The 288,358-nt window shown below is 36.1% G+C and overlaps 2 protein-coding genes and 2 pseudogenes across 7 annotated transcripts; 2 read left to right on the forward strand and 2 right to left on the reverse strand.

The window, feature by feature from the left end:
* The first annotated feature begins 68,347 nt into the window (after positions 1 to 68,347).
* Positions 68,348 to 93,365, forward strand: CCNH (cyclin H). Of its 5 annotated transcripts, none has more exons than XM_032847020.1 (9): positions 68,348 to 68,647; positions 71,056 to 71,178; positions 73,395 to 73,468; positions 74,497 to 74,707; positions 79,429 to 79,592; positions 82,982 to 83,052; positions 85,496 to 85,607; positions 88,498 to 88,573; positions 92,612 to 93,365. In XM_032847020.1, the coding sequence occupies exons 1-9, from the start codon at positions 68,531 to 68,533 to the stop codon at positions 92,639 to 92,641; spliced, it is 978 nt and encodes a 325-aa protein (XP_032702911.1). In that variant the 5' UTR covers positions 68,348 to 68,530; the 3' UTR covers positions 92,642 to 93,365. The 5 variants fall into 5 exon arrangements, with proteins under 5 accessions (XP_032702911.1, XP_032702939.1, XP_032702903.1 ...); XM_032847012.1 differs by lacking the exon at positions 92,612 to 93,365 and adding an exon at positions 89,149 to 89,312 and having other exon boundaries at positions 68,349 to 68,647; XM_032847030.1 differs by lacking the exon at positions 92,612 to 93,365 and adding an exon at positions 89,149 to 89,312 and having other exon boundaries at positions 68,350 to 68,647; positions 88,498 to 88,558.
* RASA1 (RAS p21 protein activator 1) lies at positions 91,280 to 204,218 on the reverse strand. Of its 2 annotated transcripts, none has more exons than XM_032847000.1 (25): positions 203,069 to 204,218; positions 148,286 to 148,438; positions 147,156 to 147,291; positions 146,433 to 146,503; positions 142,186 to 142,303; positions 139,047 to 139,078; positions 133,318 to 133,370; positions 132,426 to 132,576; positions 127,989 to 128,067; positions 121,683 to 121,803; positions 120,340 to 120,496; positions 112,754 to 112,841; positions 110,456 to 110,533; positions 108,362 to 108,519; positions 107,803 to 107,879; positions 106,334 to 106,506; positions 105,854 to 105,956; positions 104,551 to 104,693; positions 103,045 to 103,160; positions 101,739 to 101,825; positions 99,541 to 99,608; positions 97,894 to 97,982; positions 95,995 to 96,072; positions 93,613 to 93,747; positions 91,280 to 92,357 (listed from the first exon to the last, which is right to left on the reverse strand). In XM_032847000.1, exons 1-25 carry the CDS (start codon positions 203,590 to 203,592, stop codon positions 92,274 to 92,276), a joined length of 3,072 nt encoding a protein of 1,023 aa, XP_032702891.1. In that variant the 5' UTR covers positions 203,593 to 204,218; the 3' UTR covers positions 91,280 to 92,273. The 2 variants fall into 2 exon arrangements, with proteins under 2 accessions (XP_032702891.1, XP_032702882.1); XM_032846991.1 differs by having other exon boundaries at positions 105,854 to 106,013; positions 203,069 to 204,216.
* Positions 171,130 to 171,780, forward strand: LOC116860795 (annotated as a pseudogene).
* A 77,528-nt stretch (positions 204,219 to 281,746) lies between the features above and the next one.
* On the reverse strand, positions 281,747 to 282,944 carry LOC116858865 (annotated as a pseudogene).
* Between the last annotated feature and the right edge of the window lie 5,414 nt (positions 282,945 to 288,358).

Here is a 288,358-nt window from a genome sequence, read left to right on the forward strand (position 1 = left end):
CTCCTACCCCCCTAACCCCCCTTGTTGCATCTCCTCTCCCTCATATCAAGGAGATCATATGATAGTTGTCTTTCTCCGATTGACTTATTTTGCTAAGCATGATACCCTCTAGTTCCATCCACGTCATCACAAATGACAAGATTTCATTTCTTTTGATGGCTGCATAGTATTCCATTGTGTATATATACCACCTCATCTTTATCCATTCATCTGTGGATGGACATCTAGGTTCTTTCCATAGTTTGGCTATTGTAGACGTTGCTGCTATAAACATTCAGGTGCATGTGACCTTCAGATCACTACGTTTGTATCTTTGGGGTAAATACCCAGTAGTGCAATTGCTGGGTCATAGGGTAGTTCTATTTTCAACATTTTGAGGAACCTCCATGCTGTTTTCCAGAGTGGTTGCACCAGCTTTCATTCCCACCAACAGTGTAGGAGGGTTCCCCTTTCTCCACATCCTCGCCAGCATCTGTCATTTCCTGACTTGTTAATTTTAGCCATTCTGACTGGTGTGAGGTGATATCTCACTGTGGTTTTGATTTGTATTTCCCTGATGCCAAGTGATGTGGAGCACTTTTTCATGTGTCCGTTGGCCATCTGGATGTCTTCTTTGCAGAAATGTCTGTTCATGTCTTCTGCCCATTTCTTGATTGGATTATTTGTTCTTTGGGTGTTGAGTTTGCTAAGTTCTTTATAGATTTTGGACACTAGCCCTTTATCTGATATGTCGTTTGCAAATATCTTCTCTCATTCTGTCAGTTGTCTTTTAGTTTTGTTAACTGTTTCCTTTGCTGTGCAAAAGCTTTTGATCTTGATGAAATCCCAATAGTTCATTTTTGCCCTTGCTTCCCTTGCCTTTGCCGATGTTCCTAGGAAGATGTTGCTGCGGCTGAGGTCGAAGAGGTTGCTGCCTGTGTTCTCCTCAAGGATTTAGATGGATTCCTTTCTCACATTGAGGTCCTTCATCCATTTTGAGTCTATTTTCATGTGTGGTGTAAGGAAATGATCCAATTTCTGCATGTGGCTGTCCAATTTTCCCAACACCATTTATTGAAGAGGCTGTCTTTTTTCCATTGGACATTCTTTCCTGCTTTGTCGAAGATTAGTTGACCATAGAGTTGAGGGTCTATTTCTGGGCTCTCTATTCTGTTCCATTGGTCTATATGTCTGTTTTTGTGCCAGTACCATGCTGTCTTGATGATGACAGCTTTGTAATAGAGCTTGAAGTCCAGAATTGTGATGCCACCAACCTTGGCTTTCTTTTTCAATATTCCTCTGGCTATTTGAGGTCTTTTCTGGTTCCATATAAATTTTAGGATTATTTGTTCCATTTCTTTGAAAAAATTGGATGGTACTTTGATAGGAATTGCATTAAATGTGTAGATTGCTTTCGGTAGCATAGACATTTTCACAACATTTATTCTTCCAATCCAGAAGCCTGGAACATTTTTCCATTTCTTTGTGTCTTCCTCAATTTCTTTCATGAGTACTTTATAGTTTTCTGTGTATAGATTCTTAGTCTCTTTGGTTAGGTTTATTCCTAGGTATACTATAGTTTTGGGTGCAATTGTAAATGGGATGGACTCCTTAATTTCTCTTTCTTCTGTCTTGTTATTGGTGTAGAGAAATGCAACTGATTTCTGTGCATTGATTTTATATCCTGACACTTGACTGAATTCCTGTACAAGTTCTAGCAGTTTTGGAGTGGAGTCTTTTGGGTTTTCCACATATAGTATCATATCATCTGCAAAGAGTGATAGTTTGACATCTTTGCCGATTTGGATGCCTTTAATTTCCTTTTGTTGTCTGATTGCTGAGGCTAGGACTTCTAGTACTATGTTGAATAGCAGTGGTGATAACGGACCTGACCTTAGCGGAAAAGCTTTCAGTTTTTCTCCATTGAGAATGATATTTGCGATGGGTTTTTCATAGATGGCCTTGGTAGTATTGAGGTATGTGCCCTCTATCCCTACACTTTGAAGAGTTTGGATCAGGAAGGGATGCTGTACTTTGTCAAATGCTTTTTCAGCATCTATGGAGAGTATCATATGGTTCTTGTTCTTTCTTGTATTAATGTGTTGTATCACATTGATTGATTTGTGGATGTTGAAGCAACCTTGCAGCCCTGGAGTAAATCCCACGTGGTCGTGGTGAATAATCCTTTTAATGTACTGTTGAATCCTATTGACTAGTATTTTGGTGAGAATTTTTGCATCGTTGTTCATCAAGGATATTGGTCTGTAGTTCTCTTTTTTGATGGGATCCTTGTCTGGTTTTGGGATCAAGGTGATGCTGGCCTCATAAAATGAGTTTGGAAGTTTTCCTTCCATTTCTACTTTTTGGAACAGTTTCAGGAGAATAGGAATTAGTTCTTCTTTAAATGTTTGGTAGAATTCCTCCGGGGAAGCAGTCTGGCCCTGGGCTTTTGTTTGTTTGGAGATTTTTGATGACTGTTTCAATCTCCTTACTGGTTATGGGTCTGTTCAGGCTTTCTATTTCTTCCTGGTTCAGTTGTGGTAGTTTATATGTCTCTTGGAATGCATCCATTTCTTCCAGATTGTCAAATTTGTTGGCGTAGAGTTGCTCATAGTACGTTCTTTTAATTGTCTGTATTTCTTTGGTGTTCGTTGTGATCTCTCCTCTTTCATTCATGATTTTATTTATTTGGGTCCTTTCTCTTTTCTTTTTGAGAAGTCTGGCCAGGGGTTTATCAATCTTATTAATTCTTTCAAAGAACCAGCTCCTAGTTTCGTTGATTTGTTCTATTGTTTATTTGGTTTCTATTTCATTGATTTCTGCTCTGATCTTTATGATTTCTCTTCTCCTGCTGGGTTTAGGGTTTCTTTCTTGTTCTTTCTCCAGCTCCTTTAGGTCTAGGGTTAGGTTGTGTACCTGAGACCTTTCTTGTTTCTTGAGAAAGGCTTGTACCGCTATATATTTTCCTCTCGGGACTGCCTTTGTTGTGTCCCACAGATTTTGAACCGTTGTGTTTTCATTATCATTTGTTTCCATGAATTTTTTCAATTCTTCTTTAATTTCCTGGTTGACCCATTCATTCTTTAGAAGGATGCTGTTTAGTCTCCATGTATTTGGGTTTTTTCCAAATTTCCTCTTGTGACTGAGTTCTAGCTTCAGAGCATTGTGGTCTGAAAATATGCAGGGAATGATTCCAATCTTTTGATAACGGTTGAGACCTGATTTAGGACCGAGGATGTGATCTATTCTGGAGAATGTTCCATGGGCACTAGAGAAGAATGTGTATTCTGTTGCTTTGGGATGAAATGTTCTGAATATATCTGTGATGTCCATCTGGTCCAGTGTGTCATTTAAGGCCTTTGTTTCCTTGTTGATCTCTTGCTTGGATGATCTGTCCATTTCAGTGAGGGGAGTGTTAAAGTCCCCTATTATTATTGTATTATTGTCGATGTGTTTCTTTGATTTGGTTATTAATTGGTTTCTATAGTTGGCGGCTCCCACGTTAGGGGCATAGATATTTAAAATTGTTAGATCTTCTTGTTGGACAGATCCTTTGAGTATGACATAGTGTCCTTCCTCATCTCTTATTATAGTCTTTGGCTTAAAATCTAATTGATCTGATATAAGGATTGCCACTCCTGCTTTCTTCTGATGTCCATTAGCATGGTAAATTCTTTTCCACCCCCTCACTTTAAATCTGGAGGTGTCTTCGGGTTTAAGATGAGTTTCTTATAGGCAACATATAGATGGGTTTTGTTTTTTCATCCATTCTGATACCCTCTGTCTTTTGATTGGGGCATTTAGCCCATTAACATTCAGGGTAACTATTGAGAGATATGAATTTAGTGCCATTGTCTTGCCTGTAAGGTGACTGTTATTGTATATTGTCTCTGTTCCTTTCTGATCTACTACTTTTAGGGTCTCTCTTTGCTTAGAGGACCCCTTTCAATATTTCCTGTAGAGCTGGTTTGGTGTTTGCAAAAATCTTTCAGTTTTTGTTTGTCCTGGAAGCTTTTAATCTCTCCTTCTATTTTCAATGATAGCCTAGCTGGATATAGTATTCTTGGTTGCATGTTTTTCTCGTTTAGTGCTCTGAATAGATCATGCCAGCTCTTTCTGGCCTGCCAGGTCTCTGTGGATAAGTCTGCTGCCAATCTAATATTTTTACCATTGTATGTTACAGTCTTCTTTTCCCGGGCTGCTTTCAGGATTTTCTCTTTGTCACTAAGACTTGTAAATTTTACTCTTAGGTGACGGGGTGTGGACCTATTCTTATTGATTTTGAGGGGGGTTCTCTGAACCTCCTGGATTTTGATGCTTGTTCCCTTTGCCATATTGGGGAAATTCTCTCCAATAATTCTCTCCAATATACCTTCTGCTCCCCTCTCTGTTTCCTCTTCTTCTGGAATCCCAATGATTCTAATGTTGTTTCGTCTTATGGTGTCACTTATCTCTCGAATTCTCCCCTCGTGGTCCAGTAGCTGTTTGTCCCTCTTTTGCTCAGCTTCTTTACTCTCTGTCATTTGGTCTTCTATATCGCTAATTCTCTCTTCTGCCTCATTTATTCTAGCAGTGAGAGCCTCCATTTTTGATTGCACCTCATTAATAGCTTTTTTGATTTCAACTTGGTTAGATTTTAGTTCTTTTATTTCTCCAGAAAGGGCTTTTATCTCTCTGGAGAGGGTTTCTCTAATATCTTCCATGCCTTTTTCGAGCCCGGCTAGAACCTTGAGAATCGTCATTCTGCACTCTAGATCTGACCTATTACCAATGTCTGTATTGATTAGGTCCCTAGCCTTCGGTACTGCCTCTTGTTCTTTTTTTTTTTTGTGGTGAATTTTTCCGCCTTGTCATTTTGTCCAGATAAGAGTATATGAAGGAGCAAGTAAAATACTAAAAGGGTGGCAACAACCCCAGGAAAATATGCTTTAACCAAATCAGAAGAGATCCCAAATCGTGAGGGGGGAGAAAGGGGATAAAAAGCTTCAGAAAGAAAAATTAAAAAAAAAGAAATAAGAAACAATTAAAAAAAGAAAACCAATAAAGAAAAAATATAAAAAGAAAAAATATATATATATTAGATAAACTAGTTAAAAAACGTTAAAAAAGAAAAGGGTAAGAGTTAAATAAATTTAGCAGAAGAAGGGGAAAAAAATTGAAAAAGTAAAAAAATTAAATTAACTGCAAGGCTAAAGAATCATGGGGAGAAAGCCACGAGTTCCGTGCTTTGCTTTCTCCTCCTCTGGAATTCCGCTGCTCTCCTTGGTATTGAAACTGTACTCCTTTGTAGGTGAACTTGGTCCTGGCTGGATTTCTTGTTGATCTTCTGGGGGAGGGGCCTGTTGTAGTGATTCTCAAGTGTCTTTGCCCCAGGCGGAGTTGCACCGTCCTTACCAGGGGCCGGGCTGAATTATCCCTTTGCGTTTGCTTTTGGGAGCTTTTGTTCCCTGAGTGCTTTCCATAGAGTTCCAGAGGACGGGAATGAAGATGGCGGCCTCCCATTCTCTGGCCCTGAGGAGCCGAGAGCCCGGGGCCCCACTCCTCAGTGCGCCCTCAGAAAACAGCGCCCAGTTATTCCCGTCACCCTGGCCTCCGGCCGCGCTCCGAGCTGACCGAGCCTGCGACCGATTCAAGGTAACTCCGAGCTTAGAGCTCACTCCTCGGCTCTGTCTCTGTAGCCGGCTTCCCCGTTCTAATACCTGTAAGCTCTGCGACACTCAGACACCCCCGATCCTTCTGTGACCCTGCGGGAACTGAGGCCACGTGGGCTTCACCCCGGTTAAGCCTCTGGAGCAATGTCCCTCAGCAGAACAGACTTTTAACAGTCCTGATTGTGTGCTCCGTTGCTCAGCCACTTGCCGGGAGCCAGCCCCTCCTCCCGTGGTCTATCTTCCCGTCGCTTTGGATTCACTTCTCCGCCAGTCCTACCTTTCAGAAAGTGGTTGATTTTCTGTTTCTAGAATTGCTGTTCTTCTTCTCTTCGATCTCCCGTTGGATTTGTAGGCGTTTGCAATCTTTAGATAAACTATCTAGATGATCTCCCGCTACCTGAAGTAGTCTCAGCCTACTACTTCTCCGCCATCTTGACTCCACCTCCTGTTCTTAGTGATTTTGAAAAGAATGTGTTTTGTGTTTTAGGGGGTAGAATATTCTATATTTATCTGTTATGCCCTCTGGTCTAATGTATCCTTCAAAGATACTGTAAATATACACATTCTTCAAAAAAACTCTTTTTTGCTTGCTCCTCCCATACTTTGTATATGCTATCATATTTTACATATTTTTATTCATAATTTACTTATGTCTAGTTATAGCATTTCTTTTCTAATTTAAAAAATCCTTTTAACTTTTCTTATAAGACTGGTTTAGTGGTGGTAAACTCCTTTAATTTTTGTTTGCCTGAGAAACTCTTTATTTTGCCTCAAATTTAAATGATAACCTTACTGGGTAGAGTATTCTTGGTCATAGACTTTTCCTTTCAGCTCTTTGAATATATTGTGGCACTCTCTCCTGGTCTGCAAAGTTTCTGCTGCAATATTAACTGATAGCTTTATAGGGTTTCCCTTGTAGGTAAATTTTGTTATTTTCTTGCTGATTTTAATTTTTCTCTTTATTTTTAGCCTTTGACATTTTAATTATTATGTGTCATGCTGCAAATTTCTTCAAATTCATCTTGTTTGGCACTCACTGTGCTTCTTGAACTTGTATGTCTATTTCCTTCCCGAGGCTCAGCTATTATTTCTTCAGGTAAATTTTCTGCCCCTTCCTCTCTCTTTTTTCTTCTGGGATTCCTATAATGTGATTGTTTGTTCCCATGATCCCTTAACCTTTACTAATTTTTAAAATTTCTTTTCTCTTTTCATTGTTCACTTTTAGTGCTTTCCATTATCCTGTCTGCCAGATCGCTTATACATTCTTCTGTCTCTATTAATTTACTGTTGATTTCTTCTAGTGTTTTTTTTAATTCCAGTTATATATAAACTCTCTTTTTTATACCTTCTCTCTCTTTATTGAAGTTCTTAGTGCTTTCTTCAACTCTTTCTCTGTAGCCCAGTGAGCAACTTTACAGTCACTACTTTAAATTCTTTATCAGGTAAATTGCTTATCTTTGTTTCATTTAATTCCTTTTCTAAAGTTTTGTCCTGTATTTTCTTTTAGAGCATATTCCTTTGTCTCCACAGTTTGCTTGACTTTCTGTTTGCTTCTATGGGTTAAATGAAACAGCTACTTCACATAAATTTGAAAAAAACGGTCTTGTGTATGGTCATCCCCTATGTGGATTGTGTGCTTAGAGATTTTCACTGACTGACTCAAGCTGGTTGACATGGCCTTGGGGGTCTGACAGCTGTCCACATAGTGGGGGCTCTTTAAGAACAACTAAAGCTAAAGTGGTCACAGATTAGTGTTGTCCCTGGCCTCTCCATAGAACAGGAGCAAGCCAGAGTGTCCTGAGATTATACATATAGAGGGCACTTTGGCAGGATAGCTGAAGCTAAAGTGGGTGTTATCCAGGGTGTCCTGGGGCTCTCTGTTGCACAAATAATCTTTATCTGATTTAATATGATTCCTTTATCTTATTCAAAAAATCTCCTTTGATACTTCTGTGCAGTCTTAGTTAATAGGAAACTATAAATCACAACTTGATAACGGACCAGGAGTCTTCTATAAGGAAGAAAGAATCAAATGAACCTAAAAATACTTGTGTTTATTCAAAAGGTTGCTATAAACAGTGTTTCTCTTTCTCTTTCCTGAAAAGGAAGATAGAAAATATTTATAAGTCCATAAATTTGAAAATAAATCATTACCTGACTTAAATAAGATGAAATTTGTCTATGCTATGTGGACAATAAAAATTATAGATCCTTTAGTCTGACCAAGATCAGCTACATAATTTGTGTGGCCAAGTGTAAAATGAAAATGGATAGTCCTACATTCAAAAAGGGAAAAAAGTGCCATGAAAGTTATAAAAATATAAAACAGTTTCATTTTTCCCCATAGGCTCTTTCTCAACCTGTCATAGAGTTTTTAATTTACTATTTAAGGACCTGCTCTCTGGGGCATGGCAATACTTAGAGCCAAATGCAGACCCTCACAGGCAACCAAGAACTAGGCTGTGATCTGGTCCACAGGGATGCCCATCAGCTTCCCAGATCCCTACCCAGCCAGTCCCATCAAAATGTATTGAGACTTTCTTTACCCATTAAATGGTCTTGGCACAATTGTTGAAAATCATTTGGTCACAGGTGTATGAGTTTATTTCTGGACTCTCAATTCTATCCCATAGACATATATTTATTATTTCACTACAACACAAAACAATGTTTTTACTGTAGCTTTATTGCAAGTTTTGAAATCAGGAAGTGAGTCTTCCAACTTTGGTCTCCTTTTCAAACTTGTTTTGACTTTTTAGGGACACCTTGTGATTCCATATGAATTTGAGAATTCCCTTTTCCATTTCCTCAAGAAGGATCATTGGAATTTTGATAGGAAGTGCATTGAAAATGTAGATTGCTTTGTATAGTAATGACAGTATAACAGTATTAAGTCTTCCAGTTCATGAACACAGATATCTTTCCATGTATTTAGTTCTGCTTAAATTTCTTTCAGCAGTGTTTTGTAGTTTTCAGTGTATAAATCTTTTACATTTTTCCAAGGTATTTTATTCCATTGGACTGGATACTACTGTAAGTGTTTACTTAGCAGAAATATTGCTAAGTTTATTATCTCTAGAAGCCTTTTTTGCATGTGGATTTTTGGTATTTTTCTATATATAGGATTAGATCAGCTGGAAGTAGTGATAGTGTTAATTATTTCTTTCCACTTTGGCTGCCTTTGTTTCTTGTTTTTGCCTCATGGATCTGGTTAGAAATTCTAGGACAAGGTTTAATAGCAATGGTAAAAGTAGGCATCCGTGTCTTGTTCCTGTTCTTGGAGAAAAAGCTTTCCTTCTTTGACTACTAAGTATGGTGTGAGTTGTGGGTTTTCCATAAATGCTTTTTATTGTGTTGAGGAAGTCCTGATTTTTTGGTTTTGGTTTAGTTTACTCTTCTTTTTCTACTTCCTTAAGGTGTAAAGTGCGATTATTGATCTTTGTTTATATCTTAAATTTAAGCTTTCATTTGTTTCTCCCAACAGTTTTCTTTCTTCTTTCTTAAGTTCTTTCAGTGGTTTTTGAAACCTCCAAAGAAGTTAATACTTCTCTTACTCAAAGGAGTTCAGACAGCCACTGGGATACCTTAGGAAGTGGCAGTACCAAAAGTGGTGTTGTGGGCTAGCTGCAGAGCTGCCAACAAGTCACCAGGGCCCTATCTGACAGTGGAAGAAAGTCTCTCTGCTCCTAGACTCCTCAAATGCAAAGATAAATCTTCCAGCCATTCTGTTTACAAAGCAGAGAGAACTCAGCCAACCTAGCTGATACAGATTTCTGTGTAGCTTCTTGGAGCACCTGGGTGGCTCAGTTGTTTAAACATCTGCCTTTGGCTCAGGAATCAAGCCCCACATGACGCTCCCTGCTCAGTGGGCCATCTGCTTCTCCCTCTGCCTACCATTCCCCCTTGACTAAGTAAGTCAGTATACATCCTGGAGATAGTCACATGGATCTCCATATGTGAAAATTAGTCGAAATATTTTATCTGATCATTGCTTCAGGGTTCTTTTCAAATGATCTACAAGCTGCCGTCCATTCCAGTGGACGGAAGTAACACTCTTCATCCGAACCTGAAAGAGCTTGAAACTTCTAGGGCCCCATCTCTCCCACCTCTACCCACCTAGTGGCTCCTGAGTCAGAAAAGGAGGTTACCTGAACCAGAGTTAAGAATATAGGTCAGTAGTCATGTGTTTTAGCTACCATTTTCCCATTACCTAAAAAAATGTATATATTTTGGTAATATTTTTCTTATCTCTGAAGGATGGTTTTGTTAGGTCATGCAGCCATTCTTTTTTATTGGAACGCATCTTGGAATTTTACATGGGAAATATAATCAACATACAGAAATTTCATATGTAGATAACTTTTCAAGTATTCATCTCACCTTATATAAATAATGTAATGATCACACTTCATTAAATAAATGGGTATTAGTATCCTTTGCTCCAGAAAAAAACAGTGATTTAAGTTTTTTTGCTGTAGCCAAATTATTTCTTTCAACCCATTAAAAAGCAAACTACATTTTGGAAGACCACTTCCAAAAACAGAATTAGGAAGTACAGAATATCCCCAGCGTATTTTCTCCATGCAGAATGCTAGGCTTCACCTCTTTATTTTCTGAAAATAAAATAAAAAAAAAAAACACAAAAAATAATTCAAGTGAAACTTCAGAATAAACATTAGTCAGAAAAATTTACCCAAAGTTATCAGAACTAGTTACTGTAACTTAAATATATGTTGTCTTGTGATCTTAATAACCTTTGTAATAAGTCAAATGATTCTCAAATGGCATTTATTTTTCATTAAGTAACAATAAATGGTTTGTTAAAGCCCATTCCCCAAGCTATTTTTAAAGCAGTTAGAAAAGATACTGAACACACTTCCAAAAAAATCTATTGCAAAGGACATTTTTCACTAAAAATATTTCTCTTTAGCTTCCTAATCTTTAATTATAAACAAGTTAATGTCCCAACTCTCCCTCCTGTAACCTACATTTTATTGATCAACCACATCAAAATATAAAAGACATTCCTCATAACTCAGTATACTTCATGAGACCAATGCTTTTGGAATTATCTCAAATCATGCTTGCAAAGATGTATTAAACCCATAATAGTTTTACCCTTTTGCTTACAAGAACTCAGAATCCACACATTTGGGGCACCTGAGGGCTCAGTCAGTTAAGTGTCTGCCTTCCACTCAGGTCATGATGTCAGGGTCCTGGGATCAAGCCCAGCATTGGGCTCCCTGCTCAGAGGGAATACTATTTCTCTCTCTCCCTCTACCCCTTCACTTGTGCTTTCTCTCTCTCTCTCTCAAATAAATGAATAAAATCTTTTTTTTTTTAAATCACACATTTGTCATCTTCACCTAATAAAATATTTCACCAGCTAAAGATAGATGGTAAGTAAAAATTTAGGAAGTTGCTATAGATAGCAGTATTTTTTTTTAATTTGTACTTTGTGGAATTCTCTTAGAGTTTTCAAATACTTGTTTTTATTTTTCTAGGTGTTCATCTTTTTTTCAAGATTTTATTTATTTAAAAGAGAGAGAGAGAGAGAGTGCAAATGAGAGAGTGAGAGAGAGCCTGGGCAGGGGCAGGGGCTGAGGGAGAAACAGACTCCCCACCAAGCAGGGAGCCCATTATGAGGCTCCATTCCAGGACTCAGGGACCCTGGGAGTATGGCCTGAGCTGAAAGCAGATGCTTAACTGAAATACCCAGGTGCCCCTAGGATGTTCACCTTTTGACAAAGATCTTGGAAAAACAAAACTATTCTGTAATTACACTAGTAACCCATGATAAGAAATAAGTGGGAAATTTTGCTTGTAGAATTTTATAATGTTTAAATTATGATTCTAAATTTTAAAATAAAAAGATACTCTAAGTTATAACCAACTGTGTCATCACCTGCATGTACTTAACAGTCTTTGAAAAATTGGTTTTAATTCCTAGTGAATTGCTTGCTGATACTTATAATGATATTACTCTATGAATCTACTTGTTCTTTTTCTTCATTAATGACACAATTAGGTAATATATTCCAGTTGCACTTGGAAATGCAACTTTGGCTGAAAATTTCAGTTTACTGTGGGTACCACATTTCATGGTGAACATAGGGTAGCCTACCGCAGAGTTCAGATTTTATCCATAGTTTCCCTAAGACATAAATCAGCTAATCAGTTCACAGCGATTTGTATTACAACAACTTTATTTTTAATAACATAAACTTAGTATTTATTTTCACTGGGAATTTCAGAAAACAAAAAATTATAAATAGTTTATAACAATCATAAGCCTACCACTAACTTTGTATTGTCTATATCTCTTCATAAATATACACATAGAGCCCACCACAATTGAGATCATATTACATGTCTTTTTTTGATGGCTATTTTCTATACCACATATAACTTACAGAATTTTTTAAGATACTGGTGCTTCGTATAACTTCAAATTGAACTTCCACATAGGTATAGTAGTAATTATACTAGCATTCCATGCCCAGAATAATAAATTCATTTCATGCCCAGAATAATAAATTCATTTCTTACAGATATCCACATTGCTCCTTGAATTTTGTTAAGGTATTTTTAAGTATATATTTCTTTTAAGTATTGGTAAGAAATTAGTATGCTAATGACTTAAACTCATAATAGGTACAGCCTTCAAAGTGAGAGACTTTTTAGTTGCTTTTTTAAATTAATAGGCTCCAATTTTAAGAAAGTTAAGAGACCATGAGCCAGCTGGGTTGAGCTAAATATAGAACATTGTTTTGTTTTATTTTTCAAAGGAACACAAAGGTATTTCTAAATGATTCAAAGTATTTAAGATCTCAGTAACATAAAAGTGAAAATGTACCATTCATAAGTAGATATTAATATTTTATTTTGTATCTAATTTATTCAAATATTTCTTTTTATAAGAGGTATTTAGAAATTACCCACAAGTCCATTAAGAGGTTTGCCTGGAAGCTTTTCTTCATCTTCAGTTCCTAACACAAAAAATTTGTTTTTCTGCTATTTCTGCTTTTATTGATAAAATTGATAAGAAAATCTCCTTTCTGCTTCACTTTATTGCTCTTCAATAACTTGGGAAAGTTAATGTATATTTTAGTCATCTCTAAAAAAGAGTTCAACAAATACTGAATAACAAGCCAAAAAAAAACTTAAGCCTTAGCTCTTGGTGGTTACTGAAAAGACTTTAAAGCTGGGTCTATACAGATTGAATTGGGGCAAGCCATCTTGCCTGCCCAGGCCACAGGCAAAGATGTTGCAATGGATATAACCCACATCTCTCTTTTCGCTCTGGCCTGAATTTCTTTCCATTCTTAGATTCTAAAATAATGCCCTTAGGCCTTTGCTCTTCAATCTACAGATAATGTCTTATATGACAGTTACTACTGATCCTTAAACACGCTGCATTCTCATTAGCAGCCTATATTGTTGATGAGTCAACATATCTACTATCAGTCTATCCTTGGTGTTCAGCTTATGTATTGGTGCCAGATGTTAGGAAAAACATATATGACCTGAACAGTATCTTTAAGTATGGGTTGGCTGGAACTATCAGAGGTCACAAACTACAAGCCTTCAGAGGATGATACTATTAAGGACAAAATCACCTCCAAACTGGAAGTGAAGTTCTCATTGCAGGCTTCTTCCTCCATCCTTGCTGATGAGAAAAAAGCTAAATTGGTTGGCAAGGTAAAAAGTGTTTCAGTGGGGAAAGAGCTAGCATATGTACAATTTTATAGAACTGAGAGCTTAACTTTATATATTTCATCATCTTTACCACGATCCCTTTGTACATTGTGAGATACTAAGTTTTTTCAGTTCTGTAAGTCATACTACTTAGTATTTATTAGATTATCCCTGTAACTTCATAGAAACCACAGCCTCGTGGGTAGAGGTGTCCCAATAATAGTAACACAAATTTATTCTTCTCTTAAATTGCTGTGTTTTTGTGCTGATAATAAATGAGCTTATAATGTTTCCTGCAGACTAGCATGAGGTTTGTCACCTCTACAACATAGTCAGACAGTGGGACCTGGGAGAAAGTAGAGGGGATGATAAGAGGCAAATATGGAGGAAAAGAACTAGAAGAGTGATCAGAAGAACCCCATGAATATAAAATACCTCCATACATCCTCTTCTTTGCACCATATAAAATCCAAATCAATCATTTACTCTAAAATGTTTATACTGACTAGTTGAGGTTGACTTCATTATAGTTTTGACAATGGATTACAAACCCTGAAAATAGTGTTCCCATTTCACTCTTGGAAATGCTCTTAATATAACAGTTTTGTTTTCTTACCCACTCAAGCCTCCATCAACTGCTCCTTGTATATGTAGTTTCTTTATGAATATAATCACATACTATTATCTTCCTTATCTCTTTTTACTTTGCATGAATCCAGATTAAGCTATTTAAAGATCACAGATATGTGCTAATTAGAGTGCCCCCCAAAGGTAACAGTAAATCAGGCTGCTGCTAATCCAGCCCTCCTAGCATATTTGAAATGCCCTAGGATACACAAGGGTATTGAAAAATATCAACCCTAGAGAACAAGATTTATCACCCCTGTCAAATAACACTCACACTGATGAATTCTGACATTCACCTCAATATAAGTTAGAATCCACTTATTATTTAATTAGCCAATCTATGTAACTTTTGCCATTAAGTTTGACAACATAGGCAGCCTTTCTCTCTCCTTGTATTATGGTGTAACCTAACATGAATTAAAGAGGAATTTAAAATTGAGAGTTTCAGTCTTCAAAGTCACATATTATTTGACCTGTAGCTTGGCATTCTTTGGGCGATATGAGTTTCTGTGAAAAAGTAAACCTTGTTGTAACATTATAAGGTCTGGTGACACTTTTTTTAAGTGCAAATTATTGACATTAAATTGAGAAACATTTCTAGAAAGGAGTAGCTTATGATTATATAATGGTTTATATAGTTTATCTGAAATATGTTGCTATGACTTTGTCTTGAGTATTTCTTGATGAACTGGCCATATCTTCTACCTCTGTGGGAATAGTAGAGTTTAGCTATAGAATTCAAAACGCTTTTACTTCCACATCTTGCATAGCTGATGAAGCCAGGTCTCTAAGTCCAAAGGGAAAGTGAATTCCATTCAATACACTACCCCTTGGCTGTAAACCTTCAAAGACACCCAACAAAATCCTAGTGTCTAAAAGTGCTTGCCTGTAATAGTACACAGCAGTTTTCTTAAACTAGCATTTTGCCTTACATTACATTATCCTAATAGCAATATCCTGTTCTTTTGTGGAATTTTTCCTGTCCCACTCTATCCATGTGTTTCTAGTGGGGACTGTCATTAGTATACCACTTCCCTAGCTAAAAGTGAGATGAATTCCTGATTCATACTGAGCTCAATGAACTGCTCCATCTTTGAGGCTATAGAAATTGTTGACACACCAAATGGGTGATTCAAGCTGAACCAAAGGACTTGTTAGTAATATCTAATTGGAGATTGTCAGGATTGCTTTATTTTTGAGTTATACCAAAGGAAGTTTTGTAGTCTGAAGTTGTCTAGAACCATGTTTTCAATCATGAAGAAAATTCATCTGAAATAAGAAAAATAAGGTCCGATGAGCAGAAAGAATCATAGACAAGAAATAGAAAAATAAACCTGATTGGGTTGAGTCCCCAAATTCTATCATCTTAAAGTCCAGTTCCATACTTGTATTTGCTGTAGATTGGTTACATGAGACAATAAATTTTTTTTACTTTAGTTGAGTTTCATCACTTGAAATTGTAAGGGTTCTAAATAACTAAGAGTTCTGAACCCTGGAATACATGGAAGTCTTAATAAAAATCTTCAGGAAACCTAGCAGACATTTATAAGCCTTAAAAATTTTCAGAGGAAACACAGACTTTCATCTAAGTACATAGGATACACAATGTATACAGGATACATAGTGTTATACTAACTATTCCTAATAATCTGTCTCAAAGAGGAAGTGACATATATGAAGATATTCAGATTATGAGCTTTACTCACATAATCTAAATCCTGGCTCTTCCACATACCAGCCATATGAGTGACTTCAGGCAATTTATAGAAAATCTAGAGTCTTAGTTTTCTCATATGTAAAATAGAAATAATAATGCATACCTCATAGGATTCATTCAGTGTCTGGTACATTACAAAGTACTAAGAAATGATATCTATTATTGTTGTTATACCTTGGAATCAATGACTTTTACTCAACTACCTTATTTTAGGCATGTACAGCAGATAAAACTAAGATGTTCTAACCAAGTATTTTATACAGCATAATGAGGATAAAGAAACTTATTAATTTAAAACATTTACTAGGGATTTACTTTCTATAAAATTAAATAAGGTTTAGAGCCTCCCCTCATTGTGATTACAGTCGTATATGATAGTGTAAACACACACATCTTGTGAAATTCTATAGAGTAGAAAAGTTATTGGTGTATGGGGAAGAAATACACAATAAAGCATTATTTTGTCTGGAAATTCACCTTGTCAGAGCATTTAAGTTCTTTTTGGACTGAGTTTATAACAGAAACTGGTTACCAGAAACTATAAAAGCTAGAAGACAAAACAATTATGTCTTTAAAGTACAGAGGGACAGAAAAAGGTCAAATCTATAATTATCTCTTGAGTGAAAACAAACAGATAAGAAATAAGAAATTTGTCATTAAAAGACTGGGATGGCATGAAACATTAAAATTCTTCAGGCAGAGGGAATCTGACACCAGATGGAAAACATGGACCTAAACATAAAAATGGCACCATAAATAGTAAACATGTGGGTAAATAAAAAAGACTATTTTCTTATTTTGTTTCCTTAAAGGATGAGTAACTGTTCAAAGTATATCATGGGGTTTTTCACATGCTTAGTAGTAAAACATGTTACAAAAATAGCCCCAAGGGCAGGAGGGGAAAAAATAAGTATACTGTTTTAGGGTTTATATGTTACAAGTAAGTGACATGATATGATTTGAAGAAGGATGGTGATAAATGTAAGTTGGATATAATACTCTAGAGTGAATGCTGAAAGTCATATAGGTAATAAGGCAATAAGAGAGACAAAATATTAACACGCATTTAATTGAAAAAGACAGAAAAGGGGGAAAATAAACCAAGAGCAAATGGAGCAAATAGACAAGAGGTAGATTTAAATAAGCATACTAATAATAACATGACTTATTTATTTTAAATCTGCAAGTTCGTACCTCTTAATCCCCTTTATTTAACCCATCCCCCAACCTATTTCCCCTCTGGAAGCTACCAATTCTTTTTATTTAAGAATCTGTTTTTTTTTTATTTCTTTTACTTTTTAGACTTCACATATAAGTGAAATCATGTGGTATTTGTCTTTATCCATCTGACTTATTTCAGTTAACATTATACTCTCTGTTTATAAGAGAGTTGTCACAGTTGTCAAGTTGTCAAGATCTTATTTTTTATGGCTGAGTAATATTCCATTGTCTGTATGTACCTCATCATCTTTATCCATTTATCTACTAATGGACAAAACTTGTTTCCAGTTGTTGGCTCTTGTAAATAACACTGCAATCAGCATAGGGATGCATCTATTTTGAATTAGCATTTTTGTTTTGTTTGAGTCAATACTAAGAATTACTGGATTATGTAGTATTTCTATTTTTAATTTTTTGAGGAATCCTGTTTTCATAGTGGCTACACCAATTTACATTCCTGCCAACAGTGCGCAAGAATTTCCTTTAACCATATTCTCACCAATGTTTGTTATTCTGGATCTCTTTAATACTAGCTATTTTGACTGGTGTGAAGTGACATCTCCCTGTGGTTTTGAGGTTTTGATTTGCATTTCCGTGATAAGTGATGATGAGCACCCTTTCATGCTTTTGTTGCCCATGTGTTTGTAGGTATTTTTTGGAAGAATGTCTTTTCAAGTCCTCTGTCCATTTTTTTAATTGGATTAATTGGTTTTCTGTTGTTGACATGAATACATTCTTTATGTATACATATATACATTGTGTGTGTGTGTGTGTGTGTGTGTGTGTGTGTGTATCCTTATTGGGTATATGAATTCAAATATCATCCTCATGTGGTAGGTTTCCTTTTCATTTTGTTCATGGTTTCCTTTTCTTTCAAAAGCTTTTTATTTTGGTGTAGTCCCATTAGTTTATTTTGGCTGTTCTTTTCATTGTCTGAGGAGACATATTCACAAATATGTTGTTAAGGTTGATGTTCAAGTGATTACTGCCTTTGTTTTCTTTTTAGGAGTTTTATAGTTTTAGGCCTCACATTCAGGTCTTTAGTCCATTCTAAATTAGTTTTTGTGTATGTAGTTAGAAAGTAGTCCATTTTCCTTCTTTTACCTAGCTGTCCATTTTCCCCAACACCATTTATCGAAGAGACTGTCTTTTCTCCATTGTATATTCTTCTTTGTCATAGATGAGTTGACCATATAGATATGGGTTTACTTCTGGAGTCTATCCTGCTCCACTAATCTTTGTGTCTATTTTTTGTCCCGTCCTATACTACTTTGTAGTATTTCTTAAAATCTAGGACTGTGATACCTCCAGCTTTGTTTTTCTTCCTCAATATTGCTTTTGTTATTGGGGTCTATTTCGGATCCAGACAACATTTGGGATTATTTGTTCTAGTTCTGTGAAAAATGCTATTGGTATTTTGATAGGGATTATATTGAATCTGTAGGTTGCTTAGGGTAGTATGGACATTTTAACAGTATTAAACCAACCCATGAACATGGAACATCTCTGAATTTATTTGTGTTGTCTTCAGTTTCTATCATCAGTGTTTTCTAGTTTTCAGAGTTTTTCACTCCCTAGGCTAAATTTATTATGAGGCATTTTATTTTTGGCACAATTGTAAATGGGATTGTTTTCTTGATTTCTCTTTCTGCTACTTTGTTATTAGTGTATAGACATACTGGGTGCCCAGGTGTCTCAGTTGGTTAAGCATCCAACTCTTGCTCTCAGGTCAGGTCTTGATCTCAGGATCATGAGTTCTAACATTACATTGGGCTCCACCCTGGACAGGCAGCCTACTTAAAAAAAAGAAAAAGAAAACAACAACAACAACAAAAAACACCACAACAGATTTCTGTATATTAATTTGTATCCTGCACATCTACTGAATTCATTCATCAGTTCTGAAAGTTTTTTGATGATGTCTTTAGGGTTTTCTTAGTATAGTATCATGTCATCTGATAGTTTTACTTCTTCCTTATCAATTTGGATGTCTTTTTTTTTTTCCTGTCTATTGCTGCAGCTAGGAATTGCAGTATTTTATTGAATAAAAGTGGTGAGAGTGTATATCCTTTTCTTGCTCCTGATCTTAGAGGAAGAGCTTTCAGTTTTTCACCATTGAGTATGATGTTGGCTGTGGGTTTTTATATTGAGGTATGTTCCCTTTAAAACCACTATGTTGAGAATTTTTATCATAAACGGGTGTCGTATTTTGTCAAATGCTTTTTCTGCATCTATTGAGATGTTCATACAGTTTTTATCCTTTCTCTTACTGACATGATATACAACATTGATTGAGTTAAGAATATCGAAGCACCCTAGCATTCCTGGAATAAATCCCACTTGGTCATGCTGAATGGCATTTTTTTTTAAATTTTTTTTTATTTTCAGTGTAACAGTATTCATTGTTTTTGCACCACACACAGTGCTCCATGCAACACGTGCCCTCCCTAATACCCTCCACCTAGTTCTCCCAACCTCTCACCCCTCACCCCTTCAAAACCCTCAGGTTGTTTTTCAGAGTCCATAGTCTCTCATGGTTCATCTCCCCTTCCAATTTCCCTCAACTCCCTTCTCCTCTCCATATCCCCATGTCCTCTGTGTTATTTGTTATGCTCCACAAATAAGTGAAACCATATGATAATTGACTCTTTCTGCTTGACTTATTTCACTCAGCATAATCTCTTCCAGTCCCATCCATGTTGCTACAAAAGTTGGGTATTCATCCTTTCTGATGGAGGCATAATACTCCATAGTGTATATGGACCACATATTCCTTATCCATTCGTCCGTTGAAGGGCATCTTGGTTCTTTCCACAGTTTGGCCACTGTAGCCATTGCTACTATAAACATTGGAGTATAGATGACCCTTCTTTTCACTACATCTGTATCTTTGGGGTAGATACCCAGTAGTGCAATTGCAGGGTCATAGGGAAGCTCTATTTTTAATTTCTTGAGGAATCTCCACACTGTTCTCCAAAGTGGCTGCACCAACTTGCATTCCCACCAACAGTGTAAGAGGGTTCCCCTTTCTCCACATCCTCTCCAACACATGTTGTTTCCTGTCTTGCTAATTTTGGCCATCCTAACTGGTGTAAGGTGGTATCTCAATGTGGTTTTAATTTGAATATATTGTTGAATTTGGTTTGCTAATATTTTGTTGAGGTTTTTGCTTCAATCCTTCTCAGGGATTTTCACCTTTAGTTTTCCTTTCTTATAATATTTGCCTGGTTTTGACATCAAGGTAATGCCAGGCTTGTAGAATTAATTTGAAAGTTTTCCTCCCTCTTCTATATTTTTTAGAATAGTTTGAGAAAATAGGTATTAACTGTTCTTTAATGTTTATTAGAATTTTTTGTTGGCATATAATTTTTCAAAATATTCTAATTCTTTGTATTTTTGTGGTGTTGGCTGTTATTTCTTCATTTTTTATTTTGAGTTCTCTCTCTCTCTCTCTCTTTTTTTCTTGGTAGGTCTGGCTAAAGGTTTATTTATTCTGTTTATTTTTTCAAAGAACCAGCTCCTGGTTTCATTGATCTTATCTATTTTTATTTTTAGTTTTAGTTTTAGTTTCTCTTTCATTTATTTCCACTCTAATTCTTATTTCTGTCCTTCTGTTCTTCTCGGTCTTTATTCTTTTTTTCTATCCCCTTTATGTTTAGGTTTTACTTGAAGTTTTTCTTGTTGAGGTAGGCCTGTATCACTCTAAAATTCCTTTTTAGAACTGCTTTTGCTTTATCCCATGGATTTTGGACCATTGTCTTCATTTTCATTTGTATCCATGCATTACTGGTTTCCTTTTTGATTTCTTCACCGGCTCATTGATTGTTTGATAGCACATTGTTTAGCCTCCATGCATTTGTATTTTTCGGATTTTTTCTTGTAATTGATTTCTAGTTTCATACAATGGTGGTAGGAAAAGATGTTTGATATGATTCCAGTGTTACTAAATTTATTGAGATTGGCTTTGTGACTAATATGTGATCTATCCTGAAGAACGTTCCATGTGCACTTGAAAAGACTGTGTATTCTACTGTTTTTTGTTTGGAATGTTCTGTATGCATCTGTTAGATCCATCTAGTCTATGTGTCATTCAAAGCTAGTGTTTTCTGGTTGGTTTTCTGTCTGGATGATCTATCCATTGATCTAAGTGGGGTATTAAATTCCCCTCCTACTATTGTATTACTGTCAGTTTCTCCCTTTATGTCTGTTAATATTTGCTTTATGTATTTAGGTGCTCCTGTGTTGTGTGCATACATATAATTGTATTTTCTTGTTGTATTGATCCCTTTATCATTATGTATTGTCCTTCTTTGTCTTTTGCTATAGTTTTTTGTTTTTTTTTTTAAGTCTAGTTTGTCTGATACAAGTATTGCTACCTGGACTTTTTTTTTCACTTCCATTTGCATGGTAAATATTTAATCCCTTCACTTGCAGTCTGTGTATGTCTTTAGGTCAGCAGTGAGTCTCTTTTAGGCAGCTTGTAGATGGGTCTTCTTTTTTTTTATCCATTCAATCACCCTTTATCTTTTTGATTGCAGCATTTAGTACACTTACATTTGAAGTAATTATTGATAGTTGTGTACTTAACTGCCATTTTCTCAATTTTCTTCTGGTTGTTTTTGTAGTTCTTTTCTAGTCCTTTCTCTTCCCTTGGGGTTTGATGGGCTCTCTTTAGTATTATGCTTAGATTCCTTTCTCTTTATTTTTATGTATCTATTACAGGTTTTTTGATTTGTGGTTACCACTGGGTTCATATATAACATTTTATGTGTATAGTTGTCTGTATTAAATTGAAGGTCACAAGTCCAAACACATTTGGACTCTCCTCTCACATTTTATATGATCTCATATTTTACATCTTTTTATTTTTTTATATCCCTTGCCTAATCTTTGTAGATATAATTAATTTTACCGCTTTTGTGTTTTAACCTCTGTACTGGCTTTAAAAGTGATTAATCTACTACCTTTATTTGCTTGTTTTTACCTGCGAAAATTTTTTCTTCCCTAATTTTCTTATTGCTAGTTATGCCCTTTTCTTTCCATTTAAAGAATACCCTTTAATATTTCTCATAAGGCTGGTTTAGTGGTGATAAACTCCTTTACCTTTAGTCTGTCTAAGAAATTCTTTATCTGTCCATCTATTCTGAGTGACAGCCTTCCTGGTTAAAGTATTCTTGGTTGAAGGCTTTTACTTTTAGCACTTTGAATATATCATGACACTCTTGTGGTGTAACGTTTCTGCTGAAAATTCAGCTGATAGCCTTATGGGGTTTGCCTTATATGCAACTATTTTCTGGTTTCTTTTAAATTTCTCTTTGTCATTGCTTTTTGTAATTTTTATTATTATGTGTCTTGGTGAAGACCTCCTCGGGTTCATCTTCTTAGGGGTTATATCTGCTTCCTGGACCCAGATGTTTGTTTCCTTCCCCAAATTAAGGAAGTTTTCAGGTATTACTTCTTCAAGTAACTTTACTGCCCTCTTCTTCTCCTTTTCTTCTGAGATCCCTACAATGTAAATGTTATTATGCTTGATAATGTTGCAAAGTTCCCTTAACCTGTTCTCATTTTTTATTCTTTTTTCTTTTTGCTGCTCAGTTTGGTTGCTTTCAATTACTTTGTCTTAACGAATTGCTGATTCACTCTTCTGCCTACTCTAGTCTGCTATTGATTTCCTCTAGTTTATTTTTTCTTTCAGTTATCAAATTCTTCAACACTGTTTTTTAATATTTTCTGTCTACTCTTTCCTTAAGTCCAGATAGGGTCCATCAAGTACCGGCTTTGCCTGCAGTGGGTGTACTGGTCAGGGTTTGCTTTCCACACTGTTGAGAGACCTGCCTACAGAAGCTGTGTGCTTGTTGGTGGGTGAGGCTGGAAGTCAGCTTAGCTGTCTGCAATTAGCTTCTCTGCCACAACTGCAGACACATCAAAGGGCAAGTCTTGTTGCCTGCACAGCTATCTGTAATGTTCAGCTATAGGAACTCCAGGAATGCTGGTATGGGCCTATCTTTCCCCCCTCCCCAGAGCAGGAGGCACTTTGAAGGGATGCCTGCCTAGGCTGTGGGGTTGGATGGGGCAGGTCTACAGGGGAAATGCCAGAGTGGGGCATACAGTGTTTAGTGCTGGCTATTTTAAGTGTCTGTCTAGCTTGGGAAAGAGGAAAAGAAATGGCACCCACTAGTACTTTTGTCTCCAGGGAATCCTGCTGCTGATGCCTGTCCCTCCAAAGCATGTTCTGAGATAAAGATTAGTGAATATACCTCCTTCACATATACCCCAGGCTCTTTTCAACCTGCTGCTTCTGTGACATTTCTCAGGCCGAGTATTTAGTGTGCTGGTTCTTTACCGGCATGGATTTAGTTTCCTATAGCTCTCTGGCTCTCCCAGCGTTAAACTCACTTATCTTTAAAGCTTCCAAAGTTAGGCCTTGCTAGTTTTCAAAGCCAGACATAAAGGGGACTGGTATTCCCAGTTGGGTCCCCAGTGTCAGGAGTGCCTGGTATGGCATCTGATACTCTTGCATCTCTGTGCTTGTGGTATCCCTGTTATTTATGCCTCGTCATGCCAGGGGTTTGGTTTCCAAGCATGTCTTCCCTTTCAATGCAGCCTCTTTCTATGATTAAATGTGGGCAGTCTGTTCTGCTAGTCTTCAGGTCATTTTCAGTGTTAGTCACATAGATACGGCTGTTTTCTATTAATGATCACATTAATAGTTTCATATTGATGCTGTTTTGAAATGAAAATATTTTTATATGTTGAGCTAAATAAAATATATTAACAATGATTTCACGGGTTTCATTTTTTACTTTTCTTCATATATTTTGGCTTGAACTGTTCTATGGCCTGAATATTTGTGCCTCCCTGCTGGCCTCAACCCCAGATAGATATATTGAAACCTAAACCCCCAAGGTGATGGCATTAGGAAGTGGGGCCTTTGGGAGATGATTAAGGCAGAGCCCTCGTGAATGGGATTAGTGCCCTTATAAAAGCAGCATGCGAAAGCTCTCTTGCACCTTCTGCCATGTGAAGTTAGAGCTGGAATATTGCTGCTTATCAACTGAATGTAAGCCCTCACTAAACATAGAATATGACTATGTAGGCACCCGGATCTCAGGCTTCCAGGCTCCAGAACTATGAGATACATATTTCTGTGCTTTATAAGCCATTCAGTTTGTAGTCTTTTGTTATCACAGCCCGAACGGGCTAAGACACATTGTATTCCATGGGTCAGCATTGATCTATAGGCTTAATGCAATTTCAGTCAGAACCCCCACAAGTGTTTGTTAAAAGTTGACAAACTGTTTATAAAATTTATATCAAAATGCAAAAATTGATCCTCATCATATGTCCTCAATTACCTTTCAACAAAGTGTTAAAGTAATCCAGTGAAAAAAGGATAATATTTTCAACAAATGGTGTTGAAATAGCTAAGTAGAAAAATGAATCTTGATCCTTGTCCCATGTGATACACAACAATTAATTTGAAATGGACCATAGACCTAAATATAAACTCCATAAAACTTCTGGAAGGAAACAGAAGAAAATCTTGGGAACCTTAAGGCTGGTGAAAATTTCTTAGGATGAAAAAAATATAAACCATAAAAGACCAAAAAATGCATATTGGATATTATCAAAATTTAAAATTTCTACTCAACAACAGCACTAAGAAAATAAAATACCACACATGGAGAGAAAATATTTAAGGACTAGATCCAGAGTATGCAAAGAAATCTCAAAATTCAGTAATAAGAACAGAAACAATCTAGTTAAAATTAAGCAAAGATTTTAACAGAATTTTCACAAAAGAGAATAGATTGTAAATAAGGAATTGAAAAGATGCTCTCAGTCATTAGTGAAATGCAAATTAAAACCACAATGAAATATAGCCACAAACCCATTAGAATAGGTAAAATATTTTAAAACTGATAACACAAAGTGTAATCAAGAATATAGAGTAAGGATTCTCATACAGTGTTAGTAGAGATGTAGAGTGGTACAATCCCTGTGGGAAACAGTTGGGCAGTTTCTTATAAAGTTAAACATCTACTTACATACTGACCCAGCAATTTTACTGTTGGGTATTTACCCAGAAGCAGTGAAAACAGTTCCTCAGAGTTGTTTATGAAATTTTAAAGATTTATTCATAATAGCCCTAAGTCAGAACAGACTGCTGTCCATCAGTGGGTAAATAACTTATATCCACACAATAGAATACTACTTAGCAATAAAAAGGACTAAACTTCTGATATGTTTAACAACCTGAATAAATATAAAAATAACAGTCTAAGTGAAGACTTTACATACTGAAAAAGTATGTACCTTTTGATTCATTCATATGAGACTCTAAAAAGGGCAAATTTAATCTATAGTGATAGGAAGAACACTGGTTGCCTGGGGTCAGAGAGCGGGTAAGGGTCTAGTTAAGGATAAATACAAGGGAATCTTTCGGGATTCTGAAATGTTCTGTATCTTGATTATGGTGGTTATGTGGATGTATACATTTGCGAAAACTCCTTGAATTGTTTACTTTAAATGAATACATTTATTGTATATAAATTGCACTTCAGTAAATTTGGGGACTTCTTTATCAATGAGAATGAGAGAAATTCTTCAAGTGGGATTATAAGACTATATAATTTTTTATTTAATGCTCTTATTATGATTTTTATTTAAAGATAAATTCCTACCGGTAACTTTCCCTTTTGCTCCACCTTGTTCTTCTCCATAAAAATATCTGTCCTTACTCTGTGGTTTAGTCTATTATCTAATACAGCATCAATGTTAAGATCGAATCAAGTTTTGAGGATGTATAAAATTAAGAAATTGTTTGAACACAACTTCAAAAATTTAAGTTAATGACTCACTAGCTATTTGCACCATAATTTTCTTTCAAAGAAAAGGAGAATCTTCCTTCAGAGTTCCAAGCTCCTGATGCCAAGTTGTTTTTTTCAGATATTCTGAGAAATAATTTCCTGGAAGCCAGGTTCTGTAATCCATATATCAGACAGAATATTGTTGTAAATGAATGAAAATTCTACCTGTAATATAAATTATTATAGCTTTTGTCTTCTTTTCTTCTGCAAGGGAAAATAAAATTAAAGAACCTCAAGTCATAAATACATGGATCATAGCTTGTGAGTTTTTTTTAACTTATCAATTGTAAAAGAAGTCTAGTGAAGCTAAACCTGTATGTGTTTTGCTTATTCGTTTATGCTATCCTCAAACTATTAACTGTTAGTCAAACAAGACTATTCATGCTAACTAGAAGTGAAAAAGTTCAACTTGTTTATCAAGAGAGGAATATTTTATTGCTTATGTTTTCCACAGTGGAGCAAACTGATAAGCTTTAAAAGAGGAAATCCTCTTGGAACACTGAAAAAATAAAATAAAATAAAATAAAATAAAATAGCTGCTTTACTTTAAAATAGTGGCATAATTTTCCAAGTACCAGAAAGAGTGACACCTTGTTTTCCATTAAAGATGTAGTGCTTCAATCTAAAAAAAAAAAAAAAAAAAAAAAGAGGACCTCCACTCGTGCTAGGAATATGATAGAAGAAATTATCTTTAGGGTTAACCTCCTTTCTTGGGATAGGCATAAAGAATAAAATTTTCAAAATAGATTTTTTTTTTTGTATCAGGCTAGCAGTTTACATTTCTACACAATGAGCAAGTAAAGAATAGTCCAAAAAAGTCTTCAAACTGTGTTGATGAATTTTTTTTTGATGAGTTTTTTTTAAAGTGTGTTCCTGTATTTTGTTGTTGTTGTTGTAGATCTACTACTCTTACAAGTCTGACCTGAACTATACTTACAGCTTTGCCCCCAAATGTCTTTTGGAAAATCACTCAGTTTCTCTCTGTATGAAAACGTGTATGTCTGATGAGATAAAGGAATCAAATTATACAGTAGATAAAGTTTTTCTTAAAAACCCATAGGTTTTTAAGGTCAGTTGGTTTCTGATTCCATATTCATGCTTGTGAATGTCCTGTATATTAGAAATGATTCCAGTACAGGATACATCTCACTGTCTTCACCCTAACTCGACACACCTTTACTTTTCTTTTCTTCTACCATCTTTCTTTCAGTACAGCATTAAAGGATTTGTAAATTTCTATTTAAATTTTTATTATTTAATTTTAATTTAATTTAAATTTAAATTTAATTTAAATTTCTATTAACACTGTAAGTTTCTATTTACAATAGAAATCGCTCTTCCTTTTCCTTTATAGCCTCTGCTGTCTGTTCAGCTCGCAAAATGGCTGACTGGCTACTGATTGTTTATATATTTACATACTAATGGCAGCTTATCTACTTACTCTTCTTTATAAAGTTTTAGTTTCATTTGGAATATTTAGCAATAGGTATAACAGCAAAGTGGTGACTTTGAAAGAACATTGAAACATTGTTGAAAGAACATTGAAAGAACAGTAGATTATTTATGTAGAAGGAAAATGGAATTTGGTCTCTACCTCATACCATATCCAAAAGTCCATTACCTAAGAAACAAAACTATAAATGTGTAGGATAAACCATAAACATTTTAAAGGAAATACATTTTTAACATCAAGATCGGAAAATAAGATATAAAAAGCAATATACATGAAATAGAAGTTTAGGAGAAAAATATAAACTCAGAATAGGGAAGAAATTTTTGAACAATACAAAAAATAATTACAAAAGAAAATGCTAAGTTCATCTACATTAAAATTAAGAATTTCTGTTCAAAATACACATACAGAAAGTAAAAAATATATGCCAAATGCAAGAAAGTTGCAACAAATATAGACAGAAAATGGCATGTATCTAGGTATAAAAAAAAAATGATAAGCAAAAAGGCCCAAGAAAAAGGTTCAGTAGAAAAATGGTGCAAAAAAGAAAAAGAAAATAAGCATTTCATAGAAGAGAAAATATGAATAGTTCATAAACATAAGGGATTCATAATAATTATTAGTTGTCAGAAAAATGTAAATTAGAAACATAGTTTGCTATCATATGACATCTACAATGGCATAAATTTACAAACCTGACAAAACCCTGTACTGGCCACAATACACATCACTGAAGAATCTGAGATGATAGTTGGAAATGTAAATTGGCACTATCACTTTGAAAAACAATTAAGTACTATCCTGAAAAAGTGAATAATCACATTACCTACAATTTGGCAATTGCACTCCTGGGTATAGAGCATCTTTCTTACATATGTGAGAGGTATGTACAACAACAGCAGTATAATTAATAACTGAAAGCCTGGAAAGCTAGATTCTACCAACAGGAGAATGAATACATATGTATGTGTGTAATCACCTAATGGAATCTTATACAATTGTGAAATGAATGAACCACTACTTCAGTGTGGAAGAATCTTAGACACTGAGAGGGAAAAGCAAGTCACATAAAACTATATAAAAGTGGTGCTATTTTTATAAAGTTGAAAAACACAATGCATTGCTTAAGATATGTTCATATGTGACTATAAAAAAGCAAGTAATTGATAAAATTCAGCACTGTATCTACTTCTTGGACGGAAGGGATTAGGGATAAGAGTGGGGGAGACCACAAGTGGTTTCAAAGTTATTTATAGCATTCTAATTCCCAAGCTGAATTGTGATTTCATTGGCATTTATTTTGTTACTTATTTATCTGTATCAAAGAGTTCATAATTAAAAATTGAAAGATAAAATTGTATATGGGCCGAATTGTGTCCTTCTCTCCAAATTCATATGTTGAAGTCCTAACTCCTTCAGAATATGTGTGTATATTTGGAGATACAGTCTTAAAAGAGGAAAGTAAGTTAAAATAAAATCACTGGGGTGGAACCTAACCCAACCTGACTTGTGTTCTTACAGGAAGAGATTAGGACTCAGATGTGTACAGAGGGAAGAACCTGTGAAGACACAGGGAGAAGATAATCATTTAAAAGCCAAGGACAGAAGCCTCGGAAGACGCCAACCATGCCCACCCCTTGGTTTCCGAGTTCTGGCACCCAAAACTGTAAGAAAACCCATTTCTCTTGTTGAAGCCATCCAGTCTAGTTTTCATTATGACAGTCCCTGAAAATTAATGCTATGTAACTTCATAAAAGAGGATAAATTGCATTTATTACTTAATTTTATTTTTTAATTATTTGGGAGCTTAATTTCTTTCTGTTAACTGGGAACTTAGCCATCATTGTGATGAGTTTTTTTAGGAAATATATTCCAGTTTTAAAACCAATGACATATAAGTTAACATTTTTATTATAATCCATTTACATACACAGGGCATAGATTTTCTCAGCTTTATATCGAGGGACCCTGATATAAATTCTTTAGTCAGCGGGTTACTCAATCTTGACATTTTTTCTTTAAGTGTCTAATTCTTTTTAAGAATGGTGATACTTGGTTCCTTCACAAAGCAGATGCTGACTTGAGTACAGGTGGTTTATTTGGGAGTGAGAGAGTAGAGAGCCAGGGAAAAAGAGGAAGGAAACAAGGCAGGTGTTAGGGAACTGGTTAGTGTTGTGGCCAGTAGGGCTCCAACCAGCTGGGGACTCTGAGAAATCATCATCTTAGAACTATCGCTCAATATGTAGGAGGCTAGGGCATCTCCATCAACTCCAGTCCTCTACTAGCTGAGGTTTGCTCCTAGAGAAGTTAACAGTCCTGCAGTTTGACACCGCCCTGCCCCTGGCTGAATGATCCTAATTTGCAAAAATCTTAGAGTATAAAAGCAGAGATGCCTGGTAGGCACCTGTGGTGGAGTTGTTGTCCTATATGGAACCATTCACTTTGCTTGTTGTTCAAGTCAGAGGCAGGCAGAGGAGATGTGACTTGGGGCACAAAAGGCATCTGCTACCCATATGTATTTCGCCATTCTAAAAACAGTGTCCATGCTGTCCGCAGTGGCAAGAAGTTGTCTTATTGAAGAATTTGGCTTATTACAGGGAAAATTACATTACTGAGGGAATAAAAAAGGAGCCTGAATATTAGAGCCATGATGTCAGCAAAGAAGATAAATTAAAAAGAAATCAATACCTACCTGCTAGCTATCTAGCCTTGATGCAGTAAAGGTACAACAATTTTGTGTTATCAATAGATAAAATCAAGCCATAGGATAATTAGAATAAAAGCAACTGAATACTTATCAAATTTGAGCAAACAGATAGGAGGTTAGGCTAAATTTTTATGTAGTGTAAGAAATCACTAAGAAAAGTGTCTATAGATCTACTATACACACACCATGTAATAAAATATCAGAAAAAAATATATAAAACCAAAATTTACTGGCTGAGAAATTTCCTATATTTTTTACTGATAGCATCCAATTATAATTTATATTATTTTAACTAATCTCTCTTTCCCATTTGATACCAATAATTTTTCTTTATGCTGGGTAAACCTTAATGCCACTAACATCAATCAATATGGACAAAGACAGTGAATTAATTAATGAATCTGAGTCCCTGACATAGTGGCAAACTTGAGAAACAGGCACATGCTTGTGATGTACACATAGAATTTCTTTTACTGGGAGCTATGATCAAAAGTGACTTCTTAGTTAAAAAGTCTGAACGATGCTGAGAAAGTGCATGGAATCACTACCATTAATATGGTAAAATTCCTTTCCATGCAGAACGTAATCCTTGAGCAATGCATAAACATATATTATCACTTCTGAATCCAATTTTTCTTGTGTTCCCTCAAGAGCCTTCCCTTTGCTGGTATTCTGTTTCCCTCAGTGCCCTCTGCTTCTTTGTGAGACTAAGTCCTTCCCATCCATTAGGAGCCAGCTCAAGTCCGCTTCCTGGAGAAAGCTGCTTTAACTCCTTTTCTGACAATACCAGCCCCTACCCTTGAATCCTGTCTGTCTTCTTTGAAGCTCAGGAATCCCAAGCCTCCGTTTAGGGATTTTTATGATGTTTTCTCATCCACAATTATAAATCCTTAAATGTAGAATTCACATCTGATTCGTCTTTGAGTTCCTATTACGTCTAAGATAAGAAATATGCGTACAGTAGTTCTAGAGATATTTATTGGTTCAGTAAGTTGAAAGATTGTACACTGGTAACGTACCATAAGTTAGTTGTTGCTGCTTGCTTCTATATCCTAAAACCACTTTGATCCTTACAGGTAGAAGTCTAGTCCTCCCATTAATCTGATCCATTTTGTAATAGATAATTTTTCACTTTACTTTGCAAATCAGTGGTTGTTAATTAATGACAATTTGGTCTTGTTCATGTTGTCTAGTGACAGTATACTCTCAGAAATATAGTTGGGCCATTGACAATACTAATAAATGATAAGGGGCAGGATCTCCAAATGAAACACTTGCCTGTAATTTCTTTGAAAATAGAAAGCTTCTAAATTAGTTTGTGAGCTCACATAATCATTCCTTCTTTATTCTAAATAGCTTTGTGATATCTTCACCCATGGAAATTATTCAAAACATAGGTGTGTCCTTGCTAGCTAGTTTTTCTGAAAATGGTTTCTATCACAGGAAATTGGGAGAAAAAGAAATTTGTTTGACTCGGCCAGTTGGCAGAGACAAACCTACTCCTACCCTTCCTTTCTCTTTTTCTTCTCTGGAATATCATTCTGAGAAGGCAAGTATCTCTCTGCAATCAAGGAGGCAGGAGTGCAACCTCCTTTAGAAGACTTATGATTTCCTCTGTTCAGTCATTCTGGATCCACACAGTATACATTCACATTCTAAAAATAGTGGTTATAAAGAAATTCAGCAAAGACCTGGTTTCTGTAAGATAGCCCCAATTCTATTATGCTAATATAACAACCCAAGATATTAAAGCTACAAGGAACTTTTTTCCAAGAATAATTCATGGACAAACAGAATTAACTAAATTTGCCACTGGCTTCTTAATCTCTCTAAATACATTACCATCAACTTAATTACAGTCTCTGGGAAGAATGTTGAGAAAGTTCTTAGGAGCATTGAAACACTTTTTAGGAGCACATAATATTAAATTCAGAAAACATTGCCAATTTGTTAACCTTTCCAAACACCTCAACAGATGGATTTTTTAAATCTTTTTTTTTTTAAGATTTTATTTATTTGACAGAGAGATCACAAGTAGGTAGAGAGGCAGGCAGAGAGAGAGAGAAGCACGCTTCCCGCTGAGCCAAGAGCCCAATGCGGGGCTTGATCCCAGGACCCTGAGATCATGACCTGAGCTGAAGGCAGCAGCTTAACCCACTGAGCCCTTAGGGGACTCAACAGATGGATTTGTTTAATCTTACTAAGAAAAATAGTATTTCTACAGTGTCGGCACCCTTTTAAGGAGCTAAGACTCAAGTGCCTCTGGTGCTATTTTATGTTCTAGACTTGTGCTGTCCAATATGGTAACCATGAACCACATGTGGCTGTTGAGCACTAGAAATACAGCTAGTCTAAACTGAGAGAGTAAATGGAAAGTAGAAGTCAGGTGTTGAAGACTGAGTATGAAAAATGTAAAAATCTCATTAATAATCTTAGAGTGGTCATATGTAAAAATAATATTTTACGTATTTGTTTAAATAAAATAGTAATTCACTTTGTTTTCCTTTTTATAAAAACAGTTTTTAAGAAAATTTTAACCCAGGGCACCTGGGTGGCTCAGTGGGTTAAGCCTCTGCCTTTGGCTCGAGTCATGATCTCAGGGTCCTGGGATCAAGTCCCGCATCGGGCTCTCTGCTCAGTAGGGAGCCTGCTTCCTCCTCTCTCTCTCTGTCTGCCTCTCTGCCTATTTGTGATTTCTCTCTGTCAAATAAATAAAAATAAAAAATCTTTAAAAAAAAAAAAAGGAAAAAAAAGAAAATTTTAACCCACATACATGGCTTGTTTTTTTAATTCCCATTACGTCTGTATTGGTCAGCATTGTTCTATACTCTTCACCAGTATTGCTCAAAGTAGCAATATTTTTTCAGGAATGCATGACTATCTTCATTACTGTAGATTATACCAATTACTAATAAGTCTGCAAATTTAAGAAATTATCATTAATAACTTGTGTTTCAAAGATGGATCAGTGTTTGAGAAGTAATAGTTGGGCAAGTAATCTTCCATCAATAGTTGTTTTCAGATATAATGCCGGTTTTTTGAGTAAGGCTGACACAATACTTGGATAATAAATGTGTGGTTGTGTGGTGTGAGATACATATTAAAGTGCTGGTCAGCAAATAGGAGAGAGCGATGTTCAGCATGCCAGTTCCCATTTAATGACTAATCATCACATCAAAATGTTAATACTCTAATGTCAAGATACTAATAAAATAAGTGCAGAATTAAGAATAGTTTAAAGATCTTAAAATAATGCACTACCAAGGTTGCCTGGGTGGCTCAGTGGGTTAAGCCTCTGCCTTCAGCTAAGGTCATGATCTCAGGGTCCTGGGATCGCTGGCATCGGGCTCTCTGCTCAGCAGGGAGTCTGCTTCCCTCTCTCTCTCTCTCTCTGCCTGCCTCTCTGCCTACTTGTGATCTCTCTCTGTCAAATAAACAAATAAAAATCTTTAAAAAAAATAATAATGCACTACTAAGAACTAAAAAGAAGTTATTAAATTAGAATGAATTTCTTATCATATCACTTAATCTACAAGGTTTTTTTTTTATGGCCACTGGGATAAAAACAATAATTTGCAAATTAAAGGTATAATGGGAGTTTTCTTACAATTTTTAAAATGTGGCTTTTGCAAATTTTTTCCCTGCTTCATTTTTGAGAGAGCAAACTACTTTGTGGCTCCATGTCATGAAAGGTGCAAAATCCATGGTATACTAATAGGAAAGAGACAATTTCGGAGGTGTCTATTCACATATAAAAGTATATTGCACACTCATTAAATTTCCAAAGTTTTTTTAGAACAGCGTCAGTTAGTTATAATTCCATCTACTAGAAATGATTCAGAATCAGATATGTACTTAGCATTCAGATCCTCAGTATTATTTAAACCAGAGGAAAAGAGACATGAATAGTGGATAAGTAGTGTGGCTTTCCTTGCATGGTTTTTGTTGCTAGGGAAACCACTTCCTTCTAATCCTTGTGTTCAGCCTGTCCATCCTACTCTCTGGCATCATCGCCTCTCAAGAAGGGCAACATCACAGCATGGAATAAGAACAGGAAACAAAAAGGACAAAAACCAGAACATTATCCTGCTATACACAAACATTTCTCAGAAAATCTGCATGGTAGTGGCTTCTGGGAAACGAATAGCAGAACCAGCCCCCTAAAACTGCTATATGCTCATGTGCTAGTGGCTACAAGGTACCACATTCACACATACAAGTATGCAAAAACACCAATTTTCAAGTCACACTTGTGATTGCAGAAGAGAATGTAATATGTCAGGCCTGGACAGGACAGGGCTTGGCACCTCAGAGTCTCAGGGCTTGCTGGGTCAGTATGGAGGCCTCTGATGCTTCTGAGAGGCAGAGTCACTGGCAGCCAGCATGATCAGTGAAGTGACTTAGTAGGAATAGATCCTCACAAAACAGTACAGAGACCAAGACCCCGTAGGTCCTGGAGCGAGGCTGAGGTATGAAACAAAGAGTGAGCCAAGTAAAATCACGAGTAAATAAAAAGAAAGCTGACATGTGCTGGTAAAAGAACCATAGGCCACAAAGGAACTGTTGTTACCAACCCAATATTGGCTTTCTCCTGGACATCTTAGCAACCCACTCAAAGACCCAAACTGACTCTAAAACAAACAAAATAAACCCTCCAATCTCCAAAAAGTGATAATACACAGCAACTGATTTTAATGAATACAGTCAAAAGCACAGTTCTATCATCTGTGCCTCTATAAGACATCAAATAATCAGTTCTTCTACTGTTTTGTTTGCTTAACTTTGGTTTTTCTAATATTCACTGCATGTGTTCTATAGACATTGTTAAATTGAGTGCACACGTATGACAAAGGGTGAGCAGTGTCCATCAAAATCTGAAGTCAGTTGGTGATATAAAAAGCTGCAGCCATAGTACATAATTATGTAACTAATTCAGATAGGAAAAACTGCCAAAAATTTTTAAACTAATCTGAGATAACTATATTTATTTATATATTAACTATAAGCTATATTTATAGTTACTAATCATGAACCAGATGTACTCGTGGGCACAGCTTAGTATAAGACTGTGTTAAAAGACTATTTATTCAGCCTCTTTCCTTTATTCTTTTATAAATCTGGCACTTCACCTTATACTGCATTCACTACTATATAAATATATATATATATTTTACATATATATATATGTGTGTGTGTATATATATATATATATATGTGTGTGTGTGTGTATATATATATATATATATATATATATATATATTCTTGTGTCCTTTTAAATGATAGCTGGTTCCCTAACATTGCTACTTACAGAGTATCTTTGAAGACAACCTCGGATAACCATGCTAATTTAAAGCTTATTTTTCTAGGCTCCCAAGAGTGACATTCTGTGCAATTCCACAATACAGTTACCAAAACACCACTAAAAATGTAATAGCAACCTATTGAATATTTGAAAACAGAAGCAAATTGTCTCAAAATCTCTATCCAATCAGAGTTCATCTATCAGTTTCTTGACAGCTTCTATAGCCAGTCTTACAGACAGATGCCTTCAAATTTTCCTCCTGTAGACATATCCAAATTGTCTTCTGGAACTCCCTTTTTACATGTTGATATCACCAGCTTTGAAAATCTTACCCATATCGAGATCTGTAAGAGAGAAATTCAAATCCATTTTTAAAGAGCTACGAAGACGAAAACGATAATTTGCTATTGATCACATTGTGATTCCCATTTTTCCCTAAAGACTATCATCCCATAAAGACCCACTATAGGATTCCTTTCTTGACAATTTGGGAAATTAGTTGCAGATGTTATGAATTCTTAATCTCCTTGTAGTATAGGAGCTGCTTATTCATGCCAGTGGAGAGGAAAGAGGTAGGTAACATTCAAAACTGCCAAAGTGTGACCCGTTTCTTCTCTCCAGAATGTAGTTGTAACACCACAGCACAAAGGACAAAGTCAAATACAAGTTACATTCTCCCAAAGTTGTCTGCTTTTATTTTGCTCCGTAATCTGATGCAAGAGTATAGCTCTTTGTGATGTTGTCTCCCTTCTACCTATAATGTTTCTAATTTAAATATAATATTAACACTTCATTGTTAGGCATGAACCACAAATACAATTTAGTAATAGTTCTCATTAGTCATCGTGAACCATCCAGTCTGTGTTTGACCAACTGGGCCATTTACAAGCTGAAAATGGCTGACTTGGATTACAGTCTGTTTGATTAGTTCACATCTTAGTCACTGATGTATAGAAACAAAAGAGCTGTTTGAGGAGACTGCATATATAGTGAAGTAATTCCTGATATTTTCATAATCTCCAATGGAACAAGAATTTTTATGAAATTTGTACCCTCTCCTTCACCGTCTCATGCTGCACCCCAACCCACCAGTGAAAGTGCATTTGGGCATGTCCCATTTAGCTTCTGAGATGGAAAGGGGTCCAAACCACTCAGGCAAGTCTTGAGGAAGACAGGAAAAGTCAGAGACAAACTCCCTTTCATACAGGAGGCTGCATATAGGGGGAGGTGTTGAAGTGTCTGCCGGGCTCCACATGCGAAAGCATGGCAGGATGGAGCATGGATTTAGGGAGAACTAGAGGCTAGAGGAAAAAGAGAATATGTGAGAGGACTGGAACCCCTGCTGGGGTATTCTTGAAACGCTACACCAGTGCAAGACTAGACCCTTTGGGTTTCAGTTTTGTAAGCATTGCACATAATAGTAAATACCTATAATATTCAGGTCATAAATTTGTTGTATGATGAAATTCTCAAACCTAATGTTTCCTCTGGAGGAAAAAAAGGCTGCAGAAAATCACAAAACAAAGTCCATATGAACAAATCCATAACTTGGAAGAATACAGTAGGATCATGTTTACGTGCGACAATCAAATGTGTCTTATCTCCTGATAGTTGGCCCCTTGCTTAATGTATATAAAATTGTCCTTGCACACCCAAGCCAGAGCCAGGGCAGCAGCCAAGTCTCCCTAACAGGGCAGCTTCCTCCAGCCTCTCCTTGCCTTTTACACTTTTCTTTCTCACCAGCTAGCCCAGAGCCACATTTTAATAAGTGACCTTCAACAAGCTGAATAATTTCTTCAGTACCTGGGTACATTCAAAAGGATTTAGCTGTAATAAGTAGTCCTAGCAAATATACGGTCTTATGAACACTTTGAAGTCTAAAAACTTCCCTTAAATAGCCTCAATTGAAGGTTCAGGCTAGATGATTTACAGAGTCCCTTGCAAAGCAAAAATCCTATGATTTGGGATCAGCAGAACCAGCTGGATATTACAGCTTACTGAAGTTAATATGGCTCTCCCATCTTTAAGAATATTTTTGAATCCAAAACAGGCTGCTTGAATTGTCCAGCTATTAACTATTAATTAATGTCCAGTCTTTGCTGGGCTAACAACAAAACCAAACAAGGCAGAGGTCTGTACTCTCAGTCCCCTACCCTAAATAATGATCTGATAAAAAACAATTTCCATTAAACAAAATTGGAAAATATTATACTAAAAAGCCAAAGATATCTTTCACAACTCTGGATTAATTGTCACATAGCAGACTCAGGGTTTGTGTTTATCCTCCATTGAATTAAATTGCACTTCGTTATAACTCATACCTTCCTCACACCTGATTTCTGTAACTTTGTCAAAAGTTTGAAAATAGTATAGCAACCTGCTCTTAATATTTCATTTCTCAGTTGGAGATATAAAATATCCAATATTTTTGGCTGGTCAGTGAATCAGATTTCTAATCACTTGCACTGAATAGCATTTTTTGAAATTTTCAATTCCCTTTTATGCTAATCACTGCTTATCAGAATAGTAATTGCATATTTAATCATGTATGGCATCTAGAGCATGATTTTTGAAGAAATAAAAATTTAAGGCACAGTTGCAATAAATATACAAGTAGGGAATCATCATTAATAGAGAACATCGAAATTAACAGAAAATTAATCTACTAAAATCAGTTTGCTTAATAACCAGTTTCTGAATGGCAAAATTGACTATTCAATTGATCAAATTTACTAACAATTTATTTTAAGAAATATCTTTTAGAATATACCTAGTGAAAATGAGTTTTTTAAGTGTACGGATTCTAATCTTGTTTCCCCTAACATTTATGGAGACTTAAAATATATCAGGCATTATTTTAAGTACTTTCATAAATTAATTTACTTTTCATAATAATCCTATGAGGTATATTGTATTATTATTTCATGTTTATAGAGAAGAAAACAGAGGCATCATCGTGCTGGGTGATCTGCTTAAGGTCACACAGCCGATAAGCTGCAGAGTTTGGCTCACTATGCCATACTGCCTCATGAAATGACATTCGCAGAAAATATGAGTTTAAGAAAGTATTGAGTATTTCAAAAAGTAAGGAGGTCAGGGGTGAGGAGTTAAGATGGGGGGATAGGAGGAGGACCCTATGCTTGCTTCAGCCCTCAAACAGAAAGAAAGATAAATATCAAATCATTCTGAACACCCAAGAAATTGATCTGAAGACTGTCAGAACAAACTGCACAACTGAAGGGAGAGAAGAGGGCACATCGTGGAAGGTAGGAAGTGCAGAGAGGTGATTTGGGGAGAAAAGGATCACAGGTGCTATGGAGGGGAGAGAGCTCTGATCATGGAGAGAGGGGAGAGAGAGATAGAGAGAAAGGGAGAAAGAGGGCACCACACAGAGGATGGCACAAGGAAAACACTTCCCCAAAGCCATTGACTGGGAAAATGAGAGGGATTAATTATTGTTTTTACAACCAGCAGAGCTCAAAGACTAGAGTTTTGGAAATCCTGGCTATGGCTGGTGCTAAGCCTGGCAGGTGCTGAAGGGCTCCTATGGGGAAGGAGAGCAGAGGCCCAGGAGTAGAAGGCACAATCTAAGGATCCCCAGGACGCACTGGGAGAGAAGGTTCCCCCTTCCTGTAGTGCATTTGGGAGACAAGGCATTGCCTCTCTGGGGACAAAAGAGCTGGTGGGCACTATGGCACTCCCCAACCCTTTAAGCATAGGGGAAGAAACAGCTATTGAGGGTGGCTAACCTGGTCTCGGGCTTTTTGCTGTGCTTTACTCTAAACTTCACACTCCTGTGTGTTGGTACAACTCCCTTCTGGGACAAACCAGCACCCGCTCCAGCACAGCAAGACCCTCTCCCAGAGGACCAGCATAGTCCACACTGCTCCAGGTCACTAGAGTTTGGAGTTTTGAAACTCAGCCGGCATGCCTGAGACAAAACACAGATACACTGCACTCGTGGGCAGGCAGATGGCCTGGACTAGACAAGGTGAAGGCAGACATCTGAGGGATGACTAGGACATTCAAAGGGAAATTGTTCACTCTTCTTTGAGGGCTTCCTGGACAGTGGCTGGCATGAACTCCCCTCTTCAGGGACTAGGTAGAGGGCTGGCACCTTTTTTCTCCCCCTATCATCAGCACAGACAGACTTCAGTGAGCAGCACAGTGCCAGCAGTGGAGGCCGGAGCCACCCCCTTTGCTAGAGGCAAACCCCACCCCCGTGCACTTCCTTACTAGGGAAATGTGCCTGAGAACCAGAGCAGTGGGCTCCTCCCCAAGAAGACCAGCACAAACTCCCTGCATGCACTGAGCTTACTGACCATAGAGTATGGCAAAACTTCAGCTTAGTGGAAATAGAATCAGATCTGTTCTAACAAGCAGACCACAGCACTCCTACCTAAAACTTCCCACACTCTTGACAAGGTACAAACATTCCCCACTACAGGTGAGGAGAAATCTGCAGAGGACTGACCTGAGGGATAGAGAAGCCAAAACAAAGCAGCAGAATGTACACAGCACATACCAGAAACACTTCCTGAAGCACTAGGAACTGGGCAGTATATGAACTCCTCTTAACAAAGCCATTACTCTTGGGAACAAGAAACATAACAGGATTTCCCGACACACAGAAGAAGACAGAGACCAAGACAAAATGCCAAGATGGGGGAATTCATCCTAAAGAGAGAAGAGGAAAAGGTCATGCCCAGAGATCTAATCAAAACAGATATAAGTAATATGCCTGATCCAGAATTTAAAGCAACATTCATAAAGATATCAGCTGGGCTTGAGAAAAGCATAGAATCCACGAGCAAGTCACTTACCACAGTCACCAACCACTTACCACTTTCCTAACTTACAAAAAGACAAATAAGGTCTTAAAAAGACAATTAAAAGCATATTTATCCACAGAAACTAGACAGGCCAGAAGAGAGTGGCATGATACATTCAACATGCTGAATGGGAAAATCTGTAGCCAAGAATACTCTGTCCAGCAAGGCTGTCATTCAAAATAAAAAGGACCAGAGAACATCACCAGAAACACCAGCTTTAGAGGTAACACAGTGGCACTAAATTCATGTCTATCAGTAATCACTCTGAATGTAAATGCGCTATACTCCAATCAAAAGATGTAGGGTATCAGAATCGATTAAAAAAAAAAGATCCATCTATATGCTGCTTACAAGCGACTTATTTTAGACCTAAAGACATGTGCAGCTTGAAAATGAGTGAATAAAGAAATATTTGCCATGCAATGGGTGTCCAAAGAAAGCTAGAGGAACCATAATTCTATTAGACAATGTGGGTTTTAAACCAAAGGAGGTAACAAAAGATGAAGCAAGGCAGTGTCATAATAAAGAGATTATCCAACAAAAAGTCATAAAAATTGTAAATATTTATGCCCCCACCTTGAAAGTACCAAATATATAAAACAATTAATAGCAAACCTAAAGGAACTCTTCAATAATAATATAATAATAGCAGGAGACATTAGCACCCCATTAACATTAATGGGCAGATCGTCTAAGCAGAAATCAACAAGGCAACAATGGCTTTGAATGACACACTGGACCAGATGGTTTTGACAGGTATTTGCAGAATATTTTATCTTAAAGCATCAAAATACACATTTTGTATATTGTGTATATTGTATACTTTGTGATATAAGATTTCACTCATATGTGGAATTTGAGAAACAAAACTGATGAACATAGGGGAAATTTTAAAAAAGGGAGGCAAACCGCAAAAGAGACTCTTAACTATAGAGAACATACTAAAGGTTGCTGGAGGGGAGGTGGGCAGTAGGATGGGCTGAATGGGTGATGGGCATTAAGGAGGGCAATTGTGATGAGCCCTGGGTGTTATGTGTAAGTGATGACTCACTAAACTGTACTCCTGAAACTATTATTACATTATATGTTAACTAGAATTTTAAAAAATATTTTATTTATTTATTTGACAGAGGTCATAAGTAGGCAGAGAGGCAGGCAGAGAGAGAAAGGAGGAAGCAGGCTCCCCACTGAGCAGAGAGCCCGATTCGGGGCTTGATCCCAGGATCCTGGGATCATGACCAGAGCTGAAGTCAGAGGCTTTAACCCACTGAGCCACCCAGGCACCCCACAAGTTAACTAGAATTTCAATAAAAAGTTGAAACACTTAAAATACAAGGAGATTAAACTTGCTTTCACAAGTTTGAATGTTTTTAAAAATACTGCCAAGAGTTATATTCATGGACTAAAATTTAAAGAATATATTCATATTTACAAAATATATTTAAGCAGAAAATTCCCAAAAACAAACCATCATGTGGGCTTTATTTTCTATTCATTAGAAGGATGAACTACATAAGGAGAGAATTAAGCTCCACCTGCTGAGGGGAGAATCAAAGAATTTGTTGACATAATTTAAAAACATCATGCAAAAAAACAAAACAAAAAACACTCCACAGAAAATCTTCAATATAGATTTTATTTGAGGATTTCATGAGGTAAAGCTAAAAATACCATAGGTTAAATGTCCTACAAAGATTATTATATTCAGGATTTTCTTTTTAAATATTTTAAGACATAAATACTCAGTTTAATGTCTGTTTTAAATTGTTTTCAGTGTTGAAATTTCTACAGTCATGGTCAAAGGTATGGAATATTTAGGGCAAGAAGCTCTTGTTTGTGTACTCTAAGAAACAAAATCTATTTCTTGAGTAGATTCTTGGTTTGCTTCACTGATAGCTCCTTAGTCCAATTCTATGGGACTTAGGGTGTCTTATACTTCTGATCAGGGTCCTCAGATTTTGTGAGATGATTTCAATCCTAATCCATTTTGGGTTGTCGATAGGACATTCAGTCTATTTTTTTTCTTCTAAATTCTCTTCACTCTCTTACCAAATTAACCATTAGTTCCCAACATAAAATCATATTAATCATCCTAGATGGAAATTTAAGTATCAGAGTTATGTAACTCCTCCCTGTACTTATTGTAAAAAGATAGATTTATTTTTGGCCTATGGACATGGTGAATCAATATAAATGATTATCTTTTCCTCTTTCAGTAGCACCTAGATAGTTCAGAGCCATGTCTGCATGTACTTCTACTCAGTGTATGTGGCTTTATGACACGGTTTTTTAAACAATGTAACCCTGCTACATCATTCTTGGTCCCATTTTATTCATTACACTTTGAATTTTGTTATACAAAACATATTTGTATAAACAGACTTAAATACTCTTGAACAATTTGGAAAATACATAAATATATACCTGTACCAATCAAACCTCTTATTGGTAATCGTGACACATCAGAACATGATTTTTACCTAAGTTTTCTGCTTTTTACCTATATCATTCTTTAATAAATCCTTTTCAGTCTTCTCTGTTAATTTGCTTGCTAGGGTATCTCATCCACATGTATGTCTTTGGCTAGCACCTATGCTAGATGTGACAACCAGAGAGGTGTGCCGCTCAGATCTCTCCCTTTGAAAAAGAATTTGTCACTCAGCGGTGGAGAGGGCTGTTATGTGATAGCTGCCAGCTATAGTTCTTTCCAAACTCACCACAGTATTTGAGCCAAGGCTATGCTTTTCCTGGGAAGGACCCAGCCAGTCACTGAGCACAGTGGGTGTCCTAGGTCTGCCCAATTCTGTAACGTGAGGGACTCTTACAACAGGCTACCTTTGATCAGGGGCTCACCCTTGAGTTGGCCAGGGCTTTGTCGTACCTGCATCCCAGTCTAAGAATCTCACTGCCCAGTTCTGCCTCTTTCCTACCAGGTGTTAGAGTCAAACCATTCCCATGACCGATCTTTTTGTTGTTGTTGTTGCTGGTGTTGTTTCTTTACCTTTCATAGGCATTATCAACCCTCTACATTTCTGATCAGTTAACCTCTTGTACTTCTAACTCAAATCAGAATCTCTCAGAGAACCCAAAGTGACATATTAGGTAACTCACACATTTCTATCTCCTTGAAGTTTCACACCTATAATTATATATTTAAAGACATCTCCTGGATGTCTCAAAGGAACTTACGTGGAACTAGACCAAACTGAACTCATAATCTTCTCCTAAAGTTTTTTTCCATTCTGCTTTACTGTATAGTCTCAGCATCCCTTTGGCTGTGCATTTCAGGAAACTGGGAGCCATCCTTGGCATTCATTCTTGCCTATACTGCGTATCTAAGTCATCAGCAGTCATGCTGGTCTTATGTCCTAAATATGCTCCTTTTTCTATTTCTCTCTAGCTCCAACACCAACAGTCCTGGTCTAGCATACCATCATCTCTTGATTTATTTTATACTAGCCTCCAAAGACATGCATCCACTATAATCACCAGCCAATCTACCATTCTCCATACTACAGTCAGGATTATTTTTCCAGACACAAATCTGATCATGTCACCATCCAGCTTAAAATCCTCCCGCTGTTTCCTACTGCTCTTATGATAAAACAAAAGTCTTCAGAACAGCAAGTTCCTGTGTTCAAGGTTCAGCCTCACTTCCCTTACCCTTACCCTGCCAATATTCCAACTCCTTGATGGCAGGGACTGTGCCCATTTCATTTACCATCTTATCTCAGAGTCTGCTTGAACACCTGGCAGACACCAGGTGTTCAATGTATAGTTGTTTAATACATAATTAAATGATTGGGTAAATAAAGGAACCAGTTGATTGAGTCTATTTTCAATCCACTGGAAACATTTTGTGTATGTGATTTTTTTGTTTTTGGTGGTATTTAATCTCAGGGATGCCTATCTCAATCTTATCCATCATTTAACTTTCAGCCTAAATATCAACTCCATTAAGAAGGTTTCCTTGACTTACTAGTTGAAAATAGTTAGGTACTGTCTTATAAAATCCTATATTCTTATGTACTATACCTAATCATTTGATTAAATATCTTTAATATAAGTAATATATCCAATTAAACTCCTCATTCATCAAAGACTCGTGTTGAATTTATGCATTTAAGTGTTCTGCATGTCACCTAACATATACATATGTGTATAAGTGTATGTGCTTTACTTGATTGAATGATTTGGTTGACTGATATAGCAAATCTGGGTGATTTTGCCTGCCACTAGAGCAACTGTGGTGATATTAGAAAGAGTGGATGAGGCTAATAAAAATGTGATGGCCCAGTAAAAATGTTGGTTAGGCAATATATCTCTTGAACCTAACTTTAAGTATCAAGAATAGGAGAGTCATTTGGCCTATAAATTTTTGTTGGTTTTCTAAACTCGAATGTCATAAAATCTACTTCATAGCTACAAAATGTGCAGTGGTTGTGTGTTCGTGAGAATTGCCCAAGCTTGATAATAGAGAGATTTTCCAAAAGAATTGTGGGTACTGTCAAAGACCGAAGGGTTGATCTTAGATGCTATAGAGGCAGGGTGTTTAAAAATCTTTAATTGATTTGAATATATATTGATGAACATTAGTAAAAATAAACTCCCACATCAAAACCATGAATATCATAGCTAATATTGCTTTGGATGGGATTAAGAAACAAGCATTTAAATGTTAAAAGTAATTTTATTTTTTATTAAGATTGATGAGAAAACTTCATATTTTTTTATTGGTTTCGGGAGTAGAATTTAGTGACTCATCACTTACATATGACACACAATGCTCATCACAAGTGCCTTCCTAATACCCATCACTCATTTAATCCATTTCTCCACTCACCTCCCCTCCAGCAACCCTCAGTTTGTTCTCCCTAGCTAAGAGTCTTATGGTTTGCCTCCCTCTCTGCATTTATCTTACTTTATTTTTCCTTCCCTGTTCATCTGTTTTGTTTCTTAAATCCAACATGTGAGTGAAATCAGATGGTATTTGTCTTTCTTTGACTGACTTATTTCCCTTACCATAATGCTGTCTAGTTCCCTCCACATCATTGCAAATGGCAAGGTTTCATTCTTTTTGATAGCTGAGTGATATTCCATTTTATAAATGTTCCACCTCTTCTTTATCTATTCATCTGCCAATGGACATCTAGAGTTTTTCCATAGTTTGGCTGTTGTGCACATTGCTGCTATAAACATTGGGGCGCATATGCCCCTTTGAATCACTATTTTGTATCCTTTGGATAAATACCTAGTAATGCAATTGCTAGATCACAGGGTAGCTCTATTTTTAACTTTTTGAGGAACCTCCATACTGCTTTCCAGAATGGCTTCACCAGTTTGCATTCCCACCACCAGGGAAAAGTGTTCCTCTTTCTCTGCATCCTCACCAGTATCTGTTTTTTCCCGAGTTGTAAATTTTAGCTGTTATGACCAGTACGAGGTGGTATCTCTTTGTGGTTTTGATTTATATTTCCCTGATGTCAAGGATTTTGACCATTTTTTTCATGTGTCTGTCAGCCGTTTATATGTCTTCTTTGGAGAAATGTCTGTCCATATCTTCTGCCCATTTCTTGATGGGATTATTTGTTATTTGAGTATTGATTCTGATAAAATATTTACAGATTTTGAATACTAACCCTTTTTAAGATATATCTTTTGCAAATAATCTTCTTCTACTCCTTAGGTTGACTTTTAGTTTTGTCGATTGTTTCTTTCACTATGCAGAAGCTTTTTAACTTGATGAAGTCCCAATAGTTCATTTTGCCTTTGTTTCCCTTACCTCAGGAGATGTGTCTAGTAAGAAGTTGCTACAGATGAGGTCAAAGTAATTTTAAATAAAAATATTAAAATAATATGTGCTATGAGATACACCCAAATCCATGACTGAACCTTGAGAAACATTACTTTAGAGAACTGAAATGTTAGTCTAACTCACTAATGAAACCTAGGTTCTTACCACTGGTGAATCAGTAATTCAGTTTAATAGCTTTCATTCATCAGATATTTATGGAGCATTGCATATATATATTGTTAAAACACTGAGCTCAAAACTAGAGGAGTAGAACTATTAAGAACATGTCTTCCCTCAAGGAGCTCAAAACCCCAAGGGGATGGCACCATTGGAAAAAAGAATAAACCCAGTGTGAATGCCTTAACAGCAGGACATTTATTAAACGGTCCATTGTAGAGGAGGAAAAAGGTAAGAATGATCAGCTCAGCTGGGTGAAGAGGGTATCACATGAAAAAAAGGGGTTAATATAGGTGTTTCATTTGGGAATCCAGGTTGAAGTTCACTAGGCAAACAAGTGAGGTGTCATTATTTCTGGTGAAGGCAACCCATCATTTCAAGTCAGGGTGGCATCTACAACAGGAAGTAATCCCAAATGGCTGGAGCATGGGGTACAAGATAGTAGGGGCTGGAAACTAAAGCAAAAGAGACAAGTAGGCCTATTACCCTGTGTCAAAGAGTTATTCCTATACCGTCAAGGTGATGGAGGACCAATATATCATATAGGCACATGATCAGGTTTCTTTTTTTAAAAATAATAATAATGTCAGGGGAATTTTTTATTCTTCTAATTTTAATGCAAGAAATTTGAAAAGTACTCTCTCTAGTATAGATTCTCCAAGAACAAATTTTTTCCAAACACCCAAAATTGAGATTTGAAGAAGAGACAAAAACTGATATGAGATGAGAAAAAACTCAAGCCGTTAGGGGGAAAAAACATCCTCCTTCATGACTTCCATCTCCAGTCCTGAGGATCTTGCCTGTTTCTTAAGAAAAGAAGCTCCAGCCCTACCCAGTCATTTACTGTTTTCCTTTCACTTTAGCATTTCCTGAAGTATCATAGCATTAGCAGTCACAAAGTAACAAGGGTACATTTTTATTAAAAAAAATTGTCCACCAAGTGATCAGAACTAGTATCACCAGTTATTAGGCAAATAACAATAACATTGTGTGCCCTCAGATAAGCTTCCAGCCAAAAATGTTTAGCCTAATCTAATCATGAAGAAGTATCATACAAGTCAAAGTTGAAGGACAAAGCAAGTTTTGTGAAGGTCAGTGACAGACTGGAAAGCCGTTCTAGATTAAGGGAGAAAGAAGAAGCAAGGCAGGGGCGCCTGGGTGGCTCAGTGGGTTAAGCCTCTGCCTTCGGTTCAGGTCATGATCTCAGGGTCCTGGGATTGAGCCCCACATAGAGCTCTCTGCTCAGCAGGGAACCTGCTTCTCCCCCTCTCTTTCTGCCTAATTGTGATCTCTGTCTGTCAAATAAATAAATAAAATCTTTAAGAAAAAAAAAAAAAGCAAGGCAAATTGATATAATGTGAAATCTTTGACTAAATCTTGATTTAAAAAGAAAAAAAATAGCTATTTAAAGGACCTAATCGGGATAAGTGGAGAATTTTGAATATGGACCATATGTTAGATAATGATATATAATTATTAAATATCCTGAGTGTGATCTTTATATTGTGCTCATATAGAAAAATGTCCTTATTCTTCAAGTTACATGAAGAAATGTTTGGAAGTAAAATTTCATAATTTCAGAGTAAGTTACTCAAACGTTTTAAGAATAAAAAAATGTTAAACTTGTATAAATAGCTAAAACAAATGTTGCCCAGATATATGGATGTTGATTTACTATTCTAGTGGATATTCTGTAGGCTTGGCAGTTTTTCCAAATAAAATGTTAGAGAAGAATTGATGCCTGATCCCACCCCCAAATTTTCTGATTTAATTGGTCAGAAGCCTAACCAGGACTTTTTGAAGCTCCCAGATAATGCTTAAGTGGAAAACCACTGTAGTTGTTTAGAATTATTATTTCACAATTACAGAGGCGGGGGCTGGTAAATATCACAAGTCCTTGAGCCTAGCAGTTTTTGAGCTTTGACTATATACACTGCACCTCTGTAAGTACTTAAGATGTATTAATTGGCTGCATTGATATGTAGCACAGGGAACAGGCCTGGATAGATATTTTATTTTAGTCTGTAATTTATTTTTACAAGATATAACTGTGAGTGATTTACTTTTCACCAGAAACTCAAACCATTTCATCCCATAAATAAAAGTAAACCATTTAAAAGTGCATCTGCTTGGAATATGTAAACTACCAGGCCAGAGAGTTAAAATTTGAGCGTTTATGTGGAAAACACTCAAAATAATATGTGGTTATAATATATATCAGTGAAAGGGCACGATTTTTTCCATACAAAAATGTATTAATGCAAGAAAATAAATGATAAAATATGTGCACAGTTAACCCAAACACTGAGATAGTGACAGAAATATAAATTTTGAAAATCAATAACTTAGTAAAAAATCAAACTTTTTATCTGACTTTCACCCAGAATAAGAGAGTTAAAATGAAGATTTCAAGTCAGCTATTATTTTATGTTACATTTTAATAAAAGGTTTAATTGGTGAGCTGATATCAAAGGAACTTTATATATCTCTGGCCAAATTTACAATTAAGGTTTTGTTTGGCCCTGATTTCATGTTACTTGCAAGGGAAAAAACAGACATCATCTGGAGCTATAATTATATCTTTTTTTAAATTTTTTTTGGCCCTAACTAGGCGATGTGTATTTGCCTAGTCATTTCTTGGTCTTCCCATGTTTTTATATGGCAAAAATTAAATAAACAGTATTATTTCTACAAAAAATATAAAACACTCTTCAATATAACAGATTTGCAAACTCTGAATCATTGTCTCAAAGAATATATTACTTCTTTATTGTTACTACAATAATTACATTTATCATTAAATACACTATTATCCTTTAATAAAATGTAAATAATTGGTTCTACCCCTTTACTACATGTGTTAAGAGTTCTAGTTACACAACTTAAATTCAGCAACAAGTTTAGAGCTTACCTTACACAGTTGACCCTTGAATGACATGGGTGTGAGTGACACAGGTCCAATTATACTTGAAATTTTTTTCTGTGAGTGCAGTACTGTAAATGCATTTTTTTCTTCCTGATGATTTTTCCCAATAACTGTGTTTATTTCTAGCTTTTTTTATGATAAGGATATGTATAGAATACATATAACATACCAAATATGTGATAATTGACTGTTTATGTAATTAGTAAGGCTTTCAGTCCACAGTAGACTACCAGTAGTTAAGTTTCTGGGGAGTGAAAAGTTCTACAGAGATTTTCTTTTCTTTTTTTTTTTTAAGGTTTTTTTTTTTTTTTTTTGACAAAGATCACAAGTAGGCAGAGCAGCAGGCAGAGAGAGAGGGAGAAGCAGGCTCCCTGCTGAGCAGAAAGCCCTATGTGGGGCTCGATCCCAGGACCCTGGGATCATGACCTGAGCCAAAGGCAGAGGCTTTAACTCACTGAGCCACCCAGGCGCCCCTCTACAGGGATTTTCAACCACACAGAAGGTCACCATCCCTAACACCCATGTTGTTCAAGGGTCAATTGTACTGATGAGCGTGGAATGAATTTTTTTATCTTTTAATATTCCTAAAAAACAAATTTTATTTAACTATTATTTCAGATATTATCCCCAAATGTACATTAGCCAAAGCAATTCAGCTCTATCATTCTTAACTAAAAAAATGAAATTCTTATCCTGTTCTTTGCTTCTTCACTGCCATCTGCTCCCCACAACCAGAGAGAAGAATGATGCATTATTTAAGAACAATAATGTCCATGTCTTTGTTTGGTCATATATAGCTAAGGAAGCTGCCATATGAATTTGATATATAAATTAGTTATTTACTTATACCTAGCAGCTTTAGGAGACAAAATTTGGAAATGGAGGAAATGAAAAGAATGAATACTAGGCCAAGTTTTAGATAATGATGGCCTAGAAAATCATAGGGAAGGAAATTTCTTCCTTATGGGTTTAGTCTTTCCTGTTCCTGAACATTAATTTTGCTGTGTGTGTGTGTGTGTGTGTATGTGTGTGTGTGTGTGTGTGATTCACAGCTACTCAATGAACATTAAGAGTAAACTCCCACCTACAACTCACACTATTTGGGAGACTTTTAGAGGCTAAGCTTGGAAAGGCTACACTCACTCTAGACCTTTCTATGAGATTTGGAATGTGCGTGATAGATATGAACTGTCCTTCTTGAACCTATGTGGGATTACTCTATGTCACACTTGGAAGAATATACTTCTGTGGGGGTAAGGAATAGATTCTGGAGTGAAATTAACTTTTGTGGTTAAGGTATAGAGTTTTTAACACTAGTTGATGAGATTGCCAAGGAGAAACTCTTAGAAATTTGGGGATTAAATGAGGTTTGGAACTGAAATGTGAAAATCTTTGAGTGCTTTCCTGTTGGACAATGAAAAAGCCAAATCTAACACACTCATCTACAATTCTTTCCACATTACTTCTAGTTTTCTCCAGTCCTTTAGTAAATTCATGTATAACCTCTTTGTAGTGGTTGTGAGGTAGAAGTAAGGAACAGAGCCAATAAGGTGTATTGGGGCTGCACCACGTTTATTAAGCATATCTTCTATGGAGGATTTTGGCAAGTAGCACTATTTTCCTGAAGGGACCTGATGCGCATGAACAGGATTAAAAAAAAAAAAAAGTAAAGTCTTGCATCTGTTTTTCCTAATGTATGCCATTGTCGGCCATCCTGCCATATCTCTTCTTTCTATATACATTCGATATTGGGGGGAAAATAGCTTTTAAAATGGATCCTTTTTCGTCAAAAATGAAAGGGAAAAAAGAATTGGAAAGCAATAGTGTAGAATGTTGAGCTTCTGTTCCCAGAATTTCACTAAACTTACCCCACAACCTCTACAGATGAACATAGGATAAAATCACTGTTCAGACCTTTGACATTTTGATAATAAAAGTATAATGTCAAAGAAGGCAAGGTTTCGAGTCATTTCGAGAGGAATATGAAATGGTTTTCACTTGTGAAGTTCATTTAGGAAAAAATATATGTCAATATGAGTATAAATGGACATTAAGCACATAGATTGACCAAAACCCACAATCAATAAATGAACCAACTCAGTTTTGTCAACTCCAGAATTCTCACTGTACCTCACTTGGCTGTACCCGCCCCCAACTGTATAAAGTTGGCCTGCACACCTGAGAGATCATAACGAACCTATAAGTTCCTGGGATCTTGTGGAGTGGCAAAAATTCTGCTGGATCCCTGAGGGCAGGTTGTGACAGCATCACTTCTTTGAAAATGTAGAGCAGAGTTCTGCTCATCGGTTACTAACCGTATCAGGATACTAATATCTTCTGTTCTTTATTCCAAATCAAGAAACGGACATGGGGGCTTCAAATCTGACATGCACCAAGATCCTCCTGCCTGCAGCCCTGAGAAGCTGTGATATTTAGGTAGTTAAAAGGTGACTGGCAGGAGGATCCATTGTGTTTGCTACATTGACACACATAGCAGAATGTTAGGGAACAGTGAAATTCTGAATGCGGGATACAGATTTCTTGTCATATATCACGTTTAATAGATGTATTTAATATTCACCATTGAATATTAAAATATATTCCCTTAAAGCAAGAGAGGCATCAAGAAAGAAAAATGACATGTTATCTCTTTTGACATAGTGAACATTGGAAGAAGACTCAGAATAAATACTAACTTAATCATGACAGGCATGCCTGGGGAAAGCACATGATAGTTACCACAAGCACTACAGCATCAGATGAAGAGTCCAGAAAGCCTACTTCTATTCATGGCTGTGATACCAAATATATAAACTTGGACAATAACCGTAAGTCACTCTCCTTGGTTTCTTTATCTGTCCAAGGCAGGTAATCATATGCAGATAGTGTGAGGAATAAATAAGATAATGGGCATGATCACTGCAAAATTTTATAAATACACAAGTTAGTCTAATGGTTTAGTGAGATAATGTATCTAGTATAGGCAAACTGTACCCATTAACCACAGAATTATTTTAATTAGCACCTACAGATCAGCCAAGCCATCCATATAAAGTTAGATAATCTAAATATTAATATGAATATTTGAATAGAAGTGAGAGAAACATTGAAAGAGTATTAAGAGTAGCTTCAGGCCCTAAATCATTTTTCATCCCCTTGATACAGAATATCTGTTATTTTCACAGGAAAAACATACCAAACTCTTTGAAAATTACTATTTAAGAGAAATATTTCAATGAACATTAAATTCTAAGTAGCGCAATGTTTTTAAAGAAGAACTGTTACAAAGAAGAAACAAATATAAATTGGTTTTCAAGTCTGAAAGTTTAGAAACTTAGAAAGTTAGAATTGACATATTAGATGCATTAAAATAGTGGGCTGTAGGATATGCATAGATTTACATATTTCCACTTCCAGAAGGGCCCCACACTTTGGACTGCCTTCCCTCAGGCTCTTTTGGTCTCTGGTACTGGCCAAGGTTGGCCGTGCCATCCAGTGTACTCTGAGTCCAAGTCTTGAACCACAGGGCTTCAGTCTCCTCTTTCCCACTTTGGGGAGTAGTCCAATCCTCTTCCCAGGGAATAAAATCAACCGAATGCTCTGAGGAGCTATGGGATTCATGCTGATGGAGTTGTCCTGCGCTCCGGAGTTGGTCTCTGTTCTGGGAGGGCAGGCTGTTGGGTAGATAACTCCTGATGGACAGGACAGCATTTCTTTTTGCAGGATCTTATGAGTTTGGGGGTTGCCGTGAAGGCACCTGCAAGCAGCAGATGTCAGTTGACTCTATTATTACATGTATGTTCAGGACTGGGCTACTGAGAATTCATTGCTGAACCTGGGCTTGAGCTATGTGTGTGGGCTTGTGAGCGAGCTCTTAGTTCTGTTCTGACCTTAGTGCCACCTCTGGTCTAGCATCAAAGGGTGTGCTTTACTCTATGCACCCATGGCTACTAGCTCCTAGCACAGTCACCTGTGACCTCTGCAAACTCTATGCCACGTGTCTACCAGCTCTCTGGGTCTGGCTATATGTATTTATCCAAGGGCTTTGATTGATACCAGCTCTTGCCTTTGATCATTGTGGTAATGTTAACGTTCTTCTGAAATGATTTCCTTGCACACATTGTACTATTTTTGGGGTTTCTGCTCCCTTCAAATCTCTCACCTATCCTAGTCTCTACTGATGGCAGTGTTTGGAAGAAAGACAGGTAGTTACCAGTAAATGAGATCACATGCTAGAAATCCAGTGATTGTGGCCTAAATGGTTCAAGGGAGGACATGGTTGGAAGACATGTTGCATGTTTATGGTATAAAATTCTAGATGGTATAAAATTTCATATGAACGGCAAATGAATTGGTCACATTTTCCTGCATAGTCTGTAAGGCTTATATATGTGGTCATCATCAAAGAAGCTCAGTGAGAATATCTGAGAAAATCCTTGGAAGACAGCAATCATGGGAGTAACTACGTATGATGCATTTATGAGTGAATAATCATGTGAACAGGATTAACTAAATGGTATTAGGGAATTGCAGAAGCAGGATCCATATTTTTCAATGTTCACAGGCTCCAAAGAACTTTAACCTTGTAACAACAATGTCAATGCCCTTTTTTCAAAACGAGACATATGCAGTTAACCAGGAATGATGTATTTGACAAAACAGGACATGAAGAGATGGTTCCTGCACTGGAAGAGATTGTGCATGGATACCACTGGGAAAGGCTGTCTGCCATGTACCATGAGCCGTCCTGAGTTGTTGCTTTGTGTGCCAAATTACAAGGTTACTCTAGCTCCTGATACTGATCAGTTTCTAGAACTGGCCACAAAAATACTTAGTAGGTCAAGGTGACTATAGCAGGAGGGGAGAGGGGTAGACGAGAGTGGTTTACAGTTTGCTACAATGTTCAAGTCTAAAAGTTTAGAAACTTAGAAAGTTAGAATTGACATATTAGATGCATTAAAATAGTGGGCTGTAGGATATGCATAGATTTGAACAAGTTGTAAAACTTGTTCAAAGTTCTGCCCTCTTGGCCTATGGGTCATTTCTTGTTACACAACCTAACTGCATCATCTGGGCCCATGGCATCACCATCAGCAAATACGTTGATGATCCTGCTGTTTTCTATCCTGTGAACAAGTAAGTCCTTTTTCTCTGTCCCAGTAATCTACTGTCTTGAGCTAGCATGGAAACAAACTTACTTATTAGACTGCAAGTAATAAACGCTCACAGCCTTCACCTTTCTGGGCAGATGCTACACAGAATTTTCAGGTGCATTGATTGGACAGTAAACAAATACATAAAAATTTCTGACCATTCTAAATTTTCATCATTATAGCACTGTAACTCACATGGGCCTGTGAATTTGGTAATACATTTTAAAATCAAATTAGTCACATACACAGGAACCAGACAAAAAAATAATTGCCCTGGACTCTGTACAGTAAATTGCTCTAGGTAGGGATGGTACTAGGTAGGTTTTCATGATCTGAATGGCTGCCTAGGCTGTTAAGCAGCAAGTGTACCCAAGTTGGCTTTTTGTCTCTGAAAGTTCTAAAATAGTACACAGAAACCCTCTGCTTTTTGAAAGTTCACATTATGACACTTCACATTTACAAAAGACCTACACTGGTACCTGTCTTTGCAAACCAAAAGAAATCTAAAGAGAAGTTTCATTTTCTTTTTTAAGAGATGGCGAGAAAAATAAATGGTGGTAGGGGCAGAGGGCGAGGGAGAGAATCTTTCTTTTAAATTTTTTTTTCAGTGTTCCAAAATTCAAGTTTATGCACCACACCTAGTGCTCCATGTAACACGTGCCCTCTTTAATACCCACCACCCTCCCCTCCAAAACCCTCAGTTTGTTTCTTAGAGTTCACAGTCTCTCATGGTTTGTCTCCCACTCCGATTTCCACCAACTCCTCCTCTCCATCTCCCAATGTCCTCCATGTTATTCCTTACGCTCCACTAGTAAGTGAAACCATACAATAATTGACTCTCTCTGCTTGACTTATTTCACTCACTTTTGATACAAAAGTTGGGTATTCATCCTTTCTGATGGAGGCATAATACTCCATAGTGTGTATGGACCACATCTTTATCCATTCATTGGTTAAAGGGCATCTTGGCTCTTTCCACATTTTGGTGACTGTGGCCATTGCTGCTATGAACATTAGAGTATAGATGGCCCTTCTTTTTCCTACGTCTGTATCTTTGGGGTAAATACTCAATAGTGCAATTGCAAGGTCATAGGGTAGCTCTATTTTTAATTTCTTAAGGAATCTCCACACTGTTTTCCAAAGTGGCTACACCAACTTGCATTCCCACCAACAGCCTAAGAAGGTTCCCCTTTCTCCACATCCTCTCCAACATTTGTTGTTTACTGTCTTGTTGATTTTGGTCATTCTGGCTGGTGTAGGGTGGTATCTCAATGTGGTTTTGATTTGAATCTCCCTGATGGCTAGTGATGATGAACATTTTTTCATGTGTCTGTTAGCCATTTGTATATCTTCATTGGAGAAGTATCTGTTCATGTCTTCTGCCCATTTTTTGACGTTATTATCTGTTCTCTGTGTGTTGAATTTGAGGGTTCTTTATAAATCTTAGTTATCAGTCCTTTGTCTGTAGTGTCATATGCGAATATCTTCTCCCATTCCGAGAGTTGCCTCTTTGTTTTCTTGACTGTTTCTTTTACTGTGCAGAAACTTCTGATCTTGCTGAAGTCCCAAAAGTCCATTTTCACTTTTGTTTCCTTTGCCTTTGGAGACATGTCTTGAAAGAAGTTGCTGTGGCCGATGTCGAAGAGGTCACTGCCTATGTTCTCCTCTAGGATTTTGATAGATTCATGCCTCACGTTGAGGTGTTTTATCCATTTCGAGTTTATCTTTGTGTATGGTGTAAGAGAATGGCCGAGTTTCATTCTTTCATACACAGCTGTCCAATTTTCTCAGCTCCACTTATTGAAGAAGGAGAGAATCTTAAGTAGGTTCCACTCTCAGCACAGTGACCACCACTGGGCTCAATCTCACCATCCTGAGATCATGACCTGAGACTAAATCAAGAGTCAGACACCATCCAGGTATCCATAAAAGTTTCACTTCTACGATAAAAGGCTTACAGTAAAAATAGCATTCAGGGTTTGTTTTGAGGTGAGTCATTATACAGGCAGCGCGGCCAAGCTCCTACCCTGGGAACTACACTCAGCATCTGACCACCATAGCATTCATCTGTGTCCATGAGCAACTGTGCTTTTTCTCGATTTATTTTATGAAACTGTTAGCAACATATGTCCTAAGGTATCTGAAAAGCCTAAGAGGTTATTTTGGGGTTCTGGGGATGCTCAAGAAACTTTCCATATAAATTTAATGGCAATCGCTCCTTAGCTCTATGCCATTTCAGCTTAGAAAAGCTTCATGTACTTTTGGATGGCATGGGAAAATCCATTATTGTATGTGCTAATTATTATAGTCCTCAAAGTATGTGTTCTGTGAGTAACCAAGAAAGATAATATTTAAAAAGAACATTTTTATTGAATTATCATATGCCAAACCCTTATCAAATATTTGATATAAACTATCTCATGTAATCCTAAAATCCTACAATCCTCAATTTTTTTCAACCAACTAACATGTCTGAAATTTCATCCCTAGTTAATATTTTAAAATACTCTACTTAAAGGAATGGATAGAGAAAAGTTTAGGCTAAGCAGAGTGTTAAGGACAGGGTGGGTGTTTCACCAAATATATTCAGAAGACACACCAGATTAGCTTATAGATTCGGTAAGAACAACAGACATTAAGAACTATGAAAACTAAGATTTTCAAGGACCTCAGGAATTGTAACTAAGGATGTGAATGTCCTCCTCAGGACTCTATTTCTTTCCTTCTTTATTTTTTATTTTTTATTTTTTATTTTTTCTGTCTGTTAAGAACTCACAGTGCAAGGCGGAATCACCATCCACCCCTGGCAACTCCTGGATGCATAACCTTAAATCTTTACCACTTGAGAGAAAAGGGCTCATCCCTCTAACTTAAGTTTAAGTTCCTAGGAAGGAGTTTGATGGGTACAATACACAGCTTGTGCTCACTCCTTGGATTAATCACTGTGGGCACAATGCACTATGATTAGCAACCTTTACTAAGTATCAAGTTTAAATCCCAGAAGGGAAAGATGCCAGGCAAACTAAGCAAAGAACTATCTATAAGCATACATTAGACAATTATGGATCTACCTTTACTTTAAGATTATGAACTAGCCTTATCAATGTCATTGGTTTATTTTTTGCAAAAAAAGAAGATCAATTGTTATTCAAGTATGCAACTTAAATGCCACCTAAAAAGCCAGAATTCACAAAGCCAAGAGCTTCCTACTATGTATAAGCTTGGCACTCAGGTTAAAATAATAATAATAATAATAATAATAATAATGCTCTATGTAACCAAGAAATATATTCTAAACACATTATAGTTATCAAAGATCATCAACCTTGAAATACTCTTGTCACCAAAAAGGGATTGCCTAGTACAGCCAATAGAGGCAGTGGAGTTTATTATTTATCTTTAATAGAGAACTAGATTAAGACTATCCAGTGTCACAGAAACACTAGTTAATTGATTCAGCAGCATGTTTGAATTTACATTAGAAAAGCAAAACCATTTGTTTAGTATTGCACAAAAATACCATCCATATTCTAATCATGGATTTTGACGTCAAAGGTGCTCAGCTACATGTGAGCTCTTTGCAATGATTAACACTTGCTGAAACATTTATTTTCATAAACTTGCAAACTCCTGCAACCTCCTTCACTAGAGGGCATTTTAGAGAACTGCTTCTGAAAACTGAGTGTACATGATAGAACTGAATTATTTTTATGACTGTTCGCACTCATTTCTAGTATTGGCACCTTTTTATTAGAACAACATCAAGATGTGTCTGTTAAAAAAAAAAAAAGGTGGCTTTTACATGCCAAAAGACTTACTAGGAGCATGCCATAGTGAAAAAAGCAGGTTAAGGGGATGATTAGAGGGACAGGTTTCTGTTAGTGACATAGGAGTGCCAGAAATTACCTCCTCTCCTGAGGGGGAGGAAAATGTACTGTGATAGATATTGATGGCCTGAAAATAAAGACCAGGATAACATGGTAGACACTATCAGCATTTATATCCTGTGGCAGGCATGGAGGGGTAGAATTCTTTTTTAGGGCTGTAGGCTTCTTGGCTAGTTTTCCTGAAATCACAGCCACATGACATTCCTGTGCCTAAGACACTTTTGTCTTCATAGACCCCTTCCTCTAAAAACATAATTACAAATTGTATTTATCATTGCATTGGCATAAAGAGAAATATATTTCCCTTTTATAACACTTTCTTTGACCTAAAACTCTACTTTTAATTCTGATGTAAAGGATATTAAAATATGTTCATGGACCTCTGGAAGCACTGTGGTCACCAGTACTGTGCCTACTGTGCCCAGTAGATAAGGTGGTCCCAAATGAAACCACATCTCTTACTCCTCAGGAATATCCAATCTAGGAAATCTAGTTCAGGTAGGTTCTTGACACTTCTAGGTGAGAACAATTTTAAGATCAAAGATTCTAGATGGGTAGCCAGTGAGTCCAAGGATCCACTCATTTAAAAAGAGTAACTAACGAGCATCATCACCCACAGGCAAACAGTTCATTCTCTGTTGACTCAAACACAAATGTTAGAGTTGAACATTTTAGATCAAAAAGAAATACAGTGCTGAAGCAACTGCTCTTAAGGAAGCTTTCAAATGTTCCCTTTGAATGAAGTAAGTCGGTAGAACACAGTGTCAGCTTTAGAATAATACATTTAACATTTGTTGGTTAATATCATGCCACATTCTGCACTCTAAGCCCCAGAAAGGTAAGCAGACACTTGGGAGTCATTTGACAGAAATAAACATTTCTGTCCTAAATAAGATGAAGCCATTTCACATTATTCATTTAATCATTCAATAAATATTAATTAGTGCCTGCTGTATTCGATGCCAGGAATCTGAGCCCAAGCCTGGGGTTGAAAACACCTGGTGTGTTGTGGAGGGGGCGGGGTACAACATAGTGATGGTGATACTAAAAAGGCAATGTGATAGGGATAGTTTGCTATGTTGAAGGATTTATTTTATCCTAAAATTGTGAGGAGACAATGAATGATTTTAACTGAGAAATAGCATGATTATAATTTAGAAACATATTTATAGTCGTAGTAAGGAGCATGGGTTTCAGGATAGAATCACCTGTAGAGCCTTGAACCTTGTCAATGCTCAGACCCTGCCCACCAAAGATATCCATTCACTTAGCCTCATATAGGGCTCCAACCATAAGGGTTTTTAAAAACTTCCCAGGTAATTGTAATGTGCAGCGAAGGTTGGAGACCCACTGCTCTGGAAGACTGGGATGGAACAAGACTGCTCTATGCTGAGAGAGATGGTAAAGAACTAAACTAAGAGCACCAGAGGAACACGCAGGAACTAACAGCATATAGGAACAGGAAATTTGTTTGGTTGGATTTACCATGAGTGATTTCGAAACGAGTACAATAAAACTGGTGTCTCTGGGATCTAGCCACATGGCTCCACCATGTGGATAAACTGTGATGTATCAAGTCAGCTGATAGCTTTTTTCCTTCTGATCCTGGTTGTTAACATGAGAGTATTAGTAGACATAGAAAGCCAAAAATTGTGTGTTGATTAGAAGAAAAATATGTATTGATACTTGAAAAGATTTAGAACTCAAATATTTTATTCAAAACTGATAAAATGGTTTTACATAGGAAATTTCTTTAAAATTTTTCCTTGGGTACAATTTTTACGAAAAAGGTGTTTTATTTACATTTATTAAGTCTAAAGTCTATTAAGTAGTGAAATTAACACATCTGCTTGGGGCAAAAGATATTAAGAGTGTTGCTTTGAGGACTTGAAATGCCAAACATTTATAATTGCTTTTTATCTCTAGGATTCCTTGGAAGTAGCTTCATAATCATAGCACTCTTATTCTTGGGCTATACTGAAATAATTCAGGTAGAAATTTTAAATTGATTAGAAGAAAAGCAAAATAAATTGATTAATTTTTTTTTTTAAAGATTTTATTTATTTATTTGATAGAGAGATCACAAGCAGGCAGAGAGGCAGGCAGAGAGAGAGGAGGAAGCAGGCTCCCTGCTGAGCAGAGAGCCCGATGCGGGGCTCGATCCCAGGACTCCGAGATCATGACCTGAGCCGAAGGCAGCGGCTTAACCCACTGAGCCACCCAGGCGCCCCAAATTGATTAATTTTTATGACTATAGAAGTTTCTCATCTTATTTAACTACTCACATAATTCTCTTTAAAAGCTTGGAATGTGTGATTCTTAATGGCAAAATAAAACATCTTCATAGTCTGTAAACTTTCATACATGATTGGCTATTGTAATTTATCAATATCTCTTCAAGCAAATTCTGAAAATGAGATTATATTAAACTAGTGAAATTAACATTGCATTTCTAATTCTCCAGTCTCCAGACAGGGTGCTCAATAAGCACTTTTTCAGTTCATAATTAAGTTGTACTTTTCTTCTCCAGGTTTAAGCCAAGTTTAAATTTCAATTCCATAATCTCATTTAATATATCAATCCAAAGGTTTATATTTTACCTCAAAACTATCTTTGTTCTGGAAGAAACATAATGCTTACCAACTGAAATGTTTCAAAATCTATTGAAGCAAAAAAAAAAAAAAGTCCTAAAAATGTAAATGGCTAAGACTATTGTCTCACTTACTGTAATGATACCCTGTTGACCAAAAGGTCTTTTCTACATAGAAGACAGTAGTTAACTTCATAAATATTTTTAGAATAACTGCTGGATGTGAAGCACTATATGAACATCATAGGTGATGTCTAAAATCAGGGTCCTTTCTTCAAAGGAGTTTAGGTCTTTGGGGCAGTTAAAAGTCAAACAATAAATTAATATGGATTACATTTTTTTTAACCTTGAAAACAAAACTTTATTAAAAATAATTCAGTATCAGTTGTTGCTTTTTTAAATCTATGATTTTCAGCCAAACATTTTATTATTTATTTCTTTCTTTATTTTACCGTGTTCCCAAAAGAGTGACGCAAACTACACGCAGTGAGTAAGAAGGGATCACAGTAAAAAGAAATACTTAGGCAGTAACAGAAGTAACAGGGTTAAGCTAGATGGACTTAAAAGAATTTTGTATAAACAGAAGGAGTTTGGGGCAGTGTAGGCAGGGACAGTGACAAGAGCATTAGCTAAGGAATAGATCACAGTGTGTAGCCTAGCAGCACTGGTCTTACAAGAGCCTGGTAGAGATGGAGAACCTTGGTCTTGGCCTATTAATTAATCAGATTCTGCATTTTACCAAGAACCCTAGATGATTTCACTTACATTAAAATTTTTAAAGCACTTGTAGAAAAAGTCAGCAGACTTTTTTCTGTAAAGGGTCAGGTAACAAATATTTTCGGCTTTATAAGGCAGCAACTCAGCTCTGCTACTTACTATGAAAGCAACCAGAAGTGACAATGTGTAAATGAACAAGCATGATTGAGTTCCAGTAAAACATTGTTACTGTGACAGCGAATTTTATATGTCAATTTGACTAGGACAGGGGGGCCTAGAACATTGTTGGCTGAAATTGTTCTGGGTGAGTTTGACAATGTTTCTGGATGAGATAACTTTTGGATTGGCAGACTGAGTGAAGCAAATTGCCCTCCTTAGTGTAGGTGGGCCTTACCCAATCTGTTGGAGGCCTGAGTGGAATGAAAGGAGGGTTAAAGGTGAATTTGCTCTCTCTGCCTGACTTTTTTCTAACTGTGGCATTTGATGTTCTCCTGTACTTGGACTGGAACTTACACCATTGGTTCTACTGGGTCTCCAGTTTTATATAAACTGAATCATGGACCTTCTCAGCCCCCATAATTGTACAAGCCAATCCCTTATAATAAATTATAAGATAAAAATATATACATAAATATAAATATAAATAAATATATGTATTTATAGGGTATGTATCCATCGGTCCTCTTCCTATTGGTTCTGTTTCTCTAGAGAGCCCTAGTGCAGCTATGCAGTTATGGACATTAGAATTTGAATTTCATAAAATTTTCATGTGTCATGAAGTACTATTCTTCTTTTGATTTCTTTTAACCATTTAAAAATTTAAAAACTATTCTTAGTTTTCAGGTCATACAAAAATAGACATTGGCTAGATTTTTTTCTGTGAGCTGTAAGTTTGCCAACTCCTGTCTTAGAACACTGAGCAGCCAACACAGATCCTGAAAACATATTAGCCCTTCAGTTATTTTTATCATCTAAATTCTAAATTCTACAGCAACAGAAGAATAATAACTAAAGAGGTTGATAATTTTTATTACTCTTTAACCAAAGGATACCTTAATCCAATTGTGAGAGAATGAATTTTTCCTCACCTTTTTTAGCCAGTGGGAATGTGGTTATTAATAATTTTTTTTCAAATGGGTATTAAATTTTACCGTGGTCATGTTGCATTTGTATACACATAAGGCCAACAAATGAATAAGCTTCTCCCGTTATTTTCTCTCACAAAGGTAACCTGGAATAAAACTATGGTTTTATTCACTCAACCCAACAGAAAATGTGGAGACTCTCTATTACAAGGTACACTGTCATCCTCCTCATTATCTGGGCTTTAAAAACCAATTGCATTGGTGCAAATGGAATAGTAGTTCTCAAAGTGTAATTCAAGTTCCCAGCATTACCTGGGAGCTAGTGAGAAATGCTCATTCTTGGACCTACCTAGGACTGGGGAGTGGGGCTCCAAAATTTGTATTTTTAACAAGTTCTCCAGCTGTTGAACATTGAAATTTGAAAACCAATAAATTTGAGAGAACTCAACTTCAGAGTCCAGATTCCTGGGGCTCCACTCTAGGTGTACTGAATGGAAACCTCTGGTTTGCATTGAACAAGCTACCCCATGACAGATTCTTTCATATTTCAAAGTTGGCTGCTTTTCTTTCATCCCACCACCCCATCGAACCTGTAGGGCTTTGCCAAGTTCCATATATTTTATATTTGCAAAAAAAGCTTCCAAACCTAATGCTAATCTTTAGAAAAACCTAAGATTTAAAAACAAAAACAAAAACAAAAAACAAACACAAAAAAACACACCAAAAAAAACAAACCAGACTCTCGGGCCCTCCTCCAGAATTACACACAAAAACATAGTATATAAATGTATTACATTTAATATGGCATATATCTTATGTTATATGATATGTATGAAACATATCTACCTGGGAGCATAGTGAGGAGTTCATCTTTCTATTTCTCAACCTGACATAGCTACTCCAAGAGTAAACATTTGGACCTCACCATTAGAATTGACCTCCTTGTTCTATGTTAATGTGGACCTCATAAAGTCATCATTTTTAAAACAATCACAAATAATTTCCAGATTAAAGTACTGTAATTCTGAAAATTTTTTCTTCCACTCAAAATTTTTGACATTATTACATACAAATTACTTGGCTTCACATTCAACACCCTCTGCTAATCTTCTAACTAATTCATATCTCCCTTAACTCACCTTATTCTCCAACCAACCTATGTTCTTTTCTGTCTGTAGATACATATTTACTTTGCACCCCTCTACTTTGCCCAAGCAGATCCCACACTCCTGGAGTGCTGTCTCCCTCAATATCAATAACAAAATCAAATTCGCATTAGTGTTATATCCTCCAGTTAGCCTGTTCTAGGTGTCCATTAAATAATAACTAACATTTATTGAATAATTTGTAGAAGCCAGTCCCTCTGCTATGTCCTCACATGCATTAACTAAGTTAATTTTTGTGAATACTTTATTAGGTAGCTAAAACTATTTCCTACACTATTCAAAAAAGGAAACCCAGGTTACATAGACTGAAGTGATTTTCCCAAGAATATTCAGTAGCAAATAGTAAGCTGTGATTCTGATTTCATATCCTAAGCTCTGAAATAGTAGATTTACTGAGTCACAAATGAAATCTTTCCACCCTGTTAAATTGCTATAAAATTGTATTGGAAATGATTATGTGGTGTTCTATACAAGAGATACATTCACAATTGATTAGTTGGATTAGGAGGATAAGGTGATAAACAGATCACTTCCAGTCGTGGTTGCAAGAGAACTAAGCTCAAAGCTTTTCTTTTTGTGGGGGTGGCAGTTAACAGTGATTAAAACAACATTACCACCACCATATAGAAATTACCTTCATGTTGACCACCTAACTCTATCTGAAGAGACAGACAGTAAGACTTTGGATTGAACCATAGCTAGTAGGAATTGAATGAACTAGGCTCTGGGTTTTCCACTGTTTTCAAATCACAAAAAGGTCTTGTCTACATTCATACCAGGTATCGGCACTTAAGAAAAGTGATGGGGTGGAGGGAATCAGAGGGGGAAAAGAACCATGAGAGACTAGGACTCCAGGAAACAAACTGAGGGTTTTAGAGGGAAGGGTGGTGGGGTGATGGGTGAGCTTGGTGGTGGGTATTAAGGAGGGCACAGATTGCATGGAGCACTGGGTGTTAGACACAAACAATGAAATTTGGAACACTACATCAAAAACTTATGATGTACTACTGTATGGTGACTAATGTAACACAATTTAAAAAAAAAAGAAGAAAAGAAATCTTATTACTCCACTCCCTTTTGGGTCCTCCCCAAGGTTACTGTCATTGAGGGGGGACTGTATTTGTGCATGTCGTAGTCATTCTACTACAGTCCCTGATATAGGGACTATAAAATAGTCCATTTTTATGTCTACATCACCATCATTACCACCACCTAACAATTAGCACTAGGCTTTGAGTGATTTAATAAGATGCAGAATCGGCTATGAATTTATAGAATTTGTTCCTCAATGTGTTATCAAGCCTCTTTACACTTAAATTTTAAATAGTCCTAAAAGGAAAGAAAAAGTGTTTCAGTTTGGGGGGGTACACTTAGATCAAGCATATTTTTTAGGTGCTCTTTCTTCTTTTTCTTTTCCTTTAGTATTACTCAGTTTTTGGAGAAACTAGGTATTTGCTACATGCAGCTGCCTTTCTTTTAGTCATAACATGAAGACTGTGGGGTGGGGGGAGTAAGAAAGGGTTTTGGAGCCAATGCTAATTGCATATATCAAAAAGATTTGCAAAGAGCTTATTTTTGAATATCATTGCCAGCTATATTTGGAATGTCACATACTCATGTCAGTAGCTGAAGTGGTACAACTGCACATCAGATTTTAAAGCAACAAGGATATTGTGTGGTTTTGTGAACATTTTGTGAGATGTACTTTATTTTCCCTCCCACTTTTTGTGGGTTTTTTTTTTTTTGCCTTTATGGCCCCCAAATCAGAAACTTTGTGGATATGAGTATACAGTTATGTTTAGGGAATAACTATAAATTACACATGCCACTCAGTAAAATGTACTCATCTACAAAATTATTCCAAGTTCCACATAAATTTATTGGTCACTCCCTCACCTGTCTAATTTCCTTTTTCTCCTTTTATTCAGCAGTCTGATAGTCTTTATTTTTCTCAAAACATTATGAGCCCTAGGGCAGAGCCTAAACAAGAGGGAAAATTACCTTATAGCAAGTGAGAGGGGAAAAATTCCAGGTATTGTCAAGTGAAACCTGGGCATCACGCATGGGTAAATATAGAGACTGCACCATGACTGGCAGATGACACCTGTTATGCATTGCCTGATCTCAGATTCATAGTCCTTCGTTTTGAGGTAATGCATGCAGTCAAAATATTTAGAGTTCGTCTACAATTACATACTGTAACACAATTTAACAACAGCAGCACAGTAAAGGATTGTGTTTACTTGAAAACTCACTGTAATCCTTCTTGTTAACATTCACTTTCTGGTTAGTGTCTAATGAAATAATCTTTATTTTCAAGTTTTGAATCTTTCTATTTTCTAGAAAGTATAGATTCTGTCAGTTTGTTTAGTTTATTTGAAACATCTCCATCTAGTATCAGGGAAATTGTGATTTAACTGGAGTGGGAAGTAGAGGGGAATTGTCCATGCATTGATAATTTTGAAATTCATTTCTCCCTATTCTTTGAACTTTTACATAAATAAAATAAAAAGTATGGAGAGAAGCACTTGCTACTTTTTAGTTGGAATTGGAAATGGAACTAAGTAAAGGCACCCTGTTCTAAATCCACAGTCTGCCTTCCACTTTAGAAATAGCACAAGGAATAAACTTGTGCTCAATAAGCCCAACAGGGAAATATCACTCAGACATAGTGACTAATGTAGCATCCAGCCTGCTCACCTTCATTTCAAAGAAATCATATGTGAGCCTTAATGTGAGGGCATCAGTAACAACTTTATTCTGTAGCTGGTTAATTTAAATACAGTCTTTTAAAGATTTTTTTTTTTTTGTGACAGATCACAAGTAGGCAGAGAGGCAGGCAGAGAGAGACAGGAGGAGGAGGCAGGCTCCCTGCTGAGCAGAGAGCCCGATGCGGGACTCGATCTCAGGACCCTGAGATCATGACCTGAGCCGAAGGCAGAGGCTTTAACCACTGAGCCACCCAGGCGCCCCTAAATACAATTCTTTATACATCCCCCAAATATGGTTAATGTTCATTTTTTTTTGCCAATGTTAATTTTTATAGGCTAAGCTTTGTTACAGGTTTTAAAAACAGTTACATCAACAACACCACCTTTTTCATATTTGTCTTTCTAAGTGAACTCTGACACTGAGCAATTTTACTGTTATCCCTGTGGAAATCCTATTCAGCCATCTCTCTCAAATGCCTACCTTTTGATTCCCCTTTACACGAAACTAAAAGAGTTGTCCAATGCCTTTCAGAAAAACAAAATAAAAAGAATTGACTCACTGTACAGAACTGTCATGGGTCAAGATCTAATGTACATACTAATTTATCTAAATCACCTCATTTCCTGCCTATCTTCTGAAAACTCTGTTTTTCCTTCAAAATTATTCTTCCCCATTACACAATATTTTAGGGTGCTTACAATCCACTGGACTCATAACTTGCCATGTCCTTCCTCGACATCATCACATTTTCTCCTCTCTCTCTTTATTTTAGCCAATATACTAGTCCAGATTACCAACATATGTTCTAGGAGTGTCTGGATTTCCAAAGTTATAAACTACAAATATACAAGTTTGAGGAATTCAAATAACTCTGGCAAACTCTACCCTCAACTATACCTACCAAAATGAAACAAACAAACAAAAACACAACTCTCCCTTAAACCTCTAAAAACATTTTCATAGAACACAGAGATACCCTGCCACCTCTTTTTACCTACAAAAGTTTTACCTATGTAAATACCTAAACTCTCTTCATCTCGTTTTTATCTGCTTTTTGTTTTGAGAAAAACAATTTGCTGTAGGTCAGTCCATCTTTATAACGCCATGTATGATGCACAGAATAAGGTCTGCCCAAATGGGACAAATAACAAAACCAGTAAAGCTTTTTGGAATCAATATAAATTTTGTATCACAAATGCAGTTTTGAAAATACTAGTAATAAAAATTGTGGGGGCGCCTGGGTGGCTCAGTGGGTTAAGCCTCTGCCTTCGGCTCAGGTCATGATCTCAGGGTTCTGGGATTGAGCCCCGCATCGCATCGGGCTCTCTGCTTTGCAGGGAGCCTGCTTCCCCCTCTCTCTCTGCCTGCCTCTCTGCCTACTTGTGATCTCTCTCTGTCTATCAAATAAATAAATAAAAATCTTTACAAAAAATAAATAAAAATTGTGAATCTCTTCAGTATTAACAATGGGTTATTGCAAGTCTCCCTTGGGGCATAACGAAAATGGGAATTCAAGAAAATCCTAAAACTACCATACATAGTGCTTCAGATATGGAAATGGAGTAAGATTAGCTGGTAATCAACAGAGGGGAAGAAAAAGGTCAGGGGAAAAAGGATAGGGTCTTTTGAAATGAGTTTTTTGTAATGTTCCAAGCACATTCTTCCGTAAAAGTTCCAGGAATGCTTCTGCCTTAGGACCTTAAGTGGTCTGTCTGCCCCCAAATCTCCTCCCTTCTCCCCCCAACCCCTTTACCTAATGGGCCTACTCCCTCATGCCTTTAAACCTTCTCTCAAAAGTCACCTTTTCAGCGAGGCGTACTCTAAACACCCTACTTGAAAGCTGACAATTTCCCAGGTCCTTTGCCCACTTCTGGTTACTCCACGTAAATTGTTCATGTCGGCGTCCACATAACCACACCTTTCTCCTCTTTTGGACAACCCTGCCTGTCGCTTCTCCTTTAAATTTTGTGGGAAAGGGGCGGAGCTAGGGCTTACCCTCACGGAAAGGGGGAGTATACCCGTAGGCTCCGCCCACTTGCCGGCTGGGCGGACCCACAGGTTGTTCTCCTCGTAGTCCGCTCCGGAAACGCGACTGCGGACGGAAATATCACATGATCTTAACGTCAACGCGCCCGCGCCGGCCGAAAGCACGCCCTCGGTTTCCGTGGGCTCGCGTTTATGCCTTAGGTTCCTTTTTCCCCTTACGGTGTTGTGGCGTGTGGGGTCTTTTTTTCCAGACTCCCGGGGCCTGCTTTGGGCTTTCGCGATGTACCACAACAGTAGCCAGAAGCGGCACTGGACTTTCGCCAGTGAGGAGCAGCTGGCACGACTGCGGGCCGACGCCAACCGCAAATTCAAATGCAAAGCGGTGGCCAACGGGAAGGTGAGTCTGGCGGCCTCTAAACTCTTGAGCAGCTGCTGCCCATCCCGTTCTCTATCCTGCCTTCCCTGGGGCTTCCACACTCCTTCATCTCCGCCGCCCGTGCCTCTGCGGAGTGCGGGGCGTTTTATTTAAAAAACAGGCGAGTACTTTGCCAGGTGTTGTGGATACAGAGACCGACAGCGCCATTAACGTAGTCAAATGGCAGAGGAGTATTCAGTAACATGGTGAAGAAAAGACTTGATATCGTAGTGCGGGACTAGAGGTTTTTTTTATTAGTTAAGAGGATACGTAGGGGAAGGCTTTTGCCGGGAGTTGATGGAGAGGGGGAGAGAGGACGTTCTCAGCTGACAGAGCCACAGGTGCAAAGTGGGAGGTCGGAACTTGCAGGGTTGAGGGCGGCTCGGTGGAATGCGCCGGATCGTGTGGCAGAAGCTCAAATAGAGGAGCTTGAAAGGCTGGAGAGGGTATAGACCAGGAGCTTGTAAGCGGAAGTAAGGAGTTTGAGCTTATGATGAGGAGATGGGGAATCTTTGAAAGATTTTAAGTGGGAATTAACCTTTCAGATGCTGTTTTGGAAAGAGATCTCAGAAAGCCTGGTGGTGAATGGATTGGAGTGGGCAGGAGACCGTCAGTACCTATTGACTGAAGATGGTTTAGACTTTGGTTCTGCCAGCCAAGTCCTTTCTGTTATAGCTCGCACGCCAAAAAAAAAAAAAAAAAACCACTTTTTTTTTTTTCTTAATTTATTTACTTGACGGAGAGAGAGAACACAGCAGGGGGAATGGGAGAGAGGGAGAGGCAGGCTTTCCGCTGAGCATGGAGCCTGATGTGAGACTTGATCACAGGACCCTGGGATCATGACCTGAGGCAAGGCAGACGTTTAACTACTGAGCCACCCACGAACTCCGCCCCACCCCCCACCCCCCGCGCCGTTTTACTCTTTCACAAGTTCCACCATCCATTGTAGTACAGGCTTCCCTCTAGCAAGGATTCCATGTTTCGGACCTGTTGGTACTGAGCTACTTTTTACATTTAACTCATGTCTGTTTCATACCCCCTGATTCTTGTGCTGCACGAAGTAGTAAGGACTGTACTGTGTACCAGGAAGTATTCTAAGCATTTAGTAAGTGCCAGCTCATTTAATCCTCACAACTATCCCATGAGGTAGATGCTGTTATTGTCCTTGCTTTACAGCTGAGGAAACTGAGGTATAGAGTGGTTGAATAACTTTTCAGGACTACATTGCTGGTAAGCAGCAGACCCAGGATTTTGAACCCATTTCTGTTCTGAATCATAATCCCGTGCTGTCTCTATAAAATTAGTTTGTATTAGTATTGCTTTCCTTAGCCTAACATTAAAAATAATAGCATAAATTGGGTGGTTTAAAACATCAGAAATATATTGTTTCACAGTTCTGGAGACTGAAGTCTAGCATAAAGTTGTCAGAATATTCTGCAGTTTTTAGGGGAGAATCTTTTCCTCTTTCAGCTTCTGGTAACCCTAGGTATTCCTTTGCTTCTTCCTCTTTACATAGTGTTCTCTCTCTGTTTTTATCTTCCCATGTTCTTGTTATAAAGATACCAGTCATATTGGATTAGGAGCCCATTGTACTCTGGTGTGACCTCATTTGTAGAAACTCTTACTTCCAGATAAGGTCACGTTCTGAGGTACTGGGGGTCAGGACTTCAGTATACTTTTTTTGGTAGTCATAATTAATCCAATAATAACACTGCCTAAGGGGCATCTGGGTGGCTCAGTTGATTAAGCAACTACCTTCTGCCCGGGTCATGATCCTGGAGTCCCGGGCTCCCTGCTCAGCGGGCAGTCTGCTTCTCCCTCTGACCTTCCCCCTCTCGTGCTCACTCTCTCTCTCAAATAAATAAACAAAATCTTTAAAAAAACCTGCCTAGTAGATATTTGTTGTAAAATTGTTGTAATATTAATCATCTAATGTATTCTTTGGAGAGTTTATAAAGACAAATGGGGGGAATATTTTAAGTGTCATAATCATCCTTGAGACACTTGTTGATTTTTACCTCAACCTGTGTGACTTAGTGACTGAGAAAGGGATGTTGAAAGCTTTCCAGTCAATGACAGTATGTATCTTATTTTTGATTTATAACTGACATCAAACTAGGGAGCGTGCACACCTTCTGTCATGATTCTTTTTACCCTAATGAAGCAAATGTCCAGCTGACAGTCTAAGAAATTGTGAAATGATGGTATAGTTTTAGTTTAGCAAATATTTCACTAAAACTATTTTGTGTAATAATTAGCAGCTTTATAAAGAGGAAATGATATATGGCATATTTCCCTTTGGTTGGAGATACAAACTAAACTTAATCTGGACAGAGGAAAGTATTTTAAGAGCATTTCATTGAACTTTTGTTGTAACTTTTGGTCTAAAGGTTCTTCCAAATGATCCAGTCTTTCTTGAACCTCATGAAGAAATGATGCTTTGCAAATACTATGAGAAGAGATTATTAGAATTCTGTTCAGTGTTTAAGCCAGCAATGCCAAGGTCTGTTGTGGTAAGTTACGATAGTGATAAAGTATAATGTCCTTTAGCTGACCTCTGAAATCCGAACTCTTCTAAACACGTAACTCAGTTCTCTGCCCACTTTAGGCAAATTTATGTATTCACGCTTTTGTCACTTTATGTATTTTTTTTTTGATAAATTCCTTAACTTAGGAATTCCTGTATCATTTCTTACAAAGTATTTTCATTCTCATTTCATTGTCAAAAGAATTTTGAGATCTGTTAGACAGGTCATAACATCCTCATTTTACAGAGAAAGAAAATACTACTTTCTCTCTAGGTTCCCAACTAATGACCAATAGAACTGGGAGTAGAACATAAACTAGTGTCTTTTCAAATCTGACAAACACATTTGAAATAAGTCATTCAATCATCTTTTGCAGTCAGATGCCCCAGCTAAAACTCATGCCATAGAAGTTTTTAAACCTTGATTAGGAGATAAACCTGGAGATTTATCTTTGGGTAAAAAATTGTCTTGTGTTTGTTTCAGATGTATGGTTCCGAGGACTTCATTTGTGTGAGTGTGGTTACTGTGTTGTGGCAGTGCTGAGGAGAAACAGGTAGTTAGAGTTTTGTGGCTATAGGGACTTAATGCACTGTCCTTGAAATTGTTCCTTTAGTGCGTATTCTTAAATAAGAATAGTGTGTATTCTTTAATAACATAGACTGAGGTTGAAAAGCTGAAAATAAAAGAGGAGGATTATAAAACATTTTTTCATAATTATCTTACAGGTTTGCTTTGAATATCAAATATGAAGGTCTGTCTGAAGTGAAAATCTATCTTAACTTTTAAAGTTATATGGAGTGAATAACTTATGACTCAATAGAGAATAACACCCCAGGAAATAATCTCCATTTTTAAAGTTGAATAAATTGAGGTATATTGAAAATACCAAGTTCAGGGGCGCCTGGGTGGCTCAGTGGGTTAAAGCCTCTGCCTTCAGCTGAGGTCATGATCCCAGGTTCCTGGGATCGAGCCCCGCATGGGGTTCTCTGCTCAGCAGGAAGCCTGCTTCCTCCTCTCTCTCTGCCTGCCTCTCTGCCTACGTGTGATCTCTTTCTGTCAAATAAATAAAATCTTTAAAAAAAAAAAAAGAAATTACCAAGTTCAAAAATACAGTGGTTTTATTGTTTTGTTTGTTTTTTTGTTTGTTTTTATTTTGTGTTTTTTTTAGTTTACCTGACCTTCATCTGAGAGATGAAAGATTTATAAAGAATTTTAGATGGACTTAACTAGTTGTCTCTAGATTTGGTTCTATGTTTTTCTGATAAAAGAACTATAACATAATAGTAATTTATTACTGAGTTTTTTCAGACGAAGAAACTGAATTCTTGCATGAACTTCTTTGTGGAATTTGTCTTTGTATAACATGCTTATTTAAAACTGATGAAGTTTTTTTGTTTTGTTTCACATAAAATGACAAAGCTAAATTTTTAAAATATTTAAAAGGAACCTTTTTCTAACTTAAAATAGATAAACATCTGTTCATTGGTTCTAGCCAAATGACATGATGGTTAAAAGTACAGGCAGGTCTTAGTTGAATCCATCCCTGTTCCTTATTATATGTGTGACCCCAAAAAGACAGTTAACCTTACTGATGGTCAGTGTCCTTCTCTGTGAAGTGGAGATAGCCATACCTCACCAAGCTGTTGTAAGGATTAAAGCAAGATGATAGCTTGATGCTTGGCACAGAGTCTGGCCCATGGGATTCAGTCAGTAAAATGGGAGGTGTTATTTCTACTGTTTAGTTTGGCAACATGATCATAGTTCTATTGCACAGATCCAGAGTGGATTTAAAGAGAAGGCTTATTGCCCAACTGTGTTAATTCTGTCAATTTTTTCCACCAGATTGACTGGTTAAGCTGTGAATATTTGTCTGTTTGTCCTTATTTTTTTTCTAATCTAGCTGGTGTTTGTTACTCTGAAGTCTAAAACACACACACAAACTTTTTAAAAGTCAGTGAGTGACCATAGGAAGGGTAACCAGGGTGAGTGAGGAAGGACGGCAAAGGGTCTTTTGGCTATAACTTTTCCATGGTAATTCATCACAGTTTATTTTATTAAAAAAGAATTAAGAAGTTTTGATATTTTGTATGGGTAACTTTTTCAAAGAAACCTTTGCATGAGTTAGTTTAAAAAAAAGTTTTAAATAAAATTTAAAATGTATGTGTGACTAGATTCTGATAATGTATTATTTTTAATCTTAGGGTACAGCTTGTATGTATTTCAAGCGTTTCTATCTTAATAACTCAGTAATGGAATATCACCCCCGGATAATAATGTGAGTATAATTCTAACTTACTGATTTTCATTTAAGAAAACCTTTATTTGTGTGGATAAAATGACTTCTTAATAAAGGGTAAATAGAGTTGCATTCTGTTATGAACTTATACTTTCCTTATACTCCTTATACATCTATAGTACTACCCTCCCTGTAATACTGATGGCATCTGAACTTCAACTTGTCCATATTCAAATTGTGTTTTTCTCAAACTAAATTTCCTAATACCTCTTTCTGTTAGTGGTATCTTTCTTCTCTTTGTTGCTCCAAGAATCATTCGTGGTACCTCCTCTCTTTCTGTATCAATCAGTTTACAATTTTTGTAGCTCCAGATTCATTTCAATTGAACAAAGGTCCATTGAAAATAAAGATGAAGCTAGTATGAGACTCATCAAAGAGCTTGCTCTCAATCACATTGTCCCTGTTTATTTTCTCCCTTTTTCATTTTCTTTTCTACCAGTCTAGGTCAGGTCCTTGTTACTTCCAATCTTGATTTTTGTGGTAATTTTATTACTAGATGCTCACTCTGAAATTTATGGTAGTAGCCCTGAGAGTTTCGTAGGTTGCCAAGGTAATAATCTCTCCACTGAAATGCCTTCAGAGATTTTACTGATAGCCTTCCACAGTCTTCCTTTAACCTACCTGTCTTCCCTGGCTTCCCCTGCTTTCTTCCATCTGTGTATACCGTTGTGTTCTTCCACCTACATTTCATGATTCAAAGTACTCTTATTCTGCAGTTATTTTTCCAGATGTTTATGTTGAGCTATATGAAACTACCGTTAAGTCAGTAGTGGTTGAATGCTCTGACAGGGTTATACAGTTCATCCTATTACAGTCTTCTAATGGATAAAAGCTTGAACAGAAAACTCTTTTTTTTTTTTTTTTTTAAATAAATTTCCTGCAATGTCTGGCATAGTCACTTGTTAATATTAGGCATTTTTAGAACTTATTTTTATTAATAAAATATTCAGATACTTCTTAAAGTATGTAGAGATCCCATTCCCATCCCTTTATTTTTTTTCCTCTAGGCTCACTTGTGCATTTTTGGCCTGCAAAGTAGATGAATTCAATGTGTCTAGTCCACAGTTCGTTGGAAATCTGCGGGAGAGTCCTCTTGGACAAGAAAAGGCACTTGAACAGATTTTGGAATATGAACTACTACTTATACAGCAACTTAATTTCCACCTTATTGTCCACAATCCATATAGACCGTTTGAGGGCTTTCTCATTGATTTAAAGGTAATCTTGTTGCTAGAAAAAATAAACTATTAGGATATATACCTTTGCTAGTTCTTTAACCAGAAAAATCAAAATTTTATTATTACTTGTAATCATCCTAGTTGTTACAATATAAGCTCATCTGAAATGTGAGTTCAGCTTGGACCTCTGGTGCTATAGTTCTCAAATTTCAGTGCCACCTGGAAGGTTTGTTAACTCAGATTGTTGGGCTGCAGTTCCAGAGCTCATTTAGTAGATCTGCAGATACTTGTCTAAGAACTCTAATGAGGACCACTGTCAGTTTGGAGTAATGCTTTTGAAGACTTAAGTTAATTCTTCTAACTCTGAAGTATACTGCCATGGGTCTCATTTAAAGAACTACATAACTTTTAACTAGAATATTGCAAAGTGATTAACATTTTTAGTGCATTATGAACTTGAATCAGTAGGGAGGTATCAAAAATATAAGGAAATAAGCATTGACAAAAGCAACTCAAGTTGTTTTGTTTGGACCCTGAAAGGGGACTTGGATAGTGTGACTGAAGTCAAAGTGGAAGTCACAAACTGGTTCATTCATGTCAGTTGAGCGGCCAGATTTGGGTATGTACCATATGCCAAAACATTGTGCTTAAGGATTTAGAACAGCTTCAACTTTCATAGGTCTTACAGTCTAATGGGAATGGTAATCATATATCCAGTGTGCTAAGTGCCATAGAAGGAAAGATACAGGATACTTTAGAACGGGATGGCAGATGGAGAGGAAAAAGATAGTTGCGAGAAAGGGTCATTTAGAGTGAAAATCAGAGCAAGAGGAGGAATTCGGTAGTAGAAGAACATCCCAATTAGAGAGACTTCTTTGGTCAAAGGTCCAGATTGAAGAAACTGTGGTGCACTAAAGAACCTAAATGGAGCTTAGAGATACAGGAGGAAGACTGCCGCGGAGTGCTGCCTGAGTGGAAGGTAGAGGCCTGGACTGTGGAGGTGACAGTAAAGGATTTTGAATAGAGCAGCAGGACCCAGCATAAGGCTTAAGTCTGGGCAGCTTTGTGGTTTGCAGTTTAAAAAAAATCCTGTTGGCAGCTCTGGCATCAGTCCGCGGCAGCTATTTATTGCACGTATGTATGTGTCAGGCATGACATGGGGAATGGATTAGACTCCATGAACGGATGCCAGTAAGATGCTGTTAAGAGTAGTCCAGGCCCAAATGGATAAGGAAGATGTGGTCCATATATACAATGGAGTATTAGCCTCCATCAGAAAGGATGAATACCCAACTTTTGTATCAACATGGACGGGACTGGAATAGATTATGCTGAGTGAAGTAAGTCAAGCAGAAAGAGTCAAATATCATATCATTTCACTTACTTGTGGAGCATAAGGAATAACTCAGGACACTGGGTGAAGGAGAGAAGTAGTTGGGGGAAATCGGAGTGGGAGACGAACCATGAGAGACTGTGGACTCTGAGAAACAAACTGAGGGTTTTGGAGGGGAGGGGTGGGGTGAGCCTGGCAGTGGGTATTTAAGGAGGGCACGTATCGCAGGGAGCACTGGGTGTGGTGCGTAAACAATCTTGGAACACTGAAAAAATAAAATTAATAAAAAAAAAAGTAGTCCAGGCAAAAGATGGTGGTTGGTTTGACTTATAGTGGCTGTGAGTACAGAGAGAGCTTCCTGGACTTAAGAGATACTAGTCAGAATCACTAGAGCCTGAGGATTGATTTCATAAAGAGGTTGAGAACAGAGGAAGGACCCCTAAGGGTTTCTGGCCTAAGCATATAGGTAATGGTGGTTCGTTCACTCCCTGATACAGAAAACACTGGCATAGCACAGATTTGTTGATAGTGGAGGGTTCAGGGTTGATGAATCTGGTTTGAGACACAGTTTCCAATTCCTGCAAGCATCAAGTGTGTCTGGAGGTGGGAGAAGATGGCAAAGCTATAGGTATAGATTTGGGTGTTGTTGCTCCTAGAAAATTTAAAGTGGACTGGCCCAACGGACCATTTAAAGGGTAGAGAAGGGTACCTGGGTGGCTCAGTCAGGTAAGCGTCCACCTCTTGGTTTCAGATCAGGTGATGATTTCAGCGTCATGAGATCAAGCTGCACTGTCACTCTGCGAGCATGGAGTCTGCTCAAGATTCTCTCCCTCCGCCTCTGCCCCACCCCTGTTCTCACACTCATGCCAAAAAATAAATTATTTTCAATAAGTAAATGGTAGTTAAGAGAAATATAAGAAGCTATTAAGGAGACTGAAGAATATCCAGAGAGGTAGGACTTTCTGGAAAAGTGAAATAGAATACTTTTACGAGTACACGTCACTCTCTAATCCTGTCCAGAATTCAGGGAAAATAGAAGCAAAGGATAATGTTTGCTGGATTTAGTGCCAGAAGGGTCATCTGTGATTTTTGTGAAATTAGTCTTCATTGAATGTGGAGGAAGAAAGCGGATTGAAGCCAGTTGGGGAATAGATAGCAGGTGAGAAAACAAGTATTTATAACCTGGATTAAACAGCTTGATTTTTGAAGTGGGAAAAGATGATTGATTGAGAAGATAGGGGAACTCCTAGAAATAGATGAGAGATGGTTTTTGTGTTTTGTTTTGTGGAAGAAACTGATGTGGAGAGCTAGTAATGAGAGAAAGCTTAAAGGAAGTAGTGAAAAATAAGTAGCTCAAGTTTGTCTGTGGAGTAAGGTGGAAGGGACTGGCATGAGATTCAAAGCAAAGTATAATTGGCCTTGAGAGAATAATAGCTCTTTGAACAGAGGGATAGAGGTAAGCATGGGTTGAGGACTGTATTATGCCTGGGGATTGGTGCTGACAGGAAATGGAGTGTCTTTCTTTTTAAAGGCAGAGATCATTTACAGAGAGTGATGGAGTTTCGGAAAATTATGAGACATTGAGACGGGTGGAAAATGTTGTACACAGTGACACGTGGGAAAACAAATTTTCTATTTATCATAGTTAGGCAGTGTTGAGAGCCTTCCTGAAGTCTGTGAAGTCCGTGAACTTGAATTTATAGTAATAGTACTAGACCCCTTGGTGGTATTGTTTTCTGTTGCAGCACCCAGAAATGTGGATATAGTTACAAAGCAGAAGATTGCTTGAATTCAGCTGTTAAAAGTTTTGTCTGAAATGTGTTGGCAGCATATTGGGTCAGGGAATTCTGGAGGGAAGTGAGGATCAGCGGACGCTGGTGAGTGGGAGCAAGTAGACAGATAAAGGGATAAAGGACCAAAGGATCTGAGGAGGAAGTTGGGGAATAGCTGTGAAGTAACTAAGCAAATATATTGGGGGAAAGGAGTACTGTGGTCATAGTGGAATGTCTGAATTTCTCATAGCAGAGGTCAGTCATTTCTGGATAATACGACATGGGTGTGACTGTACAGTTGACTCAGGGTATTTTGTTGAGTGTAGAAGAGATTTTTTTAGTGCCTTGAGACTTGAATGTGGATATCTGAAATACATCTAAGGGTTTAGGATTTAGAGTTCAGTGTCGGAAGAGTTTTCAGAGAATATGGGCTCATCTGTATTTCTTGGGCATATTCTAAAAATAATTCTGTAATCAAAACAAACCAACCCCATTTCCATTTACTTCCCAAAAGTAAACTTTAAGTAGCAGAAATTTCAAATGTAGATGAGGTGGTGCTTTAATTCTTAAATGGCTGAATTCCAGCTGAATCCAATGTGGATTGCCTGGGAAGCCTTTACCTTGGGATGTGCCTTTCTTAGGTCAGCTTCAAACCTCTTTTCCCCTTCCTCCTCAGATTGAAAAGGACAAAGAGAGGGATTAACGTAAATTAGAACAGTGCCAAGTCCTATACTGGGAGCTTCAGATAAATTATCTTAAAGCATATATTCCTTATTATGAGTTGTGATTAAAAAAGAAAAGTTTAGGGGCACCTGGGTGGCTCAGTGGGTTAAGCCTCTGCCTTCGGCTCAGGTCATGATCTCAGGGTCCTGAGATCAAGCCTCGCATTGGGCTCTCTGTTCAGCAGGGAGCCTGCTTCCCCCTCTCTCTCTCTATGCCTGCCTCTCTGCCTGCTTGTGATCTCTGTCTGCCAAATAAGTAAATAAAATCTTTAAAAAAAAGTTTGAAAGTCACTAAGGAAAAACAGATTCTTCAAACATGCAGAATTAAATTATTACACTTTTGATACATTCTGATGCTGAATACCAAACAATCTTAGATGGAAAGATTAAGCTGAGGTATTGCTTTTTTTTTTTTTTTTTTTTTTTTAAAGATTTATTTATTAGTTGGGGCGCCTGGGTGGCACAGTTGTTGAGCATCTACCTTCAGCTCAGGTCATGATCCGGGATCCTGGGATCAAGCCCCGCTTTGGGCTCTCTGCTAAGTGGGGAGCCTGCTTCCTTCTCTCTCTCTCTGCCTGCCTTTCTGCCTACTTGTGATCTGTGTCTGTCAATAAATAAATCAAATCTTAAAAAAAAGAAAAAGATTTATGTATTAGAGCATACTTGAGCAGGGTCAGAGGGAAATAATCTCAGGCAGACTCCCTGCTGAGTGAGCATTGGGCTCCACAGGGGACTCAGTCCCAGGACCCTGAGATTGTGACCTGAGCCAAAATCAGTAGTAGGTGTTTAACCAGTGCAGACAGCCAGGCACCCATAGGGTGTTACTTTTATAAATAAAAGAATCCTGTATTAAGCATTTTCTTGTTAATATAAATATTTTTGAACTATTGCATTAACTCTCAGAAGTGATAACATTTGTAAACTTTCTTTCTAGACCCGCTATCCCATGATGGAGAATCCAGAGATGTTGAGGAAAACAGCTGATGACTTTCTTAATAGAATTGCATTGACGGATGCTTACCTTTTATACACACCTTCCCAAATTGCCCTGACTGCCATTTTATCTAGTGCATCTCGAGCAGGAATTACTATGGAAAGGTATTAATCTGTATTTTAGCTTTGATCAGACTCAGTTTATCCCTTTCTGGAAAGCGAATTTTTAAGTGCTCTTCAGTTTGTGACTTAGTCCTTTATATGTACTGTGTTTCAGAGGGTTGATGAGGGCGACAGAGAGAAGAAATGAAATGACCTTTTATATATTTTTCAGATTATTATTTTTTTAATTTTTATTTGTTTTTTAAGATTTATTTATTTGAGAAAGAGAGCAAGAGTGCACAAGTAGGGGAAAAGGGGCAGAGGGAAAGGGAGAGCCAATGTGGGGCTTGATCCCAGGACCCTGCAATCACGAGCTGAGCCAAAGGCAGATGCTTAAGGGACTGAGCCACCCAGGTGCCCTGTCACCTCTTTAAAGAAATCTTTAAAAATTGAGTGTCTTTGAGCTAAGAGGATCCATTTTATGACCTATGTAGAAGTAAATCAGGTGATCCCAGAAAGACCAATAGAGCTGTCTGTAAAGAGTGAACGGAGAAGTTTTGTGAACTTTAAGCAACACGTGCACGGCAAAGATGTCTGCCTGATTTATTGTTGTTCTCCTGCTGTGGAGCCTGTGTGGCATGTGGCATTCAGTAAAGGTCTGTTGAATGAGTAATGCTTCAGGGGATGTCCATATGAATTGCACCTGAGCTGTAGATACCTACAGCTGATGCATAAATGCACAGTGAGAACTGGGCTTTGCGACAGGCCCTTTACCTGAATTAACTTTGACTCTCTGCAGTATCTTGTGCACAGATTAATAAACACTGTTTTCATACTGATTTGTAACTGAAGCACAGGCGCTATAGTAGCAAATTAGATTTTGTAAATTTTTATAATTTCTTTGTGACCTTTGAAGTTCTGCCTGATCTTAGTCCTAGAAAAATCTGAGGAAGATAAGATTTTCTAAACTTACACTGTTCTCCATGTTTGCAATCCCCTCATCCAAAATTTCAAAATCCATTGATAATGGTGGTAGCAAACATGAACAGATGTGATTTAGTCTTTATCCAGCTTAATGGGAGTATTTATGTGTTTCCTTACAGAAATACGAATGTATTGGTAACAGGCTACATCCCCTGACATCACTGCATTGTTGCACATTTCTTGGTACTTTCTCTAGGTTCCCTTTCCAAAAATTGAACAGTTTATGAATTTCAAAACAAATGCAAGATAAGCCTTGTGGGCTTGTTTTTAATTCATGGTATGCCTCTTCTCCACAAACACAGCTCAGCAAATGTACATAAATATATACTTTTAATCCCTAAGTGATCTATACCTCCATTTATTTAACTAAACAAAACTTTATCAAGTGCCTTCTCTGTACCATGCACTGTACTGTTAGAATGAACAAAGCTGTCAGTCCTTGTTCTAGTTAGGAAAGACAGCAGATTATTGATATCTATGGAGTTTAGATGTGAAGCTTCCATTCTCTAAGAGAAGAAAGCCTCTTTTCTACAAGTCAGATAGCCAAATGTCTGATTTGAAGCATCATATCCGATGCCGTGTGTATGCCCATTCTCCAGTGGTGAGATTCTTACGGAGAGGGATGAAGTTTATGTCATCTTGGAAGTGTCGTTACAATCTCATATAGCTGAAACTGAAACTGTGGTAACTTGGGCTCATGACAAATTAAATACACTTTTGAATTTCCCAGGGACTATGAAGAGTTGGGCATTTTTTTTTCCTTTTGAGGAAGTATTTGTGAATCATTCTTAACTTCTGATTTACTTTGCAAACTCTGGGGACACATTGGAATTGCCTTTACATTTATTGCTGGTTTCAGAAAGGGAAAGCCCTTGTGCTATTATATTCTGGGTGACACTTTAGATTAATACTCATAGGATGTTCTTTTGTTAGTTCTGAGTTGTTTTCTCTTTTACTGGATTTCGAGATTTCTTTTTCATCTCCTAGCTTGACTTCTTAAATATTCCTGCTTGCTTATGGATTTTTTTAATCAAAATATTAAAATTCTAATTCAGTATTGAGATTGAGTTGCTAACTTACAGGTTCATTGAGGCAGAGTCTAGTCAGCTAACTCTTAGAACTAAATGTTTTGCTCTTATGTTTAAGAAATGAAAAAGAGTAAAAAGAGACAAGAAAATGCCTTAAGTGTGAGGGTTTGGGAGAAAAAAGAAAGGAAAAGACTAATAATAGTTATTTTGAATTACTGATAACCACAAATGTATTCATTGTTAAGGGAGTTGTTGATTCTTGTATCTAAAATTAATTCCCATCATAGATGATGAAGTTGTTAACACCAAACTTAGCTATCAAAACTTATGCAGTATCACTTAAATAATTTGGATAGTTTAAAAGAAAGCAACAAAATTTCCTAATTGTCTAACTGTATTCCAGCATTTACTCATTTTGCCATTTTTCAGAGAAATTAATAATTTCTTTCTACTTGTGTTTGAAAGATTACTTACGCCTTCACAGTCTGTTCACTTGGGCTTTTATCAATTATATATCAAGTTCAGAGTAGCTAAATATTTAAATATAGAAATTATTTTCAAGCTGCTATCATTGGTTGCCGGAAAAACGATAATGAGGCTTTATATCCATTTATGGAAATATTAACACTTTGATTTATAGATGTAATAGATTTGCAAAACATGAGGCTATTCTTTTTTTTTTTTTTTTTCCCCAAAAGATTTATTTATTTGACAGAGACAACCAGAGAGGGAACACAAGCAGGGGGAGAAGCAGGCTCCCCGCTGAGCAGGGAGCCTGATGAGGGAGTCTGTCCCAGGACTCTGGGATCATGACCCGAGCCAAAGGGAGACGCTTAATGACTGAGCCACCCAGGCGCCCCAGAGCATGAGGATATTCTTAACTGGTTTGAATACCTATTGGTCCCAAGAAGAGCACTTAGAGTTAACTTGCTATTAAGGGAAGAGAGAATCCTTACTAGTGCCATGTTCCAGCTCTGCTTCTTCCTAGCTTTATGACTTTGGGCAGGGGACAAGATCATGACTTGTCTGTGCCTGTGACTCACATTGTTCAAATTGCTCAATTACTCAAATTATTCAGATTGTAAAATGAAGTTAAATTCGTAGAGTTTATATATTAAAACATTTAACAGTAGTAACAGTCAATACTCGAAATGTATTCATAACCATTTTCCCTCTGAAAGTTTATATATTACAAAATTTAGGCAAAATAATTTGGACATTAAACGTCTTTTAAACTAAGTTGTATTAAATCCTTAAGACTATAATAGAGTATATAGTTTTGTGGAGTTTGAGGTATTGTTATTTAATACTTTTAATGTAAATTAATTTTAAAATTGTCCTTGATGAAATGAACGTGGGGGAAACTAATTTATGATGTCATGTTTCTCAAGATGCGGTATGTATTCAGTAGATTAAAATGTTTTTTCCTTTTTCTACGAGTTATTTGTCAGAAAGTCTCATGCTGAAAGAGAACAGAACTGGCTTGTCACAGTTACTAGATACAATGAAAAGTAAGTAAAACAGGACACTTTATAAAATGTTCTTCTATTACAAAGCTACTTTCTAAATATCATCTTGATATTTAACTTCAGGTATCAATCATATAGATTGTTGTTTAGATTTACTTTCATTGATTTACTGGATCATGGAGGCATTAAGGATACATTCATTGGTGGAGAACAAGTAGAACGATCATGAAAGGAAGTAGTTTGTACACAGAGAACTTATTAGGAAAGTGAAAATAGAAGATTCAGAAAGGGTTAAGGCTTAAAACAGTCCTTTTGAAGTGTACACAGATATATGACAGGCACAGGAGAAGATCTAAAGGGAACCAAATTAAAGATAATACTTAAATTTGGAGTTGTTTTGTAGTCAGCCTTAATTAGTTGCCATTATTTGCTAGTCATGTTGGTATTACAGAAGCCGTGGTTCTCCACTGGGTGTGATTTTTGCAATGTCTGGGACCCTTTTGGCTGTCAGAACTTAGGGGGTAGGGGAGTGGCTAGTACTCACATCTAGTTGGTAGAAGAATGTTCCTAAACATCTTATAATTCAGTGTAGCCCCTTATTAAGCTGAAGAATGACTCCCCAAAGATACCCCTGTCCTAATCCCTAGAAACCATGAATGTTACCTTAGAAAGCTGTTACAGTTTGAAGATCTTGAGATGGATATCCTGGACATCCAGGTCACAGGAGTCTTTATTAAAGAACAGAGGAAGGTTTGACAGAGAAGACAAAACACAGAGAAAGATTTGAAGATGCAAACCTTAAAAATTGGAGTGATATGGCCACAAGCCAGGGGATGCTGGGAGCCAGAAGCTGGAACAGGAAGAATGGATTTCCCCCTAGAGCCGCCAGAGGGAATGGGGCTCTGCTAACATTTTGATATTGGCCCAGTGCAACTGATTTCGGACTCTGGGGCTTCAGAACTGTGAGAGGAGAATCCATTTCTGTTTCAGGACTTACTGAGCTTAGAGTAATTTTTAATAGCTGACTCAGAAAACAAATATAGCCTCTCACAATGAAGAATTTTCCAGCCCAAACTGTTGGCAGTGCCAGTGTTGAGAAACCCTTTCTTAGTGGGTGAGTAGAGATTACCCACCCCTCTCCTTCCTTCATTCTTGCCTGTGTATCTCTGAAGGCTCATGGCTACTAAGCATTAGAGTTAAAAGTCATCTGTGTTTGTCTCCCTTGTGTTTGTGCTACTTGTCTTTTTTAACTAAATATGTAGCTGAAATACTAGGTAAGCCAATAAAATAAGAGATTAAAAATCATGATCTTGGATGAGGGTCGTAAATGTGTTTTATAGGTGTTATATTTCAGAAGGTAAGCTGTTTCAGGGCATGTAAATAACATTTCTTGATTCTCTGCTTGAAATGATCTTGAGGGCTTCCTTCAATTGGGAGTGATGGATTTGTGATTTACGAATCATAAAACTGTAGGTCTTCAGTTTCACCACTAGAGGGTGCACTTCCAACGCTGTGATTCAGCCAGAGATCTTGGGATCACGGATTTAGTAGGTAAAATGGAGCCTTAAAGGTAACCCACTGTGCTCATCATACAGCTAACAGCTTTTGACTGATTTCTTCTCAGTTCCTTCATTTTACTCCACTTGTTTTAACACAAAGTAAAAATAGCTTTTGACAAAACAGCACTATAACAATATTAAGGTATCTTATTCCTAAGTTTTTGGAACAAAGATAATCAAGCCTCAAGTATTAATTCATTTGAAAACACTGCTTTGTTTACAGTCCGGCAAGCTCTGCCTGTGTGGCACATGTGGCTGGCTAATAATAAGCCCTGGATCTCTCACCATTCCCCTAAAAATTCTTGAGACTTACATTCTTTGGTTTATTGTAGTTGAATAATACAAACAGACGAGGGGAGAGGACATTTTGGCAGTTGTAAAGTCACTGACACAGTAGTTCACTTTTAGCCTAAGGAGGACATTTTTGTTTTCTTTGATGCTTTGTCTAGGTGCTGTATTTTTTTGAAGCAAAGGATCATTGACACGTTTTTACTAAGTGTCCTCCCTTTATTACAGGTCACCTAATAATGGTTTCCTTTGTAAATACAGTCTTTGGGCCACCATCTGTAGCACAGAATGTTATAAATACAGCTGGCAGAGAACAAAGGATGGTCACTGAATCATGGATGTTTAAAGCCTTAAATCTGAAAAAGTGACCATGGTGGGATTTGGAAAAAGTATTGACTAGATTGAAAAACATGCTTCTTTTTATGCTGTATAGGATATGGACTAAGCAGGAGACCCCACTATAATTACTTGAAGTATGGTATTTACTGGATTTTAATGCAGAACATTGCAAATGCTGGTAATAATCACATTTCAAGAGGTTTGTTATTGTTCCCATAGTAAGTTGGGAAAATACTCAGCTTCCTTACAGGAACAGGACTTTTTATTATCTAGTATAAATCTTTTTTATCTCCACATAGGCATGAGAAACTTGGTAAAAAAATATGAGCCACCCAGATCTGAAGAAGTTGCTGTTCTGAAACAGAAGTTGGAGAGATGTCACTCTGCTGAGCTTGCCCTTAATGTAGTCACGTAAGTAGGTGGGGGTGTTAAGGACGGATATAACTGTTCTTGAGGCCTGCTCATCCTCAAGTCACTTAATTGGTGAATGTTTGCTTTGGCGGGGAAAAATGACTGCCCATTAAGTTGGGTTGTCTTTAATCGAGTGGACATTTCTAACAGGATTAAACACCAGACAGTAGTGTGGCTTTCATAATACTGTTCTCCTCATACGACTAATGTATTCTTTGGGTTGCAGGCCCTGTCCGTTACTTCTCATGGGACCTCTTGAGTCTTCCCAGGGAATCTCCGAACCTCGTACTCTTTTAGTATTTGGGTTCTTTGCAGGTCTGGTATCTTGTCTGAGAGAACGAGTGTATGGTTTCAGATTTCTTCTGTTAGCTAGGGCAGGGAAAGTTGGCCTGTTTTCTTTCAGGGATGAACTTTAAATTGAAGACAGATTAAGTGGGAAAATGTGCTGTTGGATATTTTCTTGGCAGCCATAAGGAACACCTATAAGGTCTCTCACTGATTTGTAGGCTGAATGTGGAAATCACAGAATTGGGGTTCTCTGTGCTTTGCAAATTGAAGGATCTACTCAAACCTCATCTTCTAGGAATTTAAACAAGGTGGGGGTGTGGAATGGTAATGAGAAAACTGTTGTTTTTTTCTGTGGAATACATTCTGATTCCAAAGTTCTACCTTATTAATATTTTGTGGGAATTAACACTGCCCTCTTACAGTGAAGATGCATCTGAGGTGTTTTTGATCTGTTATTGGTGAATGTACTGCATAATGTCTGAGAAACCAGGACAGTATTCTGTGACCTTCAGAGCCAGGTACATGTGGCTTAAATTCTTTACAGAGTCACAGAATATCCAAGGATTTATGAAACATGGAAAATGTGGTACTGCTTTATTTTATCGTAGCTGTCACTGCTTGCATGGCTCAGCACAGAACTTAAAATTGGTAGATCTCACTTATGGGCTTCAGTGGTAACTCACAGAAATGAGCGGTTACAGAGGAGTAAAGAAATGTCGACTTGAATAAATCAAAGTATTGCAGAACCGATTGTATTCTTTTCACATTGATTTTGAAGTGGGCTTAGACCAGCGGTTGGCAGACTGTCTCAGAGGCCAAATGTGAACTACTACCTGTTTTTACAAAGACTTGTACTGGAACAGAGACATGCCCATTAGTTTGCATACTGTCTGTGGCTCTTTTCACACTGCAGCAGGAGTTAGGTAGTTGTGACACAAGTGAACTGTACGGCCTACAAGGTGTGAAATATTTATATTGACCATATAAAGAAATTTATCACCCTCTGGATCACACCACTGGACTATTAATTTATCCTTCTAGCTGGGTTAACTATGAGTGGTCTATAATCCAAAATTGCTAACTGCTAGAGTACCTCTTACTCCAAGTTGCTATGTGCTTTTTTTACTATGTCAAGCAAAATCTGCATTTTTGTGAGTACTTGGCAGGGGCTGCTTTTCAGACTATCTAAAAAGGACTTTAAAAAAAAAATCCAGGATAAAATGCAATAAATAACAAATTACTAGAATGAAATACACAAAACACAAGTTGAAATTTTATTAAGATTTTAGTAGTCATAAAATTAATCGATGGAATTGTAAAATTTTCTAAACAGTCTGTTTCTGTACTTCACCTTATTGCAAACTGAAAATGGTTCATGACTGGTCTATGGACCACAGTGACAAGCATTACTTCAGGACAAAATAATTTGTTTTCCCGGTCTTTAAAATTCCTTTTCTTTTTTATGACACAATTAACTCTATTGTCATTACTAAAGTCAGTACAGGTAAACCAAAGTTCTCTTTGACCAAAACCCAAATCCAGTTGTGACCTCAGAGGTAGTATCTAGTTGATTTATACCTTTGCCAGTCTTCTCTGCATGTGTGTATGAAGTGGTTTTTTCTCTATGAATGCTTTCATACATATTGTACAACTGTTGTAGTGTCAGTCTTTAACTTTTTGCCAGGCTGGGTGAGAAAACAGTATCACATTGGTATTTTAATTTGTATTTCCCCTATTACTATGAGGCATTGCTGTTTCTAGTTTAACAGCCATTTGTATTTCTTCTATATTGCCTGCTTACAACCCTTGTGCAGTTTTTTGATGTTACTTTCCTGATCTGTAGTTCTTTATATATTTGTCTTTTCCTATATCCTACAGCTGTTTTATTGTGTCTTTCAACTTGGTGGTATCTAGGAGATGTATGTTCTGTTTTATGCTTTTACATTTGAATACCACTTCTAACGCTAAAGCTAATCTTTATTTTGCTTTGTGTTCATCTGTTAAAACGATTTAGAATTTATGAATGATGTGAGGTACACATAACACTAATTTTTTTTAATAAAAAAGTCCATTACCTAGCTGTTTTTTAAAAAATCATAATTTTCCCCAATTACATATTCCTTATAAATTCATATATATGCATCGTTGTTTTTTGCCTATCTGCTCGATCATCGATCCAGTTAATTCTTGCTAATACCACAGCATAAATTATCTTTATCTTTCATACATAGTGTTTTGATGATAACTGGGACAAGGGCCCCACACTTTATTCTTTCAGATTCTTTTGCTCTTTTTGCATAGTCTTGCACATTAGTTATACTTGACAGTTTCCATGAGAAATTTTATTAGGATTTTAGTTAGAATTGCATTGAACATAGAGATTAATTAGAAAGATGTCTTCCTCTCCATAATGCATCTCTTTACATCTTCCATACCTTTGTTCTTCAGTAGATATATATACAGTATTTCATATAGCCTTGCTAGAATATATATATTATATATTATTTCAGATATATGTATTATATACATGTGGATATATATATCCTTGCTATAGTTTCTGTTGCCAGTTTTAGATTACTTATTGATGGCTGCTTAATTACAGGAAGAAGAGGAAAGGCTATGAAGATGATGATTATGTCTCTAAGAAACCCAAACATGAAGAGGTATGTTCTCCAAAGGTAAATTTTAAAAATTACTTTTATTGTATAATCTAGTCTGACCATACTGTTAAGATTTTATTTTTCCAGAATGCAAGTATTACAGAGGCGTGGGCTTTGAGGCCTTCCTTTTTTTTTTTTTTTTTTGCATCCTTTTTTATGTATATTCTTCTTGTTATCATGGGATTTTTCTCACTTCTTTCTTACCCTGTTCTGAAGCAGTATAATGGTTAATTGATGAAGAATCCTTCCTCTGGTTATGGAAGGCAACAGAAATAGATATAACATGCTAAATTTCTGCTCTTTTTGACTTTCAAGGATTCTTCTCATACCCTTTTCAGAAAACTTGTACTTTACATATCAGATATATATTAATAAGAGGCAGAAGGTCACAGTTGTAACCTTTACTCCTCTCATTAGTGTAGTTTTGCGAGACCAAACCATAGTACTGTAAGACTGAACTACTACAAATTTTCCTGGCTTATTACCTTCCTATAATCACAGTAAAAGAAGATTTTCCTGAAAGGTAAGGAGCTAAATAGTGCTGTTACGCTTCAGTATAATGTTATTCTTACTACGTTTTCTTTCCTTCTTAGGAAGAATGGACTGACGATGACCTGGTAGATTCTCTCTAACCATTTGAAATTGACTTTCCAGTGCTAACTAATCAACAGAAGGATGAAGCATCTGGCATTTAACTTTGTTGAAAAAAGAAATAATGTGAAAGCATCAAATATATTAAACTTTTCTATTTGTTAAATTTTTTTTCCTTTCTCTCAGGCTAGCTTTATGTGAAATAAAACCCCTGAAAAGAGCCAGAATAGCACCTGGTTTAGATAGTCTTGCCCCATCATGACTAATACCAAATCAGTCTTTTTGCAGTACCCAAAGCTGTAATTTATTTGCCGTTAGTGTTTTAAAGAAAAGCACCAAAAAAGGTCACAAAAAATTAAGCCAAGTAATCACCTTTAAACCTGCTAGGGAATGTTTTTTGCCCTCTAGAAACGTTTATAAATGCCTTCTCAGATGTCATTGTAGTATACTTAGCTTTCTTATATATAACTACTGTACCTCACCTGTCAAATGCTTCAACTGAAACTAAAATCTAGTTACCCAAAAACACTACCAAGTAAGTTCTAAAGGAGAAATCAAACACACAGTCTTGAGTAGTGGTCTAGATAAAAAATTAAGTAGCTGTAGGTCTGCAGTAGTCAAGAATTGTACATTCGGTGTCAAAACTAACACATACCCTCAGGTGAATCCATATAAATAGGTGTTATGGTTATTAACTTATCAGATGAAATATGTTCAAGACATTGAATTCAAATTGAAGTGAGTTGATAAAAATAACTGCAGACTATGGTACTTGATCTTGCTTGTCTATTTCACTTCATGATTCTGGTCAAGTTCTAAAGCTCTCTGTGTCCTTTTCCCAAGTCTAATGGGAATAGTGCTTGCATATACTAAGTGTTGCACATTGTAGCATTTGTCCAGGTATTTAAGTGGGATCTTACTTGGTTTCTAAGTTGCAACCAAATTGTGATTGTTCAATTTTTTCTAGAAAACTGGGTTGCAGGAATTCTGTGAAACTCTGTAGCCCTGTAAATCTGAGTTTGATGGATACACAGCTGTCCTCAGTGTCTGTTCATCCCAGGCTGCACTTGCCATTAGAGTGTAGGTACCATTTTAATTCCATCTCACTATGTGAGGGCAGTATTTACTGTATGCACCTTCTCTCTAATAATTCTTTACGTTTGAAGTTTTTGGTTTTAGTTTCTTCTCATTGTGGGATGAGGAATGAAATTCATTAAGTGTGATTTTACAAACATGGACTGGAAGAAGCCAAAGTTAACAATCTTCCAGAGCTATCCAAGTTAAGTAGCAGTGCTGCTAGCCTCTAGACAGCATTGTGAAGTGTTCATACTTTGTTTCCCTTTTAAGTCCCTAAGCTTTAGTATCAGAGCAAGGCGCACATTTATTTCTGAAAAGTCTCCTAGCCAGCCCCATTAATAAAGTCTGAGGTTTTATTTCATCTTTGACCCAACTAGTTACTGTAAGGAGTACAAAGGTAAATGACACGTTTCCTATTCCACCTCAAGAGATGGCATTAAAATATAAAAGGCAGAAGAGGACATTTCAGCCTGGGGGAATGGCAGAGGATAGGTCAGTATGGCTAGAGACCAAGGGGTGATTAGTGGAGAGGACTAAGTTGCCCAGCACTAGAATTTGGACCTCCCTGGACTGTGGTGAAATGTTCTTGGAGATGTCACTGGTCTATATCCCTTTGGCTTTATCCTGTAACCCATACTACTCCCATGATAGTCCAGCTGTAAAGCTGGAGTGAGGGAAAAGCAGCACAGGAGAGCAGACTGGGTTGTCTGGCTTTTGACATCACTGTTCATCTGCCTCTACAGAAGTAACAACTTCTCATAGCTTAAAATTGTGCTATGCATCAATCTTTTAAATCCTTGATTATTTTTTCCTGTATTAATTTGAAGTGTTGCTCTTAGAATCTAGGCCTTTAGAAAAAAAATTTTTTTATTGAAAATGCTTTTCTGCCACGTACTTCTTTGTATGCCTTCTCTCTCCCGCACAATTATGGGAGGGAAGGAATTCTTGTTTTCTCCCTGGCCCTTGTTCTGGTACTAAATTTGAACTGCCCCTAAAGAAGGAGGGAAAAAATTAAACTGAATGCTTACCTGTATTTAGACAGAAGTAATCAGTTACTCAAGATATCCCTTGGTTTTATTTTAACTTAAACCCCTGTGAATACTTCACAAAAATACATATACAGAAGCAAATAAAACTATACAAACTATATATGCAGCAGACAGAACAAGTAGTCAGAAGTTCAAAGATGGATAGCTCTGTAAAAAAATCAACTTAGAAATGAGTACTTTCAACAAAAGCATTCCAGATATTTTGACACATAAAATAAATTGGTAATCTATAGAACAGATGAATGGGTAACATGCATTGATCAGTACAACAACCAATAATATTTACTGGATTCAAACTATTTACTGTTGTAAACATTTAATGAAAGCATCATGAGCTCTAAATAGTCTTTGACGATTCCAACAAAATAAGTGGTATGTTTAAAAAATAAAGCTGATGAGCAATAGGTCCATTCTATATATTTTCTCTTAACAGTTCCAGCAAGAGAAATAGCACAGTATTTTAAAAAAAGTATACAGCAAAGATTGTTCCTATTATAGTGGCAGACTCTGGAACCTGTAAATACAAACAGTCATTGAACAGTCAAACGGTCGTATTCCTAATAAGGAGGAAATTACAGTAAGAACAGTGAGCAGTCCAGTTATGCTCAATTGTCAAGAAAATCCTTTTTCTTGTCAGTTGATTTCATAGTTCTTTTTCCAAGACACAGCAAAACTTTGGCAATTGGATGTATTGAAAATATATTTTTCAAGTTCAGTCAGCATTTTGTTATGTGAAAGGTGATCCGTACACCAAGGCTCAGAAGTTGGTAAAGACTGATTCCGTATGTGGAAAAAGTGCAAATTTCCTGCACAGATAGCTTACAAAGCTGCTGGCACATTGACTCACCAGCAGAATCTTGGATTTTGTTTGCATAGCTCACGCATCACTGGAATGTGGAAAGGTGTGCTATTTTTTTGGCAAGAGCAAAGGAGACATTATACTGATGTGAATTACCGTGTTGGGCATGCTGAATCCAAGCAGAACACTTGGGCGAAGTCTGCTACCTGACATCATTAGTTTTTGTATACTGGTTTTGTTTTTGTTGAAGCAGTTCTGTTATAGCCAGAAGCTTTTTCAGTACATGCTAAACAAGGAAAAATAGTATGAAAATAATTAGTAAATAAATGAAAGTTCAGTCAGAAATTTCAGGGAACCTGGATTTTGGAAAAAGCCACATCATTTCAAAGGAACTCATAAAATAATACTAACCATTCTACTCAAAGCATAAAATTGTGAACGTTTCTATTATTCAGTCCTTGACTCAGTATTTTTGGTCAAGATAAGATCTTTGTACACTAAATAGAATTTCATTTATTTGCTATTTTCATATCTACTCAGGACAGAACATCTTGCCAGAAGACAGACTGATCATTACAAATCATCCTAATATCCATAAGATCACGGAGGAGCAATCAGCTTGCAGCCCAGTGAACACTATCAAGTATCATGTAAGAAACAGGACTACACTGGGCCTAAAATTAATTAGGCCAAATTCTCCCAGAATTTTACTTTTATTTAAGGCTTATCATAACAAACTCAGCCCCAGTGTAGCTGGAAGGCATTATATATACCACAGACACTAAGTAGGCCAGTGGCACATACTCTGCCTAAGCTGCTAAAGTCACTGGAATCTTAGTGAGCCAGAGGAGGTTATCTAAACTTGAGGATTTTAGAATCCTCAAATCCACAAACACAATGCTTTAATTTTAATCTCTTCTACAAGGCTCCTACCAAATGATTGGCCAGTACAGTGACAGTCCTCAGGAAGAGCTTATTAAAAATGACAGTTTTCAAGGCCACACTCCAGAATCTCTGAACCTGGAACTTGCAGGTCACTTGGCCGTGCACTGTGTATGGGAGATAAGCCATATCACTACTGACTTTATAATTCACTTGCCATTTTCACATCACTGAAGTGTGTAACACCACCGTTTTAAAGTATAGTTCACACTGTGCCATGTCAAACATACATAATTTTAGTCTGGGTCCATTATTGCTCTGTCAAGATCTTTGCGGAGGAAGATTCCAATTCTTAAAAATGTAACTGATAAGACAAACCATAAGAGACTCTTAAGCTCACAAAACAAAGTGAGGGTTGGTGCAGGGGTTGGGGGGGGGTACATGGACATGGGGGAGGGTATATCCTGTGGTGAGTGCTGTGAAGTGTGTAAGCCTGATGATTCACAGAAATGTACCCCTGGGGCAAATAATACATATGTTAATAAAAATTTTTAAAAAGTTGACCATAATTCAGCTAGTTACCTTTCAGAGTCTTATGCTGACATTCTGCTTAAGTGCTAATCCAACATCACTGATAAGGAAGGCTGGCAAAAACCTACCTGCTGGGCACCACGTTCATTGCTGAGTGTTCGCAGCTCATCTGAATGGGCCACACAGATCTCATGCAGTGCCGCTAAATCACGAGACAGGTCAGTTCTAGAGTGCTCTGTAGTGTCCGGAAGTTCAGGTACATTCTTTAAGAGAATGATAAAACTGCATTTAGCAATACAAATTTTTATAGTCACTTCTGAAAAGATCCTTAACATAATGTTCTCTTAAATTTCTTTTAAGAGTCTAAGATGCTATGTAACATTCAGTGGTATTTCTGATAAAGGTCCTGTGACCTCAATATTCACATCAAACGCAGGGTCCAATTTGCTTTACAAAGCATGGCAGAATACTGTACAGTATTACTGTTAATCTAAATAAGTGGGCTTCCTAAATTCTTAAGAGTTTTGGGGGTTTTTTGATCTGGCACATACACCAAAAAATAACCAGAAACACTGCAACTGCTGATCTGGATTAAATGCAAGCTAAACTTTAAATTCCTCCATTGACACAGTTTCATTATTTAGCTGTTATAGTTTGCCCAAATTTATCAGTATATGTAAATTGAGAGTTACACTATAGAAGTGTGAGGAGAACCTGTCAGGCTGATAATTATTTGTGGACTATGCCCAAAAACTTCGTACTTTATTAGCACTTTATTAGTATTATTTTGAGCCATAGAATAAAATTCAACATGGGCTCAGATGGCTGTTAGTTCTAAAAAAATCTACTCCTCTTCCTAATGGTGATAACTCAATTGCTGTACCTTCCTAAAAACTACAAAAACATTGTGTTCTGTAGCATGAACTGAAATACAGTTCATTCTTGTTAATTAACACTCAGTTATCCATTCATTCAGTGAATGGATTATAGAGTTAAAAGACTATAGTATTTGCCTTCAGAGAGCTTATAGCCTCTCTAGAAGACAGAGATAAACCAATCACTGCAACACAGATATGAAAGATATGCAGATACTTAGGAAGCAGAGGAAAAGGTATTTGACTCAGATTTAGTGCTCATCAAAAAGTCCTTCTGAAAGTGAGTCTTGAAAGAAGAATCTGATTTATACAGGTAGTAAAGGAATACAAGAACATGGAGAAGGCAGGAAGAGTAGAAAATGGGAATTCTAAGCAGTTTAAGACTACATTGTGAGGCATAACTAGGAAAGTGATAAGAGAGCTGGACTATAAGACAGCTGTGATTATGGAAAATAAATGAGAATCCTAACCATGAATCTGAAGAATCTAAAAACCTAGAAATACCGCCTAAGTTAAAGCTAGGTAGCTTTAGATATTGGACAGTTTTCAGTCTTTAAACAATACTACAGTAAGAATTTTTCAATCGCTGACCCAACTGTGCTTTTTGGTAATAAGTATTTTTATCTCCTAAACTTCCCTGAGTTCATATATAAAAAACAGACATTTAGCATTTGCCCTGTATTTCTCAATTTTATGCTACTTATGGACCTATGTTACAAATAACTTCTTCACCCTGGTTTTACCCTCAGGTAGCAAAGCAAGGGCCCTCAGGAACTGCTGGTTAGTTTCACTGAACACTGGTGGGCTGTTTTTAAAACTGGATCTGAATACATCACGGCAGAACATGGGCACTTCAGTCTCCAACCCTAGCATTCCCTAATGCCATACATACTAAACTGATAACTTTTTTTTATATATATATGAACTGAATTACTAAGGTATTTTACTTTTTAATTGATCCATTATCTGTAAATCTCTAACAAGAAAACTCAACTTTACTAAGAAATAACATGATCTTGGGAATTTTTTTTAGTTTTTTTAGTTTTTTTTTTTTTTTTTTAGTTACCATTTCTATTAATCTTGTAATCACAATTTATAAAGGTCCAAATAAGACATCAGTAGTCCCACTGAATTAAGTAGCATTCTAAATCCATGTATTTTATTCCTAGTAAAGCCCTCAAGAACACCCTCCAGTCCATTATTTAACCTGGTCAGATCTGGGTTATCTTGTTTCAAGTTCCATACACTAGCAGCTCAGTAGAAGTAGCAACAGGATATCACAATAAGGAGATGGAACAGCTAAAAGGATAGTGAAAAACAAGACAAACTAAAAAATTGCACAAGAAGTACAAAACCGTTAACAGTGAGTTCTTGGTAGTAAACCATTTAGTTTAAGAATAAATGTTTATAAAGATTAACAAAAAAAAAAAAAGCCTCTTTTTGTGTTAAGCAGAGCCCAATGCAGGGTCTGAACTCTAGCCTGAGATCAAGAGTAGGAGGCTTAAGCAACTGTCAGCCAGGTGCCCATTTTTGTTTAAGTTCTGGATAAAAATCTAAGCTGTTGATTAAATGCGGTAACAATTCTCAGCTATATTAAATTTAGGTCTCAAAGTATTTGAAAAATTATATACATACCCCAAGTTCATCCAAAAACATGATCATGCGATGTTTGTTACTTTTGATAAATGGATTGACACCTTCCATATAGGGCTCCTAAAAATAATAAAAACAAACACTCATCTATAACTACCACATATGTAGCAAGGATTCCTATAAATCTAATTATGTCCATCAATAGCAATAAATGCTCACAAGAATTAGTCATATAAATTTTCCTTCTAATGAAAGCTAACAGCTATACTGAAGAACTGGAATATTCTCATGAAAGAGTAAGAAATTCTGGATGGAGGGAAAAAAAAGAGCACCAACCCCAAGTGGTTGAAAATCCATATATAACTTGACCCCCCCCACAAAATGTGACTGGTAACATACACAGTTGACTGATATATATTTTGTATGTTACATATATTCATGTATTATTACAATAGAGTACATATATATACATATATTTATATACATATAATATATATACACATGTATTACATATATTCATGTATTATTACAATAGAGTAAGCTAGAGAAAAGGAAATATTAAAACCGTAAGAGAAAATATATTTACAGTACTGTAAAAACCATGAATATGCGGACCCGTGCAGTTTGAACCTGTGCATCAAGGGTCAGCTGTTATTCATTCAAAAATAATTACTGAGAAACTTATTTGCCACCTACCAAGATAAAAATGGGCCCAGGCCAGAGGTTAGAATCTAGCAGAGAATGTAAGTAATTAAAATACAGTGTGCTAAAGACTGCAACAGGAATACTTATTACAACCTGCCTCAGTATTCAGATAAATTCAAAAGCTAAGCCTTACTGTAAACTGCTCTTCATACTAAAATATTAAGCCTATTTAAAATGTGGTATGTTGTGGGGCGCCTGGGTGGCTCAGTGGGTTAAAGCCTCTGCCTTCAGCTCAGGTCATGATCCCAAGGTGCTGGGATCGAGCCCTGCATTGGGCTCTCTGCTCAGCGGGGCGCCTGCTTCCTTCCTCTCTCTGCCTATTTGTGATCTCTGTCAAATAAAAAATTTAAAAAATGAAAATAAAAATTAAAATGTGGCATGTTGTAAAACAGAAAATGTTTCGTATTAACACAAGCTCTTTTAAAGTCAATAAATAAAAGATGATAAAGACCTCATCAGTCGATTCCAAAGAAACAGACACGAAAAATCAAAGTAACATGCCTAGCATTTTGGCAAAAATTAAACAGAGTAATATTCATTGAGTTTTGGCAAGGCTCTGGGAAGCAAAAAGTCTGACTTAGGAGTTTCCCTCCAAAACTAGTTTAAGGAAATAAGTGGACATTTTTGCAAGGATATATGGATACTTGTTATAGCAGTATTTGTAACAGTGGTAAGTTGGCAGCCATCTAAATGTTGAGGAGAAGAGTACTTAACAGCTACATGATGACATAACACTTGTTAAGAACAGTAAGACAGTTACTTTTCCAGGCAAGAAGTTTGTTCAACATTGACAAAATCAGGCAACACAGTATGATCACTACTAGAATATTAACAATCCTTATCATTAGGTAGAGGGATCACTACCTAATGTGGGTATTTTAAGTGTTTAAATATGGGTGTTTAAGAACTTGTCCAAGTTATTTATAGTAAATATTTATGATGAAATAAATAATAAAATGGACTCGAGTACATTTAAAAATATATTAATTTTTATATTTAAGAGTAGGAGAGTTTAAGTATATTAGAAAAAGAAAGTATAGTTTTCTATACTGGCTAAAACAGTGGTTTTAAAAATTTCATTATTAAAATGTAAAATCTAAAAATATTTTTAAAAACATACATACCAACAAAAATATAACTATGAAACAGCCATTACTGATAACTTTGTATTCTATGGTTTTATCATCTCAAGGTTTCCTTTGTAAATGACATTTTAAAGTATCAAACTGTTTTTACCTTAGCTCCAAATTCCACGAGATTTGCTAAATTCTGCACAGATTTAGCCACTAATATCAGTGTTCTAGCCGCAATAGGAGATGGGGAATCTGTAAGAGAGAATTGGGCACAGGTAATGATACCGACTCCAAAGGCATTTCCAGGTAAAGCCGTATAAAGTTAGCACTTTAATATTTCTTTACTGCAAAAATACTGACATTCTTGGAAATGGTATGACCTGTGTAATTCAAGAAAACTTGAGTTAAAGGGGGGAAAGTTAAATACACTTATCAACACCTCTAGTTTGTGAAAAAGGTGCTGCTGCAAGACTCAGCAATTCTCAACTGGTTGATATTTCACAATGCCTTAAAGATTTATCGCTAAAATGACTGTCATTCCACACACCTGCTTTGTGACAGTTCACAAAGCTAATTTCATCCCCTCAGGTTAGCAATTTGCAATCTGAGCAATTTCCTACTCCCAACCTCCAATGACTAGAAAAATCACTTTAAAGCTCAATAACAAAGATAAAGTCTGAGACTTCTGCCCTTATATTGAGGGAAAAACAATTTAATAAACTTAGAATATTATAGAATAAACTATAATAAAAGACTGGTCAGGAAACATTTCCCTATAGAATATGCATAGTAGGGTGTAAATGAAAACCATATGCAGCTATTACATATAAGCCTTGAAAGAGAATTATTTAACAGTAAAAATGTATAAGTAATTCTATCTGACTGCCTCATTTTAGACTGTACTCTGTGTATCTTAAGCTGCTGAACTGTGAGTGAGTACTGCCTAGTGGTTCAGAAGCCAACATTGAGATAAACCAATCTCTCCAGAATTCTAAACCCTTAATTCTTAATAGAACCAAAGATTTAACCATTTTGGTAGCTTTAGAAGATAGTGACAGAGATGTGGTAACTATAAATACAATAAAGTAAAACTTAAGATTTAATCCAAAGTATTTTTAAATACAACTTTAAGCTTCTAATTATTAAAAGAAAAATGGTTCCAGTTCCTTCGGTTAATAATGGCTCATTATTGCATTTGTAGTCACAAATATCACTGTTCTCCTTTCTTTAAAAGATGCCTATGACATCTGAAAGTCCTTGCATAATGGACATATGGGCAATAAGTAAAACTAAATCTGGTTTGTGGGGAGTTTAAACTGGCCAATTAACATTATCCAACTGGTGACAAACCTCTCCATCACTAAAGGGCCACAGTCAAGTATTTATAGAGCTCTACTGCAACTGTAGTTACCATTTTAATTTGGTCTTAAAATACAACCTGCAGTGGTAGTGATAGGGTCTAGCATGGGCTAAAAGTACACAGAAACTCTTGCCAGGTGAAAAAACCAGGTTGTACATTGGAAGAAGTCATCACAGTGAGAGTCTGAGACACAGGTAGGGATTGGGGAAGAGTGATACTTGTCTATAATCATGACGTCAGGCTTCAGATACTAGATGTAAAGAAAAGAAGCAAAATAGAGAAGGTAAAAAAGTAGGGAAAAGGAAAGAAGAAAAGGGTGCTCTGTTTTATAACAAGTCTTAGAACTGGGTAATAAAAAAATCAGATGTAAAAGAAAAAATGAATAACCTTACCAAATATCAAATTTTACTCTGATTTTTTAATTCCAAAATTTTATCAAAAGCTGATTACCTGAGATGATATTAAACATCCGTGGATTCAGGATGGCAGGACAGATAAGTCGAAGAAAAACAAAACCACTGAATGGGAGGGAAATTTTTTTTTTTAGAAAACTACTATATATGTTACATAAAAATAATAAACAAAAATATTAATACTTGTAGAACCATGAACTTTGAACTGATGTAAAGAAGCCCAAATTTTGCAATTTTCAGTTTATGTTGGGAAGATTTAAGTTGTATCTGTAGCATTTATGGTCTTGGCAACTCTTTATTTATTCCAATATACTTACTTTGAGGAAGCAGTAGCATTAGAACACTAAGAATTTCTGAAATACTTTAGAAGTATTAAACAGTCTTTTTATAGAGACACAGGACTGTATGGCCCTAAAATTTGCATTCTCTCACTTCTTTCTTTCCTTATTTAAATTGAATAGCGCAATAATGTCTGTTATAAATCTAGCTGATTAAACTGATTTTGCTGATGAATCCTAAAAATAAGAATCCATCTTGCTAGAGAAAAGTGGCTTCTTGATAAATGAAAATGTACACAATTGAATGCTATAAAGCTTTTACGGCAATAAAGAAAAAGACCTCAGCATTTACTTTCTAACCTAATGACAGTTTACTACTTTTTGGACTCTTGGAAAATGATTGTAACTTCACAGATAGCATTTATTGCAATTATAATACACAATTATCAGCTCTTTAAATATCTCTTTTAAATGAATTTGTGAAGAATCTTGCATAAGTTTTACTTGAAAACATTTTGCTACGTGTTTGAATCTGAACTATAACCTACCGGCATTTAATCGTGAAAGAATTTCAGTGTACAAATCTTCTTTCTGTGAATTTGTAGAAGTGATTTTAAATTTAAAAAGGATACTAGGTACCTACACATATGTTTAAAAGCTCACTAGTAGGGACAGGAATCATCACTTTGGGCATAAATGCCCCCTAAAAACCATGTAGTGTCAGACAATTCGCACAGCAGAAATTCCTGCTGTATTTGCTTAACAGTTAAACTCATTTGAAACAGAGTGTATGAGGCTTTAATTGACAGCACACACAAAACTATGCAGAAACTTATGCTGCTAATTCTAATTCCTCTCAATCACAACTAAGGCGATGAAATACAGAATCTAAAATTCTTTAATACTTATGTCTCATCATTACTAACCAGGAGAAATTTTATCTACAAAAAGAATAGAAGCCTCTTTACCAAACTTAGGCTGTGGGCACAACTGACACACATTTTTCACAACTGACTGTATGATATTAGTGTCTTCAATGGTTGTTTTAATGGGATATAACATGACTGGTAGTATGCATTCTACATAAAATATTATTAGCAGAATGCTATATTCTCGGATGTTTTTGCACTGAACTTCCAGTTGTCTTCAGTGGGTTGGGGTGTACTTAACGAAGCCTATATAGTAGTGTTAGCGATCTGACTGGATCTTAGAAGGTTGGCCTTTAGTTCTGCCTTAGCACAAACTTTCTATATAACCTTAAGCAAACAATTTCAACCTCTACAGCTCTGCTTCCTCACTGGAAAACTAAGTTAGAGTAGTGATAACAGAGTCCCCCTGCATACAGGTTACAACATTCTGTGACTTGGCAAAGCAATTCCTCCTAACTACTGCACAACGAGCATACCGAAACACAGCTTCAGAACTGGAGGCTCTGGCTGGAGATTAGCCCAGAGTCCCAGACTGCTACTAACCCATCAGTCCATTATTCCTTTCTTCTTAGCACCACATCAATCCTGCTTTCAATCCTCCCCCTCTCCCCACCTTCCCTCTTCTTTCTCTATCTATATGTATATGCAAGTATGCATGTAGATAATGTACTGTGTATATGATGTGAGTACTATATAAAGTTACTTATAGATGTTGCTGGTTATATAACTTTTTTAACCCCATTCTTTCAATAAGATAAAAATTTCCATAGTTAACTGATTATACGTGAGTGCTCAGGTTTTTAGAAAATGCACAAGGCAGCTAAAATACCTCTCAGTAACTTCCAAAAAAAATACAGTAAAGTTCAGTAGCCATCTGAACTCAGAAAATATTCAACAGGGTTCGGACATAAAAGTAAAAGAAAAAAGTCTTGAATTATATACTGTTATTCTTCAAATTTTCAGTCACCCGCTTGACTATCAGTGCACACCATCTACAATGACTTAACAGATGGATTGATGAACCTTACCTAACAACTCTTGTTCTCATGGTGGTATTTGTAGGCCATTTGTGCTGGACAGATTTCTGTAAACACCCGTAAATATATCTCAGTGTCCTGCCAAAACAACACAGTCATCTCAATATATAAAGCAAGGGGAAAAATGCTTATCTCGTTGCATCCAAAAGCTTAATTTGCCAAATACACTTCTTAATGTGACTGGCCCTTACCCCCAAAAAAGTACTCTGCTACAAGTAGTGCAGGACATATGTGGTAAAGGCATAAGGAAAACAAATAGTATTCATCATCAATTCACTTAGTCAATTCTTTACATTTACTTTGGAAGAAATCTTACCATTTTTACAATGCTTCTGGATTAATGAAAAAGAAAAAAGTACTGGAATGACGATACAAAGGAAATACTAAGTTCAGATTCCCGGATATGGATTTTAACTTATGATAACTTCTACCTGAGTGAGTTCACTTACACTAAAAGCTGTTAAGCAGGTACTGGCTGTTGTACTTTAAGGTGCAGCCACTGTGGAAAACAGTATGGAGTTTCCTCAAAAAGTTAAAAATCGAACTGTCCTATGATCCAATAATTACACTATTTACCCCTCAAAATACAAAAACACAAATTCAAAGGGATATACACACCCCTATGTTTATAGCAGCATATTTACAATAACCAAATGATGGAAGCAGCCCAACCGTCCAACAGTAGATGAACGGATACAGAAAATGTGGTAAATATATACACACAATGGAATATTTTTCAGCCTTTTAACTACAGAGAACAAACCGATGGTTACCAAAGGGGAAGTGAGCAGAAGGACTGGGGAAATAGGCGATGGGGATTAAGGAGGGCACTTGTTGTAATGAGCACTGGGTGGTGTATGGAATTGCTGAATCACTACATTGTACACCTGAAACTAATATAACAATCTATGTTAACTATACTGAAATTAAAACAAAAACACATAAAAAAAGACCAAGATATTTAAGATCTCAAAAGTCTCTATTCATTACCCAAGTTACCGTATAAACCAGACATGTTAGCCTGTGTAAAAACATACTTTTGTTTTTATAATAATGTAAATATTACACTACTGCAGTTTCCTCAAGTCACTCTTTTGCCTTAAACAAAATTCACCTTGGAAGACTGAAAAACTCTTTTACAGAGTATAAAAACATTAATTAGGACAGTGGAAAAGCTTACACATTTTAGAAATACAAATTTTTCAAAATGCAGATACATGTTTCTTGTCTCCCATCCAAGTACTAACCAGGCCCGACCCTGCTCAGTTTCTTGTCAAATTAAAATTTCATCACTTACGGTGGAAGTATTTCTGAAGCCATGAATATTTTCTCCACAAGCTCGGAAAGTATGTTCAATAGGTGTGCTAAATTAGTGTTCACATCTTCATTTTTTTCTAACTTTGATGGACTTAACTAAGAGAAGGAATAAATTAATATAAATGCATCTTGACGATGATAAATGCAAATGAATCAAGGTAATCAAACCGTTGTTTTCAAGGTTCTGTTTTTCCATTTTTCAATCTGTTTTAATCTTGGGGGTAGATATAAATGGGAATTTTTAAGTAGTCTGCTCTATAGAACTCATTTACCATTAATTTCCAATTATTCAACTGTGCAATAAGCAGTGATTATTCAGCACATTTTATTTGCTCTGGGATTAATATGGGTGTTAAAGTTCTCTTTTATTCATTTACTATGCTTTACCATAGATTTTTACAGCCACAAAAATGGATTAGACGTTATTTTTAAAATAGTACACTCTAAACGAGAAGACTAAAACCCAGCTTTAGTGATCACATATACACAAATATACTAGGAGTATTTAAATGAAAATAATGATCACCATTATAAAATCAATCTCTAGTTGTATTTATTTGAAAAAAAAAATGCTGATTAAAATAGAAAGGCTTTTCTGAATGCCACAGACAGAATAATGAACCTTTCTCAAAATTTTTCCAGTAACCCTTGGAATTTTAAGAAATCTGATCTAGAATCAGTGGAGTAGATACATCTGTCTGAGTCCTAATACCCTAACCTGATCTAGTGATTACAGACTCACTGCACACTTGCTCAATTTCTGATATTACCTGTATTACCCCAGTTTTCAACACTAAATCCTCAATTTCTTTCCGTTAGGTTAATTAGTAAAAACGGACATCTGTAGTGCAAAATTAACATTTGACAGCTCCCAGTGTACATTATCAAAAGCAATTCTTTGTTTTATTTTGTATCAGATTGAAAAAATGTATTTAATATCTTCCTTCTGTAGTTGTTCTACCTTCAAAATGAGAGAAGAGCCATGTGAGATTCCACTCTTTCTCTTAATGGTTTACTATGAATTTACTCTGAAACCTTAATAATCTAAAGGGTGTTTCTATTTGCTTTTGAATGCATTATGTTGTACTTCTTTACCAAAACCTTCAAGGATACCCCCTGGCTGTTATTGGGAAGTGCTTCATAGACCTTCCCTGGATTATACAACTTAAGTCTCTAGCAAAAACTTCAATTTATGTTACATATGCTTTCTGAAAGCAGCATACACTGTATCATTAGTACAGCAAGGTAAATGAGAAAGTAATTTCTGGTGCAATCTGAGTTTTTTTAATTTCAAAGTACATTTTTTTTAAGTCTATTTTTTTTTAAAGTCTACTCCAACATTTTTCTAAACGTATTCACAGAACATGTAAATGCCCTGATGAGTAATTTTAGAAAGCTAATGTATTTTCCTTATAATGTCATTAGCTATAAAAGCATCACCTATTAAAATTTCTTTGCTGAAATACTTAAAACATGAAGTTCGTACCTCGCAAGACTGCTTGCTTTCCATTATCTTTAAAATAGAGTCTTTCAAAGCATGATGAACAAACTGTGTAGCAGTGGCTTTCATATACTGCTCCATCAAGGTGCTTGCAAGTGTTGTGGCTCGAAATAGAGTAGTGGCTTCATCTACATAAATATTTATATTAAAAGATTATTCACATAAAAGATTGCACTAATGTGAAACCAGATTAGAAATAAAGTGAATTCATTTTCCCCTCAACCATTATAGCCATTTAAGTATGCTTATTTGCATGCAGCACTGAAGTAATGATTATAATGACATCCTATATTTCTATAAACTTAACCCTTCGAAGGACTTTATTCATTAAATCAGCAGGAGGTGCTGACACTGGCATATTCATAAGAAAAAACAAATGGTTATATGACTTGTTAAGACCACAGAGCCAAGGAGTGACTAAAATAAGATCAGAATTCAGCTTTGCTATCCAATAAGCCCACACTTTGGAAATTCTGAGTTATCTCCAAATAAGAATATAATGTAGTGGTATAAATAATTATAATGATCATGGAGATCACTCTATAATGTATAAAAATACCAAATCACTATGATATATACCTGAAACTAATAGGATACTATATGCCAATTATACTTCCAATTTTTTTAAATGCAGAAAATGAAAAGAAAAAACCCACAAAATCCCAGTATAAATTATTACCTTAAAAAGTGGCTATTAATGACCTAAAAAACACAAATATTGCCAAAAAAAGACAATCCCAATGTAACATCTTAACCATCACTTTATCTTTCCTGACAAATCAATGTCTTTTACATTTTCTATGATTAGGAGGAAATAGTTTTAGCTTTTATAGTTAACTGGCGAACCTAAAAGCAAGCACTGTTACTAAGCCAAAGTGCTAGCCAGAAAGGGGTTAACTCTGACAAACTTGTAAGCTGTTACAAAGCACTGTGTGTCCAACTCCATTGCCTGGGGACTACCAATCTATAGAAGCTAGAAATAAAATGCGGCTGTCACCTAACTTTTGTGCAGTGAATTAGCAAGTAAAATATAAGTGAGAGAATATGGTCGGTACACCAAACTATTCTTAATGATCAAGCACCATGAGCCACTAATAAGGATAAAGAGGTTGTTTTCTTATGGCTTCTAATGGAATAATTTACCATGACGGAAACTGCCAAGTGTTAGTCAGCACAAGGATCAGAACTGACATTCCAACTTTAATTTTTAATGAAGGAAAAATAGGGTAACTTATTTTGCGAAATGATTTTTTTTTTTAAGTATCACACCAAGACATCCATACTTTACCTTCCATGCTTATTTCTCTGTCATTTAGTGTACATAACAACAATGATTCAAGCTTTTCATGAAGAAAAATCCTTAGTAGGATGCTAGCCAGTAGTGTTCGGTCCTGTCCACACACATGTGATAAAGCATAGACTACATGAAGCTCCTTTAGCAGTATAAGCTAAAAATGATATCAAGAAAGATTATTGAAAGTACACAGCATTAAACATGCTCAATGAGATTAATAAGAATTCTCTTATTTTCTTCTATTTAGAAATATGTTCTATTGAATACATTTATTAAAAACAGGACGAGTTTATAGCCTACATATTTACAGACTCTTAAGACCAACCTCATACTACCACAAGGCTTTTCAACCTTTACGCCCATCACTGGTGCACTAAGCTACGACACTGCTATGTTTAACTTAATGGATCTTTTTGTTTAAATGTTTAAAGTTAATTCCATCTAAAATAATTAGATTGATAAATAACTTAATACCTCTTTAAATTCACTGTACTCTTCTTCTGGCATGATTTTTTCCATAGAATATCGTGCTCGGACACGCAGGGATCCTGGTTCAATACCTTTTAATGGTATATGGGAGCTGAGCAAAAACCATTCATCTGTGGCATGCCCTTTCTGTAACCGGCTCAACTGGCAGCGCATAAATACTTTGATAGAAAAACATCAAATGATTACTGTCTGAAAAGAGGACACTGTAATTCATCATACCAGTAAATTTTCCTGACATTTTGTCTTCTCTGTAGTGTTAAATGCTTTTAAGGCGTTTTCAGTAGTAACACATACTCAATACTTACTTCATTCATTTACTCAATGCCTATTTTGTACCAGACTATGGTAGGCAGGGACACGGGATACAGACATGATTAAGACATGGTCTCTGACTTGCATGGAGGTCACAGTAAGACAAGAAATCAATCACGGTACAGTGTGGTAAGTGCGGTAAGTGCCATTACCAGTGGTTACTACTACTCAAGTATAGAGAAATAATATGTAGTTCAGCTGGTGGAAAAATCCATTCCAAACAAGTAACCCTTAAGCTGACATTTAACAGGATAGGGAGGTGTAGCTAGGTAGAAAGGCATAGAAAAAGAAAAAGAGCACCATCCCAATAGAAGGTATGGTGGGCAGTTTTAAAATCCATGGACTGCTTAAAAGCTCTAAGAAAGCTGGTATATCTAGAGAGGATATACCAAAGATACACTAGGAGAGCGGCAGGGTGGAGGAGGAGGGGATCAGGAAAGGGCCTTTCTTCTGTGTTTACTACAGGTTTGGATTTGATCTTAAAAGTAATGGGGAACCACTAAAAAAGTTAAGCATTTAAACAGTACAGAAACGACAGAATAAATATTTTGTAGAGGAAAATTCAGGCTCTGAATTCCTGTTAATGCTTATCACTTCTTTCCCTAAGCCTGACTTTTAAGAAGGTATTAACCTAATTAACTCTGATATGAACTGTTAAATCCCACTGCCACCTGTCCGCAACAGGCTGGGAGAAGGTATGCTACTGTGGAAAAAGAATGGAAAAGGTTCACCAGAAATGAATAAACAGTGGACTAATTTAAAAAAAACAGAATACTTTTTCCCACTTACATAAAACTATATGAGAACAGGAAAAACCTAGAAAGTACAAAGAAGGGATAGGTGAAACAACACAGAAAGATGGCCACTCTTACTGTTCTCTTGTTCCTGTCCACTGGGGAGGGAAGGGGAGATGAAAGATAATTTAATATCAAGGGGTTTAAGTTCACAGTATGTACAATTTAGCCATTTTGATCTTTTTTTCTTATTAGAGAAACCCTTCCTCAACAATCAAAACTTTTAGAAGAACAAAAAAAACTATGTCAAATTATACTACTGGCACCTTTAGACTAGATTTCATTATGAATTTTTAAAAGTATGTAAAACGTGTTTTACTCCAGAAAGAAATCTCTGTATCAACTTACAGATATCAGGATCTTTGCTCTTCTTTGTTTTATTACTAAGAGTTATCTCAAATCTATTGATGTCAGGAGGAAGATCACTAGAGGAGCAAAAAGAAAAAGTATTAACAAAATATCCTGGCATCAAATTCTAATTCTTTTATTTCTAGTATCAAATAAGTCCCTTATTTCTCCTATTAATATGCATGCTGGATTGAAACGTGTTATTATTTGGAATACAGGAATGCAGACAAGCAAATCATATACTTTTCCCACCGTCTTTAACCTCCTCAAGTAAATCCTGGGAACCACTGTGAACATTCTGTATGTGTGTCTTAGTAAATGCTTTTGAATGTGTCAGTGACACTTATTCCTATTAATGACTAAGTGAAAAACCAAGGACGTAGCATTTCACTAATAAGAGCAGGGGAAGCACCACTAAAATGCCTGGACCTGGCACCTTGTTCTGGTAGTTCGGAGACAGAAACCAAAACACAAAACAAACAAACAAACACACGAAAACAGAGAAAATGCAATAGGGTAAGAAAAAAAAGATTTAATGCAGTGATAAAATAAGACTTACTCGAAGACAAACTCTTCTGACCATACAGGGTTTTGCCCTTCCCTTGCATGAGTTTTTGCTACCTGGACACTATTCAGGTAGATGTTACAATATGGATTAGTAAAATGTTTTACAGGGAGTTTATGGGCTTCTTCAATGTGTAAAACAAGACTGCTGACCTAAAGAAAACACAGAAATTGTTACCCTGATTTCAAGAATTATACATTAGGTTTCAAAAGCAATTACTATTTAAGAAATAAAAACCCAAAACTGATTTACTTTTCTCCTTTCTTTGGACATTACGACCTATAATTATATTTTCCTTTTTATGTGATGTATAAAATACAACATTCAAGCATTTAAAATAATTCTTAAATCTCCAATTATATTCTCATAGCAATTTAATGAAACGTACCTTTCTACTAAAAAAACAGTTCAGAGAAAATGGAAATAGAGGATTTTTTATTTTAACACAAGTAAAAAACTGTCACCACCCAAATCTAAATCCTGTAGGTTATATATATAAAGCTCATCTGGAAGATTTATCTATAAACTTGCACAGCTAGAAAGTATTTTTACAACACTGATTCTGCCTTCTCCTTTTGCAGAAAAAGATACAAACCCAAAAAAGCTAAGTTATTTTTGTCAGTTTTGATGCCAAAACTTAGATCATTCACGGTCTGTATCAGGTTCTCTTTCCCTCTTGCTACATACTACTTGAATGGCATAGGACAATTCAGCCTCCCTGAGCCTCAACTCCTCAGATATAAAATTAGGATAAATTCTACACTGCAAGTTATTATAAAGACTCGAAATAATACATGAAAAGCACATAGAAGAGTACCTGCAAAAGGGCTTAAGAGATGTTAGCTATGACTTTATTATATCACTTTTTATTCTATTGTCTTACAGCTAAAAATAACTTCATAGCAAAAGTTTCACACAAGACACAATCTGCAAAAACTCAGTCTGATTTTTCATAGCTTACAAAATGTTAAAATATGATTTGAGAATACAACTATGTGTATAAATAAATGTCCTTGGGGAAAGGCTTAGATTTTTGGTTACAGGAAATAGAATTTATACTCATTTAAATATTAACCATTTACTGACTTGCAATAGAACAATATATTAAGTTCACAAAGCTTGTTGGAAACTTCCATTAATAAAGAATCACTCTGGTCAATAAATACTGTACTAAATGTTCCTCAATATTCCAAGAATACGAAAATTACTTAACTTTTTCCAGCTATCTACAGATAACAATACAGAAAAAAAACAAAAAAACACAAAGATATGCAGGGTATGGAGTTGACTTTACATACCTAGAAAGAAAGAAAAAGCCCAACTTAACTCTCTATAAAATGAACATGTATGACATGTTATGGTTCAAATAAGATGCTACCTAACAGATACATAATAGACTTGACTTCAGAGCAATTTGGATTAATACTTAAATTCAGATGATCTTTTCAATAATTATCTTTAGTTGTACTTTTTTGATATATGCCAAAATGATTCTTTCAAGAAAAAAAATGAATCAAAGTGCCTAACAAAATGATTTCTATTGTTGTTGGTTTGGTATTGTTATTTTAAGTAGAAGAGAAGAATCCTTGGTATGGATTCCAAAGATGGCATTATGGACTAACTACCTGGCAAGTATGTAAGGAACATTTCTTTTTCATAAATATTTCTCCTGCTATTGAACCAAGTGGAAGCACGGCTTTAAAATGCCTGAAAAGATAAACTTAACTCAGAAGTGTCATTCCTAAAGTTCCACATATGAGTGAAACCATATAATTGTCTTTCTCTGCTTGACTTATGTGACTTAGCATAATCCCCCCAGTTCCGTTCACGTCGATACAAATGTAGGTATTCATCCTTTCAGATGGCTGAGTAAGAAGTAGTCCGTTGAATATATGTACAAAAACTAATGATGTACTCTATGTTGGCCAACTGAGCATAATATAAATAAACAGATGGATGGATGGATGGATGGATTTTGGCGGGGGGTGCTCAGAAGGGTTTGAAATGTAGCTCAAACCAGTTCTGACAGAAATAAAGAGCAAAGTTATAAAGAGAAACGTGCCAACATCAAAGAAAATTAAGTTTCACCTGACGCAAGCGTTTATTAGATGTCCCTGGACTACTTTTCCGTAAATTGCAAAATGCCTGCAGACCTTTCATCCAGTCCTACAAAAAATAACAGCATGTCAAAGAAATATACAATGGTTTATTCAGTTTCCAATCATAAGGGTTTTTTCCCCCCAAATTCAGCAGTTCTTTCCTTCTCCAGACTGCCATTTCTATACTCAGAGTATGCTGCACTTTAAATTGGGGGTCCCATAAAATAAAACAATGACCAAAACAATTATAATCACCTTTGAAATTGTGTTTCTGTTGAATCCCTAAATTAATGTTAAGTATGCCATAAGTGACCATTAATTAGCCAAAAAAATAAAATCCACTGAAGTTATTAAGCAGTTGTTATGTTTTGTGAAAAGAGGGCTGATGGCAAAACCAACTGATCATGTGATGACTACCTTAATGACAAGCATCTAATCTTACCTTAGCCCACGACACAGGCAGAAATGTGTAAGGGGATCTGGGTTATTTATAAGCCTTTTTTTTTTTTTTTAAATGCCTGAAGATATTCTGCTTCCTTTTATTTTTTTAAAGATTTTATTTATTTGACAGAGAGAGATCACAAGTGGGCAGAGAGGCAGAGAGAGAGAGAGGAGGAAGCAGGCTCCCTGGGAAGCAGAGAGCCCGATGTGGGACTCGATCCCAGGACCCCGAGATCATGACCTGAGCTGAAGGCAGAGGCTTAACCCACTGAGCCACCCAGGTGCCCCTTTATAAGCCTTTAAAACACAACATTAGATTCAAAATAATTTTCAGGCTAATATTCAAATTAAATTGAAGCTGCATTTTTAAATGTTTACCTAGTGGTCTGGAGAAAGGAGAGAACAATCTTGGGTTTATCAAAAATAAATCTAAACATTTCACTTTGGCTTACTTATTTCCACAAAGTTCTGCACTACTGTTTGACTCAGTGAGATCCTTAACTTGTTGACTATTTCAGTCTGAACTCTGAATGTTCACAGGACATCTTTACAGAACACATTAAAACCTAATCAATTACTATACCTTTTAGAAATAGAAGAGAGTAACCACAGATCCAAAAGGCCACTAAAGTAACAAAAATTGGAAATATCAGTGCTATATTTGGACTTTAAGTGGTTACGGAAATAAAGAATATGTAAAGTTTATATATAAATACAACAAGAAAATATTCTATTTATACTGAAGTATCATCAAGGTGTATATATCTTTATTTAGAAAGGGAACATAGTGAAATTGGAGGATAGGAAACTGAAGTTTAAATTTCTTTCCTAACTCAATTTCTAGCGTAAAAAATTATATATACATCTATCTGTTATATAAATGTTTTGAACTCTACTTCTTGCATCTAAATATTAGGGATAAAACCCACAAAACAAAGGGTTTTTGTGTGTTACATGTTAATATAATATTTGAAGTATTTTGTAAAGATTTGAAACATGACATTCAATTGTGAACCATAAAACTTAATGTGGCTCATTCATCAATTCTAGAGTCTAAGATATTTTCATAATTTATGAATCAGGGATGCATGCCAGGATCCAGTTTTAAGAGCTTCTCTGCCTCATATCCAGAGTTGGCAAATTATCTTTTATTTACAACAAAGTTGTTTTCTTTGACCTCTTAACCACCTTCAGATTCTTCCCACAGAGTATAAGCAGAAGAAATATTGTACAAAATACCAATAAACAGCCCTGAAATCTTATGGTTCAAAGAAATCAAAGTATTTTTAAAAACAATTTTTGGAAAACATTCTCTCATCACAGCAACGCTTAAAATTTAATGAAAGCTTTAATAAGGGCATTGCACATGGATCAATGCATAGTGCTTAAAGCAGACATCATATGTAGACTTAGAGAAAAAGAAAAAAATTCCTAAAATAATTTTATTTTTGATGACTGAACTTCTATTTTTACATATGAAGTTCAACCAGTGAAGAATAACAATGCTTGTTAGCAAAACTAACTGGCTTACCTTTCAACTGTACTGAGATATCTATAACCTTTCTGCAGAGAGGATTTTAAATGAGGATTCTCAGTTGGACTCAACATCATAGAGCATTTAAAGGTCAATTTAAAATGGAGTTTTCATTCCTAATAGCCCTTCACTGAGATTTTTTCTGCATTTCTTTAAAAAAAAAAAAATTTTACAGAGTTCTCATTCCTTGAAATAAAAAAATAATTAGATTTCAGTCTTCCTTTTTATTACTTTATCACACATGCAGTAGTTTCTTAATTAAAAAGAAAACATGAGCTAAATAAAGGTGTGCTGAGAAAATAATTAACTTACCTCTGCTTGTTCTGGAGTTTCTCCTGCAAAGTAAAAAATGTAATGTTCTTCACTAAAGTGCTGAACCACTATCTGAAAACAGTTTGGCCTTTAAAATATAAACAGAAAAGTTATTAGGAAGCTTAAAAGAAAGCATTAAAACACACCAACTTAAAAAAAAACACAACATATAGTTATACAATGTATATCAACTGACATAATTCTTAATTTAGAGAACCAATACTCCACTGCCCAGATCATTACTGAAAAGAAAACATCAGCTGCATACATTCTTAAAAACTTCTTGTCAGCACCACTGAAATTTTATCAACCCTTCAAACTTTAAAAATATCTTATCCTAGAATTGCATATACTTAATCTAAACACTTTCTAAAGCATAAAGTTACTTAACTCATTACTTCATAGTAACATAGATTATACATTTATAAGTGCTGGAAAAAGACTAGATATGTTCCTTTTTTTTAGACATGTTCTGAGACCAAAAATGTTCTTAGTGGTTATCTCTCACAGGTGGATTGTGGGTGACTTTTAAAAGTGCATTTTTATGTATTTTCTTTTTTTTTTTTTTACAACTGACCATTTTTCATCTGTTAAAATGGAAACATCTGCTCACATATATTCCTGTTCTGATGATTAAACAACCGAACAGTGGCATACAGTACAAATTAGTTCTTGTCCTCCCGTAGTATGCACCATATTAGAATTCATCTGATGTGGAAGTACGTTAGATAGTAGTTTATCTTTTTTTGAAGACAGGTTTTATCTTTCCAACTAGACTAGAAAATGATTTTAAAATGTTAAATAAATGCTACCCCAATGTTCATAGCAGCAATGTCCACAATAGCCAAACTGTTCATCAACAGATGAATGGATGAAGAGGATGTGGCACCTATATACAATGGAATATTACTCAGCCATCAGAATGGATGAATACCCACCATTTGCATCGACATGAATGGAACTGGAGGGGATTATGCTAAGTGAAATAAGTCAAACAGAGACAGACAATTATCATATAGTTTATGTCGTATGTAGAACATAAGGAATAGCACAGAGGACCATAGGGGAAGGGAGGGAAAACTGAAGGGTAAGAAATCAGAGAGGGAGACAAACCATCAGAGACTCTGGATGCCCAGAAACAAACAGGGTTTCAGAAGGGAGGGGAGGTGGAGGGATGGGCAGCTGGGTGATGGGGTAGCCACGTGTTAAGGAGGGTACGTGTTGTTATGAGCACTGGGTGTTACATGCAACTAATGAGCCGTTAAACACTACTAATCAGAACTAATGGTGTTGGCTAACTGAACATAATAAAAAACAAGTAAGGGCTGGGCAGCTCAGCCGGTTGAGCATCTGCCTTCAGCTCAGGTCATGATCCTGGAGTTAGAATTAAGTCCCAGATCAGGCTCACCCTTCACCCTACTTGTGCTCTCTCTCAAACAAAATCTTCACAAAATAATATAAATAAATAAATAAATAAATAAGGGCCTTCATGTTTTTGAAACTCAAAACTCAAATAATGATATTCCTATTTCTGGCATTAACCAGATTATCTTTTACTTCAGTGTTAGGAGGCCACAACAAAATACCCAGAGTACAAGCTTAGTATTTATTTTAAAAAACTACCCTTTCATGCTTTGAGAATGCTATAAAAGAATACAAGTACAAATTGGAGACTTCAGCTTCTGAAGGTGGCTTAAATCTCACTGGCTTTCCCCGCTCCATAAAATATAAATAAAACAAAAAACAACTGTTCAAAATCACTGGAAAACAACCAGAGCAACTCAGACTTGGGAGGTCAAGATCAGAGTGAGTGAGCCTGAACTTCACAGCTTTTCCTTTCAAGGCACTTGCCAGTTCCTAAACTGCGCAGGGCAGGAAGCTGAGAAACCTTAGCAGAAGGAAACAGCATCTAAGAGGTCCAAAAACCAACCAGCACATTCAGCAGTTTCATACCCAGAGGAGAGACAAATGACTTTAGGGCCTTTAAAAGAGAAGGCTTTCATCTGAGACCCCTACCCATGCATTCAAAATAAGAGCAAACCAGATAAATAGAACAGCCTTCACCAATATGTCCATTTGATCCCTGAGGGACTTATCTGGCAGAAGAACAGTCCTTTCTGGAGGCAATAACTTTATCCATAGCTTCTACAGTTTTTCATACACAATGTCCACCATTCAGTCAAACTAAGTAGATACAACAGGAATCATATTCAAACGACTGAAAAGCCAATCAAGGAAAACAGAGGAAGAGGAAAGACCTACATATAATCCAGATACAGCTGTATCATTAGGAACAACTTTCAAATAACTGTAATTAAAAGGCTTAAGAAAACAGGTAAACTAGAGAATTTTGCCAGCTAACTACATCTAATGAAGAACCAAATGGAAACTCTAAATTGAAAAATGTAATTAATACAATTAATACCTCAAGAAATGCATTTACTGGATGGAATGGAAGACAAATCAGAATATCCAGCCTAGAGCACATAAAGGGAAAAAAAATGTGAAAAACATAGAAAACCATATAATAGGCACATGGGACCTAGTGAAAGAGATAACATGCTAGGGTGCCTGGGTGCTCAGTTGGTGAAGCACCCAACCCTGGATCCTGGCTCAGGTCATGATATCAAGCCCTGTGCCGTGCTCTGCACTCAGCCAGGAATCTGAGATTCTCTCTCTCTCGCTCTCCTTCTGCCGCTACCCGCGCTCTCTCTAAATGAATCTTTAAAAAAGATATAACATGTAACATGAATCACAGAAGATGAAAGAAAATGTGGCAGAACTACTGTTTAAAGAGATAGTAACCACGACTTCTCTGAAACTCACAAACAACATCGAGTATCAAACTGAAGCAGCTCTGCAAATATTAGGATAAAGTTTTTAAAGAAAATTTATAGTAAGCATATTTTTGTTTAACTGCTGAAAATCTAAAGAAAAATCTCAAAGCAACCAGAGAAAGATGAAATACACCTCAAAGAGAAAAAAAAGACGTATTATCTGTAAAAGAGAATAATCAAGAACAAAAGAAAAAGACTGGAAGGCAGAGAACGTTCTTTAAAATGCTGAAAGAAGGGTGCCTGGGTGGCCTCAGCCAGTTAAGCATCTGCCTTAAACTCAGGTCATGATCCACGGTCCTAGGATGGAGCCCCGAATCGGGCTCCCTGCTCAGCGGAAAGTCTGCTTCTTCCTCTGCCCCTCCCTCCACTCATTTTCTCAGTCTCTCGCTCATAAATCAATCAATCTTTAAACACTGGAAGAAATAACTGCCAACCTAAAATTTAATACCCAGTGAAAACACTGTTCCTAAATGAAGATAATAAATATTGCCGCAATGAAAGATTCAGCCCATGAAAAGATGTAAACATTCAAATACTCACTACGGTAACTATCACTGAAATGTCTTTCAACCTGTGCTTCTGAAATTATTATACATAAAGTAAAGCAATATTAAAAGTCAGAAGTTTAGTATAAAGAAATAAAGTGCTTAGCGACCTCAATACTGAAAATCTGGAAAAACTGCATAGCTGCGCAACTAAAGCCTTCAAGAACACAGGCAAATGAGCAAAGCTATCCAAACGTTTGTTCACTGTGCTATTCACCTCTGTTGCAAGGAGTTGTTAGCTTTCACGTAACATTTCATTCAAATGCAGGTCAGTCAGTGTATTGGGTTCTATGCATACACAAAGCAAGAAATATTCAGCGCCAGTCATATATTTCAAAGAAAAAGATAACTGCATTCATCCACAATTTCACCATTCGTACTGTGATATTTGCATTCTATGATACATAATTTAATGCCACCCTATTTTTCACCAGTCCTATCTGGTACAGGTGTCTGTTCATTTCCTTGAAACATACTTTGCTGATGCTGTTTTTCTTGGTATCCGCTCTTTCTTTGTACTCCCCAACTCTTTCATAGGAAGGCCCTCCAAAACACAGCTGATGACAGTAAACTAGTATACTTTGGAAAAAACTCAGTTCTTTAAAACGAAAGACTTGTACCTTAGTTCCCATGAACATAACTTTTTCATACCAGGTTTAGACCTGGTATCATTAAAAACAATATCAGAGTCTTAAAAGCCACCTTCAACAAGAAACTCTGCCCAAGAAGCAAGCTGTGTTCCCGTAGCAAATGGTAAATGTGCATTTACTGCTTTTCTGCTGCCTGAAACTCCTTTCTTGGTGTTAACCATAATAGGAATACTTTGGTCTCTTTAAACTGCATTAAAAGACCTGACCTTTAACTCTAGCAGTCATTTTCTTTCATTGGCTAGGGACCACGGACCTTTCTTTGTGATACTGCAAACTGATTTTTGGTCCACTCACGCCTATTCATAGAAAGTATGTCATAAATAATGTTATAGCTTTTTCCCCCACCCAAATTTACCCAGATGTACTTTTATTAGTCCTAATAATGCTTTTAAGATTCTTGTTATTCAGATTTTACATATCACCAGGGAATCATTTTTAACCTGATTTTTCAAAGCTGAATTTCTGCTTTGAATCTATAAACTATCAGAGCACATTAATCTATTTTTGTGTTCTAATTCTGAGAAGTTCACCCATTCTTTAAGCTGCAAAGCATGAATCAATCCCCAAGCAGTATTTTTTCATTTAGATTGTAAACTTCAGCAAAACTCTTCTTTTGGACGGCTTACAGACGCTGGTATCACAGAACAGTACAGTGGCATTCTGATCCCATTTTCTCCCTTAAAACTGAAAACACGCAGCTAAAGCAGCTTGCATTTTATTAGACTCTATTTTATAATATTTCACGTGGAATTCTGGTCTACAGACTTTTACATGTAAGGGTCTCTCTGTATTGCTTTATTTTCCAGAATGAATTTCTGATGTAAAACCTTTAAATTTTCTATCATGAAGCTTCTTCATTGATCATAAACTTAAATACTATTTCTACAGTATCTTCTTTGTTTCAAAGGATTCATTTACTGCTTTGAATACTTTAATAATTTCTTTTGGTACTTCTTTGAATGACCAACAATTTACTTCCAAGTCCTTCTATAATGTTTGCAGATTCATCAGTGTACAGTGAAAATGTAATCTCTGGCTCTGTACATAGCCTATCATTTGTTTCACCAATGCATTTACTGATAGTACTATCTGAACACAATCTAATACTCTTTGAAAATAGTACCTCTTCTCTTTCTTTTGCTTTTTGGCTTCAAACATACAGTTGGCAATTTCCATGCAGACTGATTAAACAAGCAAATTCTCCAACTCTGTGTGAAGCATTCTGGCTTTAGCTTTAGCTATTAATTCCAAGATCTCCTAACAAACTTCCCAAGCAGAATCGGACACTGTAGGAACAGATCTATGGAAAGGAGGGGATTGGGAGGGGAATATGGGGGTGGAGGGACTTTTACTGAAAACTTAGTTCTTCAGTGATATGGTGCCAACACAATGTGCCTGGCATCACTGATTTATTCAACTTACATGCAAAATATTTAGGCTGAGGAAAAGAAGATTTACTGGATTTAGTTATCCCAATACATTTCTTAAGTGGCCTAATAGTTTGAATTTTTTAAATGAAGGTTACTGTTTTTATCTTGTCATTTTAGTGACTTTCCAGCTTTAATCACCAAACTGTCCTTGATGGTAGAAAAATAACTATACATTAAAGCTAATCAAAGAAGTAACAATGGAAGAAAAAAATCTACATATCTAAAAAAAATCTGAAGTTACATTTTTTTAAGAACTCCCTTGCATATTTTATAATATGAAATGTTGAAATCTCAAACATTTAATATTTTTATTATACTGACATTTTTATAACCACCAATATCTCAATAGACACCCATAACCTATTCATGGCACGGGGTGGGAAAGCTCTGATATAGTTATCTAAATGAATTTATACCCATCTTCCAAGATTCAACTTAAGAACCACCTATTTCATACTACTTAATTCAATAGCTTGTTCCCAAAAATCTTCCCCATGCAGCTACTCAAAGCACAAATAAACCATGTTTGGTGGTGAATAGTGTGGTTGTCTCCCCAGCATCCATTTCCTTCTCGTACAGAGAGTACAAAGCAGCCTTACTATTTCAGTGGGATCATTTTCAACAGGGCTTGGGCACCCAATGGCCTCCATTTATGAAGGGAACCCCACCTTTGCTACTTCAGGGAAACTACAACTACACATTGATTGAGACGTGGCTCGATAGTGCATTCACAGGATTTCCAATCATTACTGGAGGCAATGCTTACTTTTTCCTTCTCTGGGTATTTATGCCACTTTGCTACCATGAAAGAAGCGGTTTTGTGAGGAATAATTCAGTAAACACAAAGGCAGCCAGAGCAGAAAGATGAAATGAAAAGCAGCCAGAGGTCTGATCTAACCACACCCGAAGGCCAAGAGTCTCATATTGTTAAGGAAGGAAAAACAAAATTTGGGAAATCCTATGTTATCCAAAAAATTTTTGCTTGTTTTTTGGAACAGCTGTTTTTATGAGATATTAGGAAGTGTTTGGAAAAAAAAAAAGGGGGGGGATGGGGAGAGTTATCAAGTTCAAAGGTTCATGAAATACTTCATATAATAATTCCCTCTTAGTGATTCAGAATATAAACACTGGCAGAAATTAAAAAAGTCCTGCTTTAAGGATAAACTATGTGTTCAATTCAGCATTTCTAAAACCATAACCATTTAAAAAACTGACTATTAAAATTACAAGTAACACTAATGCGATGTCCTAAACACAGTCTGGAGAAAAGAAATGACAAGGTTGTATGTTCTACAGCTATTTGTTTTAAAGTTTCCTGAACTTAAACAGGATAAAGCTGGATTTGCTTAGCAGAAATGCCATCCTGAAGCAGAGAAACAGTTGTAAAAAAAAAAAAAAAAAAAAATCTGTGTTTTATTAATGCCAATATGTAATAAAAATGGTCAATTTATCTAAAAAGACTCTAGAATGGATTATTAATAATACTGATAGTGAAAGGTAAAGAAAGGCTTTGTTTCTGATAAAAAAAACTAGAAGTAATCAAGAGTTGGATGTGTCTTGTGACAGTCAGGATTCCCCTTTAGCTTATACATTTTTTTTTTTTAAACTTTGAAATTAATGTAAGAAAAATGTTTCAACTCCAAATCTGAAACACTCTCCTTTTTCCTACTGAAGCAATTATTTTTACATTAGAATTCTTAAGGTCAAATTTTTTGAAGAGCCTGCCTATCAAGTTAGTAATACAACTGAGTGAACTCAGTACTATCAGATGCAATGAATTAAGAGAGAATGTGATAAAACGGGAAAGAGGACAAGACTCAAAGTCAGTCACTCAAAAGACTGCTGGTAAGGGAGAGAGGAAATATGTGATATACAGGTCATGTTTTACTACAGGAAATGTCATTCCAAAGATTTCTATATAATACCAAAGTGGAATTTCATGCACCGGTTAGTGTAAAATAAATAAGGAAGACAGATATTACCCTAGAAAGTAAATCTGACATTTTCAGATGATTTTAGGACTCTCAAAAATCCATTGGCTATGCTTTGAAAAATGATCTGAACATATCCACACTATTTTATTATTAAAACAATTCCAAAAGAAATAGGAAACCAATTTCTTACCTGCCAAAGAGACTATCATGAACAACATAGACAGAACATACACTGAGATCTATTAATCCTTTTGGTTTGGTAGCTCGTTTTTCACTTTCAAAATAAATAAGTTGGGCATCACTGCCCTCTAAGATAAAATACAAGTTTTTCCACCGTTTTCCTTTGCCTGTGAAAAAAAAAAAAGGGTGCTTTCCATTAGCCAAATAATAAACTATAAAGCCATGTTTGCGTGTGTATACACACACACACACACACACACACAAATTGTTGTTACTGAAAATAAAAATCGTATTTCCTTTCTATTCCAAAGCTTCAGTAACATACCAGTCCTTACAAAATGAGAAAATGCCTATCATATTTATCTGTAAAAAAGTGCCTTTTGTTACACTGCTTGTTTTAGTGAATCACAGAGTAAATGACAACAGTACCGTAACTGTATCTTTTCAAGTTTCATCAAGATAAGATCTTTAAAATTCTTGCTTAGGAGTAATTCTTTTTTAATTTTAAGAAAATACTCTTCTACCCCACACCCTACCAACTAACCTCCTATCATTTCTTAATGTTAATCTGAGGCGAATCTATACAACAGAAACATCTGAACAATAATGTGACAAGTGTCTTTAGAAGTCTTTTAAAAAAATAGTAATAATGAAGTATCAGGGAGAAAGTGGGCAAAGAATCAAATAACCTGACCTCAAGAATGAAAGAGAAACTTGGAAATATGTAAGCGTGTGTCATTAAACTCTGCTTGAAAATGTGGGCTTAATATACCCAGACTCTGCATTTTTTAAAATTTAAACTCAATTCATTAACATGTATTATTAGTTTCAGAGGCAGAGGTTATTGACTCATCAATCTTATATAATACCCAGTGCTCATTACATCACGTGCCCTCCTTAATGTCCATCACCCAGTTACCCCGTCCCCACTGCGTCTCTCCTTCCCAGCAACCCTCAGTTTGTTTCCTATGAGTAAGAGTCTCTTATGGTTTGTCTCCCTCTGACTTCATCTTGCTTTGTTTTTTCCTCTCTTCTTCTATGATCCTGTTTTGTTCCTTAAATTCCACACATGAAATAGATCATATATAATTATCTTTGATATATTTTGTTTAGCATAATACCCTCTAGTTCCATCCACACTGTTGCAAATGGCAAGACTTCATTTTTTGATGGCTGAGCAGTATTCCACTGTGTGTGTGCATATGTGTACATGTGTGTGTGTATATATATACACATCTTCTTTATCCTAGACTAGATTTTGAAGGATGCTTAGCTACAAAAGCTTTAAACAAGGGTCAATTACTAAATATTAGTGGAAAATACTGAAATTGAATCTTTCAAGTTAATACTTACCCTTTTTTAGAAGATAACCTTTTTTAACAATATTTTTATAAAACGCATCCTTTGTTTTTCGACGAATTGTATTATAAATTTCCTTGCCATCCACTGTATCATTGAGTACTTGTTCTTGATCCTGAATTTTTAAAAATATTAAAATTATTTCATAAATTCTTGATGGTAATAAAATCTAAATTACCAATTAAAAGCCAGGTTGTGTGTCTGTATAAAACATTTAAATAAAGTTTTTAAGGCTAAATTCTAAAATATGTATATTAAGAGATCCTTTGCTTTTCAAAGAAAGTCTCAAAAATACAGTTTTGTTATGTTGCCTTGTTGTGTTATAGCAAATAACATGGACAACATGAATTGGTCCCAAGAGAAGTGATAAACTGGGAACGAGTTCAAACATAAAACCAATTCCTATTTGCTTAGGCACAGTTGTGTCTGTGAGAAGCACTAGGTGAATGCAGAAAATTGCACGCAGCTGATATGAGATGCGTGCAATGATAGGAATATACAAAACACATCTCTAGTACCTCACAACCCTCTCCACCCACTAAGTGTTATATGCCACACCCACCCATCCATCCACACAGGGTGTTACAATACCATCTGATTTCAAATAATCCTTCTACCACTTTACAATAATCAAAAACCCTTCTGATAGCCTCTTTGACAGGTAAACTTCAGGTCTTTTTCAAGGTCAAGGCCCATATTTATTGTAGTAGTTTAAGATTTCTTAAGATTTCTTAAGCATTTAATACATATAAAAACTAGGCTACATTTTATTAGGTTCTTATCTTTATATGTTACTGATGAGGTTCTTGAGTGTTGTACCCCTAACCTTACCTTCCCATAACATTGCGGTCTTTATTCCATGGTTTTATGTAACTCTGACTTTTAGGAATGGACGCGTGTCTCTTAACTGCTAAATCCTCCCAAATAACAAAAAGAATTCTGATGTCAGGAAGTATTTACAGAGAAGAGTATCTTAATAATGATCTTTCCAAAATAAATCAGTCATTGGTATTACTACTGGGATCCGCTGGATTCAATTTCAGTTTCCTAGTTTCTTTTTTGAGCAGTTCTTACTATTTGCTAGGATTAATATTTTATGACTGTTATCTTAGAGACTTCATACGTCCATCTGATCCTCTTATAAATCTAAGATATGAGATTTTCAAAAATCCTATTTTTTCCTCTGTCTCAAAACATTCTGTTATTTCATCATCCTAGGAACAATTTTCATAATTATTCAACAATTACTTCTCAAGTATGCTAAAGAGCAGGGGTAGGCAAGCCATGGTGCAGGTACCAAATCTAGCCTACTGCCTGGTGTTGGACATAAAGTTTAATCGAAAACCCACACTTATTGCTTTATGTTTTGTCTGTGGCTGCTTTCTCAGTACAAAGGCAGAGCTCAGCAGCTGAGATGGAGACTGGAGGCCTACAAACCCTAAAATATTTATTATCTTGCCCTTAAAAGAAAAGTTTGCCAACCGTTAACTTATAGGATGATGCAAGAGTGAAATACACCATCTCCATTGTATCCCACTTTGTTGGTTTGTGTTTGGTTTTTTTTTAACTGTGTTACCAAGTGTTGCAGCATCTTTCAAAAAAGTGTAAAAAGCCCACCTGTTATCTTTTTATTAGTTTTCATTGAGCACAGCCCAGGACCTTTGATTTTCCACTAATAGCAAAGAGAAAAAAACTGACATAGAAGATGTTTGACAATTATTAAAAGAATCAAAAGATGAATACAAAGAGGCAGCAGCACTTTGTGATCTACTGTGATGGTAAAATTCATTTTTGATAAGCAAAAATCTCAGACTGCAATTCTTCAAATGACAGTATCCTTAGACTTCCCTCAAACTCAAGAAATACTGAGTAAACGATGTATTTCTAGCGGTGGGGGGAGGAAATATGTATTGTGTTTCTGTCTAGTCAGTCATTTAATAGCAAGGAGGTCATCATGCAATATTTTGTGGTAAGAATCTAGGCTGTCCTATTTTGCTAAAAAGAAATAAGGGTTCTTTAAATTTTTATGTTTGTGTACCAAGATTCACTTAATATGATCTGTAAGTGGACAAAGGTACTTTGTATTCAAAGGTTGTAGAAGGAAACAGAAATTTCAAAACTCACGTTTATCACTGTAACTTATGTTTAAAAATCTACACAGAAAAATATTTTACCCTTATGAAGCAAAGAAGACGGTACTCTCCTAAAAAAATAATAAGCCATCCAAGTTTTCAAAATTATTCCATTTGATAATTCAAGTACATGAACAAAAAGCAAGAATCATAAACTAAAACCCAGTGGAGAGATATTTACATCTGGAATTACTACTGTATTCTGATAATGAAAGTGTGGGAAGAATAACCAGAGTAATTATACAGCAAGAATTAATTAGAGATGTATCAGAAATCTGGAATTAGGATTTATAAAATGGTATGTTCCAGGTCCATGCATGACAGTGGATTAACAACTGCTTATTTCAAGCCTTTATAACCAAGGAAATATGGGAAAACATTTGAGTTTGCTATGTTTAAATTCTTATTAAATTTTCTAATAGCCTTTTTTGGACTATACCTTTATTCCTACTTCTAAGGATTATTCATAAAAAGGCTGAAGAATAAAAAATTTAAAAGGATACACTGGACCCAGATGATAAACAGTAATGACTACTTTCCTGGTTACATAGATTTGTACTTACCAGTCTTTTATTCAATAATGATAATATTTAGGGGCACCTGGGTAGCTCAGTTAAGCATCTCCCTTCAGCTCAGGTCATAATCCCATACTGGGCTCCCTGCTCAGCAGGGAGTCTGCCTCTCCCTCTCCCTCCGTCTTCCCCCAGCTCGTGCTCTCTCTCACTCTCTCAAATAAATAAAATCTTTAAAAATAATAATGATGATGATAATATTTAGTACTGGCTACAGAATGGGGCATATTTGTGGTCTGTTCTTTAATACACAACTACACTAATATCTGGATTTAAATATCTGATTTCAGGATGATCTCCAAAGCTCTTTTCTAAATTGTATTAGAGTAGGGGCTAATATACTTACCTACAACCTCTAAAGGATTCCAATATATTAGAAGAAACTATGGCCAAGGACAGAACTTCACTTTCCAAACTCCACTAAATCATTGGATGACAAAGGGAAGGCTTTAGGGCCTACTCTCTACCCATTTAACTCAATAATATGTTGAGTGCCAGGGTCTGTACTAGTTCTGGAGATAACATCAATGTGCAAATCAAAGATCCGTATCCTCAAAGAACTTACATTCTAATGAGGGAAAGATAATAAACATAATACATAAATCATACTGTATATTAAGAAATGGTAAGTGCTTACTATTAAATAAGGTATAAGGGTCAATCTCATTGTGAAGCATAAGAAGTAAGAGAATGAGACAAGTGGATATAGGAGAAAAAAAATCATTTTGGGCAGAGTCAACAGGTAAAGCAAAGATCCTAAAGCATGAGAGAAACTGTCATATTTAAAAAAACAAAACAAAACAAAACAAAAACAGCAGAGAAGCTAGTATGAGTGGAGACAAATGAGAGAGAAGGATGGTAGAAAGAGGAGTTCAGAGGACCAATGAGATGACATCTACGGTTTGAGAGGCCACTGTAAGGACTTTGGCTTTCACTCTGAATGAAATGTAGAACAGGTGCAAGTATTAAAGAGGGGAATGAAATAATCTGACTTACATTTCAAATGGATCCCTCAGACTGCTGTTGTGCAGCATAAGGGGCAAAGGTGGAAAGAGGTAGACAAAAGTCAGATTCTGACGGTGGTCACGTGCTACATTTGTTTGGAAGGCAGAGGCAGTATGATGTTCCCAACAGTATGGATACAAAGCACAGGAGGGAGAGAAAGAAGAGTCAAGGATGACTCGATGCCCTAAGTCATTACCCCCTCCAGTCTCAATTTCCCTATCATACAGTAGAAACCTCATCTAGTTGTTGAAAATTAAATAAACTAGTAAGAACAGTGTCTAAAACACAGTGCTTAAAAAATGTTGCCTATTTTATTGTGGGCTGCATTGTCTCAAAAGGCTCCTTCTCTTCTAATGTATGTCTTGAGAAGGATTAGCTCTACAAAGTAAGCACCTAGGACAAAGGAAGTACCTAGGACTGCTCTTTCCATTCCAGCATCTTACTCTGAGTGAGGGTATGCAGAGTCACCCCAGGGGGAGTGAGCTAATAAGTTTTTCCATTAATAAAAGGTTATTATTATACTTTCTTTTCTGTACTAGTATCCTGCTGGGAAGGATAGGTAAGTATTAGGATTCCCAAACTCCTATGGTAACCTACTTTTTTATGCCAGGCCCTAATTAATAGACTTGAAATAGATTTAATGGTTTTTATGTAGTAATCAAATTGCTTTCTAATTGGCATCAGTATTTCTGAAGTATTTAAGGCATTAGTTGGCACTTTTGCAAATGACAACAATTTGGGGTTTGCTGAGTTATGAAACTGCAACACGGGAGTGCGGCAGACTATGTATTTGAAGTACTTCTTAAAACAACCTTATAACTTAAGTATGAAAGTTTAAATGTCAAATACCACTTACTGTGCTAAGAGATTTTATTCTAAAAGGTAAGTTTTTCTCAAAAACCTTAAATTAAAAATTCTAAGCACAATTTCAAGATGGGAAAATGTATGACTTAATTTGTAGACAAATAAAATGTGTAGACTTCTGAAACAAAATCAACAAAAGCCAATGTGTATTAGAATTCAGGATATAGCAGTAGAACACAGTGGGTAAAGGCACCTCCGACCCCTAATAAAAAGACCCTGAGCAGTGCTTCTAGAAAACATGTACCACACTACGTGATTAAAAGAAAAAAGCCCGGAGCGGGGTGGGGGGGGGTGCGGAATACATGATCCCAGCATCCTGGGATCAAGCCCTGCATCAGGCTTCCTGCTCAGCGGGGATTCTGTTTCTCCCTCTCCCTCTGGCTGCCACTCTCCCTGCTTATGCTCCCCATCACCACTGTCAAATAAAAAAATAACATCTTTTTAAATAACAAGTTCGTTCTAATATGCACTAAGTAGAATAATGAACGATGTTTGCCAGAACTGCCAACAAAAGCGAGACTTCAGGGCTGACTATGGTTATTAGGAAAGTGTCAAGGAGAAACTGAAACTTGAAATGGATCTTAAACTAGCAGTGCTTGCCTAGAGGAAAGGGTGGACATGGAGAGAGCAACAGGCACAGTGAGAATACAGAGGGGTTGAAGTAGGTCCTGCTGGAGAGAAGACAGTCGTTGATTCCGTAACACAGACACCACTCCAGGCCCTGGACACACACCCCTGCTCTTGGGGACCACACATTCTACAAGCAAGTATGAGGAAATGAAGCTGTATTAAGTGTGACAAGATTCTTCAATTGATATTAAGCATCAGAATAATGATCCCCCACCTCTGAAACTGCTATGAATAGCAGGTACAACCATCTGAAACTAAGTTGTCAGGAGGAGGAAAAACTGAGAAGCTACAGACATAACTAGTCACTATGGAAGTGTAGCTGGGCACCCAAAACCTTCTTTATGTCCTTGGACTATCAATACCTCCATTTCCCACATAGAAAATTCTTTATCACTCTTTTGAAACACCTGTTCCAAACCTCTGCTACAAATGTTGCCCACCACTCTTCAGAAAGTATAAGAAATACAGAGAATAAGCAATCACACTATGCATTAAGCAGCTAAGATTCAAGAGCCCCCCTTGCTCAAGACCCATCCTTCTTCATATATTGGGGATTTTAACTACTCTTGCCTTCCCTAGGGCCGTGTACATCAAGTACTGCCACTACCCCCATCTCACCCACCACTGTCACTCTGCTCGCTACTAGTGGCTTAATGCAGAATATACAGTCATGCACAAACCTCTCTCAACCATAAACCTATAGCCAAATAAACAATGAAATAAAAAGTTTAAACCCCCCTCAGCCCTGTATCTTCTTCTGGATTTCATTATTATTTTATCTACCAAGCTCACCTACGTAAGTCCAGCTGTGATTGATCCTTGCTGTCTCCATTTTTGCCTCCAACAAGCTCACTCCCTGACCCAAAGTAACATGGCTTCTGCCCCACCACTCCTTCTATTCTCAAAAAGCCATAGAAGCTAGAAACAAAATAAAAACTAAGTGTTTGTCTTACAATTTGCTTTCTGAAAGAATCTGAGTAATGGCAGTTTTAAATTTTATCCAATTTTAAATGCATGAATGTGTGCATAAAACATACCACCAAAAATGCATTTTAAAATAAAATGCTTATTACTGCAAAAAGAAAAACAACACTGACCTGCATTGGTACAGGTTCCTTAAGATAATACCCTTCAACAATTTGTTCTTTTCGATAGTGATCTATGATGTCCCCAATGCTGTTAAAATAAAAATTACTAACATTGATATAATTTGTCTCATAAAAAATGCAAATCTTGAAAATACACAAAGACCCTGTTAGCAAGGATTATGTATTTGCAAGTGTTTTCCAAAGCATATAACCCAAATACATCAATAGTATATATGATTACAACAGTCTAATTATTTTAGAAAAGCAAGAATTCATTTACAGATCAGAATACCTGAGTCAGAGACTACAATTTTGTATACACATACCCAAAGAGTCAGAATAAGTAAGAAAAGAATAAAAGTCTACCTTTTTTTTAAGAGGATTTCTGAGGAATTGAGAAAGAACTGAAAGAAAAATGGCATTTATATAGCATGTTCAGGTAGATTTTAAGAATTTTTATCACAAAACACACATTCTGCTTTCGTAACAATCAGATGAAGTTAGATCATAAAACATTAACAGCAAGTAAAAGGAGAAACAAACAGACCAGGAGCTAATTTTACATGTAAGATTATAGCTACCACAGGGAAGGCTTATTGATGATTTTGAAAAGCAATGCTATTAAAATATTCTTACTATCTGGGAAATTTTACTAGTAAAATAGAAAATAAAATGACATTATATAATGTAATTTAACATGTATTTTAGCACAGCATAATGAATTTTCCAATGTAAAAGTGTTTCTGTATAATCAGTAGGCCATTTTATTGTCCTGAATATTTAAATCTTACACTTTTAAACTTCCTTTAATATACTGGAGGAATGGCTATTTTAGGGACAGAGAGAAAACATTTCTCAAAATAGATCTTATTTAATCTTCCACTTGATTTTTTCCACAGTTCTTCTACTCATGGAATTGAAATATATATTTTATCTCTAGAGATACATATATGTATATATACATATGCACACCCTCTCTCCAAAGATACACACATATATGTCTCCAAAGATAAAATGTCTTTGCCATAGTACAAAATTAATTTAAAGCAAATATAATGTTAAAAATAGCAAAACAGGAGACTTAAAAAGATTAATGAAAAAATAAGTATGAATGGATATGAACTGCATACCAGAGGCAGCATTTTACACAAGGGGGCAAAATGAGACAAGTAAAGTATTCACATCAAAAAAGACAATGAGGGTTGTGTTTAAAGGAATAAGGTAATGCCACATATAAATCCAAAAATATTAAAGAAAAACGGGAAATCAGAAAAGACATTTGAAGACAGATACCATCACAGAGATGACTATTTGTTTTAAAGCAAAAAGCATCAAATACATAAAAAACAGTAAATATCAAAGGTTTCTGACTCAGTAACTATAAAATGCAATTGATCTTGTGGAGCATCTCAGCATTACAATATAATTCTTGTCCATGAGCTGAAACAATACACAGTTCAGACTGCCCAAGAACAAATTTAAAAAGTCTGTGACAACCAATCAAATATATTTTTACCAATGAGCTGGACTTTCAAGATGCCTTTTTTTTTTTTTAATTACTTTAGTTCATATTCTACTCAGATATACCTAAAGAAACAGTCAAGGGAGACACAACAACCCAGAATTTCCTAGATAGTCCATGCAAGTTTTAGGTAGGAAATGACAGATTTACGTCTCAGAAAACTAAAACATGTTCACTACAACACTTTCATTTTAGTAATTTACTTAATAAATAAAACCCTGTCTCTCCTTGAACCTCCTAGATAAATGTTAGTAATCTTCAAGGTCTGACCAAAATCCTTCCTCCCTCTCCCTTCTCATCACTACCTCAACTGCTCTCTTTCCACTGAGTCTCCCATGTCCACGTATACAGTCCTGAACTCATCAAGGTCAGCCAACCACCTGTTCTCATAGACCTGTACCTCATAGACCTTTCTCTTAAATGTATATGCATGGGGTCTGTACAATATATTTCAAAAAGTAAATTAGTTAATAAATGTTTGCTGAATTATACTTGCTGTTAAATGCTTCTCCTGCTTTTTGTAAAAGTTTTAATATAGGAATGTTAAAATTATGTCTCAAAAAAGCAGTTTCTAAATGAACAGACTTGAGTGCTACCTCTCTTTACCAAAAGACTAATGCAGAATTAGTGGGAAGAAAAGACAGCACAGTATGTCTCTGTACATATATTTATTGGATAATCCAACTTAACATTTAAATATCTAAACAGTAAGTGATAAGCACAAAGGTGTATCTTTTTAAGTCCACTTATTTTTTCTTAGTAATCTCTACACTCAACATGAGACTTCAACTCACAACCCTGAGATCAAGAGTCACATGCTCTTCTTAACTCAGTCAGCCAAACACCCCACAAAGGTTTATCTTCTAAGATTATTTTATTACTAACACTAATGCTGTAAAAGAATATATTTCCATGCTGAAATATATATTCCCAAACTGTAAAACTGCCTTTTTCCAGGCATCAGATTTACATAATTCTAGCTTTCTTTGGGGGGGAAAAAAAGTTAGTATTATATGCTAGGAATAACAATATTCCTGAACTTTATCAAATGAACATATCTATAAAGAAAATTTGTGGGTGGGGGACCACGTGGGTGGCTCAGCAGACTCTTGGTTTCAGCTCAAGTTATGATCTCATGGGTTGTGAGATCAAGCCCCACATTGGTCCTCACGCTCGGGGGCGGGGGAGAGTCTGCTTGAAAGATTCTTTCCCTGCGCTTCTCCCCCGACTCACACATGCTCTCTCTCTCAATCACTTCCTCCCTAAAATTAAAAAAAAAAATGTGTTTTGTTTTTTTTTTAAAGAAAAAATTGGGATGTTAGGGTTATTGATCACAGCCACTAAATCAACATGTATTTAAAATTTTTTAAGTCATCATTTTGTAAGCAGACTCATAATTTAGAAAAATATATTTCAAATACTTCTTTCTTCTTGCTTCATTCTGGTCTTTATCAATAAAAAAGCCAACCTTTACATATTTTACAGACTGCTTCCATTATGTAGGAAGAATTTTCATCTTGCAGAATGCATATCATAAGGAAGTTTAAGTCAGTAAACAAACCTCACTGAAAATAAATCTATGTAAATTTATTTTATATTTTAAAAAGTTTCCAGATAGACATTTATCAATTCAGTTAAGAATATATGTTTTCAATTTAGTTTTATATATTCCAAACCACTAGAAAACTGGAAAATGGGAAAAAGTAATTTACCTTTATAAAGAGCTTAAATTGAAGCTAGCTAGCTAGTGAAAATGTCTAGATTGGACTATTAATGTAGAAACCACTCAAGCAGCTTTTCTGTATGCGTGTGCAAAAGGATCCAAATGTCGAGACTCACATCTGCCACTTGATGTCTCTTAACTGTTCATGGGCCTTCTGGCAAGCAACTATAACTTGTTTTTTTGTTTGTTTTCTAAGATAAAACAGCTGCTGGATCTCTGTACCCTCAAAAGTCAAGCTGGAATTAAGAGAAATACTAAATGGGATAGAGAATATTGCTGTGGTATTAAGGGATTAAACTAGGCAAATGCCATCATTTTAGTTTATGAAAGCCTCCAAAAGAGGAAGACAAGGCCACTCTAGAGTTAGCTAATACGGGGAATTCTTTACATTAGGAAAAACAAAAATGTAAGATTTCTTTCTAATATACAGGGGAAAAAAAAAAAAAAAAGCTGAGATTCTATCATATGGTTTCTCTATCGACTCATTTTCCTGCTCCAGTGACTAAAGTTCATTCTGAGCTTTGGGATAAGCAATGAGTTTACTATAATTTTTAAAATGAGAAGTAGGAACCAATAATTAGAACCAAGAAATATCGACTTGAGAACAACCCAGTTACATGGGTAACATTTGTAGTAAAGTCTCTCTTTAATCTTTAAGAACTTTTTCTTCCTATTAAAATGTCATGGGGCACCTGGGTGGCTCAGGCGGTTAAGCATGCCAGCTTAAGGGTTCTGGGATTGAGCTCCACACTGGGCTCCCCAGTCTACCTCCCCAGTCTACCAGGGGGAGCCTGATGCTCCCCCTTCTTGTACTCTCTGTGTGAAATAAATCTTTAAAAAAAATAAAGTAAAATGTCTCACTAATAAAAGAATGTAATATATTCTTTTTCTTAGAACAAATGTTTTGCTACCCTACAGTTAAGGACTTAGCAAATTTGGTATAAAAACAGTCCATACATAATCAACAAACATATAAATTATCTTGAAGGAAAACAAATTATAACTTATTAATTTATATTCATTTTTGACACTGTTTGAGAATCCTTGGACATGACTACTACTAAATTACATTAAAGGCCTTATTTTAAATTCTAAAAAGTCAGACACTTTGATACAGTTTTGAATCTGATAACACTACGTTATTGAAGTTTCAATTATTTTTGCTAAAAGTAAAAGATAACTAAAATTTCTCACAACTCACCTGTTATAATATCGGCCTCCCATCATAAACTGATTATTTGGTGTTGGACAAATTTTAAATCGCTGAATATTTTCATTGGTCCGAAAGTAAAGTGAATAGTCACCAGGAGTATTATCTGAGGGCCTCACAAGAAAACTGCATACTTGGCCAACTGTAAAAATTAAGCTATTAGTTTTATTTCCTAATTACCAAATAAAAAAAAATTGTGTTAAGTAACATAATTATAAAGTACATTTGGAAGTTATAAACATATGTAAGTTTTCACCAGGAACTTGTTTTATAATAAAGACAATTTTAATACATTTTTATATTTTCTAGTTTATGAGTCACAACCACCCAAACGTTGCATGTGTGTATTACATAAAAATAAATCTGCAGCAGTGATTTCTGGTTAATAATGTTATACCTGTCATGACTTCAAAAGAATAACCTAAGCACAGGTAGAGGACACTGGCTAAATGGGTACATTCTATTTGTAAATCCTCTTAATAAGAAGAGTCTAAAAAAGTTAAAGTAATTTTTTTTAGGAGTACTCTGCAGTTAATCAATGCTTCTGATTAAACATTAAATAACTGTAATAAAATAGTACCAATGCTTATACAGGTAGATTCAAAAAATGAAATATGTGTTCACCTTATCAAAATCAATATATGTATACTACCTTTCATTTAGTAGGTAAGAACCTGAAAAGTCATATAAAATCAAATTATCATGTATTAAAGATTTTCAGACTAATTTTAAAGAAGGCTTTTAAGTATCTTCAACTGGCAATGACTCTTAACACCAAAATATTTTGTCTCTCCTCTGTGTATGTTTAAATATCAAATGAGTGCTAAAGACAAAATGGATGATAAATGGTCAGTTTTAAAACAAAGACTGAATATGCAAGTACCTGTCATTAGTAAATTATAAGCTTCTTGTTTGGAAATTTTCCCATGGAACCATCTTAAAAAGAGAACAAATTAAATATGTAAATCTGAAGTCCTTTTTGCTGTTATACAATCAAAACTAAACAACCAGCACAAGTTTAATTCACACTGATACAATGAAATAAAAACAAATACAACTGATCAAGTTATCTCATTCCTTTTACATTTGTTATATTTGTAAACATACATAATTTCAACAAAATATAGTAAAATAAGGGTCTAATATGAACTATAATTTCCATATTAATGAACAGTACCAGTAATGATTTTAATTCTGATAATGAGAAACTGTTACATGTTTATACCATAACTAGTGTTCTCTTTTCTTTGCATTAGGAGGGAGAGATGGTACAGGTAGAATCCATAACAGAATTATGCAGGAAAAAAAAAAAAATTAGTAAATTTATATAACATATCAGAATATGTTATATAACAGGAGGTAAGTTCTCTCTTGAAAGAAAATAGACATGGCTGATTAATACTTTCCTTAAAGTCAGAAAGTGAGATTGAGTGATGACAGAGAGTAGATGTCAGCATCAAGGACTGAAATAAAAGAATGACTTAGTATTCCTAATTAGATTTGAGCTACTGCCATAACAAATTAGACGGCTATACATGTTTTAGTTTCTATATACTTAAAATAAGCATTCAGAAATTATTGTAAGTGGCATTATATTCAAGATACACTGCATATAATAACTAAAGTATTTAAATTTAACCTTAGAATAAAATGACACACCTGATTTTAAAGATTACTAGTAATTAAATTTCTTAAAATCTCCTCTCATTTACATGAAGGACTATTATCTATCTTGCTGATTAACACCTCTTAATGCCAAGCTGGTAATTCCAGATCATCCCTCTATCACTTCGCCACAAATTCCTGGGATCTATTCTTAGTTTTGATCGTGGCTTAAAAAACAACTTAGAAAGTAAAAATACTACAAGACTAAAACTAAACCAAAAAAAAAAAAAAAAAAAAAGCAGCAAGCAAGACCCAGCTATATGCCACCTACAAGAGACTCACTTCAGATCTAAAGACACATGCAGACTGAAAGTGAAGGCACAAGAAAACATTTACCAGGCAAACGGAAGTGAAAAGAAAGCTAGGGTAGCAGTACTTATATCAGACAAATAGCTTTAAAACAAAGACTGTGACAAGAGAAAAGACAGACATTATAAAATGATAAGAGGAACAATCTAAGAAGAGGACATATAATTACAAATATCTATGCATCCAACATGGGAGCACCTAAATACACAGAGCAGCTATTAACAGACAGAATGGGAGAAACTGACAGTAATACAGTAACAGCAGGAGCCTTAAACACCCCACTTACATCAATGGATGCATCATCCAGACAGAAAATCAACAAGGAAAACATGATTTTGAATGACACATTACACTAGATGGGATAGATAGATATATATTCAGAACACTGCATCCCAGAAACATGAATACACATTCTTTGCAAGTGCACCTGGAACATCTCCCAGGATAAATTACATTAGCCCACAAAAAAACTTAAGACATTCAAAAAGACTGAAATTATATCATGCACCTTTTCTGCCCACAACAGTATGAAACTAGAAATCAATCCTGAGAAAACGTCTGGGAAGAACACAAATACATGGAGACCAAACAACATGCTACTAAACAGTGAATGGGTCAACCAAGATTCAAAGAGGAAATAAAAAAATATATGAGACAAATGAAAATGAAAACAGTCCAAATCTTTGGGATGAGCAAAAGATGCTTTAGAGGGAAGTTTAGAGCAATACAGGCCTACCTCAAGAAATAAGAAAAATCTCAAATAACAACCAAATCTTAACACCCAAAGGAGCTAGAACAGAAGAATAAACAAAGCCCGAAGCCAGTAGAAAGAAATAGTAAGATTACAATAGAAGTAAATGAAATAGAAACTTAAAAGAAAAAAAGAAATAAAACAATAGAAAAGATCAATGAAACCAGGAACTGGTTCTTAGACAGATTCATAAAGAGAAAAAAAAAAAACCACAGGACTCAAATAAATACACTCAGAAATGAAGGACGAGAAGTAACAACCAACAAAACAGAAATACAAAAGATTTTAAGAGAATACTATGAAAAATTGTATGGAAACAAATTGGACAACCCTGAAGAAATGGATGAACTCCTAGAAACATGCAACCTTCCAAAACTGAATCAAGAAGAACAGAAAATCTGAATAGACTGATTATTAGAAATGACACTAAAGGGTGCCTGGGTGGCTAAGTTGGTTAAGCGACTGCCTTGAGCTCAGGTCATGATCCTGAAGTCCTGGGATTGAGTTCCACATTGGGCTCCCAGCGCCATGGGGAGTCTGCTTCTCCCTCTGACCTCCCCTCTCATGCTCTCTCACTCTGTCTCTCTCTCAAATAAAAAAAACTAAAAAAAAAAAAAAAAGAAAGAAATGACACTGAATCAGTAAGCAATGAACTCCCAACAAACAAAAGTTCAGGACCAAATGGCTTCACAGGTGAATTCTGTCTACTAAACACTTTTTTTAAAGATTTTATTTATTTGAGAGAGAGAGAGAGAACGCATGCGCACTGGGTGGGGATAACGGGGTGGGGGGGGTGGGGGAACGACACTCCCCTAAGCAGGGAGTATGATGTAGGGCCTGATGCCAGGACCCTGGGATCATGACCTGAGCTGAAGGCAGACACTTAACTGACTGAGCCACCCAAGTGCCCCTGTCTACCAAAATTTAAAGAAAATGTTAATACCTTTAATTCTTAATACCTTTAATACCTTTAATTTAAATTAATTAACTGTTAATACCATTAATTCTTCTCAAACTATTCCAAAAAACTGAAGAGGAAGGAAAACTTCCAAATTCACTCTGTAACACCAGGATTACCTTGGTAAGAAAACCAGACAAAAACACTACAAAAAACCCCCCAAAAAAACAGGCCAATATCCCTCATAAAGACAGATGTAAAAATCCTCAACATAACACTAGCAAACCGAATTTAACAATACATCAAAAAAATCATTCACCCTAAGTTGGATTTATTCCAGTAATGCTGGTATGGTTCAATATTTGCAAATCAATCAACATGATACATCAGAGTAATAACAGAAACAATAAAAACCATATGGTCATCTTAATAAATGCATAAAAAGGATTTCACAAACTATAACATCCGTTCATGATAAAAACGCTCAACAAAGTAGGTTCAGGAGGGGATGCACCTCAACATAATAAAGGCCATACATGGAAATATCATACTCAATAGTGACAAACTAAAAGCTTTTACCTTAAGATCAGTAATAACACAAGGATGTCTACTCTTACCACTTTTATTCAACAGAGTACTGGATGTCCTAACTGTAGCAATCAGACAAGAAAAATAAATAAAAGGCATCCAAATTGGTAAGGAAGAAGTAAAACTCACTATATTTGCAGATGGCATGCTACTATATGAAAAACCCTAAAGACTCCACCAAAAGAACTACAGAACTGACAAATGAATTCAGTAATGTCACAGAATACAAAATCAATATAGGGAAATCAACTGCATGTCTATACACCAATAAAAAGTAGGATAAAGAGAAATTAAGAAAACGATCCCATTTACAACTGTACCAAAATTAATAAAATACCTATGAATAAACTTAACCAAAGAGGTAAAAGACTTGTATTCCAAAATGCATTAAAAAACAATGAAAGAAACTGAAGATGAGACGAACAAACTGAAAGATATTCCATGTTCATGGATGGGAAGAGCAAATGTTTTAAATGTCCATACTACCCAAAGTAATCTACAGATTCAATGCAACCCACATCAAAATCCCATTAGCATTTTTCACAGAGCTAGAACAATCCTAGAGTTTTTATGGAACCACATAACACCTAAATAGCCAAAGTGTTTCTTCAAACACATGGTGTATACCAGTGACACAAAGTGGAGTATCTGCTCTTATGAAGTCCCTACTCCAATAAGAAAAAGGGACACACATACGTATAACCACAAAATCAATGTCAAAAATATAATAAAGTGCACTGATAGATATGCACGGAGGGCTTTTTTTGAATAAAAGAGAAGAGTACCAGTTCTGTGGAACACGTGAGGGAAAAGATAAATGAATACTTCTTGGCAGTGATAAATGAGTTAGGTCATTAAGAACAGAAATTAACCAAACATAATGCAGGATGAATTCTGGCCTAGAAAGTAGTTTGGGCAAAGGCAAAAAACAGTATTACACATTTGAAGTATTACTGGCGTTTGACCTACATTTTTTTTCTTTCCTTTTAAAAATAAATCTGTGGTATTATTTTAAGTAGGGAAAAATACAGATTTGCGGTGTATCTTATAAATCTGGAGGCTTTCACAACACTGGACCCCCATTTTTGCACACATCAATTACAGCAGTCCCCTCACTGCAGGCAAACACCTTCTCATTTTTGGCGTCCTACTCTCTAATACAAAGAGAGAATATTAGTTGCCATTTATCCCAACACTTTGCACTGTTGTTTGTACTATAGGAAAATAGTTCCATGTACCTTAATCTCCCTCAAAGGGGTAAAATTAGGAAGATCAAGATTATCGTAATTTGAGAGAAACAGCATTTACACCTAACCCACTCCATTTGTTTACATTATCGGTTTACCTCCTCCACACATTCATCAGAATCGTAATCTAAATATAGGTAGCAGGAAGACCTCACATTACTAAAATCAACAAGGTACAGTCTCACTCATGGAGACTATTTTACAGTTAAACAGCTACACAAAACAATAAGGAAAATGGACTCAGAAAACATCTCATATGTTCCACCTAAGGAAGGGTGGGGAACTAAAGGAGGTTTACTGCAAGCAGAGTATCCAGCTTAATGTTTTTGTCTTCTAATGGTTAGAAACAGAATAAGCAACTACTTGAAAGGAGAGCCTTAAATTCCATTAGACAGGAAGGGAAGAAAAAAAATGTTCCTGTGAAAAGAGATCAGAAGATGAACAGTTTCTATTAAAATCATATGACTGAAATAGACTTGGGATTGAGAGTTAACATCTTCAGAAGAAAATTCATATACAAATAAATGATGGGGGAGCCCAGGTGGCCCAGATGGTTAAGTGTCTGCCTTTGGCTCAGGTCATGATCTCAGGATCCTGGGATCAAGCCCCACATCAGGCTCCCTGCTTAGCAGGGAGTCTGCTTCTCCCTCTCCCTGCCGCTCCTCCTGCTTATGCTCTATTTCTGTCAAATGAATACATAAAATCTTTAAAAAAAAAAAAAAAAAAGCCCTGATGTTGGAGAACAGCTCTCTTTCTCATACACAGACACACAATAAACAAAAAAACTGAAAAACTGAAATACAAAATACATAAAAGATGTGGTTACAAAAACAAAAAATGCATTATCAGTTAAGAAAGTAAAAAAAAAAAAAATATGAGGAATCGTGACATTCATACTGTTATTAATGTTTATAGAAAAGCCTTTAGCGACAGAATAGTTACATTCAGGTATTAAAGACACCATCATTATTAAAAAATAAGACTATCAGTAGATCCTAAAGAAAATATTAACATATCAGTTCTGAGCCAAATAAAAACAATTTTTAAGACAGCTCCAAAAGCAGCAGTTTTAAAATATATTTTGGCCTAAGTTTTCCAATTTGTAGGTTTATAACATATTTTCTTTTTTCTTTTAGTAATTAACACAAACTCACATTTTGCCTTCATGTGGATCTTCTTCCCGGCCCTAAAGGATAAGACATTAAGATAGTATTTTATATAATTTTAACTATTAATCTATTTTTATTAAAATTAATAAAAATCATATCTTCAAACACATCTCTACACTGTACCTCATTTTTACTTTTGCATATACAAGAAAAGACCTATCAGTTCAAGAAAAGTCTTTCTAAAACTCTCTCCCTTATTGTTACTACTCTTCTCCTCTTGCTGTGGTTATTGAATTCAGGTCTTTTTCCTCCCTTTTCTCAAACTATTACCACAGCCCAAAGAGTTTAATTACTCTGTGCCCTGTCCAATCCCATTATCTCACCACTCCAATCTGGACTCATCAGTTTCAAGTGCAACTTTCCCCTGCACTAAGAAACAGCAAACCAAACAAAAAGAAACAAAATTTAAAAACCAGACCTTTAATACCTCTCTGCTCCCTACAAATTCCTCCTTTAATAAAACCAAAATCCTTTATCATATCACTCAAGTCTACATTTCCTATCTCCTAGTACCAATTCTTTTTAGGTATCTATACAATGGACCCACATAACTACCCATTTGCTTATCTGTATTCTCAACACCACTGGCTTGTTCTTTCTAACTTAGAATGTCCTTTCCACTCACTGCTTCCTACCTGTTTGTTAACCTAAACTATACAGACAGTATCTTCTTCAAATACTAGTTCTCAGTAAAATATGGAGTCCCTAAAACATAAACTTCTACTTTGAATAGAAAGACATTATTCTTTTATCATCTTTTGAACTTTACCTTACTCTATTTGGCATGCCTATTATTTAAGATACACTAATGTTATTCATTCCTTAATAATGGCTGTAAGCACCTTAAGATCTTAACTCTTCTTTATTAATCCCAATCACCCTATAACCACTAGCACAATACTGGGCATATAATTTTCACTGAATACTTATTGACCTGTACTCCTAGTACCCAGCAAAACTGGGTACCTGACACCAGGTTTTCACTGAATAATAAAGAAAAATGGTCTATCTATACAGGCATTCACCTCTCTCAATTTGTTCCTTACCCATCAAATACCTAAGTGAACTAAAACAACCACTGAATGTCTATTATAAAACAAAGCAGTATGCTTAAAACACACACAGAGACACACACACACACACAAAATGCAGAATCATTACCCAAAAGGAGCTAATCTCTACAGAATAGGTTGACACCATAAATTAATTTTATACAGTGTAATAAAATAAAGATTAACAAGGTGCTATAGAAACACAAGAGGAAACAATTTAGCCTAAGAAAGGCATAAATCCTCTGTGAAAACTAGGAAGCCTCTGAGATAAAAAGATGAATCAAATTTTACGTGGTAGTAGTCTAGCAGGGCAGGAGTGTCAGGAAAAGTGAGGCATAAAGAAATTCATTCAACAAATACTTGCTGAATGCATACTAATGCCAGACACACTATTCTATACTATGGGGATACACCACTGAATCAGAGACAAAAATCCTCACAAAGCTTACATTCTAGATTTAAAGCATAAAAGTAGACATGTACTTGAAGAACAGTAATTAGAATTTCAGAGTGGGAAAATCCTTAAATCCAACCACCAACCTAATGTCTGAAATCTAGACAATCTGCAAATGGCTTTTCAAGCTACAAGGAATCACTAGGGTCCAATGGAGACCATTATGAAAACTTATTTTAAGTATTACAGTAAAAATTGTTCATTAATTCTAACTTGGAATTATCTATTAATTCAAAGTTTGACTATATTCCTTTTTAGCAGCCCTTTTTAGCAGAACATTGTTCATTCATACTTACTCGTTAATTTGTTCTTTTATTTTTTTTCCTTTTATTTATGTTATGTATCTTTATGTTAAATTGGGCCTTTTTCCCCCTGTACTCATTGGATAACTTTTAACTTATTCTTCTTAAGGTTTATCTTATTAAATTTGATCCAGAATCCCAAGAGCTGGAGAAAGTTAAACTATACTCTAAATTCTTTAAATAATCAGAAAAATAGGGATAGGGGTATTACAGCAGGAGAAAAAAAATCCAACATAAAAAAGTTTTAACTAAGAAATTTTGTAGTAAAACCAACACAGTAAGATTCTTCTGTTTGAACACTTCTGGCCTACATTGAAAAAAATATCTCTCCCTACTGTAAATTACCAAATACTAACCTAGGAATTAGGAGTTCCAATCCCAGCTCTTCCACTAAGTAATTATTTGTATGCAATGTATCGTACTATTTCCTCAACTGCCCTCCACTTTTCCTCAGTTATGTTTTACTTCTACATATCAAGATCTATTAATCAAGAGAATTAATAACGAAGAAAAATGTTCTCCCTGCAATCTTCCTGGAAAATAATCAAAGTATAGGTTTCAGAATATTATCAAGTTCATGACATATTTTAAAACAGTAGCTCTGAGGGTTGTGAAAGATATAAAGAAACCATTCCATCACACTAAACAAATCCAAATCCAAAAAGGATGAACTCCAAAACTGTAGTATGTTTGATAAGATTCAGTGATACTTAAAAAAAAAGATTCAGTGATACTGATACGTCTGAAATACAAATGCTACTTGAAAGCGACCTGCTATCAAAAAACACAACAATTATCAACACTGTGTGACAAGACTACTGATGTTGTATTACGTGGCGACAATAAAAATGGGAATACTGGAAATGTAGAAAGGTAGTAAAAACTAAGTTTTGCTAAGGTTACTAGAAAATTATACATATATTTGGGAGATAAAGATTCTGAAAGCAAACATGTGCAACCCTATTTGATTCAGATTCCGTGATCATTTTTTCATAGCCTCATTTCTGAGGAAAACCACTAAGAAGACAAAAGGAGATACAAATAGGCACAAATGGTAATTTTTTTTAATTCTTAGAAACTCATAAAAACTAGAAAATTAACAGTTAAAGATTCAAACATGCTGGCTTAGTTATCCTCTTTACAAATAAATAACCTTTACTACAGTAAATACACTTTAATGAGAAATTCTTTGTTCTAGGGAATTGACATTTTTAATTTTAAAAAGTTTCATTACTAATTTCCCCTGATTACGGATAAGTTCCAGAAATGTACAGAATATTTAAAATTGAGAGTGATAGGAGAAGAACAAAACTTACCACCTCTTCCACTAGGTCTTCAACAATAAGACCCTGTTCATCTGTTCGTAGATTTGTAACCCACATCCATCCATCTTCTAATTCATTATGAACAATAAACATATCTCCTTTTAGGAAACTGAAAATAGCAATTATGAAGTTATTAAAACTGAATTAAAATTTTAAACATGGAAATTTGAGTAATCACGTGCCATACTACAGAGATAATATGATATTGGGAATGCAAGAAATTAAAGTCAAATACCCTGGATTTTTGTCCTGTTTTTTGGCATCACCTAAATATAAAGCTCTGAAGACACTTAACAATCTGAATCTTATTCCCTCACATTGTAAAATGGATTTAATAATGGTATCTGCACTATCTACATTATTGGATTACGCTTAAATTCAAATTAAAATTTGTGTAAACAGTAATTATATATGTATTATAGGCTTTAGGCTATAACTCCAAGAAAACTGAATTTAAAAATTTAAGTTTCCATGTAATTACTCTTTTTGATGTATGTTAGATATAAAATCATAATATAATTCGCTCATTACATTTACACAAGATACAGCTATTTTAGAAAAACTTTAAGCACAATTAGACTTTTCAGATGTTTATGAGAATTAACACTTTTCTCATAAAAATCATTAATGTTTATTTAATTCACTTAACACATCCATGATATAACATAGCAAGCATTCTTTCTCTGAAAGTGGTATCAAAAGATAGAATGCATGCATGCTTTTTTTTGTTAACAATTTCTGAGTAGAGAGATGCATACACAAACTAGTTTCTTTTCCTTGGAACCTATACGTTTTCAACCTCCACAGAATTGCAGGAGGAGTAAGTTTTATACTGATGCCATTTTTCAACATCAGTAATTCGCTGAACGCTTCATTTTAGGCCTGAATGAATGCCTCCTAGCGTTCAAAGTTCCAAGATTGACTGGCTGCTACTATTAACCCTCTATCTATATTCACATTGCATATTTTTTAAAAAAGTTTCCTCAGTCTAAATTTCACAAACCAAAGTTCCATTAAGTAATCTCTTCTCATACTTCTGAAAACTGTTTTCCACCAGAATGTATCTCAAGCTTCACTGTTTCCTGGAAAGGTTCAAGACTAAAAACTTACACACAACACTTCAGATGATTTCTATTTGGATGAGGACATAATACCGCATTTTATCTTGGCTCTACAACCCTTGTTAACAGTGACTACTATTTCATTAGCTGACTGGCAGGACATTACTACTTAACAAAATAAACTACTCCTTTCTAGAACCACTCTCCTAAATAAACATTAAAAAAATAATTATGAAAAAAAAATAAAATAAAAAAATAAAAATAATTATGAGTAAAAGAAGAATATATATGGACAAAAATATAGAAATATAGCTTCATTTCTTGATCAAAAACCATCATAAGAGAATGTTTTCAAATTTGACTTATGTTGTTACTAGAACATTAAATATGTGATGCAAAACGAAAAACATTTAAAATAAAAAGGTTATAACAATATAATCATAACATTCTTTATTTTGCATTTTTCCCAAAAAAAAGTTAAAATGCCTTATTAAGTCTCATTAATCTTCAGATGTTTTTACCTAAAACAAAACAAAACAAAACAAAACAAAAACTTCACAGATACATACAAATTTTTAAGGACTCATACATTCACATATATTTATATGATCAAATTAAAACTTATATATTCCTATACTTGTTTAAATTTTCATCTTCCTAAACCAGTAGTAGTCAGTTCTGAAGGTCTCTCAGGACTCCTTTTTATATTTAAAAACTGATACCCTAAAAAACCTTTATTTATATGAGTTAATATCTATTAATATTTACCATATTGGAATTTAAAATATAAATGTTTTTTAAAATAATATACCCATCACACGGTAACATAAAGAATATGAAAAATTATTATTTTTTACATGTTTTGTTAGAATGTTGTTTTACATTTTTGCAAATCTCAACATCTGGCTTAACTGTAAACAGATTCTTTTGTTTCTACATTCAATCTGTTGTTTCAGGTTTTTTTTTTGTTTGAAGTATATGAAGAAAAATCTGACTTCACAAAAATTTGTAGCTGTGAAAGGAATGTGTATTTTAATAGGCTCTCAGATAATTATAGATATGCTATGAAAAACTCAACAATTGGTACTTGAAGGTTAGTTGTATTAAGGAATCAAAAACTGTATCAATGAGCTTTCTGTACCCCATTTCAGTAATATCTATTTGTCCATTTTGCACTTTGAATGGACCTTTACCCAGGCATAATTCTTTAACAGCATGCATCAATCATTTAGAAGATACTGGTTCACTGAGCTATGCAGATCACCCAGATGTAGGTCCATTTTACACAATCAAAATGTCACATTCTTTAATATCACCACCAATCTCATCAGAAAAATCAGGGACTATGTGGGAAACTGTCAAACTCCTGACAGCAGTTTCCAAAATTTTCATTTTTGCTCGCAAGCTCAAATTTTGTGACTGGCAACAAATAGTGGCACTCACTTACTTCCCCTGAAGTAACAAACTCACTCCTTTAAAAAAAAAAATAAAATAAATAAATAAAGAAAGAAAGAAAGAAAGAAAGAAAGAAAGAAAGAAAGAAAGGTCAAATACTCTGGTCTGAACAACCATTGTTGGATAGTTTGCCTGTGAGTCTTAAGCACAAATGGTATACACAGAAGCAGAAGCTAGCTCGGCTCTCAACTCAACTACTCTCCTCAAGACAAGGACCTGTGGTGCTCAGCCAAGACATTTTGTGCATGTTTCCCATTTCATCACACAGAATATTAAAAAGGCACCAGTTTTCTTCATCTCCCAGAAGATTAAAAAGATATTCACCACACAGAATACTAAAATGATTGAGATTTAGAAAAATACCTTTTACGGTCTCATCAAGAAATTTGAGGGGAAACTTTTGTATTGTTTACTTCCAAGTGTGTGGCATGAAGAACAGTACACTTTGCTACCACTGCCTTGATTTGTGCTAAGACACTAATACTTTCACTGCTTGTTGCTTTTGTACCATCAGTGTAAATGTCACAGTGAAAAGGGCAAATTTTATCTTAGTCTTATCAAGAAAACAGCTCTGCTCTCTTGAATTCTCTAAATGGATCTGAAGGATCCCCAAAGTTACATGGATCAAACTTTGAGCACTGCTGTCCTAGAGGATACACTGGGAATTTACAAGTTATTCAAAATTCCTGAATTGGTAGTTCACCACTGTTGTTCTTTATTGTATACAATTCATTCCTTCCCTTTCTTTCACTGGCTTTTCCTGCTTAGATCACAAATAAAGGTATGCCAATAAAAACTAAATGAGAAGCTGTTATTTTATGGACAATCATATAAAAATAGAATCCTTATTCTGAGATTCCAGATATTTGAATCTTTATTTTTTAAAATACCACATTTCCAGAAACTGCAGTACCTCCTAAGGTTACTGTTTTTAAATGCTGCTGCTGATTTCAGTGAGAAGCTGTATACCAGAATCAGTAAACATTTTACCAGTAATAAACTTTCTATTGCAAAGTAGCTTATAGAAAGACACTGATCATTTGCTAATTATCAAACATCAGATTATACGAAAATAATAAAAATAAGTTGGGGCAACTCAGTGGCTCAGTGGGTTAAAGCCTCTGCCTTCGGCTCAGGTCATGATCCCAGGGTCCTGCGATGGAACCCTGCATCGGGCTCTCTGCTCAGCAGATAGTCTGCCTTCCCCTCTTTCTCTGCCTAGTTGTGATCTCTCTCTCTCAAATAAATAAATAAAATCTTTAAAATAATAAGTTATATATAAGTCAGAAAATATAAAAATAATTTTTAAATAATCATGTTCTGTAGTTCTATGCCACACTTAAACATTCACTCATCATGTAAAATAGAAGTTTAGTCATCATTTATGTACAAATTACAGTTGAGACATAAATGCCATGGAGTAATATAAATTAGAGTACAGAATATAACAATTATCCTTACGTTGTCAAAGACAGTCTAATAAAATCTGAATTTATTTCACCTGTCATCTTCACTGTGGCCACTCTGATCCAAATCCATATTCTGAACAAGCCAAACACAGGAGTACAGGAATGATGAACTCAATACTAAAGGTACTTGCTAGCCTGCTACATGTTATTTCCTCAAAGTTCAAGACCTTCCCAGCCCAAGAGTAGTTAAATTTTCAAAGTCTGTCAAATGCCTATTTCAAATGCCTATAAATGAGAATACAATCTAAAATACCTTATTTCATCAGTGTCTGGAACCTTTGTGTAAGGTAGAATGGCTCGAACACGCCTTCTATCTTCTACTGGCTAGGAATAAGAAAAAAAAGATTTATAAAAGATAAATAACCTTTTTATGTCAAAGTCAAATTAGGTATATCCACATAAAGTTTAAAATAACAAAAATCTACATTATGAACACAGGATCATTCAAATTGTGTTTAGTAAGGTTCTAAATACTCAAAGCCTAGAAATACTTGTCTTATTTCTGTTTTTTTTTTAATAGAAATTCTTTTAACTGTATAACCAATGATTTTATCAAGTAATATGAGTAGCCATTTAATTTTAAATGAACTACATGGAACATATAAATTAACTTTTCTCTGATGATTTAAAAGGCGTTTCAGAATCTTGCAGCATCTGCAGGATTAGCACTATGTTATCAGTCATTACTGCTCATTCACTTAAAAACATTTGTTAAGCTATCACCACACAGTATTAATTAAAAAAAAAAAATCTAGCAACTTAAATACAAACTTACGGAAAAATTTTCTTTTTTTGAAAAGGATATCAGTTTTGCTGACAGTACAACCAGAATTAAAATTTAAACAACACATATTTCTTAAATTTTAATAAATACCATAAGAAACTGAACAAGAGCTAACCTCATTAGTAAAGTGAAATTATAAATTTTTGAAAAATACTGAATTTTTGAAAAATACTGTATTTAAGTTTTACTTGCCTCTGGTGGTGCAACTGGATAAAGCAATTTTTCTCCTTTAAGCAAACAGGAAACATGACTGTAATAACCTATTAAGTCTGACAGTGAAGAAAAACGTCTTCCACCAATGTAGTAATCTCCACACATAGCAATAATCCTATTTGTACAGGAAAAAAATACAGTATAACAAAAACCTTCAGAGCCAATTTTAAAGACCAATTTCTGAAGAAATTATACATCCCTAATTGTCATACTCTTCCTTAAACTATATCCTAATATTAAAATACCACTTACTAATACCTGCCAATACAAATTTACCTAAGGTTACTTCTTCTAAAAATACATATGCATACATGTGATAGATATGAAATACATATCTGACTTACAAACCCCATTACATAATTCACTGCAATATTTATAAATCTATCTTCAGATACCTCTTCTCACTTTTCATATTTAAGACTAAACAGCAATTTTAATAAGTTTCTCTGGCTAAAAGTAGCTTACAGATCTCAAAATATTTAGAGTATTATAATAATTTCATATTCTATGTGCGGTATAAAGTGCTCTTACAACTTAAAATCTGAAAGTCAATGGCATATAAACATTTATCAGTTACCATGATAGGCAATATATGATTTTTTTTTCAATGTCTCCCATAAAAATGAAATAGAAGACAATAATATAGGTATGTATATGCATACAGACTTTGGCATCTGTACTTGAAAATCTACATACCTTTGACATGAATGTTTGCAAAGAATTTCAGAACAGTGAAGCAAAATGAGTTAGAGGGCACACATCTTGACTCTTTGTTTCCCATATTTTGTTATTCTGTAGTCTAAAAATACACATTTCCTTTATTTCTGCTTTACCACTCAAAGTTTCTTCATAATTCTTTATACTTTAAAAGTGGTAATTACATTAGAGATTAGCACAGTAGTGCCCAATATTGTTTTTAAACAAAAAAGCAATCATTCAATAATATCTACTCTATAATCTTCTGATTAAATCACATAATTGAAAACAAATCACTTTCCCCATCATTTAAATATCAATGAAACATTCATCCTTATTAAAGCAGGCATATTTAAGAACACTATAGCAAAATCACTATATTATTTAGCCTCATATTAGAAATAAAGACTTACCTAAAATGGTTGACAACATTTGTCTGGCTAAGAAATGAAAGTACAAAGGACCCTGGCCTCCGATCACTCTCTCTTATAAGGTAACTGCCAGACTTCCCTGCCTGCCTTAGGCGTTCTTCGGCTATAGTTCTATCAAGTTTTCCATGATACCACCTAAGGGAAAAAAAGAGTTGTGATTAAAATACAAACAGCTGGGGCGCCTGGGTAGCTCAGTGGGTTAAAGCCTCTGCCTTTGGCTCAGGTCATGATCCCAGGGTCCTGGGGTGGAGCCCCGCATCACATCGGGCTCTCTGCTCAGCAGGGAGCTTGCTTCACTTCCTCTCTCTGCCTGCCTGTCTGCCTACCTGTGATCTCTGTCTGTCAAATAAATAAATAAAATCTAAAAAAAATAATAATAATAAAATAAAATACAAACAGCAACTATAAAATTAATAGTGGTAGTTGAAAAACTTACTACTAGAGGTTTCAAATACCTAAGTATAATTTACACATTTACCTTTTACTCTTAGTAGATTATTCCAATTTTAACTCGATTGTTTTTAACTTCTCAGACTCAAAAAAAAAAATCATTTACTCAGTTTTTAATTTTTTCTATAAACTCAGGGCTAATCATCTCACATATAAACCTCTTCCATTTCTGTTCATCTTCTACCTCCAGGATTGTGTACCTGGTCAAGATATAAGCATTTATTACAATCAAATCTTTATTTAGAAAAGAATATGATGGACAAATGGAAACAATTACTACCTCTCTCTATGCTTAAGATCCTAAGTATATCACTTGACATAACAAGCAAGGTAAATGATACCTATAAGAAAATAAAACTTTATTCCATTTCAGTATCTGTGCCCTAGAACAGGAAAATAGAATGACACTTTCAAAAGACTAGTGTTCTAATTTCCTATTTCAACATGAAGCTGATTATTCCATTTGGTCTTAAGATTATTTACTCCATAACCACATATCTGATCTTAATTCTTCAAATTTATTTAACAAACATGTGGAAATAAGTAATATCTTTGCCCCTTTAACTTTCTTACTCTCACTTTAAATATGTTCTACCTACCACAATACCAAATAATCTGCTTAAATGACTGGTTTTAATTCTAGCATCATCCATGCTACCAATTAATGCCTATAAAAGACTCATGGATTAATATAAACAAGCATAATTAGAAACATACTGGAACTTTCACATGACCATGGTAATAGTTCTACAAAGTAATTGTTATGAAATATTTTTACACCTTCAATATGTTAGTCATTCCAACTCATCCTTGATACTCATAGTCTTTCTTGAAACACTCACAGAAAAACAATAAAACATTCATATTGCATTGATACATTAACATCTAGCCATAAGTCAATAGTCAAAACTATTACAGTCTTGCGACTATTTTTATAAATTTCCTATTTTTTTAAGCTTGCTGTAAGGAAAGCTAACTATTCTTGACTCATTAGTTTATTTTAAAAAAAAGGTAAGTTATCAAAAGAATTTTCACTTATTTGAAGTCTATGCATAAGACTGAAATGAAATAATGAAAAACTTAATCACAAAGCTTCATCTTAATTTAATAGGAAAAACCTAAATATAAGCTGTTAGTATTAGAGGAAAAAGGCAAAGAACAATCAACACTGCATTCTTCTAAAATTCTAATTTCAGTCCAAACATTATAGTTAAGGCTACTGACAAGTAAATTTAACTTTCAAGAACTGTTTTCTCTTAAATGTGAAAGTAAAAGTTTAGACTTATGATGATTAAAAGTTCTTTGATGAGGTAAAATTGAAGCATATATGATCAGGACAAAGTTTACTTAGAGGGGCACCAAGGTGGCTCAGTAGGTTAAGTGTCTCCCTTCAGCGCAGGTCATGATCTCAGGGTCAGGGTATGGAGCCCTATATTGTGTTCCCTGCTCAGTGCAGAATCTGCTTCTCTCTTTCCCTCTGCCAATCTCCCCCCGGCTCATGTTCACTGTCTCAAATAAGTAAGCAAAATCTTTAATTAAAAATAATAAAAATAGAGATTTAATAAGTCACCATTTAAAAAAATTTAGATTTACTTAGTTGTGAAAATACATGGAACATGTCCTTAGAATACAAAATTGGTACATTACTTATTACCTAAAGCAATGAAGCTATGCCACAGAGCAGATTTACACAGTGAAGAGACAAAAATTAAAAACAATTATAAGCAAAACTCCTATTTTTATGTACTTTCTATCTGCTAAATTTCTGCTGTTTTATCCAAATGTCAAATTCAAAAATTTCATTTAATCTCCATCTTGTGAACCCACCATGAGATGACATAAAAGGCCATGAGGTGTTACACAATTACTCATTTATAAAAAATACTTGACTAAAAACTTTTACTGATATATAAAAGAAGTATTTGTGATTTTTTAGTTTTTAGCTCTGTATTTCTGTATGATTCTGGCTTTAACACAGGTATTCAGTTTAAGACAGACTTTATTTTTTTTTTTTTAAAGATTTTATTTATTTATTTATTTGACAGAGAAACACAACAAGAGAGGGAACACAAGAGTGGGAGAGGGAGAAGCAGGCTTCCCACTCAGCAGGGAGCCTAATGAGATTCCGGGCTTGATCCCAGGACTCTGGGATCATGACCGGAGCTGAAGGCAGATATCTGCTTGAGGACAGCCACAGAGGCGCCCCTAAGACAGATTTTAAACAAACTTTGCTTCTTGAATACTAGTAATTCCCTTTATGTCAAAAGCTTATTAAGCTTCAAACAACGATGCAAACATGTCAATTCATATTTTATTTTTATTTTTTAATTAAGTTAAAAAAAAAACAAAAAACAAAACAAAACAGAGAATCAGACCTGTAAATACAGAGAACCAAGACTGCCAAAGAGGTGAGGCGGGTCAGTGATAGGCAAAACAGGTGAAGGGGAGTGGGAGATACAAGCTTCCAGTTATGAAATGAGTAAGACATGGAAACAAAAAGCACAGCATAATTAATACAGTCAATGATATTGTACTAGAAATCTATGGTGACAGATGGTAGATACACTTGTGGTGCAGCATACTGTATAAATCTGTCAAATCACCGTGCTGTATACCTAAACTAATGTAACACTGTATGTCAACTACAGTAAAAAAAAAAAAAAAAGTCAATTATTTATTATGATTATAAACTGACTTTAAGTTATCCAGTAATAGACTGGATGAGCACAGATATAGTTGAGTCAGATCCTCTAAATGTTAGAATTCCACTGTTAAAAGTCACTGGTTGTTCTACCAAAAACAAAACAAAACAAACAAAAAAACTGAATTGTCTTAATCAAAACTCAGACTTTCCTGAATTATCTTTACTGTTAATTTGAAATTAAGGTGAATCATACTAACAAGAATATTTTTAATGTATCTGTATAGCTATTTTGAATACATTATTAAAGCATGAAAAGCACTTCAAGTAAGATGTTATAATATGCAATTCTTTACTCCATTTAAAAACGTGGAAATAAAAAATATCAGCAACATGCTTGGCAAAATAATAATTTTATTATAAATGCACATAGCATCATGATATACAGCCAGAATGAGTATTTTATAAGTAGATCACAATTCCAATGTGATATGATTTGGTTAAAGTACTTCACAGGTTTATAGAACCTACACCCTATATCTACTGAGCACTAGTCCTTGGGTTTTTAAAACAATGTCCCTCAACCCTTTTTTAACCCATGAACTTTTTGATAAACCTAAAATTTCATCTACAAGGAAATTCAGAATACTTAAGCTGCCAATTTGTCACTGAGAATCATTACAGATTATATTTAACTCCAGGGGCCAAAAAAAAAAAAAAATACTACTTTAACTTTCTGAAATTTGTAATAAAATTCATTTTATATTAAAAAAATAATGTGGAATATGGCTTCTCAAAACATACCCTCATACCAAAGATGTGAACTCACCTACAGTAGATGTGCCCCTAGTGGATACCAGTTTAAGATTCATTTAACAAAAATGCTACACTTTGTACACATAGTACAGTAGCAACAGAACAAGGAAATGAAAAAAATCTAATCATTCCCACTGTTTCCTGACAATCTTTACAATCAAAGTCTTATTATATCTCGTTAAGAGTAGTTTTGCTGGTGACAGTTTTCAACTAATTTAAAAAACAACAACAAGAAGAAATGCAACTGAATCTAGAATACCTCTAAGGAACACAGAATAACTGGTATTGCATTGGGGTATGAGGATATTCTGAGTGCAACATGAGACTACCAAATATCTATGGTCAGCATTACCTAAAGTAAATTTGTTACTCTGCTTATTACATTTACGGCAATTTTAACTTCTCAGGATGTACCTGGCACATAGTAGTATTAACCTTAAAAGCATTTATTGAATGAAGGAAGAAGTGTCAAATCATAAAGTATAATGCTGGAAAAAACTTTAGAAGTCTAGTTCAAACTCCCTACCAATGTTAAAAAAAAAAAAATCTTCTTCAATGTCAGTAATAAACAAGTTCTGATCTTTGAGGACTGCTAGCCAGGTCTAAAAAATATATGAAAATAACGGAGATTGTCAGAGCTCAAAGAAGGATGGCTACATTCACAACTCCCAAACATCTTCAGAAGAGGCTCAACCAACTGGTAAGATGAAGACTTAACAAGAAACCTGCACGACTCTGGTCAAGCCTCTACATTTTGTTACCTTACCATCATCACATCAGAATAAATTACATATTGTCCTAAACTCCTTCAAAGAAAAATATAAAAATGAAAAACTACTACATAGGCTATAATTGCATAATGATTAAGTACTTACAGATTCTATTTAACTGGAGGCAACCTGCTTCTGTTTGAATTATAGCTCTGCCACCTCGCTGTACAAATGGGGGCAATGACTTAATTTCTGAGCCTCAGTTTTCTCCTCTATTAAAGGCATATAATGACAAGTATCTACCTCATAGAAGCTGGCTTGATATTATTATTAGATTAAATAATACATATAAACTTATATACACATATGAAAGACTACAGGACAGATTAATGCAATTTCATCAATGAAAATCCCAAATTTTATGACTGTGGCCTAATGGATGATTAATTTGTAGATCACCTAAGCTCCAATGATCTTCCATTTCCCAGTCTTGTTTCACCTTCCAGCAAACTTTGGAAAGACAACCCTAGAAACCAATCTTTGTATCTGTGAAATCCTTGTTTTTGTTTTTGTTTTTTAAGATTTTATTTATTTCTTTGACAGACACACAGAAAGAGATCACAGAGTAGGCAGACAGAGAGAGGGTGGGGGAAGCAGGGTCCCTGCTGAGCAGAGAGCCCTATGCGGAGCTCGATCCCAGGAACCCTGAGATCATGACCTGAGCCAAAGGCAGAGGCTCAACCCGCTGAGCCACCAGGTGCCCCGAAATCCTTGTTTTTAAGAGAAAAGTTCTTTTCCCAAAATTCTTCTGAACATTACAGATCATACATATTAAGTGGGACTGGCCATGCCATCGTATTCACACACTAGAAATTCTTCCATTTCTCCTGGCAACTCCAGAAGAAAACTCTCTGAGAGCCCCATTCTTTCTCCAGTGGATATACTCTTTGGAAGAATGACGAAGAAAGTATGCATTTGAGATACTGTGACTTGAATGTTGCAAATATAGCACTTTAATAATTAACTATCTAATGTTCTCCTATTTAAAAGTAAAGTACCCCTGTCTTTTTCTTTTAAGGAGGTAGGGAAAAGAAAATAGGAAATTTAATAAGTAAAATGTATTTTTCTAAGCAAGTCTCGTAATTTTTCCCCCAGTTTTTTTTTTAATTTCCCCCCAGCTTTCATTTAAATTCCAGTTACTTACATACAGTGTAATATTAGTTTCAGGTATACAATATCGTAATTCAATACTTCATACATCACCTGGTGCTCATCACTAGGGAACTCCTTAATCCCCATCACCTATTTCACCCACCCCACTCATCCCCTGGCCCACCTCACCTCTGGCAATCATCAGTTTGTTCTCCATAGCTAACATTCTGTTTCTCAGTTTTCCTCGCTTCCCTCCCCGCCCCCCCACAATGTTCTTTGTTTTGTTTCTTCAAGTTGAGAAAACTTACAGGCAGATACAGAGTCCCTTGATCTCACTAGAAACTACATAATCAGTTTATCTAAGGTATCATCCCATCCAAAATGATGTTATATATTTAAAAAGTCAACAATAAAAGAGACAAGTTGGACAAATTGCAGAAATCTTTTTACTTTTAAACTTGAAATAACATGAATTGTTTATATTTATAACCTCATATTGTATATTGGTAAAAGACTTTTGAGGGGTCTCATAGACGCTTTTGTGCTCTTTAGTTTGTCTCTCCTGACAGGAAAAATAATACAGAAATCTGTGTAATGAGAAAACCAGCTGGCGGTGAATATAGACAGACACTTCATTCAAACTATACAATTACTTAAAACTAACCTGACATTCCTAAATGGAAACTGTCTACTACAGTAGAAAACAATTAAAAGTGTCACCATCAACATACTTCCTTTTATAAAAAAAGGAAACTAAATTGAAGTTCCCAGTTCACTTTTACTTTCCACTATACTCTTCCTCTTAATTAAGTCACTGACAGGCACCAGAGTTCTTACAGAGAAATGTATATGCAGATATCCACTTGCCAAGAAATCTCTTCTGACACCTAAATCACCTGGGATTCTGTGTCTGTTCATACTACAAACTCTTAAAGTGTTTTTGTAATTCTCCAAGATGCTAATCAGATTTACTTATACATGTTTGTCCTTTCTGAAATTGAACTGGTTATTTCAAGATGGTATGACAGACACAAAAGATTTGCTAAAACTAACATACATCCCTTAAAGCCCCCATATTTCCTTTCAACAGAGTTCTTACAGTCACCCAGTCTGAGCTGATGGTTAAGAAAAGTGAATGCAGAGAGATTAAAATTTGGTCACTAGTAAATTCATTCGAACAACCACTAGACTAATAAGCTAGTGTACCCCTGTAAGACTCCTCAAACATCCTCTACCCTAGACCAACTAAACCACTTAAACCTGAAGAAAAACTGCTTATGTAAATGGTAGGTATATGTAATGCTTATGTGTATGTGTTAGGTATCTTGAGTATATTTATGTGTTCAGGAAAATATTGTGTGTGTTTAGTTATATATCTCAGATCAAAGTAACTCAAACCAAGAGTAGAAATTCTATTTCCTTTTGTTCCAAGTGCATATTTACAGAGTCCAAAAGAGGTTTTAACCCTGAGAGTATTTCTTAAGAAAAGCACTGCTATGTGACCTACCCACCAAAAATTCAGTCTGCTGAAAGACTAATACAGGAAAGATGGGAACCAGCACAATGCTTACACAGGCAAAAGTTTATACTAAAATGCACTCGACTAAGATAGCCTCGTTCTTATTACCCTTAACTCCCTTTACCCTAGATAACAGATAGGGAAGAGTAGTAAAAGCCACACCCTCTCCAAAAATGTTATGCACTAATCAAATATGTTCAAAATTTTTTTTAAAAAGGGGCAGAAGGAAAAATGAGGAAAAGAAAGGAGGAAGAAAAGAAAGAAAAAGCATAGTACCTACTAGCAGGAGGCTAACAAATTCCTACCTCCATGGTCAATCACTTTTGTGTAATTTAATTCCTCAAAAACTCCCAATTCTTATGGTTGAGTTTTTCTTAGAACCTCAACAATTAGAATGTCATAACACTAACTGAGCTCATGAAAAACAACAGGAGGAAATGACTTGTGGCCATCTTGCTGCAACATAGTTGTAAACCACCTTGAAGCAATCCTTTATGAAAAAAGAAACACTGTTTAATTTCACAATGCTCATTCTAAAACTTTGGAGATAATGGTCAGTTAGTGGCTACCTACTGCACCGAAAACATTTCTTAACCTGTATTTTAAGACAGATGTTTAAAACACTGAATCTGTAGGTTAAAAGCACACTTTAGCCTAAAATTGCCTTTTATTTAGCTATCTCCAACAAACAATGGCCAAGTATCGTGCTACAGGATAGAAAAAAAGTTAACACCAATGAACACCATTGTGACACAGAATTTTATGATCTAGTGAAGAATACAGACCAAACAGACAATTGCAATCTAGTCCAGTAAAGTGCAATCTAGCTCCAGAATGTGGGAGCGTAAAGAAAAACATCAGTCTTAGGATTTTAGAATAAACTTCCTTAAAAAAAAAAAAAAAAAAAGTGATGGCTAAATGGAAACTTCAAGGGGAGTAGCAACTGATTCACAGAAAGAAAGGGACTGAGAAAGTGCGAAAGATGTCATCAGGCAAAGGAAAAAGTACAGGCAAAAAAAAGTTTACAGACAGATATAAAAATACTCCTTACGCATCAACTTACTCAAAATACTCCTTACACATCAACTTCTTAGCAAAAAGAAGTAAAGAATATATGCTTTGAAATTAGACTAGAAACTTACATTACTTGATGAGGTTCTTTCACTTCCTCAGAAATCTATCTCGCAGAACATTTTAAAAGTTCAAGATATTCTAAGTTCTATTCTCTAATCTGGTCCCAGCCATAACCCCGGGGCCGGCGGGGGGCATTGTACCACAGCTCAAAATTCTCCACGATGTGCCCATTTATTCCCCTATAAGCTCTTATATCCAGACAAATTACATTTATTCGTTCAACAAGTATTTTTTAAGCACCTACTATGTTTAGGCACTCCCCTCTGCACTTTCTCAAAGTGTTTTTCTTATATGACTTAAAAAATAAAGGTGGAAAGATAATGCAATTTAGCCAAATATCATCCTAAAATTAAAGCAGTTACTGTGAGGTTTTTCTCCCCCCTCAGAATTTTCTATTGCCTATTCATTCTTACTCATGGAAATACCAGTACTTTAGTATCAGTTCAAACTGTAACTTCATGAGAATGATTCCCCAAGTTCTCTTCGCTAAGCCGACTTTCCTCCTAAGCCTCAGGCCTAAATTAACAAGTGCCTGCTTAGACTCTTCAGACTCGCAACTCTGATTCCTTCCTCTCTCTCTAGCCATAGGACTACTGCCGACTTGTATGCGGCATCTCCAACATCACCGGAGTTGCAATATACAAACTATTCTCCAGTTGTTCATTCCCTCTTCAATTACTCTAGTTCAAGCCCTCTTTTCCTTCTCACACTTCCCACAACTGTGGAAAGGTTCATCTTCCCAACAGGCTCTTCCTAAACCACAGGCTCAAGCATTTCCCTCTAACAACTTAAAAGTCTACAAATGGCTGTTACCAAATGAGGTATGAACTATTCAACCTGCCATTCAAAGGCTACCTACCACAAAAGGCTCCAGTCTTTCTTGGGGTGGGGGGGGGGTAACAGAATTTAGAGAAGAAAAAGACAAAAAAGAAAAAGGTTTAAGTTTTGAAGTATGTTTGTCATTATCAAACTTAACATTTATCTACTGCTTATCTACAAATGAGAATAAGCTATCCATTGACTTTTTAAAAATTTTTTCTACAACTATATTTTACATTGCTTCAAGTGCATTATGAAACAAAAAGGTCCTCAGTAGCATGACCATAATCACTGTTTAAAGAAAGAACTGTTTTCCAGGTACCACGGCCAGAACAATGATACCTTAGAAGCATTTGTTAAAAGCAGAAGAGCCATGGCACAAGCTAGTAATTATCCCTTATATTGGCTTTAACTTTATACCCTTCTAGCTTGTCTCTTCAAATAAATAGATCTGGTCTCGAGGCATTCTACCACAAAGAAATTAAACATTAATGGCTCCCTGAAATCTATCCACAAAAACATCGGTTTAAAATTTATTACTTTGGGGATGCCTGGGTGAATCCACTGGTTGAGCATCTGTCTGCCTTTGGCTCAGGTCATGATCCCAGAACAGGTCATGATCCCAGGCTTCTGGGATGGAGGCCCTCATTGAGCTCCTTGCTCAGCGGGGAGCCCGCTTCTCCCTCTCCCTCTGCACCTCTGCCTGCTTGTGCGCACTCTGTCTCTCGCTCTCTGACAAGTAAATAAAGATCTTCAAAAGAAATGAATTTAAAAAAATAAATAAAATGTATTACTTTGATAGACTTGAACACCTACTATCCCAATTTTTGCTAAATTTTAATGAATTACAAATAAATTGTCTAAAAAGCCACAGAAACTTTTGATTAAAATTCTGAATGTTCACTAACAGAAAAGATCAACCTACATATACTAGTTTATTAAAATTAGGAGGGTTTTTAACCTGGGGTATATTCTATTTAATATCAACATTGTTTCTTAAGCAAAACAAATAACCGTAACTGCTAGGAAGTATTTAATCTGCTTCATTACTAATATATAAAAACTATGGAAAGCAAGAATGTTATTCTCAGGTTGCTTGTTTAAAAAAAAAAAAAGATTTTATTTATTTGAAAAAGAGAGAATGAGAGAAAGAGCATGAGTGGGGTGAAGGGCAGAGGGAGAAGCAGACTCCCCGCTGAGCAGGGGGTCTGATACAGGGTTCCATCAGGACCTGAGCAGAAAGCAAACCCTTAACCAAGTGAGCCACCCAGGCACCCCCTCAAGTTGCTTTTTATTTACTAGTACATAAAATACAAAAATGTCAGGAGCAATTGTTCAATCCTCTCCTATACGAAGCATCTTAACATGAGATATTAAACAGTATTCTATACAGCTGGCCCCCAAGCAATGCAGGGGTTAGAGGAAAACCAATTGCACACAGTACAAAATCTGCATTAACCTTTGATTCCCTCAATACTTAACTACTAATAGTCTATTTTTAACTGGGAAACCCTACTGATAACATAAACAGCCAATTAAAAAATACTGTGTATGTTTATGTATTCTACATTATATTCTTACAATAAAAAAATGTTATTAAGAATATCATTGGGGGGGGGCACCTGGGTGGCTCAGTGGTTTTAAAGCCTCTGCCTTCGGCTCAGGTCACGATCCCAGGGTCCTGGGATCCAGTCCCACATTGGGCTCTCTGCTCAGCAGGGAGCCTGCTTCCTTCTTTCTCTCTGCCTGCCTCCCTGCCTACTTGTGATTCCTGTTTGTCAAATAAAATCTTAAAAAACAAACAAACAAACAAAGAAAATCATAGGGAAGGGGCGCCTGGGTGGCTCAGTGGGTTAAGCCTCTGCCTACGGCTCAGGTCATGATCTCAGGGTCCTGGGATTGAGTCCTGAGTCGGGCTCTCTGCTTGGCAGGGAGTCTGCTTCCTCCTCTCTCTCTCTCTGCCTGCCTCTCTGCCTACTCGTGATATCTGTCAAATAAATAAAATCTTTAAAAAAAGGAAAGAAAATCATAGGAAAGAGAAAAGACATTTACAGTACTATACTGTATTTACTGAAAAGAATCCACATGTTAGTGGAGCTCAACCCTGCGTTGTTCAAGGGTCAAAATATACTTATTCCAGATTGAGATGTCCTCTGAAAACCCCAGAAGAAAGCATACTCCTTTTAAAACACTAAATTTCTAAAAGGAAGCTTTTGCTTATTGGCCATTAGTAAGAGCTGCAACATAATTCTGTATTTACTTATGAAATGGCGTTCCCTCACCTGGACACCCCAACCACCCTTACTCTGAATTCCCATAATGTCTGCAATCCATACAACTTGCTGAAACTCAAAGATGCTGATTTGGGAGTTGCCTGTTCAGCAGCCATTCCACTCAAGGAAAACACTCACATGCCCTCTCTGGGAGGTCTTTCGTCCCCAGTTTCAACAACATGGTTTCTGAGGAAGCTTTTGTTTTCTCTGAAGAACTTGGCCTAGTCAAAATTCATCATTCCAAGGTGAGTACCTGAACCAAGCAGAATCATACTGTCTTTCAAATACTCTGTTCACCATGGAATTACAGGAGTCTTTCTCTGATAGCATCACACTTTAGGATACGCAGTCAAAAAAAAAAAAAAAAAAAAAAAAGGAGGGTTTTGTGTGTTCACTAAACTTCCCATCACTTGGAAGAGCCTATGATAAGAAAGAATGAAGCTGACAGGGGCAAACAAATACAGAGGTAGAAATGCAGAGTAATGGGGTATCTAGATGGCTCAGTCAGTTAAGTGTTCTACTCTTGATTTTTGGCTCAGGTCATAATCTCAGGGTTGTGAAATGGAACCCCACATTAGGCTCTACGTTGGGCATGGAGACAGCATAAGATTTTCTCTTTCTACCCTCTCTTAAAAAAGAAAGGAAAAAAGAAAAGAGGGGGAAAAAAAAAAAAAAAGACTAGACTCATGATTGCATTCAAGTGCCTGATTCCAGTTCTGAGATCCCACTAACAATCCTACCTACCCTTCCCTCTGTTTAGTTGTTCATCTCATCCTTTTATTACCTCTAGGCCAGATTTTTGTCTCTAGGTCCTTTCACATGTTTAAAAAACTACAGGATCCAACAGAAATTTGTTTATGTGGGTTATATATACCAATATTAGCAGTAGTAGAAATAAAACTGGGGAGCGCCTGGGTGGCTCAGTTGGTTAAAGCCTCTGCCTTCAGTTCAGGTCATGATCTCAGGGTCCTGGGACTGAGCCCACCCACATCAGGCTCTCTGCTCAGCAGGGAGCCTGCTCCCCCCCCCACCCCCACCTACTTGTGATCGCTGTCAAATAAATAAAATCTTAAAAAAAAAAAGAAATAGTGTAAACCTGGAGATTCACAGACCTGTACCCCTGGGGAAAAAATAAATATATGTTTATAAAAAATAAATAAATAAATAAATAAATAAATAATTAAAAAAAAAAGAAATAAAACTGAGAACATTATTTGGATACTCATTGGTTTTGAATTTAAGTAGTTGCTGCTATTGTTTTCATTCATGGTAATAAGCAGACTGGTAACTTAATGCAGTTACTTCAAATTTAGATGAATATAGTATCTAACCACACCTTTAAACGTTCCATACTCTGCTCCATTAAGATCCACTGCTCCATCATTTACTCATGCGTATTTTGTAGCATCATGCAATAGTCATTTGGTAACACTGGTTCATGGGGCTATGACAATCTTTTAAGTTTTAACATTTTATAATATCAAAACATCATAAAGCACACCGGGGGGGGGGGGGGTGTCCAAATTATGCACATCTGGCCCTTGCCTGGCTCCTAGGAGATAACCTCTAAGCCTCTGAAATACCCTGCCCCAAAAGAGTGTCTTCGTTTACTAAGAACCTTGGGCCACACCAGATTATTTATCATAACAAAGTGATTTATGGTGGGGACCCTAGAATCAAACTGATGGAGTAACTAAGGTCAGCCACAGGGGGCTCCAGACCTACAGGGCCAACCCTTAATAAAAACTCTGGACACCAAGACTCAGGTGAACTTTCTTGACTGGCAATACTTCACCAGTGTTATCACACACTGCTGTTTGTGGAGAATTAAGGACTGTCTGTATGACTCCAGTGGGAGAGGAAACTAGAAGCCTGCATCTTGAGTCGGCTGTATGCACTTTTTTCCTTTGCTGATTTTAACCCACATCCTTTTGTATAATAAATGGTTACTGTAAGTGTAACAGCTTTGCTGAGTTCTGTTAGTCCTAGAAAATCATTGAACCTGAGGGGGTTTTCAGGACCTAAAACAACAACCATCAATCTCATCAGAAAAGTCATTAAATATTTGGGAAGTTCTCAAATTCAAAGATATAAGGTTCTGAAAATTCTAATTTTTACTTAAAGCTCAAATTTTCCTTGAAAGCACCAAATACTGTCAGTTTTTTTCCTTAAAGTAGCAGGCTCACTTTGTTCTTTTTCAAGAAAATGTCCGTTAAATACTGAATTCTGAATTACCATACTTTGCCTGTCATTCTTTATAGCCAAAATAGTGTGCCATAAAAGCAACACCTAGTTTTGTTCTCAAGTCAATCACACAACTGCTTTTCCTCAAGACAATGTACTTAGAAATACACTATTATGTGTGTACTCAGGAATACAGTATTATGTATATTTTCCATTTCACCACACAAAACATTAAAAAAGACAAATACTCAAGGACTGCAACTTAAAATAATTCTTACTGCCACATTATTACCATTCTTAATTGAAACAGGTTTTTTTTTTTTTCTGCCAGTGTACAGCAGTGACAAATACAATGACTACTAGCACAGTCTGGTGCCACTGCATTAATGTACACCAAAATACCAAAAGTTTTACTTCCCAGTGCACTATCAGTATGAACGGAAGCAAGGGCATTATGAAAACCATTTTAACTTTACAGACCCCCAAGGGTTCAGAACCAATACCTAGTCCAAGATACTCCAACTTCTTTCCTGAACAACCTTAGTGCTTGCATAGATGACAAAGCCATTACCGGCATAATCAAAAATTTAATTACTTTGTTTCTTTTTTCCCAAAGCCACCCAGTCTCCATTGGTTATATTTGGTTGTCACTGTTTTTAAACAAGAAAAGCTCCATTATCAAGTACCTTACTTCCAAACAATTTATTAATTCAAACATTTTTATATTTCACGGATATGTGTCAGATGTTTTAACTTCCTAGCTTTGACATCTTTCTTCTGTTTACTAATATCTTGATGATCAACTCTATTCTCTTTCATTTTTCTTTAGTTGAATCACAGACTTATGGAATTCCTTAAAATTCTTTTAAAATTCCTCAGTCTCTACTTAATGGTTTGTTATATTCCTTACCTTTAATATATTTCAGCAATTATTTAGTCTTACTTACTGATAACTCTACGTTATGCACAGAGAAATAAACTTCAAGCCAGCCAACTAAAATCTACATCTTCAAAATCAAAAAAATCCCTGATATTACTTGACATCTCCAACAACATTAAGTCTTCCCTCTAGTCAAAACATTATATAAACCTGCTTCCTCTTCTTCACTCCCACCCCAAAGCTTTCCCTGCAGGTACCCAACTAGCAACACATCTTTCAACTACTATGCACACATCAATTCCAGAGGATGACTCTATCACATATAAAATGTAAATTATAATGGGAGGCACAGCACAAAAAGTATTCAATAATTAGTTCTACAATAATCAATCAGACATTTGGAAATAATCAACTTAGATTCCCAAAAGTAACAAAATAAATATCAGATAACCTATTTAAAAAATGAAACTATAAAAACTGTAGTTTTATATATAATTCTAGATACATGACAGTCTATGCTTAAAAGCCAAAATAGAAAAAAAATCCACACAAACATGACTGAGAGATCTTACACCACAAAAATGAGTATATCAAAATAAAAGTAAAGCAAAGTATTAAATGTACAGATATGCTCACATCACCACAAGGATCATCATGGTACATATGTACAATATCAGGATTAGATAAAACCAAATGATTTAATGACTAGAGAACTGACTAAATAAATGGGGTACATCCAACAGCAAACTATGCTGCTACTTAAAAGAATTTTAAGAATGTTGTGCATTAAAAGAATGCACAAAAAAATCTCAATTGAGTCCTATTCAGACCACTGTATTTAAAATCACACCTTCCCTTCTGACACCACCAATACCTCTTTACCATGAACAACTTTTCCCTATTTTTTTGTCTTAGCACTTACTACCTCTAGCATTTTGTACAATTTATTCATTACATTTATTGTCTCTTTACTTCCAGCAAATTAAAACCCCCAAAGGGGAAGCTATCTTCATCTGTTTATTTATCTTAAATCATCTAGAACAGTGTTTGGTATAAGACAGGTTCTGAAAAAATTTATCAGTTAAATAAATATACCAAAAAAAAGCAGTAAATACTTGACCTTAGGAAGCTAATTAGGGAACCAAAAGCTTGTAGTAGAGTAACTTCATCCCTGATTTATTTACATTTGTTTTTACTGAAGTATAGTTGATACACCTGAGGTATACAGCATAGTGATTTGACAACACTATACATTACACTGCTCACCACTAATGTACCTACTACCTGTCACCATACAGAGTCATCACAATACCACTATGTTCCCTATGCTGTGCCTTTCATCTTTGTCACTTATTGATTCTGTAACTGAAAGCCTGTATTTTCAAACTCCCCTTCACTCATTTTGCATAGACTCCCATTCACTGCCCCTCTGACAACTATCATTTTGTTCTCTGTATTTATGAGTATGCTTCTATTTTTTAATTTGTCTGTTCATGTGTTTTGGTATTTAGATCCCACTTACCAGTAAAATCAAATGACTTTCTTTACACATAGTTCTCTTATACACACTGCATTTTCCCCACATGCAAACAGAAATTGCCTATTTGAAAATTTAATAATCTTAACACTCATAACATATATATATGCTTATATATGTGCTACACATATATATTTATGAACAAACCTATCTATAAATAATAGCAATGGCTACCAGTAAGATAATGAGTTAAAGGAGTAGAAACTGTTTACTGTTTGGTTTTTGCTTATTTTTCAAGAAGTATTCATCTAATACTTGTAACCCTGTTTACAGTAGAATAATCCTTCCACCAAGAATAACTTTAAAAAGCAAACAAAATACAAAGAAAAAAAAGAAATCTGTCCATTTGAAGTCATCCCAGAGTTACTGAGGCATTCATAATCTGAGGACCCAAATTTCACAGGAAGTAGAGTGCCATCAGCAGCCACACTGTCATGTTTCCCTTCAGAGTATTTCCCAATTGGGGTTACAAAGAAACTGAGAAAACAAGCAAATGACCCAGGTCTTCTGCCTGGCTCCTACTTGGAGGAAAAGAATCCAGTGGAGCTTTTGATAGTCTCATAAAGCTGGTAAAACATGTATGAGAAGAGGATTCTAGTCATAAAGGAGAAACAGAGGAAGTGAATGGTAAGTTGAACTAGTTCTCCTCTCAAGAGATCTACTATATTCTGAAGCTATAGGGATATGAAACTTAGCAAAGACTCTGCATAGCAAAATGCAGCATTTGAAAATTTTATGACTAAAGTGATTTGACTGCAAGGCATCTGGGTGGCTCAGTGAGCTGAGCATCAGACTCTTGATTTTGGGTCTGTCATGAACTCAAGGTCATGAATGGAGCCCAAGGCTCCACACTCAGTGCGGAATCTGCTTATCCCTCTCCCTCTGCTCCTCCCCACCCCCGAACCCCCGCCACATGTGCTCTCTAATAAATGAATAATAAAATCTTTTTTAAGAATTTTAAAAGTAAAGTGATTTGACTGCATTCTATCTACTTACCAGAGGAAAGGGCAAGCTATCCTCTGTAGCAAATTATCATTCAGATCCCCTATAAACTGTTAAACACAATGTCTGGCATTGAATTAAAAATTAAGAGCACATCATGAGACAAAAGTCAATTAAGAAAACAAAAAAACAAACAAGCAAAAAACAACAACGACAAAACAAAGGTATAATATAAAACTGCAGGAAGAAAAACAAAGTTGTTTCTTAGAGAGACTAGTAAGGTCAACAGACTCTAGCAAAACTGTTCAAAAGGAAAAAAAAAAAAAAGGCCACAAAGTACCAGTTTCAGACCCACAGGGGAATAAATCTGAAATCAACAGAAACTGTGGTGATTCAAGAAAATATAGGAAAGGATAAAATAAATAAAAAGGTGGAATTTAACCATGAAATTGGTATGATTAAAAAGCAAATTTACAGGGGCGCCTGGGTGGCTCAGTGGGTTAAAGCCTCTGCCTTCGGCTCGGGTCATGGTCCCAGGGTCCTGGGATCGAGCCCCGCATCGGGCTCTCTGCTCAGCAGGGAACCTGCTTCCCTTCCTCTCTCTCTGCCTGCCTCTGCCTACTTATGATCTCTGTCAATTAAATAAATAAAATCTTTTAAAAAAAAAGCAAATTTACAAAACTAAGAACTAAATATGAGGTTAGTATCAATTAGGCATATTGTTAAGACGATAATAAATAAGTAGGTCTCACAGAAAATATCCTTACAGAAGCACAGAAAGACTATAGACATAGAAATACAGAAAAGAGCATAGAAATGAAAAGGGCAATTTTTTAAAAAATGATTACCATATATTTGGAGTCTCTCTGGAAAAAAAGAGACTGTAACAAAAGCAAAATCTAAAGAGAAGATAACCAAGAATTTTAAAAACCCAAGGAAAGATATTGATCCAAAGATTCCAGAAGCTCAATATACCCCCAGCACAGTAAGAAAAAAGAAAGAAAAAAAAAAAAAAAACACACACATATAGGCCCACCATAATAAAGATACAAAAAAACAGCCAAGAAAGATATTTTTGTCAGAACAAAAATGCATTATCTTCAAAGAAGTAACAATAAAATCTTTGCTGACTTTGCAACAGAAATAATGGAAGTCTGAGAGGATAAAATTATCTTCACCTGGGAAAAACACAGCAAACCTAGAATTTTATGCTCAAAAGTAATATCCTTCAGAATCAAAAACAAGCATGTTTTCAGATAAGCAGACAGAAAATCTGTTGACAGCTGTTTACCAAAAGAAATACTAAAAGAAGTTCTATAGGCCAAAAAAAAGGCCAGGTTCTCACAGGAAAATATAAAAATGCAGTATAAGTAAAGCAGGTAAATATATAGGTAAATCTAAGCAAACACTGACCATATAAACCAATAATAATATCTACTGAGCATTAAAGCAGATGTACAATGAAAATTCAGGACAAGAGTTAAAAAGCAGGAGAAGTGTAAGTACAGTTCGAGTGTTCTGAGTCCTTAGCATTGTTAGGGAAGTGGTAAAAGAAAATATTTTCAGTAGACTGCAGTAAGTCAGTATGTGTTGTAATCTCTAAGGCAACCACTAAAAGATCAAGATTGTCAGAATGAATAAAAAAAATAAACACACTTATGAGAAACACATCTTAAATAAAAAAACAAAGAAAGGTCAAAAGTAAAAGGATAGAAAAAGATTGTACCATGCTAGCATTAATCAAAAGAGAAATGATGTCAGCCAAACTACATTTTTAGACAAGAAGTATTATTAGACACATTCAGGGCATTTCATAATAATAAAGGGACCAACTCACCAGGAATTAAAGCTAACAATGCATACACCCAATAACAGAACATCAAAATATAAACCATGCAGGTTGGCAAATTTGTACATACTTCTCTATTTTAATAATTGATTAAAAATTTAACAAAGGAAAAAATTAGCAAAAATAAAAAGATATGACCAAGATGCATAAATTTTAGTATAATGGCCTATACAGAAAACTGCATCCAGGGCAGGGCATCTGCCTTCAAAATAGGTCATGATTTCTGAGTCCTGGGATCAAGTACTGGAGAGGGTTCCCTGTTTCTCCCTCTACCCCTCCCCACCGCTTGTACCCTCTCTCATTCTCTCTCTCACACTCCCATATCTCTCCCCCTCTTGAATAGATAAAAATCTTAAATAAAAAAGAGAACTGCATCCAATAACAAAAGAGTGTGTGCGTGCGCGCGCGCACGCGCGTGTGTGTGTGTGTGTGTGTATATTCATCTCAACTGAACATGGCACAATTACCAAAACTACTATATGCTGAATTAAAAAAAAAAAATCCTGATTTCAAAGGACTGAAATCATTCAGACTATGTTCTCTGGCCTCAGTGGAATTAACCAAGTAATCACTAAACCAAACCTATTAACAACTACGTGAAAATTAAGCAACTATAACGACATTAACTCTTTAGAATTAAAGTAGAAATTACAGTGGAAAACAAAGTATTCGAAAGAATGATAATGAAGAAAAGACATATAAAACTTGTAAATGACATGCAGCTGAAGCTATACTTGGAGTTATGTGACCGTAAAGGCTTATGTTAAGAAGAGGGACAATAATTAAGTATCTATCTCAAAAAACTAGCAAAAAAACAAAAAGTTAAATATGAAAAAAGGCAAAAAGTTAAAGAAAAGAATTAATGAAATCACAAGCAAAGGTGTTACCATAAAACTTCAGAAGAAGAATCAAAAGTTGATTTTTGGAAAGATCAGTAAAGTTGATTTTTGGAAAGTAATCCTCAGTAAACAAGATTCTACAGGACAAGCTGGAAGAAAAAAAGTCACAAACTGTCAATTTCAATAATTAAAAAGGAGGAAATTGTATAGGTCCTCAGAAAAGTTATTTATGCAATCATTTATGAAGATTTATCGCAAAGATAATAAAGTAAACCAAAGTTAAAGAACTGAGATGTAAAAGGCTCACTTGTAGACTGCTGTTAATTTATGACAATGATAAAACCTGAAAAAGATAGTTTTTTGGTTAAAATGCTGCTGCGTCAACAGGATATGCATAGGTAAAAAAAAAAAAAGTGGGGGGATATTTACTTCTTCCTTGCTCCATACACAGAATCAAGTCCATGTGTATGTTACATGTAACAGTGAAAGATATAACAATAAAGCTTTTGGGAGAAAAAGATAAGCAATTGTATTTATGCCCCTAGGACAGGCAAAGATTCCTTAAACATATCCAAAAAAAAAGCAAAGCACCAATCAAAAAGAAAAAAAAACTGACACATATAAATTAATATAAATTAATATAAATTAAGAACTTCTGTTCATTAAAGATAGCATTACAATAGTAAAAAGGTAAGATACAAATTGATTTCTGTAAGCTATACATCCAACATAGCCAGGACAAAGAACAACTAGAAATCACTAAGAAAAAGAAAAAAGCCAATAGAAAAATAGGACAAGACTTGAATACAATTTAAGAGGCTATCAAAATAGTTAATAAATATGAAAAGATACACATCATCATTATTCCTCACATCAGAAAAATACAAATTAAAACCACAAGGGCTATCTTGTATCAGTATCTACCAAGCTTACCATATGAACACCTTATAATCCCGCAATTCTAACTGTAGGTATGGAATTAATATAACTGTATATACTGATCAAAAGACATTACAAGAAAATTCATAGTAGTACTCTTTCTAAAACAGAACTGGAAACAACCTAAATGTCATGTCTATCAACAGAAAAAAGAATAAACTATGGTATAGTCACAATTTAACAGTATAAGCAATGAGATGAGTGAAATACTGCTACATCCAACAACGTGGATAAATCTCACAAATGTAAAAAGTTTATAAACACAAAAGAATATATGCTATATTACTCAATTTATATAAAATCTAATTTATATAATCAAAATATAAAAAGGGAGGATCATGTTTATTTTGAGAGAGGTGGCATGGGTATTATTACACTGGCATGGAAAAAGGACTTCTAGGATGCTGATAATAATATTCTGTTCTCAAATTTAAAGGGGTGCCTGGGTGGCTCAGTCTGTTAAGTGACCAACTCTTGGTTTCAGTTCAGGTCATGATGTCAGGGTCATCAAACCCTGTAAATGGCTTCTCACCCAGCCAGTCTGCTCAGGAGTCTGCTTGAGATTCTTTCTTTCCTGTTGCCCCTCCCCTCACACACTCTTTTTCTAAAATAAATCTTAAAAAAAAATTAAAGATGAATTACACAGGGATTATGGTAATGGTAATAATGTACTAATAGTATTATTACACACAGTATCACACATATACAATACCAATTAATATAATAACTATTAATACATCAGTACTACTTGTTAAAATTCACTAGGATAAAGACTTAATGATGCTAAACTTTATATATGTTATACTTCAATATGTTATCTTTAATTGCATACTTAAAAAATAGTAATTCAAACAGAAAAACTCTTACTAAAACTTTCATTTTAACATTAAAAGGGAACATGCTTAATTGTATTTTGATACACATGCCCAAACAATATTACGCAAAGTTATATCCACATTAGACACCTCATAATGGTATATTGCCAATTGCTGCCCTCCCCCTCATCCATTACATCATGATAGACTCAATATCCCTTAACCCCCATTACTGCCAAATGTTTGCAGAGGCCAAAACTGTGCTATGTTATGTTCCACTCCACAGCCTAAGACTCTATGATCATTACTAGCACCTGCGTCAATGGATGACTGACCCAGGACCTAGTCCTATCTCATTTGTTTTGTCTTCCTGTGACTAATAACTCATGACCACTGAGGTAAGAGGTATGTTGGGAATTCATCCTTCTGCCTCTTTGGTATGTGTATTTTTATACATCTCAGGGTTTTATCACCATTTTTTACTTTTTCTATTGTGTTAAACTTTTTAATCATATACATCATTTTTAACTTTCCAATAATAAGAAAATCAGAATACTTTAGTCTCTCTTCATATAAAAAGACTTTTCATCCCCAATTACCACAGGCATTATTATTCTAAAACTCATACAGTTTTAAGTTCCTTAAAGCAATTAAACTAAATACAGACGTTATCTCAAAAACAACTGCATATGATTTTATCCAAAAATTTTCTGTCATGTTCCTATCATATTTCTGTAATTCATAAGCTGGATAAGCTTTCTGCTGGGAAATTTCCTCTTATATCTAAACTTAATAACCAACACTAAAATATGTATTTATTCTTGCTTTATTGTTATCTCATCCTGGCCACATGTTATTTTGTGTGGAAAAAAAAAAAAAACCACCATGAAAACTCCAGTTATTAGCATTGCTGCCTATACATAAAGTTAACAAGCAATTCACTTACATACTTGATTCATTTACTATTTCAATATTTATACAGGTTTTTTATTTCTGTGACAATTCACATCAATGTCACCTGCCTCCCTATGGCAGGTGTCAAATATTCACTTTCTTTTCTAAGAACCACATACAAACCTTATATAGAAGTGCTTTAAGAACCATGAGAAACTACCCACTCCAGGAAACAAACTGAGGGTTTTAGAAGGGAGAGGGGTGGGGGGATGAGTGAGCCTGGTGATGGGTATTAAGGAGGGCCCGGATTGCATGGAGCACTGGGTGTTATACACAAACAATGAAACATGGAACACTACATCAAAAACTAATGATGTAGGTGACTAACATAATAAAAAAATAAAAGATAATAAAAAATTAAAATAATTGAGATCGATCTAAGATGGCGACTGTGGAACCAGAAACCACCCCTACTCCTAATCCCCCGCCTACAGAAGAAGAGAAAACAGAATCTAATCAGGAGGTTGCTAACCCAGAACACTATATTAAACATCCTTTACAGAACAGATGGGCACTCTGGTTTTTTAAAAATGATAAAAGCAAAACTTGGCAAGCAAACCTTCAGCTGATCTCTAAGTTTGATACTGTTGAAGACTTTTGTGCTCTGTACAACCACATCCAGTTGTCTAGTAATTTAATGCCTGGCTGTGACTACTCACTTTTTAAGGATGGTATTGAGCCTATGTGGGAAGATGAGAAAAACAAACGAGGAGGACGATAGCTAATTACATTGAACAAGCAGCAGAGACGAAGTGACCTGGATTGCTTTTGGCTAGAGACACTGCTGTGCCTTATTGGAGAATCTTTTGATGACTACAGTGATGATGTATGTGGAGCTGTTGTTAATGTTAATAAAATAGCAATATGGACTACTGAATGTGAAAACAGAGAGGCTGTCACACATATAGGGAGGGTATACAAGGAAAGGTTAGGACTTCCTCCAAAGATAGTGACTGGTTATCAATCCCATGCAGACACAGCTACTAAGAGTGGTTCCACCACTAAAAATAGGTTTGTCGTTTAAGAAGACACCTTCTGAGCAGTCTCATAGTAGACTGCGTCAAGCAATCGAGATTTGGGAGCTGAACCAGAGCCTCTTCAAAAGCAGAGTGGACTGCATTTAAATTTGATTCCATCTAAATGTTGCTAAGATATGAGAAGTCTCATTCGCCTTTGTCTTGTACTTCTGTGTTCATAGATTTTTTTTTTTTAATTTTGGCTAGAGAGTCCACTATCCCAATCAAAGAATTACAGTACACATCATCCCCAGAATCCATAGTGTGTTCCTGGCCCACTCCGTAATAGCTTAGTAGAATTACCATTACAAACACATTTTACCTATCCACAATACTCAAAAAAGAACTTGCATTTCTATACCTTACAGGAAAAAAATTTTGTTTATGTTCCATTGTACGCAGGAGCATATTTTGATGGTTTGAAAGAGTATGATACATGCAGTTTTCTAGCAATTTTCTTTGTTTCTTTTTACAGCATTGTCTCTGCTGTACTCTTGCTGATGGCTGCTAGATTTTATTTGTTTCCCTACTTGATAACATTAGTGATTCTGATTTCAGTTTTTCATTTGTTTTGCTTTTGTTTTTTTCCTCATGTAACATTGGTGAAGGATCCAGGAATATGACACAAAGGTGGAATAAACATTAATTTTGTGCATTCTTTGGTAATTTTTTTGGTTTTTGTAACTACAAAGCTTTGCTACAAACTTATGCATTTCATTCAAATCAGTGATCTATGTGTGATTTCCTAAACATAATTGTGGATTATAAAAAATGTAACATCATAATTACATTCCTAATTAGAATTAGTATGTCTGTTTTTTATCTTCATGCTGTATTTTAACACTTTGTATTACTTAGGTTATTTTGCTTTGGTTAAAAAATGGCTCAAGTAGAAAAGCAGTCCCATTCATATTAAGACAGTGTACAAAACTGTAAATAAAATGTGTACAGTGAATTGTCTTTTAGACAACTAGATTTGTCCTTTTATTTCTCCATCTCTATAGAAGGAATTTGTACCTCTTATTGCCAGGCAGTCTCTATTCTGTCTTCTTGTAGTGTCTTCCACGTGAACAGCATAAGTTTGGAGCACTAGTTTTGATTATTATGTTTATTAAAATTTTTAATAAACTGAATAGGTAGCACCATATGTATGGAAAAAAAATTCAAATTAAGAAAATTAAAAAAAAAGAAGTGCTTTACAAAAGCTATTTTTATAACTATGAAATACCAACATCCCAGGAATTAGAAAAGGAGAAAAGCTACCGTATCTTACATAAGGAAAACTGAACCAAGAGGAAATTAAATAAATTTTCCAATATAGTAATTCACTAAAACCATTAAAAACAGAAGCTAAGGTATTCTGAACTCTATAATCTATGGGTTCTTCCTCCATGTACTACTTCCCCTATAAGTACTAGGCAGATAGAAGCCAAGCTACTTAAATTACGGTTTCTCAACATGTTTCAAAACCAATGTTTACTAAACATGTAATTAAGTTTAGGAAAAGCAGAGTTAAATGAAAATGGTTTCTTTTTTTTTTATCACAATAAAAACAGGAATCTTGTACTATGTACATTCTGGATTTCTAAGAACACGGATCCAAATTATTTAACTATCGAAAAAGTCACAGAATACTAATTCTTACAACTGAACAATGCAGTGCACAATTTAGGAAACGCGATGAAACACTTAATTGGACACTGGTTAGTTAGTAATTCCCTCTTCTTGTTCCGCTTTCTTCTAATGATAAAATCTCTACCTTAATTTTGTAAGGTTTTGATTAAATAATTATTAATATTTTAAAATAAAGCATAACTTACTTTTGAATACACTGAAGTAAAAAACAAGAATACCAAGCTAAATGACTGCTTAAAAACAGACCTAAACATTTACTATTAGGAATAAAAATATTCTCATCTAATTACTTCTCTTTGCTATTCTGAAAAAGCTACTACTTTGCTATGCCTTCTCCTTTGCTACCATTCTCTTGAAGAATGTAGCCTCAAAATTCCCATAAACCAAACTTATTTTAAACTCCTTAAAACTTAACTTAAAACTCCTTTAAGCCACTTGCAATTTTTTGTCAGGTATATAAGGAATTTAGAAGTTGCTACTCTATCTTAACGACAAGTAAAAAGCTGAACAAACTGAAAAGTCAACAATTCCTCTCGGATCCATCAGAGAAATGAGGTCATAGGGCAAACCCCCCAAAATTGAGAGAACAGGTGATTAATGAGAATCCTAACTTACCTGAGCAGAAACATCCCTGTGGAAACAGCACCACAGTAGGAAAACCTAAACTGCAATTAAGGAATTACTGGATGTCCGGTGTGAACAACTCTGAGAGTTAAAAACTCCATGGGGGACCCAGTAAGGGAGGGGAGGAAGCAACACCTTTGTGAGTTATACTTTCAAGACCTCTATCAGGTCCTAACAGTAAGAATCTGAGAAAAGTCATCTCATGCTTCTGGAGGGGGAGGGAAATGAACCACTTTGAAATATTCCAGAGCAATCTATTCTTACCTAGGCCTACACCCAAAAGAAATTAATTTATCAATGCCTAACCTACTGGGGGTCTTACCAAGAGTCCAAACTACCTAAAGAAGGAAATACCCAACTCAAGCCAGCTCTGGTCTACCATGTAGGGAATGGGAAATATTCTAGGCCTCTATAGCCATCCTCTCCCACCTAAACGGATAAAAAATAAACAAACTGATAAACACTGACTTCACAGTCCAGGGGCACAGGATCACCAAAGAACTAAGACCTAATCACAGGACTATAGAACACTTCCTTCCCCCCAACACTTTAGCAGTACATTGTTAAAGGCCTATCTACCACAGTTACCTTTATCCAGTACATCATGTCTACCTTCCAACAAAAAATTACAAGACACGCTAAAAGGCAAAAACACAACTTGAAAAGACAGAGTAAGCATAAGACCCAGACTCCAATGTGGCAGGAATGATGGAATTGAGACTAGAAATCTTTTCTTTTTAACCTGTTATTAATATGCTAAAAGTTTTAATGGAAAATTTAGATAAGAACAAAAGGACAATGTAAACAAAAAAAATGTAAATTCTATGAAATAATCAAAAAGAAATGTTAGAAATTTAAAAACACTGTAACAGAAATGAAGATTGCCTTTGATGGACTCATTAATAAACTGGAAATGATAGAAAACAATTAATGAACTTGATATAATAATAGAAACTTCCATAACTGAAAAGCAAAAAGAAAAATTGTTGAAAAGGAATGGAAAAGAACACCTAAGAACTGTGGGACAACTAAAAAAGATATAATATATGTAATGGAAATACCAAAGGAGAAGAAAACGAGAAAGGAAGAAAAGCAGTATTTAAGCAATAAAGACCACAAATTTCCCCCAATCAAAGTCCGATATCCTGGATACTCAGAAATATCAAGAAAGACAAACACCAAAAGAACTATATACCTAAGCATATCATATCATGTTCAAACCTCACAAATCAAACATTTAAAAAAGAAATCTTTTTTTTTTTTTTTGGAAAGAAAAAGTTTTGAAAGAAGCCAGAGGAGAAAAAAACACCTTACTAATAGAGGAGCAAAGATGAGAATTAAATCCAACCTATCTCAGGAAACCATGCAAGAAAGAAGAGAGTGGAATGAAATATTTGAAGTGTTAAGAGAAACCACCAACCTAGCATTCTATACCCTGTGAAACTATCCTTCAAAAAGGCGAATTGGTTGAAAGTATATGCACTTTCCATGAAAAGTTAAAAGAAGTTCTTTGGAGGAAAAACTACTGATACAGGTCAAAAAAATCAAACAGCCATACAGAAAGAACATTTGAGAATGATTAACTGAAGGTAAAATAAAGTTTTATATGTCTAAATCTTAACCAACCTAAACATATAAGGTTTTTCAAAATAGTAACAGCAACAATATATTTGATTACATATCCTTACCTGTATGTCATATATCTATATATCTATATAGACATAAGTGAAATGAATGGCAGCAATGATACAAGGGACAAGAAAGAAGAACTGGGAATATTTTTATTATAAAGTACTCCCATCATCTGTGAAGCAGTATAGTATTTGAAAATGGACTTGGGTTAGTTGCAAATGTACATTTGCAAACTCTAGGGGAAAAAAAAAATCAAAAAAGGAAAATGTTAAGTATAACTGATATGCTAATCAAAGAAAAAATGGAAGCATAAAATGCTCAAAACCACAAAAGGCCAAGTGTGTTAGACAAAAACAGAACAAGGAACAAGGGCAACAAATGGAACACAGTAAAAAATAAGGTGGCTATTCGTCCAACTATATCAATAGTCACATTAAAGGTCAAATTTTAATGCACTAATTAAAAGACAGAGATTGCCAAAGTGAATCAAATAGCAAGACCCAACTGAATGTTGTCTACGAGAAATCAACTTTAAATAGAAAGATACAGAAATATTACAAGTAAAGAGATGGAGATCTCGCAAGTTCTCACCACAAAGGGGAAAAAAAACAGTCTAACAACAACAACAAAAAAGAATAAAGAGATGTAGAAAGATACACCAGGCAAATACTATTTAAAAAATAATTTTTAGGGGCACCTGCATGGCTCAGTCTGTTATGTATCTGCCTTCAGTTCAGGTCATGATCTCTGGGTCCTAGGATAAAGCCCTGAATCAGGATCCCTGCTCAGCAGGGAGTCTCCTCCTCCCCTCTCTTCTGCCCTTCCCATGCCCTGCTTGTGCTCCCGCTCTCTCTTGCTCTCAAATAAGTAAGATCTTTAAAAAAATAAAATAAAAAATAAAATGAAATATGCCTTAAGAAGCTGAAGTAACTATAGTAATTTCCAAGAGAAGAGCTTCAGAGCACAGTTATCAGGGTTAAAGAGAACATTACATGATGATACATGAGTGAGTACTCTAAGATGACAGGACAATCTTTAGTGTGTATGTGCCTAACAAGAGAGTATCAAAATATGTGAAGCAAAAACTGATAGAACTGCAAAGTGAAATACATGAACTCATAATTATAGGTAGAAACTACAACAATCCTCTATTAGAAATGGAACAGATGCAGGAGGCAGAAAATCAGAAAGGAAATAGTTAGGGTGTCTCCATGGCACAGCTGGTTAAGCATCTGACTCTTGGTTTCAGCTCAGGTCATGATTTTAGGTTCATGGGATCAAGCCCCATGATGGCCTCCACGGGGCTCCACACTCATCATGGGAGTCTGCCTGAGATTCTCCCTCCCCTCCCTGTGCCACCCCACCCCGGTTTGTGCTTTTTCTCTCTTTCTCAAATAAATAATAAAAGTAAAATCTTAAAAAGAAAAAAGAAAGGACATAGTTAAATTTAACACCATTAATCAACTGGAAATAATTGACATCTATTAACTTTCATCCAACAACAGCAGTTAACATTATACTCAAGCTCACATAGTACATTTATCAAGATAAACCACATTATGGGCCATAAAAAAAAAAAAGGTAACAAATTTAAAATAGATACTAATGTCTGGTCTCAGAAAACCATGGAATGAAAATAGAAATCGGTAAAAGGAATGTAGTTTGAAAATTTCAAAATGCTTGGAGATTAACAATACATTTCTAAATGATATATGTATCAAAGAAGAAATCTCAAGAGAAATTTTCAAATATTTTTAACTAAATAAAAATGAAAATATAAATTACAAATGTATGGGATGCAGCAAAAACCATCCTTAAAAAGAAATTTATGGCACTGAATGCACAAATTAGAAAAGATCTAAAATCAATACCCTAAGGATCAACCTTCAGAAACTAGAAAAGAAAAGCAAGTTAAACCCAAAGAAAGCACAAGCAAAGCAATAAAAATTAGACCAAACTAAGTATTTTGAAATTGAAAACAATAAATCAATAGAGAAAAATCAATGAAACCAAAAGCTAATTCTTTGAAAACATCAAAAACCTGATAAGCTTCTCGATGGGCTAAGATAAAAAAGAAAGATGACACAAATTACCAATATCAGAAAATAAAAAGGGGACACCAAAACAGATCCTATAGACATTAAAAGGATTACAAAGTAACACTGTGAACAAATCTATGCCCACCAACTAAAAAACCTAGATGAAACAAAAACCAATTACCTGAAAAACACAACTGGCCCAAACTCATACAAGAAGAAACAGATGTTCTGAAGAGAATGCACTTTTTGAAGAAATCAATAATTAATAACCTTCCATAACAAAAAGCACTAGGCCCAGGTGGGTTCACTGGTGAATTCTACCAAATTTTTAATGAAGAAATTATACCAATTCTCCACAATCTCTTCCAAAAAGCAAAAGTAGAGGGAATAATTCCTAACCGATTCTATGAGACCAAAACCAGACAAAGAGTTACAAGAAAACTGCAGACCAGGAACTCATGAACACAGATGCAAAAATCCTCATCAACATATTAGCAAATCAAATCCAACAATGTACAAAAATATGTACACATCATCACTAAGTAATATTTATCCCAGATATGCACAAGTAGTTCAACATTTGAAAACCAATTAATGAAATTTATCACATCAACAAGTCAAAGAGGAAAATCACATGATCCATACAGATGCCAAAAAAAATCTGACAAAATCAAATACACTTTAATGATAAGATAAAACCTCTCAAAAATCTAAAAACAGTGGGGAACTTCCTTAACTTGACAGATAATATCTTAAAACTTTAAACAATTTTCTAAAACCTACAAGTGATATCACAAATGGTGAAAAACTTGAACTTTTCCCACTCAAACTAGGAATAAGGCAAGGATATCTTCTCTCATCGTGACCTTTCATTACACTGTAAAGTCTTAACACATTAGACAAGAGGAAATAAGAGGTACAGAATTAGGAAAGAAGAAATAAAACTGTCAGCGTTCAGAGATGACATGATTTTCTGTAGAGAAAATCAGAAAGAATCAGGAAAAAAACAAACTCCTGTAATAAGAGATTATACAGCACCGTTGCAAAATACAAGGTTAATACACAAAAGCCAATAGCTTTCCTATTACCGGCTATGAACACTTGGAATTTGAATATTAAAACACATCACCATTTATTTTAGCACCCAAAGAAATGAGAGACCCAGTTATAAAGCAAACAAAATATGTGCAAGATATATATGAGAAAAAAACCTACAAAACCCTGATCAATAAAATCAAAGAGCTAAATATATGGAGAGACTATCTCCATGTCTATGGACAGGAAGACTCAGTATTGTCAAGATGTCCTGTCTTCCCAACTTGATCTACAATCTAGGCAATTGAAATCACAACTCCAGCAAATTGCTTTGTAAAAACTAAGAAGTTAATTCTAAAGTTTACGTGCAGAGGCCAAAGACCCAGAACAGCCAACTCAATATTAAAGAAGGTTGGAAGACTGATATTACTTGACTTCAAGATTCATGGTAAAGCCACAGTAATAAAGACAGAGTGCTACTGGTGAAAAAACACATCAACTGAACAGGACAGAGAGCCCAGTAACAGACCCATATAAATGCAGTGAACAGGTCTTGAACAAAGGAGGAAAGGCAATACACAGAGAAAAGACAGTCTTTTCAACAAACAATGAGCAGTCTTTGGAACAACTAGATATCCAAATAAAACAAAGAAAAAGAAAATCCTACAAATAGACCTCAAATCTTTAACAAGAATTATTCAAATTAGATCTCAGATGCAAATGTAAAAAGCAAAACTATAGAACTCCTAGAAGATAATGCAGGGGAAAAAACCTAGATTGACGTTGGGTATAGTGATGACTGTTTAGCTACAACACCAAAGACATAATTCAGAAATGAAATAATACCTAAGCTAGATTTCATTAAAATTTGGAATTTCTGCTCTGTGAAAGACAATGTCAAGAAAATGAGAATATCAGACAAAAACTGAGAAAGTATTTGCAAAAGACAAACGTAACCAAAGGACTGACACCTATTAGAATGGCCAAAATCCAAAATGCTGACACCAAACACTGGAGAGGACACAGAACAGCACAGACCTCCACTCATTGCTGATGGCAAAGCAAAATGGTACACAGCACCTTTGGAAGACACTTTGGAAGTTCCTTAATAACTAAATACACTCTTACCATTTAATCTAGCCTATTGTACTCCTTGATAGTTCCCCAAATGAACTGATAACTATGACCACATAAAATTCTGCAAAAGATGTTTACAGCAGCTTTATTCATTCTAAAATCTGGGCATAACAAAGACTCCTTTTAGTATGTGAATGGATAAATAAAATGAGATATATCCAGACAATGGAATAATATTCAACATTAGAAATATATGAGCTATCAAACAATGAGAAGACAGCAGAACCTTAACTACCTATTACTAAGTGTAAGAAGCCAAACTGAAAGACTGTATGATTCCAACTTTATGACATTCTGGAAAAGGCAAAACTATGGAGACAGTAAAAGACTGCCAGGATTTGGGGCATGGGGTGGGGTGGGGAGGAAAAGAAAAGGCAGCGCACAGAGGATTTTTAGGGCAGTAGAACTATTCTGTGTGATACTACAGGGGTAGATACATGTCATTTTACATTTGCTAAAACCCTTCAAGTGCAAAGCACCAAGAGTGATCTCTAATGTAAACCACAAACTTTGGATGATAATGACAGGTCAATTTAGGTTCGTTGGTTGTAACAAATGTACCACTCTGATGCAGGATGTTGACAGTGTACGTTTGTGGAGACAAGGATATGAAAATTACTTTCTATTCAATGTTGCCTTGAACTTTAAACTCTGAAACATTAATTGATTAGTTAAAAAAAAATGAGTTAGAATAACTCCTTTAAGCTTATCCATAATCATTCACCATTTTACTCAAAGGGCACTTCTATTAAATATTCATCACCTTTAACCAATAAAATCCAATGCCCTTTCTGATATGCATCCCTCTGGCTCTTGTTACTTTGAAATGGTCATTGTAAAAAAAAAAACATGAAATAAAAGCGTGCTGGGAAGAATTAACTTCCTGGCTCCCAAGAGATCATAATAGGCAAGGTGACTTCTCTACAGTCTCCAAGTCAAAATTCAATTTAGTTCAGTTTCAAGAGTTGACTAGACTCAAGTTGTCAATCCATTCTAACAGAATTCACAGATGACTAATATAGGAACTACAACAATTTTTCTATTAATAACAAAAATATCTGCATGTATGTCTTCCCAGCTTACTCGCCTGCAGAAAGCCTGTTAAGTGGGAAGCCAAACTGTTATCACAAGGTTGTATAATGAAGACTGCCAACTAAGAAATTTCAAAGTAATAATAAATAAGAAAAAACTCACCATTTTACAATACCATTGCCACAGAGTAAACTGATTGATTGATTTGGTTCAGGTAAAAATCATCAACAAATACTAAAACCAATGAGTATTCATTACTTATTAATTACCTTAAAAAAAAAAAAGATTTTATTTATTTGACAGAGAGAGCGAGCACACAAGCAAGGGAAGCAGCAGGCAGAAGGAGAGGGAGTCTGACATAATGCTGGATCCCAGGACTCTGGGATCACGACCTGAGCAAAGGCAGATGCTTAACCAACTGAGCCACCCCCAGGCACCCCAATAACCTTTTTTTTTAATGGCAAAATCTGGTGGGATCCATCTTAACCAAGGTCAAACTTCTATACATCAGAGGACAACTGACATAATGTGCCCTGGATATGATGTATGGAGAACTCATGACCTATGGAGTATTTCTCCTAAGAATGGTTAACCTGAATCTAACTATGAGGCAACAAATACAAACTGAAACACATTATGTAAAGCAACTGTCCTGGACTCTTCAAAAATGTCAATGTTATTTAAAAAAAAAAAAATGGTGGGTGAACAGTTTTAGATTAAAGGACACTATAAAGTGTCCTTTAATAATACAATTCATTAAAATAAAATAAGCAGATATAAAGGAAATAAGAAAACTGTGGATATCTAAATATGAGTATTAGTGTTAAATTCATTATATTTGGCTATGTAGGCTACTGTCGTTATTCTTAGAAAACATGATGAAGTATTTGAGAGTGAAGGGCTATGATCTTTGCAAGTAACTCACAAATAGTTGAGTGGAAATATATATGTATAAAATCAAACAGATAAATACAATGTGGCAAAATGTAAAGGTAAATGACGTATGGTTACTTGGTACACAATCCTACAACTTTTTGCAAATATGAAATTTTTCAACATAAAAACTTATAGAAGAGATTGCTCACTGAGCATAAAATCTGGACAAAAAGATAATTCAAGGGATGTGTTAGCTGGCTTAGTGGTAGCATGGACCTCTTAATTTCAAAATACAGATAATTCATATATTTAATGTAAGTATTTACATAATAAAAAAAATAACTGCACCAGAAATAAATAGTTTCATCCTTGGTATTAAAAAAAAGTCCACTTTTGAACACAGATGATCACTGACAAGCTTACCCTTAATATGGCTCCATTTTCTATGAACCCATTATCATTGTGTCATTTGTTAAGGTCTCCATTATTTAAAGATAGCAACAGCACCAACCACATTACAGCCAGCTCTTTATAACCAGAAACATCTTTTATTCATCCCGTGTTAATTTGAGATACTGTGGTTTAATTCTCTGAAAAAAAAAAAAAAAACATTTCTTTCCAAGTCTGTTTGATGAAATGATTGCTATCACTGTTTTAAGGAAAAAACCTTCATTTTTATCATGATACACTACTCTGAGTAATGAAGGAAAAAAACCTTCATGATATACTACTTTATCATGATACACTACTTTGGGTAATGTCTCTATTTAGAAAAATGAATGACAGTTTGGCACACAATCAAGATAGATACAACACCCCAGACAGAAGAAATAGTAAACTGGAGAAACAAAATACCATGTCAAGTTTAAGGAATAACTTGTCTATTCCTTATACATAGTATATTATTGATGAAATATACAATAATGGAGAACATGGTAAGATGATGTTGTATGTCATACTAAAGTACGCTTTGATTTTTTTTCTTTTTTCTCTCAACCTGAAGGTCTCAAGCCACTGAGTCAAGAAATCAATTTAGTAGGTCATAATCAGCATTTTTTTTAAATAACTGAAGATGAGAACAGAACAGCACATAGAGTACATCATAGGCAGTAAGGATAAATTTTTTCATTAAACTTTTGTTTCTGTTACAAATGTCTGTTTATATGTGTGTACTGGGTCACAGATGTAAAATTATTTCTTTTTGACTCATGGTCAAAATGAGATTTGAAAGCCACTACTCTCCAGATGATGGAGACTCATGGAAGGAAAGGTTTCAAGAAAGAATATGGTAAAATGTGTCTTTACAAAATCATGCTGGCAGTTAATATAAAACAGCTTTTCAAGCTAATGGGAGTCTTGAATTAAATTTACTCTCTGCCAGTATGTTTAAGGAGGATAAAACAGTGTTAAAAAGAAAATAGAATCGTAAGTAGTAATTAAAAAAGGTATATTTCATGCATGTTGGTTTCATTATTTTGCAGTTTCACACACACACACCCAGATAAATTCTATACCATAATACACAATGAACTTAATTTTTACATGGATGAAATAAAATTTTTTGAAGTCAGTGATAAGGAGAGTGATTAATTGGCAGAAAAAGAGATCAGGGACAGGGAGAAAATTAACAAACTACTCCAAAAGGAGGAAAGAGAAAATGAGGGTCTGAAGCCACAGAGGTTTTAAAAAAGAAAGAAAAAGAAAACACATGTTAGATTTGGAAGTAGTTTGGGAGGTAGGAAACATTCTTAGTAAATGTTTATAGATTGGAGTGGGAGGAGGAGAAAAAGAAAGCCCCCATGACTGAAATCTTAAAAAAAATAAAAACTGTTTGAGAAGTAGTAAAGGATTTCCATCTGGATTCTACACTACAATGCACAAACTCCTCACTGTGGCATTTAAACCATAGCATGACAAGTCTGCAAGCTATTTTATTTCAACTTTTCTTCATTGCACTCGCAGGCCTTATTACTAGACAAACAATACCATTTCCATAAATATTAATACTACTTTCTTATGAGGTATTAATGATTCCACAGCACTGTAAGACTTTGTATGATTTCAGACACTACAATGTGATATGCTATTTTATCACATCACATAGAACAGGTCCCTAAAATGAAGTCAGAATAAAAGTATTATTTTCTATTCACTCCTAAAATTGTATCCAAAATGGTTTCATGATGAAAATATTCTGAGGATGGTATTCAGGAATTTTAGTATTAACTAATGGATGCAGTCTCCTGTCAGTCTGAGATTTGTGCTCCTTTCTTCTGAATTTCATGAGAAATTTATGTAATGACTAAAAACCAAATCACACAGTTAACTTCTCTTTAATTGCCAGGATTGACAAATTAAGACAATACTTATAGAATTCCAAAAATACAGATGACCCTTGAATAATACAGGCTTGGACTACACAGGTCAATTTATACACAAATTCTTTTCAATAAATATAAACAGTACCGTAAGTGTACTTTCTCTTCCTTACGATTTTCTTAGTAACATTTTCTTTTCTCCAGCTTACTTTACTTGTAGAACACAGTACAAAATATACACAACATACAAAATACGTGTTAATGTATTGTTAACGTTATCAGCCTTCCAGTCAAAAGCAGTTTCTCAGTAATTAAGTTTTAGGGGAGTCCAAAGTTATACACAGATTCGACCTTGCAGAGGGTCATTCGTGCCCCTAACTTCCACATTGTTCAAGGGTCATAGTAGTGAAAACTAACTTAAATCTTATTTCTCTTACCACCAATCATAAGCATTATAAAGTCCCATAAGTAAATAAGTACGGTAGCAATTCCACTCTAGATATCTGAATTAGTTTCTTTAGTCAGCTAAGAGCTAAAAGGCAGTAAAATGTTCCTAAACCTTCATATAGTCACTTTGTAACCCGGTGACTGGGAATTGCCTCTAAATCCGTGCTGAAGCAGACACGCTGAAACTCAACCAACATGGATAAACAAACAAGCTTACTCACTATATGTATATAATGAGTGACATTATAGTCCCTTAAGTGAAATAATATGGGGAAGAATATTTACACAGCTGTTGCTCAATAAAAAAGAAAATTAATATGGATTTGCTTTAAAAACAAACAAACAAAAAACACATATTTTAAAAAAAAACATTAATGCTCCTGAAAGGAGATAAAAACCTATAAAGAAAAAAAAAGTCCTATTTTTATTTTCTATTCAAATATAGGGAGACATTCATTTATTTAAATATCCATGTGAATGCATAAATAAAGGTGTCAAAGCTCCTTTCTCTACTACCAAAATATATACGTATGTATCTAAACAAACTCAAATATCTATAAACATATATGGTGAAGTACTAAAACATTATTCAAAATATTTTAAGAATATTACTGATCTATTGATGATTCTTCCATAAAGAATTTCATTCTTCTACTGAAAAATTTAGCTTACGTGGTTTAAAAAGAGAGAGAGAGAGAGAACTCCATACTGGTTTAAAGCGCAAACCTAGGGGTCACAAATTTGGTTTGAATTATTTGGTAGCTTTGTGAACTGAGAAAGTTACCTAAAACTCTTCTTACTTCAATTTCCTCATATATAAAACTGTTAGTTATACTTACAGGGAGGGGTTGGAGAGGGTGGAAATATATATATACAGCTCCTTTCAAAAATAATATATAAAAAATTTAAAAAATTATATATTATTTGTATATATATAATATACATAATACATATGTATATATATATATAAAATTTATATGTATATAAATTTGTAGCTATCTTTGGTAATAAAAGAATGCTCTTTTCCTTTGTATTTTCCAAGTCTCCAAATTTTCAATAATAAAAATATACTCATCAATCTTAAAAGTGATTGTTAAAAAATTATGCAATAGACAAAAAGTCCAACATACAATCAAAAAAAATCACCCATCATACCAAGCACCAAGAAAATGACTTGAATGTAAAAAAGGCAACAATGCCAACACTGAAATGAATTACATATTGCAATTGTCTAACAAAGATGTAAAAGCAGCCACCATAACAATTCTTCATCAATTACAAATTCCTGTGAAAAAGACAAAACAAGAAATCCAAGCCAAGAAACAAGTTATGAAAAGCAACCAATTAGGGCACCTGGGTGGCTCAGTTGGTTAAGTGACTGCCTTCAGCTCAGGTCATGATCCTGGAGTCCCAGGATTGAGTCCCACATCGGGCTCCCTGCTTGGTAGGGAGTCTGTTTCTCCCTCTGACCCTCTCCCTTCTCATGCTCTCTCTCTCTCATTCTCTCTCTCTCTTAAATAAATAAATAGAAGCTTTTATTTAAAAAAGCAACCAATTAGAAATTACAGAACTGAAAACTATAGTAAGAAGAAAAACTTAATGGATGGGCTCAATAGTAAAAATTACAAAGGGCAAAAATTAGTCAATTTGAGGACATATCAATAGAATTTACCCAATCTGAACAAAAGAGAAACAGGACTGAAAAGAAACTAACAAAGACTCAAAGATCTATGGGGCAATAATAAAAGATTCAACCCAATATCAATGGAGTCCCATAAAGAAGAAGAGGATGAAACTGAAGGAGTATTCATAAAAATAAAACCTGAAAACTTCCAAACTTGGAGAAAGACAAAAACCCACAGAGTCAAGTAAGAACTTCAAACAGGTAAACCCACAAAAATTATACCTTGCCACATCATTTCAGATCTGAAAAAAAAGGAAAAATCTTAAAACCAACCATAAAGAAAAGATGCATTACCTATAAGGGAACATGAATTCAAATGACAGATTTCTCATATGAAACCACAAAGGTAAAAAGATAAAAGTTAACAAAAATCTTTTAAAAGCTCAAAGAAAAGTACTGTCAATCATGAATTCTATATCTGACAAAACTATCTTTCAGGAACAAAAGGGAAATAAAGACATAAGCAGGCAAAGGAACCTAAAAATCTGTCATTTGCAAATGTATCCTTCAAAAATAGCTAAGAAGTTCTTTCAGATGATAAATGAAGGAATGCTGTAACATTAGGAAAGAAGAACAATGGAAAAAGCAAGAATATGGGTAAAAACTATAGACTCAATAGACTACCCTTCTTTGCATGAAGTTTTAAAATCATCGTTGATGGATGAAATAAAAATTATACAGGCAACCAAAAAGAAGTTAGAGTTCACCAAAGTTTTAAAACATCTGTACATTGAAAAACGCTACCAAGAGAGTGCAAAGGCAATGCACAGAATGGAAGAAAATATCTGCATACCACTTAACTGAAAAAGGATTGATACAGGAATATATAAAGAACTCCTGTAATTCAAAAGGAACACAAACCAACTTAAAAATAGACAAGAGACTTCAAGGACATTTCTCCAAGTAAGATACACAAATGGCCAATAATCATATGAAAAGATGCTCATTCATAAAGGAAATGCAAGTCAAAATCACAATGAGATAGGTCATATGGAGAGCTATTATGAAGAAGAGGAGGAGGAGAAAGGAACAGAAAATCACAAGTAATGGTGAAAATGTGGAGCAATTAGATTCCTTATGCATTGCCAGTGGGACTATAAAATGGTAGAGGCACTATCATGGATGGTATGACAATTCCTCAAACACTTAAATACAGAACCACCATATGATCCAGCTATTTCATTTCTAGGTATATACTTAAAATGAAAGCAGGGACTTGAAGAAATATTTGTGCACCTGTTTGAGTAGCATCACTCCCAAGAGCCAAAAGGTGGAAGCAAACCAAGGGTTCATCAGCAGGTAAATGCATAATCAAGAGTATTCAGTCTTAAAAGTAAAATTTCAATAAATGCTACAACACAAACCTTGTAGACATTACGCTAAGTGAAATAAATCAGTCACATATTTTATGATTCCATTTACATGAGATACCTACAGCAATCCAATTCATAAAAACAGAAGTAAAATAGTTGATGCCAGAAACTACGGGAAAGGGATATGAGGAGTTAGTGTTTAATGCCTATAGAGTTTCAGCTGGGCAAGATGGAAGAGTTCTGGGGATGGATGGTGGTAACAGCTGCACAACAATGTGAATATAATTTATGTCACAGAACTATACACTTAAAAATGGTTAAAATGGGGGGCTCCTGAGTGGCTCAGTTGTTAAGCGTTTGTCTTCGGCTCATGTCATGATCCCAGGGTCCTGGGATCAAGTCCTGCATCAGGCTCCCTCTCCCACTCCCCCTGCTTGTGTTCCCTCTCATGCTTTGTCTCCCTCTATCAAATAAGTAAATAAAATTTAAAAAAAAAAATTGGTTAAAATGATAAATTTTATATCATGTATATTTTAGCACAAAAGGAAAATATATTAACAGTATCTGATATGTATAAAGAAGAAATATTCAAAACAATGATATTTACAAAGTAAGAGAATGAAGGGGTATAAATGGAAGGGTAGGTTCCACACTTCACCCAAACCAATAAACTGTTTACCAATAGACTGCAGTAAGTTACATATGTATATTTTAATATCCAGTGAAGCCATTGAGAAAACACCATGAAGGGGCGCCTGGGTGGCTCAGTGGGTTAAGCCGCTGCCTTCGGCTCAGGTCATGATCCCAGGGTCCTGGGATCGAGCCCCGCATCGGGTTCTCTGCACAGCGGGGAGCCTGCTTCCCTTCCTCTCTCTGCCTGCCTCTCTGCCTACTTGTGATCTCTGCCTGTCAAATAAATAAATAAAATCTTAAAAAAAAAAAAAAAAGTAAACACCATGAAGTGATATGAGAAATATTATAAATAAATCAGAATGAAATACCAACAAATGCTCAACCAACACACAGAAAGAAAAGAGAAGGGACATCTGGGTGGCTCAGTTGGTTAAGCATCTGCCTCCAGCTCAGGTCATGATCCTGGGATCTTGGGACTGAGCCAGCATCAGGATCCTACTCACCCATAGTCTGCCTCTCCCTTCCCCCAGCGCATGCAAGCTCTCTTTCCAAAAAAAAAAAAAAAAAAAAAAAAAAATCTTTTTTAAAAAAAAGAAGAGAGAAGAGAAACAGAAATGAGTAGAGAAAAAAATAGAAAATGAAAACAAAATGGCAGAAGCCCTAAGAGCAAATGACATATGCAATAAAGGGGTTAGTATTCAAAATACATACAGAATTTATAAAACTCAACACCCAAAAGACAAATAATCCAATTAAAAATGGGCAGAAGACATGATGAACAGAGATTTCTCCAAAAAAGACATCCACATGGCCAAAAGACACATGGAAATATGTTCATAATCACCATCAGGGAAATGTAAATCAAAACTACAAGGAGATATTACCTCACTCCTGTCAGAATGGCTAAAAGCAGCAACATGAGAAACAACAGGTCTTGGTGAGGATGTGGAAAAAAGGAACACTCCCACACTGCTGATGGGAATGCAAACAGGTGCAGCCACTGTGGAAAACAGTACAGAGGTTCCTTAAAGGGTTAAAGCAAAGAACTATCCTATGAACCAGCAACTGCACTACTGGCTATTAACCCAAAGAATACAACAATACTAATTCAATGGGATACACACACCCATGTGTTTATGGCAGCATTATTTACAATAGCCAAGATATGGAAGCAGCCCAAGTGTTCACTGACTCGGGAATGAATGTGGTATTTATATACAATGGAATATTATATAGCCATAAAAAGAATGAAATCTTGCCACTTGCAACAACATGGATGGAGCTAGAGAGTATTATGTTAAGTGAAGTAAGTCAGAGAACGACAAATACCAAACACCAATGGTTACCAGAGGTGAAGGAGGTGGGCGGAGGGTGGATTAAATAGGTGATGGGGGATTAAGGAGTGCATTTGGAACGATGAGCACCAGGTGATATATGAAATTATTGAATCATTGTAATTTTGGAACTGGAACTAATATAACACTGTATGTTAACTGGAATTAAAACAAAAATTTCTTTAAAAAAGCTCTATCAATAATTAAAATAAACGTAAACAGGGGTGCCTGGGTCGCTCAGTGGGTTAAGCCTCTGCCTTCAGCTCAGGTCATGATCTCAGGCCTGGGATGGCGCCCCGCATCGGGCTCTCTGATCAGCAGGGAGCCTGCTTCCCCCCCTCTCTCTCTGCCTGCCTATCTGTTTACTTGGATCTCTCTCTCTTTGTCAAATAAATAAATAAAATCTACAAAAAGTAAATAAATAAAATAAAATAAATATAAACAGTTAAAATATGCCAAACAAAGACAAATATTGGCAATGTGGACTTAAAGGAAAAAATGACCCAACTATAGGCTGTTTATAAATAACTCACTTAAAATAAGAGGTGAAAAAGTACCAGAAAAGATGCATGTAAACAAAAGCAGGGGTGGCTATATCAATTTAGGATAGATTTTAGAGCAAAGACAATTGCTAGAGAGAAAAGAGGACCTTTATATAATGATAAAGGATGGATCCAACAGGAATACCTAACAATCCTAAACGGTACACACAAAGCAAAATACATGAAGAACTGATAGAGCTAAACGGAATAAGAGACAAATTCTCAGTTATGATTGGGAACTTCAAGACTTCCCTTCTCAGAGACTCACAGAAATACTAAACAGAAAATCAGCGAAGATTTAAAAGTTCTAAAGAATACAATCAACCAAAAGGATCTAACTGACTTCATCAAAAAACAGCCAAATACCCACTTTTATTTTCATCCATAGAACACTCACCAAAACAGACCATATTTGGGCCATAAAACAAATGTAAAAGTATTGAAATCGTAAGAGTATATTCTCTGACCATAATGGACTCTAACTAGAAATCAATAAGAGAAAGACAACTGGTTAATTCTCAAAACACTTGGAAATTAAACAACACACTTCTAAACAACCCAAGCATCAGAGAACAAGTCTCTAAGTTAAAAAAGAAACAGAATTGAGTAAAAATGCAAAGACAACACAGAAAAGACAACATCAAAAGATGTGGGATACAACTAAAAAAGTGCCCAGAGGAAAAAGTACAGGATGAAATGCTACATTAGCAAACAGAAGATGTCCCAAATCAGTATCTTAAATTTCTACTTAAGAAAATAAACCCAAATCAATCAGAAGAGAAATAATAAAATAAAAGCAAAAATCAAAAAAACTGAAAACAAGAAAACCTTTGAAATCTTTGAAAAAATAAAATTGATAAATCTTTAGCAAAATTAGCAAAACAAAAAGGAGAGAAGGTACAAATTATGAATATCAGCAATAAAAGGAAGTATCACTGAACATCCTAAAGCCATTAAAAGGGTAATCAGGAAATAATACAAACAAGTTTATGCTCTTAAATTAGATTAATTAGAAGAAATGAATCAGTTCCTCAATCAACCACATACAGATCTTCCTCTACCTTCAACAGAGCTACATCCAGCTAACCCATTTTAAGTTGAAAATATCACAAATCAGAAATGCATTTAATGGGGTGCTGGGTGGCTCATTACCTTAAGAGTCTGCCTTTGGCTCAGGTCATGATCTCAGGATCCTGGGATCGAGTGCTGCATCAGGCTCCCTGCTCAGTAAGGAGCCTGCTTCTCCCTCTCCCTACCACTCTGCCTACTTGTGCTCTGTCAAATAAATAAATAAATAAAATCTTTGTTAAAAATGCATTTAATGTACCTAAGCTACCAAACATCAGAGCTTAGCCTCGCTTACATTAAGTCTCCTCAGAACACTTACATTATTAGCCTACAGTTGGGCAAAATCACCTAATGCAAAGCCTATTTTACTTTAAAAAAAAAAAAAAAAGTGTTGAATAGCTCATGTAATTTACTGAATACTGAAAGTGAAAAACACAATGGTTGTAAGGGTACAGAATCCTTTTAAGTGTTATAGTTTGCGGCTGTTTACACTTGTGATTGCATGGCTGACTGTGAGCTATGATTTGCTGCTGCAGCCCAGCATGGTAAGAATCTTACCATATATTGTTAGGCCAGGAAAAGATCAGAATTCAAAATCCAAGTATGGTTTTTACTGAATGTGTATCACTTTCACACCATCATAAAGCCAAAAAAATCTTTAGTCAGGGACTGTTTGTGCTACCAATATTCAACCAAAATAAAAAATAAATACATATAAATCCACAACCGTTAAAAAAAATGAATTCATAATCTTAATTCTTAAAAAAAAAAAAAAGAAAAAATCCCACTCTGAAATGTTTTCACCAGAGAATTCTAGCAATATTTAAAGAATACCAAAACTTCACAAACTCTTCCAAAGAGTAGAAAAGGAGGTAATGTGACCTGCCTCATTCTATGAGGCCAGTATTACCCAAATACTGAAATGAAACAAAGATATCACAAGAAAGATACACACCATATCACTAATGAATTTAGACACAAATTCTCAACAAATCAACAACCTAAATTCATCAATATTTGAAAAACATTACATACCATAACCACATGGGATTTACTCCACATATGCAAGGAGTGTTCAACATTAAAAAAAAAAAGTGTAATCTACAATATCAACAAGCTAAAGAAAAAAATCTTATCATATAAATTGACTCAGTAAAAGAATTTGGCAAAATCCATCAACCATTCATAATAAAAACTCTCAGTAAACTAGGAGGACAGGTGATCTACCTACACTTAGAGTATCTACCCAACTACCCACCCCCACAAAAGTACACTTAACATGGTATTTAATCCTGAAACACTAAATGCTTTCCACCTAAAGCAAGGATGTCTGCTCTTACCACTCTGAGTCAATACAGTACTAGAAGTTCTAGCCAATGCAACAAGACAAGAAATAAAAGGCATAGAGATTAGAAAGAATATTGTAAAAAGCCTCTAAAAACTAAAATGTAATTTTAGCAACGTCAAAAAATACAGGAACAATGCAAAAATCAATCACATTTCTATGTACTAATAGTGAACATATGGAAACTGAAATAAAAAACATAATATTCACAAAATTTCTCCACAGAAAACAAAAAAAAAGTAAGTATAAATTTAATAAGGTATACAACAGGACTTATAGATATGGATAAGCTTGTTCTAAAGTTTATATGTAAAGACACAAGGCTTTGAATAACTCAAACGATCTTGAAAAGTGAGAGGAACCACTCTACCTGATTTTAGGACTTACTACATAGATAATCAGGAGTATCACAGCAGATGGAAACATATAAACCAAGAGAACTCAAGAGAGAACCCAGCAGTCAACCCATACATATATGCCCAATTGGCTTTTTATGAAATTCAAAAGAGGAAAGAAAGGTTGCCTGGGTGGCTCAGGGGGTTAAGCCTCTGCCTTGATCTCAGGGTCCTGGGATCGAGCCCGCCATAGGACTCTCCACTCAGCGGGGAGCCTGCTTCCCACGCGCCACCCCCCCTCCACCTCTCTGCCTACTTGTGATCTCTGTCTGTCAAATAATTAAATAAATTCTTAAAAAAAAAAAAAAAAGAGGAAAGAAATTTACTTTTTCAAGCAACTAGATATCCATAGCAAAAGTATGAAACTTAATTTAAAATTATCTTTTAAAAAAATAAAAATCAAAATAAGTCATAGGCTTAACTATAAACCATTAAAGTATAGAACTTTTATAAAGCTATCATAGTAGAGGGACGCCTGGGTGGCTCAGTTGGTTAAGCGGCTGCCTTCGGCTCAGATCATGATCCCAGCGTCCTGGGATTGAGTCCACATCGGGCTCCTTGCTCGGCAGGGAGCCTGCTTCTCCCTCTGCCTCTGCCTGCCTGTCTGCCTGCCTGTGCTTGCTCGCTCTCTCTCCCTCTGTCCCTGACAAATAAATAAATAAAATCTTTAAAAAAAAAAAAAATTAAAAAAAAAAAGCTATTATAGTAGAAAATGTTTGAGACCTATGCTAGGTAAAGAGTTCTCAGACTTGCCTCCAAAAGTAAATATTAATAAATTAAGCCTCAACAAAATTAAAAACTTTTGCTCACAGAAAGACCTTGTCAAAAGGAAAAGAAAAAAAGAAAAGCTACAGAATGGGAGAAAGTATCTGCACATAGCAGACAATGGAGCAATATTTAGAATTCTCAAAACTCAACAATAAAACAATCCTATTGGAAAATGGACAAAAGACATGAACAAACATTTTACCAAAGAGGATAGACAGATAGCAATTAGCAAATGAAAAGATCTTCAACATCATCAGCCATTTAGGGAAATACAAATTAAAACCTCAATAAGATCACTAGACACCTTATGGGAACAGCTTAAATAAAAATTTATGACAATATCAAACGCTTGTGAGAATACAGAGAATCTGAACTGCTCATACATTATTGGTAAGAATGTAAAAGGATACAGCCACTCTAAAAAACAGTTTGGCAGTTTCTTATAAAACTGAACATGCAATTGCCACACAGTCCTACAACTGCACTCTTGGATATTTATCAGACAAAAATGACAATTTATATCCACACAAAAATATGAACACTAATGTTCAGAGCAGCTTTTTTTCCCTTAATAGTTAAAACTGGAAATAATCCAAATGTTCTCCAGTGGGGGAATGGCTAAACGGTCCTACATCCATACCATGAAACACTCCTTAGCAAATGAAAAGGGACAAAAGTACTGATACATGCAATGACTCGGATGAATCTTGAAGGAATTGTGTTGAGTAACAAAGGCTAACCCCAAAAGGTTACATACTATGTGATTCCATCTGTACAATGTGGGGGGAGTGTTTTTGTATAACATTTTTGAAAGGGCAAAATGAAAAACAGATTACTGGTTGCCAGGAGTTAGAGATAAGGGAGACGTGAAAGGAGGTGAGTTTGATTATTAAAAGGGCAGCACAAGAAATCTGGTGGTGATGAAACTGTTCTGTATCTTTACTACAGTGATGATTACACAAATCTACACATGTGATAAAACTGCATAGAACTAAATGCATGCTGAACACATAGAGACACACAATTTTATGCAAACCCAATGAAATTGAAGATTTAATTAAATCAAAGTCAATTTCCTGGCTGTCATAACCAGATGTTGCCACTGAGGGAAAAAATGGGTGAAGGACACATACTCTGTATTATTTCTTACAACTAATGTTAATCTACAGTTACCTCAAAATAAAATGCAATTAAAAAATAAGAAATAAATCAATATTTAGCTAGGTAGATAGACATGGATGAGGAGAATATGGTGCAATAAGTGATGTAAGTGTCTTAGCTGTGAACCCCCAGTCTAGTGGGTTATACCTACAAAGAAGGCTTAACAGATTAAAAAGAATCTTTAGGTCTTTCCCTTATGCTTCAGACAGATATGTAAGAGAAAAGGAATTTCAAAAGTAATCTTTTTTTTTTTTTTTTAAGATTTTATTTATTTGACAGACAGAGATCACAAGCAGGCAGAGAGGCAGGCAGAGAGAGAGGAGCAAGCAGGCTCCCTGCTGAGCAGAGCCCGATGCGAGGCTTGATCCTAGGACCCTGAGATCATGACCTGAGCCGAAGGCAGAGGCTTTAACCCACTGAGCCACCCAGGTGCCCCTCAAAAGTAATCTTTTAAAGGTTACTTCTAAACAGAGAGCTTCTAGTTAGTGAATACATGGAGGTGGGAGTGTGGCTAGAAGAGTGGTATCCCCAGAGAAAGCATGGAAGCTCTGTACCCTTTTCCACATACCATGCCCAATGCTTCTCTTCCATTTGGTTGGAGTTATAGCTCTTGTAATAAACTGATAATCTAGCTTGATAAAGTCTGATGAGGTGTTTATCTTACTGACACCCAGACAAAATAATAAAAATACACACACACACACAAATGTGTAATACTGAATATTACAATATGAACACAGAGTGAATACAGAAATTTTGCTGGAGTAATGTCTCCCCACAGGACTGTTCATGGCTACCATCCATGGTCATATGTAGGATCTTTTCATTCTATAAGAATCAGACAGGCACTTAAATAATTTTTCCATCTTTCAACATACATATGGCCAAAAAAAGAGATATAAATCACTAACACATAAGGAAAGAAGGACGAATATAAGGGAAGTTTTTCTTTCTTCCAGCGAAAGACATGAAATAAAATCATGAGGACCCAGTTTCTCAAGTAGTAAATGTGCATCTGATCTACATCAAAATCACCCAAAGCCATTTTTAAAGAGAGAGGGTTATCCAGTGTTATCGGTCAGCTCAGACTGCCATAACAACAACAACAACAACAAAAAGCTTAACCAAAGAATGGATAGCTTAAACCAAAGAAACTTATTTTCTCACAGTTCTAGAAGCTGAGTCCAAGATTAAAGTGTGAGCAGAGTTGCCACTCTCCTTGACTTTAGATGGCCACTTTCTCACTCTGAACTCACATGGCCTTTTCTCTGCACATGTGCACTCCCATGTCTCTTTCTCTTCTTATAAAGTCCAAAATGATTATGGACCCACCCTCATGACCTCATTTAATCTTAAATGAGTCCCTATACACATACAGCCACATAGGGACTTAGGGCTTCAACCTATGAGTTTTAGGGGGACAAAATTCAGTCCATAATACCCAGTGACCAACCAGCCCTGAAGTATATTTTATATGAATACCCATATATATGTATATTATACTTACTGGAAGGGGGCAAGGCAAAGGAAAAAGTATAGTATGTGCATTACAATTCCAATTCTATCACTTAGTGTTCCAACAATAAAAATGAGGAGAATATCTATTCTTACTGTATAGCTATGAGAATTAAAAGAAATAATCTATGTAAAGTGCCCCGCATACGGTAAAGGACTAGTCAATCCTGGACCTTTGCCTTTCATCCCCTCCCCCCCCAAAATTAATTATAATTATTACTCAAATCTAAACATATCTGAAAAATTATGGGAACTAGATTCTGTCCCAGTTCTACCACTACCTAGCTATGTGACCTTAACCAAACCACTCTTCTGCATCTGGGCAATGAGAGTTTCCTCTATCACTAAAATACTATGTATCTATGCGTATCATTCATGACTGTAATATCAAACGCCAATACTACAAAAGTTAATCAAACTTTTTTTTTAAGGTTTTCTTTATTTATCTGAGAAAGAGAGCACAGAAGGAGAATGAGAGGGAGAAGCAGACTCCCCACTGAGCAGGGAGCCCGATGTGGGGCTTGATCCCAGGACCCTGGGATCATGACCCGAGCTGAAGGCAGACATCCAACCAACTGAGCAACCCAGGCACCCCGCTAATCAAACTTTTTATAAAATTCCAGTAAAAGAGGATTACGGTATGAAATTTCAATTTATTCTTCCAAATACTTCCATTCTTTAAACTCTTCCACAACTATCCTCCAAAGTAAAAAAATGTATCTGTACAACATGCCTGTAAGGCTAATTTCACCATCTTCTCTTTATCATTAATGCTTCATCTTCCAAGTAGATTGTATACTCTTTTATATTTTTGTTCCCCTATGTTTGTTTTACTCACAAAAATCACTTAATCACTGAAATGCCTAAGATCAGACCCCAAATCCTATTGAGATATGATTAGGCATATGGAGAGGTTTCCAATAAATTGCACCTGACAACTGTTTTTAATTTAGCCCACTACTGAAATGTATTGTTTCAGTACTGTTTCAAATATATTGTTTCAATTATTTCAAGATGAGATACTTACTGCACATTCAAACAATGAGCCATAACCAACATCCATACTCCATAAACGTGCTTTAAAATTAAGATAATGGTCAGAAGCAAATCTACTGTGAGGATATTTGAATCATTTAACAAAAAACAATTTACCATGTTAAGCCTAAGGGAAGAACTTTTAAGTACTTGCCCTTTCCCCTACCTCGTCCCTCACCACTCCTATCCTAGTATTACCTGGTATTACATATAAATGAATAACACATGAGGTAGGTTTTTACTTAGGTGCCTTTAACATATCTCACCTGCCAGTATCAATGCCCTTGTACAGTCCCTACCCAAATCAAATCTGAACTGGCCATCGGTACATCAGCAAACACAAAGAATGCAGACACTTGATAAATGTTGGCACAGTGAGGCTTCTTCTCTTGAAATGCTCCCTCATGAAACCCAGCTTCCATGCTGTGGATAAACTCAAGCTAATTAAGGGGGGAGGCTACATGGAGGCAGATGAAGGAAGAGAGGCAGTCATATTCCCAGGTATCCACCAGCTGTTCCAGCCATCTCAGCTGCGGCATCAGATTTATGAATTAAGAAGCCACCTTAGATGTTACAGCCAACAGATGACACAGAGTAGTCCCATCAAGCCCTAACTTTTAGAATTAAGAGCAAATAAACCTTGTAACTAAACACGTGTAAGCCAATTAGAAAAGTTCTGGCTTGGTAGTAAACAACCAAGAAATGTCAGCAGTAATAACAGTTACTGTTAATAATTATTATAAGTCCCACCCCACCAATGTATTGTTTTGAGTATTAAAGCTGCTCTCAGAGACATTCTCTCATTTTCTTAATATAGAGACAATATAGAGATATTGGCCAATATAGGCCAATAAAGAGACAGGAGTAGGGACACCTGGGAGTCTTAGTTAAGCGTCTGCCTTCATTCAGCTCAGGTCAGAAACCCCAGGGTCCCGGGATCAAGCCCCACATCGGGCTCCCTGCAGGGCAGGAGGCCTGCTTCTCACTCTCCCATTGCCCCTGCTTGTGTTCCCTTTCTCAATGTGTTTCTCTCTATCAAATAAAAAAATAAAATCTTTTTTTTTTTTTATAAATAAATAAAGAGACAGGAGTAAAGCAACCAGATAGGCCTACTTTTTGAGTTCCCTTTCTTCTTCCTAATTTACAGCTGTCCTTACATACACACACACACACACACACACACACACACACACACACCACCTCCCCCCACCGACCTACCCCCCACAGCATGGAGCCCAATGCAGGGCTCCAACACAGACGGTGAGATCAAGACCTGAGCCGAGATTAAGAGTGGGACACTGAACCCACTAAGAAACCCAGGTACCCCTGGTCCTTTTTCTTTTTATCTCTACCTATAATGCTTGCCTGATTTCCCCGGAGTGCCTAATCAATGATCCAAACCAATTCTACCCTTTGGCTGTGCTCTTTACTTCTCAGGAATTATAGGCACTTCCTTCAACTTCCTTCAACCTCCTTCCAGACCAGTGGTAAATAAAATTAAGAGTTCAGTAGGACAGACTCTTCACTCGGGGTCAAAAGTTTATACTCCTTTAACTTGTAATTCTTTTTCACATGACAGAATCATTAGGCAAAGGGTGTGGGAACCAATAAGGTCTTGTTTAGAAAATAAATTAAGCAACAGGGATAACATACTTGCTACCTTTCCTCAAAGACTTACTGATCCTAATTATATACTTTTCTTATTCCTTTAAAGCCCATGACCTTTTGTTCATACTTCACTCATGATATTTATCTTAATCTAGCCTGAGTGAGAGTAGTTGGTTTACTTAACTTCCTATTAGATCTATAACTGTCCCGGAAGAGAGAATTGAGAAAATGGGCATCTTAATCATTTTTGTATCCCTTAAATTAAGCACCCACTACACTGTTCTACTATTCATACAAATATGGTTTAAAAAAAAAAAAATCTGGGTCCTGGTCAGCAACCACTCTGTACTTAACTAATCCTTGCAATTCTCACCTCCTCCCAATTTTACTAAGAAATAATGACTCACCCATAGTTATAATGCAATTAGTGACAAAGTTAATGAACACTACATGTCCTAACATTCACCTCTAATAATTATTTGGCTTAATTAGAATTATTTTATTTTTGTAGAGATAGTCACATGTTTTTTGAGGAAAAGAAAGGCATCTTTTATGTTCCTTATTTCCTTTTCCTTCAAGTTTCAGGCTTGAGAAGCCTGCATATTGTGTCCAAGGTAAGATCTATGCCACCTGCCAGGCAAATAATATCAAAGGCAAAGCAAGCCTAGTAGAGGCTACAGCAAACCAAAGCTTAGAACTTACCTAAATGGGGCAACCACTACTCAGCTCTAGCAAGCTACAATCAAACAGGAACAGCAACCAGGTAGAGCCAAATCCTGTGATTTTGCAAGTGATGCTAGAAAGTGAGACTTCTTAAATGTGAAGCCTTCCTATTTTTAAGTGATGGAGACTGATTACTAAATGTTCTAAATACACCAAGAAAAAGCAATACACGTATCTGTGGAGTGGATCCAGTCCAAGCGCATCCTGCTATTGCAGGCTCATAGTTCAGAATCTCTACATATAATTGAAGGTAGACAAGTGAACATGCTCCTTTACTATTAGCCTCACCTCTAAAGCAAAGAAAGCAGGACCACGAAAAGCAAGTCCATAAAATTAGAAGTTGTACCAGTGACAAACTCCTTTAACTTTTTTCTCTCTTGAAAATCAAATCTGTTAGTTTTAGATATGGGATCTTCTATAGCATAAAAATACATAGGGGAGAATTTTTTGCTTTTTAAATTTATTTCCTCAAAATTTGCGAAAAGGAAAATATTCAAATAGTTAAAATTATACAAACTTTTCTGGCCTTAACCAAACTAATGAAAACAGTCAGTAATAAACACGAGACAATGACTCCCCATGCACACAGAAAAACAAGGTACAAAACACTAATGGCATTAAAGTATTTGCTCTCGTCTATCTATATATTGTCATTTGACTCTCTTGTGACCAACAGCACCAAACTCGCTGGATACAAGGTTGAACTCCATGACAAGGGAACTCTACTGTAACAAACCACTGTGGACTCAAACCTATGACCTGAACCTCCTTAATATGCTATCCAATAACTAAGGTAACCACTCACTAGTAAATATTGTTAGTCCAAGAACATTTCTTCTATACTTTTACAAAAGATTTGACTTTTTTTTTTAAAGATTTTATCTGTTTATTTGACAGAGAGGGAGAACACAAGTAGACAGAGAGGCAGGCAAAGAGAGAGGGGGGAAGCAGGCTCCCCGCTGAGCAGAGAGCAGGATGTGGGGCTCTATCTCAGAACCCTGAGATTATGACCTGAGCTGAAGGCAGAGGCTTAACCCACTGAGCCACCCAGGTGCCCCAAAAGATTTGACATTATTTAACCACGTCATTAAAGCCCTTTAAAAATAGGAATTTACAGAAAAGATCTGAACTTAATCTCTACACTACTTAACGGGCTGGAATTCCAGCCTTTATGAAGTCATAATTTTTAATATAATTAATCACTTCTGATAGTCCTCTGGAGTTCCAAGATTTCTTTAAAATAACTACTAGTGAGGAAGTCCCTGTACCAAAAGAATCAGTAGGCAATTTATTGACAATAAAATTATATTACTGTTACATTGGGACACCATACACTGAACACTTACTATGTGCCAGGTACAGTGCTGAGTACTTCCGGGTTCTCATTCAAACTTCAAAAACAACCCTATGATGGAGGTACCATTATTATCCCCATTTTACAGATGGGGAAACTGACCTTTCCAAGATCACACAGCTGTAAGTGGCAGAGTCAGGATTACAGCCCAAATCTTATCTAACTTCAGAATGTGCCCTTCAACACTACACTGTATTGCCTCCAATGACTCTGGGTTGATATCTAAGATAAACAAAAGAGGGAAATTTGTACTTCTCGTGACAAATTTTAAAAACATACTAGAAACAGAGGGTACTTTTCAGAACATGAACAATTCTCAAATACAGTCATACAGGTATTATTTTTATTCCCAAATACATATTAACAATGATGGAAATCTCACACGATGGACTTCCCACAAACACAATTTCTCCTGAGTACTCATTCATGTTTATTATTGAAAATTTAATGGGAACACTATATTTTCTGCCCAGTTTTGCTGTGAATGTAAAACTATTCTACGAAATAAACTTTTCTTAAAAAAAATTTAGAACCACAATATGCCAAATATGTCTAATACAATTCAGTCACAAACACTTGACATAAGACCATCTTCTTTCGGTATGAAAAGTTGCGCTTTATTAGAACTGCAGTGCTGAGCATGTAGTGAGCACTTAAACATTTAACTGACTGATTCAAAAAGGCTTGAAGTTATGTAAACAGTGCTGTAAAATGCAAATTTTAACACTCCCAGAACATCTCCAGAAGTCTGTAACACTAAGACATAATGTGGTAAGTTGGAATAAAATTAGACAAAAAAATTAAACTCCTAATAAACAAAATAAAAGGAATGCAATACTGTTATACCATGGCTGACATAAATAAGGTTAATTTTATTTTTCCACCTTAAGTATCAAAAGATGTAGCCTTAAGTCAAAAATGGATCATTACTGAATCTTTTTCTAATTCATTTTGTAAGTCCTCTCTAAATCTTCCATAGCTTATCCAAAACAAACAAACAAAAACTTCCAATTGTTCCGAGTGACTGTCAACATAGGAACCAAATATTTTTTTCCTCTGACACACACCAAGGTTGTCAAAATTCTAAAGGTCAAATAATACTGATATGAGGGATCTATAAAAACGGTTTTGCCATCTATTACCACATCCCATCAAAATTTTCCTCTCATCAAGGTCCACCTTTATAAATATATTACCTATGTTCACTTATGAAGGGAACAAATATGGGGAAGGTACGTGTGAAAAAACGATTTGCCCTATATATTCTGCAATATGCTGTCAAAACTAATTGTCACAAAGAACACTGTACTGGCCACCAACAGAGTGTTTTAGTGTTAATTTTATTTTACTTCAGTGTTGTACTTACAAAGCCTCAACCATAAACGATTACACGGATATTAATAAACGGGAATTCTATGGCATAAATTACAGATACTACTGGAGGACGGGCCCTTACTCACACCTGTAATTCACAGAATTCCTTTCCTTTCTTGCTGACCCACATCTTCATAAGTGATCCGAAGACTTCAGCATCGCTATGCTTGCAAAGCCATGGGTTGGGATTTGCAGTGCCACAGAAACAAAGCATTCTGACGAGTGCATGTTTCAAATGGTATCTATACAATATTCACTCAAACACTTATATATTCCAAAGCTTCTTACTAATAACCTGGCTTCAACAGGGAATGCACACACAGGTTAAAAGAGACTGTGACTGCCTTGGTAGCTGCAAGCTCAGCTGAATCCCAGGACGCAACCTTAATTTGGAAGAGGCAGAACTATATCCGGTTCTCAATGGATACACATTTTTCACTTGCTTCCCAATCTCAAAAACTTTACCTCTTCCCAGAGTAACAATAAATATATTAAGACGCCAGGGAGCATGCCCGTAGGGAGGATGAGTGATCAAATTAAATCCCCACGCGCGGAACCCGAAGCTTCAAAACTTTTCAGAACAAATCTCAACTGAAAGAACGAGGCAAGTTTTCCCACTTCTTTCTAGGAGCCAGCTGCCCCAATTCCTGAACAGCTGTCCTGACTTACTGGTTAGTTGGAGGAGCAGTCAGCGGAATGGCCACCTCTTCTTCCTCGTATTCTGGTCCATCCAGAGAGTCACCTTCGTCAACTGTTCCCAGGCCCGCGCCCAAAGGGGGCAACTGAGGAGGCGGCGGCGGCAGAGGAGGGAATCCGCCGCCTGCCCCAAAGGTCTCAGCAGGCAACGAAGGGGTCCCCTTGGCGAGAACCATCTCTCCTCCAGGTCCGGCGGCAGCGGCAGCACCAGCCACGCCAGCAGCAGCACCTCCCCCTGACAGTCCGGCTCCCCCCATTGCTCCCGACACAGACCCGGCTCCTAGAAACGCTGACCCCAAAGCGGCTCCTCCAGCCAGAGTCCCGGCCATTCCGGCCTCCGTCAGCCCAGAATAGGGGACGGCTGCCACTGGCAGGGCCGAGGGTATCTTCACCCTACAGACTGCCTGATAGGCACTCGAGCCCGCGGCTGCGCCGCCTCCAGCTGCCCCGGCGGTCACCGGGCCGCCCTCCTCACTGCCGGCCTCGGCCGCCATCATGTTGAAGCCCGCTCTACTCTACTCTACCCTACTCGCCCGGGAGCCCCGGGGGCCACCAGGCCCGGGCTCCGAGCCGCCCCACCCAGGCGCGTCCCCCCTTCAGCTCCCCAGGCGGAGGAAACAACAACAAAAGGAGAGAGCCCGCCGCCGCGCCCCCTCCTCGGGCCACAGCCCAGGCTCCGGAGCTGCCCGGGTTACGGGAAGCGAAGTGGGCAAAAAATGCCTGCAACGCCTGCACAAACACCGCCCCAAACCTTAACCTTACACACCCACACTCACGCGCACACACACACACACATGCACAGAAGTAAAAAACTTCCTGGCTGCACTAAAGAGGAAGGGAAGCACAGAGGAAGCGGCTGGGGCGGCTGCCGCTCCTTCAGTCACCGCCGCCGCCGCCGCCACCGCTTCTTCACCACCCTAGTTCCGGCCACCCCCACCGCAGCCACCGCCGGTGCCGCTGCTGGGGCTGGGGCCACTGCAGCCGCTTCATTCTCCACCGGACTGGAGATGGGAGGGGTGGGGAGAAAAGAGGAAGGGGGGCGGGGTAGTGGGGAAATCGACTGAACTGCTCCAACCTGGAGCGCTCATGAAAACCGACTAGAGAGAAAGGAAGGCGGGGCACCAGAGGAGGAGCCGAGAAAAGGAAGGGCGGGAGAGGAGGGCGAGGGCAACTTCTGCGCAGGCGCTTTCCTAGCGCGGGGGTGAGGACGCTGGGCCTGGAGGGAGGAAAAGGAAGAGTTGGGAGGGAAGGAAGCCGCGGGGGCGCGCTATGCGCGGCCGCGCTCTGTGTTACGGTGGGGCTAGAGCTGGTGGTGGCGTCGCCGCTTCTCTGGTCGGTGGCGCGGGCGGTGGCGCGGGCGGTGGCGCGCGTCTGCCTCCGTGGGTTTTGTTTGACGGGCTTTGGGAGGAGTGGGTACCCGAGCACGCGGCCGCTGGGCACTGTCAAACAGGAGAGACGGGAGGGACCCGGAGGGGTGGAGAGGAAGAAACAGAGAAAAAGGGAAAGGAAGATGCCGCGAAGCCAGTTCCTGCTTCCTGACTGGTAGAAAAAACACCTTCAGTCAGTGGCGCAGAACCCAGATGGCCAAGGCCCAGGGGTAGGAAGATTGCTTCGAATTTAAAGGCAGTACTATTATTTTATTTTCGTGGCGTACTAGCGATCACTATATGACTATTCCGTAGTTAAAAAAAAAAAATATTTTAAACAACGTCTGAAACTCAAGTAAACGAAATAGGAGAGCATTAAGGGGAGGGCTAAGAATTTTGGTAGAAATAATGGTTGTAAAGTCGGTTTTCTAAGAGTATAGACATTGTTTTCTTCATTCACATCTCTGTCCTGTCTCTCTACCCCCTGACACACACACTTACCAGTGTCATCGCAAGTCTGTTGGGTACTACTAAGGTGGGTAGAGGAGGGTTGCAACACTCATTTGTGTGCAGAAGGCGGGTCATACTCTGGGATGCATATGTGAAGCATAGAGAACCTTGAACAAGGCAAATGTCAAGGTTCCAAAGTGCCACATAAAATTGTGCATAGTTTCAAAAATGACCAATAAACTGAAATCTCACACTAAATATAGACAGAGAGATGGGTTTTGTTTTGTCTTTTATGCTAGAATATATATAAACTATTGTGTCCATTCATGTAGGTGGAGGAATCATTCCCATTGTTTGAAATTATAGTATGGGTAATTTTTCCTTTGCATTTATACATTGTTCTTTTAAATTCTCCCAGGAGGAATCCCACATTGAATACCTTTAAATACTGGTCTTTGAGATCAACGTTTTTTCTGCTAAGGATGATCAAACCAACAGTGAAGCACATAGGGGATGAGTAGAGCTCTAATAGAGGCCCTGGGGAAAAAAAGGAAAAGGCCACTAAAAGAGGTGGCGAGGTGCACACAAGATATTTTCCTTTTCTTTAGAAGCTCGCACAAACCTATTTGCCAAATCAGTGACAAACTTGATTAATCCTGAGGACTCCTTCATTGTACTTATTCTTACTTGTACCACTTGAGAGAGCAAAGATGGATTAGTCACATGAGTGGTCTTAGACCAGTGTTATCCTACAAACTTGTAAGAGTGCAAATTCTTGGCCCCATCCCAGACCCTCTGAATCAGAATCACCGGAATCTTTTTTAATAGTCCGTCTAAGTTTACACATTTAAGAACCACTATACTATAGTATGCTAATCAAGAAAGAGGTATGCAGTACCTAAAATGGTTCTGAAAGAAAGAAGAAGAAATGAGAAGGCCACCTCAATGCCGTTCATTAGGCAGGTGGATAAGAGAAGTATTGTGTTGCTAAGCCCCGTACTATTCTAGAGAAGAGGTTAGAAAATGAGAAAATACATAATGAAGTAATTTCATAATATTTAAGAGAATAATACACTCCTACTTAACAGTTGCCTGCCTGGAACAGTTCTTCTTTTAAACTTAGACCCTCAAAGTAAGAAGAAAACTTCAAAGTACCTATTCCCCCCACTCCCAAAAAATTTTGCATTAGCATCCCAGTCCTCCAACACCCCCACCCCAATTACTACCATCAGCCTTGGTAGGATCCTGGCCTGGCAGCTTATCACCAGCTCTTATCACTGATCTCTGAGGGCTCACACATCATCTGTACACTGCCTAATTTGCAGAATTGCCTTCTTTCCCCTCTTGAAAATTCTTTACAAATAAAGGCCAATATTTAATGCAGTCCAACACCAATTATGTACCGAGTTATATTGTTTTCTAATTCCTTTTAGGTATATGTATCTACAAACCTACACTGCAAATACAATGTGTGGTCTATCCTACTGCCTAGCCCAGTGTTAGGCATCCATACCAACAGCTTTGAGCCGGTCTTCATTCTTTTAACAAATTCTGGATTAGATCAGCTCACATCTTTGGACATCAGTTGCTCAACTAGTAGGAAAAAACCTACTATGTCTGTCCATGTATCAACCTAATACCAATATCTTTACCATATATTCAATCTTAGAGTTGTGCTGTCCTTTTTATCAAAGAGATTTCCACAATCTTTCATGAGGTACTTCCAAATATCTTATATACTCCTTTTATTGGACAGATCTAGACTTTGATCTTTACTCTTCCTTGTGTGCTTCCTGAATCTCAAGTCCGTCTTCTCTCTTCAGTGACTTTTTTTTTTTAAAGGTTATATGTTTATACCTCATTTTTTGTCTGTTGCCTTTTTTTTCTTTTTCTACACACCTTGACCTTCTGGCCTTCTCTCATTTATATTCTCATGTTTCTTTTCTCCTGCTACTTTCTCTCTGTTTTTCCTTCTTTGTTTCTTTTTCTCTTCTTCCAAGCCATGTATTTCCTGACTCCTTGAACTTTCAAGAGTCAAACTCTTAAAGTTTCATGAGTCAGGGGGTGCCTGGGTGGCTCAGTGGGTTAAAGCCTCTGCCTTCAGCTCAGGTCATGATCTCCGGGTCCTGGGATCGAGCCCCACATCGGGCCCTCTGCTTGGCAGGGAGCCTGCTTCCCCCTCTCTCTCTGCCTGCCTCTCTGCCTACTTGTGATCTCTCTGTGTCAAATAAATAAAATCTTAAAAAAAAAAAGTTTCATGAGTCAAAAACTGAAAGAAAAAAAAAAAACCTGAAGAACAGTTTAAAAAAAAATACAACTATGAAATATCTATGTGGAGAGAGGCATTACAGAGATTCTGCAGGAATTGGTGTTAGATGTGGTGTTATGTAACATCAGTTAACAAAGGGAAGTAAACAGTCTGTTAATTAAATTCACAGATAATATTAAACAAGGAGGTACTGAAAAACAGAACAATATACAAAAAAAAAAAAAGGAAAATTCAAAACAGCATTTACCTTGAGTAGAACAATCCTTGATATCTATGACTTTAGAAAATTTATCCAGATATTGAATTAAATACAGTATTTAATGAAAATAAATAATCAAAATGCTGGGCAAAGACTTATGGGTGAAAAGAATCTAAACATTTTTAATTTAAAAATTAATTTGGTTCATTCTGATTTTATTGGCAACTTAAGTATGAATTTACTACATTCCAACATATTTTTTCAGTTTCGATACCTCAGTATATGAAAAGGTAGGCAGTAATTCTTAGTAATTCTTAGGCAAAAAATATAATTTTAGAGAATCTCAAGGGGCTTAGAGTAAATATATGAGTTGTTTCCAAGGGGAAAACTAAGCAAGAAGTGATAAAGAGCTTACAGCTGTGTTTGAAGAATCCCAAATTATGTTTCATGCGCTAGTACATACTCAGCTATACAAATGGGCTTCCAGGTTCATCTAAAGAATATCAAAAGGTTTCAGTGACCCAAAAAATCTTGAAAAGAAGCTTTTACTCCTAATCCTTAATATTCCTACTGCATTTGGTGACCTCATCTTGAAGCCCTGAAGAGCACACATTTTCTTATTAGGGAGATGTTTTAAGAAAATAATGTTGAGAAGATACAGGTTAAAGGAAATTATTTTAATGAAAAAGTAAATGGTTCTGCAGAGATTACTATATGTGATATAATAACTAAGATTTATAAAAATTATAAACACTGTGAAGAAATTAAATAATACTATGATCTCTGAGGCTGTAAAATAAACTTCAAAGCAAATTATCAGAAGCTCTCTTCTGATGGCTAAAGGAGTTTAGAGCAGTTGGATCTAAATGTTCTTTCTCTTGAAAGAAGAGTGACAAATGTCTTTATTTTGTATTGTTTATTCTTATTCTACTATCTTTATTTTGTTGACTTTTCATTATTCTTTATCAGAAATTCTCCTCCTTTATTATTTCTAATCCTTTTTTCTTTGTCTACCATTTACCTCTGACCAGAAACATTTCTGTATTTCCTGACTATACCTTATATACCTATAATCACATAGTTCCTTCACTATACAATGAAGGGGTTAAGTGTGGCCTTGAGCTAATTATAGATAAAATAAGGTGAGGATTTTAACTACATTAGAAGAAGTTTTGAGCAATGTAACATTACAAAACTAAAATGATCTTTCTTAGTTATAAGAAATATCTATATTTCTATAGATTATTTTTATTATTTTTATTTTATTATTTTTATTATTATAGACTATAATTATTTCTTAATTCATTGTCCTTTAAAGAGATTTTCAACACCCGTTAACACTTTTTTATTTTTTAATTTTCTCTTCATTCTTTATCTAATTGTTAAGATAACAATGAAATAGAACACATATATAAACACATAGCAGTGATTTCCAAATTTCTGAATTTTACAGATCAGTGAAGCTTAACAAAAATTGAGAGACTATTAAATTGTTATGAAGTTGCTGACTTATGGTTTTGTTGTTATTAACTACCATTTCCTACCACTGTATTTTATAAAAGGAAAGGAAACTTCAAGGCAGAAAGAAAGGAGGGGAGGGAGAGAGAAAAAAAAGGGGGGAAAGGAATTAATTTCAATAAGTCTTTTGATTACATAAATTTAGCTTCATGAAAAGTGCATCAAATATTATGTCCTTTTTCATTTTCCCACAGATTTATTAAAAATCGGCATTGGTTTGCTGACAAGTATCTTAGTCTGGTCTTTTCCAGAAGCAGATCTGAACAAGACTTGAGTGGTAAATCATTTATTTGGGAAGTGATCACAGGAAATTTCAGAAAGAGAATAGGGAAGGGAAGGAAGCTAATACCAGATGTGTTAATGAAGTTACTGCTGTGAACAACTGGGGCTCAAATTCCACTAGAGAGCCTTGGGAGACAACACTGAAGGCACCTGAGAGTTGTCATACCTGAGGGACAAAGAAACTGGCTTTCACTCATCAACTCCCATTTGTCATCAATGGAGGGATACTCTAATGGAGTATCTCCTCTCCAATCCTTCTACACTGCCCTCTATGCAAGCTGAGTGTCTCCCAGGGCTAGAGAAAGCCCTCAAGTACAGAGTTAACTGGTGTTTGCAGTGAAAGGCTATTACATGCACAGAAAAGGTGAGTGTCAAAGGGGTATGGAGTTAGTAAGGCCAGTACCCACTGTCCCAGGGTTTGAAAACCTCTGTGATGAAGAACTTATTTCTGTTAAACAAAGGTATTCTGGAATGTTATTTGTTACACTTAAGCCATTTTATTTAATTTATCCTACTCTATGACCTACTAACTGTATTTAGCACAACTGGCTAAGAGGCTTCTTCAGTGTTAATCATGGTATAGCTGGAACAAGAACTCATCATTTCCCAGTAATGTGTATTATCCCTGGAGCACTCCCAGAGGGAGTGGTTTCCTAAGATTCACCATTTATTGCTTGATACCAAACTTATTTCCTGTCTTTTTTAAAACATGTACTTTGATCTAGATTATAGAATAGAAGCAAAGGTGATTATGCATTGGATATAAAATGGTTTATGGACAACCAATGGAAAAAGCTAAAAAAACCTATTATTCATATTAAAATAGCATTTTTGAGGAAATAATGTGATAGTTGATAGTATGTTTTAATTTTTTTTTTAAGATTTTATTTATTTATTTGATAGAGCACAAGCAAGTGAAGCTGCAGGCAGAAGGAGAAGAAGAGGGAGAGGGAGAAGCACACTTCTGCTGAGCAGGGAGCCCAATGCGCGGCTAGATTGCAGAACCCTGGGAGGATGACCTGAGCAGAGGCTTAACTGACTGAGCCACCAGGTGCCCCTAATATGCTTTACTTTATTAAAAGTGGTTCAAAATTCAGGCCTTGTATTTGTAGAAAAATTTAAAGTCATCCACGTGCTTTCTCATGCATTGTCCTTTTCACAACTCTGAAAAAGTATGGTAATACTGTTATTCCCAGTTGGCAGATCGGTAAGCTTTTAAGTTCCAAAGGTGTGGTTAATTCACCTCAATGGTGATTTATTATAAGGATGCCTGGGGAAGTATGGTAGGATGAAAAAACTGTCCCACAATAAAATGTCTAGCTTTGGAAAAAAAACAAAAAAAAAGAATGTCTAGCCTCATAGGGAGCTGTAATATCTTTATTGTTCAGCACCCAACAGCAGCTCTAGGGAACTAACAGGAATGCTTGCGGTAATGCCTGAAGAATGGGGACCATGTTATTATCACCTTCAGTGGCAGCATCTTTCCCATGACTCAAGGGCTCAGTCATGGTCACTGCTGTATTCTGTTTCTCTGTTCAATATAGCCACTGCTTCTACTGATTCTACCTGCCATATCAATCACCTTCCTTCATGCCTCTCTATCTCATAATTCCTGCTTATTTGTGGCTTTCACTACTTCCTTGCTTCCACTTAAAATATTTATTAAGTGCTAGGGAAACAGTGGTGAGCCAAAATAGGCGTGGTCTTTGCTTTCATGGAACCTACAGTTAGGAGAGAGGCAGACGTTTCATCAACTAGCCACATAGATAAATGCAGCATCGAAAACTAAGATAAATTATGTTAGGGAAAGCAAAACTAAAATGACTTGAAATCTTTATGGTTCTTAGGGTCATTCAACAGAGTCTTTGTTGAGTGTTCACAGAGTGTTACAGTATAATAATGCAGACAGTATATCAGCCCCAAAACTGGGATGCTGGGACAGATAGACTGGATTTAAATCCCTCCTCTGCCACTGCTATAACCCTGATCAAGTTACTTAACCTCTCTGAGTCTCAGTTTTTGCATCTGTTATATGTGTGGATAGCAATATCTGTTGGCTTAGGTTGGATTCCTCCAGAGGCTGATCCCAATATTAGAATTGGATTGTAAGTTATTTGGAAGGTGGTCCCAAGAAACTGGGAGTACTTATTCTCCAATTCTTCCAACTAGAGTGAAGGCTGCTCTGAGATTCTTTTTTTTTTTAAAGATTTTATTTATTTATTTGACAGAGAGAGACCACAAGCAGGCAGAGAGGCAGGCAGAGAGAGAGGAGGAAGCAGGCTCCCCGCAGAGCAGAGAGCCCGACGCGGGGCTCGATCCCAGGACCCCGGGACCACGACCTGAGCCGAAGGCAGAGGCTTCAACCCACTGAGCCACCCAGGCGCCCCTGCTCTGAGATTCTTTAACCCCCTCTACTTCTGATATGTCCCAGGCTCACAGGCAAAAGAGAGCTCCTACTCATCAGATAGTTCTATGACCTTGCACTAGAATGCTGAGGGACAAAGGAACATGAGTGGGGTACAGCTTTTAAACCCACCTTTAGGAGGTTTTTATGAGGATTTGAGATACTGAGATAATGGAACAAAATAGGAGCTCAAGAAATTGTATGGACTACAATAGATAAAACTCTTGTTGAGAGGATGAGATATGCACTTACAAAACAGTAACATAATAATACATTACAATGTAAAATTCAATATATAATTGTTAACATATATTAACATTACATATATTCAATATAATTGTTAACATGTTACAGTACTGCAGTGGTAATTCAGAAGAGTCAAATAGTTTGTGCCCTAGAAAAAAGTCAAAGTTGTTTTTTTTTTTTTGAGCTTCTATTTAACTTTATCAACTCCTTTGGTAATAAAAGAGGGCTGGATTTCAAGGAGATATGGATAGGTGGGAAGAGAAGATGAACATTTTTTCTGTGGTAAAAAAGGAAGTAGCCATCCTTACTAGAGAGATAAATTCATAACCAGAAAGCAATATGAAGGTTAAGTTGTAAGTTAGGGCAAAGTTATGGAAGTTTTAAAAAGCTAATCAGAGGCATTTCGATTTCATCTTCAGGCAAATAGGCAGCTGATGAAGATAGCTGAATAAGGAACACCATCAAGGTAACAAAAATCTAAGGATGAATATTAAGTCTTAGATCTTGAAAGGGACATTGGAGTTCATCTAGTATATGTCCTACCCAATACAAAAGGTCTTTCTAAAGAAGTCTGTGACTTGGTAAAATGTGAATATTTTCAGTGATTCGATGTTCATAAGATATGGCCTTAGCTGTGTTAGAAAGTGGTTCCCTTTACTGAGCAGAAATATGCTCCTGGTGACATCCTCACAATAGTCCTAGTTCATGTTTCTATATTTATGTTAAACACAGGGCCCTTAAAATACTTGAAGATAACTAATAAGTCCTCCAGGCCATCTTCCTAAACTCTAAATGTTGGGAGTACCCTTGGCTTTCTTCCCTATCTACTGCTTTTTCTAGATAATTTGATTCAGATTCATGACTTTAAATACCATATATATGCAGATGACTCCAAAATTAATATCTCCAACCCTAGTGTCTCCTCTTAGCCCACACTGTCCCTTGGCATCTCCATCTGAATGTCTTTTTTTTTTTTTTTTTAGGAAAACAGACCAGCGAGAAGGAGGGTCAGAGAGAGAGAGAGAGAGGGAGAAGCAGACTGTCCACTGAGCAGGGAGCCCAATGTAGGGCTCGATCCCAGGACCCTGAGATCATGACCTGGGCCAAAGACAGACGCTTAACTGATTGAGCCACCAGGGAGCCCCTCCATCTGAAGATCTTATCTCCAACAAAAATGTCTTGAATTTGCTACACATAAAACTTCTTCTCCCAGTAGTAAATGGTATCAACCATTCCCTTAGTGGCCCAAAACCTAGATAACATGGATTCCTTTTTCTCTCACATCCCACATTTAATTTATCAGTGCATCCTCTGCCTTTAAAATATGTCCTCTATTTCATTGCATTTCAATATTAATTGTGACCATCCCAGTCTAAGCCACCATCATCTCTTACCTCGATTTCTCTAATGGAATTATATAGTGGTCTTCTGGCTTCCACTTTTCCTCCTCTTCTTTATTGTACACACATTAGCCAGAATGACCTTTTTAAAATGCAAATCGAATCACTTCACATTGCTTTTTAAAATTCTCCCATCTCACATAATAAAATGCAAACTTCTTCCCATAATCTATAAGGCCTCACATGACTTGGCCTCTGCCTCTATTAAACCTCAGACCCTACCACACACTTCTACCTCTCAACTCTAGTCCTGTTACACTGAATGTCTGTCTGTTTCCTGAATATACCAAGAATCCCACTATCTCAGAGCCTTAAGACTTATTATACCCTCTGTATGAAATACTCTTCAGTGGAGTTTTGCCTGGTTTACGTTTTCCCTTCATCGAAAACTGCTCAAATATCATGTCCTCATAAAGTTCTTCACTAACCACTCCAACCACAAAAACCTTCCACTTACACTGTTTGATTTTTCTTCATAGTGCTTTTCAGTGCCTGAAGTTATGGCATATTTTTATTCATTTACTTGTTTATTAGCTTCCTCCACAAGTAGATTATAAGCTTCAGGAGGACAGGATTTCTGCCTGTATTAACTCCTGTATTCTACTTGCTTAGGGCAGTATCTTCCACATATTAAGTGCTCAATAAATCTCTGTGTAAGGAAAGAAGAACAGATAAAAAAGGAAGAAGGAAGGAGCTAGAATTTTTGGAAATTCATATCCCACTGTTGAAAAACATTGTATGTACAATAATTATCACTGAAGTATTTCCCTATGAATATTTATCAAGTCTCCCCACTGCCATATTTATACAACCCAGTATTTTATCTGGGCATTCTTTAAGTTTTGATTTTTTTAAAAAATCCACATCATATAATACAATATATTGACTATCTCTTCTACCTTTTTGGTATTTGTGATGGTAGTTTTATGTATCAGCTTTCCTAGGCTATACTAGCCAGTTATTTAATTAAATTCTACCTAGGTGTGCCTGTGAAGGTATTTTGAAGATGTGGTTAATAGTTAACTCTAAGTAAAGGGGATTACTATCACTAAAGTGCACGTACCTCATCCAATCAGTTAAAGGCCACAAGAGCAAAAACTGACATTTCCTGGAGAAGACATTCTGCCTCAAGATTGCAGTGTCAACTCCTACCAAATTTCCAGTTTGCTGGCCTACATTTCAGATTTCAAACTTGCCAGCTCTACAACTGTATAAGCAAATTCCTTAAAATAAAAATCTCTCTCAAGATATGTACCTATATCTGTATCTTTATGTCTATCTCTAGAGAGAGATAGATATCTGTAGATAGATTATAGATAGAAAGGTCTATCTATCTATCTATCTATCTATCATCTATCATCTCCTATTGGTTCTGTTTCTCTGGAGAACCCTGACTGATTTAATGCCTGATTATGTGAAAAGCAAATCATATATATTATCACTCAACTCCAAATCAGTAATACAATGAACAGAACAAGTACAAAACTAGCAATCTCTCTGTGTGGTGGTGAATCCATTATTTAACACTATTTACGTGTATTTGCTCAACAAGCAAAAAATCCCCTTAGCCTATATTTATCTTATTCCTATGTGTATTAGAAGTGATTTTGAAAAATACCTTGCTAATTTCAAAAAAGAATGTCTGGCATTTTTTTCTATCAATCTAACAACTTTATTCAAAAAAAATAAAGGAGAGCTTAGTATGTCTTGTTATGAAATTCTTCTTGATAATCATAACTAATCATTGTCTCTCATTCCATGGTCAAAACATCTGGTTAATAGTGTTTTCTAAAAATTTGTTAGGCACTGGTATATTTATTAAGCATTTCTGAAAAAAAAAATTTTTAATAGAGGAAAGAGTAAACTCTATTCTGTGTTATGTCATCTCATCTCATTTAATCCTGTCAGTGACCTCATGGAATAAATATTACTATTTCCATTCAGTAAATAAGAATACCAAAGCTTCTAAAAGTTTAAACTACTTGCCAAAGTCACACTATATATCACAGTACTCTTCCAGTCAGAACATGTATTCAACATTTACCTTCTGGTTTCTCTTATAATTATTACAATAATTCATCTGGCTTGTCAGGGAATCTGTCATCACATCAGTAAGTTCTTTCAGGGGACTAAGACTAAGACATAATTTTTATGAAGCTTTTTATTGGAGCCCATTTAAAGCAACCATGTTCCCCTTTAGTATAACCTAACTTATCTTGGATCACAGGTCCTTCTCAAATTGATTTCCGATCAAACAATACTCAGAGTCAACTAGGGTTAGGAATTGAAAGGGGTTTGTAACTGACTGGATATGAGAAGCAAAGAAGACAGAGGTTTTTTTGGTTCTTTGCTTTTTAATGATTCCAATATGTAAGCCTAAGATAGCACTTGTAGATTGTACTTATCAGGAGTTGCTCTCTGCTTATCTGTAAGACTGTATGTACCTACATATTAGCATGTGACTTGGAGTGCCTATCTGTCAATGGAGAATACTTTGTAGCCCCATTGTTGGGTTTGGCTACATGATTTGCTTTGGCCAATGATATATAAACAGAAATGACTTACACCACTGGATATTTCTGCCAATAATCTTCTCTTACCCATTGCCATTAGAATAGAATGTTGTAGGGGTTCCTGGGTGGCTCAGTCAGTTGGGTGTCCAACTCTTGGTTTCAGTTCAGATCATGATCTCAGGGTCCTGGGGTGGATCCCTGCATTGGGCTCTGCACTCAGTGCAAAGTCTGCTTGTCACAATCCCTCCACCTCCACTCCTCACCCACACTACCCCCCCACCAGGCTCACAGGTGTGCACATACTCTCTCTCTTGAAGGAAGGAGGGAAGGTAGAAAGAAAGGAAGGAAAGGGGGAAGGAAGGAAGAAAGGAAAGGGAGAAGGAGGAAGGAAGGAAGGAAAGAACGTTCTATGCAAAGACTATTCTTTCAGTCAAGGTCCCAGAATAGGAAGATACATTGGAGCAAAACCATAGGCAAACTTGTTGATAAACATGTAATGTGAGCAAGGAATAAGTCATTGTTATTTTAAGTAACACACTTCTGGGATCATTTGTTACTGAAGCAAAGTTGACTAATAAAGACAAAGGGTCTATAACAAAATCAAATACTATGAAAAGTAATGGTAGTTTAGGATTATATTAATATATCAAAGAAATCCTACAAGTTTATATAGTCTAGAATCTGAATTATAAATAAGCTTTTGCTACCATTTGGAAATAACCAAAACTATCTTCCATAAGTTTATGGAGATTATTGAAGAACAAAAAAGCCTTTAAAATTTGAATTATCTAAGTAACAGTCTACATAGCCATAGCTAGGTCAAAATGCATTCAGTTATAGACAAAATTTGACGATCACGATAGCATAGATAACTAGGTTTTAGTTTGGGATGGGGATTCTGTTCTCTTGGACTGAATTGATTTTCTATTTTCAGTTTTGCCATTCCTCATTGCCTTATTAACAAATCTTAAAGCTGATGCGGGTTTCTGAATCTGTACTTCGTTATTTAGTATAAACATTTTTTTTTACATCTTGGCTAGTAAAAAGGATATCCATTAAATTTCTATGCTTTGGAAATGTTTGACCCAACATCAAGGATTTTTTTTTTATTAGAAAAACCAAAACAAATATAGTAGGTTAAAAAAAAATACAGTACCATGTTATTTTCCTGGTCAGTTAAAAATTTATGACCAATGCATATAGCTTGATTTATTTAAAATTGTGCTTTACTCAAGTGAAATATACAGTCTTTTAAGACTTGGCATTCACCAAGGCATGAGATGATCTTGGCCTGAAGTTTCTTAAATGCATTATGTATTGATGATCTTATTTCCTGAGCTTTCTGACTGAGATCATGGACAATATGCTACTTATATAATCTTCATTCTTAGATGATATAGTATGTTCAGCTTTTTAAAATATTCTACTGAACCAATTATCATAACATTACAGGAATAAATTCACCTACATAAATGAGTTTTGGAAGATTATGTGGTTGTATGTATTATTATTTTTTCTATATTCTATAACTATAAAGGCTTTATATCATTCATCTGATGTAAAGAAAAGTTCTGACATTTATTAAGGGCTAAAAATTTGTGATTCATTTTCATCTAAAACAATTTGCTGTCCCTTATAGTAATTAGTTTTATTTTTAAAATTGATTTGAGATATTCTTTTTGTTAAGTTGCTTAAAAAAATTACCCTTTTATTTCATTTAATATAGACTAGATAAATATTTTCTTTAAAACTGTTCTGTTGTTCCATGTTATAACAACAGTACTTATTTCTAAAAACTTTATATTAGTCTTATGTTCTGTTACAGAAAATATTTCATAAATTATATAAATGAATTTTTGATATATCAGCATTTATTTTTACCTCTTTAATTAAAAAAAATATATATCAGAAGATAAAACCAGGCAATGCTATGACAAGATTTATGATGCTGTAGGAAAAGAACACCCTGATTATGGCAGATCTTGTATTTGTTTATCCATGAACCTCCTCCTACCTCCTTTCTTGCTACCTGAATCTTGATTTTCAGGATCGCAATGATTCCAGCCTGAGCAATGAATCCCAACTGCTCCAAGCTACTCTTTAGCAATCCTGTTCTCCTTTTTCCCAGACACCCATGCAACTCAACATGACCTATGATCCACTTGGGTTCCTTTATGGTTTCTGGATTTGTGTCAGTTAAAAAGAACTTCTTCGTTATTGCACCAATTTTAGAAATTCTTCCAGTTATCTTCTGGTGTTTTTATGGTTTCCAATTTTAGGTTGTTTAAATCTTTAACTTACTTGGAATTTATTTTGGTATAAGGAGTGAAATAGTCATCCACCTTTTTTTCTTTCTCTCTAAATATAACTTCATCCTTTCATACACTTAGTCATTGTTTTTACTCTTTTTCCCATTACACACTTACCCTGGTTTAAAATATTTTTGATTCTCAGGGTGAGGTATTATTAAAAGGAGGAAGTAACATTAGGACTCTCATATTTTAATTATCTTTGGCATTCAGGGAAAGCTTCTATTATACTTAAAAGTTTGAATAATGGGAGATCAAGAACAACCTGCTAGAAATACCTCTTCCTTCCTCCACTTTATGTAAACATCCACTTTAGAGTGAAAATACCAAAGAGGAAAAAAGAACCTTCCATAAATATATGTGAAATATGATTTATCTAAAATTTTGTTGAAAATTTTGGGGTGTCAAAGAGACTTCTGGCACTACAACTTTTAAAAGCTACACAGAGATCTTTTGTAATTAAATCCTGTATGTTTAACAAAGGAAGGAATCACTTCTTGCTTTCTGTAGAGGAGATATGCTTCATATATCCCCTTTCCTTCTGAACGGATTCTCTTTACAGTTAGAAATAGAATACAACCATTCATAGTTATGATCTAGGTTAGGAACATAAGTTTACAGGAAGACTCCCTTTAAAATAGTATGAACCCTTATTAATAGATTTGAGAAAAGATAATTTTTTACAAAACTGGCAAACATGAATACTTGTTGAAGATGGATGATGATAGTACTTGGAGGTTTATCCTCCAATTCATTCTTCTTTATGTACGTTTGAAAAGCTCCATAATGAAAAGAGTGAAATTTTAGGGGCGCCTGGGTGGCTCATTCATTAAGCGTCTTCCTTCAGCTCAGGTCATGGTCCCAGCGTCCTGGGATCCAGCCCCACGTCAAGCTGCTTGCTCTGCGGGAAGCCTGCTTCTCCCTCTCTCACTCCCCCTGCTTGTGTTCCCTCTCTCGCTGTGCCTGTCTCTCTGACAAATAAATAAATAAAATCTTAAAAAAAAAAGGAGTGAAATTCTAAATATTTATTGGTCATTTATGCCTTACTTTGTACAACGATTCTTAGAACAATGGGAGAGAGGCTTCCAGCAAGAGATGAGGAGGGCTCACTTCAGAGGGATGCATTCATATCAATTAATATCTGGAAATAAAGTTATAATTTTCTAAGCATTTGGAAATAACCTTTGTCTACCCAAGAGGAATGAAAAGCCTGAAAGGAGAACAGGACAAAATCTTCAAAATGTAATAGAGAATGAATCTGAAGACAACTATCAAACGTTCTTGAAAACAATGTCTTTCCATTAGACTAAAGTTGTGTTACGTCACTCCATGAGTGTGGCTGACTAGTTGTTATGAGTCAACATCACACCCCAACTTTTAGGACATTATGTCATAGTTTTGTAGCTATTATTTCTTCTGTGAACAAAGGGTCCTTCTCTTCACTAATGTTTTGAGCTGTTCAGGCAAATTTAGAATCTAAAATATAAACAGTATGACATTTAGATTATTAAGGACCCAAATTAAGTAATTAACAAATACAAAAGACATTAAATATCATATTATATAAATTATATAAAATATTCAATATCATATATCTATCCTTTGATTTCCATTTCAATTCTGAGATTCAAATATTCTTTGATTTGAAATGAAGAATGAAACATGAAACAGCTTGATGTTCATTAAAGCTACATTTGTATTGAATTCTCACTTAAAATGTTCTAATCTTATAGCTTCATCTTTTTTAATCAATATTCAGTTCTGCAAAAATGTAATTACAAGAACAAGAGAAAAATGTTGGTGAATGTGGTATGGTTTCTTCCCAAACCAGATCCCTCTTGTAGGTAGGTGATTGAAGCCAAATGTTATATCATGTTCATTCTCTTCATTTCTCTCCCCAGACACCACCCCCCCAAAAAAAAGAAAAGAAAAGAAAAAATTTTATAAAAATAAGACAATGGCTGAGAGGGACCAGGATACATTAAAAAATCAAAATCATTTTCAAATATGTCCAAAGATGTAAATGAGAAGAACTGGAAAATAAAATGACTCATTTTAAAAAATAAAGGAATAGCAAACAGAAGGAATAGATAAGAGAAAAAAACAGTAAGAAGGTAGGGAAGGGAATTGTGTTTTGTTTTCATTTGTATTGTTTTGGCTGGCAGGGAGAACAAGGAATTTTGGGGGAAAAGAAGATGTATAAAGAAGGTTTTTATGAAGTTTTGAAGAGTGATTGGTATATGCATACTATGCTTTTAGAGTCATATCTATACTTACTTAGGATGTGTTTCTAAGTTGACATAAGTCTCTCTGAAGTTAAAATAAAGTAAACCCAGTTTTATTCAACTTTCAGTTTAATAAAATGAGCTTCACTTATGTTAGCCTGAAGTATGTGTGTTGATGCTACTTCTTAAGATCGCTATTTAAAAAGATGTTGAATTAATTCTATTATCAGTGACTCAAATATTAGCTGATGTTAAATCAAAGACTGGGAGAAGACTCTCTATGTTGGAAACCTTCATTGCTCATTCATCTTTCCACCAAATTCAGACACAGGATTGATAAAAAGATCACAGACGTCGTTTTTACCTAGAACACTTGTGTTCCAGATCTACCACATACAAGGCGGGTGATTTTAGGCAAATCAAACTTAATAGCTTCTATTTCTTCATAGTAAATTCAATGATTACATTTTTTTAGTTCCAGAAGTTCCATTTGTTTTTTTCCCCCCCAAATTGCCTCATACTATTTGAGAATATCATTTGTTTTTCCAAGTTGTTTTAATCTTGAATCATTTGAACATGCTTATGCTGAAGTCAATATCTAATAATTCTACTTTCTAAAGTTCTTGGGTTCTAACCAGGCTGTTTGTTGTGTTTGTTGACTAAAACTGATGATGGATGATTTTCCCATGTAATTTGTAATCATGGATTGTCAGTGCATTTAAATCAGAGCTTTATTTGTGGCAATCCTGCATGATGTCCTTCTAGAACATTTCGTGCTTTCACATCTGGGCAAGATGGAGTAATAGGGACTATATTTACCCTCCTTCCTGAAACAACTAAAATTCTGGACAAAATATATGAAACAACAGTTTTTAAAGACAATACACAGTAAGCAATGAGGAAAATGTTCCTTCAGAGATGAGAAATAATGAATTAAGCTCCATGATTAGGAGGGTTTCCAGGGAAAGGGCACACAGATAAGGCCCAGCTGTTTTTTTGATGAGAAAAAGTGGAATTGGTAATGTGGAAGACCGAGGAAGCGAGAGATTATGAATCAGAATATCAAGGAAGAGAGCTGTAGAGAGAGAATTCCAGAGATCAGTAGACAGTCTCCACATATCTAATGTGCTAATTAAAAGGCAAATTGGACAGGTTGGACCAAAAAGTAAGACCTAACTATGCATTATCTACCAAAACACCCACTTTAAATTATAAAACATAAAGATAAAGGACAGAAAATTATATACACCATGCCAATGCTAACCATAAGAATGTTGGTGGGGCTAAATTAATTGCAGGCAAAATAGACTTTACAGAGAAGAATATTACCAAGGATAAAGAGAATCACTTTATAGACTGATTTGGTGTTTGCTTCTGCATTTCTCCCCATGAGTATTATTGGCTTTGATATTAACGGACAATGGGGAGAAGAGTATAGGCCTTAGCCAAATAAAAGGCAAGAATTTGGCACCAAAGCTGGGAATTTCTTGGCTTAAAGGTTTCTAGACTTTAGAGAGACATACTAATCTCAAATCTAAATGTTGTCCTAAGGCAAATTCTGAGACTTCGTTTTCTGACCCAGAATGCAGTGTTATGAGAAGCTTTTCTGTCTTTGGTGTTATAGGGTTAGTTTTTTTCTACTTCCCTTTTGCTGGATTGTGGTGAGTGCATCTGTTTACAAAGGGTCTCAGTTCTAACCCCCCATCTTACCTCATCCAAGCTTTGCCTCCCTGTTCGTCTCTGCTTACAACAAATGAGAATACTTCCCATGCCCCAACCTAAGACAACTCTACCATCAGTTCACACTTTTAGCTCTAATTTTTAGTTTTTTCTTCACTTTTTATCTCTGGGGATTTCCTTTACTTTCTGGGAAGCTCAGCTATGCATGTAAAGGATATTTGTTTTATTTTGCCAGGATTTGTTGTGTATCTTTTTTGGAGGTTTTTCGGAGATAAGTTGCCATATTGCTGGTAATGAAAGTCAGCCTTCGTCTAAGTGAAATGGAGATATTAGGGGCTATCACAGGATGAGGGTAATATTTGAAGATTAATATTTTTATAAAATGCCCAACACAGGGCTTGGAGAATGGTTAGTGCTTGATACACATAGTTATCATGGGGTGAGGGACCATGATGTCAAAGCCATGGTGCTCCGAAGATTACAAAACTCTAGAGAGTGTGCTCTGGAGAACAAAAATAGGTTGGACAGATGTCTTGTTATTTTTGTAGTTTCAGTAGGAATTTATCAATACTCTTTTCAAAAACTTTTCACTTTTTTTGTATTCATGATTATAATTTTTTTTACATGAAGTACTCTTCCCTTTTTGAGGAAAAAATAGTATACAAAATGGATTCATTATTTGAGAATAACTACCGTCTAAACAAACTACATGGGTGCCTGGGTGGCTCAGTGGGTTAAAGCCTCTGCCTTCAGCTCAGGTCATGATCCCAGGATCCTGGGCTCTAGACCCACATCAGGCTCTCTGCTCAGTGGGGAGCCTGCTTCCTCCTCCCTCTCTGCCCGCCTCTCTGCCTGCCTCTCTGCCTACTTGTGATCTCTGTCAAATAAATAAATAAAATCTTAAAAAAAAAAACTACACTGAATAGGAGATTAATTCTAGAGAAGGAAAAGTTTATCCATATCTTTGTTGAACTAGTATTGAAGATACTGAGATACAAAATAGACAGTTTTGCCCTAAAAAAGCTGGGGATCTGGTGGAAATATGAAACACATACATACCTGCAAAAATGCAGCTGACTGTATTACCAGAAATTATGTGGTTAAAAAAAAAAAACGTAATGGTTACAGATAAGAAGTATTATGGGAAGGTCAGAAGAGGGCAAGCATTTTGGTTTGAATTAGGAAAGACTTCACAGCAAATGTGAAAATAACTAGGTAGAATCGGGTTTTAGGGAAAGAAGATAGCCAGAAAAGAGGGAAAAAGATAGGCATGAGAATGGAAGCAGCAAAATGAAGAACTAAGAAGGCTAGCCCAACAAGAGGGTCCTTCATCAAAAGGAGGAAAAAGCACATTGAGGACGGTTCTGAACGTCAAGGACTTATATTTTAAGCATTAGGAACAAATGAAAATTGAGACAGTGACATGGGGAAAAAGACTTTATAGGGTAATTGCCACTCCAAGATGTTATACAAAATGCTCTTTTATATATGTATCTTTCTTCTTGCCCCAGAAAATATGCTTCTGAGGCTAGGGGCTTCAGCTGTCTTATTCACTGCTGTCGTCTTAGCATTTAGATCACGGCTTAAGAGGGGTGCCCATGAAAGAAAGAAAGAATGATTCATCTGGCAGTAGTATACAGAACAAACTAGGTATAAGGAGAGTTTTGAGGCAGGACAACAAGTTAAGCTTTTAAGATAAAGCAGGTGCAGTGAGAATGGAAATTACAGGAAACATTGTAAAACCACTGGTGACTTACTCATTGTGGCAGTTTTGGTGTCTGGCATGGTGCCTAAAGACAGCAGGCCCCCTGGTAAATGTTTATTTAATGAACAAGGGGAATGATATTAAACATTGTGACTCTATTTGTTATAGGAATACGGTAGGGAAGGGCATGGAAGATGACTTTGAAGTTTCTATTATTAGTGACTGTAAGGATGGTGATGCCATGAACAAAAATAGACAAACTAGGAAGGAAGAATTGTTTCAGGGAAGAAAATGCTACATTTTATTTTAGAAATGTTGAATCCAGTTTAAACTCTAAGATACACGTACATGCTTAGAGTTATTAAACAAGTTCCATAACAGCTTATGTTTCACAGGTATGTTATCTATAATATAACTCTTCATATTTTTTGGCAAATGATTTCTAGAGTTATCCTTTCTGTAAAATACCAGAAAAATTCAGTGACATTCTTGCATGGGTTCTCTTAAAATGAACTATATTAGTGTAAAAAACAAAAATGTTGGTAATCCAAATGAGTTTCTATTTTTATATTTTAAAGATTTTATTATATTTTATTTTATTAAAATTCAATTAGCCAACATATTATACATCATTAGCTTCAGATGTAGAGTTCAATAATTCATCAGTTGTGTGTAGCACCCAGTGGTCACCACATCTCGCTCCCTTCTTAATGCCTGCCACCCAATTACCCCATCCCCCCCAACTCCCTTCCAGCAACCCTGTTTGTTTCCTGTAGTTAAGGGTCTCGCATGGTTTTTCTCCATCTCTAATGAATTCTTTAAGATTTTTGTTATTTTATTTGGCAAAGAGAGCGCAAGCAGGGGGAATAGAAGAGGGAGAGCTAGAAGCAGGTTCCCCACCGAGCAGGAAGCCTGACTGGGGGCTGATCCCCAGACCCTGGGGGACTGAGCCACCCACGGGACTTTAACATGATAATGTTAAATGTATGTAGTTTTTTGTTTACACTCTTTTCTCTCTGTAATTTTTAACAGTGAGCCATCACAATTTTTCTTCCTCTTTCTCCTTTAAATCTTTCTCACATTTTTTTCTAATTTTCATATTATAGCAGAGTGGATTTTTATAGTACCAAAATATGTTCCTTATGTTGGGAATTTACATATGACCAATGTGCACATGTGGGGGTTAGTGGGATTCAAAAATGACCACCCAAATCCCCATTCCTTGGTCTACAAGCCCTGTAGAATCCTCTCACCTTGATATGGGTGGGACCTATAATTATGATGGTATAGTCACTCCCTTGATTAGGTTATGTTGTATAAAACTTCATCAAAGCCAACCTAAGGGACAGATACTTCTGCTGTTCTTGCGGAATTGCCGTATTGTGGAGAGGGCCACATGTCAGGGAATGGTGGGCAGCTTCTAAAAAGCTGCAAACAGTCCCCAGTTGACAGCCAGCAAAGAGCAAAGAATTCAGTCTTAAAGGATTAAGAAAATGAATTCTGCCAGTAATCGGTGAGTTTGAAAGACCCCAAATCTTCAGAAGTGATCATAGCTCCAGCTGACACCTTAATTACCAACCTGATGAGAGCCTGAGTTCAAGACTCAGTTAACTTATATCTGGACTCCTGACCCACGGAAACTGTGACATAATAAATTTGTGCTGTTCTTAAGCTGCTCAATTTATAATTTTTATGCAGCAATGGAAAACTAACACATCACTTATAATTTTATTATAAACCACCATGCTTCTTTATCTTAAATATTAAATGTTTGTATCATATTTTATTTTTAAATTTTTAGACACTGATGACCCTTGTTTATGTATTTCTTTGTCTGTAATTATCCAAAGATTAGACTTTGATGGCCTCTGTCATGGATTAGTAGCTAAATTGCTTCTAGATTATTATCATTTTACTGTTTTAGAACATCTTATTAGATTATCACTGACAAATCATAACCCTTCTCTTCAATATTTGTTAATCATAAACTTTGATTCGTAATATTTTTACTCACAGGGCGCCTGCGTGGCTCAGATGGTTAAGCATCCAACTCTTGGTTTTGGCTCAGGTTGTGATCTCAGGGTCATGAGATCCAGCCCCTTGGTTGGGCTCTGTGGTCAGTGAGGAGTGCTTGAGATTCTCGCTCTCCCTCTCCCTCTTTCCATTCCCCTCTTCATGCTCTCACTCTCTCTCAAATAATAAATAAGCTTTTAAAAATCTTATCTTTAAAAAATAAGTAATATTTTAAAAAAATATTTAAAAATCTTTTAAAAATAATAGCAATATTCTTAGTCCTATATTTAAGATACAAATTGATGTCAAATATTAAATAATTAAAATAATCATCTCTGGTACTGCAGAAAAGGAATGATACTCTATGTGTGGGTGTGAGTGAGATATCTGTAAATTATTGGCATATTTTTAATTTCAAATGGATATTTGGTGCTTAGGTAGTTTTATCTGAACTTTTAGCGGTAGCCTTAACCATCTTTTTAAGTGTCAATTTTTAGTCAGTTTACATTTTCAGGTACAGAAACAGGTCAGTGAAGTTGCTCTTATTCTGAGGGTTTTTGTTGGTGAGGTTTTGTTTTTTAACAAGGTAATACTGACATATAATAGGTGCACAGAAGTATATAAGTCATAGCTCTACTGCTCAGTCGATTTTTCACTCCTAAGTGATCAGCAACCAGATTGGTAAATAGAATAGTAACAGAATCTCAGAAGCCCCTTTCCAGTTCCTCCACTCCTGACCCTAGAAGTAACTACTAACCTGACTTCCAACAGCCCAGATTCATTTCACCAGTTTTCAACCTAAGTCAATGGACTCATGCAGTTTTCTCTTTAATATCTGGATTCTTTTACTCAGCATTGTTTGTGAGATTTATTTACATTGTGGCAATTATAGCTCACTAATTTTTATTGCCATTCAGTATTCTCTGCTACAAATATGGAATAATTTATTCCACTGTCGATGGACATTTGGCTTGTTTCCAGTTTGCATCTACAGCAAACAGTGCTGCTATGAACATTTTCCCCCATGTCTTTTGTTGAGCAGATGCACATGTTTCTGTTGGGTTTATGCCAAGAGAAGTGGTTGTTCCAATTCACACTCTCAGTGAACTGGAAATGTTCCAGATCTTCCACATCATCACCAGCACTTGATATTGTCCCTTTTTAATCTTTAACAGTGTTAGAGATGAGGAGTGCTGTAGCTTTATGGTTTTAATGTACATCAGCCTGACAAATAATTCGGTTACAACTGTCTTCATAATTTACTGGACATTTGGATATACTCTTTCTTTCTTTCTTTCTTTTTTTAAGATTTTATTTATTTATTTGACAGAGAGAGACACAGTGAGAGAGGGAACACAGGCAGAGGAAGTAGAAGAGGGAGAAGCAGGCCTCCTGCTGAGCAAGGAGCCCGAAGTGGGACTCAATCCCAGGACCGTGGGATCATGACCTGAGCCAAAGGCAGCCGCTTAATGACTGAGCCACCCAGGTGCCCCTGGATATACTCTTTCTTTTGTGAAGGGCTTTTTAAGTCTTCTGTTCATTTATCTATAGGATTATGAGTCATTTTTTTTTTACTTGTCTGAGCTCTTTATATATTATGGATCTGAGTTATTCATTAAATATATAAACAAATATATTTTCTCACCCTATAGCTTGCCTATACTTTCTTAATGGTGTTTTCTGATAAATAGGTATTGTAAACTTTAATGTAGGTCAGTATATTTTTTTATTTCCTTTTCATTTATTGCTCTTTGCGTCCCTTTTAAGAAAGCTTTGCCTGCTCCAAAGACATGAATATATTCTACTATGTTTTATTCCAGAAGCTTTACAATTTACCTTTCACATTTTGCTCTACAATTCATCTGGGATTGTTTTGATATGTAGGCTTCTGGATATTCTATGTACACGATCATATTATTTGCAAATAGCAGGGTTTTTTTGCAAATTTATTTATTTATTTATTGCTTTATTTTATCGCTTTATTTATTGCTTTATTTCTGATCTTTGAGCCTTTTATTTATTTTTATTGCACAGGCACTTGAAAAGAATTTGTATTCTAATATTAGATGTGGTGTTCTGGGGTGCCTGGGTGGCTCAGTGGGTTAAGCCGCTGCCTTCGGCTCAGGTCGTGATCTCAGAGTCCTGGGATCGAATCCCGCATCGGGCTCTCTGCTCAGCGGGGAGCCTGCTTCCCTCTCTCTCTCTCTCTTTCTCTCTGCCTGCCACTCCATCTACTTGTGATCTCTCTCTGTCAAATAAATAAATAAAATCTTAAAAAAAAAAATTAAAAAAAAAATTAAAAAATTAGATGTGGTGTTCTATTTGTGCTTGTTGGTTCAAGTTTGTTCATTGTCTTGTTTAAATTTTCTACACCCATAGTGATATTTTGTCTACTAGCTTTATTGGTTTTTGAGAGAAGATTTTAAAGTATCCTATTATGCTTGTGGTTTTATATATTTCACCTTTGAGATCTATGACTTTTTGCTTTATATGTATTTTTGTTTCAAGTAGGCTCCACACCCAGCATGGAGCCCAGTGTGGGACTTGAACTTATGACCCTGAGATCAAGAACTGAACTGAGATCAAGAGTCATGTGCTTAACTGACTGAGCCACCTAGGTGCCCCACTTTTTGCCTTTATCTATTTTAAAGCTATCTGACTAGGTGAATTCAAATCTTGAATTATGGTAGTCTCCTGGTGGGTTAATCTCTTTATTGTTATAAAATTTCCCTCTTTGTCTCTAGCAATACTTCTTGCTTTTATGTTCAGTTTGTTCTGATATTATCCTAAGAATGTTTTGGTTTCCTTTCAGGATCTCTTTGATTTAAGCTGCTTTAATGCTAGATTCCCTCAGTGTAAAAGGTAAGCTTTCCAGTACTATGGCATAACAAAATACATTTAAATGCAATATTGATAATAGCTGTTATAAATGATATTTCAAAACACCTTCATATTTGCTATATATTTTCATTACCTGCCTCTGTAGGTTAGGCTTATTTGAAGATACTAATATCTAGGTGATTATAGTCAATATATTTGACTACTAGTGATGCATGGGTAACAACCAATCAAAACAGATATTGTTCAGTAGGGCATAATGGTAGATCTAGACTGAAAAACAGCTCAGATTACAGCCAAAACACTCTTTTTCAATTATTAAGCTTATTTTAATAAAATCAAAGCAGTATGAATATTTGCATAATGACAGATAAGATCAAACTAAGGAATTAACCACAAGTGAATTAACGTATAAATGTACAAAGAGAGAAATTCAGAGAAGACCAGAATAGAAATTATTCTTTAGTCATCCTTAATGATGGGTTTTACTTATGTTTATTCAACTTTACTTTAGGAATGACTTACCTTTTCCCCTCAAATCTTTTTTTGAAAAGAAGTGGTATATAAATAAATACAGTTCAGACCAACAGGTATCAACTCTCTATAACTACAGAAGCCAATAATATTTTAAAAGGTGCTATGTATCATCTGTTAAAATCCACTCTGATCCTGTAACTTCATTTTATATGTAACATCAAGCCACCCAACACTGATTTAGTTTCTTTCTGGCAACTTAAGGTCAAACTTTTGTTGATGGCTCTTTGAAACTTTACTGATTTCTAAGAGCATGGATTGCCTATTTTCTTGAATCTTATCCAATTTGATATGCCATATTTGAAAAGGAGGTAGGGTAAACCTCCAGAATACTGATTGCAAGTTTAACAATTTAATAGTATTGTTATTCTAAATGAAATAAATCTTATTTCACATACTACAAATAAATATATAAAAGTTCTAGTTCAACTATATTCAAAATAAATTTGAGATGGGATTTTAGACTAATTTACTATAAGCTTCCTTCACTTAAAATTAAAATATTAATGGAGATATTATTATACATGTTTTTTCCTTGCATTGTCATTAATATTTTAATTTTAGATTTATTTTCTATTTAAAGATGACATATTCATGTCACATAAGTGTATAGGAATAAGACAAGATGTGTGGTTATTAAAAATATCAAGAACTTAGTTCTAAAAGCACAAGAATTTTGTGGTGAGTATGCTGCCTTGACTGGCTACAGCTCTAGCTACAATCTCCTCAGACTCCAGCACAGGTACTGCTTGGAGTGAGCAGCTGCCATAGCACAACGAATTTAAGGGACAAGGGTGACATAGAGAGGTGGCAGTATGAAAGCAGATCAGGGCACTGAAGTTGTTCCATAGTCTTCAGTTGGCTTCACGCTCTACTATTTACCTACATAGTCTTATGCTTTGCCCTTTTTATAAAATTATCTTACTCTTACTATGTAGCATATCAAAATTTTATTCATTTCTTCCACAAATACTAAATTCCATCTGTAAAGCAATATATTAGTTTTCTATGGCTGTATCACAAATTATCACAAATGTAGCAGCTTAAAACAATACAAACTTATTAACTCACAGTTCTGTAGGTCAGGAGTCCATGCACAACATGATTGAAGTCTCTGCTCAATGTCATTGAGCTAAAACCAAGGTGTTGGCTGGGGATACACATCTTACAGGGCTCAGGTTCTCATCCGAGCTCATCCAGGTTGTTGGAAGAACTCAGTTCTTTGTGGCTGCAGGCCTGAGGTCTCTGCTTTCTGGCTGGCCCTCAGCTGGGGGCTGCTTTTAGCACCTAGAGGCTGCCCATTATTTCTTGCCACACAGCCTTTATCCACAACCTGAATGTTACATTCTTCTAGACCAGTCAGGATATGTCTCTCTGACTTCTTCTATGATCAGCAGAGAAAACTCTTTTTTTAAAGACTCATATGATCAGGTCAAGCCCACCAGGATGGCCCTCCTATCTTAAGGTCAACAGACTAGGGACATTAATTGCATCTGTAAGATCCCTACATCGTAATACATAGATTAGTATTTGAGTGAATAAGTAGAGAAGATATACCTACATCAGAGGTCAGGTATCTTGGAGGACCATCTTAGAATTCTATTAAGAGTCAACTGTTTATTATGTGTCTCATTACTTGTACACATTACAAGTGTATGTGTGTGGGGGAGAATATATATATATATATATATATATATATATATATATATATATATACCAGTCCATTCTAGAAAGTTTAGGGAAAAAAATTATATGTAAGATATTAGTATCCTATTGTTTCAAGAGCTTTAGAAAATATCCAGATATAAAGTTACCACAATAGGCTAATATACCTGTTTCATATTTATTATTCTCTTCTAGTATTCAATACACTATTTTTAACAGATGGCATTTTTTCACATAAACATGTATATAATGAAAATGTATAAGTTATAGTTTTGCCATTTCAGCACTCCTTTTTTATTTTAGATTTGTGGAATTTCAGGGAGGGACCTTAAAGAACATGCCATCCTTTATTAGCATTTAAGGCCAAGGTAGTTGAAAGGAGAGCTTTCCTGTTTGTAGCTAATAAAATATCAAGATTCTATTATATGTTTTATGAATACGTGTATTTCTTTTCAAATGATAACAGATGTGACCATCCTAATGAGTGCATTTCTTGAAATAGAGCAGAAACTTAAATAGCTAGAATGGGCAGGATACCAAGGAAACAGACTAATCAGGCAGATGGTGACTGTTTCCTAGGGAAAGTCTGAGTAAACCAGTAACTCTACAGTAGTGATCTGAAAATAAAGGAACATATGTGAGCATGGAAACTTAATGTTTTTCATATATTTTTTCATTACATTTAATCATTAGATTTTTATACATATTGTTATTCATTACCATGGATCACATGTTGAAATTTAGGTTGTTTCCTTCATTATAATGTTTTCTCTTCATATTAACAAAATTTTGCCAAAAAACCACTTTTTAATAACTAAGATGCAGCAATGGATTTCTTTTCTTTTCTTCGTCTTCTTCTTCTTCTTCTTTTTTTGTGAAGGAAAAAACAACTTTTGAGCATTTCTACAGGTCTTTTAAATTAATCATTTTGAAATGAATTGACTTAAAAATTTAAAATAGATTTATAAATGACCAAAATCTGTTACATAAAAAATAAAAAAAATCACAATAAACTGCAATCCATTTGCCAAAGAATGAAATTTTACTAAAAAACAAAAGTAAAAAAAAATATCCTAGCAGGAAACCAGGAACGGAATAAAAACAGAGAAAGGTATCTCTGGCACAGTGCCCTGAAGGTCAACAACCATGGCCAACAGCATGAGGTAATGTCAGAAATAAGAAAACACCCTGGGTCAGACCTTGTCACTCTGATCCTAAGACCATTAGTGATCATGTAAAAATGTAATCTATATAAGGATTTATGAAATTGTTATATATTGTATCTCATCTCTACCTTATAACACCCTGGGGGCAAAGCAGTTCTTGTTATCCCCATTTTACAGATATATAGACAGAAATTAGTTTTCCAAAATTCATAGTTACTAAGTGGCAGATCAGGAACAAGACCTAAGTCTTCTAAATCTGAATCCAATACACTTTTGATGAATGGAACAGTCAGGAGAGAGTGTCTCTGAGTTAGGAAAATTCCACTTAGCAGCCTAATATATAGACAGCCCATAGTTTGCCTGCCTTCTTAGGAGAGCATGCTGTATTTATAATGATAATGCTTTTGGATTAGCATTATTAAAAAAATAAAAAAGAAAGAAACACTACCCTGTACTCACTTTCTTTTCAAAAGTTGCGAATGGTTTGCACTATCTCATAGAAATTTCCTTGCATCAGTTTCCTTGTCTCAAATGAAGGAAATCAAAAGGAACAACCACAAAACAAGGGGAATCTGATGGACCTTAAAAGGAGTGTCCTTTTGATTGATTTCATGATGCTTAAGATAGTTCCACAAATGCGCAAATTAGCTAGGGAAGGATAGGAAGGGTAAATTTGAAAAAGGTGGTTTAGAGGAACCAACGTTTTGGGGCTCTGTAATCTGATGCAAGAGCAGATGTATATGTTCACCGTCCTCCAAAAAGGGTAGGGGACACTCTAGTTATAAATAAATTTATGCTGATGAAGCTAATCTAATGGTACTTAATGTATAAGATAAAAAATAAAAAGGGTAGTGGTACTTACTTGGTCTTCACAATCCTTTTTATCTCTGATAACAGCTGTCTATCTACGTGGAAACAAAATGAGACTATTTACTTACTCATTTCTTTTTAAAATCTTGTATTTTGAAAAAAAATTCAGGATTATAAAAGTTATTAAATATTACAAAGAATTTCTGTATTTACTTCACCTGTCTATTCGTATGTTAACATCTTAGCACAAGACAATTATAGAGCAGGAAATTTATGTTGAGAAAATACTATTTACTAACCTATAGATGTTACTCAAAAGTCACCAGTAACTGATCACACATTGCATTTAGTTGTCATGTCTCCTTGGTCTCCTTCAATCTGAGAGTTCCTCAATCTTCCCTTATCTTTCATGACCCTGGCACTTTTGAAGAGTGCTGGCTGGTTATTTTGAAGAATGTGTCTCATTTTGTGTTTCTCACAATTACATTGAGGTTGGGCATTTTTGGCAAGATTACCATAGAAGTGGTGTTGTGCCCTTCTCAGTGAATCACGGCACGATGCATATGAGGTTGATATGCCTCATTATGGACGATACATATGGATGATATGTTGAGACATATTAGCAACATGTGCCTCCATAAAGCACTGAGAAATTACAACATACTCAGACATAGTCCTTTCCTTTTCACAGGCTAGATGTTGATGATCAGGGTGACCCTGAAAGTTATTTGTTGAAGAAGTTATTTCTTCAGCCTGGGCCCATGAATGACTGCATGAGGCAGAATCCTTTCCAGCTCTAGCCACTAACCTGCAGCTTTCTTGGGCTATTTATGTGTGAGAAAAATAAACTTACTGCATTTGAGCCATTGTATACTTTGAGTCCTTTCATTAAAGCTGTATTCTACCTTGTTGTATTAACCAGAGTTAGATTCATGTCCAACTAGAGGAAGAGCTTCATCCAGTAATACTCCTGTGATTTCTTCCCTCTTTATTAGTAGTTGCCAAATCTATGTCCACAGCCCATATTTTCCACAAATATTTCTATTCAGCTCCCCCCAAATTCAAGTTTGAAATAGTTGAAGCTTGATATACTTTAATTATATTGTGTTTAGGTCCTCCTTGCTTTTAAGCACCCCAAAATTGGTCATTTTTTTACAGTGTTTAATCAGATTTACCAATTTTTTTTTTCCATGCAGACATTGCTTCTTGCATCCCACATACTTTAGCAGTTCTCTTAAGGAAGTTCCGCAAATAGTAAACCCTCTCTCTTTTTCTGAAAAAATGTCTTTATTTCATAATAAATCTTGAATGATAGTTTTATCTTTTGAAGATACTTGTTTCCCAGCATGAAAGTTGTAAAAATGAAAATGGATTAAGTTAATCTGAAAAATACAGAGCTTCTCAGATTGGATTTTATTGGATTTAGAATATAAGTTTAAGCTATACTTTTTTTAAGAATCACACCTAAAATATAATAATCTCAAAAGATTGAAAGTAATGGAATAAGAGTAATGGGATAAAAACAGTTACACAAAATATCTAACCAATATAAATCTGGCAGAGTAATACTGATAATAGAAAAAACACGTAATAGCAAGATCATTATTAGGATTAAAAACGTGATTACTTAATAATAAAATGATCAGTTCACTATGATGACAAGGACTACTAGAGCTGATCAATATCCATTTTCTCCTTTTCTTTCTTGACACACAACTAAAATACTTTCATAGGCTTCTTAGAATTTTATTGGGATCACAGAGTTGACTTTTAGCCATTGGAATATTTCCAAAAGCTATCTGTCACTTCTAGGTCTGGTATGTTAACTCTTTTGATTTGTGACTTTTCAGACCTTCTCCCCATTCTGCAGTGATTTTGGAAACCTGTTACTGAAGATGGTTATGAACTAGCTACTGCTACATGCCTTCCATTTTCCCCCTTACTGATCAGACTTTTTATTATAGTTAATTCAGTTCATGATCCATTATTTTACATTAGATGTGTGTATGCATGTTTGGCAGTGATGGGTGGTAAAGATAAGTTGTGTCTTCAGTTCATAGGGTTTCATTTCAGAAGAAGACAACTATTCACATATTGGAGAAGACTGCACATTCATTGGATATCTTGGACTTTGAGCTGAATGCACTGACTGGAAGGGACTCTCAGTTGTCTTCTCTGGGGAGATGAGTATAGTCTGCATGTAGAAATAACAGTAAAATGCATTTCTCAGAAGTCTTACAGTTGGGTTGAAGTCATGTGGACAGAAGTGATCTAGGCCACTCTAGTCCTGGGACCCAGAAATCACTTATTTGCTCCATCCTCTACTTTCTGTTCCCAGCCTGAGGTGATCTTGGAAAAGATTGAGTGCCACTAAGAAGGATGATTGATAATAAAATAGATAATCCTCTGAAAGGCTGATCAGTAATGCAAGGAGAAGACACTGGTAAATAGTATCAGGAGTGAAAATAAAATAATTATAGATATGGTACAAACTAAAATATCAAAAATCATAAGAAAATCATTAAAATTTTATAAAAATAAATTTTAAAACACAAATGGAAAATTCTCTATACAGATTTAAATGACCTAAATTAACTCGAGAAGAGTAAACCTGTATCTGAGGATACAGTCATCACAGAAATTGAATCAGCAGGCAAAAAGCTATCCAAAATAAAGGCACCAAGCATAGACACTCTTAGAAGCAGGTTCTACTAATACTTCAAAGGACAGAAAAATCCCTCTTTTCAACAAAATATGATTTAAAAAATTGAAAAAAAGGAAATTACATAGCACTTTTATAAAGTTAGTATATTCTGTATACTAAACCTAGAAAACCAAGAGCAAGAAAAATTATGGGTTTAACAACCCTTTTGAGTATACATGCAAATGTCTTAAAGTGTTGACAATCTGAATCAAACATTATTTAAAAAAATATGTAATGGTCAAGGGTGGTTTATCTGAGGAATAACATTTGAGCATTATAAAATTCTCACTAGCATTAGGCAAATATTGCCAATTATTCCACCAATAACCATCATTACTCTGGAGTTTCTAACCAATGGGATAAAGTAAGAAAGAAATAACAGTTGTATAGATTAGGGAGACTCACATACTTATCGGAAGATTATTTGCATAGGGAATCCAGTAGTGTCTACACCCAGACAACAGGAATTAATATGAGGGTCAGGCTAAGTTTCTGCATGGAAGAGCAAGTACCCATATCAAGAGAATATCGTATGCCACTGCTAATCAGATTGACACGTGCCTTAACATTATTCGAGCAATACGTAAATCAATGTCACTGATATTTCCCTTCTAGATACTGATACTCCAAAGACATATTAATAAAACTATGCTGTTATTTCAGGAATAAATTAATAGACTAATAAACAAAATGCAGTGACAGGAACAAATACACATATGTGAGAACTTGGAATATGACAGGCATGACATTACAATTCAGTGCAAAAAGACCAGACAACTCAAAAAACTGATGCTGGAATGATTGTTAGGCACATGGGAAAACATAAAATGTCTGCCTCAGACTATTTATAAGGATATATTCCAAATGAATGAAATTTAAATGAAAAGAGCAAAACTTTAAAACTTTTAGAACAATATAGAAGAATTTAGGAATTCAGGGTAGGGGAGGGGTTCATAAACCAGGTCCAAAGGAAAAATATTGTCAACTTGATAACATTAAAATTAAAAAATTATATTCTATAAAAGACATCAAAATAAAATTAAAAGAGAAGTCACAGATGGGGAGAAAATATTTACCAATGCATACAGCTAATAAAATGCTTCATATCTAGATTATATAAAGAGTTCCTCAGACAGATAGAAAACAGCAAAAGAGGACAAAACATGAATACAGTTGACAGAAGAGGAGACCCAGATGGTTATTAAACAGGAAAAAATGCCTATTTTACTATCAGGAAAATGCCAATGTGAACAACTGGGTTTATATATAACATAAAACAGATAGATAAAATTCGAAATGATTGAAAAAAGAAACCTACCAAATCCTTAATATGTTAACATGTAACACACACAGAGAGACACGCATACACCAACGACAACAACACAAAGCAAAGAAACAGTCTGCCAATAGGATCATAAATGTGTACAACTGCTGCTACAGCAGACACTGTTAGCTGCTTCTCCAATATCCATCCAGCTTTCTTCCTAAAGAACAGAAGTCCAATTCTATCCAGGACAACAAAAGCTGGGTTCATGACTACTCTACTTCAAACATGGCCATCTTGTCCCATCCTTCTCAGCCGTGCTTGCAGAAAGGAGCTCCATATGAAACTTTTCTGGCCAATGAGACACAAAATACTCCAGGGGTGTTCCTGTGAAAACTTTTGCTCTCTCTCTCCCCATCCACCCTTCTTTTTGATTTACACACTAAAGAATCAGAATATTCAAGAGCTGAGCTGGAGCTGCAGCAACAATCCTGTTACCATGGAGGGAAGACAAAAGAATTGCAAACGTTATCAGCTGTGGTAGTTAGGTCTTTTTACGCTCGCTGCTGAATGCAATCCTCCTTGACAAAACCACATTGGTGAGCAATTTGTCAATATACAGTAAAGATGGACATGTTCTTATCCTAAAAACTGGGAATTCCATACCGACTTCTCTGTTCTGTAGGAAATCTTGCCCAAGTGCACAGAGAGATATACACATGGTCCTGCTGTCCCATAAATCATGAAACACTGGAAACAATCTAATTGCCCTTAATGGGTGAATGAATAACACATTTATGTATATACAGTTGAATAAAAGAGAGAGACTTGAAAGGAATTGGCTCATGTTAGTAGGGAGGCTTGGCAAGTCCAGATCTGCAGGATAGGCTGGTAAGCTGGAGACCCAGGGAAGATTTGCAGTTCAATTAAATCCAGACAGATAAACAAACAAACATAATCAAAATAAAACTCAGGAATGGGGAGACTGTGGTTGAATAACTCTAGTGAATGTAATAACTATTTAAACACAGAGAGAAAACTAAACATTGTGGATATTATGTCTGAGGATAGAGCATAGATATTATTTTAGTTGATGAAGTGAAGTAAACACCAATAGGAATTGGGAGGTGATAAAAGGGAGACAGGAGGAAGCTTCTAAGCATGCTGGTTTCCTCTGTTTATTACTAGGGAGTCAATCAACAATGACTAAAAGTGACACATGAAATTTAAACAACCCACAGTGACCTCAAACTCAAAATAATAGTTCCTCAAGCTAGAGTGATTAAAAAAAAAAAAAAGCCTTAATTCATAAATCAGGTCTCAACTGGTATCAAAAGATTGGGATCATTCCCTGCATATTTTCAGACCACAATGCTCTGAAGCTAGAACTCAATCACAAGAGGAAAGTTGGAAAGAACCCAAATACATGGAGACTAAACAGCATCCTTCTAAAGAATGAATGGGTCAACCAGAAAATTAAAGAAGAATTGAAAAAATTCATGGAAACAAATGATAATGAAAACACAATGGTTCAAAATCTGTGGGACACAACAAAGGCAGTCCTGAGAGGAAAATATATAGCAATACAACCCTTTCTCAAGAAATAAGAAAGGTCTCAAACACACAACCTAACCCTACACCTAAAGGAGCTGGAGAAAGAACAACAAAGAAAACCTAAACCCAGCAGAAGAGAAATAATAAAGATCAGAGCAGAAATGAATGAAATAGAAACCAAAAAAAAAAAAAAAAAAATAGAACAACGAAACTAGGAGCTGGTTCTTTGAAAGAATTAATAAGATTGATAAACCCCTGGCCAGGCTTATCAAAAAGAAAAGAGAAAGGACCCAAATAAATAAAATCATGAATGAAAGAGGAGAGATCACAACCAACACCAAAGAAATACAAACAATTATAAGAATATATTAGGAGCAACTACACGCTAGCAAATTTGGCAATCTGGAAGAAATGGATGCATTCCAAGAGACATATAAACTACCACAACTGAACCAGGAAGAAATAGAAAACCTGAACGGACCCATAACCAGTAAGGAGACTGAAGCAGTCATCAAAAATCTCCAAACAAGAGCCCAGGGCCAGACAGCTTCCCAGGAAAATTCTACCAAACATTTAAAGAAGAACTAATTCCTATTCTCCTGAAACTGTTCCAAAAAAATAGAAATGTAAGGAAAACTCCCAAACTCATTTTATGAGGCCAGCATCACCTTGATCCCCAAACCAGACAAGGATCCCATCAAAAAAGAGAATTATAGACCAATCTGCTTGATGAACACAGATGTGAAAATTCTCACCAAAATACTAGCCAATAGGATCCAACAGTACATTAAAAGAATTATTCACCACAACCAAGTGGGATTTATTTCAGGGCTACCAAGTTTGGTTCAACATCCGCAAATCAATCAATGTGATACAATACATTAATAAAAGAAAGAACAAGAACCATATGATACTCTCAATAGATGCTGAAAAAGCATTTGACAAAGTGCACCATCCTTTCTTGATCAAAACTCTTCAAAATGTAGGGATAGAGGGCACATACTTCAATTTCATCAAAGCCATCTATGAAAAACCCACCACAAATATCATTCTCAATGGAGAAAAACTGAAAGCTTTTCCGCTAAGGTCAGGAATACGGCAGGGCTATCCACTATCACCGCTGCTATTCAACATAGCACTAGAAGTCCTAGCCTCAGCAATCAGACAACAAAAAGAAATTAAAGGCATCCAAATCAGCAAAGAAGAAGTCAAACTATCACTCTTTGCAGATGATACGATACTATATGTGGAAAATTCAAAATAACCCACTCCAAATCTGCTAGAACTTGTACAGGAATTCGGTAAAGTGTCAGGATATAAAATTAATGCACAGAAAACAGTTGCATTTCTTGACACCAATAATAAGACAGAAGAAAGAGAAATCAAGGAGTCAATCCCATTTACAATTGAGCCCAAAACCATAAGATACCTGGGAATAAACCTAACCAAAGAGGCAAAGAATCTGTACTCAGAAAACTATAAAGTACTCATGAAAGCAATTGAGAAAGACACAAAGAAATGGAAAAATTCCATGCTCATGGATTGGAAGAACAAATATTGTGAAAATGTCTATGCTACCTAAAGCAATCTACACATTTAATGCCATCCCTATCAAAATCCCATCCATTTTTTTCAAAGAAATGGAACAATTATCCTCAAATTTATATGGAACCAGAAAAGACCTCGAATAGCCAGAGGAATATTGAAAAAGAAAGCCAAAGTTGGTGGCATCACAATTCTGGACTTCAAGCTCTATTACAAAGCTGTCATCCCGACAGTATGGTACTGGCACAAAAACAGACACATAGATCAATGGAACAAAATAGAGAACCCAGAAATAGACCCTCAACTTTATGGTCAACTAATCTTCGACAAAGCAGGAAAGAATGTCCAATGGAATAAAGACAGTCTCTTCAACAAATGGTGTTGGCAAAATTGGATAGCCACATGCAGTAAAATGAAACTGGACCATTTTCTTACATCATACATGAAAATAGACACAAAATGGATGAAAGACCTCAATGTGAGACAGGAATCCATCAAAATCCTTGAGGAGAACACAGGCAACAACTTCTTCGACCTCATCCACAGCAACTTCTTCCTAGGAACATTGCCACAGGCAAGAGAAGCAAGGGGAAAAATGAACTACTGGGACTTCATCAAGATCAAAAGCTTTTGCACAGGAAAGGAAACAGTTAACAAAACCAAAAGACAACTGACAGAATGGGAGAAGATATTTGCAAAGGACCTATCAGATAAAGGGCTAGTATCCAAAATCTATAAAGAGCTTATCAAGCTCAACAACAAAAGAACAAATAATCTAATCAAGAGATGGGCAGAGGACAGGAACAGACATTTCTGCAAAGAAGACATCCAGATGGCCAACAGACACAGGAAAAAGTGCTCCACATCACTTGGCATCAGGGAAATACAAATCAAAACTGCAATGAATACCACCTCATGCCAGTCAGAATGGCTAAAATTAACAAGTCAGGAAATGACAGATGTTGGCGAGGATGCAGAGAAAGGGGAACCCTCCTACACTGTTGGTGGAAATGCAAGTGGGTGCAACCACTCTGGAAAACGGCATGGAGGTTCCTCAAAAAGTTGAAAATAGAGCTACCCTATGACCTAGCAATTGCACTACTGGGTATTTACCCTAAAGATACAAATGTAGTGATCCAAAGGGGCACATGCATGCGAATGCTTATAGCAGCAATGTCCACAACAGCCATAGTTTTCCATAGTTTTCCATAGTTTTATGGAAAGAACCTAGATGTCCATCAACAGATGAATGGATCAAGAAGAGGTAGTATATATATACAATGGAATAGTATGCAGCCATCAAAAGAAATGAAATCTTGCCATTTGCGATGATGTGGATAGAGCTAGAGGGTATTATGCTTAGCGAAATACGTCAATTGGAGAAAGATAATTCTCATATGATCTCCCTGATATGAGGAAGTGGAGATGCAATGTGGGGGGTTTGGGGGTAGGAAAAGTATAAATGAAACAAGATGGGATAGGGAGGGACACAAACCATAAGAGACTCTTAATCTCACAAAATAAACTGAGGGTTGCCGGGGGTAGGGGGCTAGGGAGAGGGTAGTGGGGTTATGGACATTGGGGAGGGTATGTGCTATGGTGAGTGCTGTGAAGTGTGTAAACCTGGCAATTCACAGACCTGTACCCCTGGGGCTAATAATACATATATGTTAATTTAAAAAAACAAAAACCCTTAATATCTTTGGAGATCAAGAAATATTTATGCTTTGATTATTCTTTTTGCCACTTTAGGACCTTTCATCTTTGTTAAATGCCACTAAAATTAACTTTATTTGAATTAGCCTATGTAATCCCATTATAATATATTTTCTGTATCCAAGTATCTTTTCATCTATATATTTGTGTAAAGAGATGTCTGGGGTGGTATTTACCCCAGTGTAAAATATGATTTATGACCCTCTAAAATATAAGTACTGGGGCAGGAAAATTTATTGGGTTTGTTCACTGCTAGATCTTCAGTTTCTAGAGCAGTGCCTGGCACAAAATAGGTGGTCAATGAAAATCTGTTAAACAGTGGGAAGTGGGGTGATGTTTTTATTTCTACTGTCCTTATTACTTAAACTTTTTATATTGAGAATGTGTCATTTTAATAAAAAATAAAAGAATTATTTTAAAAATTAAAGAGACAATGAAGATAAAACAGAATGTGAAACCGTTATATGAATATATGAATAGATCAATGAAACAGGATAAAAAACTCCTGAAGCTATTTTACTCCATGCACAGTAAAATTTCAAGACAAACTAGCATTAAGTAAAACCAATGAATTTAAATATATTAGAAGAAAATATATTTTTCATAACCTTATGTAAGGAAATCCTTACTAAGTCAGGCTCACAGAAACCAGATAATGGAAATATTGGTAATTTTGAGTGTATGAAATTTAAAATTTTTTCAAAATAAAAGAAATCATAAAAAGCTTTAAGCACTGACTACAAATGTAACAAATTTTAATATCTATATCATATAAAAAGTACCCACAAATAAATGAGATGACTCAACTTGAAAACGAGCAAAGGATACAAACAAGCAGTTCATAGAAGAAATAGCAATGACTATACGAAAGACTGATAACTATGAAAATAAGAGCACATTTATTAGTAACCAGGAATGTGCAAATAAAAAATCTTTTTGCCGATTATATTTGACAGAAATTTAAAGTTTGCTAAAGTCCAATGTGGATTAGATGTATGGACATGGACATTCTCATACACTGTTAATGGCAGTTAAATTGCCTTCTTTTAGGGTAACTTGTCAGTATCCATACTGAATGTATTATGCATATACCCTCTAACTATCCCATTTAAGAAATATATCTACAGAAATACTTGCACATAAATAATGGCTAACATGAATTGTTTGCTTGCTGCGTGTGGGAATTTTCTGAATCCTCAACACTTATTTTCACAACAAGAATCTATGAAGGGAATACTATTATTACTTTACAAATGAAGAAACTGAGGATTAGAGAGGTTTTTCTACTTGTCCAAGATCACACAATAAGGAAGTGGCCCAGCTGGAATTAGAACACAGGAGATTTGTCTCCAGAACCCATACAGTTAAATAATAATATATATAAATACACATGTATAAGAAGTTTATTCAAATTTGTTTGCAATGGTGAGAAAATGAAAACTACTGAAATATTCATTAAAAAGGGACTGAAACTCACATGTATTCATATGATACAATACTTTAAAACTTGAAAAGATTGGCATATTTCCATATATTCTCACATGGAAATAGATCCAAGACTTAATTAAGTGTGTAATGCAGGTCATAGTACAATACTGTACACGTAATCCTACTCATGTAAAAATAAAAATATATAAATTATATGCTATATATATTTACATTTATACATGCATATATATAAAACTGCACATGTATATACAGAAAATGATCTGGTTGAATTTTACACCAAACTCTTATTCCTGACAAGGATAAGGGTTTGGGTCAGGGTCAGGAAGGCTTGAGATGTAAAGGTTGATTCTTCACCTGTAATTCTATATATTTCTTCTGTTTTTTTTTTTTTTAAATTTTACAATGAGACTGTGTGTTTATATACATTAAGTAAATAATTTTAGAAAAAATCAGACATCCATTATGTGAGTAATGAAACAAACTACAATTTTGCAAAAAGAATTCAACAAAATAGAAACAGTAATTTTTGGTTATATTTTCCTTTATAAAATACTCAACTTTTCTATAATAAGTCTGTGTTAATTTTGCAATTAATTTTAGGTGAGGGGAAAAATTATATATGATTGGTGACTATATCAGACAACTCTTAGGTACTTCCTCAGACATTCTTATTTTAACCCAGTCACCACTATTGTAATTAACACTGCATAGGCTATGCTCTACTACTTCTAGGTAACCAATTTCTTTCTTTCTTTTTTTTTCTTAAAGATTTTATTTATTTGTTTGTCAGAGAGAGAGGAGCGAGAGCGAGCACAGGCAGAGTGGCAGGCAGAGGCAGAGGGAGAGGCAGACTCCCTGCCAAGCAAGGAGCCTGATGTGAGACTTGATCCCAGGACGCTGGGATCATGACCTGAGCTGAAGGCAGCTGCCCAACCAACTGAGCCACCCAGGCGTCCAAAGGTAACCAATTTCTTAGGGCTATAATGCAACAGCACATTTCCTCATGGCTGTGTCATTTGCTTCTCAACTTCCCCAGGACTTCCTTGTTGCAGCTGAATCATGAGAGGCTATAGAACCCACTCAGAACCCAAGCATGTCCAACTGGGAGTGATAGGAGAGAATTTTTTTCAATGGGAAATAAGAACTGGCGTGTAAATTCTCTTCTTCTTGTATGGACTGTCTGGAGAAATGGTAATTTATATAGCCTCTTAGAAAACAGTCCTTTGACAAGTAATCAGTTTGGCTTGATAGTAAACAGTGACAACTGGATTATGCTCTCTTCCTGATACCCTCTGCCTCATACCCCTTTTTTCTCATTCTTGTTTTCCTGGAATTCGAATCTGTGATGAAATAATGGCATATAAGATGTTGCCAGGCTATGCTTTCTTGGGATCCCACGCCAAGAGAGTGGCCTAATTTAGAACCGTCTTTCCTGAAGAGTTAATATAAATGTTATAGTATATTACTAGTCAAAACACTACTACAACTGGCTGCATTAGGGGAGTCATATTAGACTGGAAGGATGTAAAATGAACAAATTTTTTTTTTTAAAGAACTACACTAATCCTGCTAATTGAAGTTATGAGTGAAGTATCTGTTCATATACAATTATTTTCAAGTTAGACATGAAACCTTTTTTTTTTTTTTTTTTGAGAGAGAGAGAGAAGGAGCACACGTTGAGTCAGGAAGGAGCAGAGGGAGAGGGAGAATCCCAAGCAGGCTGGGCGCCCAGCACAGAGAGCAGAGAGCAGAGACCTACATGGGGCTCTATCTCCCAACCCTGAGATCACGACCTGAGCAGAAATCAAGAATCACACCCTTAACTAACTGATCCACCCAGGCGTCCCTCAAACTTTTTTATTTTTAAAGATTTTATTTATTTGAGAGAAAGAGTATGAGCAGTGGGAGGGGCAGAGGGAGAAACAAAGTTCTGCTGAGCAGGGAGCATGATACAGGGCTGGATCCCAGGACTGGAGGATCATGACCTGAGCTGAGGGCAGAGGCCCAACTGAACCACCCAGGCACCCCCGTCAAACTTTTTAATGTACTTACTTATAACAGGTATTTAAGTTATAACTTCAAACAACAATATTTACATAATCTGTGATTTTTTTTTACCTTTAGCCAATATGCTGCTGTTAGAATTTTGCCTATTTTCTGAGGTAAACTTTCCCCAAATATTTGCAAAACTTATTATGAATTAAATATATATCAATTCATATTAATTTTACTATTTTACAGAAAAATATATTTGTATATATAATTATAAATACTAAAATTTGCAGAATAACATTACTTCTCATAGAATAGAAAAATAGCAGTTTAAATGCTAAAATGTAAAGTTGCAGGTGATAACTCATATCTGATAGACAAAATATAATTTAAGTAAATCCCTAAGAAATACATGTGTAATGGCAAATATTTTAAATTGAGATTTAAATTAATAGCTATACTTAAAATGTGAAATTAGTGATAGATGATACACAAACACTTAATAGAATACTTTTTCTCAAAATGAACAATTAATTTATTTTTAAATGCTGAATAAGAAATTAAATACTTTGCGCAAAGGATCCTCTGCCTTAAAGCATTGCCTTCTATCTTTTCAGGAGGCAAATAAAATTTTCATGATTTATGATTATTTTTCCATCTATTGAGCTATAACTGTCCCCTTCTTTGTGGAGCAGAGACGTCTGAAAACTTCACCACTACCCTGGAGGGAATTCTTGCAATATAGGTAGGCATCGACTGTAGCTTCTAGAACACTTGTCTCCGTAGTTAGGTGTATGTCCCCAAGAAGGGGTGCATACAATCAATTCAATTCAACAGATAAATGAGGATATTAAACTTTACTTATGTTTAAAATATGGATTGACAATAAATAAATACGGATTGACTAGTGATCTATACGTATGGATCTGATGAAAATCAGATCTTTTGTCAGATATTCATACTTCATACACAGTATATGATGTATGACTGGAGAAAGTGCCCCAGAGTTGGAAGATTTTATACTGGCACTCACATTTGTGTAAAATCGTATTACCACACAATGCAGTTCACATGTTCTTGAATAAATCGTACGATTACATCTCCTATATTATCTTAAATGTTATGTAATTAGAGGAGGGATTACTATGAACAGATTTTATACAGTAAGAGGGTTTATACTTCGTATCAGGAAAAAATACTTCTCTCAACTTGGGTTTAGAGCCTTGTGTGCTACATCAGCATCTGGCAATGCAAACTTCTGGGCCTGCAAGTGATAGAAAAGGGGACGGTGGCAGGGAATGGGAGAGAGCAAATACCAAGTTGCATTATCAAGTTTGCCACCACAAGGATCAAATGCCTCAACTCAGTCTCCTGGGCTCATCTCCCATGAGAATGTATAAAGAACTTTAACTTGCTTTGATTGTCTGTTGGGAAGAGAAATGGAGAAGTAATAATCTTCTGGCCCCCAGCTGTTAATCAAAGATTGTGTTGGCCAATTTTATCTGTCAACTCAAGTGAGCCACCGTTGCTCAGGTATCTAGTTAAACAGTATTCTGAGTGTGGGTGTTTCTGGAAGAAATTAGCATTTGAATGGGTAGAATGATTAAAGCGACTAATCCCATCTTGGATGCCACTGAACAATCTGCAGGGCCTGAAGGTGAGGAAAAGGCAGAGAGTTCCCTGACTGCTTGAGCAGAGGCCTGGATCTACTGCTGTTGGCGTTCCTGGTTCTTAGGCCTTCAGACTTGGCCTGCCGTCTACACCCTTGTCTCTCCAGCTTTGAGGATTTCAAACGACACCATTGGCTTTCCTGGGTGTTCATCTTGCAAACGCCAGATTATGGAACCTCCTAGCCTCCACATCACGTAAGCCACTATCTTACAGTAAATCTTATTTTATACACACACACTGACACACATACCTTATATGTATATGTATACATATATATGTGTACACACACACACACACACAGACACACACACACACACACAATTTTTCTGTTTCTCTGAAGAACCTGTTCTAAAATAAAGGTTCACCCTGTGGGGCTTTTCTATTGAGCTCCGGCTTGTGCATGTGTGTCCTGTGGCATTTTATGCTTCAGCATCCAAAGTGAATTCCCAGAGCTGGAGGAGAGGTGCTGTTAAATTGTACCCGTAGGAATTTGTTTGAAGTCCACAGGGTATGTTGCTGCTAGAAAAAATGCATAGAGACCCCAGAGGCTGGTAAAGCCTAGCTAAGTAAATCATTTTCCATTACAAAAGAACAGTTGTTTTCGATGTGTATTTTACCTAGCAGCATTTTTTTTTTTTTTTTGGAGTTTGGGGGAAGGTTTATATTTAATCAACTCCTTAAAGAAAAAGCATGGTACTTTAGTAGTAAGAAAGTAACATTTTTGGGGGCTCCTGGGTGACTCAGTCTCTTGGTTTGGCTCAGAGCACAATCTCAGGATAGGAAGGTCAAGTCCCACATGGGGCTCTGCGCTCAGTTTGGAGTCTGCTCTCTCCTCTCCATCTGTCCCTCTACTGGCTAGCACGCTTGTAAGCGCTCTAAATAAATAAATAAGTAAGTAAAATCTTTAAAAAAAAAAAGTAACAATTTATGTTATGGGGAAACATTTTGAATATAAACATTTACAAATTTTTCAGCTTTTTGCAGTATCATCGCTGTAAGTGATTGGGTACAGCACGTATAAATACTCCCTTATCTGCGCACTTAAAAAGATAATTTTCCAACTTATTCAAACTTATCCAAATAAAGAATTTCAGTGAGTTTTAAATTATCTTGTTACAGACATAAAAATATTACATCTTTCAACTGGTTTAGGAAAGCTGATTAACATGAGGGTAAATTAAATTTTACCATATATATAAGTTACTGTAAACGTTTGTATACTTGGTAGATGGGATTAGAAATCAGAATTTGGTAAATATAGTCAATAATATACTTCTTTCATTTAGATATAATTGTTTTTGTGAGGTCTCTTATTCAGTTAGGAACGTCATTAAAATTATGTACTGAAATACACTAAACTTAGTACCAGAACTTCAGATCACTCAGTTACAAAATTTAAATCAGGATTTTAAAAAATAAAGTGTTTTCCATTGTAAAGTGTTTAATAATAATTTTCTAGTGAGAGAAAAAAGATTTTATAATATTAACAGGAAAATGAAATAGTAGTTTTAAACATAGTTTATTTCATTTAAATTTTCACCCTTTAAAATTTCTTTTGTAACAATATTTTTAGAGTAGCATATATGTAATTTATAAATATGGATATGCTCAAAATTCTTGATTGATAGGAATGTGTGATAAAAATGAAGACAGTTATTATTAAAATATCATTGATTAAATAATAATACATATATTATTCTTTATAGAGCTATGCTGCCCTGTCTTTATGACAATATTCTCATATGGGTTCCCATCTAGTTTTATTATCTGTGACCCCTTCTTGGTGGTAATTCCTAGCTATCTTCCTGATCATTTTTCCTTGTTCACTTAAGACTTAACTACTGACTCACTGCCTTCCTGTACATCTTAATTCCTGTCATTGTTCTTAGTGATTGCAAGAACCACGTGAATGAAATACACTAAACTTAAGCTTCTCTGCTCCTCGACCTCTTCTTCTTCACTGTCTTCTTCAGCTCCATCTTTGCCACCCACTCACAACAGCACTGGAATGTGTTATCACTGGGAAAGCAGCCGGCCTTTATTTAAAGTATCCTACTTTATGACCATCACCTCCTATTCTATTTTACTCATCCTGGACTTTCACTGCTACAGATCTTTAGTCACCTCCAATCTGCACACATATCCCTCTCCTTGTCTGCACTTTAGTAGCTGAACATGGGTGGAAAAAACTAGGCAGACTGATAATACTTGAAATTCATGACAAAACTTCAGATGCTCATTCAATGCTGCCTAGAACTCATACATGTCTTCTAGGAAATTTGCTTTCCACTTTCTTAGATGACTGTTTCAAATAATCTCTTCATCCTTAACAGCCCTTCCCTGGGCTTAACTGAGAAACAGAAGGCATCAAAAGTGAATGCCTAACCCGTGCCCTGGGGCTACAGGGAAGGCCCTACCCTGTTCTTATCAAATGCAAATCCTTCTACTTTTCTCTGGTTTTACTCCCCTCTTGCCTTCTCACAGACCTGGGTCTACAGCTCCTGCACCTCTCACCCTTTCTGTTGGACCACACCAATCAGCATATCCGACAGGTCCCTTGTTAACAAAAGCAACCACAGGGCGGTTGATCCCACATTCTCTTGCAGATAATTGCCCAATTTCTCCACATCTTTCTCTTAAACATGTTGAACACAGTGTCAGTGCTCTTAATTACTTCCAATTAATTCTTCACCAGATTCTAATCTAGCGTCCCTTTCTACTCCTGTACTGAAACTCCTTTTGCCAAGTCTCCCTCAGTTTCTTCATTACGAAAACTATCTACTCTGTCCTTCTCTCACTTGTTGCCTGACCGCGTTTGATGCCACCAAACACACGCTCTTTGAAACCTTCTCTTTTTCTCTTGGCTCTGGGACATCACACTCTCCTGGTTTTCCTCTTACCTCACTGCTGCTCACCAAGGCTCAGAGCTAGTCCTCTTTTTAATTCTACCAGAAGTTTCTCCTTAAGAGAGCTCATTCAGTGGCATAGATTTAAAAGCTAGTGGTTCTCAAAATTAAATTTCTAGCCCACTGTCCAAAATGGAGCTTTTGACATTCCTCACAAATCTGGTTTTCCGCTACTCTTCCTCATCTCGGTATTTGGCACCAGCGTCCATCCATTTTCTTAAACCAAACTTCTCTTTCTGCAGTTCCCCACCTCCAACCCATCATCCACTTCTCCTGTTTCTATCACCAAAAAATATCTGATTTTGTCACTTCCCTCCATCTATACACGGCTGTCCTAAATTAAACCACCATCATCTCTTTTCTGTACTATTTAAAATAGCTCCCCAACCGGTCTTTGTGCCTCATTCCTTGTTTGTATTCAAAAATATTTTTTTCACATAGCAATCAGAGTTATTTAAAAACATGAATCAGGCCATGTCATGTGTTTTTCAGACTCATTCAACAGTTTCTCACTGTCTTAGAAATAGATTCCTACTTCTTAGGCTGTACAAGACTGCACAACGTGGCTTCTTCCTACTTTTATAAAGTTGCTACATCATGTTCACCCTTGCCAGTCCCAGCAGCCTCACTGCCATTTCTCAAATTCCCTATGTGTTTTCTGAAACCACTGCTTTCGCACTTCCTGTTCTCTTTGCCCACAAAACTCTTACCTCAATATTTTGCACAGCTAGCTCATTCTCATTCTGTAGGTCTCGGCTTAAATGTCATCTCCCTAGAGAGTTCTTCCTTGACCGTTCAAGACATACCTACATTGTATGTGGTTACTCTTTACTACCTCCCCTCTCACAGCACATAACATGATCTCTGTATGGCTTACTTGTCTGTCTTATTATTTCTTGTTTGCAAGTGTACATTCTATTTAGATGGAGTGTGTCTTATTTATTATGTACCTTTGGGATCTAATACAATGTCTGGCACAAGATAAGTTCTCAATCGTTATTTATGAAAAAATAAATAAAGACTTCTTTTTCCTTGGCTTCCTGGGTGCTACATTGCCTTGGTTTTCATCTTATTACTCTCCCATTCCCATTTCCTCATTTGCCCTCTTAGGACCATCCTCATTAGTCTGCTCAGGCTGCCATAACAGAATATCTACAGGCTTGAACAACAAGTCTATTTTCTTACAGTTCCAGAGGCCCAAAGTCTAAGATCAAGTTTTCAGGTGATTTGATTTCTGGTGAGAGCTCTGTTCCCTGCTTGTAGATGGCTCTTTTCTCATTATGTCCTTCCCTGGCTTTCCTCAGTGCATGGTCAGAGAAGGGGAGGAAGAAAAGTTCTCTGGTGTTTCTCATAAGGACACTGATCCATTGGATCAGGTTTCCACTCTTAGGACTTCACTTAACTCCAGGTACTTCCTTAGTGGCCCCAAATATAGCCAACACTGGAGATAAGGGCTACAGCACATGAATTTTAGGGGGTCACAAACAATTTGGTTTACAACACTTTCCTCGACAATCTCATTTATACTGACAAAATGCATGCTCAGGTCGCTATACTGAACTCCTACACTTCATGTTTTTGCTAAATGTCTTTTGACACTGTGCAATTGTTTTCTGTTGTTTTCACTATGTAGACATAAACCTTGACTCTCCAGTGATTTCCATTTTGGTATATATTCCCTTCCCTTTCTCCATCCACGACCTTATCAACACTTACTCCACATATATTTGCGGCTTAGCTGATTAAATATAAACCTACATTCCCATTCATAAACTTTCACTCAAAACCAAATTTTTTTTTAATCTCTAGCTACTGATTATACTTATACCTGAATTATCCACTTTGGTCTCAAATTTGTTGTGTCCCAAACTGACCATTTGCTCAGCTATTCAGCAAGCTTCCTCTTTACACTTTTCCTCTTTTCATCTTTGTCACCAGCATTACATTGCCCTGACCACTTAAGCCTAAAACTCTGACAACACTCTATGACTCATTCATTATGTTTTCATCTACTTTATCCAATTAGCCACCAAACCAGTTATATCTCCTTTAACATCTTGCACAAAGCATTTCTCCTTCTGAAATCTTCCTGTCATTTAAAAAAGAAAATCTTTTTATTTTAGGATAGCCTTAGATTTACAGAAGAGTTACAAAAATAGTAGAGAATTCCATTGAACTCTATACCCACTTTGCATCTTACATTGGTATGTACATATGGCATAAGGAATGAAACAAAACTGAAGCATTATTATTAACTGAAGTCCATACTTGATTCAGACTTCTAAATGTTTTGCCTAATGTCTTTTCTGTGTCAGAATCCCATTCAGGATACCATATTACATTTAATCATATCTCATTAGGCTCCTTTTGACTTTGACAGTTTCTCAGAATTTACATATTGTTGATGACCTTGACAGTTTTAAGAAGTATTATTCAGGTTTCCTGTAGAATTCCCCTCAGCTGGGGTTTGTCTGAAGTTTTTTTCATAATTAGATTAAGATACTGAATTTTGAAGAGGAAGAGTTCAGAAGGAAGGTACCATTCTCATCACATCATACCAAGAGTAGATGCTGTAAGAATGACTTATCACTGTTATTGTTAACCTTGATCATCTGGCAGAGGTTGTGTTTGTCAAATTTCTCCACTGTGAAGTTACTCTCTTTTCCCCCTTTCCATGCTATATTCTTTGAAAGAAAGTCACTATATGCAGCCCATGTTTAAGCATTGGGTAGTCATATTCCTTCTCCTTGGGTAGAATATCTATAGAATTATTTGGAATTTTGCATGGAGATTTGTATATATGTATGTATTTATTTAAGTCAACACAGACCCATGGATATTTATTTTATACTTAGGGTTATACCAATACTGTGCTAGTTATTTGGTTGCTCAAATTGTTCCAGCTTTAGCCATTGAGAATTCTTTCACTTAGGTCCTACGTCCCTTTGGCATACCTCTTTCGTGTGTGTGTGTCTTTTATTTTTATTTTTTAATTTTTTATTATTTATTTGACAGAGATCAGAAGCAGGCAGAGAAGCAGGCAGAGAGAGAGAGAGAGAGGGGTAGGCAGGCTCCCTACTGAGCAGAGAGCCTGATGCAGTGCTCCATCCCAGGACCCCAATCACAACCTGAGCCAAAGGCAGAGACCCAACCCACTGAGCCACCCAGGCACCCCTGTGTATGTCTTTTAAACACTTTCTTGATTTCTGGCACTTTAGGATGCCCTAGGGTCATCTTGTATATTTCCTGTCTGTATTAGTTTCCTATTACTACTGTAAAAACTTAATACAAACTGAATGGCTTTAAACAACACAAATTTGTTACCTTATAGTTCCTTATAATTCTGGAGATCAGAATTCCAAGAGTTTAACACAACCTTGGTAGCTTTAAACAACACAAATTTATTACCTTATAACGCCTTATAAGTTTGGAGGTCAAAATTCCAAGAGCTAATATTGGGACATGGGCAGCCCTGCATTCCTTCTAGAGAATCTAGGGGAGATTTTTTAATTTTCCTCTTTCCATTGGAGTCTGCTGGGCATCCTTGACTCACAGCTCCATTCCTTCATCCTGAAAGCCAGCAATGGCAACTTGGTTCCTTTTCATGCTGTGTTTCTCTGCTTCTCCTCTTCTGCCTCCCCCTTCACATTTAAGAATCCTTCTGATTACATTGATTTGGCCTACATGGAGAATCTGTGATAATCTTCCTATACTAGAGTCAATTGATTAGCAACCTTAAACCCATCTCCTATATTAATTCCTTTTTGTCATTTAAAATAACGTATTCAGGGGTGCCTGGGTGGCTCAGTGGGTTAAAGCTTCTGCCTTTGGCTCAGGTCATGATCCCAGGATCCTGGGATCGAATCCCTCATCGGGCTCTCTGCTCAGCAGGGAACCTGCTTCCCCCTCTCTCTGCCTGCCTCTCTGCCTACTTGTGATCTGTCTGTCAAATGAATAAATAAAATCTTAAAATAAATAAATAAATAAAATAAAATAACATATTCAGGGGCATCTGGGTGGCTCAGTCCGTTAAACATCTGACTCTTTATTTTGGTTCAGGTCATGATCTCAGTTGTGAGACTAAACCCTGTGTCAGGCTCCCCTGGAGCAGGGAGCCTGCTAAAAATTCTCTTCTCGTTCTCTCTCTCTCTAGTTCTGCCCTTCTTCCTGCTTGTGTTCTGTCTTTCTAAAATAAATAAATAAATCTTCAAAAAAGTAAATAAAATAACATATTCACAGATTCTGGAAATTTTAGGATGTGGACATCTTTGGGTGGTGGAGTTATTATTCTTCCTATAGAATCAACCATTTCTCCAAGGACCTCTAGTTCTCCAAGGATCCCTAGGTCCAAACCAAGATTTGGACACTGGATGTGCCCATTGCTGCTGGAGTATTTTAGTATTTAGTATTTTAGGCCCTCTCAACTGACAGAGTAAGGAAATATGTATATACATGCTAGTTCATGTATATATGTATCTATAAATATTTTTATGTGTATCCCTCTGCATCTATATTAAATGAAACATGAGTTCATAGCAATGTATCCAGTTCTAATCTAGCATCTGCCATTTTTTTTAATCTAGCCTTACACACTGTAAGCATAAGTTACTCTAAAGCATCCTGACTGGGTGGTTGCTTTGGCTCTTTGTCTTATTTATTGTACAAAGCACTAGCAGATCAATTTTCCTTAAGAACCACTTTTATCAAGGAACCATGCTTAGAAACACCCAATAGTACTCCATCTAACAACAATTTGTCCACAATTTAGGCAAAAATCTACAAAGCTTTTTTTTTTTTTTTAAGGTTTTATTTATTTATTTGACACAGAGAGATTCCACATGCACAAGCAGGGAGAACAGCAGGCAGAGGGAGAAGCAGACTCCCCTGCTGAGCAGGGAGCCAGATGTGAGGCTCAACCCCAGGACACTGAGATCATGACCAGAGCCAAAGACAGATGCTTAACTGACTGAGCCACCCAGGTGCCTCTCTAAAAGCTTTGTTTAATCCACACTAACCACCTGAGTTTATTTTCCAGAATTCCCTGTAGAGCCACTGTCTCCTCACAGCTCCACCAGAACCCCTGACATGTGTTAATCAAGCTGGTTTCAAGGTCCCTCAAAATGCACCACCTCAGTCTTTACCATTACATCTTTGCATTTCTAAATACTCTCATCCCTAACACTTCATATATGTTCAGTCCCACTTATTGAAAATCCTTTTAATCCTTCACATGTATTCCAACTAACATCAATAACTCTCTTCTTTAAATCCTAGAGCACTTGATGAGAGAATCCATAATGTCTCATCTTTTTAAAGATTATTTAATAATCCTGGTAAGAAGTGTTCAGTATCTTTCACGAAGCACACTGATTAGCTTATTATTTCTTAACTTCTCCAAGTTTGTAGACCAAAAAAATCTGATCAATCTTTTTTTTTCTTTTTTGCCTGTAAGATTAAGGAAGGGGGACGCCTGGGTGGCACAGCTGGTTAAGCCGCTGCCTTCAGCTCAGGTCATGATCCCAGGGTCATGGGATCAAGTCCTGCTTAGGACTCCTTGCTTGGCAGGGAGCCTGCTTCTCTCTCTGCCTCTGCCTGTCGCTCTGCCTGCTTGTACACTCGCGTGCTAGCTCTCTCTCTCTCTCTCTCTCTCTCTCACACACACACACACAAATAAATAAATAAATAAAATCTTAAAAATAAAAAGATTAAGGAAGCAAATGAACCCTTTAAAAAAATCTTTAATTAAAAAAAAAAACCTCAAAGCTAGTGTTAGGTTTTTGAATGTTGGAGTACAAAGGGAGACTGATAAAAAAAGAAAAAAAAAGAAGAAGCAAATTCCTGGACCTCACTTCCAGAGATTTAGATTGGGCACGTATATTATTTCCCTATTGCTTTTATAACAAATTACCACAAACTTAGTGACTTGAACAACATAAACTTATCTTACAGTTCTGTAGGTTAGAAGTCTAACACTGGTCTCACTGGATTAAAATTGAGGTGTCAGCAAGGCTATATTTCCTCTGGCTGCTCTAAAGGAAAATCTATTCCATACCCTCTCTAGAATCTAGAGGCTGTCCACATTCTTTGGCTCATGGCTCCATCATCCATTTTCAAAGCCAGTAACACTGTATCATCTCTCTGCTTTTCTCCCATAGTTACATATTCCTCTGCTGATTCTTCTCTTCTGCCTCCTACTCTACTTTGAAGGGCCCTTGTGATTATAGTTGGGCTTCCTGGATAATCCAGGATAATCTTCCTATTTTAAGGTTAGTTGACAAGCAAACTTTGTTCCACCCAAAACTTTCATTCTCTCTTGCCACGTTAACATAATATAGTCCCTGGTTCTGGGGATTAGCATGTGAACATCTTCAGGGGGCCATTATTCTGCCTAACACAACAGGTTGGGGTGGGAAGGCCCCAGATTGGGGGTGAGGCTGGCCTTTTAACAATCAGTCCAGCCGATTCTAATAAAAACAGTCAAAACACACTCTGAGAAATACTCCTCTAGATATTTCAGCACAACATGTATATTTGTCCAGTTTTGAAACTCAAACAAACACAGTAGAGTTGGTTTAAACAAGAGATTAGATGCAAAGAGAAAATTTAAATCAGACTGAATAAGCATATAGTTATCTAGTAAGAACTGTTCACAAAGGGGACAGAGGTATTGGTAGATTACTTGGTTTTTGTAGGGGTTATATTCCAAGGTGCTACAGGGTAGGATTAATTTTAAAAATTATTTTACAGCCTGGATATCAAATACCAGGAAAACAACTAGAATGTAATTTAAGATGTGAAAAGAAGATCTTTACTGAGGTGTAATACTATACTTGACTAAATGCTATTTATGCTTTGATTGGTCAAATTTATTTCCACATACACATTATTTATACTCCCACATCCCCCGTATATATGACGTATATGAGACCTCCTGAAGTATTTCTTCCTATCTCCTAAAACCTGTAACTATGCTAGGGAGAGTCTCTAATCCCTTAATGTATATTATTGAGAAGAGCAGATTTGTTGAGAGTTATATTATTTATAAGGATGAATTCAGCTTTTTTGTTGTGTAATTTATTCTACTTTAATAGTATTTTGAAACATCATCTACTTTTTGCATAGACTGTTATTGGTCTGCTCACAAGTCATATTTTATCAAAGCTCAAGAAAAATTACTTTAAAAATTTTTGAAGTGGCCATGAGACTTAGTAAGAGATGGATGTTGACAATAAGCATAAGATTTTTTTTTTAAGATTTTATTTATTTATTTGACAGACGGAGATCACAAGTAGGCAGAGAGGCAGGCAGGCAGAGAGAGAGGAGGAAGCAGGCTTCCTGCTGAGCAGAGAGCCCGATGAGGGACTCGATCCCAGGATCCTGGGATCATGACCTGAGCCGAAGGCAGAGGCCTTAACCCACTGAGCCACCCAGGTGCCCCTAAGTGTAAGATTTTTGAAGAATAGTTTCATCAGTTTAGTTTCCCTATTTAAAATACAAAATATTTAAATCTGCTTATGTGCTTAATTTTTCTAATTGCAAAGTACTTTTTAGAGCTCAAGTATGGAAAACTATCCACACCACTATGTGGGAGAATAGAGAACTTTAGCAAACTCTGAAGTTTTAATAAATGAGCATGTGAATTAATTAAACCAATATTTAGTCAATTCCTACTCACCTAAAGTGTTAACTCTCAACAATCTATGAGTACAGTACAATTATCTGTCATTTTTTAATGAGGAAACATTCTATGTTGAGTGATTTCTCCCAGCTCTCATAGCTATTAAGTAGTAGAACTAAGTAACTATTCAAACTTGGATCTCTGATTTCCAAGGTAAATGCCCTTATTAATATAATCAGGCTTCTATATGCTTCATTCACTATGCCAGTTATTATCATCATCATCATCCTCATCATCATCATTTGGTGGGGAGACAAAGTTTCACTTTATTTGTAACCGAGTGTGTACTGATTCTACAGGGGTAGAAGGCTGACTCTCAGGGAAGAAAGGCTGGCCAGTGTTTGGCCCTGAAGTTGGGGGTGATGTCTTCTAGGGCTAGCTCTTACTGCTGAACCAAATAACTGATTTCCAGAACTTAGTAATTAGTCAAGAGTTGGTATTAGGATATGTACTCCATAATTTCAAGTAGTTCAGTATCCCATAAGTCACTGGAGTCAAACGTCCTTCAGATTTAGTAACTACTTTCCATATGAAATCTTTCTGGGTATTTAGGTGTTTCAGTTGTCAAAATATGTTTTTACTCCATTTCATCCATCTACCAGCTTGCTCTTCTCCTAGCTATAGAAAATGGAGGCCTGAAAGTGTGGGTGTGAACATGTTTCTGTATTAGTCCTCAGCCTGGTCGGTAGCCAAGACCCCATGCTAGGATGAGGTCCCTGGAACAGGTCCCCGCATGCTAGGTACTTTGAGGGCCACAAATCAATTCCAAAAGATGGTGATCGTCCACCCAAGCCAGACTACTCTGATTTCCTAAGTCTTTCGCTGGTGGTATTTAAGTCATCACTTGACTTAAACGTCAGCACCAAATCGGGTAATTAATCTATTTTTTGAAATTGAAATTTAGTCAGCATTATCCAATGGAATGTAAGTATTATATAATTCAGTTTATCAATCCAAAATACTACAAAGGGGTGTTTTCTGGAAGTATGCAACATCTAACAATGATAATATCCAAGGTGATATTAAGAGGCACTAGACATGACATGAGGTTCATGGATAGGGCACAAATTAACACTGAATCACAAAAAGGGATTGTTTTATTATTTTTGCAAACATCTTTCAACCCTTGTGATTTTATCAAGGAAGAAGTTGTAGTTCAGTGTTAATCTATGTCTAGACGTCTTAGATCCTCCATCTTGACAAGGCAAAGCACATTTTTGAGAGTTTTCATCAAGTAAGAACCTGCCTACATAATTTACCACATATTGTTATTTTTACTATATTATATTATTCACTGTTCCTTTCTATTTATGGCAAATGATTCTGGTTTTCTATTTGTAGAAATGATATAAAGTTTCATTTTCATGTAAATGTATTAAATAAAAACAGCAAATACATTTCAGGAAAAAAGTACAATAATGCTGGTGATACTACAAGGAAGCAAAAGGTGAAGAGGAAATGGAAAGGACTGAAGACTGGCAAACACTGGTATAGAACAAAAGAAAGCTGACCTGGCTGTTTGGAGGGTATTCTGCTACTAACTTGTTAGTAACATCGGGCACATCACTTAACATGACTGGGTCTTAGTTTCCAAATCCTCTCTTTGAACAGTGTGAGCTAGATAATATCTGAGGCCTTTTTTAGCAGTAAAAATTTGCAACATAATTATAATTTTAGTAAAGCTAAGGGTAAAGTTCAGAAAAGTATTTTGGCTGGTAATATATGTTCAGGCCTATTTGATTTTGTGCATATGTATTTTTGTCTCTGATTTTGGAGTCTCTCCAGTCAATAAAATCACCGAAGTCCATCTTCTGTCTTCCTTACTTTTCTTTCTAAAAGTTCATCTGTACCTTATGACCAATTGGATTTCCTCTCAGAAAGCTGCGGCTCTGGAAAGCAATCTGGAGTATACACTATCAATGAAAGGCTATGCTACATAATAGTGTAATGAATTATCCCCTCTGGAATATCAGTTGTCTCAATTTGTGCACCCTTAGGAATAACAGTCCAATGAACCATGGAATTCCAGGCCCATGTGAGAAATTTTGAGAGGCTTTTATTTTTTCTTTTCCTTTCCCTTTTCCTTTCCTTTCCTTTCTGTAAGAGTAGGAGAACTCCTGTGCATAAGCTTTGGGGGAAGGGTAGAGGGTAAGAGAATCTTAAGCAGGTTCAACGCCCAGCTGAGAGCCAGGCAATGCTGGAGCAGATCTCACTACCCTGAGATCATAACCTGAGCGGAAATCAAGAGTTAGGCGCTTAACTGACTGATCCACCCAGGCTCCCTGAGGGGCTTTTCTAATGCTTCTTAAATAAAAATTTAGACAACAGTCTGTCATTTACATACAACAAATCCAAATTAATTTTATTGCAAGACAAGGAGAAAATCAATAATAGAGTCTAAAAGATTTCGGGTTCTAAAGAGAAGAAAGATTTTGGGTTCTGAATTGTAGAACATATACCCTCTTTTCCTTCAGACAATGCCTTTCTTTTTCAAGGTGAAGACAGAGAATCTTTCTTTTGTTAACTGCTTTATTCTCGTGGTTTTAGAGTTTATATAAAGTTATATTTTCCAGAGGCTCATGGAAGCTTATGGCAAGATTCCATTTAAGTGTATTATCAAGGTCCATAATTGAGTATTTATTAGAAAGTGGAAATGAGAGTATAATTTTTCTTCTTGCCTTACTTTTAGCCTAAAATTTCTAGTACTGGCATTATCTCTGTCTCAGCCTTTTTTTTTTTTTTCTTTTTAAAGGAATTCTTTCTTCCTCAAGTTCACCCCAACACGATCCCATCACACAGATATACCAGCCTTCAGGTACAGGATGGCAAAATATTTGTCAGAAATTCTCCCTGTTGTTTTTGGCATTCAGCCAGGCCACACCACTAAAGGACTTACTAAACAACTTAAAGAAAGATCAATTTTTTTTTCTTTCCAGATACATATTTCACTGTCCTCTTCTCTGTAGCCTTAGTCAAAGGTTGCTTTTAGACTTAGTATTCCTACAAATTCAGCCTCCTTGCAAGTAAGATCCCCATGTCTCCCTTACCTATACTTTCTCTTGGCTCTGCTATGTGTGATTTTGCTTCTCTTACACTAGACACTTGCTATTTCTTCTTGGTTGGCTGGCTTCCCACTAGATCCTGAGATTGAAAAACAGGTTAGATTCGTTTAGTCCATGTCTGTCAAGGTCAGGTTCCTTGGGTGGAGGAAATAATTTAAATGAATCTCACTGATTTTGAAACAGCTCCATCAAAGGCTGCTTACAAAATAAGGCAAATAGATTTTGAAATTGCTGTCTTGAATATATACCATGGCAAAGTCTACTGCCAAATTTTTTATTACCTTAAGTGTCTATTTGTAAGTCTAAATTCCACCCGTTCACCATTTAATAAAATCACACTCCATTATTTGTGTGAGCATTTTCATTCATAATTAAGAAAAAAAGTATAAGAATAAACCACCCAAAACACACATTTTTTATTAGGATCACCCCAAAAAGCACTGGCAATGGAAAAAGTGTCTCTTTCCCTTTTATGTACCCTGAAGAGCAAATTTTCACTTCCGGGATAAATTATTCTTCATATACAGCTGGACTAGGGGAGCAAGTGTGATACTACAGGGGGAGGAGAGTGGAATTTGTGGAACTAGTTACTCTTACTCGGTTGTTGTTTAAGATACTGTTAAGTCTGGCTTATGGTTATTATTATTCTTATTATTATTCTTTATTTCAGCCCATTGGTCATAGTAAAGGATTGTCTGAGAATCCTAACTCAGAGAATTCAAGAGAAGGTTTTCTTCCAGTATATATATATAAAATAAAATAACAATGACTAAGAGTTGTTATTATCTGTGCTTTTGATCTCATTCCTTCTTTGGATGAATGTGAAGAAAAGTTAAATTAAGTAGAAAGCCAAGGAAATAACTAATCTCTAAATATCTCAGACCCTAATATACTTGAGTTTTCCCCCCAAATTACTTACGCTTCTTTAATCAGCTGAATTATATACTGTAGTACAAATGTTACACTTTGCTCTCTAGGCCTGAGGCTGGTAGGCTAAATAGTGACCAGTGAGTTGGGTACTCCTGGGGACAAATGATGCAGTGATTCAAGATGCTCATCCTGAGTGCTGTCTTTGCTCACGGTTTTGAACAGGTCACTTTCACCTCCCTTGGCCTCAGTTGCCACAAGTAAAATGGAAGAATAATGGCCACATTATACAGAATCTTGCTGTGAAGATTAAAGATGATGTCTTTGAAATAGTGCATGGCAATGTTGGTGTTTAAAAATGTTATTCGTGGGGGGCCTGGGTGGCTCAGTGGGTTAAAGCCCCTGCCTTCAGCTCAGGTCACAATCCCAGGTTCCTGGGACTGAGTCCCACATCAGGCTCTCTGCTCTGCAGGGAGCCAGCTTCCTCCTCTCTCTCTGCCTGCCTCTCTACCTACTTGTGATCTCTCTCTGTCAAATAAATAAATGAAGTCTTTAAAAAAATGTTATTCATTATAATGATTCCTCTTAAGTAAGAGAAAGTTACGAGTATGGTCTGTATTATTTCGAGATGTTAGTAGCATAATTGCCATTGTGTAAATATACCAAACCCAATTCCCAGTTCCTAGCCCTATGGCTGGACATTTTTTCCTGCAACCGTAATAGTGTTGGAGGCATAAACCTTTCTCTTAATTATATGTTATGCAAGTAGAACAATTAGTAATGGTTATTTATAAAGATTACAAATCTATTTCTAAAATAAATCAGCCACATAGGAACACCTTGAAAACCTATTTTCTTATACTGGTCACATTCTTTTACTCTTAAGGTCCATAATGTAATTTTATTTCTATAAAGATCAACTAACAACTTCTAATAATGCATCTGACTCACAGTGGTCCATCTGCATTACCATCTATGGTTAAGCAAAAGCAGAATAGCAGGCTTTCTCTATTTAGGAAATGTTAGTCCCTTGACTGATATTTATTAACAGCTCATAAAGTATGGGATGTGGTCTGACTGCAGAATGTGATAATCAAATTCTAAGAGCTTATGACAAAAACAGTAAGGAAAACTGCAAATGGATTCCTGTGCATTGCCTAACAGTGTCATCTAAGCTCCATGAAGGCAGGGATCTCTGTTCTGTTAAAACTGTATTCTCAGGCCTTAAAACAATTCCTGGAACAGAATAAGCACCGAATAAATACTTGTTGAATAACTGAGCTTTGATTTACTATGCTATTAATAAGCAGTTCTTTTGTTTTGCATTTAAATTTCTGTGTCTTAAAACAACACCAACAGGGGTGCCTGGGTGGCTCAGTGGGTTAAAGCCTCTGCCTTCTGCTCAGGTCATGATCCCAAGGACCTGGGATCGAGCCCCACATCAGGCTCTCTGCTCAGCAGGGAGTCTCCTTCCTTCCTCTCTCTCTGCCTGCCTCTCTGTCTACTTGTGATCTCTGTCAAATAAATAAATAAATAACTTAAAATAAATAATTAAAAAAAACCCCCACCAACAATATAATATGTGAATTTGATATTACTTAAAAATCATTGAAAAGTGAGTATTTCTTAAAATAAGACTTTATCTACCTGAAATAAATTAAAACAACATGGATTTTCTCCAGAAAGATAATAAAATATAAGTAATTTGAAAGTGTTCTTTTTGAAGATAATCTGTCACTGTGCCTGGTACATGGTAGATGCTTGATGAGTATTTCTGGACTTAAAAACCTGATTTAATCAAATGTCTTACACATGTGTACACATTGTTTCTAATATGCCTGTTTATAATGCATATAAATTATTTTATATATTCTGGTAGTACACCATAGCTCAGATATTAATTACAGGACAAATTGAAGCAGAATATTCTGGAACACAGATATATTAGGCTAACTTACTTATCACTTGATTTTTAGCTTCTAGGATCTGTAATGTAGATTCATAAGTTTACTTTTAAGGATGAAATAAGTAATTAAAAAATGTTACTCTAGCAACTCAGTAGTATCATTTTTAAAAGCCATTAACAATTTAATCATTCTAAACTATGAAATATAACTAATAACAAGATTTAATTGTTGATACATCTTATTTTTAGTCATATTTTCCCCTCATGAGTGAAAATACTCCTGACCATTCTTTCACATTGGCTTTTGGGAACAAACTTAGATCCTTTTCACATAAATTTTTTTATTTGTTTGTATGTTTGTTTTGTTATAAGAATAGCATTCTAGAACCCTTGAAAGCTTAGCTAGAACAAGTGAAAGCATTCAGGATGTTCTTAATTTATCTAGTTGGATTGAAGTAAATGACAGCATTAATCACTTTTTTTTTTGATTGTTTGCTTTTTTTTCCCTCTGCAACTCTAAACCTTAAATACCTTAGATCTAAATCAAACTATTAACTTTGGATGTTCTGGGTAACTAGGTGTAGGAAATTATTCCCTAAATATGGCATTGCTTGGAATACCAGCTGTTGAAGTAAGAGAACTGCATAGTCTCTGTAAATTCATGCTAATAGTAAAATGTTATGGAAAAGAGGGCAAGTTATAACCAGTTCTCTCTGTCTCTTTGTCTGCCTCTCATGATATTAAAAAAAAGTTAGCGGCTCTTCTTGAGTAGAAAAAAAATTATTTTTCCATTATGACAATGTATGTGTACGTGTTTGTGTGGGTACTGTGCATTTACATATATATGTAGGAAATTAGTGAGTATGATTCTTCATACCACTGAAACCCATAGACACTAACTTCGATAGGCCTTGGACAGTATATCTTAGAGTTTACATTAGAAAATGGTAGGACTATTCTAATCTATAAACTACTTCCTTGGAATTTGGATTTTTTTGGTAGACTGTAATAATAAACTCAGGACAGGGTATCAGTTTCCTAAACCATGATGCAATGTTATCTGATGACTCCTCATTATTCTGAGTGAAAAAATTTGTCTGGCGAAATTAATGTAGTTCGTTCTCAATTTAGCCATAGGTTACTATCCAAAAATTTGTTTGTGAGTTTCCTGTCTGAACATGGAGCAAACATATATTCTCAGGGAAACAACTTTCTAATGTTAAGACCAATAGAATATGTGGTGTGAAATTGGAGATCTTTAATGACAGAAAGCTAAAGCATTCAAGAGAATAACATTACCTACAGGACTTTCTGTCTTAAAAGACAATTGTGCGGTTATAAACCCTGAGCAAAGACTTCAGTGCTGAATTCACGAAGCCCCACCAAGGTGAAGTTTTATAGAGACTTTCCTCCTAGAAAGAACAGAAGGTAGTTGACTGTGGGACCTAAATTTCATTGCTCCTTAAAGGGTCATGTTCATAATCTAGACATAGTCTCTCTATTCCACCTCACTATTTGGCTTTGCCTTTAGTAGTATCATAGAAGATGTGTTTCACTAGGATCCAAGTTTATTTCATTAAAAAATTCTTCTTTAATATTCTTTTCTTACAGTAACAGGGGCATTTCTTGATTTGTAAGTTCTTGGTTCTTCAGAGAATGCAACAGAAAACCTACTGAAAACTACCAGTAATGCAACTTTTTAATGGATTGCATGCTTGGCTTCAGATGGTTCCCAGTTTTTCATCCCTTTTTGGTGATTACTAGACGATGAAGGGACTAAATGTCTTCTTTTGTGTTTGCAACTTCATTTACCAACATTATATTCTCTGCAGGGGCACCTGGGTGGCTCAGTGCTTTTGAGCTTCTGCTCAGGTCCTGATCTCAGGATCCTACCTGGCACTCCCTGCTCAGAAGGGACCCTGCTTCTCCCAATCCCTTTGTCACCGCCTGCCCCCCCCGCCCCCCACCTCATGCTCTCCCTTGCTCTTTCTCTATCTCAAATAAATAAATAAAATCTTTTTAAAAATACCATATTATCTGTAAAACTTAAAGGCACATGGCAGCGTCAGGAAGAAGAGAGGTGGCCTCATGAGAAACACTGAGGAATGCGTTGTGAATGTACAATTCCATTTTGAACAGTATGCTTTGTCAGAGTGATCCTTCTGACAGATTGTGTTCTCTGTGTCCTTTATAGTTTGCACTAGGATCAGAGGAAAGGTTTTCTACACATACCCTCTGTACGGACGTTTCCTCTTTTCCACTGTCCTGGCAAAATCTCTCTGAACATGCTTTAGGTGACGTTTGGAGAAGTTGATTCCTTCAAATTTGTAATGAACAGGAGAACAGAGTCTACCTATGACTTCTGGGCATTACAGCTGGCCAAACTAGTGTACTTGTAGGACACAACTGATGTGTTTAATTAATACCCATATATACACAATGGCATGAAACACGGTCACCTAAGAAATCCTCATGATTTCAGTGTGAAGAAGGGAACACAGGCACATCCTTCAAAAAGCTGAGACTACATAACCTTTTTGAGAATCTACAGGATATTCACAAAAATTGTCATGTACTAGGCCAGGGATGAAGCTTCCACAGTTTCCAAATATTAATATCTGGTAGACTACATTTTCTTACCAAAGTGTGGGATAATTAAAAATCAGTAACAAATGAATACCTTTGAAGATTGTGCAAATCCATAATATAAGCAGCGGGATTCTCTCCAGGTTACTGATTCTGCTTAAGGAATTTAAGTCTTTAAAAAATGGCAGGTAATAAGTGTATCCTTTCATAATATAACAAGTTTATCAGTAATCTAACATAGGTGAGGCAATGTTTAGTAGATAATCTCATTAACGGAAAAGCTCGGGCACTGTAGTCATGATGGTTCCATGTTGTTTTTCTGTGCGAGTATTTGGTGGAAACAATGAACGATTTTCTTTTTCTTTTACTCTTGTATATTTTATAATGTTTCTATAATTAGCTGTATTACTCTTAAAAATGAGAAAGATGTCAAGGAAAATAAAGAGTATACTTCTGACAAGAAGCAGCTTCCTAACCTGCTCTCAGAGAGTAGCCTCTATCAGGAACAATCTAATTCTAATTTATTCTAATGAAGTTAAGTTTTTTTTTTTTCTTTTTTGTAACTCAGTAATTCACAGGAATTCAAATCTAATACACATTTTGGTTTGGTAAGGAAATCATACTTAAAAAACACCCTCAGCTTCCTTAGAAAAGAGTAAAGTCAGTCCTTTCTCAGCATTTACATTTTGTTAAGGATAGCAACTAGACTTATTTAAACTCAAGGGTTTAAGTAAACCCAGCAGTAACCGTTTATGACCCTGTAGCTGAAAGGGTTGCTGCTCTGCCTAGGTCCTCCTGGCCCTCCTGAAGGTCACCTCCAACCATGGTGGACACTTGTTGGACCTGCCAACAGCTTCCTTCCCCAAGTACTTCTGTCTCTGCATTAGGGCCTTTCTGGCTACTTGGAGAAGAGAACTGGCTGGCAGTGACTTTGAGTTAACCTTTCATTAGCCACCCTGAAACAAGGAGAGTGGAATTGAGGGATTTATACCCCAGTGGCCTCAGCTCAGCATAATCGGCACCTTCTACATATTTCTCAGAGGGTCTTCGGCAAGAGTGGGCCCCACAGTAGAAACCTTTCATTTTTTTCCCCTCCAGTTTTACTGAGGCTAATTGACATATAAAACGGTATATATCTGAAGTGTACAATGTGATGATTTTATATATGTATACATTGTGAAATGATTACCACAGTCAAGTTAATTAACACATTCAGAACCTCATATAGTTACATTTTTATTGCTGCTATGATGAGAATGCTTAAGATCAACTCTCTTAGCAAATTTCAAGTGTACAAACATTATTATTAACTGTAGCTACCATATTGTCCATTTGCTCCCCCATAACTTACGCATCTTATCACAGGAAAGTTTGTACCTTTTGACTTGCATCTCCAGTTTCCCCCACACCTCAGGCCCTGGCAACCACCACTCTTTTTTTTTTTTTTTTAATTTCTGTGGAAACCTTCTCATTATTAATACGCTTCTTTTTTTGGCATTCTTCCCTCTACGATCTCATTTCCTCACTCTCACTACTTAGACATATTACTTGCATTCAAATCCTTATGTCAAGATCTGCTTTCCGACAGGGGAATATAACCTCAATTATATTTGCATGCTAGATTTTAGATAGTTTCTTGAAGCCAAGGGCTTTTTCATGTTTACTCTGGAATACCTGGTGCTTACCATGTCCCCAGCACATATAAAGATAAGTTTTTCCCTAGGTCTCAAGTAGATCTAAATCCAGCAGGGAAGACAGCCACATGGTCTTTAGAACAAGGTAGACTGGATCCATTTCTCTAAGAAGTACAACAAAAGTGCTACGGGAAGTAGTCACTAATAATGCATTTGCAGATAGGCAAAGGCTTCAGGGAGGAGGTGGTATTAAATAGGTGTTGGAGGATGCCTAAGATTTTGACAGGTGGAGAAAAAGGAGGGAAAAGTAAAAGAAAAATAGCAAAGTCACAGACGTGTTCGAGCACATGGACTACTGGAAGAAAATAATAATGTTCTTGGCCTGTATGTTGGGGTACATGAAACAGAAGTTGAGAAAGCAAAATAAACATAAATTAGTTTACGGCAGCCTGGACATTCAAGGAAGCCCTGAAGAGTGGAGGAAGAATGTTTCAGAACTGTACACATAGAACTATTTTTTTTTTTCATGTGACTTCTAAAAAAAAAAAATCTCACCCACGCATTGACAGTCACTTCCTTTGCTAACATTATTTTGAGAGTCTGACTCACTAATAGAGCATTTTCCCTGAAACTCAAGACATTTAGAATTTTTTCTTTTCTTTTTCTTTTCTTTCTTAAAAAGAACAACAAAAAGAGACAGGAGCTCCTTTTCTTGCCTGAAATTGTTTATACGTTGTGCTGTCTACTACATAAACATATGTTTATACCTTGTGCTATTTGATTAGAATTCATTTCTTTAAGCCTTCCACTTTGAAGCTATCATGCAGCTCCACTTTTTCCTGAAGGGGACTATGATGTGAGTAGTTCTCCTTATCGTGTGAATACATTTGGGGGCAGGAAGAGGCAGGGAGGCCAATATAAGGATCGTGGAGTATAATTGGGTGGGACAAGCACTGGTCTGGAATCAGAGGACTTGGCCCCTAGCTGTGGATCTGCCTCACCCCAGCTTTTTGGCCTTGGGCAAGTCATTAAAATGTTTGCTGTCTTTAAAATGATGTGTTGGATTAGAAGATCTCTAAGATCTCTTCTATCCCTAAAACTCTCATGATGAAGCAGAGGTCAGAGGATAAAACCAAGTCTCTTATGCATGTCCCACACATACACAGTTATTGGAAAGTTGATGATGTTACAACTTTTTGGAAAAAAAAAAAAGTACAAACAGTATTGCCACTAGTTCCTTTAAAAGATCTGTTTTCTGATGATTTAATGTGAGCACTATCAATTAAAATAAGCATTAACAGTGCTCATAGAAAATAGTAATTTTCTAAAATGCATCTGATGGCACCAGGCCCTGAGGTATATTCCATTAGTTGCTGTAAGATAACAGAATTTCATTAAGAAATGAATCACAAGCAAAGAACTAGATTCTGGATGTATCCTATTTCCCAGGGAAATGTAGACATTATTAATGGATGGTAGTCTGTTTTGAGATCTAGTGCTAAGATATTGCTGTAGCACGAAACAAGAGGTTAAAAAAAATCAGTTGTTCCTATACCCACATATACTGTATAAAATAGTAGTTAGGGAAGTAGTCATCAGCATTTTATTATTACCTCCTTTTACCAGGCACTTTCTAAATCAAGTTTGTTTGTTTGTTTGTTTTTTTAATTGGAAAATAGTTGAGATTGTTCTGTGAGTGTTTTTCTCCCAGGTGACATGATGGAAAAGGTTTATGTTTTCCAGAAAAGCAGAAAAATAACTGTGGAAGCAATGAGCTCAGGGACGGAGAGAGTGTGAGAGAGGAAGTCCTTCTGCCAAGGGTAGCTCTTGTGTGAGAGCACAGAATACAGCAGGATTCTAATCTTCACATTTTTTTATCTAGAAATATGAAATAGAGTACCAATATTATCAAAGGAATCTGGAGAGAAAAACTGCTACACTCAATAAATATTTTTTTAATCATAGTGGATTTTAGAAACCTTTAGCCTGATTGTTTACTTTTCAGACATCAAACAGTTCAGGGGAATACAAAACAAACTATACTTTGAACCTACGAGTACAATGACAAAATAACTATTTTCTTTCTAAAACATTTGAAAATATGTCCAGGGTGTCCTTAAGAAAATTCTAGATGCACAGACATTAAAGTTAAAAAAAGCGATTTGGTGAGAAGTGGTGAGGAGACCAGGCAGAAAACAAGAAGGGAGAAAGAGAACTGTATCACAGCCTGCTCCCTGTGTCAGGTAGCTGATTTATGCTTGATATGTGTTGATTTATGTAATCCTCACAGACAAGCCTGTGAGGTAGGTATTATCTTTATTTGATAGTTACTAGAACTGGGATTCATGAAAGTTAATTAACGTGCCCAAGATACTGTAGCTGACAAATGTCAGAGATCCCATCTGATTTTAAGAGTTGTGCTCTTTGAAACACCATGCTATTTTTTTTCTTAAAAGATTTTATTTATTTGACACAGAGAGAGAGAGATTGAGATCACAAGTAGGCAGAGAGGCAGACAGGGGAAGGGGTGGGAAGCAGGCCCCCCTACTGAGCAGAGAGCCCGATGTGGGGCTCCATCCCAGGACCCTGGGATCATGACCCGAGCTGAAGGCAGAGGCTTAACCCACTGAGCCATCCAGGTGACCGATACTACGCTATTTTTGGCATCAGATTATACACCTTTGCTGGAGTATAGGTGTACACAAAAATACTTATTTTCCAAGAGTCAAATCATCATTATATGATTTTAACCCAGGTATGGAAAAGGTCCCAGTACCTAAGTCAAATACTATTCACCTACTGCATACATGAGTATCACAGGGAACACTTGGCAGGCTGGAGGCTCCTCAGTCCAGTCTGCTGGAGGGTTTGACACACTTGAGGAGAGACTGAGTACTGCACTAGGGGCTGGGACTGCCCACCAGGAACCCGAGTTCCATGCCTACTGACAAGACTGGACTAGGGTAAAGCCAATGAAACATCAGCCTTGGGAGTTAAATGTAAAGGGCACCCCAAAAGCAGTAATTAAGATAAATAATACTTTAATGTGATTTTGTAAGAAATAAAATTAGCAAATTATAGCCATAGGCCAGTCACCTGGTTTTGTAATGAACACAAAGTCTCTGAATTCCAAACGGTTCCAAACAGTGGCCTTTCTTTATCTCCCAGGAGTCTGAGGAAGAACAAAGTTCTGACTCTGACTGAAATCAGAATTAAAGGTTACCAGCTGGGGCCAGGCACTCTGTTTTGGGGGCAAGGGGAGAATACTTTCTCTGGTCTGGGGAGTCTCCTATGTTCTTAGAGTAGGAGTTACACTTAGGGTAACCAAACATACTGGTTTACTCAAACTGACTAGGCTTCAGCAGTGAAAAGACTGCATTCTTGAAAACCCCTCAGTCCTGGGTGAACCATGATGGTTGGTCATTGCAGTAGAGGGGATGGAGTTGTACCATTGAAAAATGAAAGTGCATGGATACTGTGCTTGGGGATGACTCTTAGAGTTTAATGTAAGAGGAAGAAGAGTATTGTAGTCTAAATTTGACCCTTAAAATTAGAGTCATGATAAACTAGGTGGGGTCACAAGATGATGTAGTTTGTGTATCTCAGGCTACACCAGCCTACACCACTGTATAGGGAATCACAGTTTTAGTGGTTTCTCTCGTAGATATCCCCACATGCTACATAATGTCCTCCCTTCCCCAACCCTCCCTGCTCACTTCAGAACTGGTTCTACTTATTTCTGGAGTCCCTAGGAGGTATTGCACCTGTGATATTGGGCAAGTGCTCATGGGCTCTATTGTTGGGCATGGACATCGGCGATCGTTGTGATTGAGGGTCTGGGATTTCTGAAGCAGCCAGGGTCAACACTGCCTGCAGGGATGCCCTTCAGCTTTATTGTCATGCTCACTGAACTAAGATTTCCTTCCTAACTCTCATCATTTCCATGTATTTCCTGAGCCATTCCCTGAACACTCCCAAGTTAGAGCTGAATAGAAGTCTGATGACTTCCTAATCAGAGGTGAAGTTACTGAGAAGCTGGAGAAGTATTATTTCAAGGGCCTTTGAGAAGGTCTGGACTAATTCTGTGTTATCTTTCTTAAAGAAGACACCTGGGTCCATGCTATGGACTGAATTGTTTTCCCCCCAAATTCATACATTGAAGCCTTAGCCCCCAGTGTGACTGTATTTGGAGATAGGGTCTCTAGGAGGTAATTAAACAAATCCGTAAGGGTGGGGTCCTAGTTCAATAGAATTGGTGGCCTTATAAGAAGAGCAAGAGAGAGAACTAACTCTTTCTCTCTCTCTCCCCCCTACCTTTGTTCATCTCTCCCTCTCTTTCAGTGTGCAAACATCAAGGCAAGGCCCCAGGAGGATTTGGTTAGAAGACATGGGGCACCTGGGTGGCTCAGTGGGTTAAAGCCTCTGCCTTTGGCTCGGGTCATGATCCCAGGGTCCTGGGATCGAGCCCCGCATTGGGCTTTCTGCTCAGCAGGGAGCCTGTTTCCTCCTCTCTCTGCCTGCCTCTCTGCCTACTTGTGATCTCTCTCTGTCAAATAAATAAATAAAATCTTTAAAAAAAGAAAAAAAGACAGCCATCTGTAGGTCAGAAAGAGAACTCTCCCCAGCACTCAACCATACTGGCATCCTGAACTTCCAGCCTCCAAAATGGTAAAACAATAAATTTCTGTTAGTGAAGCTATCCAGTCTTCGGTACCTTGTTATGGCAGTCTGAGCACTCTAAGAAAATCCATTTGTCCATAAACCTGCATTGGACCATTAGGAATGCAAATTGAAATCTTCTTCTCTGTGTCCCTCAACCTCAAATTACAACAATAAATCATGACTCCATGAGGTGATATCAACATAGAGATAAAGATATTTTTCAGTGTGGAGAATTGATAGCAACTTAGCTATGAGGAAACTATTGTTTTGAGCACTGGAAGTGAGCACTGAAGGAGAATGAAAACCACAAGGTGAGCTGGGAAGGAAAAAGAAGCCCTTTTGTTTGAACTAAGGAAAACACATCTTGAACTGGGAGGAAGCATGGTAAAGTGGTGAAAAACATAGCTCTGGACTCAATACCTAGATCCACGACTTACAAGGATGTGTAAATGAACATGTTGCTTAATCTTTCTCTGCCTCAGTTCTTCATATATAAGATGGAGAAAACAGGAGTACTACCTAGATCATAGAGTTGTTTAAAAAAAGAATTAAAGTGTGCAAGGCACTTAGAACAATGACTGTAACATTGCAATGCTCAATAAACATTATCCATTTCACTTATAATAAGTTTCCACTGTTGCCCAAATGAATGGGATTCTCATCTGTCCAGGCGTACAAACACTCAACTAGCTCTTGTGTCTTGCAACCATATGCAATCCATTACTATGTCTTGCCAGTTTTACCTTCTAAATGTTCAATTAATTGACTTCCTTCCACCTCCACTAGAGAGGGAAGGTTTTCTTTGGGAAATAAAGTATTTTTCCTAGGCTCCCAGGGAGGAAAGGGGCCAAAAGTTTTCACAACAGACTTAGATTTGCACCATTTACTGCAGTAGCCTCTTAATTCATCTGCTTTGTCCTTCCCTCCCAACAATGGATTCTCCACACCTTACGCACAGTGGAGTTTTCAAAAGGCACATCTGATCCTATTACTCTTTTCTCTCCACACCACTCCTCCAGCTAAAAATTCTTCGAGGGTTTCTCTGCATTCAAGACAACAGTCAAGCCTGACCCTTACCAACCTCCCTTTTCCCCTTCAACTATTCTCTGCACCCCAACCATTTAGATTTTCTTTCATTCCCAGATGTGATAGGTTCCCTCTGACAATGGGATCATTGAAAATGGTCTTCCATCTGTCCTTAATGTTCCTTCTCACCTTTTGTGCCCCCTCCCCTTACCTGGTTAACTCCAGGTAACCAGCCCAAGCATTCCTTCCTAAGGGACACCCATCTTAACTGTAGCTGCCCCCTTTCCCAAGTCTAGGTAACACTTCCTTCTTATTTACTCAATGGCTTTCCCAGATTTTAAGGTACACAAAAGACCATGTCTACTTTTGTTCGCCCTCATACCCCCAGTGCCTGGCAGAGTGCTTGGTTCATATGTGATACTCAATAAATATTTGTTGAGTGAAATGAAAGAATGACCAGTGGGGTGGGATTCCATCTATTCTGCTGTTTGATGTTATCTCCACTCTTACTCTGACACAATGCTTTGTTCTTTTAGGCCACTATGGCCTGGGAACACAGATTATAAATGTTACCATTTTTCCTGTCAAATTATCATCTTCATTGAAATATTCAAACCTACAGTTATCTAACAAACTTTATTTGAATACCTGAATTCAAGGAAATATATCCAAACAGCTTTTTAGGGTATAAAGTACAATTATACTTTCTCTACATTGAGTCTTGGGCCCAGAGACCTTAATTAAAACTCAGCTTCACTTACAGGATTCTCGGAGCCACCAACATCCTTACCAAAGCACCAACACCAATCTTTGAAGAGTTCAGAAAATAATGTTTGCAACTAGATGTAGTTTTGATTGGTATGTACCCTGCCCCCGCCACCGCTGTAGATCTGAGAAAAAGGAAAGGTGTTATTTACTGAGCAGCACTTAGGAAAACATGTATTGAGGAGAAAATATATGATTTTACCTTATATTATAGTACAAAGTTTTTTTTTTCACATGTAGATGTAGGAATTTAAAGAAATTATTTCGATCAGATGGTCTTAGCTGGTATTGGTAAAACTAAGTTTTAAAACTCTGGGGCTTTGAGTTTAAAGAATATCCTTTTGGTGTGCCATATTGTCTCTTCCTCAGGGTGGCCAAGACCTTGTCTGCTGCCCACCTGGCCAGGAGGTAGTCAACACCCTATAAAAGGGTAGTTTAGGTACTATACAAGCTCTAAATTATTTCCTTCCTCCCTCCCTCCCTCCCCCTTCCCTATTTCCTTCCCTCCTACCTCCCTCTCTCCCTTCCCTCTCCTTTCCAGAGGAATTGCTTGAGTTGTTTAAGGTGAGTTTTCTCTCTGTTGTCCAACATTTAGCTGTTTATTTTTTCATGTATGATTTTTTAAATGTTATCCAGAGTTACATGACATTAACAGATACTCAGAAATTAAGTGGATTTAATTCTTCATGCTTTTTTAAAGTTCCACTAGTTTTCTAATTTGTTATTGCTGAAATCATTTCTACCTCCTCCCACCCTCAAACCCGGAATAAAAGTTGTATGTGTGGGCACTTCAATCTTCTACACATGAACCCTTCCATTTATTGATTTATTTAATTCTACTCCTGGAGTAAGATAGGAATGAATTACAATTCAGGTAAATAATGATTTCATTGTCCCCTTCTCACATAATTTACTGAGAATTGGCACATCTTAAAGTAAATTGCAAAGACCAGAATTGGACTGAAGTGCAGCTATTACACTTCTATGTACAGACAACTTCCCAATAACAGTCTAAAATAGTTTTCCCACAGTGTTTTGTGAACTCACTCGCAATTTTTCTCATCGTGCTGAGATGTAATTGAGCTGAGTCAGGAGGCTTACACTCAATAGACTGCCTCTTAAAGCAGCTTAAAATTACTTTTAAGATACAGAAAATGGCCTCAATCTTCATATATACATATATGACATTGATTTTCCAAACTCTGTAATTTTTATTCCACATTGTATCAGCCTCACGTATCCTCTGGGATCCATCTGACATTGAATTGTTTGGTTTTCCCAAGCATCAAAAATTTCATGTAAAGTCTTAAAAGTGACTTGACATATTATCTCTTACCTTACTGCTTATCTTTATATTAATACCTGTCATGGTAATATACTGATTTATAATTCAGTTTGTTTATGACCATGCCAATAGCTCTATCTGTATGTACAAACAGATAAAGCTAAATTCAGTTTGTTTTAAACAGTCTAATTTGCTAAACTGCAAAAATGGAATGAATTAGTCTCATGTTTATGGGAGTGTAGGCAGTGAGAGTTGGGGGGAAATAATAATCTTAGTGGTCATTATGGATTGCATGACAAATAAAGTGAAATTTTACTAATTTACAAGTATTAACTGAGAGCCTACGGGACCCCAGTTATTATAGTAGGCTCTGGGATCACAGAGATGAAAATTCTTTGTCTCACTCTGAGAACTCAGTTACTCAAGAAGGTATCCATGCAAATGCAGTGAACCCACTATGCTGGCTGTTTGAATAAAATATATGTACAAAATAATTGGGAAACAAAAAGGATTACCTAATCCTTCCCAATTTGGGGCTTTTAAGTTTTCCTTCATTTTCACTTCTGTAAAAAATACTTCAGTAACATATTTTGCAAATGCAAAACAAAACCAACCCCCCCAAACCCCAAAACCCTCTTCTACCTTTCAGCTTATATCCTTAGAATAAATTCCTCAAAATGGAATTACTAAGGTTAAAAGCATGAAAAATTTTACTGGTCCTTGATCAATATTGCAAATTGCTTTCTTGACAGAATGCTTCATGTAGACATTCACCAGCAATCTATGAGAGTGTCCATCTCACTATGCTACTGTCAGGGTACAGACTGTTCTCTTTAAAATTAATCTCTCCATTCGCATCAGCGGAGACAACCAATGAGGCACTTCTTGTATTTCTTTCCAGGGTCATACTACCTGTATTTATAATAGTTTTGTGATATATGGAAATGTACTTAATTTCATCAAGACAAATTCATTATACAGTCAAGTATGTTAATACTTGTTAATAATATCTCATGATTTTCTTTGGATGATTTTCAAGATACCCCACTTTTTACTTTCCTCTCTTCTTTGTTACTGGTTGATGGGTTAATATGATCATTTTGATCAAAGAAAAACTATAACAACTATAACAATCTTGAAAACTGGCAGAAGAAAACTTTCCAGTGTTTGTGTTTGTCCGTTTCATTTAACTCTTCTCAAGGGAGCCCGAGGGATGGCCCATACACCGCGTAAGCCTTGGGTTTTCCAAACAATAAGAGTGATCTCCTCTGAGGAAAAGGCATCAGAAAAAAAATGTCATTCTGCTGAGAATAAGTGTGGGAAGTGATGATGGTTCTATCAACTGCCATCAGAGAATATAGCATTTCCAGAAAGTGAGTGTATGTACATAGGCCAGTAAGAGCAGGAGTGTGTAAAGATAAATGAAAGAAATTTGTGGTAGAGGAGAAGTAAGAACATAGAAAAATACAATATGTTTCAGGGTTCTTTCTTTGAACTGTATGAATTAACGGCCCCTACTTAGCGAAGAATGCAAGCTCTCTAAAAAGCCCTCTTTGTCCTAGATTCCATAGTGACATGATCTTCTATTATACACAGAAGTGCATCCATAGAAACCTGCCAAACTAAAGGAGAGTTGTCTTCTCTTTGTTCATTCTCCTTAAAACAACCTTTTAAGTTGTTTTGACATTCAGCTACTTACTAGTAGAAACCTAAACAAAATAATTTAATGCCAGATCTATAGGATGTCAGAATTTAGATAAAATGACTAAAAAATTTATCACCCAAATGTGCTGTAAAACAGCAGAATGATGTATTACAGAAGGTGTTAGAAAATAATTACAACTGTTGAAAAAAATCCTGTCCTAAAGATCAGATAGTCTGAATTTAAAAAAAAAAAATCTGGGTGGAATGAGTTTATGTTTTATTAAAACTTCTCAGAAAAAAAATCTAAATCCTTCCTAGTGCAAACCTGGCAAAATACTAAATAGCTTTATCTGATAAATATAAATTTAATTCAGTGAAGCAAAGTCTGAGCTGAGGAAGAAAATTTGATGGAGGAAAGCATAATTTCTCTTCTGTCGTAGAGGGTGATACTGTAAGATTTCCCTTCCTGCCTGGGATAAACAGTAACATAATACAACACCTCATCATAATTTGTGAGGAAGGAAAAGCAGTGAACGTCCTTGTACCTCCATTTTTTTAAAATAATTTTTTTATTTTTTATAAACATATAATGTATTATTAGCCACAGGGGTACAGGTCTGTGAATCGCCAGGTTTACACACATCACAGCACTTACCATAGCACATACCCTCCCCAATGTCCATAACCCTACCACCCCCTTCCTTTTCCCTTCCCCCCGGCAACCCTCAGTTCGTTTTGTGACATTAAGAGTCTCTTATGGTTTGTCTCCCTCCCAATCCCATCTTGTTTCATTTACTCTTTTCCTACCCCTCAAGCCCCCAACGTTGCATCTCCACTTCCTCATATCAGAGAGATCATATAATTATCTTTCTCCGATTGACTTATTTTGCTAAGCATAATACCCTCTAGTTCCATCCACGTAGTTGCAAATGGCAAGCTTTCATTTCTTTTGATGGCTGCATAGTATTCCATTGTAAATATATACGACTTCTTCTTTATCCATTCATCTGTTGATGGACATCTAGGTTCTTTCCATAGTTTGCCTATTGTGGACATTGCTACTGTAAACATTCGGGTGCACGTGCCCCTTTGGATCACTACATTTGTATCTTTAGGGTAAATATCCAGTAGTACAATTGCTGTTTTATAGGGTAGCTCTATTTTCAACTTTTTGAGGAAACCCCATGCTGTTTTCCAGAGTGCACCTCCATTTTTTTTACTTCAAAATGGGAAACATGAACTTGATTTCTAAATTATGTCATCCATGACTTGGGTTTACCCTGTTTTCCCCTTCCTTGTAATGAAATAGAAATGGGGACGCATTAGCTTTTCACTCTTGTTAGCAGTTGTTTTCTTTGGGCAGCTGGGTAGATGGCATAAAGACAGTGAGACAGTTTTCCCTGTGGCATAACAATTTAGAGGAACTTTGTTGGGGAGCAGGGTTAAAACCTGGACAGCAAGCTCCAACCTACTGGGAGCAGGTCTTAAAGCAAATGTAGGGTAAGAGTGAGGGGGCCTCATGCTTTTCAAAGCTGATTATAGTCATACATGATGGGAAAGGTTGAAAGAGAATAGGAAAAAATGAATACTAAGTGTATCTTTCTACCAATAAAGTGTAACATATAAGAAATAATCAAATATTCATTGAAACAATCATAGGCATCAGAACAAAACTGAGGTCTTCTTGCTTTTAAAATTTATAGAAAGAATTGTTTTTGTTTTTGTTTTTGTTTTTGTTTTTTTTTGAAAGTTTTAGTAAGACTCCCAAGTTTTAAGTAAGATATTTTTAGATAAGATGTTATTGTTTAGCTTCCTTTCCTGGTACTCTCCCCAGACTCACTCCTTGCCAGACACAGGACCTGGTTGCTCTCTCACACATGACAAAAAAGCGCCACCATAGGTCTTCGACAGTGGATATTCCCTTTAATGGAATGTACTTTTCTAGATGTTCTCTTGAGTAATTTCCTCACCCTTCAAGTCTTTTCTCAAAACCAGCTTCCTCATGGAGACCTACCCAGTTAGACACTGTACCTAGTAGCCCCTCCTTCCACCCAGCTGACAAGCCCTTCCTGAAAACTCTTCCCATTCCTTTTCCCTGCTCCACCCCTTTTTTCCCATAGAATTTATCATCTTCTAACATGCTGTGAATTCTAGGTTTTTTTCAATATTTATTATTTATTGTCTGTTCCTTCTTCCACCCACACTCACTCCTTCGCAGAGAGAATGCGAAATTCCAGGAGGGTAAGGATTTTGGGGGGAGATATATATCTATAGATATTGATATACATATACATATAATTTTTTTAAAGATTCTATTTATTTGAGGCGGGGGAAGAGAGAGAGAGAGAGAACATGGACAGGGGGAGGGGTAGACTCCCTGCTACTGAGCAGGGAGCCCGATGTGGGACTTGATTTCCGAGCTCCAGGATCATGACCTGACACAAAGGCAGACACTTAACCGACTGAGGCATCTAGGCGCCCATATCTTTGGTGTTTTTTCTTTTTTTTCTTCATGGGATGTGTCCAAACCACCTAGTACAGCACCCACAGGTAAACGGTAAAAAGATACTCAATTAGGATTTGTTAAATAAATAAACAAAAGTTATGTAATCCACATGAACTGCAAAGCACGTTGGGCTAAGGAAGACAACAGAGAAATTTTCATATATATCTGCTTTTGCTGTTGTTGGGAGATACTGAAACAGGAAGCCAAATAGATTAAGGGTTTGTTTTGTTTCCTGGGAGAAGAACCACCAAGAAACTGGTCCCTTTTACTACCCAGTTTACAGTATTTCCTGAGATTAATCATATCTTGCATTTGTATGATGCTTCTAGATTTTTTTCTTAAAGGCCTGTCTTGTATGTTAGCTTGCTTTAGTCCCTATTTTGTAATAAAACTAAAGCTCAGAAAGGCAAAATCTTGTCCAATGTGTTACATTCAGCAAACGTGACTTCACATTGGGGTATCTAGGCTTTCTAATTTCATTAACTATCTTCACAGAGAGAGAAGACCAAGGATTACCCCACTGAGAAGCAGAAAGACAAGCACCGGGGTGTGTGTGTTGTGGTGGTACTCAAAGTGTGATGTCTGTCGGCAGACGAGGAGGAGAAGAACAGAGATGAATCGTTAGAATTACAGGAGAACATTGTCATTGACAACGACCTACATTTGTTGTTCAGTATTCAAAACATGTTTTAAAAGGCTAAAATGATATCTAAAGTATATTTCACAGTGCTTGTTTATGCCTTAACTGCTGTAAAATTTAGACTTTGTGAGGGGATTTATCATTATTTTCCTTGCTTCTTGTCATGTAACTGTAACTCATTTAGAAACTTAAGGTCAACACTGAAATTTTGTCATTGTTTTTCCGTAGTTCTCAGCTCTCCAGCTATGAGTTCTCAATATTAGTAGCAATTTTTGCTTTTTGTTATCATGTATTTGTCAGATATTTCTGGAATACACAGCTGTTAACTGCAAAACTATTCTTTTAAGTGTCAACCTTCAATCATTCAGCTCTTTCATTTCTATTTTTTTCCCCTAGCAGCTGTTCTGTTGATTGTCTAGAAAATTGTCCCTTCTATGTTTAAAATTAAAACAGGAAGTGCAAAATAAAAAGGTCATATGTGAAAAAGGATGGTAAAATCCTAAGAACACAAGGGCTGAGCACCAAGAAATTGAAATGCATATGCCCCGTAAACACCCCCACATGCACACATTTGGAATGCAAAAACACACACTTAATGTCGGCCTTATTGAAACAAGTCAGGAGAAATATCAAATATGTTAAGTGCACACTAGGTGTTTATTACTTTGCTAAATGCTAAAACAAACTTTCAGGAAGTAGATAAGTTGTTACTGCCCTCATTTTACAGTTGAGGAAACTGAAGCTCAGGGAAGTTAAATGACCTAATCAAGAGCCTACAGCCAGGAAATTGCATAGATGAGGTTGGAACTGAGTTTTGTCTTGATTTCAAAAAGCTTGTGTTCTCTTCTCTTTTTATCGCCTTTTCTCCTGATCTATTTCAGACATACAAAAACTGTACAGAGGAAAAGGAAAATGTAGGTACCCATTTGTCAATTTAAGGAAGAGAAAATTATAAATAAGTTGGACCCCTAATTATATTTGCCAGTCTCATTTTGCCTCTTTTCCTCCTGAATTTGTATTTTTCATTCCCATTTATATCTTTACATGTTTACTACATATATATGTCTCTAAGCAGTATTTAGTGTTATTTGACACTAATGCTAATTTTTTACTCATCTTCATAGACACATATGTGTAGGTGTATACACCTACACATATGTGTCTATTTAAATACATATGTGTATGTTTATATACCGATATATGTGTATAAATATATGTATATCTGTATATATATGATGAGATACATGTATATGCATATACTCTATACTTGATGATGTTCAGAAAAATTCATCTGAATGATCTGAGCAAGGATTGGTGTGACTTTATCAAAAGCCTTTTTGATATCAGTGAAGATGATCATATGATACTTCTTAAATTTTATAATGTTATGGGTTTTATTCACTGCTTTTCTAATATTCAACCATCTTTGATTTTATGAAATCTCTCTATTATGGTGCTGATATATTATTTTAAAATCTGCTTTTGGATTTTAATTGCTAAATTTGAGTGATTGGTTTTTAATTCAATTTATTTAAACTAAGAAAATATTCACCCATTTCTCCCATTTCCCACCCTCCATCTCTGGCAAACATCAATCTGTTCTCTAGATCTATGAGCTTGGTGTTTGTTTGTTTGTTTGTTTAAACTTCCATGTATAAGAGAGACTATATGGTATTTGTCTTTCTTTGATTTATTTCACTTAGCATAATGACTTTCGGGTCCACCCATGTTGTCACAAATGGCAAGATTTCGTTCTTTTTGATGGCTGAATAATATCGTATAGATATACTACAACTTCTTTATCCATCCATGGATGAACACTTAGGTTGTTTCCGCATTTTGGCCATGATAAGTAATGCTGCAATGGACACAGAGGTGTAATATGCAAAAAACATACTGTTTTGATCTTTTCTTCCCCCTCACTGCCTTTGGTCAGATTTCTATTCAGAATTAGGTGTCCAAGATGATTAGACATTTATGGAACAAACATTTAAGTTTACGCAGCAGTTGTCTTTTCTTCTGTGGCGGGTTTCTTTTCTGCAGGCTTCTCTTCTTGGTAGCTGCATTTTTTCCCACCAGAGGCTTCTGCTCCTTCATGCCAACAGCCTCCTTTCCTGTCTTCCCTATCACAGGCTTCTTGCCTGGAACCCTTCTCATCTGAGTTGGCTTCCAGTGCTGCTGCTGCCTTATCCATCTGGAGTTTGTATTTCTTGCTCCAGGAAAGAATGGTTATTCCGGCTCCTGGTCTTGGCATATGGGTTTAGCTTCCACACAATTCTTGGGGTTTTGTGTGGATTCCACTTTAGGACTCTACCATGAACCCTCTTGTGTGGTGCTCAGAGGGCTCTTTGGATCTCTGAGCTTTTCCACAGATCATCTCACCTGCGGGTAGCACTTTTGGTCCAAAGGCAGAAACGTTCCACATGCTCTCCAGGGGGCAAGTTTCCAGATGTTCGGTTTGCTTACATTAAGGAGAGTCATTCCAAGGATGTTTCTGAAGGCCTTCACGGTACTGTTGTCCTCATTATAAAGGACAGAGGGTCTCCTGTGCTGTATAGGACACATTTAGCCCTTGCCAGCTCTCATTTGCTGAGAGGCATAGACCTTCTTGATAACATTCCAGGCGTTAAGTTTCCGAAGAAGCAAATCAGGCTCCTTGGCTTTCTTGTAGCTTTGAGTTTTATCTCTGACCACCAAAGCAAGTTCAGGCATTTTCTCAATTTGCTGACCTTTAGACATGCCCAGCGCTGGTAAGGCCGAAGGCGGCCCCAGGCGGAGCACGCGGCTATCGCTTCTGTGTTGTGTTCACTATGCAGTGCCTATGGTGTCGGGTCTTGGTCAGTGCAAACACGCAGCCCCTTGACACATATTTTCAAAACCACCCTGGCAAGAACTGTGAGTCTCACTGCCTCGAACTCTAAAAATCTGAGCCCCAAGACTCAGGATTGGTTTGCTGACATGCTAATTCACTGATAGCACAGTGAATTCACTGTTAGTCTATTGTCGTGCTAATTCACTGATAGTCTATTGTTTTTGCACAAGTTGGTGTGAACAAAGTTCACAATACCTGGTCAATTGGGAGTCTTGAACACAGCAGGCAAAGTGACATTTTTGCCAGAAGATTCCCTCTTTTTGAAGTACACTGATACCAGTGGGCAGGCACTTGCCATGGCAGGGAGAGAAAGCCATGCTCCTCTCAAGCTCACTGGCTCCCAGAGGAAAAACTATTTTGATCTCTTGATTTTTTTTTTTTTCCAGACTAATGTTCTTGTTTTATTTAGATGAATATCCAGAAGTGGAATTGCTGATCACATGTTTTGAGGAACCTCCATATTGTTTTCCACAGTGGCTGAACCAGTTTGCATTCCCACCAACAGTGCATTAAGGCTTCCCTTTTCTCCATATCCTCACCAATTATTACGTCTAGCCCTTTGGATAAAGGCCATTCAAACAGGTGTCTGGTGATACTTCACTGTGGTTTCGATCTGCATTTCTCTGTTTAAGGACGTAGAGCATCTTTTCATGTACCTGTTGTCCATCGATATGGCTTCTTTAGAAAAATGTCTGTTCATTTCTTCTGCTCATTTTAAAATGGACTTTTTTTGCTATTGAATTGTATGTGTTCTCTATATATTTTGGCTATAAGCCTCTTCACAGATATATGATTTGCAAATATTTTCTCCCATTCAGTAGGTTGCCTCTTCATTTTGTTGATGGTTTCCTTTGTTGTGCAGAATCTTTATAGTTTGATGTAGTCTCTCTTGTTTATTTTTGCTTCTGTTGCTTTGTTTTTGGTGTCAGATTAAAAAAATCATCCCCAAGATATGTCAGTTTCTTACCACCTGTGTTTTCTTCAAGGAGTTTTCTGGTCTTAGGTCTTACATTCAAGTTTTCAATCCATTTTGAGTTCACTTTTGTGTATGTTGTCGATAGTGGCCCAATTTCATTCTTTTGCATGTGGATGTCCAATATTCCCAACACCATTTATTGAAGAGACTGTCCTTCCCCATTGCGTATTCTTGGCTCCTCTTTCGTAAATTAATGAACTATATATGCGTGGATTTATTTCTGGGCTCTGTATTCTGTTCTATTGATCTATGTGTCTATTATTATGCCAATACCCTACTGTTTTGATTACTATGGCTTTTTAATATAGTTTGAAACCAGGAAGCATGATGCCTTCAGCTGTGTCCTTCTTTCTCAAGATTGCTTTGGCTGTTTGGAGTTTTTTGTGGTTCCATACAAATTCTTAGGATTGTTTTTTCTTTTTCTGTGAAAAAGTCCTTTGGAATTTTGGTAACAATTGCACTGAATTCTAGACCTCTTTGGGTAGTATGAATGTTTTTAACAATATTAATTCTTCCAATCCATGAGAATGGAATACCTTTCTATTCGTTTTTGTCATTTGCAATTTCCTTCATCAATGTCTCATGGTTTTCAGTGTACAGGCCTTTCATCTCCTTGGTTAAATTTATTCCTAGGTAGTTTATTCTTGCTGATGAGATTGTAAATGGGTTTTCTTAATGTCTTTGTCTGATAAGTTGTTGTTAGTTTGTAGAAAAAACCCAGCTTTTCATGTGTTGGTTTTGTATCCTGCAATTTTACTAAATTTTTTAGTTTTAACAAGTTTTTGATGGAATGTTTAGGTTTTCTATATATAGTATCATGTTGTCTGCCAATAGTGACAATTTTACTTTTTCTTTTCCAATTTTGATGTCTTTTCTTTCTTTCTTTCTTTTGCCTAATTGCTGTGGCTAGGACTCTCACCACGATGTAGAATAAAATGGTAAGAGTGGGCATCCTTGTTTTATGCCTGATCCAATGTTGAATGTGATGTAAACTATAGGCCTATCATATATGGCCTTTAATATGTTGAGACATGTTTCCTCTATACCAGCTTTGTTGAGAGTTTTTATCATAAACAGATGTTGAATTTTGTTGAATGCTTTTTCTGCATTTATTGAGATGGTCATATAATTTTTATTGTCCATTTTGTTAATATGGATTATCACATTGACTCATTTGCAAATGTTGAACCATTCTTGCGTCCCTGGAATAAATCCCACTTGATCACGGTGTATAATCCTTTTAATGTATTATTGAATTGGATTTGCTAGCATTTTGTTGGGTGCTTTTGAATCTATGTCACCAGCGTTACTGACTTTTAATTTTCTTTTCTCATGACAACTTTGTTGGTTTTTGTAACAGGATAATGCTGGATTTGTAGATGAGTTTGGCAGAGTTTCCTCCTCTGCTGTTTTTTCTGTTAAATCTAAACTTTATTTAAGATTTACACACTAATATTTATTTATTTATTTATATTTTATTTATTTATTTGACAGAGAGAGAGAGAGCGCGCGAGCGAGAGACACACAGAGAGAGAAAACACAAGTAGGGGGAGTGGGAGTGAGAGAATCAGGCTTCCCACTGAGCAGGGAGCCTGATGCGGGTCTCGATCCCGGGACCCTGGAATCATGACAAGAGCCGAAGGCAGACACTTAACAACCAAGTCACCCAGATGCTCCTATGCACAGATATTTAGAAGTAATATTGATCAGAGCCAATAATCCAGGACAACTAACTAACTAACTTCTTTCTTTCCTCTCTCCCTCCCTCCTCCTTCCTTCCTTCCTTCCTTCCTTCCTTCCTTTCTTTCTCTCTCTCTCTCTTTCTTTTTTTCTTCCTCTACTTATTTTTTTCTTTGGGTTTTCCTGGACTTTGCAGTTAATTTGAATGCAAACTCTAAACCAGGATAAAGACACATTTGGTGAATAAATTGTTTGTGTCCCTTCTTTTACAAGGACCTTCAAGTATCAGTTTTATGTACTGGTATCATTTAATTTCCTACATTATGCAGGCCAAGACCTTGTCTTGTATCCTCATATATTTTTTAAGATCCAAGGTTCATGGTTACTTAATTAAGTTCAGTCTGTAAACATGTTTTTTATAAACAACATGGATCTCGCATCCCCCAGACCAAGTGATCTGAAAGGTACCAACCAAGATGGTAGCTGTAGTGTTTTTTATTTTTATTTTTATTTTTTTAAAAGATTTTATTTATTTATTTGACAGACAGAGATCACAAGTAGGCAGAGAGGCAGGCAGAGAGAGAGGGGGAAGCAGGTTCTCTGCTAAGCAGAGAGCCCAATGCAGGGCTTGATCCCAGGACCCTGGGATCATGACCTGAGCTGAAGGCAGAGGCTTCAACACACTCAGCCACCCAGGTGCCCTTAGCTGCAGTGTTTTCTATAACTGAACATACTGATTCTTCTGACATACTCTACTGGTCACACCAATAGACCAATTCTAGTATAATATGGGAGGGGATCACACAAGGGTGTTAATACTGTGAGGTGGGAATCATTAGATGCCACTGTAGAAGCTGGCTGCCAGGTACATATCCACATTTAAATTCTATTAAATCTAGTCTCTACTGATGGTTCATGACAGCAGTGTATTATTCACAGAACCCTAGATAATATCTGACAAATAGTAGGCTACTAATAATTTTTAATAATTGGCTAATTTTATATTATCATAGATACGGGTTTTAGGTTTTTCTAGGGAGATCTATAGAAGAAGGATATTTCAGCTGCCATAATTTAGTAAAGAGAAGTTAAAGGCATGCATAATTACTGTGTATATGTGAATCTTGGGCATTACTTCAAAATTTTATTCCTCAAAGAGGAAAGTTCAAGAGAATGGACATTTAAAATTGTGATCCAGTTTTTACTGTTAGATGTATTGTTATTTAGGGTAAAAGTAAATAAATTAATGGTTTAGGAATAAAAGTTTCCATAGAGAGGAAAACAAGTATAAGATATTAAAACACTTTGTGATTTTAAATGGGCTAGAAATATCAGTGAGCACTTGTGAGTCTACCCATTCATCTATCCAAATAAAAGATTCTATTAATTTCCCTAATCTTATAAAAGAAACAATGACAATCTAGCAGAAATGAGTTCCCCAAAATACTATTTTTCACTAAAAGGAACAAAGGCTCCTTGGAGATATGGCTGATTCTAAATCTGAAACAGAAAAATTTTAAGATTAGCCTGGGACGTCTTGCCCCAGAAAGCAGGAAAGCTATCAAATTCTAATGTGGTCATATTAAAAGGATATATGATACCGCTTGCAGGAGGTCCCACTGACCTCAGATAAAGCAACTCAAACATCAAAAAGATTTAATATGTTGGCTAACTGAAAATACAAAAATAATAATAATATGCAAAAGAAAGGAAAAGAGAAAAAAGGAAACAAGAAAGGAAAAAAACTAATGAGGTACTATATGTTGGCTAACAACATAAAAAAAAATAAATAACCTCTTAAAAAAAGATTTAAACAGGGTATATAAAAAATTATGAGTCCATGGTGAGACAAAAAATAAAAATAGGACAACAATACCAAACAAAACACACTAGCCCCAACATACTGATTCCCAATGGAGTTTTCTAAGACACCAACTCATTATTCTGACAACTAATAAAAAATCAGGTATTTATTCTGCCTGAATAATAGTTGACCATAGAATGATCCTTTTTTTTTTTTTTCCATTGAATTCCAACTGACATAAATATCCTTTTAGTTTCAGGTGTAAATCACACTGATTTGATATTTTATAAATATTTTATAAATGAATGCGAGAAAAATCACCCAACTGAGCAATGGGCCAAAGACCCTAAGAGACACCTCACCAAAGAAGAGATCAGATGGCAAATAAGCATATGAGAAGAGGCTCCACATTATGTCATCAGGGAAATGCAAATTAAAACAACTAGATACCACTAACCATCTACGAGAATGGCCAAAATCCGGAACACTGACACCACCAAATGCTGGTGAGGATGTGGAGCAACAAGAAATCTCATTCACTATTGGTAGAATATAAAATGATATGGCCACTTGAAAGACAGGTTGGTGGCTTCTTACAAAACTAAACATACTTTTGTCATACGACCCAGCAATCGTGCTTCTTGGTATTTTCCCAAATGAACTGAAACCTTATGTCCATTCAAAAATCCACACATAGATGGTTATAGCAGCTTTATTCATAATTTCCAAAGTTTGGGAAAAAAAAACCTCTGGAGCATCCAGACAGTGGAATACTATTCAGCACTAAAAAGAAATAAACTCTCAAGCCATGAAAAGATGTGGAGGAAAGGTAAATGTTTATTACTAAGTGAAAAAAGCCAATCCGAAAAAGCTGGATTCTGTATGACTCTAACTATACGACCTTCTGGAAAAGTTTAAACTATGAATCCAGTAAAAATTTCACTGGTGTCCAGGGGTGGGGGTGATAGTAGGGATGAACAGGTAGAATAAAGAGGATTTTTAGGACAGTGAAACTACTCTGTGTGATACTGTAACGATGAATACATGTTTGGGATTTTTTTGTTGTTTTTGATACACATTATTATATATTTGTTCAAACCCATACAATATAAAACACCAGGGGTGACTCCTAATGTAAACTATGGACTCTGGGTGATTAACATGTTTCAAAATGTAGGTTTACCAATGGTAACAAATGTATCACTCTTTGGGGATTGCTGATAATGGGAGATAGGCTATGCGTGTGTGGGGGCAGGGGTATACATATATATCTATA

The sequence above is a fragment of the Lontra canadensis genome, unplaced genomic scaffold, assembly GCF_010015895.1.
Source record: "Lontra canadensis isolate GAN:19392208 unplaced genomic scaffold, GSC_riverotter_1.0 scaffold4, whole genome shotgun sequence".
In the NCBI taxonomy this organism is placed as follows: Eukaryota; Metazoa; Chordata; class Mammalia; order Carnivora; family Mustelidae; genus Lontra; species Lontra canadensis.

Excerpts from the sequence above, each read along its gene's own strand:
- CCNH (XM_032847012.1), top strand. The coding sequence starts at position 68,531 with ATGTACCACAACAGTAGCCAGAAGCGGCACTGGACTTTCGCCAGTGAG. Across the intron at positions 71,179-73,394 it reads CAATGCCAAGGTCTGTTGTG|GGTACAGCTTGTATGTATTT; the intron begins GTAAGTTACGAT and ends TTTTAATCTTAG. Across the intron at positions 73,469-74,496 it reads TATCACCCCCGGATAATAAT|GCTCACTTGTGCATTTTTGG; the intron begins GTGAGTATAATT and ends TTTTTCCTCTAG.
- RASA1 (XM_032846991.1), bottom strand. The coding sequence starts at position 203,592 with ATGATGGCGGCCGAGGCCGGCAGTGAGGAGGGCGGCCCGGTGACCGCC. Across the intron at positions 146,504-147,155 it reads ATCCAGTTGCACCACCAGAG|CCAGTAGAAGATAGAAGGCG; the intron begins GCAAGTAAAACT and ends TCTTATTCCTAG. Across the intron at positions 106,507-107,802 it reads GAGCAAAGATCCTGATATCT|TATTTATGCGCTGCCAGTTG; the intron begins GTAAGTTGATAC and ends TTTCTATCAAAG.